The sequence below is a fragment of the Aulonocara stuartgranti genome, assembly GCF_965226115.1.
Source record: "Aulonocara stuartgranti genome assembly, chromosome: 3".
Classification (NCBI taxonomy): domain Eukaryota; kingdom Metazoa; phylum Chordata; class Actinopteri; order Cichliformes; family Cichlidae; genus Aulonocara; species Aulonocara stuartgranti.
Window position 1 is genome coordinate 26,960,090 of NC_138941.1, and position 237,036 is coordinate 27,197,125.

The window sequence follows — 237,036 nt, forward strand, 5'->3', positions numbered from 1 at the left end:
GTTAATGATTCAGGTTAATACCTGCTCACTGAAAATACACACATCCAGATGCTGAGACAAGCTGCTCATTTCTGTTTGAGCAACTATTACAAGAAAGGCTGAGCGGGTTCCACATTATCACATCCAAAACACAGATCAACACACATGTTTCCCTCCCCCAAACAAATCCATGTTTTTAATCTCTCTCAAAAAGTCTCTAAAGCTCAAAAGTTGTGTTGGAAGCCCCCATTTCCCCTGGAGCTACTTTGGACTTCACCTTCCTTCCTTCCTTTTCAAGGAAGAGCATTTCCCTCTCAAGGTGATATTTCCATTTGGTTGTGTTAAATGCCAAGTCAAAATAGCGCTGCACGGAGTTGACAGTGTGACGTCGAAGTTTGTAATTATTTTATTATATGTTCAGATGTTTACAGTTCTTGGAGTACTTACATCACTTCTCTCTTTACAAAGTTTGAAAGTTTTGTACAAAGACAGAAAACTCTTAATGCCACACATCAAAGATCTTTTATACAGCTTAACTTTAGTAAGAAAATGCCATCCAAAACATGTCTGCCAGCAGAGTTCATGCAAGTGAATATTTAGACGGACAAGGTGAAAGTTCTTTTCACATGCACCAACAATGGTAAAACAGAGAAGTATACGTAGGCTGTCGCAGTCACCCAGCACTAAAGCCCAGCAGTGTGCTCTCATCCCGACGTGTTTTCCACAGTTTGGGGCTTTTTTTGCTACCAAAACCTTGCATCCTAGTTAATTCCTGCACAGGTGACTCCGGATGGCAGTCAAATTTTCATTTGTACAAATAAGGTTCATGTTGTGACAAGATTACACTTGTTTTTCTTTCCATTTTATGAGTTACAGCAGATATCCAGGGAAAAGTCAGCTCTTGTTACCACTAGAACATCTTCCAGATTAATCAGCCTCCTCTGGTCTTCTCTTTCCAACGGGAATGCAAAGCCTCCCCTTATCTTCCTCTGCCTCAGCATGAGGATATCAATCCCACTCACATTTCTGGGTCCACGGTCGGGCAGCTTTTCTGAAGCAAATTCCGAAGATTTACTGCATTTCTTTATCCTGTCCACAGCACGCTCAATCAGCGTGGATCTGCACTGTCCCACAGAGTTACTTATTAGCAGGTGAAATTCCTTTTTATGCAAACACGGACACAGGTGTTCACCAGTGCAGCAGAGGTGCCCCACAGCACACGTCAAACCTGCAACAGGTATGAAACTTTCAACCGAAAAAAGGCAAGTGAAACTAAATGTTTTCAACCTGCTGTTAAGTTACTATGTATATGTTCCTTCAAGTCCATCTGCACTGCGAGCATTCCTCTGAACATGTGTGATTAGGAGATTTCCTGAGGAATTGTGTTTTCAGATACAAGGATGATGTGTTCAGTGGATTCTGGCTCCGCTTTGTACAGATCTCCAGGGATGGACTGAAAAACACAGCAGTGTAAAAATGAGTATTTATGAGGACAGAAAGAGCATTTGACTAGACTTTTTTTTCAAGTATATACCTTAGAATCTCTGTTTCCAGTCATCATCATTTCCTTGAATATTGTTGAAGGATCAGGTATCCTGGGACAAAAGATTTCCCTGTTCCTGCAACACACACACACAAAACCCCAACACATCATGTTTAGGCATGACTCTGACACTGGAAATACCTTGGAAGTACCTTGTGGTGTGAAATCATGTTACACAACGTCATATGGAAAATTTAAATCATCATTCAAATACTTTTCAGGGAAGTAGTACAGATACCTGCAAGTTCTTTCATTGATTTCAAGAACCAAAAGTGAGAACTAGGTTTCTTTGGTTTTTATTCCAGTATTTTAGCCAGGTAAGATAACACCAACTGAGATTCAAAGCAGAGTCGTTTTTATGTCTTGAAGTGAACCAATTCACCTTCTCCAAGAAAACAGCAGCAGAAAAGGAAGATGGTGGAGTTCGTGTAAAAAACAGGGACTCTTTGAAGGTCTAGTGTTATTTCTGTGTGTCTGCATGTTTGCTGTTTTATCAACATTTATTATAAATCTGGATTTCTTACAGGACAGTGTCTATAGGAGTATATAGTCTTTATTTTTGTCATTAATTCTTATCAAGAAAAATATTATATTTTTATTTAAGTTTTTAACTAATTATTAAAGATCTTAAATCTTATCTGAAAACATGTTGCACCTTTTACATGATTCACTGGCATTCAGTCAGGACAAACAACACACCCAGAGCATGTCAGGTGAACTGTAAAAAGCAGACCTCTCCTCAAACGTGCATGTTTGGACCCATCCTTTACACCACTGCCATCTTGAGGCCACCAGTGGATATGGTCTCTGGAAGCACAATTAACACTGAAGCCACTGAAATCTGGACTGGTAGGTGTTCAGCAGCTTGCAGTTGGTTAGTTTTTTGTACATGTGCATTGTGGGTAAATCTTTGGTGTTTGTTGGAAGACTGACAAAACATTAGCGTGCTAGCTAAGCTGTTGCTGGCTCTGCTTTCACTGCTCTGAGATCAGTTACCAGAAATAAGAGTTGTAGAAATAAGAGTTAGCGCTCTCATTTATCATTGTAAGAGAAGAGGTTTTTTTCTTAGTGACCACTTTGGCCGACATGCGTGATGTAAGAAACGTTTAAATTTAATAAAGTTAAGCAAGCTGACCAGGTGATGGTTCGACTGTGCCGGTAGAACCATCACCTGGTCAGCTTGCTTAACTTTATTACTTTTAACTTTTTATACCAGGGGGTTTCTCAGAGATATTGAAAGTGCCTTTCAATATCTCTGAGAAACCCCCTGGTTGACCTAACGTACAATTAACCCAGCTATTTTACTAATACACAACCTTCATTTTTCATTAATTATTTAATCCCACATATTTTCTTAAATCAAGTTAGACCATGCTCAGGTCTTTCATTTCAGCTCTGATTCTTTTTGAATAGATGAATATTAAAATACATGCTAAAATCATGATGAAAACCTATGATTTGATAGGATATGAGGCATTAGTGTAGATTAAACAGAACATGTATATGAAAGAAAGTGTTTAGAATAAGTCCAACCTTAAACATCTGCAGCAATAATATTAATTCATTTAGCACTGATGGGAAACATATTTCTGCAAAGTAAATCCTTTGATTTTTGATACTTTATGTGCAATTTTACAGTAATACAGTTTCATGTGAAGTATTCTTTTGCTACTTTTGCTAAAGCAGCAGTTTTAAACAGTCCTTCACTCCTCATTACAAGCTAGTGCTAAATAGTTAGAAACTATAGTAGTAATAAAATATTCAAATTCTATAGCCAGGATGAGGGCAGAAAGAGGCTGTCACAGCAGTATGTTTTGTAACTTCAGACGTTCACACAGATACGATATGAAGCTCCAGTATTAGATAAATATTATTTCCAACTATGGATCATGCACAGCTAGTCGAGTAGGTCCATGAATACAAATCCACAGCTGGAAAATGGCAGAGTAGGTCATATTTTTACCTATTTTATCGATGCAGCTCTACCTGACACACCAGTCTGTTGTGCTGGGAGAATCACTTTAGGTCTCAGTATAACCAGCTGATATTAGCTACTTGCCTATCTATTAGCATTGGCATTAATAGCGGCCAGTAAATGACACATGGGAAAAACACCCCACAACCATGCCATGATGTTACAGAGTTTCTTCACCAGAGGGCACTCTGAATCTTCCCTCTTGGCAACACATCACAAACACAACAACCAGCTTATCCAGAGTCATGTAGAGCACAAAAGAGTAAATAAGTGACTACATAAATGTAAAAGAAATCTATTTATGTTTTGACAACAAACAGAATATCTGATTTTTAAAATACCAAACATGAATATCAGTTTTAAAGATCCTGCATAGGCCAGGCTCTAGTCTGAACCTTTATTATTTTACCCTGCACATAGATCACGCCACAGACTCAATAAAGTTATGATATAAAAATGTGTGAAAGCTTTTCTTAGAGTAAATAAACTAAGCTGCTAAGTCATATGAGTTCATAGCACTATGGGAGGTTATAGTGCTTTCACTTCTGCTGTGTCTGTGTGTATAAAGGCACAGTCTGGCAGGAGAGGGTGAGAGGTTTTTAATCATTTGGGCCTATGACTAAGCCTTCTGCTATTTGCTACGTGTTTGCTGCAGGCCACACCTACCTGCCTGTGGCTACAGGTGGGGCAGTTTTGTCAACCTTTCCACTCAGAGGCATCGTCATTCTGTTTACTGATTAAACACTAGTCCTCAAGAGTCCTCAAGAGTAGCCACTCGCCATGGTCTATCAATTCTATTATCTTCTTTTCTTATAAAATCAAATTACACCAAAGTCACATCAGGAGATATTTTCACTACATGAAAAGCAAAGAGAAACTCAGCCCTCTCCCCGGGGCAAACATTTACTGACAGTGAGGAGGGGAAAAAACTTTTACAAGAAGAAACCTCCTCAGGTAGCTTCCATGCTAGTGTTTATTTGGTTAACTATTGCTTGACAGACGCAGTAGGAGAAGCTTCTTTTGACATTAGTCTTTTAATGTCTCTCTGAGTGCAATGAGGCTACTGCACAAATCATTCTTGACACTGACTAAATCAACTCAACAATACTGTATGCTGTGCAAAACCATTGTTTAAAACATGGATTTTGCAAAATCTGCACTTGCACACAAACATTCACTTTTGAAATCATTCTGGCACATACCTCTGGAAGCAGTAGCAGGACAGAATGACGGAGACAGAAAGAATAATTGGGACGACGATGGCGATCACAGTCAGCATCTCATCTGGAGACCTATTCTCCCCTGGAGTGAACAAGAGAGACTTCCTGGTAAAGCTTTTAGGAGATTTTCAACATTTTTGCACATTGTGTTGCACATAATATTGTGTATCACAGTGGTTTGCTAGTGTCTAATTTCTAATTGATGATCCAAATTCAGTGCTCCAAAGTTTACAAACAATACTTTTTGTAAATTCATTTTAAAATGTGCCATTAGACATGATGGAGAACAGCTAAAAAGCAAGGCTGTATAGAGCTTTCATTAACTAACAGATAGCTCAATCACCCATCACATGAATGCTGGGATTTTCTGCTTCTAGCCGTGTTCCTGTTGTACAACATAGCTCGAATTAGTGAGCCAGCACCTGCAAAACTATTCTTTTTTGTAGCACGGTACACTGCAACATCAGACACAGGCATTTTAGTTATTTATTTGTTTTATGGAGTGTGTAAGATTAATGTGTGATCCTTAAAATATACTGTTTAGTATACGACAGTGTTGCTTTGATTCCTTGTGTCCAAGTGACTGTGAGTTATTTTCTTGTAAACGAAGTTCCTGATGATGATGAGTCATTATTAAAATGACCCGACTTCACCCACCCACAGAACTTTATACACTAATTGGTGCATTTCCGATTGCAGCCTCACGCTGATTTGGCCTACATTACAATATCTGCACCAACATGTAGTTTGACACAAAATTTAAAGATGAAGTGAAACTTGAATCATTGAATCAATATGCTGTCAGTGATGTGATTAGTACATGATAAAAACACGAACATACAACTCTGTGTGCACATCATGGGATCTCATGATAATGTAGATATAATTATTTAAATATACTCATATTAATAATTAGTAATACTGGTTAGACAGTTACCGTGAGTTATGACTTCACTGAGGTCACTGGACAAAGGGATGCAGTATTGATCAGTCTGCACACTGTATTGGAATTTGTATTGGCAATTTTTGTTATAGAGGATTTTCAGAGGTGGCTCTTTAGTGTGGAGAGTCTGAAAAATAAGAAGCACACAAAACCAATGTTGCACTTTGTCAGTATGGAACAACTGTAGCATTGACATAATATCTGGATTTAAGACAGACAAATGTGAAAATAATTTTTTTTCTGATATTTGATAGAAATGTTCAGCTATGAGATTATTCCAGCGTCTCATAAAACACTTAAGCAGAACGTCACAATGTGAGAACTTACTCTGACTTTATTGCACTCGGTGATGCAGACACTATAGTTTAATCCACATTTTCCAACAGCCGGACCTCGATCTTCCCATGTCAGGTCGAGATAGCCTTTATCTTCTGCGATGTTCATCTTTGGTAAAGGTATCACTGAGGAAATAACAAAACACTTGTTAAAAAAAAAAAAAAAAACGTTAACATTTCGTATTCATTTTCACAGCTTGGAATGACATTAACAATAAAAAAATTAAAAATAACACCAACCAAATTTAGGTTTGAGGGTGTTGCGTCCAGTTTCAGTCTCCACGAGCACATAGATGCCAAAGTTAAGATTATTCACGTTTAGATAACAAACATCCTTTTCATGGCTGGTGGACCCATCACATGCTCTGATTTTATCATGTTCCTCTGAAGTCCTGTAATAACAGAATGAGGAGTTAACAAGAGAAGTGAAAAACATAAAAAGCTTTTTCACTTCAGCCAGTGACTCATGTGATTCCTTCAAAGTTCCCAGATTAATATTCAGATGAAATGTTAAATAATTCAAATCGGCACAAGATTCTGACGAAGCCACAAGCAGGTTTTAACAAAATACTGCTGTCCAATATTTGTCACTCTGTAACATCCATACACAGAGTACTGCTACAGAAATGTATTGCAGTAGTTCATTTTCACAGAACCCCTGACTAATGATGTGCTGATTCACGGCACTAATCCTATATTTTTTCTTTAGATAAAATTTCGCTCCACACAGAGACTGCGTTACATTTCTTTTGTTGTTTGCAGCTTTTATGCTCACCTGTAGCTGATGTTCAGCTTGACTGACTCATTGACTGGTTTCCAGAAACACTTTGTTCTGTGAGACTCAAGTGAACATCTGAAGTCCGTCACCAATTCAGCTGTAAGTACAACAAAAGAATTAAGTCACACACATAGATATATATTTAAAAAAAAATTATTCTAGAAGGACTTAAGTTATTATATATCAGCATTTCAGCTTTCTGGTACTTACTGCGGCGCTTTGAAGTTTTAATGGTTTTGATCACAGGTCTGCTTTCCTTCCAGTGACTACACACAGGATCTAGAACAGCTTGAATGCTGATATTCCAGTGATCAGAGTGCTCATCTTCTGTGAAGTACTTCACTGTGAAATGATTAACTAGGCTTCGGGGCAATGGCTGGAAAAAAAATATATATATATTTAGTGAAATTTAAATAATTCTTAGTTCTCCAGCACTCTGTCTGATATCCACTTTAAGGGCACTTTATTTTCATAAATAGAAAACATTTTTTTAGATAAATGACGCTTTTTGTGTTTTTTTAACTTAACTTTAGGGTTATTTACAGCGCTGTATTGTTCAATATAAATGATGTTTTATTTATTTATTTATTTTAACTTATCAGGTCAATAAATTCACCATTGTGAAAAACTAGAATTTGATTAATATTTTGTTTGTTTTCATATTATCATTAAACATGTTTGGACTAATTTGCCATACGTTTGATGATAGTAGGTCTATGGTACATGAAAAAAATGCCAGATAGGTCAAGTGGATATTCTTTATAGATTTGAAAACTGTCATTACACATGGAAAAAACAGTTATTAATAAGAACTAATACCAAATACAGGTTAAAACTTTGTTTCACAAATCTAATGTCAGCCTGTCTCACTGCTGGCTTTCAGTTTAATATTACCTCAACTGACTGCGGTAGTTCATATCTGGATACTGCATATTTGACTGTACAGTTTTTCGGGAGATTGTCTGGCTTCTTCCAGGACCAGGACACGGTCACTTGAAATTGGTCATCCCACCTATATGTCACATCTGTTGGTTCGGGAAGTTGATAATCTGCAGGTATAAGAAGAGCCGTTACTCCCAGCTTTGCATAAATGATCAATGCTGCTCAGAAACGATCGTGGTGGGCTACCACCGAAGCAAGAAATGACATTTCCCACGAACTCTTTCACAACACTCGCTGCAGTCTGCAATTAGTTCCTTGTGACACTCATTGTGACACTGATGTGTTTTGTAATACCTCGGACTGAAGCTGAAGATTGTAAAGCTGTAACTGTTGTCATCATTATACATCATTATATATATCATTTTTTGTGCTTCTGTTATGCAATAATGGTAGTTGATTGGCAGTAATTTGGCAAAGTCATCTCCAAAAACAGATGATCAGATTTATTACCAGCAAACTCACGGAAAATGTCATTGCACCTAGGAATACCTAGGAAAAATGAAATCATTTAATTGCGCCAAATCAGGGAAATATCCAGCATGAAAATCACCTGACTGTACATGAACTGGAGGACATTCCTCACATTCCCCCTCCACCTCTGTTTTTACTATTAGATTGGTTGGAAATGCTCTTGAATCATATGCAAAATGTCCTCGGCACCACCCACACATGGAGTGTTAGGGTGTAGTAAAATGCGCTGATATCCACACTGGGCATGGAAAAGGACAGCAGTGATTCCTAGTAGTTTTTAAACACATGATTATAAATATGAATGTGTCATTTTAAATTCATTTGTCATAAAAATGAATGCGTCTTTAGATTTATCTTACAATCACACAATAAAGTGCAGCTGCTCGGCGTTGAAAATGTGACGCTGACGTTTTCTTCGGATTACAGTATATGTGCACAGGCTTTTTATGCAAAGTGACACAACATAATGGGGGATATCATATCTTAGACAGATGTCCTGGAATCAAAAATAATGGGGGAGATGATTTAATTTAAATGCTATGAGACATCCTTTTAAATTTTGCCTCAGCTCTGTCATTGTTACACTTTCACTTGCGCAGGTTACCCCGCAACTGGTTGCGCTGCGCACCTGTAAAGTGAAAGACAGCCTCTTTAAGCGCAAACTAACCGTTAAGGTGCACTTGGTAAAATCGAGGGAGACTGAGTGAAGTCATAAGAATAAGAAATATACTCTGAATTTATACTCAAACAGAAAGACATCAGCGAATGTGTTCCAAAGAGCTCTCTGAATTAGCCAGATCCTTGGAGATAACTACCCTAACACATTAACACATTTTGTTACTGGGGATTAGAATTAACAACGCAAAACCACCGAGGTCAAGTTTAATGTGCTTTCCAATTCGTTTATTCATAGCAATAATTCATTACATGCCAATAATAACAACAATAATAATAATAGTAATAATACCACTTAGTGTAATAGGGTCAAGACCCTTAAAGTAACACTTCACCAAGTGTTATTAGTGCAGCGGAAAGGAAATGCTCCTTGAAGAGGAAGAAACCTCAGGGTGGGATTCCCGGATAAGGTGAGAGGAAAGCGGAGACAGAAATAACTATAAATAAATAAAAATAAAAATACGCACTTACATTTAAAATGTAAATATTATCTGACTTATGCGTTAATTTATTATTTTTTACAAGGGCAAAAACACACAAACTACAACCACAAAAGTGCTTTAATTTAATTGGCAAATAAATAGCAAGTTGTTAGAGAGCTCGAGACGCTCGGTTAACGAATAACGCGCGTGCGTCTAAAACATGCTAATTAAAGTCTGGTTTGACGGGCTGGGTACGCTCACCGACAGGTTCCCTTTAACCGAACAATTTTTAGATGTAGACTATTATTAAAACTGGGATAACAACTAATGAGTGTTTTACCTGCTTTACAGTTGAAAGTCATGGTGGTCGCGCAGAGAAAGATGAAAAACTGCTGAGCGACAGTCATGTTGCCTCCAAGCGTCCGGACTTTATTCCTGGAAGCGTTTCAGGAGCTCGTTTGATTCCCTCTAGGAATCAAAGTAGAAAATAAATGTATATATATCTATGTAAAAGGAAAAAATACCGGCGACAGACCGTCTAGGTTAAAAGAAAAAAAGGTTGTTTTTTTTCTAAAAAGTGAATGGAAACCGGGAAACGAGAAAACGAAGCCAAAACTCCAGCTACACCTTAACTGTCTCCGTGCCCACTGAACCTTACCGGGAAGGTCGGGGCGGAGTTGTTTCGAGTGGGAGGAAACTGTAATGACAACGAAGCTACGACATGTCACGGAGTGAAAATGCGTCAGCCTCGGTTACCAAACGCTGTCGGAAACGGGAATCCAGCGTCCATACAACAAATCGTTTTGGGGAATAAAGGAAGCTGCTCCCGTCGCTCTCTTAATGGGGGCAACATTACGCATGCGTGTGATCTTAAGTGCGATATATCAAACCGCAAGTGTCCATCCATTCCTCCAGGAAGTCGTCAGGCCCTAAATGAGTCTGTGAATCATTAAGCTTATTATCTATGTGGTAATGGCTTTATGCTGCAACAAACAATATAGAGTGGGCCAAACTGATAACACGGGTGCAGGAAAGGCCAAGAAAAACATAGATAGTTGTGTTAGACTTCAGATTTATTCGGTTATGGGTCAAGCTCAAAGCCTCCGTGGATGATATTAGACTAAATTAATGCTACAGTAATTGCGGTTGTAAAGAAAACTGCTGAAAACTTTGTGGTGGATTTCGCCTGTTTCAACATGCAGAAAGCAGCCGGTGGTTGAAAGAGGAACAAGCAAACCCCAGCGAGGGTTTCCAAAGAGCGCATGAAGCCTGAAAAACCGAAACCTGTGAGCGAGCTGCTGCTGCGACACTTCATGTGTGGTGTGAGACGTGATAGTATAATCCAGTCATAAACCCTGTTTCTCACTAGGACAAGCAGAATCGAGTGTGCAGACAAAAGCCATACATTTTTTTGTTTGCACGCTGTACTTGCAGTGATTTGTGAATAATTTTATCATCTACGTCTTCATGCATTTGGAAAGTTTTATCATGATCGTCTCATGTAGGATTTGTTCCAGGCCTCATTTCATGATGGCTCAAGTGTTTTGAACAATGAGGCTTGCTGACAGGCAGTGTCACACCTAACAACTTTTGTTTTTTAACTTATGAAGCGAGGCTGGTATATATATGAGGAATGTGCTTTGGTACTGTCTTGGTGAAATATGTTTTCTCTTAAAAAAAATGTTGCTGACATTAAATGAGCAAAAATCTAATTTCTCATTTCATCGTTTGATTCAGTTACTGACAATTCTTTTTTTAAAAGCCTTTTAAATAATATCCAGATAATTGGGTTTTGCTTGTACTTACACTGGACACAGCCTGTATACGCTCCTCCTGTGCTTTCCCAGCTGTGATGGAAATGAAAATGTTTTGGGAGACTGTTTATGTTGGCTTTAAAAGGCCTCAGCCACATCTGCGGAGAAAGAATGTATGAGCGATACTAAAAAAGCCCCACAGAGATCTTTTCAACTACTGTCTTTAAGTTCAAACATCATTTTAGGCAAACGCAATGAGTATTTCCCCCCCACAGGTTTTATTGAAAAAGGGATTTTACAAAGGAAGTTTGACAAGCAGCTTCACCTCAGTAAACAATGCAATAAAAATGACAAACAGAAATCTCTGCTAGGACGGATTCTGGACCAACAAGAGTCCAAAAAAGTGGCTATATAATACACCATACATACAATACATATAAACATACATGGATACAGAGTTTATTTTACAGCATGTTGACAAATTATGTACATCTGCTTAAATATTATTTATCTGTCTGCTAATTTCAGTGTAGCACTTGTGAAATACTGTGAATAACCAGCATGTGAGGCTTCTTATTACTCAAGATAAAGGAGTCTTTTCAGAAGACAGAGCACAAAGGCACTGGATCCAAAATCAGGTCTTTAATAACTCAATGCACTGAAGTAAATCTCATCACAACGCTGTCATCGCTTTGTCAATTTCTCATTTCAAATGTCCAAAAATAATAATATTTCAATGATTGTTTTCAAGCTGTAATAGAATTAGCAATCTATATTATGCATTCACGCGCGCACAGTCCAGAACACTGTTACTCCAAAGGGATTTTGTTTTGTCTTAACAATGCACTTGACAACTTTTAAACTACACAAGCCACTCCTGTCAGATTTATTCCAACCCTGAGCTCTGTCTTGTCTTCACTGTGACTTTGGAGCAGTCACAAGAGGCCTGCCATTGAATAAACAAGGTAGTAACTTTGCCCTGATGCTCTATAAGCTGTTGCTCTTTAGTTGTGACTTATCTGTTTATCACCTTCTCCTCAGTCGTCAGGAATGCGCTGCTAGCACATAAACATCGACCCTTTGCCAGACAGAGTCTCGAAATGCTTTCGGTTAGTGCCTTTTATAAAAGAGTTGAACTAGTTGAGCCGGTATGGTAGCACGAAACCTCTCGCCACAAACACTGAGACGCAATCTAAAGGTGCTACTGTCTTTAAAAAGGTGACTCAAGTTGTAAAAGTTGGGACGGAGCGCAGTGTCCTGCATAGATCTAAAGGGCGGCATTGCAAATAGAAAATAGAAAAACTGTTTAACCAGCAGTCAGTCTGGCAGTTTGCTGTAAAGGTGGGGGGGGGGGAAAAGTGCAATGCAGCTGAGCGTAACACCTAAACCTGACATGCAGACACGTAAATGGTGTTGCTGTAATACATTCTCAGAATTACTGCTGCTGTGGTTTGAGGACTAAATCTGAGTGCTGTGCCGCAAGCTGTTACCCCCACCGTCCACTGCACATTCAGCAAAGATGCCGTTGATAGCCAAATGGCATCTTCACCAGGGGGAATGTTTTGGCATGCATAGCTGGGCAGATTTGCACTGACAAATTCCCTGTTATAAACCAATCCAGGTCCTCAAGGAAGAAGTGCAAGGATATACAGAAGTGTGGGTGGCCGCAAGAGACGGAGGGTGGTGTGCAGGAGGTCAACCGAGGTCAGTGGACGTCCCGCTGATGGCACGGAACACATGGAGGGAGTTCTGTAGTAGCGATCGCATCATATCCTCCGGGTATATCTGGGGTCAAAGCAAAACAAAAGCACAATCAGTGTCAGACACACACTTTGAGTACTGTGAGTTGGTGTTCTTCACATGCAAGCTGAGTGCACACTAAAGCTGGACTTTATAGTACTGCACAGTGGCCTACACCACAGTGGGTGATGGTGCACCTGCATCGCCCTGCCCTCACCAGAGACTAAGATCAGAATTTTGGCCATAATCTTCAACAGTGGGGTACTTTTTGTCAAATGCAGAATATTTCAGAATGTACTGAGTCAAAGCGCAGACTGTGGGAGATGTGAAAATGGCATAAGTCTGCACTGGCAGAATAATGGCTTAATGGCACTGTGAGCAAGCTAGATACATTTACAGGATAAAACATTGTGTTTAACGGATGCATTATTCTATGGTTGATCAATAAACTGTGTTTATGAAGCATATTAATTCCAAGCAGCAAAAACACAGTTTTTGTGTACTGTGTTGCCACAAAGTGCAGATAGTTTTCTGAGAAGGTCATGCAAGGCAAGGCAAGGCATTTCATTTATATGGAACCAAACACTACAGTCATTCAAGGTGCTTTACAAGAAAAATGAAAAACAAAAATAACAGGATTTTTAAAAAAAGAAGACAGAAATAATATAAATAAAAACGACAATGGTAACAATGATGGAACAGCTACTCGGTTAGTTGAAAGCAATAGTGAATAAAGCTGGTTTAGCTTCTTTTAATTTCAATGGATACAGTTGGAGAAGTCCTGACCTCAGTGGGCAGCTGGTTCCAGCTTTGGGCATCACACTGGCTAAATCACCCCATTTAGTTTAAGCTCTGTGACCACTAGGTGACCAGATCTTGGAGAAGCCTACCACATCTGTATCTTAGACATCTTAGGCATACATTTAACAACCAGTAAAAAATTATTTTTATTTTTTATTTAAAATAAAAAACTTTAAATTGAATTTTGTATTTTAATGGAAGCAATGCAGGGAGCTGAGAATTGGAGTGATATCCACTCCTTTTAATCCCGTTTTATTTCTAATTAGGACCTGACTATTAACCACCCAGGTATCGATTGCTGCTGGAATGTTTTTGGGGATCCAGATAAATGTATTTAGATTACTTTTAGATTTAACCATAAGGTGTCTGGAAGAAATTAACCGCAAAAGTGCACAGTCATCATTAATGTTAATCAAACACATACTTAAAAAAAAAACAAAATCACACACAGTCGCACATTACCTTGGGTTTTTTCCTTAAAGCTTAAGGCCAGCATAATGGAGAGAAAAAGTACAACCAGTAAAAAATTATTTTTATTTTTTATTTAAAATAAAAAACTTTAAATTGAATTTTGTATTTTAATGGAAGCAATGCAGGGAGCTGAGAATTGGAGTGATATCCACTCTCTTCCTGGATTTTGTTAAAATTCTAGCAGCACAATTCTAGGCTAACTGTAAATGTCTTGTAGTCTTTTTAGCCAGGCCAATAAAGTCAACTCTATAAGAAATAAAGGCATGAATGAGCTTCTGTAGATCTTGCTGAGGACATAATCTCTCAGTTTAGCTACTTTTGTGAGATGCCAAAAAGCTGATTTAGTTACAGCCCCAATACGCTCAGTGAATCTAAGGTTCTCTTCCATGATTTTTTCCCACACGTTGCAATCGTGTATCCTTGTGTCCAAATAGGATAATCTCTGTTTTGTTTTCACTTTTTCAAGGCACAAACATAGATAGCCAAATAAATCTGAGTATCATCTGCATAGCAATGATAGGCTGACTTGTATTCCTGAATGATGTCACACAAAGGAAGCATATACAGATTAAACAAAAGTGGCTCAAGAACGGACCCTTGTGGGACTCCACGCAGTATTTTATGCAACTGAGAAGTATTAATAAAGACAAAATAATCTATATAAATAAATAATAATTATACCTTCAAGGTATGAACTAAATCATTTAAGGATTGTTCCTGTGGGACCAACTGAATGTTATAATCTAATAGTATGTTATGATGCACAGTGTCAAATGCTGCACTAAGCTCTAACAGTACCAGCCCCACCCACCTGCTGTTGAAACTTTATGTTTGAGAGTCTTGCAATAAGAAGAAAGTAGGTTTAAAGTGAGAGTGCTTCACCAAGGCGCATGAGAAAAATAAGGATTTTTTTTGGCCTGTCCCGTTTGCTACTTTTACAATCAGAATTATTATGTGAAGGCCAAGAAAGATGCCCAATGGTGTTTTTCTCAAGTGGATCATTATGGCTTAAGGGTTCTTTTGTCTTGTGTCTTAATCCTGTCCAAAAACAGCAGATGGCTGCCCCTCCCTGAGCCTGGTTCTGCTGGAGGTTTGTTCCTGTTAAAAGGAGGTTTTTCCTTCCCACTGTCGCCAAGTGCTTGCCCAAACTTGAATTGTGATTTCAGGTAAAGCTGCTTTAATAGAATCCAAGAATGTAAATGAGCACAATAGGTTCCCTTTGAAAAATTTGACATACGGTGACATATATATTTATAATCTAAAAAATATTCATATAAAAATAATAGAATAATATTAACTAAGAGGCCCTGTAATAAGTCAAAAACATCATCCGTCATTCCAATGAAAACTAAACACTGGAAAGGGTGATGTCACTAAAATCTGCACTCTTAGTGAAAAAGGTTATGAAGAATAATGTCTTATCGACTTAAAATGCATGTCACTTTATTTATTTTATTAAAGATAAAATGCAACAACATAAAAATTACTTTAGCTAGCAGATATTCATCCAGGCAGTGTCAGAGCTTTCATAAATCAGAGGAAGGTCGTCGACAGCTTGGCATTACTATGATCTATTTGAGCCTCCCCATATGGAAAAGAAATAGAAAAAACTTATGAAATACTTGCATAAGATGTGGCCTACTTCATATAGTGAATCATATAAGGCTTATATGATTTACTCATGAAAGTGGCCACTTTCATATATTGTTTTAGTAAGTATCCAAAACATACAAGTTTCATTTATATAATTTTTCAAGGGATCTTACATCTGTTTTCACTCTTGTATGCTTTTCATACAAGTTTCGCACAAGACAGATACAAACTTTATAAGATATATCTATCTATCTTTTCCATATGGGTCAACAAGCTATGTCGAGGAATATTTACAAAAAAGGTGCAACAGTAAAGCAAACAAAAGCAAATATTTCTTTATTCCACAGATGATTCAGCAGTCAGTGAGGCTGCACAGCATCCTCCGGGTGTTCCCCAGCTGTCGATGACCCCGCAACAACAGCACCTCGCCTCAAATCAACAGGATCAAAACTTTGACCATTTAGTGCAAAACTATATTTGTTTTATTCTAACAAGGAGAGAAGCCTTCCTACTAAAAACACACCCATGTGACATAAGACACAAGGTGACAGATGGCAGCCAAGTGGATGGTATGTTTGCCTGTAGTCTAGTTTGCTTGGGAATAATTCAGATGGCAGAAGATCCCTTTTTTTAAATTGGGATTCTGTTTTTACATATGCGGACACGCAAATAGTCAAACCTTAACCAGGACACCAGTGTGACTGTAAACAGGATTTGATTAAAGATGTCTCTCATTTGCATGGTTTTCAGCGCCATCAGTAGTGCTATTGATGACAGTGTGTCCCAGTGTGATCTGACAAGTTTGTCAAAGGAGGAAGTAACTGTGTGCAAAATGTGTCTCGTCTGCCAAACCACTTTTAACCTCTGAATGCATTATAAAGATCTTTCCAGCTGAATGCATTTTATTTGACATTAAACAAGCATTTGTCGGATCCATTCCTTTTAATCCCGTTTTATTTCTAATTAGGACCTGACTATTAACCACCCAGGTATCGATTGCTGCTGGAATGTTTTTGGGGATCCAGATAAATGTATTTAGATTACTTTTAGATTTAACCATAAGGTGTCTGGAAGAAATTAACCGCAAAAGTGCACAGTCATCATTAATGTTAATCAAACACATACTTAAAAAAAAAACAAAATCACACACAGTCGCACATTACCTTGGGTTTTTTCCTTAAAGCTTAAGGCCAGCATAATGGAGAGAAAAAGTCAGACCAGTTAGTTTGGTTGCATCAAAAATCGGCAGGCACAAAAACAAATGAAAATGTGGCCTAACAATACCAACGGGATGTGTGGCAGCTGTGCAGCAATACATCATGACTTATCATTTACGGGAAGAGACGTCAAACTAATGCACAAATGCGATGAGCAACACCCACCAGTTTTTTCATGCAAAACTCATTTATCGCTGTTACAGTTGCAACACAGACGTGTTTCACAAGAGCCGACTCATTTGGTTTTTTTAAGCCGAACATTTTTTGGTTTAGCCTAAATTCTACTGTCAAGGATTTTGAAGACAAAGGACACAAGCAGTGTTCTGTAACGCTGGGAATAATTTTTTCTAGGAACTGTTTCTTCCCACTGTCACTCATCACATCTCACTTCCAGTTTGGTTGTGCCCAGTGGTGAAAATGAGGAATCAAAAGTCTGCTTCTGAAAACCGCTCTGTGAGTTATGTAACCGAAAGGGTCAAATAATCTCAACATACGCTTTCACAAAATCAGGCCTGTGTTCATGAAACTTAACTTGGCTCACGTTGAATGATAAGCGCACCAGCATTCCCGTTTATATCGAGCATGAAGCACAGTTTTTCATTGTTGACCCTGACTAGGGTAACTCTGAATATCAGCCTAAAAACAGGCAGCTCGTTTGCCGATGTGGACATTTGCCCAGCTTTTCAGATATCCACTCTCCACACCGGTGCAAAATCCAGCACACAGGCATTGCAACAGGAAGTGACTTTTACACATGAATCTTTCAGTGTGTGTCCAGCATATAAAGGTTTAGACTCTAAGACAGACTCTTTCTGAAGTGAATTGGGATCGGTCCCTGGAAGTCCTGTTCTGACCTTTTACAGCTGCGTGGTTTCATCCTGCACCTGACAGCTGTCCAGCAACGACCCAGAAACAACCCACTGCACAAAGTCACTTTTGGACATACAATTTTGCTCTACTGAAGGGGTTGTTTTATAACGGCAGGCGTCTATTATACTTCTAGTGTTGATGTCCATACAACCTCCGTGTTCGGGGTATTTATAGTCCAAACATGGTCGTTGTGGACGCCTTTTAAATGTCAAACTTAGACTCATTTTCGATATCGTTTTCGTAATGCTTCCACATGTATAGACTCTGTATTCCCATGTTTCCAGATGGGCTGTTAAACTAAACAACAGTGAGCAGCTGCTCCGGGGAGCAGAAATGTCCTGAGCTTCTCACAGACAGTTTGCAAAACGTGCACATCGACAAAGACTGTGGAGCAGATAGTCCAGTTCATACAAACACACTCGCACGAACTTCTCGGACTTTCCATCACAACTCCTCCCAGTGCTACTTCCGATCACACACTCACTTCCTCTGACAAGACTCTTTACAATAACACAGGATACCAACCTCACTAAAATAAAAACAAACTATATATAATGCAAATGCACTTTCGAACTCGTTAAACACATTGTACTCCTATTGAAATGAATTCCAACATTGTTCTAAATACTTTAACCATTATTATTTTATATTTTAACATATATTTCAAAGTTTTTAATATTAAAAAAAATAATGAATCCCAGTTTTAAACTGGTTACAAACAAGTAAGTTGATGAATTAAAATAAATAAACCAGTTAAAGCAGGAAAATTAAAAACCACAATAACAAAAAAACCAACCCACATGTACTGAATAAATCAGTAGGCTAACGCATAATAAATTGTGTTTGTTTATAAATAATCCATGTTGTAAATGTAAATAAAAAGATTTTACATTTAACAATCATGTAAATTCCCTAACCCTGTCATAGACGTCCACATGATGTCCCAAAAAATTTCCGAGTCCAACGTTCAAATGTTGAACGTCATATTGACGTCCAAGTTGGGTCACGGCAGGATGTCCAATTTTCTGACCTTGGACATCGTGTAGATGTCCAGAATTGGTCATGGACCGACTGACCTGATACAGACATGATCTGTACGTCTTTCCGACCTCCATTATTTAATGGGAAGGTTCAAAAGGCTCATGAGTGCCTTTGCTGCCTATGTCATCATGGGACTGTTTACCATGATTTTGAAAATGAACATCAAATGGTGGTGCGGCGCCCTGATGCATCGCAGGGAAAACATTTAGTACAAAGGCCTGACATTTTCATAAATGCCATTGTGCACACATTGTTGTATCTGGATATGATAGTGAGTTGTGGCTCACCACCAGATCTCACTTACCAAATGGGAATTTGTTCTGCTTCCCAAAAGTGATATTCAAGTTTCAAGATAGTGGTTTTAAGTCGGTTTAAAAACGGTAGACCAGAGCGTGTCAACAAAGTGCTTCTGTAGGCAGTCAGAACAGGACTATCAGGGCAGGATCCAAATGTGGCAATAGAGCTGGAAGCGGTGCATTTCTGAACCATTTAATGACCTTAAAAGGTTGCAGCCAAATTTAAATTTGGTACTTTTGTCTTCAAACCTTATTATGAGTGTGGTCATTTTGATTGCACCTGTGTGCACCGCAAGCGGAAAAATAAATTTTTAGTGAACTACATTTTGATTTGCCTTGCAGGAACCTCTCTGCCACACACCTCTGCAAAGCGGAACAAAATATAAAGGTTAAATTAATGCACTGTGGGATTTTCCCACTCCTAACACAGACAAATGACGTATGAGTTGCGCTCGGGGAAATAAAATTACCTGCTCGTGGATGATGTCCGACAGCTCTTTTACCATTTCTTTGAAATTGGTTTTCAGGCCCTCGTGATACTCAAACTGGTCCTCTTTGATCAGACGCTCGTTTATGTCCAGCGCCATGCTGCAAGCCTCGACAAAACGTCTGGAATCAGAAGAAAGACATTATGTCAACAAGTTAAAGTGAGGGTAAGCCAATAAGCCCCTTGCGATTTTTTCTACTCATAAAGCAGACATATACCTGAAAACATCCTTGAGCTCTTTTACTTTCTTGTTGCCGGACTGGTTGGATTTACTGTCATCCAGGAATGCTCTGGCATACGCCATGGGGCCTGCGTTCACCTGCAGAAAAACATGCCTCAAAATGTAACGCATTCTTCTTCTTCACTGATCAGTGCACGCAGATAACAACTGGTACATGCCACTCACTTTCATCCAAGCGTCAAACGTGGTGGGTGGATTGCAGGGAATACAAGTGATTTTATGACTGTCTGCAAGTGATGTGTAAGGAACGTCTGTATTTTCTAATTACAAACAGCAATAAAACAGCTCTGTACTCGTTTTTTACGGGGACTTATTTAATAATAAAAAATACACACAGTTAACACTTGGCACTCTGCCCAAGTGAGTCATAAAATAAACACACAACAACAAACACATTTCACTGATTATCATCTGAACGCACTTTCTCGTAAAGTGCTAACGCAAAGTTACTCGTCAAATTTGGTGAAGCAGATTCTTACAAGATACCAGGAAGGTTGCACTCAAAAAAAACCTATTTACACCCAAAATGTTGACTTAATCTGATTACATGTAACATTAGCAATGGAATCAGGTAAATGAAATTTACTTCATCAGTATATCTCCAGTTTATGTCAAGCATACATTAAGGAAAAGTATCATTAAGAAAAATCATTAAGAAAAGCAGCAGGGCTGCGCAATTAATCGAATTTTAATCTCAATCGTGATTTTGGCTTCCCGGAATTAAACGAACACGATCGAGCGATATTGATAATGTGTGCACCACCGACAGAAGGCGAAGCGAAAGCAAATCGAGCGCTCCCTCAATCGCCACCTGAAACATACTCGCATGAACACTGTGTTCCTTCCACTGTGTAGCGTTAACGTTATCCTGAACCATCTGGAGGAGGAATGCAACAAACTTCAAATGCTTAGAAGTCCTTTGATGTTCCACAAGAACAAATCATAAGCAAAGAGTGCTACAGGACTGTGTCTGCACTACAAAGCACCTCAGCTCATTCAACCGCCTGGAAGTATATGGCAGACTAAGGATGCACGAAGAAAAGAGAAGCAGCGTGGAGGTCGCTAACGTGAACTGTCCGACATCGAGCCTGTGGCCATGTGGCCAAAGATAACTGTCCACCAATCACAGCAAGGAACAGAAGTTTCAGGAATTGTCAGCTTACTGGAAAAAAGAGACGTTACCCTCACGGGCAGAAACAACTGAAATGCCACATGTTACAGGGCAAATAGAGAGCTATGAATTTCAGTCCCATCCATCACGCAGGTACAGTGAATGATGTACTTGTTTTTAGGAGGTGCACTCAGGTCGGGTGGATGAACACCTTATTTGCCCCGCATAAGAGCTTTAAAGAAGACCACAACAACAAAACCTGTTGTAAACATTCGAGCTGGACAAATGGTACATCAAAACAGCAGCCGCTTCACGAGCACATCTGTTTGAAGTCTTACTTCAGGTGACTTTAACAGGAAGGGGAACTGGAGCAGCGCCAGCCTGTTCTCGTCATCAAAAACTGCACATTTGTAAACAGGGGATCTATTCTCAGCATAGTAGTGGGAGTGTTTTGACAGAAACTCCTACACGAAAGGAAACCGCTTTAATTCCATTAGGGAGGTTGTGGGAAGTATCCATAGATGCAAAGCAAGGCTTGACGGGACATCCAAGGTTAAAGCTGGCAGACTGCCTGACCAGGCCACACATCCTATGTGGTGTTAATAAAAAGTGTGGCCGGGTCCAGACCGCACAAGAAACGATGACACACTGTAGTTGCTCAGTAATTACATTTGCAATGTAAACGTGATTTCTAAGAAGCTTTCAAAAGTCCTGCGTGTCTTCTCTGATGGCAAAGTCTGACTTCTTTAAAAATGCTAGCTGACTGTACAGACAATAAGCTTCGGGAAATGTTTGTTTAGTGTGAATGGTTTCAGGAAAAGTGTGTTAGCCTCTGGTAAAAACTGCAATATTTAATTTAATAACTAATAGTTAAACTGCAAAAGCTAAAAGGAGACTGTTGGAGGGAGTTTCTGGAATCAACCCTTTGAATTTCCTTCGGTGATCTACAAGAGTGAAAACGTGAAAGACTGCGGCACTGAGAGAAATACCTAAAGACAGTAAAACAGGGGTTTCAGACACATTGCCAGCACAGCCTTGTTCAAGGGTAATGTCCACTGGGTGATTGTAAAAAATGAGGAAAAAAACACAAAGCCAGCAAAATTATCAGATTTTCAGTTTAGCACATCTTCTGCCTGGTTATCAGTTAATCTATTCCAAGAAAGAGCTCTGAGTCATCCTTAGATTTACAGCCCTATTACGGACAGAAGTTCAGCCATGGAGCTGTTACTTTGTAACTACTGAGTCAGTGAGGATTTCCCAGGTAACTGCACGTTTTCATCCTGTGCTCTGTATGACTGAGGAGGAGGGTCAATCACCCACCATCAGCATTTTCACTCAAGAATGACACTTATAACTCATCAACATGTAAAAGAAAGAAATAATACAAGTCAACTACAGATACAAGTCAACTACAGACAGAAAACTGAAATATCTATTTATGCGTAAATCTTGTTATCTCAACTAATCTGGAGGTACCTATGGCCAGTCAACTGAGGTTTCACCCCCTAAAGAATATATGCTTAATAAGTTATAAATACTATTTTAGTGGGAGTGTGCAAGAAATGCCATAGAACAACAACAATGGACAGTATAGCAAGTGCGGGAGAGAGTACAACAGTGCAGCGTCTAAAGCGTGGAAGTACTGACATTACTTTGAGTTTGATTCTGTAAAAAGTCACAAAAACATTAGCATCTGCTGCTGTTCCTTTCTTGGAGAAGTAATCAGCAATTGGTAGCTAATTACCATTTTCAAGTAACTTGACCAACACTGGTAATCTGTAAACTAAAACAACACAGATTTTAGAATGACCTTTCTCTAAGATTAAAGAAAATCTGTGAAATTCAAAACAATTCATCTCCCTGCCTTATGTGGTGTGTGCTTCTGATAGCTAGAGATACAAAGTGATGAGCAGCGCTGTCTTGTACTGGACCTTTTTATTAGTTAAGATGGGCTAGCGCTTATCGTTTCACTCTTCACAGAAAAACCAATGTAAAAATAATAATAAAAGTGAGTGATCAGCTGTGCAGCACATCTGAGAAAGTTTACATTTTGTTTTTTTTCGCCTTTACCTGCACAGAGACGCAGCCCTGCAGTTTGAGCTGCAGCTGGATCATGTCCACTTCCTGGCTGGAGCAGAGCTTGATCAGCTCCGCCGTCCGTGCCTTCATCTCATCTATGGCCACATCTACCGGCTTAAGCTCCACCTGCTTCTCAGCCACCACCTCCACCCGCTTCTTAACATATGGGAAAGTGTTGGCAGCTAAAGACAAGAGCGCAGGCAGAACCTGTTAGGTCATGTTGCGCTGCAGATACAACAAACAATGAAAGAAAAATCAACAAAAAAAGAGACAGTGACATGTTGTAGGGGTGAATTCAGGTGAATTCTTGTTGTCTGACATGCCCGAGCAGAAGTGGACATATGAACTTTTGTGTGCGCAAACAATGAGAGATACAAGCATTCAGCATACATAAACAGAAACAGATAAATAGATAAAATAAAAGGTGCTCTTCATTGCTCAGAGGAGACTAATGTCCAGCTGTCACTTGCTACAGTAACCAGCTGTTAATACATTTCAGTATTTATTGATAATTCAGTAGGCAGACGTGCAACTACAAAAAAAAAGACCCATGTTTCTGCACACTGCTACTAGGTGTTTTTTTTTGCCTTTGAAATGTGCAACGGCGGAGGAAGAATGTGTTACTAATGTGGCGTATCCACATGCAAAACTCTATGAGACGTTCTTCTCGTGTTTGCTTTCTAAACGTGTTCTATGTACTTATGAGGATGGTCCTCCTCTTGCACTGCTCCTCCACCCCGCCGTGCTTCTTCCCCGACAGCGTGTACGGCGTCTCGAACACGAAGCGGCTGATGTTGTGGCACTTCTCAAAGTCCGTCTTCTTCTCTGGCGCTTCCTTCTCCTCGAAGTGGGGCTTGACAAAGGTCACTTGGATGTAGGCAAACTTGGGGTCAAGGTCTTTGGGGTTGACCTGCAGGCAAGCAGTCAGCAAGCTAAATGAGAACGTCATCCAGAAGCAACATGAAGTCTTGTTATTAAAGAAAGAAAGATCACTAGATAACCCACTGAATTCTTCTGAAATCAAAAGCAGACAAAGAAACAGTCTTTAAAACCACCAACTGGGACTTCATTGAAAATCCACGGGGTGGAAACTGATCACTTTATGTTGGACAAATTTTCTGAGTAAACACCCGAGTGTGGCTTCACTGCCAAATTAATTATTTCTATTTCTGCTACTTTCTGCTTTCCACAAAAACAGGAGCCTGCCAATTAAAGTATTCCAACCGTCTCCCACCCTTTCCTTCCTCCATTTATCTACTGTACCTTATTTGAGTCTTGAATTATCTTGACATTTTCTGGCCCAAACTTTTCCCCGTAGAGCGTCAGCAGCCGCTGGGAGATTTCGGACAGGCCGGTCAGTTTGGGTTCTTTGTAAATGTACTCCTTCCCGTCCTCCTCCTCAAAGAAGCCCTGTTCAAAATACACATTTATATTGGAAAACATCTTAAAAAAACTTGGCAAAACTGCTTAGGACTAAATTTTCAACATTTTCTTCAATACAAATGTCCTTACTGATTAGTAAATGATCATAAAAGATGCAGTCACAGACCACATGGCGCATGCTGAAGGATGTCACATTGTACATGTTTGCTTTATTTTCCTCAAACTTCCTCAAATCTTGCCTATAGTCACTTTCTAACCGTTATAATTTAAGATTGTGTAGGTGACTGTTTTTACTCACAGCTTTGAATCACACAAAGCAAAGTTGAGAAACTGATTCACAGTTCTAAATAATCCTCAGTTACCTTCAACTTTGCCTCATTTATTCTTCTGAAAAAGTACTTTTTGGTTCCTCTTCCTTCAAGCCAAATGTCTGATTGGCTGATTGGCTGTCCTCACATAAATAGAAAGACTAGGCAGCAGGAGGGTGGGGCTTCTGTGCTCACAGATCGCCATATTAAAGACATCATATAAAGCCAAGAGGGAACAAACTGTCTGAAGCAGAACATTTAGCTTAGTAGTTCGCAGACCAGGGTTAAAGTCTGAATTTGAGACATTTTCCCAGAAAAGTGAACACACAATAATGTCTGACTACCCTAGAAATAAGGAGAAGCATTTCAAGGCCTAATTATCTCCCATCGAACAATTTACTTCTTTTACGTTGAAAAGCATAACGTCTTTTTCCTTACATGGACTGGCTGGAACATGACAGCTTCATTCAAATAAAAAAACACGGAACATCCTGCTTTGTATTTATATAACTGCAATGCTGAAATGTCCATCAAAGAGATTTGTACAGCTTGTAATTTCTTCCTGTTTGCTCTCCTGCACATGAGCACAGACAAATTAGCAGGCGTGCTGTTCCTGCTAACTGCCTGCTTTTGTAGTTTGAGTAAATAGATATTTGAAACCTCTGACACATGAAACAACTCTTCTTTTGCCTAATAGAGAAAAGCATAACATGGACACTTTTGAGGAAGCTCTATCTATCTAACCCAACTAGGATGGTGTCAGAAGAGAAGAAATGAATATCTGATACATCATTGGCTTCCCAGCCAACGATAACATAGCTGTTAGCTTAAACATGCAAAGAAGCCAGAAGTAGCCACTAATAAACCTAACAGGCGAGAATGACCAAAAATAGCAAAGTTTCACACATAAGTCTGAGGACTCCCAGTGGGGGAAATAATTATTTGATCCCTGCCTAAATTGCAAGTTTGCTCATTTACAAAGAAATGAACAGCGGCTAATTTTTATGGTAGTTTCATTTTAAAGGAGAGAGACAGAATATCAACTAAAGAAGTGAGAAATTAATTTGGATGTCAGCATTTTATTCTACAGTCGTGTCCCTGATGTCCTTTGACACATCTTTGGTCTTGCCCAAGGTCGTGGAGAGGTTAGACTGGAAGAGACGCATTACTATGTGAGATCCGGAGCATCTGTGACTGACTGACTGACTGAATGAGTGACTACTGATTGCAACCTGCGGGCACACAGCCAATCTGCAGTGGGAGCCAGAATTCTGTGTTGCAGGGGATCAAATGTTTATGTCCTTCAGTGACATGCAAATCGATAATGTGTTTTTTTCTGTGATTTTGGTCTCTCTCCATTAACATGTAAACGCCCACAGAAACTAGAGACGACTCTTCACCTCTTTGTAAGTGAGCAAAGAGGTGACAAGACTATTAGTACTGTTATTTATATTATTTGAATCATCACCAGGCCCCGTATACACTCAACATTTACATTTCACACAGTCTTCGTGAGTGTGTGGGTGCTTTCAGAAGCTGCTTGTTGACCTCACCTGTCCATAAAAGGCCACTCTGAAATAGGTCCCGAGCAGCCTGCGGCCCGACTGGATCACCTCCATGATCTTATTGTACGCTCTGTGCAGAGTTTCGTACAGTCGGCTTAGTTTCTGGAAAAAGTAGAACAGATGCCATCAGAGCTCGCCTGTTGTTAGCGATTGTTTGTTTATCGCAGCAAGTGGGCCGTACACACAAAGCCGGCACAGGAATTTGAGTTATGCAACTCGGCAAAACACACACGAATTAAAGTCTATTTGTTTTTGTATACAGAAAAAAAAAAAACTGCAAACCCACGGCTCAAAGAAGCAATTCTGTATATCAAGACAAACCAAAATATTATGACAGCTCTGCCAAACATGTCGCTGCTACATCGTGTGACGCCAACCATGACCTCCCTGGGCATGGACTCTGGACACCAGTCATGGTGTCCTGTTGTATTTGGTTAGCCGCTCATCCCTGATGTAGGTTAAGTACTGGAACGTCTGTGGATCAGACTTGTTCCAGCACAGCCCCCAGTAGACTAACGGCGCCAAGAAGGCATTGCTATTTCTGAGCCGCACACACATCCAGTGCAGGAGCCAACGCACTGCACACATTGTCATTTTGACATTTGGTTCATGCTGTTTTTCAATGCTGTTACAACATGTTGCCGCAGTGGAGCACAGTAAAGATATGACGGAACCGGTTAAGCAGGTACTTAAAAAAAAAGAGGAAAAGAGTGGGGTGAAATGCCGCGAAAGACCTCCTCCATTCAGAGCAAAGAGCTGCTAAAAGCACAAAATATAACCCGATATACTCGTGAGAGAAAGTGTAACACTGGGCGTTTTGAAAGGTCAAATTGGTATTTGACAGACTGAAATGAAGTTATGAAGCAGTAAATAATCTAACACAAACACCAGTGCCAGTGGCTCCTCGGGATTGTAATGCTGACATCTCTGATTTCAAACTCAAGATGCTTCCTGCATTTTTTAATTGTTTTTCTTGAAGTTTTTAAACACACAGGAACGTTTCGGTGAGCGCTCACAGTCCTCTACCATTCAATGCTTCAGACTGGTGCGCACTGAAGTAAAAGGAGATGTTTCATGCATCATATGACTCTTCTTCTGCACAAAATGATCCCTATTAGTGCCGCCTGCTCCAGTCAGAGACGTTAACAGATGATGATGATGATGAACTGGTGGTAAAAATCGACAGAGAAGATAAATATAACAGTGAAATGCAACACTGTTGCAAGCAAGACAAGAGGTTAACGCAGCAGGAAATTGTTAAACATGAGATTTAAAATAAATAAAAAGTTTCTTTTTGTTATAGTTATTTATGGCAGCTTTCTTAGTCACAAGGGGTCATCACAGCAGGCAGCTGCCACTTATTTTTGTGCCAGATTCCCTTCCTGCCACGACCCCGAAGAGATCTGTGTCACCTCAAACTGTGGCAAACTTGTAAATCACTGAAGCTTGGGTTTATTATCAAAGCGCTGATATTTGTTTCTGATCAGAGATTAAAGGTCACCAATAAAACAGGTATCCTTGGTATGCCTTCTAAGCAATGTTCCCTCTAAGCTGCGCACAGAAAATCTGCGTTGCGCACAAAAAAAATCTAACCTGAATTGAAATTAAAATTAAAACTTTAACAATGCTGTATTGCAGTGTTAGTGAGTGACTGGCTGCTCCCATATGGGATTAGAACGATGCCACCTTATCCCATAGTCCAGCCAATAATGCCTACGCAGCCAATCAAGGTCGTTGACAACCTATGACAGCGTCCTTATGTGCCGACACCGGTGTTTTAGCTGGCAAAGCGGCGTGGCTGATGTGGAGTGAAGCGACGTTAATGACAACGTGTACAACCATTGGAGATGTGAGCAGGACAGACGGAACAATTGACGGAAAAAGTGTGGACTTTATACCAGTTTTTAAATTGTGTTGATCGGCCACGTAAAACCAGATGCAATGTTTGGTTTTCTTCCTGAATACTGGTTGTTTATATTTACTGCGGGAAGAAACGATTAAATCGGCGTTAAAAAAAAAAAAGGCTCGAAAGCACTCTCCACCTGTGAGCAAAAACAAACTCCAGAGTGATACATCTCCTGTTGTCAGGCCTGCATCAGGCTGTTGTTCTCCTTTATCTCATAGTGGACAGAAATAATTTTTTGGAGTGGCACAAATAATTTTTGTGCCATCAGATTTGATGCAGAACAGCTGATTGTTCTATAAATAGTTTGAAATGTTTATTTAAAAACGCCTTGGCTGCATTTAAAAAAATAGCTGCAAAAAACTTTGTTGCTTGCCAAACTGAGTTACTTTTTTGAAGAAGTAACTATATAATTAATTGCCCAACATTGGTCATTATTTACTGTATTTTGCAGACAGAGAGTTACAGGACACTCACACAGACTCATAATACAAGCCAGAGCTTTATATATATATATATAAAAAAAAGAAGTTGTGTTTTCGAAATTGGAGTTCAAGTTATTTTTGCTTCCAATAGTGTTAACATATTGGAATACTAGGTCATGAACAAGATTTTTTAAATTTTCATGGTAAGTGGGCTAAAGCAGTTAATTAAAAGTAGTCTAACATAAATGTAAATGCTCTAATTTGATTATTTTAATAAACCATGAAAATATGCACTGTGAAGGGATGAAATGACGTCCCGCTGTGCAGGTAAAGTTACTGAGAACTTCATGTGAAAGAGGACACTTCTGTAAATGCAGGCCATTTCCTGACACTCACAGGAACACAGCCTTATGCACGACGGATGCGTGTAAGGATGATGTCACGCTACCTCATATTCGTGGCGCTTCTCATAAATGGGGATAACAAGTTTGGCGATGTGTGTGATGACTTCGTAGCGCTCAGCTTTCCACAGCGCGTCCACGCAGACCTCCAGGTGTTCCACCAACACTTCCTAAACAATGGCAGAAAAAGAAATGTCCTTAAAATGTTAACACTGATTCATAAAACGGGACCCATTATGCTCATTTCCTCTTTTATTTGTGGACTCTGGTAGAGTAGCTTTGCATCATTTACAGTTTGTACTGAGCCTTGGGGCAGCCCCTCAGTTCATTCTCTGTCTGAAACAAGCCAATTAGGCTCCTCCCCCTTGGACCAAGTTTTTCCTAGATGGTTCACTCTCACAGCCAGTGTTGCATATGTAACATGACCAAATTAAAATTAAATTAAAATTTAAGTTTAGCTGCTCCTGCTAGAAGTCTTATTATTTTTAACACCTGTTTGTGAATGTTGACTCTTCCCATGACAGTAGCCTATTCAGTCTGACACGTCTTCACATCTTCGGTGCTGAAACATTTGGATCCTAAAAATGTCTTATATCTGCTCATCGTATTATTTGAAAGGTCTAATATAAGTATCCACCACTGTAACGGTGCTGAACACACTGATTAGGAAACCCCATTTGTTATAAAAACAAGAAAACTCCAAATATTTTAGAAATCTAAAACTAAAAATTATGTTGTTTTTTATTAGATTAATAAACTGAATTCACAGTTTTAACCCTTTAACCCGTAGTGGTCACTACAGCTATTCAAAGGCTGTTTTCTGGTATTTGTGTCAGTGTTGATGGTATACTCGCACATAAGCCAGTACATTGGACACTGATGTGTCACTCCTAACACGTTCTCACTCTCATAGCGTAACATTTTACGCTAGGTGACAAATCGTTGGTATATTACACTTCCGGGCACCTAATACGTCCCTATATTACGAGATCGGAAACATGAGAACCATTTGGAATGAATCTACACATGTATGTTGGTTTTACTTAAATCAGCGGGAGCATCATTCTACTGGATTTCTACCTGTAACCCGGCGTGTATCATAAGAACCTGTCACTCCATACCCAGCAACCCACTGGTCAGCCAGTGGACATGTAAAAAACTCTTTGAAACATTTTTTTCATGCCTAAAGACGAATAAAAATACTTAAGAAAAGAAATCCTGATTGAGGTCGTCATAATTCATGCATGAAAGGGTTGAATCCAAATTTGTGTTGAGCACAGTGGGTCCTCTTTAACAAACACTCTACAGTAGAGATGGCCAAACAGATTTTTGATGCTTTGCTTGAGAAACATAAATCCAAGTACAAAATTCAGTGACAAATAAGCCGTTTATTTTTGTTTCTGTTTGATTTGAGGTAAAACGACTGTTTAACTGGGTTGTCGGGTCGATCTCTATATCTTCAGAAAATCTTAAATAAGCATTTTTCCTGAACAGGTGCCACACCTCAGTGTAATAGACATCCTGCATGCCGGCGTCTTCCTTCATGGCAGCTTCCTCGTCGATGTTAAAGGTGATTTTCTTGAAAGCTGCCAAGCCGCTGGGGAACAACTCTGGTAAGCAAACAGCAAAGATGAGTGAGGAAAACAAAAAATGTTTCACATAAACCTCCACTAGAACATTTTCTACAAAACACATTTCTATTTATTTATTTATTTATTTCCCCCAGCAGGTGTGGCAGGTGTTTTTGTGACACTGAGAACTCACGAAAATCCAGATAGGTGTGAACCACAACCAAATGAAACACATGAAAGGTGGATATTCTTCGATTCCCAACATGCTGTAACTGCCTGGTGATAGTTAATCTACCTGATGGAAGGTAGCTTCAGTTCATACGTACCGCTGGACTAAAACCTAAACAAATTTTCAGAGATAAGCTTTGTCGTCTACCAACTGTTGTCAGCATATCCACCACACATTTGTTTGGCGGATTACAGAGACTTACAGCCAGTTTTGCATAAGATAAGGATAACCTAAAAAAATAACATACGGCATTGTGAGAATTTGCTTTTGCGACTCCACTGTGCTGTGGAGTGTTTGCACATTGTGACAACAGCGAGCCACAAACAAACTGCCAAGTATATCACCAGGAGGTCCACAGTAAAGGCTGCTTCACGAGTTTCTAGCAGATCAGTTACACTAGGCACACAATGCCAAGAAGGATCAAAGTATTTCTTGTGTACAGAAGGGCGGGGGACCTTACTTTTTCTGTTCAGGTATTCCGCAACCAGCGCAGCCACGTGAACATAACACATCGCAGCCTGTGGAGACAAGAAGAGGCCATCATGAACAGAACACACTGAAAAAAAACTTTTTAACATCAGGGCACACTGTTTAAATGCAGCTGGCAATTGCTCAATAATATTTCAAGCAACATAACATCATTACACATGATTTTCGAGGCTGCATTTAATGACTTTTTTGTGTTCAGTCATTCAGGCAGATATCTACAGCCACACCTACCACTGAAACGAAACTGTCTTCTCAGACTGTGCGAAATAGCTGTAAGGCATGAAAGCCATTTTTGACTTTCTCTTATCCTTTACTGAAGCATAACCCAATATGTTTCTCCACAGGAAGAGACGTGATGTGGAATAGACAGTAGCTGAAAAGCTCAGCAGTTCTTTTCACTTCACTCATTTAATTGTACATAAAAATGTTCATCCTGTTGAAACCCATGTGGATAAACTTGACATGATTTGACGTGTAATTAGTTTTTGTGTGGCTACATGTGCAGCATTCAATTCATTATTTAAATATTTAGTAATAAACATCAATTACAAAAAACGTATTCAGGAACACTGCACATAAATGTGTATTTAAACTGTTATAACCTGTTACTGTAATGTATGTAACAAGGCCACAATAAGCTAACACGATAATTCTACGCCTATATGTTGCAAATAAAAAGAATAGCAGCTCTACATAGAATTATTATCATGTTGACCCTCACATCAATAATAAATCAATAAATCACTGAGCTGACCTTGAACACCTCGATGTCTGCTAAACTGCATCGCTAATTTGACCGCTGTCCACACACCTACAAAGTCCAGAACACACGCACACAACGCTACCAAAAACCTCGTTGGCAGAGATAAAAACAGATCTAATGTTACAATCCCTCTGGAGTGTTTAAATTAACTGGCTCACTTTATACTGAAAAGTTTGAAAAATCCTTTGAGAAAAGTCCTTATATAAATATCAACTTTTAAATAACCAAATAAATAAACTTGACCTGCACTTAACAGCGCATCAGCTGCACGACCCAGGGTCAAGTTCTATATCAGTCTTCACCTTTGAACTTGCTTTCCCATGATCTAATCCTGACCAAGCGTTTCCTTGTACAACATCGGGACTGGATGTATTCACGGTATTAATATGAAAATTTTCATTTGAGTTTCATTTGGCAGAGGATGCAGCATTCAGTTTTGTTTCTTAGTCACCCTGAATAACCTTTTGCTGCAGCATCACCAAAAACACAAAAACAAAAGAAAAGGGGACAAAAAGTAAGTGGACTTGTACGTTTAAAGTTTCATTTAATAACAATAAAAATACTAAATGCTGAAAATACTCAAATACATGTTGAGCTGGGCCTATAGATATTACAGTGTCCAGTTTGAAATGACAGCATCTTGGATTAACTTGAACACCACTGCAGCTGAGAAAGGAAAACATGGCCTGCAGGACTAATTCTGCAGGTCTCATTGTCTGTGTACCAGACAGCGTGAATGTGATTGATGTGCGATCAAAGATGTCTGGTCAAACAACACAACCTGCCTGTCCGCGTTATTCTCCTACAGACCGCTATCCACATGACTGTAACAATACAAAGATAATGACTAAAAAGGGAGAGACACAGACGTCAGAATCACTCACAGTCTTCCTGTTCATACCTCTGACAAATCTCCATTTTTGAGGTGCGCTCTGGCCATGCTGTCCAACCAGGTCCGCCTCAGCTCAGGGGTGCTGGCGTAGGACCGGGCCAGGCTGTACTGGAGGTCCAGCAGCATTTCAGGATCTTTTTCATGCTCTCGCATCTGGGCTGTAGCCATCAGAACTGTGCGGATCCGCTTGGTCAGACCCTTCACTTCTGAGGGGAAAGCTGTGGACTGCAGCAAACATACAGACACTGGTTAAAAAGGGAACAGATCTAGGAGGAAACAGGAGCTTCAGATGTGGCCTGCATCCTGCTGCTAGACTAAAATTAACTCCTTTAAATGTTTTAAGTGCAGCGTGGGGGATGACTTTCTAATCTTCTAAAAAAAGGCTCTTATTCTGATAGGAGCGACAGAAGACAACATGCAGGTCATCCATATTGTGTTCCAGCCTTCATTTTATGTGTGTTACTGCTTTGTTACATTACAGTTACATTACATTACAATCTTACCTATGCATATGGTTGGCTCGTTATGTAAGGTCCTACCCACAAGAAGGTGCAAGAGACGTAGGACCAGATTTACTCTGCATTCAAATACTAATATTGGGGTTTACTCAACAGCAATGCACAGAGACAATTTAGTGACTACAGGTGTGAATGCAGTAGCTTTTGCTGCTGCCTGTGCTTCCTGTGTATTTGTTTCCTTTTCAGAGCATCGTATCTGGGGAGGAAGCTATTTACAGGAATCGCACGAAAGCGTTTTTGCCAAGTTGAGCCAAAACTTGTCGGAATTTGCATCTTTGATAGTTGCCATGAAGGCCAATTTGTTTGAAATGCCGGAGGGGGGAACAACACCAGATCACCAGCTAGTCAGAGCAAATCAGAGTCATCATTTAGTCATTATTAACCAACTGTTGTATGACACTGCGTGGAGGAAGAATATCACCGAGTTACGCAAGTGGCACAGCAACGCCAGCTCATCTATTATGGACTTGTCCGTGGTAAAGCAGCATTTTTTCTGGGTGATTGTTAGAGTCCGTGTGAGGTGTGAAATGTATCCAGATGAATCCAAGTCTCCAGCAAGCTTCATGATGCTGCAGAGTCCAGTCAGTTTCTCAACAAGCTGGTTGTTTGTGACCTCTTATTTGTGCTAGATTACATTTGCCATTATTGAAACGTAAACTTTTTATTCTCATCGTCACTTTGTTCTGCTAAGTTAATCAGTAAATACTATACGCCTTAAAACACTGCGCCATACTTCACACTAGTAGTCCTAGCAGTAACTTGAATCTGTCATCTAAACCTCCTGAGCGGTATTTACTGTTTAACCAAATTACATCACTCAAGCAATGATTCAAATTCCCATGAGGAGTAATGTTTCACAAGTGTGATTGTGTGGCTGCTCTTAAGAACACAAAGAAACAACAAGGGGAGCGAAACTTGCTCCCTTCAATCGCTCATGAAAGAACAAGAGAAACGAAGCAGGAACAACCTGAAGGTTAAGTCAGGCTCGATTAACCTTCAGGTCATCGAAGATCGTCGAAGGCTAATTCACAGTCTCTTCCAAACAACTCATGACAAAAACAGAGATACTTTGGTGGTTAATCATCCACTGCTAACTAGACTGTCTGAATCCTGATTAACAAGTTAAAAAAAAACCCAAGTCATAACATCTTTAATACTTTAATACTATAATTACTGTTTTTGAATTATAACACTAATACCTCGGGATTTCCTAATCATCACATTCTGTCCTGATAAGTGAAGTGAAGCACCGTGCTTTGTGTGTACTACAGAAAAATGGTGAATTATAGTGAAAAAATCATGAAGCAATGAGTAACGACTTGTTGTGACACTTCATTTACACGAAAAGAGCATAAAAATAAAGCTCATTCGCTGATTATTATCATCTATGAAGAAAGTGTGGATTTAGATCAATCTACAGATTGATTTTACAATACATCCACCTGGAAACTCCTCAGTGAATAACAATGAATGTTTGTTGGTGCCAGCTGTGATTGGTTGTCTAGACTTCCACAATACCTTCATGGCCTTGTCGCTGTTTGCAAAGTTGTTGATGATGGAGAGAGACTCCTGGAAGCGTGAACTGCCGGTCAGCGCCACGTCAGAAATCAGCTGGCTTACTGCAATGATGATCTACTCGGGAAAGAAAAGCAGGGGAAGGTGGAGGGGGTGGGGCAGTGGGCACGGAGAAAGATGAAAATGAAAGGAGGAAATGCACACACGATCCAGTAAATAGTATGTGCACTAATCACTGCGAGACAACAGAAAGAGAAACTCAGCAGACCGTCTGCAATTAAACACGCTTTACATTCTTACACGCTTTACATTCTTCTCCTCCCTTACTGCACGTGAATTGCTCAGAGGAGCGTGCTTGGAGAAAAGAAAACCGAGTGCTGAACGTCAACAGTTGTCAACATTAACACTTTACCTGCAGGTGTGTGCGTAGGAAGGTTTTCCTCTTGGTGTACTCGTAGTTGTTCCTCATGAGCAGGTAGAGCAGGGCCGACGCCTCGGCCCGCAGAGAGGCCAGCTTGGAGACGCAGCACTTGAGCACCTCGCAGCACAGAGCCTCGCACAGCGTCACGCGACCCTTGAACAGCACCGAAGGGAACTGGCGGGACAACGGGTTAGTGTATTAAAGACAGATTCAGGACAGGGCTGGAGTTAGAAAATAGAGTGAGTGTGTAGGAAAGACAGCAGGAAAACGATAAATCACTTGATACACAGTGAAGATATCACATTAAAACTTTGTGTTATGGTAGATACTAATAATAAGTCCATTTAGATTTGGCTGAAAATAAAAATAAAACCACAAAAAATAACTAAAAAATAAAATAAAAAATAAAAAACTTTATATTACCCACAATTTTTTATGGATCATCTTCAAACTTCACAAAAACATAGTAGACCTCCTGGGCTAAGTACCTAGGTTGGCTAAGCATTTGACCTTCATTGTTAGCACTCAAGGTCAAAGTTCACCTTGAAAAAAATTTCAAGAAACCATATTGAGTAATAACATGAAACTGCATGGAGAGAGTTGCACGACAACTGGGTAAAGGAGATAAGAAAAGACGCTTCTCTGGTAAATAATCCTTCGACGTCATAGGTCAAAGGTCAGACATTAGGGTGCTGTTAAAAATAAGCAGGATGGCATCAGCACGTTTCAATCAAAACATCGTAAAACGTCAAATTTATTCAGGTTTTGGGGGGAAATCAAAGGTCTAGAAAACATCTGCATCATCAACCTGTGTATCAAACATGATACACTTGGCGTTAAAAGGTTATTGCAAAGTTTTGCTTGGGTTTTTTTTTGTGGTGATTTTATTGTCAGGAAGTAACAAAAAACGGACCTGTTAACATTTTAGTTCTTCTTTCACATTGTAATGACCCTGACTGGTTTAAACTAGTACATATAAATTGAACTGTTTTAAGTTATTTAAATGTTTTGCCGATACACTGTAGTTGTTAGTGTAATTATTAAATTTCATAATTCATAATTTCATAATAAGATGAACTAAAGGACACTATTGCAATACCTGCCTCATGAGTCTTGTGTACCAGCTAAGTCTTGAGTCGTGTTTAGACTTGAATTAGTCTCGATGCGCTATGTTGTTACCAGTGTTTGTGTGGCCAAGAACAGCAAAGGTTTGGCTGTTAACAGGAAAACACGGCACGCTGCTGCCAGGAATTACGATTGCCGGTAAGAGTTTTAATCTAGTGCAGTTACAAATATAAACCTGTGACGAAATAAATAATAAAATGTCACAAAAACTGATATTCTGTCTCTAACTAATGAGGGGGGAAATCTGAACTGTTTATCTACATTTTTTTATTTACTGCAAAAGAATGCTGCTGTTAAAGTCCTCGCTGCCCATATCACCTTTCTCCAGTTTTCAGGCAGTCACAATACTCACAATAGCAAAAATCCACTTCTGGAAGTGGAAAGTTCTGTTTGTCTGCTAACAAAGGCCTAATTTCTACCAAACGCAGCATAAATGAGTGGATCAAAAACAAGCAGACCGGATGAGAGCGCGGCTAATCCCTGATTAAAATAACAGTCGGCACAAGTTTCACGCATGTGTTCCACATGGAAACCGATCAAAGAAAGCCAGCTGAAGGAGAATCAATATGTTTCTGATACGAGGACGAGCTCTTCTGTTAGAAGGTGTCGTGCGTGGATAAATGTGTGCGATACCTGGATGAATCTGACCGCTCAGTTGGAGCACAAGATTGAGCCAGAGAAGGCTCCATTATTACCTCCAACATATATAAACATGATGTGCAGAAGAAAGCAAAAGATCACTGAGTTTGTAAAGACATTTCCGTTTGGAGTGTGAAAGATCCAATACTGAAAGAAGAAAGAAGAAAAACACGCGACTGTGTGTCGACTGCTGAGAACAGACAAACAGACCATTCTCAGCTTGTCTGTGTGGTGGATTTTTAGCCACACAAAACTGCGGCTAAAACCCAGAGACACCGCTCTGCCTATGTGAAAACCATGTTTGCATATTTGCCTCTTGCAATCTATGATAAGTTCACATCAGTTAAGCAAGTAAGTTATTGTTATAACAGAAATGAAGGGGCTCACAGCTTTGGGATCATCGTTCATAGTGATAACATCTTCATCCAGCATTTAAAATAAATGAATGACGACCGCCAAAGCAAATAAAGACAAACTTTTGTTTTTTGTGTTGTGAAATTAAACACAAGCACTCAAACCTCCGCCAAGAGAGCTGACTACCGGGGCTGTGTGGACTTTTAAGGGAATAGTATTGGATTTTGTACATATTCATTTTGTTTTCTTCGTTCTTTTTAAACAGTAAAAAGCAGAAAAAACATCAAATGTAATGTGATACTTTAAATGTTTACAAAGTACTTTCCATATGTTGACTCAATTTCTGACCTTGAAGACCTTTTAAAGGCTTGTTAAGCTGACCTCACTCCACACTCCTACAAAGTTTTATTTGAATTCAGTTAAATTAAGCTTTTTGAGTGTTTGCAGAGAAAATGAAACACACACACACACACAAACATACCAAACACAACCTAATAAGTCTGGCTGCAAAAATAACTGTATCAGCACTGCTCAGTTACTAAATAGACATCATGTCTCTTTAGTAGATGTCTACAGTAGCATTTAAACACCTAGTGATGGTTTTTGCTACTTTTATTCTGTGTAAACACTAAATCTCTACAAAACAAACTAGTGTAAACAGACCACTTTGTAGAAATAAAGACAGAATAGATTAAAGTACAAGTTGCAAAGACTATTTTTTGGGGGACTACTTTCAGCCGTGCATTCACACACTCCACCATTTGTGTTAATGAAGGACAACGTCTGCACTGTGGCTCGCTCGTGTGCCTTTAACAGTTTGTGCGCAAAATCTGTTGACACAGGAAACCTGGACTACAAAGAAATCAAAGAGCAGTTTATTGGTTTTAGAATCTCACAAACCACATTGTTTGACATTTTAATGAACCTGTACACACTGTAATCAATTTGCAGACGACTATTCGCCTGATCCAAGCACGAGTGTTTAAAGTGTTCATGTTCGGATAGTTACTATTTGCAGAGGCTAACCTTTAATGCTTGAACTGTAACAGGAGGAAGCACGCCAGAACAAAGTCTTCACCGCTGCTGTTCTCTGATTCATCACTTAATTAACCCACATGACACTGACACTGCTGATATGATAACTCTAGGAAGAGGGTTGTTCTCTCCCTTGGGACCTACCTTTATTACCTCAGCAGCTTTTGACTGAGTTGTGCTGAAGCTCATTTCTATGCAACATAACAGTGAGAAATACTCAATTAGATACTAGGGCTGCCACGATTAGTCGACTATCAAAATCGTCGACGACTAATTTAATAGTCGACACGTCGTTTGAAGCTTTGTAAGATCCCAAAAGACGCAGGAATGAGTAGCAGGATTTAAGAGTGTAATAACGGACTGAAACAGAAAAATGGCAGCACTGCATGTACAAGGATGCCAGCTGCCGTTAAACCCCGAAGAAGAAGAAGCAACTCCTGTGTCGTAGCTGTGTCCAAAGTCAGAAACCACATCCTCCTCTGCCCGCATTTGTAGGCCGATTACGTTACAGCGACATGACGAAGGCTGTCCAAATTTGAAGACTCCGACAAATGCGCCCGACAAATGCGCCCTTCATTTCTCCAGATATGAAGGATGGGTCGGGTGTATACTTCGTGGCCCAACCTATCCCAGAATTCATAGGGTGGCCCTGCTCAGTTTCCAACATTGGCGGCACCTAGTTAGTTTTAATATTACTCTTATTATTCTTTCTGGGTCACAAAATAAAGTTTTAAGATGTTTTCAGGCGAGAATGTAGCTGTGCAAACTTCAAATATCTGCTCAGTTTATCAAGACATTTTCGGAGACGTCTGTTACCCACCAGCTCGATAGCTAGCTGGGGTTCAAGGCTCACTAGAGCCGGTGAGAACACCGGACTCCGGGCAAATCGTTTTCAAACCCACCGCCGTCTTTCGCTACTCAGGTTAAACATATATAAGTCACTTGGATAACTTAAAATGTTATTGTTTGGCTTTTTTCAGTATTTTATTTGTTCCTGAGTAAATCAGTTTGTCTGAGATTAAAGTTAGTTTTTACACAGCTGAATAAACGTCAAGCAGACAACTGATTATCAGAAGTGTGAGATGCTCAAGAATATACTGCGGTGTCCTGTTATATTTTAGATAGCAAGGAGCAGACGGCTGAGTTTATTAAACTCCAATGAAACAATCTGCAGATTTCATTAAAATTTAATAAACTATCATCTTGTCTTTATTTTTAGTTAGCACAGACCTTAAACACTTAAAGCTGTAAGCTAATGATAGTTATATAAGAGCAGATGCTGCTGGTGCAATAAGCTGTACGTTTTACGTCCAGTGGATGATGATCTGATTAGTCGACTAATCGCAAAAATAATCGGTGACTAGTCGACTATCAAAATAATCGTTTGTGGCAGCCCTATTAGATACATTTCAGAGCATTTTTCTAGCCAGTGGCTGGGAACGAGGCAGAAAACACGAGAAACACTGAAAAGCCAGGTTACTTTATTGGAGCAGTGTGACCTATGGGTTTTTTTTAGCTATTAGATGGAATGAGAGAGAACGTCTGTGTGAAGGCTGGAACCAGACATCTCACTCATCTCATTGTTCACAGTGGAAAGTTTTTTAGGCAGCGGCAAAAACAAAAACAAAAATGTATATCAGCTCCGGTCATCAAAAACACAGCATGTTTACCTGCTCCAGGCATCATCTGAGTCATACTGATTTTACTACTGCAGCAACACTTCGTACGAATGTGAACACATACCTTGTTAATGAAAGCACGCAGAGCGGCGAACACGTGTCTGAGGGCAGCTTCTGACTGGCCGACTTTGAGGAAAGTCAGGTAGACGTCAAACACCTTCTTCATCAGTGCGTTGTGACCGTCGCTGTCCAGCAGCTGGTTCTGAATCACACACACACACACAAGAATAGATGCACAAAATATCAGTGCAAACTATATTCATCAATTTCCTACATCACTGTTGATGTGTGAGCAGATTTATGAGCTGAACGATGCTGATGACGTTTTAGGCGCATCTCATTCTGTTCTCATCGACTAAAAGCAAACGAGATGACAACGACTGATGGCAGCGGCTGATTTTTACTGTGTCCCATCAATTTCGGGACCCTACAATTTGGGATCCAGTGTCAGTATCAGTACTCATGCTCGCATCAGATGAAGCCATTGATAAAGTTACTGTTTCGAAAAAAACCCCACAGCTAGAGCATGAGGATACACCCAATAAAAGCTTCTATATGTGAGCCTGCTTGTAATGTGGCAATGCGAATTGCGTAGGTTGTTGGTTGCAACTGTCTTGAGAAAAACCCAGCCAGACAACAGCTGCCAACAAATAAAAAGAATGACATCTAAATATGTCCAACTTCACTCCATCCACACCAAAGGACTACTTGAGAACAACACCAGATGTTCAGTAGGCTGGCTGGGGTCCAGAACTGTCTCGAAAGCATATCTCCACTTAAGGATAATAAGCAAAAGGACCAAGTCTGGTGTTTGGGTTTGTTTTTTTGTCTTTAGGTAAGCTGCGTTAAACAACACCGAGCAGTTGAGGAAGCTGTGACGTCAAACAAAGGCAGAGCCGATAAAACAGAGAATCAAACTCTCCCAGAATGATATGAACCTGCATGAAGGATGAAAAAATTAGCTCCACAAATCCAGCAAAGACATCCATCCACTGTGAAGCATGAGGTCAAGACTAGGACTTGGGTTTAGCTTGGCACTCAGGAGTGATGGTTAAACTCGAAGGAGCTTTAAATGCTTGAATAGCCTCTCATAAATACAACGACAACAAAAAATGGGCCCAAATTCCAGGCCCCACAAGTTTGAACACATTTTTGAGGCTCAAAATGTGGTTACTGTTAGGTTATGATTCGATTTATGCTAGGGGTTAGGGTTATGCATTCATTTTTGATGGTTAGGGTAAGCCGCTAGTGAAAGCATTATGTCAATTAGATGTCCTCACTAAGACATAAAAGGCAAAAGTGTGTGTGTCCCGCTACACACAGAGTGGAGCAGGCAGAGCCACGAAAGGTTAAACAAAGATAACAGAAAACTGTTTAAAATGTGTTCATTTTTTAAATCGTTCATTTAGACAACATCAGACTCAGCACTTACTCGGGTGACTTGCAGAAATATGTAAAGAAAAGATGAGCATACATATTAAGATTTCTCTGAGTGTTATTAAGAGCTGAAAACCTCTTAAACATCACGGAGGCTGACTCAAAATTTCATAACAAGCACATCACTTATTTAAGGACTCAGTGACATTTGAATCACTTTAAAAGCTTATCTACCATCTTGGTTGGACTGTGTGTGCAGTGCTTACCTTGAAACACTGAGTGAACAGACTCAGGATGTCCAGGACGCTGAGGCAGACCTCGGTGGAGGTGTTGCCTTCAAGCAGGGCCTGATGGTGGATTTCTGCTTCTGACAGCCCTGCCCCTGAAACACAGAAACACACATGGAGACATAAAGAAATCCTGAGGTGCTGTGCATGCTAATGGTTCACATTGTGGTGTAGAACAGATTCTAATTGTAACCCTTTTATCCAGAAAATACTGATGACTGCAAAGTTATTCTTAAGTATTGTTGTGTTTGCTGATTTCCTGCTTGCTTTGAAATGGTAATTTACATACAGCTCATTAGGCAAATGCTTCATTGACTGATTTAATTGCACAAATCAACATGTAATTACATCTTGTTTAAGATACTCCTAGTAGGTACCAAATGTTATTAAAGAACACAACATCCAGCGCAAGTCCATTTTTCATTATTAGCATAGAGCCAGAGATAAGAACAACTTGTTTCTCGGTAAAGTGCAAAATAACAAGGAAAACACATGTGACACATCAGTCTATAGGGTACATGTACAATCATTTTATACACAGGTTATTACATGCAAATCTTTTGAGAATCCTGTAAACAGCAAACACTGCATTAAAGCCACAGAGAATTTTTTATAGAGGATTTTATGTTTAAGATTAAGATGCAGCAAAGAAAATCCCTGTTTGTATGCGGGTGAACGCGCCCATTTATTTTCTGCAACAGCGTTTTCCGTGGTGATTCTACACACTGTTGCATTAATCTAGCATTGCTGCAAATCCATTACGTGAAGACCAGAGAGGCCTTAGAGCTCGACATACTGCGGTCAGTGGCTCAAGATAATGTCTGTTTAGAAAGCACAGCCTGAGAGTCAGTTGGCTAGCTCTGTCTTGGAGGAGCGGCATTTCAACCCATGATGAACTGTTTCCTTTCAGTCGATTCACTCGGTACAATACATAAGTATGGGATATCGCGCCCTTGCATTTCCTGGCTGAAGAAACCTTTATTCACGCCTTTAAGGTGGATGATCTGTGACGACATACACACAGCCCCTCCTGCGCATATACCCCCTGTCATCCCTCAGTTCTTACGCTCTTCATCTCGCTGACAACACATCTTTTTTTTTTTTTTTTTTTTTTTTGTGTCCCGTTTGGATCTTTAGCCAAGTGGATCATCATGGCCTTGCCATATTGGTCCATTTGATTGACCTTTATTATAATTATGAATTTATTTTATTTTCAGTTGCTACAAACGGGACAGACATGACTGGGGGATAGGACAGGGAGAGAGAATGAAAGAAAGAGAGGGAGAGAAAGAAAACCAAAGGGGAGAAGAGACGGTGAGAAGGGGGGGAAGAAAGAAAAACAAACAAACAAACAAACAAAACACCTGGATCACCTGTATGGAGAAAAAAAACAGAAGAGAAAGCAAACAACAAAGAGCAACATAATAAAAAAAACGGCACCATCACAATAAACTAGCTAGCAGTAGATAACAGTAGATACTAAATAATAAACGATATTGTGCAGCACGCAAGATAGACAGCGCACAATGTGCTTTGAGGCAGCAGCCAAGAAAGCTGTAGTCCGCGTCTGTGAACACCCGTGTGTACACCTGTGGATCAGCATGCTTGTATTCCAAAGGTTTCTCCATGTAACGATCTGCTAGGGAGTGTGGGGAGCCCCAGAGTACAAGGACCCGAGGAGGACCACCAAAGGGGGGGGAACCATGCCACCCTCCTGGGAAGAGCTGAGTAGAGCCCCAAAGGAGAGGTCACCCCGCAGCTACGGAGCAGAGGCCAGAGGGGGTTGCAGTGGTGTGCCCGCGGGCTCTGCCGGCAGCCAGCTGTGCCAGAGAGGACCGAGCTTCAGGCCCAGAGGCCAGAGGCCTGAGGGCCCCCCACCCCTCGGAAGGAGCCCAGCCGGGCCACAGGCGCCCGGCCCCGCCAATCGGCCACCAGGAGTGAGCCGGTACATACATGAGCGCCCAGCCCCAGACGACAAGGACCACCAACACACCAACGTCTGAGGGCATCAGCCACCGGCAGGGAGTGTGGTGAGGGGAGATAGGCCTGCGTACTTTAGAGGGCCTGAGATGTACCCAGAGAGCTCGAGTCTAAGACCCAACCTGACATATAGACACAGACGAACAGGCACACGCGGACACAGACGTGCATTCCCACCCCATATGCACAACCAAATACTCGGCACTCACCCAACGTGTAGACAGACACAAATAGACACTGCACAGACAGGTTGAGTTCATTCTCCACCTCTCCTATATCTCTCCCCCCACCTGCAGAGTGAGCTCCTGTAGTGAGGTGACCACCTGCAAAGATATAACAACCTCCCCACCAGTTAGAGAGCCCCCTAGTTGGGCCGATGCACCAGAGGTCCCCTGCACTGGGGCTGAGCCCCCCTGCACCCACCTGCCCACTGCTCCGGCGACACAACAGCCAGGACCCAAGCCCCCAAACCCAAGGCCCGGCCAGCACCCCAGACCGGGGGGCGGAGCACCCCCAGACCCCCAAGCCTCCACGCCCGTCCCGGACCCTCCCAGGGGCAGCCAGGCTACCAGGCCAGTAACCAACGTCCGCCAGCACAGACCCTCCCCCATCTCCGCTGTATGCAGCCACAAGGAAAACACCATCCAAGAGCCCCCAGAGCTCCTAACCAGGTCATGGCCACATCCCCCAGGTTAGGGGGATGTAGATGCACACGTGGATTCATGTTCTAAAAAGACCTTCTTCTGACGATTCACAGATACAATTTTCTTTGGTGATTTTCACACTTTAGCACTTGTGAAATCAGTGGTCACACGGTTGAGAAACTGCTGCTCTGCAACAGAACTGATAGTTTCTAATAGTTCTTTAAGTAGCACTTTGTAATATGGTCGGCGACTAACAGCGTAGTTCCCCTGTAATCAAATGTCATTTCAACCAATGTTATTTGAAATTACAATGTAATTACATTTACCTATAAATACCTAAAGGTAGAGGCACTAGAATAACAAGTCAGGTTTTTACAGGAAACAAAGAAATGACTATACTGTAAATAATTTTAAGTAGTGTACAATTTCATGCTAATTTTGTAGAAAAATGTAAATAATCATAAATCGTAATCTTGCCTTTTTACAACTTTATTTAATTCATTATGCTGATGTGCATTTATTATTTATCATTCAACTGTCTTTTTATTTTACCAATATAAATGTGAGAAGGGCTGTTCTTCTTTACCAGTTTACATTTGCAGGCCTATGTGACCTTATACAATAACCCCTTCATAATACAGCCTACAACAGGGTAAGATGGGAAAATGCTGTTGTTTTTTCCACAAATTACCAAATAATAAAGAAGTATTACTTACAGACTATTAAAATTTACTTTAAATTAGTTTAACTATTTGTTTCCAGTAAAAACCTGACTGGTAGTATTAAGTATTTGCAGGAAAATCTTAATTACCTTGTAAATAAAATACATTTAAATTCCTTTTGATTACAGGGAAATTAGTGTCATACTAAGAAGTTTTCTTTTTCCTCGTCCACATGCACAGAGAAGAGCTGAACAGTTAGGTTGTTGACACACTTTTTCAACTACTCATTGCACCAGCAAATATGACACACAAATTGGAGCGTGACCAGCAAACATCCTACCAGAGCCTACACGTGGAGCTGGTGTGGTGGAAGGATTGAAGCAACAGGCAGTGATGCAGCAGCACTCACATGACAGAGGTTGAGACAGAACATGTTTTATCTTTTTAATGCCAAAATTGGAACGTGCACTTGGTTTATGATGTGATGGGAGTGTTAGTGTGCATGCTCTATTGTAGCTCCAGTTGCCTCCAGTTCCTTGCATCTGATTCTACTACTTATAGATTTTTGTGTCCTCAAATAATACCAAATAAAACAATAACAAAACTAATAATTTCACATTCATACATTTCTTAAATTAAACACTTTCATTTCAACAGAAAAGGTGAACATAAGGATAATAAGGACTGTCACTACAGACTAGGCGTGCCACATTAGGAATGTAACCGCCTCTCTCCAGATTCTCCTGTGAATCTTTCTGCAAGCCTAATCTTTAACAAACAAATCATTGGTTGTGGAATTATTGTCTTTCATATGAAATATTCCTGTGCAAACCTCAACTGTATGCAGACTCCCTCGGCTGGAACACAAATGCAATCTATATCACTTTACCCGCATGATTTCTTGACGATTAGTGCGGTGCTGGCAGAATTAACTGTTCCATTACGACTTCAATTCCTGTAAATTTCTAGGAATCTTAGATGTGAAGTGTTTTGCAACCTGACGTTTTGCATGTGAACTAGTGGGAGTGCTTACATATGTTGAGTGTGAAGGAGGCTTCCATGGTGTTGAACTGGTGTATCTTGCTCTGCATGAGGCTGGCACGGTTGCAGCGCATGGGTGGCATTGTCTGAGACTTTCCACCTGACGAGAACAGCTTCGACACACATGCCTCCTGGCTCCTATATCGATAATAACAGGAGCAAGAAGGAAGGAGGAAGAGGAATAACATAAGACCCTGTTCCTGTAACTCTCACTGAGCTGGATGTATTACGATATATAACAAATATGTTAATACCTGATAATTAATAAAAGATCGACACAAGCTGATTAATACCAAACAGAACATTTTAATACATTTAAAAAAAGAGAGGAGTAAAGGTGTATTTCATGACCTGGCACCTTGCTTCCTTAAAACTCAACTAAATTTATTTGGGTTTCAAATTTCAGGCGCTGACAGATAAGGTAAATATGACACACAATACAAAGGCGCAGCTTTGTTTTTCAGCCTTACCTGCCGATGTTCCTCTTTCCAATGTAACGGAACTGAGCCAGACAGACCCTGCGGAGAAAACATGAAGCACGAAGCGCCTTTTGCATCCACTTAGAATGTTGACACAAGACTGATAGAGCAGTTAAAACACACGCATAGTTTTGTTTAATATTTACATATGGCTGTTGTTTCATTAGCTACTCACTCGAGCAAACTGAGGAAGTTCATGATGTCTTGAGGGCTGATTTTGTTCCAGTAGGCCATCAGAGTGTCTGTGGGCAAAAAGACAAAGTGGACACACTTGGCTATATGGTTTTAGTCCCCCAGAGCGATCACTGTCAGAAATAGAAGAACAGGTAGCCGAGTCACGTTCTGAGTAAGTGATGTGCACTGTGGCTATAGAGCCTCACTGACCTTCTGACAAGGTCTTGGCGATGTGCAGGAAAGAGAACAGTAGGCCTTTGATTTCATATTGTCCCAGTCTGCCGATAGGAGGCATGGTGCTGCTGCTCATGGTTGAGGCGCGTCTCTGCAGCTGGAACAACACACAGAAAACGCTCGTTAACTCATTTTAAAGCACTCCTACTTCCTGTTTGGTTAGGACCAGCACTAGAGGAAAATCTTTGAGTGTCAGAGGATCTAAACGGTCGTATTTTACAGAAGGAGAATGATTTATTTAAACCCAGACTTGAGGACAGGCTCACTGATGAAACCTTTGTTACCAAAAAAAATCCTGAGCGCAAACAGTATGTGAGAGGTTGCTTTCGCAATTAATATCTCTTATCAGCAAACACACAAAACAAACATGTTATTGCTTTTGATTACACAAAGCAGTGACAAGAAACAATTCTTAGAATTATGCTGATGAGGTGAATCGTGGATGTAAAAATATACAGATTTACAGATAAACCAGCAGAAAAGCTAAATTTAGAGCAAAATTGCACAAAAACCACTGAGCAGAATGTCATCAGTCCTGGAGGCGAGAAGGAGACGGAGAAAAGGAAGAACCTATTCATTTTTCACTTGTCTTTACACCTTGGCCTTAGGGGGACGATATAGCTTCAGAGTGCTTTTTCTGTTTAAACGTCATTATGTGTTTTTCTTCAATCTGTCAGGGGTTTCATCTAACTGTCATTTACAGGTCAAATCCACATGACTAGCACTTTCTCACGTTGCGACTGAATTGTAAGCACGGGCGCCTGCTCATCTGGCATCTCATAGCGAAACGCGAATGATCGCTGGTTCACATGAAGGTGGCGTTTTCCAGTACAAGCCACGTCACACGTTTCCCAAATGAGTCATGGTTGAAGAGCAGGAGAAGAGTTTATGTTGGCTCTGAGTTTACAGAGGTTTCCTGCTGAGAAGACACCGCCATTGTCCAAAAGTAACATGCAGCTGCTTTTTAACATCATTGCCAGAAAGTGAGCCGTGAAGGCTTCAGATGTAACGCCGAGGCCGTGTGTGTACGTGGCCTACACGAAGCCCACGTCCGGTGAGTAAAATGTTAAAGTGGAACAAAGCAGCGCAAAAGTTTGAGCACTTCAGAACTAATTAGAATTTCCTGATTTGGGAAGTGACAACAAACCTACCAGTGAACAAAACACTTAAACCGAAATTTGCATATCGCATGTTTCAAGGCTGCTTTGCATACGGTATGTTTAGGTTTCCCGCACAGTGTTTCAGAAGTGCTTCCGTGAGGTGACTCCAAAGGGCTCAGACTGCATTCTTAGAAGTATTTAAAAATGCATATAAAAAGTTTCAGGGCTGCAACGCAAAACCGTGATAATCAGACATTGTCAGACTTGTCTTGATGTCAACAGTTCAGCATAACTGACATTTCTGAATGACATTCCAGGTAAGGGAAAAAACAAAGAAGAACAAACCAGTGTCCAGCTTGTCGGTTTTCTGGAACTTAGAGAAACCACAAAGTTTATTTATCTAAAAATGAACTGACTGACAATCTGCCCTAAATATGTTTAACCTGTTGGGCTAAAATGAAATGTTACCTCACCTCATTGCTGTCCGGTGTTCCTGGGTCCATAAATAGAGAGCCTCTGGAGTCTTCCCTCCTCACAACGTGGCCATTCTGAGTTGGCTGACCTGCAACCAAAATAGGTTTGTTGGGGTCCAAAGCTTCCTAACAGTAGCTCCTAGTGGAAAATTCTTTATATTTTCCAATAAAATTAAACAAATTCATAATTCTAAATAAAAACGTATGAAACCATTCTTACGTCAGGACTCTCAGGAAATGTTTGGGCCAATATGCTATACAGGAACAACACACCATTACTCATTCCATTGAGCCTGTGAACATCATTGTACGCAGTAGTCCAGCATCGTGATGTCTGAGAACACAACCCTTGTTGTGTCACCAGGGAATAAGAAGCTAATGAACTCCTTTTCTGGAATAAACAAAGGCTTTCTACTTGAGACTACAGATGATTACATTGTTGCTTCTGCTGCTTTGATTTTCATATTTGTTTACTTTCAATCTGCCTATTTTGGCCTGTTTACGCTACCGAAATGCAAGACTACGTGGTCCCTGTTTTAAACATTTAACCCTTTTGGTCTCGAAGAATAAAAACTGTTTAGCCTCCCAATCTTCTCAGGTCAACGTGTATTTGACCTAATGAGCAGCTGCTATAACTCAGTAAAACACCCACGTTCACTGGGTTTTCGAGGATTCTGTTTGATACCGATCTTATTCATCTGATTTCAACATCATGTTGGTAGTGAATAAAATACTAGAAATGTTGTAGGATTGGCTAAGAAGTTTGATGTCTGTCTGGCCAACAGCTGCTGCTTTCAGACAGAGTGCTGCTAATGGATCAGTGGGTGTTGAAGCCATATGTTTCTATCATAATGAATAACGTAAACAGGAAGACGCCATATGTACGGTTTCTATTGTTCTCTACTCACCGTGCTCTTTCTCGATCGCTGTGCTGATCCTCCTCATGTCTGTGGATATTAGGTCATCTCTGGAGCCCTGGCCAACCACAAGATGGAGCGAGTGAAAACTGTGTTGCAAAGAGGTGAGCTGGCACATTCCGAATATTATAATCAGACCAAGAGCAGATGTTCGACATTCTATTTCCTGCAATTTGAGGAAATATTTTAACGGTGAAAACAAAACGTAACAGTTCTGGCACCTTTGTTCGGAATGTATTGTGCCACTTTAGCTTCCTCGGAGCAATCTTTTACTGTTTACTCACTCAGTCTGAGAATTCCTGCATTACACAGGAGGGATTCCCAGCACGTACGGTGCTTAATACATCTATTGGACCACCAATTTATTATTCTACAGCTGCCCTAAATTAACAGTAATTACCAAAATAATTGCTGTACATTTTTGTAAATGCACTGGGTTTTAACTGATCTGTATACCAGACCAGACCAGTTTTCACAAAATCCACTGCACTTGGCACCACGGTACACTATTTGGCAACAACTGAATTGAATCTAAAATAGAGAGACTGACATTAAAACTTTTATAGTCTGTAGGATCCCATGAATGTGTGCCCACTGCGGGTCAGAGTTCATGCTGCAAGATTTTGTCTTATGATCACTTCCCTGGGATGGAATAGTTGTGAAGCTCCGGCTAGTAATGCTAGTAATCCCAGTACTGGAGTGGCGTCAGCGACACTGCCCATATGGAAAAGAAATAGTAAAAACTTATATGTGATTTACTCATGAAAGTGGCCACTTTCTCATCACTTTCATATATTGTTTTAGTAAGTATCCAAAACATACAAGTTTCATTATATAATTTTTCAAGGGATCTTATATCTGTTTTCACTCTTATATGCTTTTCATACAAGTTTCACACAAGACAGATACAAACTTTATAAGATTTATATATATCTTTTCCATGTGGGTGGGGTTTGCAGTCTTCTTGAAACGTGCTCCTTCAAACTACATGACATTAAAGTCATCTGCCAAGGAAAACAAATAATAAAGCTAAAAGCTACTTTTGACTACTCTCTTATCCACAGGAGGTCACCAAAGCGGGTAGCTTTGCATGTTTGATTTGGCAGAGAGTATTTGTCCTGGGATCAAGTCGGGGATCTTTCTTCAGCTATCTTTGTAACAACCACTTTGAGTTTCAGGACATCAGAAAGATGAATACGTCTGTTTCTTTGATCCCTGGACCTTCAGTTTATATCCCCCCCTCCCGTGTTTCCCTGTTAACTCTCACTCACTGTTTGGTGTTTTGATATTTTTGTTGATGTGTAGTTTTGCCTCCCCTGTCTCATTGCTGTTGATCAGTTTCAGCTGTGACTTGTTACCCTGGTGTTTCCCGTCTCCCATCAATTTTTCAAAATAGCGTTGTGTTTGAATTGCTCTGTATTTGTGTGCGGTTTGGAGTATACATTTGTTAGCACTCAAAAATGTGCACACAAATCATTGTAAACATTTGTAAATGTTAGCTTGTGTTTGTGGATTAGACCACACGCACATTTGTAAACCTTTTGAGGCTAATTTCACTCCAAAACCAAGCTTTGCAGGCCACGCTGGTCCTTGGCAGCCGGTTTCAAGCCAGGTGTTAAGACTCTACCTTTGCATTCGCATTAACATTTTGAATTTTCACTCCACATCCACCAAGAGGCCTCACAATGTTGCTGAACTGAAAACAGGTCAACAGCGACAGCACAGTAGGCTGGGCCCTATTGTATAGCACAGGTAAACTAACCTTTTTAATTCATTTGTCATTTTCAGTCCTGTCAGACAGGCTAGTTTGGACACGTGCTGGAGAAAAATTCAAGATTCCTTACCTCGATTTTACATCATGTATCTGGCTTTGTTTAGTACTTCATACGACAAGTAGCTGTCATATTAAGGATTTTGCAACTAATTATTTGAAACTGGAAAACTGTAAATGAGACTTTTTGAACTGAACTGAGAAACTTATGAGGCCCTAATTATAGATGAAATCAGATTTTTATTTTGATAAACACGGTCATAAAAATAGACTGGTACATACTGTACAGTATGCTTCATGATTCCATTGAATTACAACAACCACTCCTTCTGAATAAGTCTATGCCTGACTGAAGATCTTACAGCACAACAGCCAATTCATATGTGAAACTGACTTTTAGTTACATCACAGAAATCCCCAAGAAAAGGAGCGTTGTGAGGTGACTCACGTTTAGGCCCAGCCCAGGACTGGAGATGAGAGGCTGAGCGGAAAGCTGCTTCAAGTTCTGGTAGAGCAGCTCATAAAGTGGGAGGTACAGCAAACAGATCCTGGCCTGCTGGTTCTGAAACCATAAACATTTGAAAACAAGTAAAAGGAGATGATTATTGTAGGTTAATGTTAACTACACATAGCCCTTACCTTTCTGTGGCTGCACTCTAACTTAGGTGGTTTGCATAAGAGACAATCTTATCTAAACTAAAATAGAAAGGTATGCACAGGTGGTGACCTGTGTCACATACTTCATTTACTTTTATGGGTAAAAATGCTGAGCTCACTTGGTAGGACATTTGGCCTCTGTTGATGATTGATGTATTACACATTAAACAATATCTCCTTTATTTTGTTTCTAAGATAGGCGTTGTTTTTAATGCAGGTGTGTATTGTGTAAATGCCAAATCAAATACTTTAATCATTGGAACTCATTGTTATTTTGCATTGTTCCCAAACAGAATCGTTGAGAACAATAAATCATTGTTCTGCCCTTTTCTCCGTCCACATTCCTGCTCATCCTGCCTCTGCTAGTTCCTTTCTGTTTGCATGCTCCTAACCTTGAAAGCGGTGTAGCGATCATCCATGGCGTGTTTAATAAGAAGGTTCTTGAGGATGCCCACGGCCTGTTGCCTCACTTCGGGCGCTTGCTGCAAGGCGTCAGCCACCTCTCTCAGCAGCAGCCCCACCAGGAAGTGGTTACGGCAGTATTCCTCCGTCAAACTGAACTCCAGACTCTGCTCTGTGATTGGGCCAAATAGGAAGTGAGAGAGCATCAGGATGAGCTGAAGTGAAATTTCCTAACAGTAAATTCTGGTCTGGTAAAAATCCGTTTCCAATCTAATTGAATCGACTTCTTACAACATTTTTTTCCTTGTGAGCAATCAGTCTATAATGTAACAACGTAAGCTGCAGATGTTAAAGGGAAAGCCTAAATCCTCGACCTCAGCAGCTGTGTAACACACTCTGCTAGCACACTTTAGGCCCCTTAGGGCAGTGCTCTGAACTTCATTTGGTATGCTTCACTTCTCAAACCACAAAAAGTCTGCATGACACATTTAACTATTGTTAGTTATTAACAGGAAAAATGGGAACAAAATTTTATTGAAACAAAGGTTAGCATGATAGAATCAGCCCAGCATCATCCAGCCCTGCAAAACCCAGTAAAGGCAGCTGAAGGCTGGAAAGGACAGACTTGCGTAAAAACTGTGGACAAGCTGCAAGAGTGAATGACAAAAAAAAAAACGGGAATCCCAATAAAAAGATTTTTTTGGATATGCTGGGAGTTACAACTGGGTTCCTAGAACTACTGGTGAGGTTATTCTTTTCTGTCGTCTCATCGGCCAGGAAGTGATATTCCCACATTTTCTCACACCCTTAAAACACGATAGAATGACATATAAAATTAGGTTCTGAAACATACTGAAAGTAAGCATGAGTAAATAAGCTTTATTTTATTATAAACACATGCTTGAAACAATGCATTTTGATTGGATATAGGAGATTTTAGACCAGTCACGAATGCTGAAATCAATGTTTCATAAGGGAAACAGTGATCCGGCTAATGAACTGTTTTTGTTTGTTCTTTTCCTTTAATTTCTCCTCAGACTGCATATTTTTACTAAATAACTATAAATAAAAAACATCCTGGCTTAATAGTGCACAACTTGGCCCTCAAGAGTTTTACTTCCTGGCTTTTCTCTTTTGCGGCGCCTTGCAAGATAAATGCTTCAGAGCGCTTTGCATTAAAAGCACCAAACAAGCACCGACACAAACACAGCAGATTTATACGATATGATGTGTCTTATTCAGTAGTTATAATGTTTGATAGAAGCAAGTGTGGCAAATTCAATCATTCAAAGTGCATCGCTCCAAACCACTATGCAACAAACTCACGGAACACATTCATCAGGACATTAACGTTTCCACAACACACAAAGCGGAGCGGACTTGAATAATTCATCAGGAAATCTGCTGGAAATGATCTTTCGGTGTTATTCAGACAAGAGAAATAAACAAACAGACCACTAAAAAATGAGAAGTTCAACAGAAACAATGACATGGAGTTCAACAGCAGCCCTGGGTTAATATTAACACAGGCAGTGCAGCCTGGAAAACAGAAACCATCTCCAATTATCTCCTCTAATGACAGACACGGGCAGGCAGACAGAGAGACAGACGGGCGGAGGAAAGCGAGAGAGAACCACAGCTTCATGAGAGATGCTTCTGACTGGTGTTTACAACAATCAAGTGAATTAAGCATTAGGAAAAGAGGATTTGTTGATTCCCATAACAGCCCAGCTGCTCTCCTCTACAGCACGCAGGCTCGGGCCCTGGTAGGAAAATGAAGGCAAGAGCCCGGAATTAGCATTATTCCGAGTGTGAGGGGAATGAGTGCCCTATGAGGGTGGGTGGGAGGGAAAAAAATCAGGCGGCGGTGTGGTTAGTGCAGGTGAGGACAAGGAGGAGCAGTCATGTGCAAGGTGTCAGCAAACGTGGTGGTGTCAATGGGTGCGGTGGGCTTCACCTACCTACGGGCCCAAAAAGCTCCGTCGCATACGGAATAAAATCTGACCACAAGCAAAAACACACAAACAAACAACAAAAAACAGAGAGGGGTGGAGTAAAAATAAAGACATTCGGGGTAAAACTGTAAACAATCCATGCAGCATTTCCACAGCGCGCACTCCAGTGTTTGTTTTCATGGTGTCGTGTAAAACGGGTTGTGCGATAAAGTGTTGGCAAACCTTGTTCACCAGAGATCCGACTAATGCGGATAGGTGTGATGTAATGTGTGTGTGTGTGTGTGTGGGTGTGTTTGTGGGCCAAACAATCAGGCGGGTTAATAGGATCAGTGTGGTGGATGCATGTCAGAAAAAGGTCAGGGGCTGGGGTCGTGTGACAGCAGGTCAGTGGATACATGTGCGGTAAAAAGTAGGCCTACACAGCGCGCTCTTACCTTGTACCCTCTGCAGCTTGGTGCGCCCGAAAGCCATGGGCAGGTTGAGAGGGATGAAGTGCTCGTGGTTACACAAGGTCATCAAGAAGTCAAACTTCATCTCGGTCAGCACCTGTGGCCAACGGGCGAGAGTGCGGTTCGCACACAAATATGCAAATTTCGGCCAAACAGAATTCTCAATGTAACATCAAAAGCTGCCCGTGGCGGGGCGTCTGCGAGAGCAACACATTTGACTAACAAATCCAAACAACATAAACAGAGAAGGCCGGGAGAAACTGTTCAACATCAGACACAGCGACAGGTGAGCATGAGACAGGGCGCGACTACACACACATCGTGGAGGCGCTCACGAAAACGCCCCAGTGCACGCTTCAGTTCACTTTAGATCTTTGTCCTTTAAGGTGGTTAATAATAAATAATGAATGCCGTGAATCTGCAAACATAAAGGTGCAACTGATGTTTAGAATGCAGCAGTGCTGATGCACGTGTTTAAGAAAATTCAATAATAAATTGCTCAGGGGGGGAAAAAATGTCCCCTTTTTGGATAAAATTTTTTAGGCTAGTTTGAGTAGTTTCACTAGTTTTTGTTTTGTTTTTTTAAACTTAAAAAAAAACTTCCTAAAAACCTAAATTTGCCTCTGACATATGCCCTCCGTACAGTAATAATTATAAAGACTCAAAGTGACACTGAAGCGAATAAAAACTCAACTAAAATTAAACATTTTCAAACAATTAAAATTAAACTGAAATAAGAAGAGCTGCCCTCAAAACTAACTAAAAACAAACATTTAAAATGAAATTAAAAATTAATTATATATAAATATATATAAAACTAATAAATATAAAACTATAATAACTCATTTTTCATGTTTCTGTAATGGTTAATCCATCAGTAATAATATTTTTAATGCGAATATAATTATTGCAATCATGCATGAATTTTTCAAACGCACAGTTTTACAAGAAAGCTGCTAAAAGAGTTTAATATTGCATTTAATTCATTTCTGATCTCAGAGAGGAAGAGTATGCCTGCACAAAGCTGAGTTCAGAAACATCCATTCAGTTTATTTCACTAACAAACAACAATATGATTTTAAGATTTGTAAACAATTTGTCCACAGGTTTGTAAAATATTTACGTTCTTGTGTTTACAACAGATGGTTTAATACGTTTATGAAATTTTGTACGTGACAGGAAACCTCTGAGCAGGAAGCGGCTTTATTAGAACTGACTCACTGAGAAGTAATAGAACCTTTATTAGAAAACATACTACATCAGCTATAATCAATAACAGTGTGTATGATTCATAAAATTACTTTTATTAACATTTTATTGAACAAATAAATTAAATATTATTGATATGTGCTATTTATTATTGAATTATTGAAGCCTTGGGTTGTCACACATGTGCTACACCTCCACTCTGACGTTGTGAGGTTGCCCAGCTCTGTGGAACACGTACCTTGGGATCTTTAGGGCTGAAATGACACATGTAGTGGTTGACCAGGCCGAAACCGAAACCTCTGTTCATGACAGTCAGGCACCTCTGAGGAGAGAAAGCAGACACGAGAAAACAAGCTGCTGAAATTCATGCAAAACGATGGAGATCTCAGACAAAACAATGCACTATTTTGTCTGAGATCAGCATTTAAAGGCGGCGCTGTCGTGTCCTGAGGCACAGCAGTAACACATAATCTTACGGATCACAACAACACTGCTAATACAAGTTCAGGCTCGTAATACACCCTGAACTAAAATTACAGCAAACCTGTTTTGTTTTTTTAATTTTCTGTCATATATAAATAACAGTGATCCCTATTAAGGAAAGGGCCTCAAAGAGAGTACCTAAAATGGTTATCTTAGGCTTAAAGAGCTGCTTAAAGAACAAAGCCTCACCAGTTTGCCGTTGTAAACAGTCTGCTTATGAAGGGCTGCCAATCAGAAGGAGCTAAATCAGCCTGTTTAAATCAAGGGATGCCTTGAATGACTACAGCAAGGCCCAGTAAAAGGCCCTACTCTAGCAAAGTCCATGAATAAAAATAAGCAGCTGGAAATGAGCAACAGGTCTTCTTTGAGCTGGTTTCATATTTAGCCTTTGGGGTTCACACCTTGATGAAATTCGCCAGGCTCAAGTTGATGCAGCGAGCCTCCTCTGGGATTTCTGAGTGGCGGATGGTGATGTGCGGCATAATGGACAACACCAAGGACTGCAGAGCCTGGTGGAAACTCTCCGGAAAGCGCTGGGCCCGTGGCATCTAAAGAGTGGGGAGGAATAGCATGTAATGATCCATCACTTTAAAGTCAAACAGCCACCCATATTATGAAGACAGATCATTCCCAGCATATAGATAAGACTAAAAGGTTTATACTGTCTCTAACTACTTCTGTGTAGCAGCAAACAGCAGCGCAGCTCGGCCTGCTGCTGAATGTTTAGGATTTTTGGCAAAGACTCAGATGTAACACAGGCTCGCGGTATCAGAATGCCAAGTACACAATGAGTTTTCTTTGGGTGTCTGTGTTTTGTGTCATCGCATGTGGTTACGCGGACAAAACAATATGTGGACTAGGTCTTATAACAACATCCAGTCCACATAAGACTTTCAGTTAAAGACTACAAACTCTTGAACTGCTCAGCGTTATTGAGCGAAAAACGCTTTTTACCAACCTTCATGCGGTTCTCCTCCTGCAGGTACTGAGCCATGGATTTTGCCATGGTTTCAAAGAAGAACCAAGAGTACTGCAGAAAAGAGCGAAAGGTTACCCATTATGCAATCTTCCTAGGAATATAATGGGAGTATATTACAAGAAGAGTGAGTCAGGGGAAACTGGAAGAGAGATAAAAGAGACATGAGAAGTGTAGTGTCCTACAAGCAGCTACATGTTGAACAAGTTTCTCTTTCGAAACTGGTGACAACTGCTGTCAGAACCCTTCGTTTCCATTCTTAGAGAGTTGCACCATCTGCTGCTTAAAGTTGGTTCTACGTGTGGACGGATGCATGAATTATCCGCGCGACTGAGTGCGCACCTTGAGCAGTTTATTGCTGGTGTTGAAATCAGCAGTTTGCTTGAGGGTGGCTGTTACAGCTGTGGCCAGCAACTCGTGAGTGGTCACTGAGTTTCCTGATGCAGGATTGTTGGTTACAAACACGTACTACGAAGAAGAGAGAGAACAGTAAAACAAAAGCACTTTAGTTTATAGACACAAGCAGAAACACAGGCAGTGTTTGCGGCAGCTTACCTTAACAAAAGAGCGCAGGTAGTGTTCCAGTCCCTCCTCGTGGCATTTGGAAACTATATGTATGATCACACTGAGGGCACAGAGCATGGAAATTCAATCTATGTCCTTTTATCAGGAGTAAAAGCAGTAAAAGTACAAAGAATTTGTTTTTTAGCTGACCGCAAAGAGTTAACAGCAATCTCGTGGGCTTCTTTGGTGGCGGCTGTGAGCACCTCAAACAGCTGCATCAGCACTGTCGGCAGGAAGGTGATGATGACATGAGTCTCCATGGCATGTAGGCACTGAGGGAAAGAGGCCAGACAAGATCACTTTTACTTCTGACTCCCAGATATTTATAAGAATCGTAATTACACGCCTCCACACAATATATATATATCACCCTGATCTTGAAAAACTGTAGCCTATTAGATATAAAATCAGCGCTCGGCATTATTTTATCTGATAAGAAATATATGTGGAAAATCTGTCTTGATCTGTAGCTGAATCTCTGTGCTTGATGTAATGAAATTCCCTGTCAGACATTGCTGACACATTTCCTTCATATTCACAGCATAGACTGTATAAAAAAGATGGGCTTAGCCGCAGTGACATTCTGTTGGTACCACTTATGCTGCCAAAACAGCAAAACTTTGACCTGCAGCAGTTTGCCTGCTGGGTCGGACCACCCGGGCCAGCCTTCATTTCCCACACATGTTAATTGCTCCCTAAAATGTTAGTCATCCCATAAAAATGTTTTCCCAAAGGAAAACCTCTCAAAAATAAGACAAATACTTCAACTGATTTCCTCTAGCATTTAAATAGTTATGATTTTTCATACAAAATTCAGTACAAAAGAGGTTAATGTCTAAAAAGATTTCGTTTTTTGGCAATATCTTTTGTCATTGTTGCATTTGGGGTTGCCATCATCCATCCATATCCCTTATTAACTTAATAAACTGTGTTATAAGCCTTTTATTGCTTTCATGGAGGCTGTTGTATAATAGCACTGAAAGGTATTTTGATTGTTGAATGACTGTGAAAGCTCATAAGTAGTCATAATGATGCACGCCCTACAAAAATGATCGATCTGTTAGTGCATTGCCGAATGACACATATAGTGGAAGTACTGTAAATGATCAATAACTGCACATGGACCAAAGCTAAAAAACTGACTGTGCACTGCCTCACAGCATCTTACCTTCAGGTATTTGATCAGTTCTGCTGGGTTGCCCTCTGATGCTGTTCTCATCAGCTGGCAGTGCTGGAAGAATTTGTGTAGGTGGAGGTCCTGCGGCGAAACAAAACAGGACATCAGTGTTCCTGAAAACCTTCATTTGTGCATAAAAAAGCAAAAGAACCAAATTGTACCTGAGGATATATCGTTGATGCTACGTGGGTCCTCACTTTAAACAGTGTCTTGGCGTTTTCCACCCACTTGATATCAGCCTGAGACCATTCGAAGAGAATAATAGACAAAACAGAGTCAATAAAGTATCTGCAAACTTTTCACATTCCCTCAAAACTCCAATAACCTTCAGGGCTAAAACATGAGGGGTCAACGTTCGCTTTAACATCGTGAGCATGACAGTGACAGAGCTGACCAGATCGTTTTCATGGCTACAATCTAACCTTCCTGGTGTCCTGACAAAGATATCCAGCAGGCAAAGTGGCAGCCACGGGCAACTGGAACTCCAACGACTGCATCCTCCCATCTTTAAGCAAAGGCATCCAGGAGTAGCCCACTGAAACACGCGAAAGCAGCCGAGCTTTAGAAGAAGGCATTTTAACAAGCTAAATAATGTGCTCACCAACATTTTAATAAAGCTTCATTAAGCCAAATTTCTCACCAAGTGACTCCACTCCGTCCCTCTTCTTGCTGCTGGCTTTGCTGCTGGATTCACAGCTGATGTGGTAAAAGGTGAAGAGGATATGATGTTTCTCATGCACGTGAACCGGCAGCTCGATCTTCACCTGCACACACAGAGGAGCAGGTCGCTGTTTTAATCTTCTTATGTCACCATCAGTTCAATCTTCACACATAAACAAGATTAGAGGCACTGATTCCAATAATGGATACCATATAGGTATTACATAGTACTGCCAAGGCAACATTTTAAAGGATGTGCCACATGCTGTGATTTCCTTGTTGTCTTTTTTGATGTTTTTTTGCTCAAATTAAGGGAGTTACATTAACCATAATGGCGTTAGTGTTTCTCTAAACCTGCAAAAATGTACTGACAGTGAGGGTTTCCTTCAGCCTCTAAATTATTAAGAGGTAAAATTAACATAAAATCAACAAAAGGCATCTAAAAATAACCATCTTGTGTATTTTCAGCTATCTGTACTTTACTTGAGTAGCTTTTTTGGACTACTTTTCATTTTTACTCCCCACATTTTTAAACAAATATCTGTAGTTTCTATTCCTTACATTTTCATAACAGACTTGTTACTTCAGCAGTATCATCTATAGAGTTGGGAGTTAAAGTGGGCGCAGGTGAGTGCAGGTGTAAGTTGTGATAGCAGTACTTCAGAATCTAGCTTGTGCTGCAGAATAGGTCATTTTAAATGCAACGCTTCTACCAGTTCAGCGAACATCAGCAAACACACAGTGTGTTACAAGCTACAGGTCCACCTGCTGGATTTCACAGGGAGAGAAGAAAGAGAGCCAGCTTCACTCAGAGATGGAGAAGGATAAGAAAGAAAGTCAGAGTTAGGTTACATCAAGTGTAGCAGAGATGCATTTGCATTTAAGCTGATGAAGATTAGATTCATGCACTGAATTCCAACTTTATACCAACTGTGTTCTGTCTGGTATAAAGTCAGGATAAACAGTTTAGTGTCAGTGTAAGGGACGGACATCTGCCACAGTGAAACTGCTGACATCTTGTTGAATTCAGTTGTTGTTTCACTGCATCTAATTACATTTACTAAAATTTGAATTTAAATTTGAATAATATGTACTAATATTATGATATTATTATATTAATATCGGTTCAGTTACCTTTGGATGAAAGTTGTTAGTAGAACTTCAAAGAGCTACTTTCTTACTGTGAGTACATTTCAGAGCCTGTACTTTGACACTTTTACTTGAGTAAAAAAGTTGAACATCAATGAAAATGATATTTTTTAGATGGCGAAAGGCTAACAGCATTGTTTTGGAGTAAATGTCACACACTAAAGATGTCAAATCACCTTCTACAGAGAACGACACATGTACTGAAGCAGAAACTGGAGCTGTTTGGAGACGTTTGGGATGCTTTTGTAGTGTAACAGTTCTCTTTTTGAGTGTTTCTGGCATGAATTTGAACACTTTGTGCATTTTCTCTCCATGAAGAAAATGAAAGGGGTTTGCTTGTGCTTTTTTATTTATGTGTTTATCCTTAAATTAATGTTTAGAATGAAATCAAAAAAACAAACAACAGCAAAAGCATTGTTTCATCTGGGAGTTGCTGCTGTGACACTGAGACACCAGAGGGCAGCAACAACAGGGAGATGGATTTTCCCTGCAACCACACATGCTGTTTTTTATTGACAGGAAATGACACAAAAAAGTTTTGATGACATGCACAGACCCACATCGTCATAAACAGCCTCTCAATGCCATGACTGAATATCACGGCTCTTACATTTATAACACCAGAACACGTGATTCATGCATCGTTCTGTTTTAAATTTACTCTTCTCGGTAAATTAGACAAAAGTCTAAAGACCAGACAAGATATATCCTTAAGATATAAAAGTTAACAAATTTTAGGTGTGAAAAACAAAATCAGAACCCTTTATATAATATCAGTAACTATAAATGTGTCCTACATGTTGCTTTTAAATGCACTTCACTATGGAACTAACAAGACTGACAGATTTAGAAGCACAAAGATCATCGTTGCCTTGCTGAAGCAGAAATTTTGGTTGATGTGACTGGAAGCTTAACAATGTGAAGGGAAATCCCACAGAGTGCACTTCTGTGTGTTCCTGCATGCATGTGGGTGCACACAGGGGGAGCTTAAGATCCTAATCCGTTTGATATCGAGGCCATATGGACCCCCTCTGCTCTACCGCTCTAACTGTACCTCTCTCGCTGAGCTGTATTTGTGTGTGTGTGCATGTGCATGCGTGCACTGACTGTCGGGTCAGTTTAGTGCGAGATCACAGCCCTGAGACAGATTTATGGGATTATCTCAGTGCTGCTGAGGAATGTCAGTACTAAAGACGGCCAATTAGGAAAAAAAAAAAAAAGATTTAAGGGCATAAACTAAATTTCTTTTTAAAATCAAACTCATTTCTCAGTTTTTGGAAGCACTCAACTTCCTCTAAATCTGCTAACTTGATCTAATTTAATATGAATTGAAAGGCGATGCCATAGAAGAAATAAGGTCGAGCCTGCAACATGAGCTCACCTCATCGTAGAAGTCAGGGCTCTGATTGTGGTGCAGGACGGCTGCGTAGGTGCTGCTGGTGAAGAGTGAATCTCCCGGCTTGCCGTAGATGCACTGAAAGGCAAAGAGGCACATTGGTTATTGGACTCCTTTGATTTTACGGGCACAGTGATGAGTAAGCGCTCAGGAAGCTGTGGTTACTGCCATAATTTGTACAAAAGGCGAGGGAGTGAGCAAGCCTGTATGGATCATGCATTACACTTTGAATCAGCAATGATTTAAACATAGCCTGAGAGAAACTACAAAGGACGACTTAAGATCGCAAAATGTTTGGGCTCTGACTAGACAGATGCCACAGCGCAAACCTTGCACAAAACTCACGGACTTATTTTATGTGAGCAGCAGAGCCCTTCCTCCAGGACATGATGACACAAACAAGTCAATTCAATTCAATAAATGACAACAAGAGTTGTCTCGAGGGCTGCTTCATATTGTCAGGTAAAGACCCTACAACAATAGAGGGTCTTTTATTGGGTTCTCTAATAATAGAGATCCCACCCCGTTTCCATGAGCAAGCATTTGGTAACAGTGGGAAGGAAAAACTCCCCGTTAACAGGAAGAACCCTTTGGCAGGACCAGGCTAAGGTTAAGTTGACTTTTGACCTCTGATGATCACTTTTGAGGAGGAGTCAGTGCAAGAACTCTGTGGGAAAAATTAAAAAATCGCAACAAGCTCAAGCTTGACCAGGTCAGGATGTTTCTAATGAGGGGTGACAAAGGGGAGGGAAAAAATTCCAACCTCTTGTGATGGCTTCATACTGTAATTAGGATGCTAACTATTGTTGTCATCTCTAATGAGCATGAATGTGCAGCGCTAGCCAACAGGACGGACAGAGCTACAGGAGCCAAATGCCTGAAAGCCTCCGCAGGAGACGAGCCCAGAGGATGGGAGAGGCTTCGTGAGAGAGGACAGGGTTCACAAATGCCAGAACAATCTGGAAACAAGCTGTAGGTGGAGCAGGAAAGAGGCGGGGGAAAAGATCTGAGATTCAGGAGTGCAGGTGGTGCATGGTTTGATGTGTACCTTTAGAGCCCTCACTGCAGAGGCAAAGAGGCTGATGGGAGTTACGATTGTCTGAGTCAGGATGGGGGCCGAAGGAGGTCTGGAGGAGCTGCTTCTGATATTATCTATCACAAAGGCTGGCATGTTAGCACATGAACTGTACCACACATGACTTAAAGTGTCGGCCACTGGTGCAAAAATGAGAGCACTCCAACCATGAACTCAAGGATTGAGGAGCAACTGGTCTCTCAACGATGAAATGGAAATGAATGCACTTTAAATTCCCGTCCTCTGAGAATTCCATCCTCTTCAGCCCTCACATTCCGACTCCATAAGGCTTTGAATGAATTTCCTCTCAGTCCGGCTGTGTCTTATGTGAACCCCAGGACCTTACTGAGCTTCCGCTAACTCTGATTAAATCTCCCGAGAGGTGTGCCGCCTGCTCCTGTTTGTAAACAGCTTTCTGCCTCACAGTACTTTGAGCGTTGTCTGGAACGGAGTCTGACCCACGTCTGGGTCAATCTGTGTGTTTTCTAGCTGCGGTGTAATATGTCTGACTGCCCGCTGATTGAAAATTCTCAATGTTTTCGTGGTTAAACTCAGAATTTCTGTTTCTCTCCCTCAAGAAACGTGAAAAGAAAAACAATCTGCAGCGCTTTGATGACTATTTCCGACCACAAATATTTGAAATGTGTGGCCAGAGAGAAAAAGAGTGACCATTCATTATCTTCTGTTGCCAGCTATAATAACTGGTTGCTGCGAGAGCTTCCCTTCTCCTCCTGGGCCCCTCAGCTGCAATCTCAAGTCCACTTTGTAAAAAGCAATAAAAGGAAAAGTTTATCATATCTGAGGCCCCTGTCACTGATCGAATCTCTCCCAGGACATTCCACTGCAGTGTTATTGTTTCTCAAACAATAATCCGGGCTTCTGGTGCGCCTCTTCAACAATCTTCACTTTTTTTGTATTGGTCTTCCTCTATTTGTTTCCTTGTGTCCTTTTTATCGTTATGTTGACTGTAGCATTTCAAAACCTTTCCTATGTTCTTCTCTCCATTAGCTTTGCTGAGCTATGTAGAGAGCCAGGATATCACCCTAAGCCTGTCTTTTGACAAAACTATGAGACACAGATGTGAGTCACTCTCTCTTCCATACATTATTCCTTGTCTATAAACTCTCCTTTTCAAGCTCTAGAAGTAATAAGGCAAAAACAGATATTCCATATAAGACAAGAAAAATGATGTACAGAATAATGTCAAAAAAAAGCTTCAGGGTCTGTAAAACTGAAGCCGATGCATTCTTTCTGGCAGCCAGCAGAGGGGCGATTCCTGGCTGCAAAGAAGTGTATATTAGGGTGGGTTTAGATTATCGATTTTCTGATTAAAATCGATTTTAGCTTGAATAACACGATATTGATTCATTAAAATCCTGAATCGATTTTTAAATAAAAATTTATTTTGCCCAAAACGACAGAATCTCAGGTTAAACCTCACAAAATTTCGACAACCACCAAACACCAAATGAGAGCAGGTACACGGATTCTGCACAACACATCAGAATCAGTGAGATGTCAGGTTTCTCACCCGACGGCATGTACGCAGAGATGCCATCGGGGCTAAAAGCCAAAAGCTCACAGATTCTGATGCGTTGGCGGGTCCGTGCTTTGTGTTTACGTCCTTTTTTTGCACTAGACTCTGAAGCTGCAGTTTTGTCTGTCTCCAAACAAAATTGACTGAACCAGCAGCAAAAGAAGATCCAAACTACGCTTCACATTTCGCTTCTCATAAACATCCTCATGAATTCCCTCTTACTTTTGCTGCTTTGCTTCCACCACGATATAATGAAACTTCCTGCACAACTCTCTCTCTCTCTCTCTGTACTTTAAGAACACTTTCGCATCTAAAAATCTCTGTTTTCTGCATCATTCGCTTGCTTATTACGCACCAGTCTACCGTTATGTACAGCGCTGTCGGCCACTTAATTTAACTGACTTCTGACAACAAAGCCTCATTTCTGCTGTTCACTGAAGAAAATTAAACTTCTTAAAATGATGCCAAATTGCAAAACACTTAGCTGTGCCTCTAATAAAACCTCTGTAACTCTTTAACCTCTGTAACAGGCCAGGAAAATCTCTGACATGTTTTTCTGTGTTTTGTCCTCAGCTACTTTGACATAAAGGCATCTGCTGTGATGCTCACACCTTTGATAAAGTCTCACAAGTGTCAGCTTTCTTTTTATAGACATAAAAATATGGATATGTACTGATAAATGATCAGAATTATAATATTTCTGACAGTCTGAGGCAAAATTTCCCCGATTCAAATCGAATCTGATCACATTGAATCGGGACCTTGTGAATCTGAATCAAAATAAGTGACGATACCGAGCCCTAGTGCATATAAACGTCTCTGAAAAAACGGACCTCCGTTGATCTTTGAGCTCACAAACAACTTTCCTGATGAGTTTATGGTCTCAGCCGCTAGCTTGAAATCTTATTTCATACAGCACAATGTTCATTTTGTAAACAACAGTCTCCACAAAGGTAAAAAAGATGGCAAAACAGGGTTTGAATTAGAGTGGGCCTACCTTGTAAGTAATTCACTTCAGTTTTGTTTATATACAACAACAAATCACAAGAAAAGTTGCCTCAAAGCATTCTGTATTATAAAGACGCTTCAATGAAAGAGTGAAACCCCCAACAATCAAACGACCCCCCCGTGAGTGAGCGTTTGGCAAAAGTGGGAACAAAAACTCCAGTTTAACAGGAAGAAACTTCCAGCAGAACCAGTCTCAGGGAGGGGCAGCTATCTGCCGTGACCCCAGCTGACCCTATTAGGCTTATAAATTATTAGTGTGCAGCGTCCTTTCATTCATCCACAAGATATGCAAATTACTCATCACATCCAGTTTTACAACAGCCAGGTGGCAACTGTAACAATACTCTGAGGCTTCACAGCAGCTCTTTGCTAGCAACGGCTGACGTCACAGTGGCTGCTTCTCTGTCCTATATATGGCTGCCAGCGGTGATTTAATGTTGCACTTGGTTAATGCATTTCTGACCATCTGCTATATATAACAGAAACAGTGGGAACAGCAAGGTCATATAGGTGCAGTACTTCTCAAACACACTGGACAGATTGCATGAACATGTAGCGATGAGTCCGTTCCAACCCCCAGCCACTGCTACACATCTGGTTATAAATTCATACATCAATATATCATGTCAATGATAGTCTGAAGACAATCACAGTTTATTGGTAAACCTGAAAAATGTTTGACCTTTACCATAACAGCATCTAGAAAAAGTCACATGTTGCAGTACACACTGACCTTTAGAGGAGCAGCACCTTCCTCATCAGAATCTCGGAACTGGATGCAGATGGCAATGTTTCTAGCCTGCAACGGAGGAAAGGTGACATTAGTCAGCCAAGCAGACGATCGGTAAGAACGACTGTGTCTCTGAGCTCAGTCAGTCACGCACGCTCCGTTCTCAGTATGCACCAGTAACACACAAACGGGCAATATTTAAAATGTACCAGCACCATCACCCATCACATCTTTTTCATCCTAACTCACGCACCTTAGTGAAGGTCTTCTGGTTGTCATATTTGAGCTGCAGGGGGTAGACATACAGCTGGTTCTTGTAAGTGGTGAAGGGGTAGTTGTACTTGGCTTCCTCGGGGAGGAATTCCTCGATCTCCACCGACACCCGCTCACAGCCGTCCTCGAAGGGCTTGACGGGAATGTAAGAGGACGTCACCGTGTCTGGGGCACAGAGCACACGTCGAGTCAGAGGACCAAACCTCCACTGCTGTGTCCCTGCCTCTCGTGTCATGTCAGTTAACGTCATTTCTGAGCTACAAAACAAACCCTTCACTGTGCAAACCCAGACATGAAACCTGACGCTGCCTACACGCCGTGTCACATGCTCTCTGTGGGAATCATTGCATCTGATAATACGGATGATCTAAAAATTTAACTTCTCAAAAGTTCTCAGATTTAACAAAATTTTAATTCAGGAATATTTGATTCTGTTGTTCTTCAAAGAACATGCTAACAAGGCTTTTACAAGGCAGCATCCAGCATGCTAATAGCCCAGTCTGATCGCTCTTAGTGGAAATCTGAAGGAACAGAGTGTCTGCTCCAACCTGTGCTTGTGCGATTTTTGCTTTAGCGTCCCACCCTGCGGCTGTTTCAGCAGATCTACGGAGACCGACGTACACACTGGCTTAATAGTTCAGGCTTTATGGATCAGAAAGTGGCTAAATAATCATTTATGTCTCTTATTGAACATCACTGGGATATACTAGGCTGATCAGAGGCAGTGACCACTGCCTATCTGCAGGCTACATTCATTCAGGAATGGAGATCATTTCCTCAACATCAGACCCAGACACTCGACAGACAGGTAGCTGCTTGCATCCCGCGCAGAGATGGCCAATGTAAAATCATTTAATGGAATTGTTGGGTTTTATGCAGTGAACACCACAAATCTGCTTACTTGAGAAATCAGGCGGGACACACTCGATGGTGACGTTCAGCTGTCCAGGGATGATCTGAAGTTTGCTTTTCTCTGGTCTGACAGGGAAAAGGAGATTCAGTACAAGATCAGTGTCCTTTTAAGGGTTAAGTGTGCTTTAGATGTGATGACCTCCTTAATGACAATCCTGGGTGAGTAGTACTTCCTCTCAGGCAATGGCATGTGAAATATAGACCTAAAGGCATAAGTGTACCCCTGGATGACGGTTTTGTGCCACAGTAACTAAGCGCTAGCTTAAATAGCAGAGGAGTGGTGTTGACTCACTTCCTGATGTCGGCCAGCAGCTTGATGAGGTCATCGGTCGAGATTTTGCTGCTGTCTTGGCGATAGAGAGGAGAAAACTTCCCATCCATATCCAGGCTGCCCTGAGCGTCTTTGAACACCTGCCTGCAACCACAACACACATGGTTCATTACAGTTCTCGCCTCATATGTGCAACCAAATACCAACATTTCAGTATAAAGTATAAAGTATGAAGTATAAAGGAATGTTTTGCTTTCACTGTTTAAAAACACTTGTTTTCTTCATGTGTTCTATTAAAGAGTTACTTGCTCCTGTACACAGACTCCCCTGCTTCCCTGTGTTTCCATATTTTTGTTGCTGTTGTTCTTCTTCCAGATTATAGTTTAGAACAGTTGTATGAAAGGGGCTTTTTGTCTTTGTGTGATCTCTACTGGATATTTGGATATATGTCAGCGGGTTCTAACATTTTTGAATGACGCCTGAAGTCCCTTAATCATTTTTCACACCATTTAGAAAAAGGTGTGACTTCTGTGCTGGCCTGGAGTATTTTTATAGCTCACAGCATTACCAGTTACATGTGAAAGCCTCCACTAGGCCTGGAGGCTTGGGGTGTGGATGAGGGTGGAGATGGGGGTGGGGATGAGGGTGGAGATGGGGGTGGGGCGTGAGGCTTGTAAAATCTGTCACAGATTCTAATTTCACGTCAAGACCGGACAGTTCCTGGAAGTTTTCTGTGCTGCTTTTCATTAGCTGCACTTCCAACAGCAGCTAATAAAAAGCAGAACTGTCTGCTCTTCATTATGAATGTTGAATTCCATAACTGGGATAACGTAATATAATGTTTATCAATATAATCCAGATCAAACTAGATCAGCAAGCAGGTAAATGTTCTTTTACACGAACTTTATTTAACCTCAAAGTTGAGAAATTCCTAAACTTTTGGGGTCCAAAAAGTAAATATTATCTTATTTTCTCCCTCTATGACAAATAGATGAGGCTTTACACCTAATTGTATGATGTTATTATGCTCATGCCTTTGCACATGTTCACATGAGATCACTCCGAGTTGAATCAAAACAGATTATTTACAAGATTATGAGGTTTGACTCATGAATTATTTCTGTCTTACTTGGCAGCCCAAGCAAACGGCATCCTGTACTGGCCCAAGCGTTGGCACGTCTGCTTGGCAGCTTTGAGCACCTTCTGAGCAGTCTGAGGAGACACAGGAAAGACATCATCAAGTCAACACCGGAGCGGTTTCCACCGTCTCCTCCACGAGGTCAAAATCAATGGCAGCGTACCTTAGTGATGTCAGAGGTTTTCATGTATGGCTCAGCGCAGTGGGTGATGCCATTCTGTAACACCTTCTCCACACGGGCCACCAGGAAGATATCTGCATGGGGGTTAGTCACTGAAAAGATACCCTGCAAAAGAGAGGGAGAAATGAAGCAATCAAGACATGTGGTTGGGATTTGATTTGGCAGCTTTCGAGGGTCTTTTCTTAGAACGCTCTTCCGAGAAATCTGACTACAGACGTGGCCAAAGTTTCAAATGATACGCCAACCTATCAGACTGCTCAACACGTTCTCACTCCCAAAGTCTGTTCACGGCTCTGTATGATCTCAGTGAAAACAGATATCCCTAACGTGGTCATGCCAGGAACACAGTTGTGGGCACAGAAGCTTGAACGGTTGCTGACTTCCTGTTTGGAAGGGTCATCCAATCAAGTGGTGTGTGTGAGAGAGGTAAAAGGAATTTAAAGGTGTGGAATAAAGCGCTGTATGAATGTGTGATAGTGTAAAAGTCACTCTTAAATTCATCACCTGCTTCTGTGTGAGATCGATTCAGGGGAAATGGTTGATGCTAAAGCTGTACAGGAAAACCACATGGTGCTCACACGTCTATTTAAGGGCCGATGAGATGCGTCTGCATTTAAGCTTCCAAGTTCAAGTAAAGCAAACAAAGGCGACAGTAACTACAATCAGACTAAGCTATGCTGCTCGCACTGGTATGACTAATAAAAACTTCAATAGAAATTTCTGGAAATAGAAAAAAAGCATAAGTGACAAAACTGAATGACAGTACCAAGGAAGCAGCTGATTCAGATGCAGACATAACAATCTGGACATTACTAACACTTATCTTTAAGGAGGCTAGCATGCTGCCAGTCACAGACACACACACAGAGCAGGGTTACTCTCCAGGCCATAAGCCTATCCATCCTCTGTCCTCATTCACAGCCCTTAAAACCACACACAGCTGCTTTTGCTTTCAGTTTTTGACGTTATTTGCTCCTCACCGCTCATCGTCGACCAGTTCTTACAGTGTGGTTAAAAAAAAGCTTGTAAATGCTCCATTTGGGCATTAAACTTTCCTCATAGTTCATAAACAGTGTCACATCCTTTTTGTGCAAAGATAAACCATCTCACTGCTGAAAATGCTGAAACTCAAATGGGTAAGATTTGTGACTTGCGTAATAAAGAGGGTCCAGAGGTTGTGGCGTCCTCCTGAGAGCTACTGCAGAGATGAGAGGTGAAGCCTGTGTCCTTGGAACACACCCAATGCACCTAAATTAAACTGCGGTCTGCAGACCTATAATAGCACACTAATCACAGAGGCAGGAGCCGCTCTGTTTGTATGCATATATTTGTGTGTACATGTGTGTTCTGCTGGTGCTGCACAGATGTTTCTGGCAGAGAAGTCCAAAAATGAAACTTTTTCATGCCTGTAGCTTTAAGGCGGCCCTGCTGCTGGTTTGCTGGCTGCAGAAATCCTGCGTTTGTCACTCTCTGCCCTGATTCATCCCCTCGTCTCTGAGCTTTTTCCTGCTTTTTGCTGCGCTGTTCATCAACTCGTTTCTCCCGTCATGGAAATGGAAAGTGAGCTTGTTTTATAACCGCTGCTGGTTTATACCAGGCACCGGCCTTGTTTAGTGACTTCATCGCTGCAACGGGCCAAGCGGCAAGAGGTAAAGAACAGGCCGTGTGTGCGCCGAACTCACAGCACCTGCAAATGTTTGCAGAAGGGCCTGAGCCAAGAGTAACGCTCACACATGCACATTATTTCTCCCCAAATAAACTCTAGACTTAAAATACTGCAAAACAAAGTGACAGGACATAAAGCTTACATCCCGAGGCCTGAGCTCACATCAGGAAGCAAAGTGATTCTGAAATCACTTGCAAATGTTCGCCGAATGAGCCGAACGGGATCCTTTCACAGTTCTTTAGGTCTGGTTGGGGACCAAAGGCTGGCTTGTGACACACTCAGCATGACAGTGGAGAAATGAATGAAAAAACAAAAAAGATCATGCACTGGCCAAAACAGCTAACTCACTGCACACACAGTGTCAGCAGTCCTGACTGAGGCCAGGACTGTGCTGGGCCAGCTGCAACCAATATGGCAAAGCTGAACCTATGTGACAGAACCAGATGAGAGCTCAACAGTGTGTAGACATTTTAAAGACTAAGCATGACAGAGGGCCGCCTCCAACCATCAACTTGGCTTAGAAAAGTGCAGAAAGTGATAAAAACAATGCAAGACAAATGATTTCTATAAATTCTAGCTCATAAAACCATCATTTTCTTGTGTTTGAGTCAGTCTCTCATTACTTTTTAGTTTCTGCATGCTTCTACCTGCTCTGTCGAAGGAGAGAGTTACTCAAAGACACGTTTTCCCTCTTCTCGTAAGAACGATCGACTCTTCGTGTTTCAACATGTTAGTTTTTTAGGGTTTTTTCAGCTTTCAGGGTTTTTTCATATATTTCCTGTTATGGATTTCACATAATGACATCGCCATCTTTATAAATAAGGACAGCAGCTTAAGTTCAGATTGTTTTACTCTTCGATCTGTGTGATGTCCTACGGTCATTAGGGAAGCCCCACCCAAATAAATTAACACTCCTTTTCAGTGTATTCTATATATAAGCTAACTGACCATAGGTCACGTAAAACCAGAAGCAGAGTTCAGTCTCAGTTTCACATCAACTAAACCTGTAACGCAGCAGGATGACAAACATGCTGGATCTCTTTTTAATAATCCAGCTCCAGCACCAAAGTTTTGCAAAGAGCACAAAATATTTTGTTTTCCACACAGCAAGATCTGTATGACCCAGTGTGACTCAGCTTTCACACCCAGGTCTGACTGTGTGACTCAGCTGCAGTCACTTTCTCTATCAGACACCTGTCGACATGCTATTATAGTTCCTACCTGAGTGGGGAAGCGCAGCAGAGCCTCTGACACCCTCTGAAGCAGCGGCAGGCCGTTTCCTTTCCCTGAGTCTCCGTTCACGAGGACTCCTCCCTGTCCCCCGTCCTTCACTCCACCACCACCGTCCGAGTCAGATGAAGGAGATGCTTGAGCGGAGGTGTCGGTGAGCATCTCCCTGACAGATGGTGGATTGAGCTCAACGTGGAAGTCGGCCGAGATTTTGCAGCTCTTGGAGACATCGAAGAGAGCGAGGCTGATGAAGAACGGTTCCACCTGCGAGTCAGAGGGACGGTTACAGGCTGCAGTCCAGCACGTACCTTTATTACTTTACAACATTTCACTTTAGGACAAAATCTCAGAAATCAGGTCATATGACTCTTTAGTTTTAGCATGAATTAAGCAATAATGCACACTCTTCCCACCAGTAATGCAGCCTGCTAACATCAGCTAGCAACCTTTTGCCCAAATATGGTCACTTCTGGGTCCAACCAACATGCAAAGTTTTACTAAATACAACATGAGAGTCGTATGTGTGAGCTCAAGAATATATTTATAATTATTATAATAGGATTCAATGGACAGGTTTAATCTGTTTAATCTGAAATAATCAAAATTCTAGATTCAGACAAAATATTTATGGATAAATGTCTAAAAATATTTGTATTCTCTCAGTGTGTCATCCTCAAGCACAAGCAAAAAGTTTTCTATTTTGGAAACCTGCAATTCCTGCACGATGGACAAAATCGCTCCATCCAGTGAACTTTAAAGCTGTCTGAGACCGCCGAGGGAAAGAAGGGATGGAAGAAGAGGAGGGAACGAGAGCGTGTGCTGCTTCCAAACCACAAATGAGTCAGATGATTTCTCCTGCCAGCCTTTCTAATGCATCAGCAAGCAGGAAAGGAGGGGGAGAAGTTGGTCTAGCTCTGTGTTTTATATCTAAAGCGATCTAAAGCCCTGACAAAGGCCGAGCTCACATATGCTCAAAAATGCTACCTCACGCTACTGAAAGCTCCTCATCCGGCACACATTAAACATTTCTGCATGACCCTCCATGCCTCAGGCTTAAATAAAGAAAGATTTGTTTTAGTGCTAATGCAACAATATCGAGTTGCGTTATCCTAGTTTGGCTACTTCCGTTGCTTCCAGCCAGACTGACATGAATTATGAAGGTGTATTATGTGGGGCAGCACTACAGAGGGAGAGGCTGGCGGAAAATCTGCAGTGTGAAGAGGAAAGCTATGTACTGCAGTTAAGAAATGTATCCTCAGGTTCAGGATGTAATTCACTGTCAAAGCCATAGATTTCAACCTGGCGACATACCTTTAGAAGGAGTAGTGATGTACTCTGTTGAACATAAGTCTTAATCTATAACGAGCCATTATGCTACCTCACAGTCTCAGCACGAAGAGATAATACCTGGTTTCAACTCTCTTCAGCTCTTGATGCTTTAAAGAGCAGGTAGATGGAGCGACTGTGCTCAAAGCCATCCTATTTAAAACTGCGGCCATGATTCATCTTTTTTTACCTGTTTAATGTAACAGTAGCACAAGTAGCAAACCACAGAACAGCTGTGTTGTGGAACAAAGGTGATGACATACATTGGTAAGGACACCGTCGCCCTTCTCATTCACGCAGCCCTGCAGACTGAAGGTGAGGTCGTGGCAGCTGACCACTATACGTCGACCAAAACGCTCCTCGAAGGGCTTCACGTCTGGCTCGATCCCAGAGAAGTCCAGCCTCTGGATATCAGGGAGGAGGAGAGTGATCCCGCGGAGAGGAGGGAGGATGAGCGTGAGGAGTTGGAAGGGGGAGGAGAGATCAAACAGGGTGAATCAATAGTGAAATAAATAAATCATAGGAAAGCTAAGCATTTTAAAGGAATAACCTTTTGTACCTGTGTCTCAGGATCCAGAGAGGAGAGCTTCAGCCTGCCTTCGTTCCTGTTCATCTTACTGAGCTGGTCTGTCTCCCTGGTGTACTGCAGACAGACAGCAGCGATGTAAGCGAGCTAAAAATCCATCAGGTGTTTCTTTCTTCTCTTTTTTTAACTGCAGAATTTTTTCCCCCATGAATTTATTTATCTATACAAACAAATGGTGTAAATTTGAAAACCTACATCGCCTCGTTCTCGAGGTATCGAGTTCACAAAGTTGCGCTGGAGTGATGACAACAATACCCCAATCACCCTTTCAGGCTGAGGGATAAACCACACAACAAAACAACATGAAGAAACTGTTTCCACAACAAACAGCATTCCCATCTGTTTCTGTTCGATCCACATCCCCGCCAAAACTCTAAATTAAAATATTCAATGCCTTCATGGGCCCTGGCCTCCTCAGGACTCCCCGAGTTAGAGTTATCATAACGAACTGCTTAACACTTGAAGCAGACATAAACAGGAAGTTATCAACTGATGATATGTTTTAGAGATAAAAGACAAAGTCTGGCTTTTTTTTTTTTTACATAAATATCCAAAATATGTATATTACTCTCACATTTTAAGAAAAAAATCTGTAACTATCTCTGATACCTTTTGTGAACTCTTCTAACACATTAAACAGTAGCACTTCAGCCGCTGCGTTCCTTCTCTTTTATTTGCACACTTTATTGCAACAGATTTTTATAGCTTATTTGCATGGACTTCATTTATGAATGAGGCAGGAACCGCAGGTAGAAGAGCAGCCCTTACTGTAATGGTCTGGTACAGTGTACTCAGTGAGCTGCTTGTAAACTTACACAAACAGAAAAAGACAGGAAGGTTGATATGTAGTCAAGGGACAAAAGGGGGAAAACAAAGGGCGTCCAATGGAGCACAATCAAAGCCTCAGGTTTAGGTAAGAGCCCTCAGAGTCCATTTCTCTCCCCTCTCTTCCTCGTGTTCGCGCCTCTGTTCTCACTGTCTGCTCAGCCTGCAGACAAACTCGACCTTGTTTTTACGTGCACAGAGAAAAGCTTTGCTGCAGTGGCCCAAAGCAAACAGAGTGGAACAGCAGCAACAGAGGGCTTTGTTGCTGCTGTGTAGTTTGGGGTTTATAGACACATCAGAGCGGCTCTGTCTGAGCACCACAAATAAAAGAGATGCTGAACTTGTTCTGCTTCCGATTCATTTTTTAGATAATGTCTCATTAAAATCATCTCATATGCTTTCTTATTATGTCATTTACTAAAGCGCCACAGTGTGATTTAACAAACCACTGATCTGTATTCAGGATTATGCATCTGTAGCTGTAGCCCACAGGTGGCTGTGAGTCAGACTGTTCTCCTTTGATTTTTGCAGATATCTGCAGCATCACAAAGAACACATGCAAAAACGAGATGTACATTTAGTTGAATTTAATGCCTTAAAGTTTGCACACTTCTTTTTTTGTTGTTGTTTTATGTTATGCTAAAGGTTGATAGGGTGACAAACCCCCTTTAGTTTCTAATGGAGGACTTCACCCTTATATTTTAACACATGCACGGCTGTTTGCAGAGAGCAGCTCTGTGTAGAATTTGCTGATGGTTACTGAAAAGACCCGTCTGGGTCTGTGTTCATAAATTAGCGCGGTGTTAATAGCCACAGAACTTTCCACTCCCTTCAGCACATTTCTGCAGCTTCACACTAATTTGACCCACTTGGTAAGTCTGGCCCAACTAACGCAGCTTCATTAATCATCTATCATTCCTTCATACCTTGATGAGTTCAGTGTGCAAGCTCCTCCCCGAGTTCTCCAGCATGCTCTCGCCTTTACCTTGGCTGGCCGTGTCATCATCTGAGAGGAAAAGGACAATAACCAGACATCAGTACATGTAATCCACATGAATGCCTGTTCACCAAGAACCATGCACACTACAAGTCCCTATAAAGCTTCCCTCCCTTAATGCTAATACTTCTTTTGTTCTCCTCTTATCTAGTTTCCTCAGTTTTCTTTCTTTCCACACCATTCAGTAATATCAGAATCAGAATACTTTATTAATCCCTAAGGAAATTATATTATGCCAAGTTTTTGGCTAATAGCTCTTTTGATATCATCTTGGTTCAAAACTAGTATTTTATGCCTGTCATCGTGTTATCTTTGGCACTTCTCGTAGATTTAACAAAACAAATGGGAATACATTTGTTGTTTTTGCAACAAAGTGCCTAAAGATACAATTTTAAAATGTTTATTTCCCTCTGTCTGCTCTATGTAGACACATTTACTTATCCTAAGTGTCTTTTTTATGGTTGATCGATTCACACGTCCGTGTAAATGACTTAACAAAAAAAATACTCCTTTGACAATGTTCAGGATTGAGTCCAAGAAAGACTTTGAAGGACCTTCAGAAAGTCTTGAGAACCATTATTCAAGTCCACTTGAATAGAAGTGAGCGGTGGCTCAAGGTTGTTGCACTGTCCTGTATACACAAACTCCATTGTTCCTCAGTTAGCTGATATACTAGCATGTTATTGTCTCAGGGGCTACAGGTGAAGGAGTCCGCCTGCTAATTGCATATGTGTGACTGTAACGTGGAAACCAATGGAAAAAAACATGATAGGCCCGTGGTTAGAATCAGTGTTTAAAGTAAACTGACTATGAAACTATAGAAACCTTTAAATAAGACTATAAGTACTATGTTGACTGAAAGATAATGTGGACATGTAACTGCTCAAAGTTTGGTAGAACAGCTCACCAAGGACACAGTCCAGTGACTCAGCACCGTTCCTCCTGTCCTGGCCAGCCTCTGTGCTGCTCTGCAGAGCCTGTTTCAGTGTGGCCACCCATTCCTCCATCTCTGCCTCACTGTCTGCAGCCAGGAAGTGGCTATAGCGGTCTTGCATCTTAAGCTCAAAGCCATTCCGCCGCATCTTGGGACTCTGAGGAAGAAACATCATATTTGACTGATTTTTGACTAACAGGTGGAAACTGATGAGAATTACAGGATCTTTGGTACAACTAAATAAGCCGTTAAAAGCACAGCGTAGGGAATCAAATGTAATCAGAAGAATCTCAACTTAAATTCAGAAACAAACTGAGAGTCAATGCTATTCGGCCATGACCAAACAAAACCTGATTTCCATGCTAAACTCAAATCCGTGAGCCAGAATGAACTCCCTCACTCCCTCCATTCATATTCTGAGCGTGCTCATTAAACTGAAAGCTGTCAGCTCTGCCTGAGGAGCAATCAAGGTACTAGGCTGTGCCATGAGCCAGCAACAGCTCTTCATAATCTGCTAGAAGCTGACGTTTCTGCCCAAGTCACTGGAATGCAGCAGATCTGCCCAATTAAAGCAGCCAAAAGCCCCCAAGGGAAAGTAAGACACAGAAACACGCTGAATTTCACGAGGGTGGGAGCTCGTGCCAAGTTCTGAAACCTCGCAGAGAGCGCACGAGGGAAATAAACACAGTGAGTTTAATTAAGCACAGCAACATGGTCACAACAGAGAAAACAGCTTTATCCACTGCTGCTGGGATCCTAATTGTACTGAGTCTACCTGGATGACATCTATACAGGAGTCCAGGTAGATGGATCCTTTGGTTTCCTTGCAGTTTTTCTCATCCTTATAAGAGTTGAGGATGTAGGAGCCATCGGGGAGCTGAGACAAGTAGAAGTACCTCCTCTTGAACACCTGCAATCCAGAGCACATCTCATATGACTCATCTGACAACTCATGACAGCAAAAATATGACACTATGACATGTGACTTCAAGCTCATGTGCTGCCTTCCTAATGTAGTTAAAATTCCAGAATGAAGGGCAAATACACTGGATACTGCAAGTTATACAGCTGTGTCTTTCAGCAACAGCCTTTTGTTGTTACTGTCCCAACTTTGGAGATGAGTTGCTGTTATCAAATTCCAAATGAGCAAATATTATTCTTAAAATGGTACAGTTTATCAGTTCCAACAGTTTATATACTTTCACTATCTGAGACCATATCCTCATTTAGGTTAGACAGCATTTCTAGTAGATAATGGCAGACAGCTTGTACACAAATTAAGGATGCGGTTTGGGGAAAGCCTCAGAGTATTTCTCATGTATTAATGAGAAGTGAATGAATTGAAAAAGAGAGGGAGGGGCACGAAAAAGAGAACAAACAGGGGTTGTATGTAGAGAGAGAACTGGAAGGGGCATGCATTGAAGCGTGGTCCCAGTCCTTAAATTCATATAAATTATCTCCAACTCTGCGTTCCTTTGTTCATAAATGACAGATTCATGTGCAAATCATTACAGTCTGTTTTTATTTACATTTTACATACCACCCCAACATTTTCAGAGTTGGGTTTGTATGTTTCTCATGGCGCTACGTCTCATATGTTGCATGCTGAACTTATTTGCACGATCCTGGACATTCAAAACATTCTCAGTTCAATTCAGTTTAACTTTATCCATATAGCACTGGTTCACAGTAGCAGCAATTTCACTGGGAAAGTAAAATGATGTGGGCTGATTATTCAGGACTGTGAAAGTGAGGGTTTATGCTGGGTGGGACGGTGTTACAGGATAAAGTCACGTACATCGATGCAGCTTTAACGGTGTATCATTTTTCCAGCATTACAAATTGCAGCTGCAGCTACGCTCCTATTCTGACCTCTACATGTTTGTGTTGTTTCACTTGTTGCTGTTATGCTGTGATAACAGACAGGAGGTCTGGTGCTGACTCACCCTCATGGAGACAGACAGGCTGCTATTGATGTTGGCTTTCTGAAGCCAGCCCTGCTTCAAGATGCCTCCCCTCTGGGAGCACAGCGATGCCGAGTCCTGACACACAAACACAAACACTTGGCAATCAGCAAAGACGGATTTCATTACTGCGGTCAACTCACGTTAATATCGTTGTTTGTAGTATTTTCTGCCATGAAGAAACAATTATTTTTTCCTGTGGTTGTGAGAACTGTTTGTTAATTAGAGCAGAGCTGTATTAACTTTGTCAGTGAGAAAGCATGAACATAAATCAGTGTATGGGGAGAATTTCTTTGGGACCCCATGAAGCAGTTCATCATAATTCAGGCTTTGTCCTGTCAGTGTAACATCTCCATCTCAACCAGTAAATATCATGGGACTGTTCATCACCACCACAGAAAACAAATCTGTTAATGATCACGCTCATACACACAAACGCACACACACATAATGGTAATGCATCGGGCCACTCGAAGGAATACAACATGCAGAAATCATAACACAGAGCAAGAAGGGTTCTTGTACCTTCTCTGACACACAGCTCTCGTTGTCCTCCTGACAGCTGCGACTCAAGTCTATACCTGCTATTATCATCTACTGACTGAGTGCTATTAACCCATAAACTGGCAGGTCTGTAAAAAGGTGCTACTATTCTTATCATCTTATCAAAACATGGATGCACAAAGATGCAGAGATAAAATAACAGACGCCTGAGCTGCCCTCCCTGTGCAGCCAGCAGAGCAGCAGCATTTACTTGCCTTCAGTTAAATTTCCTCTGTCTAAGTTTATCTGCATCCGGCCTGAGGGTAGCAGGGGGAGGAGGGTTGATGAGAGCTATTTATAGAAACTATAAGGGTTCTGGTTTCACTGGCCTGCAGTCAGTCTAAGAAGGGGTCGAACGACAAGCCGGAACATGCAAGACACGGGTAATACCTGCTTCGCTGAGCAGAAGGCTTTGAAATTCTAAGCAAGATTTATAGAAGAGCACTAAAAGCTGTGCACGTGCACGCGACACAATGTGTCCATAAAGGGCCCAGTGAGTCAATAGCCTATCATTCCTCCTCCCTGTAGGGAACGACGTCTGTGATCTAACCACGCTCAGGCCGCTCTACTCACCTCGTCTTTGGCGTCTTCATCGATTTCAAACACATGAGCTGGCAGTTTGTCCGTCTTCAGGCCTTTGCTTTAAAAACACAAAACAGAGGGTGAATGGATGAAGCTGGCCTTCTCCCCCTCTGCTGACAGCTACGTCACATATCTGGGTTCTTTATGTCTTTCTTGTTTGTAACGCTAGATCAGATTACAGCCTCCTTCATGTATTTTTTATGTTCAAAAATACTTCTCAAAATTCATGGTTGCAGTGATAAAGTCATTTCCTCAGTAAGATTTATCACCATGGAAATAAATTCTTTACATCTGGACTGCACCTGCTGTGTGGAGGAACATCTGGCTGAACATCAGAGCTGCACTAACACATTGATCCAGCTGAGGAAATCCGCTGCATGTTACACATCTGGCTGTTTTACCTTATTTTAGCCTGTATGTTTTCCCATATATCCAAACTACATTTTCAGTTTATTCCACTCATTTCTGTCTCATGTTCCTTACCTCGGCAACATGCGGAAGTCTCCAGAATAAGCCTCGTATTTGTAGTTGATTACGTGCCAGTCAGTGTTGTACATCTTAATGCACTGCAGAACACAGAGAGCTGGATTAGCAGTGGATACGTTCAAATGGAAAAAGCGAGCCATACCAGCAAGCAGACCTTTTTTTAATGACTGTAAATCACAGAGGAGGATTTTGGGGTGACGAATCAACTTCGATCATTTTTCATGAACTCAAAATACAAGTCTGCAAAGCATCAGATACTTTTAAGTGGACTTTTTGTGCTTTTAATTCAGCATAGAACTGCAAGCAAAAAGTCTCCTGCAAGTCATCTGAATGGATCTTTGTTCAATAAATGCTGAGCAAGCCCAGGGTCTGTTTTAACTGCCCCTATGACAGTTGTTTCCGTGCTACATCGCAGTCATGACGGCTGGCAGATGAACACAGATTTAAAGCCTGGTAGAGCAGCAGTGTATGACTGCATCGTGCCAGAGAAGTCTGTTTTTCATTGCTAATACAATATTTCATCAGCGTAGCTCGTGTTTACGACTGGACGGTGAGTACTCCCGTTTCTTTATGAGCTCCCAAGGAACACGTCAGGGTCAGTATCATGCAGGCTGGTGTGAAATCATCAAGACACAGCCTGTTTTGTTGATCATTTTTACTCGTATTCTTTACTGAGCAGACTGCAAATAATGATATATATGATAAAATAATGCAAAATAACTGTAGTACCTCTTTGGCAAACAGACTCCTAGCCTCCCGCTCGGCATTCTGGGGCACAGAGGGAACAACGGTCCTCCTCTGCCGGGAGATCTGAGACTCCTGTACGCATGCAAACACAAAATGAGCCACATGTGGATTCACATGCATGGTGCATGATGGAGATATTTCTCATAACATCAAACACGGGAAAAGAGAATGAGAGAAAACAGAAGACAAATATACAAAGAAACAAATTCTCTCAGTACGAAGGAGAAGAGTCGACACAAACAGATGCACCACTAGAACAAAACCACATGTGTCTGAAGCAACAGCAATAAATACCTGACTGGACCGTATGTGAGAGCTGGACTCAGCCGTGAATAACTGGGCCTAGTGTTTTGAGGATGTTCAGTGATTAATGATGGGAAAACGTCCTTTGGAAAGTAATAGTTCACAGCTCTTTGACTCGGACAGACTGAAAAAGCAGCTGATTTTGGCTGTTTACTGTGGAAATTTCAGCGCAGGTGCTTTGAGCGTAACATATTTGTAAAAGATCCATAAATCACAGGCCGTAGACGGAGCCAAAGACAGAGGCAACATATGTGACGGGTTAAGCCCTGCACTAGTTTATATTGCAAATGAGCACTTCCTTTAACTTTAACCTTCTGGGAGAATACTAGTGTAACTCTTGAAATAACAGGAATGACTTGAGATTCAAAAAATTTACTTTAAAAAGTAACTATGTTCAAATCGTTACTTTTTAAAGTGTTACAATAGTAATTAATGTCATATAGTCCTTGGATTTTTGCTATTTTAACGGTGTAACGTGGTTTTGGGGCCCAAAACAGGGTTCAAGTTTAGCTAGCAATGGGCCACCTGTGATAATAAGAAATAAACTGATAAGGATACTAAACTAAGAGCATAATAACAACTAAGCACCTGACAATATTGTAGATCTAAAGCTTATATTCCATGTAGCACAATAAACAGAACTGTTGCAGATTACAGAAGAAATCTATACAAAATAACAGTTTACACCTGTTATAAAAAATAGCTGACACATGGTTATTCTGATGGCGTGGACTCACCGAGACATCATCCACAGGGCAGAGCAGCAGGTCTCTGTGGGGGTCACTGTGGATCTGAGCCTTTCTCTGAAACACCACAGCCTCATAGTCGAGCGGTTCAATGATCTTTGGCTGCTCCTGAAGGGGGAGGAAGGAAAGGACACCAACACATGTCATTTCAAATAAACTTTTTTTCTTTTCATTTTGATCTCATGCACCAATTATGTTTGTCTTTTCTGTGGTTCTGGTGGGCCCTGCACACCCCTGCTGTTTGAAAGCAGCTAATGAGTGTTCACCTCTGGAACTCCTCACCACCCATGCTTCAGCAGAGCCACAAGAGATTAAAGACACAACCACAAAGTTCAGAGGGCTGTCACAGTGCAGGAAAACAGCTGCTGGGAGAAATGTGGGCTGATGGGGGGGAAATAAAGCAAAAGATGACAAAAACGGAAGGAACTGAAGATAAAGTCTCAGGTAAGGACTGAAAGGGTAGCAAAGGCAACAACTTCATCGATTCATGAAGTCTGATAAAGCTTGACAGAGACATAATGAAACTAAAAAAAAGCAAGTTCAACCAAATACCACAACAAACTATCACGACTTCCTGTTTTAAGTTTCATAGAGAAGTAGATGACAACAAATGGGCCTTTCCACGGTGTCTTAAAGAGGCATGCAGCCTCTGTTCACTGTAGCTTTCCACAACTGGGTCAGAATGTGATCTCACATATAAATCTAGCCCACTTGGAAGGATTGAAAATTAATTCCAACAAAGTTCCATTTTAAGCTCAAGTTAAGCAGAGAGAAAAGTGATGAAAAGCTTAGCCCGACAAGGCTCTGGCTCAGCGACACCACGCTGCTTGGAGGCAATCAGACTGTATGGATTTGATCAGCGTCTGTGCCCCATTAGTGAGCCGCTGCTACATAGTCTGATACACGCTTAGTGGGCAGACGCAGTGAGGAATCTAAGGAGCCGAGGTTGTAAAGAGCTGACTGAGCTTTGCAGCTGGAAGAGACTGACTGAGCGATTTTCCACCTTGTACTCTGTCATATTTCCATTCATGTAGCTGAGATTAGAGCTTTGTGCTTCTATTGCAACAGAAAGGCAGTAGTTTGGCTCCTGCTTGCCCCCCTCTCTCTTCACTTTAGGTTAAGCCTATCATTAGGATTGTTTACCTGTGCAATTATTCCGGCTGGATCCAAGCTCTCACATAGGCCTTTTGGAAATATCCAGCTTTATGATCAAATATAGCATTCACCCCTTTGATTGCATGAAAAGAGCCTATATATATGTCTTCAGCAACATCTCATATATTGCTATACACTCCCTATTTAGGCTGTATTTTTACAGTGTGTGAAAAAGTAAAGTTGAAGCTCAAAACCAAAATGCCAGCTGTTTTTTTGTATCGTTTCCTCAAATTTCTTCCTGACATATTGGATATTTTGGGGCATATTACAATTTTCGAAAGTGCGCTGGATTTAGACAAGTGCAGGCTTCTTCAGTTTAGTTAAGTAAAAGGTGTGGGACCACTTTGCACTTTGTTTATTTTTTGTTTTTTTAAAGAAAAGTGAAAAGGCAAAAAATAAGAGCTCTGCTTGTTTGCTTGTTCAAAGAGCTGAGCTCAGAAAATCCATCCAAATGTGTTCACAGATTTGCAGACTAGCTCTAACTAGAACAGAGGGGAAAGTGGGAGACCCCGAGGTAAGACTTGTAATAGATGACTCCAGGCTCAAATGATAACTTTATTAACTTTATTTTTAAAGAAACTAAAGATGATGCTCCAGACAAACAACTAGCTACATCCACTTTGGACAGGCTCCTGTTATACATGAGCGCTACTGAGACTCTATCACTGCAGCCAGCGTCACAAATCATCTGATCCAGCTCTCCTAACACTTCCACGCTCTTACTTTAGAATCAGATCTTAAACTTTGAACGTTTGTTTCAAACTGCTGCTGAAAACACATTTTTACAGGTTTGCTTTACCTTAATCTTTTCCCCTTGTTTTGGGCCACAGTTTACACCTATTTATGAATGAATCTGTTACCCTACAGCTGATTGTGTGTCTGTATGCTGGAACATGTATTCTAATCTTTAACATTTGGCTTTTATTGATACCATGAAGCACTTTGTAATTCTGTGTTTTCAAATTTGCTGTACAAATAAAGTTGTACAGAAATAATTTCAGATGTGCTAACACAGTCAGTTTGAGTTTTAACATGGTAATTATTGCCATTTTGATCAATTTTATTTCATTTTAAACCAAAACAAATGCTTTTCGTTTTCTCCAAAACCCTAAATCTTCAAATCAGGGTGCATGTTTCAGGAGTGCATGTCGGCTTCTTGAATATGGTGGCATCTGTGCATGAGCCATAAATGAAGAGAAAGTTCTCCCTTTTGTAAGTAACCAGTAATTTAGCCTGTGAAAGAAGTGTGGTACATGTACATGTTCCTCCACAATTTTCCACCAGAGCCTGACTTTCTTGGCAGTCCACACAAACCCTGTGTCTCGCATTTTTTAAACCACTAATTTAAATAAAAACTTCCTGACCCTAATGGTACTTGTGCTATGTGGATTTAAGTATTTTCCTATTTATGCTGCTATGTAGCATCTGTGCTATCATTTTACATGCAGACCCGGCGGCAGCAAAACAACACCTACAAGTCTGGTAAAACCATTACATATGGCTGTGCACCGCCCCTGCACCCAACACAGCAGCTCTGCTTCCTGTCATGTGCAACAAGCCTGAACCGCAGCGCTACAAGTCAGAGGTGACAGGCTCGGCAGCACGCACTGCCTCCACTGCAACGGTGATCACGTTACAGACAGAAGGAGGGAGTAAGAGGAAGCAAGTTGTGAAGGAGCAAGTTCTGCTTTTACTGAAGAAGCTTTGCAGCCACAGGCGGTGTCACTGATTGAGAAACAGAGAGGCACAAAGAGAGCTGAAAACAATCAAAGGGATGTAGCGCAACACTTGGGTGTAGCTTGAAAGCAGTCGAGGCTCTTTAAACTGTTGCCACCTCCAATTAGGACACACACTCACTTCTCTCAGCTATCAGTGAGCTACATTCACTGAGTACAAAGCACAACTCCCAGCCCGCCTCCATAGGACTACAATGATGACGATGATGTTGGGCAGCATGCATTTCCAGATGTCTGTGTCCCATTATGGTTCTGCAGATGTAAGGCACTCGCGACTCCAACGTGACCGAGTGGATTTCATTACTTTTAAGAGGGGAGCTTACACAGTATATACACACACTGACATTAGAGTCACATACAGCATAAAGCAGCTCCACTGTCCCACAGCTGACCCCACTAAGTACTCCAATCTGTGTGTAAGTGAGACGCACAGGCATACGTCTGCTTAATCTTTCTCTTACTTCCTGTCTCTTTAAAAAAACAAACAAACAACGACTTGATCTTTAATCTTTACTTAATCTAGAAAAAAGCATATCTGTTCTTAGTTACACCTGTCTCTGTTCTCTGTTTTCTCCGTAATGTCATGGGTTACAGGATATCTATAGAATTTATTAATAAATGAATCTATTTATTTATAGATTTCTGTATCGATTGTCTACAGAATATCTGACAACAATCCATGGAAACAAGATGCACTCAGGCATCTTGTTTTATTTAGATACCCTGATTATGACAAAGCTATATTTAAAATACCAATATGACTCATATCACATGCCAGTACCAATTCTTTTGTTTTTTGTACAGTATTTCCCACACATAAAAACTTGCTAACGATTAAACTTGGAATTAGGAACAACTTTTAGGGATCTTTTCCTCCTTTTTTAGCCATCCACAATCGATTTATTTTGAAAGTTTAGTCACTGCCAATCAGCTAGGCCCGACTCTTCCCACTTTGTGTTTTCACTTGTGACTGGTTCTCCAGTCTGACGGCTTTTGCGGCAGTGCTCGGTATCATTTAGCCACTTTCCCACAGAGTCTATCACCCTGCAGTCAAATGGAGGCTAATTGCCAGCTGGCAATAGAATTCCTTCTTTTGCTCCAGAGATCTGCTGGGAGCTGGCGTGCTGCTCTAACCTGCAGTCCTTGGAGAGCTAGCGGATATGCAGCAATGCTCCTATTGGGACTACCATCAGATGCACTCCAAGACCCTTAGAATGGGATCCATCTGAAGGATGATGCTCAGCTATTAATTTTCAATTTGACCAATCAAATATCTCTTTTTACGAGGGGGAAAAAAAATTCCATTTATAAAATAGATTTTAAAAAAATCTCTTCACTCTTCAACAGATTAAATGACCACTGACTTTGGAAAATGCTACCTTATTTGTAGAAACAATGACATGAGTCATCAACCCCCATATCTGCCAAACCGACATTCAGCCAATATATCGATGGCTTCCTGTGCCACTAGTCCAAAATCCAAAGATATTTCATTTTCACATTTAAAAAGCTGGATTCCAACATTTTTATAGCTACTTCCCACTAGGGGTGGGCGATATAAACGATATACGATAGAAACGATATAAATTTGGCCAACGATAGAGATTTTGACTATATCGCTCTATCGCGATAGCGCATGTTGATGATGTCATCAAGCTGCGCCGGTTTTGGTCGAAAGCATCTCAGCGGCTAAAACCATTATCATCTGCAACTTACGTTGGGCGACAGTCATGGCAAAAAGCCAAAAACTGCGCTTCCTCCACTTCCGTAACATTGATTCATTAATGTTGAATTCTCTCGCAGCTGCTCTATGTTGCAGTATATTAATAACTAACCTCGTATTGTGGATGAATAATCTCAGTTGTTCTCCTGACTGAAGTTTGGCCCGTGTATAGCATCCTGCTATGCGACTGCATTTGTCCCTGACCACCAGAATCCCTCACGTTAACTTTTATCGAGTGGAAAAAAAGTTAGCTTCATCCTCCAGCTTCACTGTGCTAATGTTATGCTAACATAGCTGTGTCGCTAGCAATCACGTAGCACAACATTATATACCAGCTAGTCCAACTTCAGTAACCCTGCAAACGCCACTGCTGTTTAGTTTTCTGTCTTCATTTATGTTGGAAGTGACAGCAGAGCTGTATGCTTTAATTAGTTTCAAAAATCTCTGTCAGAACATGGTATGAAATGTTTAGGTGGAAACTAGCGAGCTAACTTCCTGTTAACTTCTAACTCCGTTAAATTTAATAAATCCTGTTTTCATGGATGCCTGGACGTTAAACTTAATTGTTACACCTGATAAAGCAGCAACGCTGATGATTTAATTAAAGATGAAAGAATTTAGACCGTTTTTAACTCTGTGTTCGTTTGACTTTGGGACCTGAAGAAGACGGAGTTTTGGACCCAGATTACTCCGTGAAGCTCTTCACTATGGCAGCCGTAATGCTCTGACAATCCATCAAGCAGTGCGGCTTACCAAAGTTGTACTAAAACATTTTTTAACAGATTTCTGTATGCCCAAATCGGTTCGAGGCCAGTGAGCACAACCAGAATTCATACGTAAGGCGCACTCTCGATTTTTGAGAAAATTAAAGGATTTTAAGTGTGCCTTATAGTGTGGAAAATACGTTATACAGAAGAAAAGAATATATCGTGATATATATCGTTACCGCACGTGCTTCAAATTATATCGGGATATGAATTTTAGGCCATATCGCCCAGCCCTACTTCCCACTTCCTTTATTTCCCCAGTGGGGCACTACAGCAGATGGATCCTTATATTGGACTTATTTTTTCATCCATTGCAACCCTCCCATTTACTCAGGCTTGCCACCAACACGTGGGACACACTACCTTCTGACCCCCTGAGGCTGGGTTTATGACTCCTCCTGGTCTCAAACCAGGGGACTTTTGCATGAAAGGCAAATGTGTGAACCACAGACACACCACAGATCCCAGCAACTCCCAGTGGCTGTTTTCTGAAATTATAAATCACTGTGTACTTGTTATCAGATTACCTGAGAACACACAGCAGGACTCACATTTATCAAGTCAGATTAAATAACGCCAGAGACACCGGCACAACACAGAGCGGTAATCACACGGTTTCAATTTTAGGATTGGTACGTTATCATTGTCCAATTGGTTCAAAGCAATTTAATATAATAGAAAACAAAACACACACACAGATGTGGATTTGATAGCAGGACTTTCTAGGAACAGCAGGAAGCCCAATAACCACTAACACATCTCTAATGGGAATTTCCATGGAACACAGTTGGCTCAAGGCCAGACAAAAACCCACATGTTCTCCATTGTGTAGTTTCCTTTTAGTTTTTCTATGTTTTATCCCATATATAACACTGTGCAAAAATCTTTGGCTTCCAAGGATCCAGATTCTGTTGCATCTTTTAAACTGGTCTCGACCGATAGTTCTCTGAGCTTTCTGAAGATCCTTAAAGTCTTGATTTGGACCCTGGGTGCTTTTTGTTTGTTTGCTTCGTTAACCCAGATAACGCTGGCATATGAATCATTCAAGCATAAAACAGGTACCTAATCAGGGGATGTCTGCACAGACAGCTTAGCAAAGAGCCAATTTTAATGTTGGTAATTACAGCCTGTCGCAAAAACATAGAATTTGTTCCCATTTCTTTTGTTGAATCTATGAAAAATATCAAAGATAACACAAACATAAAACTGTAGTTTTTGTACGTCCATTCCAACAAAAGCCTATTAGCCAAAAACGTGGTATATTTCAACATAGTTTGCAGTATGTCCTTAAAAAAATGAAGGAAAGTGGACAAATGGAGGATAAGCGAAAAAGTATCAGGACTAAAAAGTTTTTTACACCAGACGACCAGTATCTGAAAGTCATGTCCTTAAGAAACAGGAAGTCCTATGTCCTGTTTAGGACCTGAGAGACACATCTGGGCCTTCAGTTGATTCATCCAGTGTTCGCTGAAACATCATCAGCAATGATCTCAATAGAAGAGGGACTGTCATGAAGCCACTCTTAGAGAAGGGAAATGGGGAGAAAAGGCTGGAGTACGTCAAATTACACAAGGCTCAAAATCAAACAAGCTGTGAAAACAGATCTTCTAAAGAGATGAGAAAAAGTCAGACGGCTTCAAGAGAAAAGTCCAATAGTGAGTTTTTACAGCCATGTGTAAAACTCAGCAGAGGCTCTTATGAGGGTTTGGGACTGCATTTCACTCACTGGTGTTTGGGATCTCGTCGAAATTGATGAATTTATGAAGGCAGAAAAGAACTATTAGATTTTAATCCACCATGCAATACCATCTCACAAAATAACTCTAGAAGTCATGGATGTACCAATACCCAGACCTCAACATGACTGATGCAGTGTTTCGACACTTCGACAGCGACCGATAACCACAGCAGAGCTCCGAATGTTCTTCAAGACGGTTGGAGAATTATTCCTACTTAAAGAATTTACTACTACTTTAGGAACAAACTGTTTTTGCCTTATGCACTCTAGAGAAGAGATCAAAACAACTTGCTTCAGATAGTGAGGGGCTTCCCCAAGGCCCAGCAGAAATACTGATTACTTGAAATGAATTACAGAAATCTAATCTAGCAAGAATAAAAATATGGAGCCTGTAATGAGTATCATAGCCCAACTTTAAGTTTTATTCAACATTCTCCTTAGAAACTGATAAGATAGTTATTTTTTTCCTGTTGGGGCCCAGGAGTAGAGTCCTCTTCCTATAAGACCAACTCTCCTGAGACTAAGCTAAGAATGAATCCGCAGACACAGTCACAGAGGATGCATTGGTCACAGCATGCCCAAGGGAATCCCCATGTGAAATTAGCACAGGCCATGCACCCTCCACAAAACAGCATTTGTTCTCAGCTGCAGCCCAACCTTAAAACAGGAAACAGTAGACATACACACAGCCACACAACACTCTCACCTCTGTAAAAAGAAAAACAATCAGTGCCTTATCACAGGGTTTTTAAACTTGGAAACGCCTTACATCACACAACTCAAGATGAGCATCATGAGACTGATCTCAAGGGGAACAAGAGTTTATCTCTTATCCAAACTAACCTAGAACTAAAAGGAAAAAGATGCAAGAAGCCGCAGTCACACAAACACAAAGCGGATGAGTTGGCAGATGCATTTTGTTAAAAGAAAAAGAAAACAAGTCATTATTAGGCAAGTGTTGATGCTGCGCTGACATCACTGTGGTTTAACTTCAAGACAAATGTCACGCCTTCGATTTACTGTTATGAAAATCCTTCCCCTGACACACAAATGCTGCATCAGCAGGATACTAAACGCTGTTCATTTCAAGCCACTGCGCCTAATCCCAATGACAGCCACCAGCATCGACATTCATTCAAAGAACACCTTCTGCTTTGCACAACCATCGAGACAAATGTGATAAAAAGCAATTACGGAGACAGGCTTCTCTATGCACAATGTGAGCAATTTCCAGCAGAAACAGAGAGGCGAGCACTCACAGCCAGACACACACACACTGCTCCAAGGCAAGGACAGGGAAGCCATGCTGCTGCAGCTGTCCAACTGGCACTGCTCTTCATCCGCCAGCACACAAAAGGAGCCGCACAGAGCTGAGAAAGCGTGTGTGCTAGAGGACGCTGTCATTTTATTTATTTATTTCAAATAAAGGCCGTTTAGAAAAACCAAGCCACCACGTGGAGTGGATTTAAAGCACATACCTGCTCCCACAGTGACCCTGGTTTATAAGCCTTTGCACAGGTTGCAGCAGTGGCAGTTATGCAGACATACCAGGGCTTTACAGAAAGATGTAATAATGAGGACACGGACGGAGCGCGAAAACTCACAAAACAGACATAAAAGTCCAGGAAGAAGAGCAGCCACCTAGAAAGGAGGACTAGTCCGTATAGGCTTATCCTCCCCGAGGAGGGCAGAGTGGAGGGGGGTGGAGGGGGTCGGCTATGAGTTACATTATCCCTGGTGGCTAAAATGACCGGTTCACAGCCAGCCTTTAAAAAGCTCCGCTCACCACAAGGTCCACGGTGGTCCTCACAGCCTCCGACACGCTCTGTCTGACTTCCGCGGCCGTCCCGGGTTTGCTCAGCCTCTTTGTGAATTTTCGCACCTCAGACATTTCGCTCCCCTTTTAGATAAATAAAAATCCTCTTCCTCTTCTTCTTCGGATATGAGCATGCCGCGGTACCGGACGGAGCGGCGGGCAGCGCTGTTTCCTGACAGCCAGATGTGAGACGGTGCTGGAGGTGAACCAGCCAGCGGTTCACGTCGCGAGGCGGGGCCGTTGCTGCTGGTGGTGCTGCCACCGCTGCTGCTGATGATGTTGGAAGGAGACCAAAGAGGGGCTGACAGCGTGAGATGCTTCACTCGGACCCACTTCCGTTTCTCCCGCCCCGGCGGAGAGCAGATTCAAAGATCGTCAGTGTGAGATGATAACACGGTCCACATACAAGGACTGCAAACACAGGTCGCATTTGGAGAGTTTATTACATTTTTTTTAGCGTCACAGGTGGGCTTTTTAGGTATTACTTATTCTTGAAAAAAAAAAGCCTGAAATTTACATTACTAGGATAAGCGACAAAAAGAAGTAGAAGTCCATAAATAAAATATCACAAAAACGAAATTTAATAAGTGATGTACAGAAAGGCACATTAACAATCAAGACTTCCAAAAACAAAAAACAAAACAAAATCAGTTTCAAAATATATGAGAAGCTTAAAGCTGTGTTTTGTTGTTTTAACTATTTATTGTGGAAATTAGAAATCGCAGTGATTTATTGGTCATTAAAACGTATTCTGAATTTTCAAATTGATAATTATTCGTCTCATAAGTCAGCTCTACCAGCTATCTGTGCAACAATTTTCTTTTGAATCTTATAGAGGAGTTTGTTTTTGTTAATGATGTTTATCAAGACACACAAAAAGAACAAAAAAAGCGGTGCTCAGAAAAGGAAGGAAGGAGAGAAGAGATCAGGATGACTTTAGACTTTAGTGGTGTTATCAAGGGCTGTACTGAGTGCAAAGCTGAACAGATGAAATTCTGAGAGATGATTATAGAAGACTGAAACATAACCATTTCCCCTTCATCCAAATATAAACACACACACACAGAATGTGGTATAACGTGGGGGCAAGGGCCCAGAAAAATATCCTCCCCTGGCCCATCACAGAGTTGTTACGCCCATGGTTTGATGTCTGTATACGTTATGTTTCTGGTCACATCCATCCACTTAACAAGGGTACAGCGCCACAGCAAATTGTCTGTTTGTTTCTTTGTTTCTTTGAAAATTTGAACTTTGTGATGTTTAATCTTTAGTTTTTATTGTATATCCAACATACTGTCAGTGTGTCATCTATCTATCTATCTATCTATCTATCTATCTATCTATCTATCTATCTATCTATCTATCTATCTATCTATCTATCTATCTATCTATCTATCTATCTATCTGTTGATCAAACCTTTTGTTTCAGAGGGGCAGCCAATGGGAAGAAATTTGGTTTAAATGGAGGAGGAAGGGAGTTAAGAAGGGGTTGTGACGAGGTCAGGAATAAAACAAACAAGGACTATTTTGAACTGTGCAAAACTGCTCTATAAGAGTTAAAGAATGCCGGGAATAAATTAAGTATGTGTCCCCTTTATATATATTTATTAGAGCGCATCTTGTGACATCTGAAGTATTAGTACGCAGGAATTTGGCTCATTTGATGTCTTGGATTATAAAACATTGTTCCGAAGATGTGAAACAGGTTGTTTATCAGTTACCGAATCTCATCCTTCAGGTGCGATAGCTGGCTCCAGGTAAAGCTAATAGTACACTGCCACCCTGTGGACTATTCCACAAACTGCAGCAAACGAAGTGCCACCTGTAGTCTGCAGCGGTTCAGTTTTATGTTTGAATGTGCAGTTTAGCAGTGAGGGAGGCCGCTTGTTTCAGTTACAGTCTTTTTTAACTTTTTATTATAATATAAGGTAACTTTGTCAGGCATCGTTTAAGAGGTACAAAGCTATTTATGAGAGCAGCTGACTCACACTCATGTTAATGTCCCACTGCATGCACTTCAGTTTTCTTGTCCTGACAAAGTTTATATTTCATTTAGGATCAAGTGTTGACACATGAGCACCAGCCTGTATGAAAGGATGCTGTGTGCCTGTCAGGACCTGCAGTGAGAGAAGCCGTCAGCTCAAAGAAACAACAATATGAACACAGGCTGTTAGTAAGTTTAATAAATGAATTGAAAATTTATATTACATAGTTACATAAACTGTTAAAGGAAGACTTTTATCTTCAGACAACGTTGGACTGAGGCACTGAATAGATGCTTCACTCATGCTCTTCCACCTACAACTGACATGCACACTTTTCAGTGTCCATAAAGATGTATGAATTTCCACTAATAATAACAACAATAATGTCAATATTAGAAAGCAATCCAAAATGTTAATGTAGCCACATGAAAGATATTATAAGTTTACTGTAACAGTGCTTATCTTATTCAAATGAATAGCTTTATTAATCTCTGCATTACTCATAAACATGTGGAGGTCACGCAAACATTTTGTCCAGCAAAGGTTTTGGAGTCAACTTAATGCGGATCTGGAATTTTTTGAAGGACTCTTTATGACTGCAGGGTGATTAAAAATAAATAAATGCAATTTTGCATCTTCTTGGCACAAATTCATATTCATGCCCTCATCATGATGATCTCAGCAAAGTATCAATAATTAAGCCAGATGAATCAATGGACTCAGCTCGTAGATGATGTCAAAGGACGTTGCAGCTCTGGCAGAGGGAAGAAGAATCAGACTGTTTCTGTTTTGAACTGTGAATCATGCAAAGCAGGTTTAAACTAAAAAGCCTGAACCACTTCAGTGGCACTTTCAGGAGTCCTGTTATCTGAAATAATATGGACATGCTACAAAGTTACTGCAGGCTAAAGGCCCACAGTTTGTGTCTGTGGCGTGAATAAGGCACGGCGGGACCACAGAGCAATGTTCAGAGCCAACTTTATTTGATTCACGTCACACCACAGTGTCCAACAATTAAAAGCCAGCATGTCATTCTGTGGAATTCCAGAGCGGGATGAGGGCAAGGCTGGCATGTGTCAGCATCAGATACGCCCTTCACTTAGTCGTTATACTGGGTGAATTCTTTCAGTGCCCAGTTCTTCATCTCCATCTCCTGCCGTAATCTGCAGTACTCCTCGGCCAGCGCCTCAAAGTCTTTGCCCAAGATCTCGAAGGAGGCCAGCTTTAACTCGACAGACTGCTTTTCCGCTTTACACGCCTTCAGCTCAGACTCCAGCTTCTCCCTGAAAATGAGATCCGACGAGCTGGTTAGGTTTGGACAAAGGGATCAGTCAGAATGTAGCTTCAACAGAAGAATTTTAGTCTTGCCTTATTTTTCTGTGAGCAGAAATCGAGTCAGGCGTGTATGTATCCAGCTGGATTTCCACCATCTCTGCCCTTTAAAAATGAACATGAGAAACAGGAATGTGTGTATAGTTAATGCATCTCATTTTTGACTATGAGTCACGACTGGACTATCAGCACTGGATTAAAACATTCTTAGTACGAAATGCAGTCCAACTATCTGATTTACGAGAGCGTTAGCGTAATGCAAATGGCCTTATATAGAAACCAAGTCTGATGTACTGAAGCACTGAAAACGGCTTACTTTATCTTCTGCAAGATTAATTCACATTTGCCTTCAAAGTAATCCAATTTCTTCCTGTCCAGATCTGTCTGGATCTTCAGCCTGTGGTTCAAGATGAAAGACTGGAAAAGCTGAATGCACTTTGTCAGCTCCTGTGTATGAAAAGAGCAAACAGTGACTAAGCAAACAGAACACATTTACGCATTTCATGCAGCTTAATGTGGTGAGTACATTTCCTCGAAGCATATCCTTATTCCCCCCCTTCCCCAAGTGCCTCGACCAATTCATGCTTGCAGTGCTATCACTTTAAAAAGAAGCTAGTTAGCACTGTGACTTTGTGACTTGCAAGCTTGCTTATTACTACTAGCGCCCCATGTTTTTGGCTTTCTGACCCGAGCATTTTAAAACCATGTTTTATCAAATCTGACTGCGGTTCAAGTTTGTTTATATAATAGTTTAAAATTATATGTGGTGTGGTGACTTGCTCATATCAGAACTTTGTAATACATTTTAATTTCATCAAAATAAAAAAGCAGAACCAGACAATGATGAGCTGATGCAGTTTTTCCTCAAGGATACCTTATAAATGTTGGTCTCAGGATAATAACCACTTAGTCAAGTCAGAATGAGCATTTTGATGAATGATGCAGTGTGCAGAAAATCACAGGTGCAGGAATTCATGGATCCAGCTTTTTCCACTTCTAATAAGATACCAATACTTTGGCTTCAGGTGTCTGCTAATCCACTGTCAGTGTTAATGTAATGAGCTGAATCCCTCACTCAAAGAAAGAGCCTGGGATGATTGATGAAAGCATAAAACTTACTTTTTTTTCTCTTAATTTTGTAGTAAAAATTTAATGTGAGAAATAAAATGTAACAAAATTAAATTGAAGAATAGTAATTCACTATACTGGTATTCATTAGTAAAATTATAGCGTTACAGTAAACACAGAACTGCATGAAATAGACTGGACTGCTGATCGATATCCCCACTAAAAGCATTCCCTTACAGTGAGGTAGAGCTCAGTCTGTCTCTGCAGAAGAACCGTGTTTTCTCTGCACGTCTCCTTCAGACTTTCTGCTCTTTTCTTCTCTTTGTCCAGCTGTGCTGACAGATGAGACAGCTTGGCCATCTTTAGACCCTCGCTCTCATGCTCTAGAAGAAATCACAAAACAGCAGGTTAGTCGTTGTGTCGAGTGAACAGAATGACGTGGTATGAAGCCATGTGGTGAAAGTGTTTGTAGCTGCTGTACCCCATTCAGGCTGATAGTAAGAGAGAAGGCTCAGACACTTTTCTTTGAGATGTTTCTCCAGCTGTCTTGGTAGACCCTGTTTCAGACTTTGTACATTCTAGTAAAGAAAATACAGCGTGGGCATGAGGAAAGCATTTGTAGTTTGAATTCATTATCAAAAAAAAAAAAATAAAATAAAATAAAAGGAATATTAAAAGAAGTTTCCCAAACGGTTCTGGTGGTGTGCATGTTTTTATGGGTTTACGCTAAACAGATGCAGCACATCCCAAACAGATTTTAACTTGCATGTACTGAATTTTATGATTCACCTTCTCGGAAGGCATGAGCTCCATCACGAGCTGGGGGGTCAGGCCCAGGACCGACGGCTGGTCCTGGTTTGTTGTGTTACTGGGATCCAGCTGCCTGACACACTGAGCCACCAGTAGACACCTCTCCATCGTCTCATAGAACTATAAAGGAACAAACGCAAATTATTTGTTTTATTATATGTATTTTTTTTTAAGATCATCATTAGTAAGAGTCTCCTAATCGATTAAAAACTCCATGTGATAAACTTTTGTCTATAAACTTTTATCTGACCGTTTATCTATAAAAAACATTCAATAAAGTCGTTTTAGCCGTACAGCGAGATGAAAATCTGCTCAAAATTTGACAAAGAACATACAATGAATGCTTGTTAGCCTGTCCATAGCTCACTGATAGCTCTTTATGCACTTTTAAACTGTGTAAAGAAGTGAAATGTACCATGTTCTGGTCAGGGGGTACAGTGGCATGGTGCTTCCTGACACAGTGGTTCTGGATCATCTCCTGCAGCCCTCTGTGCAGGCTCTCGGAGCGCAGCCATTGAAGTTTCTGAATCTGCAGCTTCTTTTCAGCCTGGGAAAAAAAACCCAAAACACTCACACATGTAAGGACTCACACAGTACCTCACAAAATCGGTCAGATCCTGTCCCAGTTCTAGAAAGAAGGCTTAACAAACTTGGAGCCAGACCCTAAACACTGAGACAGGAACCTTTGAGATTTGGAGTCGAGAACAGCTGATCAGGCTTAGGTAACGATGAGTCGCTCCATCTTGAATTAAGCACCTTTATGGGTGCTGGAAAAATAAACCAAAGCATTAATGGTAACCCCGTCAATAAAGATCAGGGTCTCTATTTGAATTCAGTTTCATTTTTAAATGCAATCGTTCACCTGTTACCTGACGAGGTTATAGGAGATGAAAATAAAATGTAATACAAATATGGACCAAACATAAAAGACTTCTGTGATTTTAACATTGTAGTCCAACCTGAAACTTCCACTTTACATGTAAAAATCTGACTCTGTGGCTTCTGATGACCAATCCAATGCAAATAAAGCTTTTGAAATGAAATATTGTTACAACATATTCAGACTGCCTGAAGCCTGTATTCACAAAACCCATTGTAAGATACATTTAGTCCAGCTGTTTAGTCCATGTAGCGCTCACTACATGTCTGGCTATCCACACAGCTTTTTCAGGTTTTGCAGGAGAAAATTTGCCAGTGAGCAGGTTATTCGAACATAATCTGTTTCTCTGGTAAACGACACAGAGGTTAAGTTAGCTCTCTTAAAACTATAAATAAACAAACAGCTTCTTTTATTCCAGTATTTTTCAGTTTTTTTTTAAAAAAAAAGACTGTTCTCTTGAGCAGAGAAAGGGTCGATCCATGTTGTTGCAATTCTTAGTTCTCGCCAGTAGAGGTCAGTAAGTCACAGACTATTTATTGAATCATAATGAGTGGACTAAAATCTCATTTCCATAGAGGTGTGACAAATTATGACTCCTCATTTCTGAATAGTACAAGACAAAAAAAAATACAAGAAAAACTGTTCCATGACCCAGTTTGAATTATTTTTTAAAACTCTACACTGATTAACTTCTGTGTTGATAAAAACAAATAGGAACAGGAACGACAGACACCTTGTCCAGCTCTGTTTTCAGCGGAGCGGTGAGTCCGGTTTGATCCACATGCTGTGCCAGAGTGGCCAGGAGTTTACAAAACTGCGGGTTCTGGATCAGATCTTCTTCAGTCATGTGACACAGTGGAAAGGAGGCGAGGACTGAGGGGAAAGGCACAAAATGCAGAGAAGTAATTAAGGACGGCCAAACTAAACGGACAATAGTAAATTTGGCAAGAAAATAAAGCTAAAAGAGCCTACTTTCGTATTTAACAATAACATCGTTATTTATACATTAATAGATAATACTTTAAACTACGTTAATTTATTACATCTACTTTCTGTTATTGCTACAATATAGGGTTACTAGTAGATATGCAGTCCACTTGTCTTCTTACCCTGTTGATGCAAAGTGTCACCCTTCCCAAGCGACGATATGTTTGCTGTCTCGGTACTACCGGACATTTTCCAATTAATTATTGTCCTTAGTATCCAAACATACAGGAGGTTTGTGGATTTGTGAACTATTTCTTTCAAACACGAAGACGAGCTGAAATCTTAAACACGTACTTCCTGAATCAAGTTGCGCGCGTTTGCCGGAAGCCTTCTTATTGGCTAACTGGACCACGTGGTCATACAGCGGTCCCTGGGTGACGGCAACGTGCTATTCACGAGAGCGTGAGGTGTTGAAGCGGAAAATATCGAGATTTTAATCTTTTCCCACTAACAACTAAACGTCCTTTGACATTAATATTAATAAAGTGACATGGCTTAAGATAAAACTGAATGTTTGTTGTTGTTAAACAACAATTACAGTAACAACAACTAGAAGCTAAAGAACGCATTTGGCCATTATGACACTATCAGAATATTCTCTTTCTTTTGTGTCTTTTGCTCCTCGATATTCTTTTTATTTTCAATTTTCCTGTTGTACTTTTAATTGTATCACATTTTTAGTTCATTTCTTGTTCATTTGTTTTTTTTTTAATTAATTTTTAATCTTCACTTTTTGCTTACTGCTCACTTGGTTTGTTTGCTTCACTATCTGCATAACCTCCGATTAAAGATGTTGGACTTTTGCTTTGTCTCCTCTGGGTTCTCTTTCCCTGTGTTCCTTATAATTGGCATCTTATCCATCTACAAACAGGTATTTCACAACCACATGACAGAGGATAAGGCATGCACTGCTGTGTCTCTGGGCTTTCCTTGAACAAGCAGTTAATAAAATTGACGAATAATCAAAATGTGCTTTGACTCTTATAGCTCGATGTTGGGGAGTAAAATCAATAAATGACTCAAATTATGTGTATATGGTCAAATTATATATGATCAACTATGTGCTGCAAGTTAGGTGGAGAGGGTGTTCATTGGACAGAGATGGGGCTCTCGTGTTTTCATGCTGACTGTCAGTCTCCTCGTCCTTAAGATGATTTTGTTTTCGTGCCCTGGGCTTGTATGATCACCTCGCACCACGGCGGTTGCTGGCAGCGGAACTAACATCGCTTTGAACCTCCAAGGAGATATGATATTAGAAGCAGATGTCTCGTTGTGCTTTAATAAATGACAATCAAGTTTTTACATTCCACTAAATTTGGGGGATTTTTGGCTGTGGGATTTCTCCTGCTTGCTTTTTCTGTTTTTGATTATACAGCAAAGAAAATGGATTCAAAGACGTGGAAATATCCTTCTACATGTCAAGCAGAACATTACTAGCAGGGGGTGATTGGCAGGACTATGGCGCACACTGCCCTGTTTATTTACAGGCAATAAAACCCAGTATGTTCATCATTGTTAAAGTAGATTATTTATTTATTCTTTTATTGGGCCTGTCAAGTCTTTACAGGCTACATCAGCCCCTGTATTTATCAGTTTCTCTTCCATACATATTATATGTACATATGGGGCTGCACAATACTGGTATTCTTGTAGAGTGTCTTTTCCACATGAACTCTGACTTCTCATGTTTGCTTCTCGCAGCTGTTTCCTCGCAACAGTCCCTGTCCATATCTGGTCTTCTCAGTGAAGGATTTCTTACCTAAGATTTGCCAACACTGCGTGTACGTCTCTCCCAGTAAGCGTTAGCCAGCTTTAAACTTTGTGGATCTCCACTGGACGGAAAGGTTTGCGTTTCCAGTCTCAATGTGGCTGTTTCAACAGAGTAATGTAACTTTGAATGGTCCACAAATAGTAACTTCACTCTACTGCTGTTTACACAATAACTAGTGGTCCTCACTCATCAATGAGTGGGCAAATTTAGACATGGGAGCCAGTCAATTCGAGTAAAATTGTAACTGACAAGGGATAAAACCAATGGATTGTGCTGGGATGCGACTCTATGGGTGTGATTGGTTGCGCTTATAGACCAGCCCTTATTCGCTTGACCAATTAATGAAAGCTAAAGCTAACCGACAGCTACTTCGGCCAATTATAACGTTGGACTTCCCGGTAGGTGGGTCTGCGTGTAGAGGGGTGGGGTGTTCGAGGTCATTCAGTCCCTCTCTGATTCACTCTATCGGCGTGTGTGTGTGTTGAGGGAACGGGTAGTTGGAGTAAGGAATCGCCGGGCGCTAGTGCATCACGAATGCTTTTTTTGGGAAAGAAACGCCGCTGAAAAATTACACCATAGACCGAAGAAGCGACCCCCGGTGACGACTTCTGTGAAAAGAATCTTTTCAACGCAGCGACTGCGCCACACGCACAGCCAGGCAAACGCAGCCGGGCTATCAAATGTTAGCCTACTAGCATCCCTGAAAACAGACGGGATCAAGGTGTTGATAGCTAGCCTCCCAGCTAATTGCCCATCAGCTAGCATCCTCAGCGGTAGCATCATTAGCTCGTTTCTCCTCGCGCACGTCGAGACCTCGCCATCGCTCGTGGCGGTCCCTTTTAGGTCGCGGCAATCAAATCCGACACTGAGACAAAAACAGAGAGCGGTTCCTCCTCACTGGTGCTGGAGACGGCGTCTGCGTTGCATTAGTTGACACCATCACACCCAACCCCATCACCTCTGCCCCTCTTCCTCCACCCGAAACACTGGAAATCCACAAGCGGCCGGGTAGCGGCGAGGGGCCGGCGAAGCTGGGGGTGGTAACGCTACCGGACTCGCAGGGAGTCACAGCGGCTACAGACAAGCACAGCCGTGGGGATCTACCGACAAGTATGGACGGGCTGGCCGTGGAAGTTCGCGGCTCGAACGGGGCCTTCTACAAGGTAACCAGGTTACAAACGTAGTTTCTAGCTGTCCCAGTTAAAGTTTTGTTTCCTTCTCAAAACGTTAGGTTTCGCTCTTCTGAGCTCAGCTCTCGCTAACTGGTACTCTGCTAATGCTAGCGTGGGTCCACTCCTGACGAACAGGGATGGTTTTGCGTTCAATTAGGGCTGGCCATTGTGGTGTAGGCAGCTAGCCGTAGCTAGCAGTTAGGCTAGGCACACTTGACATCACCATGCATGGCCTATGTGTGTTCATTTTCTTTTATCACATGTCAGCGTGAAAACACGCTGTAAACAGTTTTGAAGCGACACACGGCAGGTCCGCTAATGAAACCCTGGATGGAAACATTTAAAAAGGGCAGCGAGCTGCTGATCAGACAGCTGTTGTGCAGCTCCTACGTGCAAGTGTGATGTGATGCTACATCAAAGCTCACATTCTTCATAATTGCTTTGTAGCCCAGCCCAGGTTTCAGCTACAGCGCTGTACCGCGTGTCTCATGTTTATTGCCCTGACTGACGCTTTTGGTTTCAATTCTGCCTGATTTTAAACAGAAAGATCACTTTCACATGCAGACACGTGACTTCAGGTCTTTGTTGTTGCTGTGTCACAGCTTGTTTACGACGTAACATTAAGATGGCAGCCAAACTATACTATCAAGCATGTTTTGGTTTGTTTTTTTTCTCAGATGTCTTAAGTGGTCAGGCTCACAGGTTTGGTTCTGCGAGAGATTGTAAGGTTTAAGGGGCAGCTTCAGACTGAGGAGACACTAAACCGTTTTGGGGGATAGGGAAATAAACCCTACTCACCCTCACCAACTCTGTCTAGTTTTAGAGAACATCTTTGATTCAGCTTTTTAGATAGCCCATTTCTTTGCCTGCGTCTTCAGTCTTTTTTTTCCTCAACCTTTCAGCTGGCCGGTGGAGCACATGGTGGGTTAGTGATGACCCTATATTTACCCTCCTCATGCTGCCTCACCTGTTGTTCTGGTTTACGGGGTGACAGTTTGGCTCTGGCGTCAAACACTTTCCACGAAACTCTGCTGTGTCCATTATTTCACAGCTCTTTTGGCCGATGTCATTGACACATAGCTGCGATTCTCTTTAGTGTATATTTTTGCCCTTGATGGAGGTGAGTGGGGTGAAAGCTTTGCTACTTTCCTCCTTTCCTGTCGTGATTGGCACATGGGTATAAAAGGATTTTATTCAATTCCACCACCATTCACCCCGTTACCACTTTGTTTTCTGTTGAGCTATGAATGGGCATCGTGTTTATTAAAGTGTCAGGAAAGTGGCACTCTATATGGTTTCTTTTGCAGCAGAAAACACAATGGGAAAACTGAGAAGACTAATTTTTAAACATTGTGACATTCCCTTTTTTCTCTATGTCACTGAAGCTTGTGCATTAAACTGCCTTCTTTTCATCTATTTATATTTTATTATAAGCCCAGTCTGATCAGTGGCTGGTTATATTGAAAAATCTGTGAGAGGAATATTGCAGACCTGGCATCTTTTCTCCAAATGATCTTAGTGACCACATGTGTGTGCTGGCCTAAGGCTGAAGTGTGGACACGGGCAACTGTAGTACAAACCTAGCAGTGCCTTGTGTAAGGGGCAGTTAACTTGACAGGGCATGCACACAGCTGTCTCACCACATGTGATCTGTGGAAACTGAAGGGTGATTACTTTGTAACTCCGATCGGTTGGCATTGCTGACTTCTGTGATAAAGGCCAATCTGCTCTGAAGCTGGAACCCTGCGATGACGTATAGTATAGAGGGATGGATGGTGTGAATGCTAACCAGGACCTTCTCAAAACTGAGGCAGTGGTGGTTAGCATTAATATCTGAGAGTAGACTGCAAAAAAATAAAAATGGTGTGACATCTATGCAACCAAAACCAAAGTGGCTTTAGAAAACTTTTAATGTGGTATCATGTTTCTGTCTTCCTGTATCATGATTCCCGTGTGGAGCTTATGTGTTCTCAGCATTTCCGTACCCAGGGCGCACACCCACACTTTGTTAAATTATTTAATAATTAATGCTATACATACTTTGTGACAGTAAATAATGGAGCACAAATCAGTTGCATCTCCAGTAATTGTCTTATCTTGCGGCTAGACCACAGCTGTGTCGTCTTGGATTGAAGGTACAGACTTAATTTCTGCTCTGCAGCCTTGATGAGCTACAGTGTAGCAGGTACTGGTGAAAGATGCCCCTCCAACACCAGAACCAGAACTATGTCACCGTTTGCTGCAGTCTAAGTCAGCAGGCTTGGATTTTGTCCTGTAGCCGGATGACATCAAACTGCTGCAACAGTGACCTGACCATCTAGCTGTAGGGAAAGTTGAAACAGAAAGGATCGAAGGCAAACTTTGAAATAAAAATGAATCTTGTAATTTATACTTAAATTAGGTTTTTTTTGATAGGTATTTTTGTTTTTAATTCATAATCAATGAGAAACAAAATACTGCGGTATAAATTTATACCTCAGTATTTTGGAGCATCAGGATCTCCCTCGTGTCTAAACATTTATTTTATCCAGGTTCAGGTCAACATTAGCATCTTTCCAGCAGGTGAATCCCCACCCCCTACAGTACAAACCATCAAGAATACTTGTACAACCCCTCTGTCCCATATATGGTCGTGTCACACCGAGAGACGTGACACACCCACACCACAAATGGGGAGTAGGTTGCTTAAAATTTATGGCATGCTGAGACAGATCTGTGGACAGCCATGATGGACGAGTAGTAGGTTAAAGTGATCTCTCGTAATGGGCAGGCAAATGATTGTCCCCTATAGGCTGGCCCGGATGCCTGTACACGCACTCATTTGAACAGTCCTGTGTAAAATTGTTGTCTTTAAATCTCCCACACAAACACACAGTGAAGAGGGCTCGCTTCTGGATTTTAATTCTGTTGTTGTTTGCGTGTGTGTGTGTGTGTGTGTGTGTGTGTGTGTGTGTGTGTGTGTGTGTGTGTGTGTGTGTGTGTGTGTGTGTGTGTGTGTGTGTGTATGTGTGAGAGAGAGGGAGTGAGCGTGTGTGTGAGAGATTTCCCGGCTGTCTGTGCTGTCAGGAGGAGTCAGTGTTCCTCGTCACTTTATCCAACACAGAATTCACAGCCAGAGAATTGTGTCAGCGATGTGATGTCTTGGCTTCTAAAAAAGCCCAAGATGCGCTTTTTTTTTCCCTTTTGTATTTCTAGTCACAGTATCAGTCTAACATTGCTCACAGCCGCCTGTGTTGTTTACATGTACACAAAAAAAAAAATCAAATGCTCACAGCCCCACCCATCTGTCTTTCTGTTGTGCATTCATGGGAATAAAAATTCTCTCTTTTGTCTTTTAGGGTTATATCAAAGATGTCCACGAAGACTCGCTCACAATTGTGTTTGAAAACAAGTAAGTATGCTCTTCCTGTGCACCTCTCCTGTTTAGCCTTAGCTGCAGTATGCCTGGTTTAGGATGTTGCAAGGCATCAAAAATTGTCCTGTTCAGCACCTGTGTTTGGCATGCAGCTGTCCATACATGTCTCTAACAGTTTTTTCACCTCCTGCTCTAACCCCCACCTCTCGCACCACCACCCTGGTGGCATGCTTTCCTATATTCCAAGCCCCACCTACTGTCCCCTTCTACCACCCCTCCACCACCCAACTCGTCCCTCTTTATCTACTTGGCTCAGCGTGTAGATCAGGGAGCTCCTAAAAATAGTGACCCATGGTATGCGCTTCGGGAGGGGTGGCAACAGGGTGGCCTGTGTCATTTTTGGGATCCATCCTTCCTTCTCCTTTTACTTTCCCTTAGCACACGTAGTTGTTGGAGCAGCTGGTTGTATAAGATGGTGAATGAACTGTACATGTTTTTGGTCTATAGTGAAAGATGAGACCCATTTGGGGTCACCACAATTTGGTTGTGAAAGAAAATCAATGAGAAGCCCGGAATAAATTTTTTTTTTTTTTTTTTTTAATAAATGTTATTTTCTGTTGTTTGTGATTAGAATATAAATGTTAAAAAAGGATGACTCATTTTGAAGGGTCTCTACTCATCCTTATTCTAAAAGGCATTGAATTCATCAATCTAAAAATAAATCTTTAATAGAAGCAAAAGGTCTTACGTAAATCCATCAAAGGTCTTAAAAAGAATTAAGACTTGGTTAGTGGAAAATATTTTTTGTTCTGATGTTGACTGATTTAAATTTGCACTGAAAATCGTGACTTGGTTGCTTAAGGCAGATGCACTTTGCTGTCTGCTATCTACCAACAGAATGAATGGGGAGGCAAAACTGATGAAAATATCAAACTATTCAACCAAGTGTTTCAAGTTTAAGTTTACTACACATTTGAACCCCAAGGCAATCAGAAGTACTTCATAAAATGTAACAGTCTATGAGCTAAGTTGAGAAGCATGAGACGGTGTAAGGGCACTTATAATTAAATTTATGGTTTAAATTTAACCAATAAAACAATTAGAAAAGGAGTAAAGGTAAAGCACAGTTTAAGAAGTTAGTTATTAATTTATTTAATAGTGGTAAACAAAGTGCCTCAGGCTTAATTTGAAAGGTCTGAGTTGCAGCAGTTTGCAGTTTCTGGGAGTTCATTGATAATTTGTTCGGCATAAAAACTAAACATTGCATCTCCATGTTTAATTTTGACTGAGCATAAATGAAACTGGCCCTCGATGACCTGCAGAGTCTGTATGGTTCATAATGTAGCAACTGAAATGTTCCTTACATGTGAATTATACGTCTGCGTCAGATCTACGTCGTAACCTGTACCATTAACCCTCCACCACAACTTAAGGATGGGAAGTAGTCTTAAGTCAAGCTTTAGCCGTCAACCCATCAAGGCTTTATAAACCAGCGGCTTTCAGATAACTTCTTTGTTTTGGCATCTTGAGAGCCAAGGTAGCGAAATTCTGTGCAGGTTACCAGTTCGAGATGTTCCAAGCCAACGAGTGAACCACACAAGTTAAATACCCTATGCCTCTAACTCAAAGAAAGTGAGGTTATTTTTAATTGAATTTAGAATAACTGAAATCCTTACAAAAATCTGGACTCTAACCTTTCTTAATCTGAAAGGATTCTGCTTTAATAGAGTGGCGTTCACAGCTGCAAGCCTTTCAATGGACTGGACTGAATGAATATTTGTTTCTCTGTTTATCACACATAAAGGCAAAATCAATTGTGCAGTTGATAAAGATGAAATAGACTATTATTTTTTTAAAAACGTTATTTAACCAGGAAGTGAAGTGCTTGATAAGCCTCTTGCCAGAGTTCCTGATCTGACACGTGCAACATTAACTCTGTTTTTATTTCCAATGGTGTGAAAAAAGGGATCTCCCGGCGAGAACCTGCGTAAGCAAGGACACGTGCACAGTTATTCTATCAGTGTATGGAAGCATCAGCATTTTGTACAGTAACCAACCACTCTGTTAGATGCATCTCTTCAGCTCCTCATTAACAGATATCTAATTGGTCAATTACATGGCAGCAAGTAAATTTATATAGGCATTTAGACTTTGTCAGGTAACCTGGTGAAGTTCGAGCGTTTGAATGGGAGATGAAAGGTGATTTAAGTGATTTTTAACATGGTTTGTGCTGGATGGGCTGTTCTGAGCGTTTCACAAACTGCTCATCTACTGGTATATTCCTCACAGCCATCTCTAGGCTTTACAGAGACTGGTCAGAAAAAGTAAATATTCAGTGACCCAATGCAAGAGGTTTTTGTTTTGTTTTGTTTTTTTTGTGTGTGGCCTTTTTCAGCCTTACTGCACAACGCAGTGAAGAGTGACAGGAAAGCGGAGGGAGGGAGGGAGGGAGGGGGAGGAGAAAGGGGAAGACATGTGGCAAAGGGCCACGGGTCAGACTCAAATCCGGCCATTCGCCCTGCTCGTCCCGGTGCAAGAGGCCTTTGGGTGAAAATGCTTTGTTGAAATCAGAAGACGATGGCCAGAGTGTTACACAACAATAGAATGGCAACAGTAACTAGTAATAACTGCTTGTTCAAGCAAGGTATGCATAACCTGATGAACCTTGAAGCACACAGGCTACAGCAGCAGAAGACCACACCAGGTGCATCTCCTGCCAGCTAAGAACAGGAAACTGAGGCTGCAGTTAGCACAGGCTGACCGATGGCAGATTAGAGAAAATTGGAAAATCACTGCGGAGGAGTCCAAGACTGAGGAGTCTTGGATTTGGTAGGGCATAAACAAAAGGATGGATCCCATCCTGCCTTGTGTCAGGGAGTCTAACCCAATATTAGCAAGGTGTATCAAAGAGAGTGGCTGGTGAGTGTGGTTTGGTTGGTTTGTTGTAGCTCAAGTATAGTACAGCTGGATTTTGTGCTTATGTTGTTCTATTACACAAACACGAACAACAAGTCTTGATACTCTTTGTCCTGGGGTGACTGTAGAGGATAAAAATTTAAACATCAGGATATTTGTATGCCTTTGGTTTGTTTTGTTATCGATGTTAAAGCATTGTTGCTACTTTCTATAATAAAAGCTCCACCCACACCACATAATAAAGCTCCACCCACAAAAACCAAAACAAAACACAAAGGAGGATGGAAGCTCTCAAAAGAAAAGTCCTATAAAAACTTAGTTGAGAGATCAAACTGAATGAGCTGCTATATACTGTATATTAATCTCAAGCTTTAGGTTTTGCAAGTCTTTCACTTTTCTGCTTCTGAGTCATTTTTAAATTCTTGTTGAGTGTAAAATGACAACCTTTCCACTTACTGACCAGCCACGGTCCCTGGGCTTCCTCATTAAACCTAATGAACCTTTAAAACTGTTATTGTTATTATGTCTGTAAATGTGCTACACAGCAGTGAGTGGGTAATACGTACCCATACCATTACAATCCGAGTGTGACGTGACTTAGAAGAGCTTCAGCCAACAGCGTTTCATTTACCTGTGATTGTCGGTAGGTTGACAAGTGTTTTGTCTCCTCCACAGCTGGCAGCCAGAGAGACAGTTGCCCTTCAGTGACGTGCGGTTGCCTCCTCCAGCCGACTATCACAAGGAAATTGGTGAAGGAGAGGAGGTGGAGGTGAGGCCTGGCTCTTTGCATATGTCTGACTCAGCTCATACACATAAATTTTCCGACATTATGTCTCAAGGCCTTGTTTTTCACTCCGACAGTCAGATAATTATTCGCCGATACTTTTCACCTGTCGTTTCAAAAATCCTGGAAAATTCTGAAGTCTTTGATAGGTACACATTTTAGATCACATATACTTTTTTCCACATTATTAATTGGAAGTACTTACAGTTTATGTTATGTGATGTATATTATCACATAGTCTGCTATACACCCAGTGATTTCAGACATGACCTGAGTTCCTGAGGCTCATTTAAAAAGCCTGAAGTTTGAATCATGGATCTTGATATAATGATTAAATACGTTACAGGTCACATCTAAAACACATTGTATATAAAATGTGTGCATATGTGTTTCTATTGCTGTGGGTGATGTTGTATTCAGACCCAATAAACGTGTTTTTGACCGTTTCTCTAACAGCCAATGAAAGAAGCAGTTCCTTCCAAAGTTAATCCGCTAGCTGGAATCATTTAACAGTAACAAACAGGAAGTTGTATAAAAAGCATCAAATACTGTGTGGCAGAGTTTATTGGACTGTTGAATATGTGCTTATCCATCAAGTAACTGTTTAAATGTGTTGTGTTCAGGCTTTTATAAACATGGTTTGGTCTGCAGTCTTTTACGAAGGACTTAAAAAGCATTTCTAAAACGATAGCATAGATCCAGCCCACACGCTTTTTACAGAGTGACATAGTTAAATTAGAATTTTTGTCACTAATGTGAGTTTAACAATCCTGACTGAGATCTGAGGACCCCGCAGATCATTTAAGTGTTGCATTCGATTGTTTTGAGATGTCTCCATAACTGAAACACGTCCCAGTCGTGGAGACCTCTCATCTGCATCTATTTAGCATTAAGAGTTTTGTTTTTGTTTTCATGGAAATGCAAGTTTAAGGACACGTGGCTCTAGATAAAAAGTACCAGAAATGTCTCGTTGCAACGGTTTTTTAAGGTGTGCCAAAAATCTTTTAAAGTTGGGACTATGGGAGTTATAGATGTGGAATCCACATAATATTAGTGGGAGCTGTTCATACAAGTGTTTCGTTAAGTTTTTACTAACCACTAAACTAATACCTGAGGTGTCTTGGGTTAAATTAGTCCCATTCAAAGTCAAACAGCTTCATTCTCTCTTTTCAAGGTGATGCTTTTTATTTATTTATTTGATTTTTAGTCTTTTTTTTTTTTTTTTTAAAGTGGATGAGCGTGTTTCTGTCTTTTGTCTGTGGTTCAGCTTTTATTCGCTGTCTCTCCAGGTTTACTCCAGGGCCAACGAACAGGAGCCATGCGGCTGGTGGCTGGCGCGGGTCAGAATGATGAAGGGAGAAGTAAGTGTTTGCTGAGAGTAAATCTTTGAACAAGTGAGATAAGTGGGTAAACACACAAACTGAAATTATATTTCCTGCTCTTATATAATAAAGCAAGAGTGACTAGTATGTATAACATCCTCTACCTTTGCGTTTCAAGCCCTGTTTGAACGTCTGCCCATCATTAGACAACACTTCAGTACATTTTAATACACAGTTGTTCTTTTAATCCAGCCTAATCTTTGTTTTGTGGATATGTTGAAAACTCAATAGTTACTTCCTGTTTCTAAGTTCCTGAGGCTTTCACTGAGCTGTTCAGCTGAAAGGAACTATCATAATTGAGAAGACGATATCACGCAGCGGTGATAGAATCCACCTAGGTCAGCTTCCTCTCTGTTTATTAATCAGTAAGCAGTCGTCTTTCACTTTGCCTCTGGCTGTACTGCCAGTAAGTCTTTATGGAGCTCTGAGTACTGCAGTATGCTGTGTGTAAAATAAATATAGGCCAGTAGTAAGAAGTGCTGCTGGGTAATGGGCCCAAAGAGTTTGTCCTAATCAACTCTGACATTGTACATTCAAATTACCTGTCCCGTTCACTCTGTGTGTCTTCTGCACCCTGACCTATTGTGTCAAAGTGGATTTGCACGGGACCAGTCTTTTTAAAATTTTTCAGATAATTACAAGGAGCTCTGACTCTCAGGCACCAGCTGCAGGTTGAATAGTGGGTCAGTGGGATATGGAAAGGACAGCTATGCAGGGCTAATGTGCCAAGGGAGCTGCTGCTGCTGCTGTAGTGCTGTTATTTGGAGCAGTCTGATAAGAGCCTGCAGGAATGTCTAGCATTGACTGATGGCTTTAATTCAGTCCTTTGAGCGTGGAGTGTGCAGTGTTGGTCTTGCTGCTGCACTTTTTCTGCACTACTTGTCGTGTTTTTCTGTATCTTTACTCTCATGCATCTTCTTTCACTTGATTTTATGTATATGAAATAGAAGAAAGTAGCAACAGAGTGTAGTTTTATTAGCAGCAAGACGCAGAGGTGCATCTCGAGACATCTTTGACTCCATCGGAGCTTTATATATCTGTGTTTTTGTCTACTTTATTAAAAATCTGTATCTCCCGTGTTGTTTTCAGTTCTATGTGATCGAATATGCGGCGTGCGACGCCACGTACAACGAGATAGTCACGTCAGAGCGCATCAGGCCTCTAAACCCCAACAGCCCTGCCTCTCGAAACACCTTCCACAAGATCCCCATCCCCGTCCCAGAAGACCTGAGGGACATGTGAGTCCTGCATATAAACAACCCCTCACTCATGCCTCTACACATCCAAGCACTTTGCTCCCTTAGAGTTCTCATATGTTGTCAGCAATCATGCGTGTAATGATGATTCGGTGCTGCCAAACGAATAACGAGATCGACCCTGCTCTGGATTGTTTTATCGACAGCTGTGCAAACGACAACATTCACAAAGACTTCAGGAAAGCAATCGGAGCCAACTGCATCTTCTACAGTGCCCAAACACATGAGCTCATCGTGCTGGTTAGTACTCTGAACACACACTTCAGCAGACGCCTCCTGATCAAGTTAATGGCCTTGTTTTATGTCATCACGTGAAGGAATGATGCAAAGCAGCAGCAAAAAATCTCACTCGCAAATGTGAACATCAGGGAAGGCAGACAGACGAAGAGATGTGAATCCAGATAATGCTGCTAACATTATATGCACAAAAGTACTGTACCGTATACACACACTGCTACTTTGTGACTGAGTGTGTAGACATTCATTCACAAATGTTTGTAAAGGCTATAGGACTGTATACTTCTGCTAATTTAATTTAAGAAATATAAGCGATCCCCTGAAAGTAAACAGTTTTAAGTCGAGCTCACTAGATGACTAACTTTTAAAAACATCTTAAAATCCAAACTCCTGGATGTTTGGGCCCAGCGTAGGGATATTTGAATCATGGAATAATTCAACTACAACTGTGTCATAGTGATGGCAAAGAGTTTACATTTCAGCTCCAGAAAGAGCATTTTAGCAGTGCTTTGGATTGTGGTCAATAAAGAGAAGTGTGAATCGTAAATTGCGAAGACCTTAAGTCTTATAAATTTGCTAGAGCTGAATAACTTTACCAGAAAAAAGTCTGGCCACACAGCAGCCGTTCTGCAATGCTTTATTTGGGCAGTTATTTTAAAGCATTATCTCAATTAAAAAAACATCTATGGGCCTGCTAGAGAACTCTGATAAAAGCCACTTAAAAATGTGAAGCCTTTGGCCCAAAATAAACTTTTAAAAACCTTTTTTTAATTTCCCTCTCCTTAAAGTTTGACTTCTACCACCATCTTTTACCGCTGTAGAATTAACCCAAATTTCAGTTCAGGGCTCTCTAATAAGGGGTTCATGCCCTACACATCCCGGATGACTGTCTGTTGTGGTTTAGGAACATGTTTTTCAAAGCATTTCTTGCTCTGGGCATTGAATGTCTGTTCTGTCTGGATCGTCTTTACGAGTCGGTTATGGCTTTTGTTGTATTAGTTTACCTGATTCTGAACCTTTGTTGCCTTGTGTGTCTTATGTTGTGTCTTCAGTCCACAAATGAAACCACAGTAAAGCGTGCAGCTCTTCTGAGCGACATGCATTTCCGGAGCATCCGTACCAAGCTTATGCTAATGTCCCGCAATGAAGAAGCCACCAAACATTTGGAGGTAATACATTCTGTCAACTACATGTGTCTCCCTGATCATTTAAATCCTAGCCATGCATCTTGGCAAGCAACCTTGCGTTTCCCCTTTCCTAGACAAGTAAGCAGTTAGCATCGGCGTACCAAGAGGAGGTGAGGGTCAGGGAGGACCTGATGGGCCTCGCCATCGGCTCCCACGGTGCCAACATCCAGCAAGCGAGGAAGGTGCCTGGTGTTACAGCGATCGAGCTGGAGGAGGAAAGCTGCACGTTCAGGATCTATGGAGAGGTACGCTGGTTAAGGAGGCTTTCTGCTGCTGTTTTTGGAGAAGCAAGCAGGAGAAAACAAATGATCCTTTTTTACATACAGCACTGACAGTTCACTGTTAGTGAATGTAGGTGGGCAAATATCATCTGAAGCACTGAAACCATAACATTTGTTTGGTTCTCTTTTACTATTTTAAAACTTTAATCCTGATTGGATCAATGGAATAACAATTCAGTTGATCCATTCAGGCTGTTGCCAGTGTGAGATGGCAATTATAGGCTAATTAGCGACATGAGGTGATTTATTGGATGTAGGGATGTCTTAAAACATAAGATTATGAGTGATGGATTGAGAATATTGACTCTTCACAGTTTTTGCCAGTGCGTAGAAATGCAGAGAAACTAAACTGCCTGCTTGTCAAAGTCTGTGTTCAGATTTGGACTTTGGTCACCCCCGCCTGCCCCAGAAGTCACTGGAGATAATAATTTAAAAACATGCATAATAATAATGAAACAGATTTTAATTACTTTATCTAATTAATGTGAGAGTTGCATTAAGCACTAACTTTTTAGATTGTATATTTGGTCACTAGACTTGTGCATGTGGCTGTTATTGAATGAGAGAGGGCAGCACAGCAGGCAGAAGTTAATGAGAACTCGCTAGCTTACAACGAACGGATAAATGCAGAAGTACTGCAAACATCCGAGTCTGAGCAAAGCTGTCAGAGTCCTGGCTAGAGCAGCACTGCTTCCACAGTGTGTCCGTCTTCCCCCCCGACATTCAACCGGTCACAGTAGAATGCTGCACCTCTCTGAGCCTGGTTCTGTAGGAGGGTTCTTCCTGTTAAAAGGGAGTTTTTCCTTCCCACTGTTGCCAAGTGGTTGTTGAAAAGGAGTCATTTGATTCGTGGGATTTTTCTCTGTATTACTGTAAGGTAGAGACACCTGTTGATGGGATTTAGTGCTGTATAAATAAAATTGAAACTTCATAAGGGCCACGGTTCTTTTTTAGTGCAGAATAATGCACTGAAACGGAATAAAAACTTTTTGCTGTGCATACTTTCATTTTGGTTCTTATGTGCCGTACACTGCATTGTTTGTGTTGTTACAGACCCCAGAGGCAGTGAAGCAGGCCAGAGAGTATCTCGAGTTCAAGGAAGACTACTTTCAGGTACCCAGGAACCTTGTAGGTGAGTGAACAACATAACATTCCTGAGTTCATTTTGCTGCTGACATTCTGCTTCATCACCACACCATATTCCTGATTGGAACATTCTTTCACCCTTTCCGCTTTCCCCGTTGCGCAGGCAAAGTCATCGGCAAAAACGGCAAAGTCATCCAGGAGATTGTGGACAAGTCGGGCGTGGTCCGTGTCAGGATCGAGGGAGACAACGACAAAAAGCTTCCCCGCGAGGAGGTAGGCAGGCAGGGGGCTGGCAGGGACGACACTGCCAGCAGCAAAGAGGTGAATGGACCGATCGGCTGCTCTCCCAGACCCTCCTATAACCTCCCCAACCCTCCCCCCTCCACCATCCATCTTCCCTCGTCTCTCCAATCAGAAAAGCTACTTAACTGCAGCAGCGTGCAAGCGTCCCATGTGCTGTCTGCTTTGACTCTGTTCGTTCTGCTGCTGCTTTGTATCTTGTTTTGTCACAGAGTTTGCTTTGCTTTCCACACACAGCCCACTGCACAGCATATATGTTATACTGGGCTGGTTAGCCAACTGTGGTCTGATGGGTTGGTATGCTCCTGTTGAGTGTGCAATTTAAGTATATAGTTGCTCATTGTTTAAACTGATGATTATCTGTTTCCTTTCTTTAAAAAAAAAAAAAAAAAAAAAGACCTTCAGCTTTTAATTCCTCCCCCACTCTCTGCTGTTGTTTCAGGGCATGGTTCCCTTTGTGTTTGTGGGAACCAAGGAGAACATCAGCAACGCTCAGGCTCTGTTGGAGTACCACGTGTCCTATCTCCAGGTTTGTCAGTCTTCCATTTTTACCAGTAGATGGCACCACTGCTTTTTGTTTTTTGTCTTTTTTTTGTGACAGAAAAAGATAAAAACAGCGTATTTTCTGTCTCTGCCACCTCGACTTTATTTGAATACATGTGTTCATCCCACAACAATTATTTCTTCTTCTTTGGGAACGTGGAGCAGGTGTGTATCGGTCACCTGTCTCTCGACTTTCCAGCTCCACATGAGGAAAGCTGCTGAGAGCTCCTTATTTTGCCCTTACCTCATGTGCTTTTATAAATAGCTCCTCTCTACGGGATGGGGTGGAGAGTATGCCTGAGTATAGATTACCAGCTATCTGGACCCTCAGTGTTCAAAAATAACATCAGACCCCCTCCTGTCGCCCCTCCCTTCCTTCACACTTCCCTTGAGGTTCAGCTGTCATTGGTGGAGACAGCTGTCACACCGTGAACTGAGACCTTTCTCCCCACTAAATCCTCCTCTAGATCACCCACTTCTAAACTGCCATTAGTCACCACTGCCCACTCATCTACTATTTAAAAAAAAAAAAAAAAAAAAGCTTTTAATTTATTGAAGGTGTCATCAAATTTGATAAACTGATACCTTTAAGTTTATCCCTGCTGTCAAGTTGTTTTATTAGAGGGCTGTGGGAGAGGTTATCGGTTTATTGGCTGTTGCTTATGTGGTATCCTCTCCAGCAAGATGATACAGAGATCCAACCAACTGGACAATCTCTGCAGAACCACTCAGCATCTGTGACTTGAACTGACTGAGAACATGTGAGCAAGCAGACTGTGGAGCTCTTTGTTATCCTTTAGAGATTTAGTAAAGGGGGGGGGGGTGCATTTCTAAAAGTGTAAAGGCAGCAGTTTGCTTAAAAAAAAAGAGACTGTAATTGATGGCAGGCATGCCTGTGTCTGTGTGACAGATACAGCTGCTTGTTCAACCCTCGACTATGAATTAATGTTTATCGCAGTCAGCCGGTCCATCTGTTAAAAATCACTAGGTGAACACAAGTGGGTGTTCTGTGAGAATGCTCAGGTTGAACTTCACCAATTGCTGCCACCTAGTGGTCAGCAGTAGGCTTATTAAGAGAACCAAAGCAAAGCAAGGCCCACAACGGATGGGAGCTCTAGGCCCAACAGAATAATCTTGTGTGAGTGTACTCTTGAGTCCTTTCTGTTCGCGGAACAGGCTCTTAAATGCGATTTGTCCCCGACCTGTAGGAGGTGGAGCAGCTGCGCCTTGAGCGCCTGCAGATTGACGAGCAGCTCCGTCAGATCGGGGTTGGGTACCGCGCGCCTACCGGCCGAACCGGGGGCCCTGGTGTTGATCGAGAGAAAGGCTACCTGACAGATGAAAGCACCAATTCACTCCACACTCGAACCTACGGGGGCCGCGGCAGAGGGCGAAGGGCCTCCAACAGTCAGTACTCCGGATATGGTGAGAGTTACAGAGTTCAAATTTGACTTTAACGTGCGGTTGTAATAATACAATACAGTAATAGTACAACATAAGATTCAGTCATGAAATAAATTAAAAATAATTTTTTATTTGATTGTCTACCTAATGCAGGCACAAACTCTGAGCTGTCCAATGCCTCTGAGCCAGAGGACCTCACCGAGCGAGACCAGAGGCCCCGTGGAATAGGCAACGATGAGAGGGGATCCCGACGGGGTGGTAGGGGCCGAGGATCCAACTCAGGACGAGGTCGCGGAGGGCCAGGATCCAAGCCTTCGAACTCAATCAGCTCAGGTAACCCTCTTTGTACCTAATGACACATATGGCATCTCTTTTCTCCCAAAAGATCATAACAAAGAATGGGAGAAACAATTTTCTTCTCTTTACAGCTGTCTGAAGCCTGAGCTTGCCCGAGCTTGCAGCTTACTTGAGCTGACTTCTTTATTTATGACTGCTAAGTTTAACATGAACATCCACCTTAGTAACAGTCTATATAAGAACTTTAAGATTAAGAAACCAAATGTATTTTTGGTGCAAGCAGCTACTGAAGATTTTCCGAGAAGCAGCAGGCAAGCAGTTTTTTGTAATTGAGCCTGAAAGGTGTGGTCCTCTTAATGAAGTGAAGAGGAAAAACCTGAAAAACCTCTAAGCTTCATCCTTCAGTCAGAAAAGGTTTACTGCAGGTCGTTATGTTAAAACTGCACTCATTAAATGGAAGAAATGATACACAAGTGTTAAACTATTGTTTTGTCACCTGAACAGTACTGAAGGACCCAGACAGTAATCCATACTCCCTGCTGGAGGGTGAAGGAGAGCTGGCTGACGCAGACATCAGTGAAGGCATGGGAGACCGCCGCAGACGATCCCGCCGCCGCCGGAACGACCAGGAGCCCAGTGTCATGGACGCAGCTGCAGAGTCGGACAGCCAGGCCGGCCCGAGTGAGAACGGACTAGGTGAGAGTTGCGGTGGTGCGTTCTCCTTGTTGAAACTTGTTGCCGTGCGTTCGTGGTTAGTCGAGCAGAAATCCGAAACTTTTGGAGGGAGATGATCTACATTTTCTAATTTGACTGTTAGATGAAGAAGCCCGGCCTCAGCGCCGCAACCGAAGCCGCCGCCGCCGTAACCGTGGCAACCGCCCAGAGGGAGGTTCAACCAGCCGTGACAGACAGCCAGAAAGTGGTGAGTTGCTGTCCTTTTACTAGTTTAGCTATTTTACTTTCCACTTTCAGAATGAACACACCCCAGCTGCTGTTCTAGCTAACAGACTTCAATGTTTCCAGTGACTGTTGCTGACTACATATCCCGCGCCGAGTCCCAGAGCAGACAGAACCTGCCCCAGAAGGAAAACCACGCTGCCCCTGAGCCCAAGGTACAAGCTGACATATGCACAGACACTATTCCCCCCCACCCCCGATGTTTCGGTTATATATCGGCTACATTTTGAAGTTCATTTTGTCATTTGCGTTCATTCTAAGTGAATGAGGTGATTGATTCACCAGGGGACAGTTCCTCTCACAGAGCAGGCTGAACTTAGCCAGGCTATCTTTGCTTTTGCTGCCATGACAGAAACTAAAACGCCCCTCAGAGATAATCTCTCACAGCATTGGTTATCACCTTTCTTTCTTAACGCTACGTTCACCAAGGCAGCAGAGCAGAACAAGGGCTACTGCAGTTTTAGCTTGTTCATGAGATGAAGCACTCAGGGTGAGGGCAGCTATTATGTACTTAAAAAAGCATAGTTACACCGTGTTCCCCTCCTGCTTGCAGAAAAATGATCTAATTCTGTGGTAAACAAGGCAGTGATCTCAGCTTTAGCTCAGTGACAATTCTCACTTTGATCTACGTTTTGCACCCACAGGAGAACGGCACCACCGCCAAGAAGGAAGAGCGAACGCCCTCGAAGCGTTCCCCCAGCATAGGATTGACCTCGCCCAGCGAGACCCTGACCTTGGTCAACGGGGTCTCATAAAGAGACGAGCGAACCCTTGCGAACCCAAGTCTAGAGCAAGACTCCATGGCAAACTCTGTCCCTGCTTGCATTAACTTAAACCTTAAACAGATGAGTGAAAAAGTACCTGACAAAATACCTGAGTTCATACTACGAGAGTGAAAAAGTACAAAAAAACGACAAACGCATCTACTTAAAACCACACGTTAACGGTGTATGCTATCCTATCTATCAGTACTTAGTGCTTATTTAAAAGAAAAAAAAGAGGAAAAAAACAACTAGCTTGCCAAAAAAGAGCTGGTGGATATGACTTGATTTTTAAAAATACTGAAACACGAGAAACAGGACGAGACGTTTTTGTTTTTTTTTTGTTGTTGTTGTTTGTTTTTTGTTTTGAACTGTTTGTCTTTATTTCTGTTAATGTTAATTTTGTTCATTGTTTATCACTGGTTTCGACTCGGCGGTCGCTCTCTCAACCAAAACAGACGCATCTCTTTATAACGGTGTTTAAAGTGCACACAGGAGAGATGTAAAGCTGTATGAGCAGACAGTCCGGCTCATGTGACGCCATGTTCGCACACTGAACCTGGGAGTGAAGACGGATTGGAATACAGATAGACATTGTGCCTTGAATTTGAAAAACAAATATATATATATAAACACATAAAACAAAAAAACAAAAAAAACTTGAGTTGTTTTTTTTTTTTTCCATTAAGTTTGTTTTTGAGGGGAAGAAAATGAGTTCTTCTTCCAGGTTTTTTTTTTTTTTCTGTTTTTGGTTTGAAGGAGAGAACAGATCTGTGAGGGAGTGATGAGGAAAAACAAAAACAAAAAAAAGAGGATGCAGAAACAGATGGCGTGGGTGGCCGATGTGAGGAAAATTCAATCTGGTGCCAAACGCGAAATTCAAGGCGCTTGTTCTCATTCCGCGTAGAACGGACGGCGTTAGGGGAGGTAAGTGTGGGGGAATGGAAGAGGAGCGGGGTCGGCGCGTGTGTCTGTCTGTGTGTGAACAGTTGAGACATTTGGCAACAACAAAAATTTTAAACTGAGAGCGGATGACGTGGGGAAAACCTAACGTAGCCCCGAGGGGCGTTGTCACGGCATGCGTCTCTTCCTCCTCTCGCCTGTTTCAGGTCCTTGGAATTGTTCCAGGGCCGGCACCCCGGTGCAGCCCCGCAAACAGGATGGGCTGAGACCAGACCGACCGCACACTTGAACTGTTAAGATTTCGACTTAGAGAGAACTACACCGTGCCTCTTTCTGTGTCAGAGGGGCGGCGGCGCTAGCTTCCAGCCACACTTAGTGTCTTGATTAAAACCACTGCAGTGCACAGCTCCAGACGCACACGAAAGGGGGGAGGGAGCGCGACCACCTTTTCTGGGACGGGTGCTGCTAGTGACGTGGGAAGGGGTGGGGAGAGCCTGGAGACTGCAGACTGTGGGAACGGGACAGCTTAAAATGACATGAGAGCCACACGACACACAGGCCCACATTTACAGGTACACACACACCAGGTCGGCGTGGTTGCCCGCGTAGTGCAAAAGTAGAGGACCCAAAAACTCTGAGCGAGCGAGGTTGTCCGTCTTTTGTACCTGGCGGTTTGGGGTAATTTTTTATTTGTTTTCTTTGTTTTCGGCATACGGAGTAAGAGACGGACTCGAAAACCTCAGCGGCTCTCTGCTCATGTTGTTACTGTTGTCTTGGTTGTCGCTCTCAAGTTCTTTTTGTTGCTCTTTCCACATCGTAGAAAATATGAAATAAAAAACTGAAGTGAAATCAACCTCTTCTGTGGAGATGAACTTTGATTTCTCTTGTCTTGTGAGTTTGCAGTCTATTTTTCTAACTTGCATGGCCATTCGAGTAGTAGGTGGTGCCTGTCCTGTGCATGAGGAAAAAAGGGGTGTTGTTAATCTGACTTACAAAGCCATTGTTTCATTCACTAGAATTGCTGCTAATGTACACACTGAATGTCCAACTAACGTAGAAACTCTACCATGAAGAGAGGAAAAAGAACTATTTGTGACTGATTTTTCTGTTTTTTTTCTCTCTCCCCCTCCAATACTTATATATCTGCCCAGACCCCCAACCCCCCACACACACTCTGTTGGCGGGTACGAGTCAGGAAGGGACCGGTTCCTTTTACTTACAAGTTTTCAGAGTTTCAAAAGTGTTAAATTGTGAAATTACAAAGGGCGACATTGTGCATGACAAGCAAGCATCCACATGACCAAAGGTTTTGAGAGACAGACGAATGGGAGTGTGGTTGACTCAAGATGACCCAGATGCTGCTGTTTTACATTTCTGCTCACCTGTATGTTGTGTTTTTAGAGGATGATCGAACACTTGAGTATTTGTACCTTGGTTCAGTTGCATGTGTGCGAGTGGAGGATGAAGCCTTGCGTGGTATGTTTGTGTTTACCTTTATACCTCATTGTGTGAGTACTGTATTCCCTAATGTATCTGTATCCCTCGCGTCCTGTTGAAAGACTGCTGCGTGTGTGTGTGCGTGCGCGCACGTGCGTCTGCGTGGATGCTGGTTGTACAGTCGACTCCTCACTCTGTCAGATTTTGTCTCTGGTTTTCTCACTCATGTTCTGATGGCAATAAAGGACTTTTCATTGTTTGGTATACATTTTTTTTTTCTTTTTAACATATACGAAACAAACCACATTAGATTAGGATGTTATGTTGATGCGAGTGTACTTCAGTGTAATAATTAGGGGACGATCACAATGGTGTCTTCTGAGTTGTAAAAAGAAAAATTATGGATGATATAACTGTTCCTACTGCAGTGTTAAATTTGTCCCAGGCTATTTTAAGCAAGCCTATTTTGAATTTAAAGAAGCATCGTCTGTTATTTCCAGTATTTGGTTGGCCATTATCTCACACCCCCCCCTCCTACCCTCTTTTTCATTAAAAATTTTTCAGTTAATTAGATGTGAGGAAAATCTTTCAAAGAACCATTTTTGCACCTGAAAGAACAGATTTTTAAAGGGATTTAAGACCTTTGTTCAACTCTACCAACCGTTCATGGCAGATAGTCAACCCTCTCTGAGCCTGGTCTTCTCCTGCAGGCGTCTTCCTGTTAAAAAGTTTGTTTTTTGTTTTTTCTCCCCACTGTCACCAAGTGCTTGCTCATAGTGGGTGGTCTGCTGTAATATTTTAAGTTTTTTATTTTACAATATAAAGCATGTTAAGGTGACTTATTGTGATATGGAATAATTAAAGTAAAATACTTTAAATGTCTAATACAGATATGAGACCCCACCCTCTATCTGATCAAATGTCTCTTTAAAACGTGTACTTTTACACAGTAGTGATTCAGCGGGGTATTTACAGCAACATAGTTTCTATTTGCCCGTACAAATGGTGAGTCATCACCTCTTTAGTGACCGGGTCAGCCCATCTTAAGGATGAGTGCAGATCGCTATAAATGAAAACGCAGCTGATCAAATTTCAAAGCAAAAAGAGACAAATGTGTGATTAAAAGTGCTTGAAATAAACCAAGAAGAGAGAAATGTACTATAATACAAGAATATGGCTGCTTTCTTTGATAGACAGCAGCTTCTGCATTAAAACTGATAGAAGTCACAAGCTTTTAGAGACAGGGTGGTGGAGAAACATCCTTTCATGGTTGTGTTTGCAGAGTTTGACTTTACGTACATACATAAATCTGATGGTGGATACAAAAAGGATTTTTTGGGGGGGAAAATGAAAGCCTTTATTCAGCAGGTAAGGATATTAGTATATTATACCCAGAGTTTCGCCAAATTAGTGTCCAGTATAATCCAGGATTTGAGACTGGACATTGGCTCTTTTGTAACATTCTGTTGGGGGACATTATAATGTGTAGATGTTAAAGAGTGATAAATATAAATGCACCTCAAACATTAGTATGAGTAGATGATAACAATGTAGGCTACATAAGTAAAGGTAAAACAAAAGGAAATTCATGCAGTACTCACACACTGGGAAAAATATATTGATATATATGGCCAGTAGTATAACATCCTTTTATTTACCATCAGCCTATTTCTTCAAGGCAACTGGTGCTACTGTGCATGACATCTTACATAAAAAGGTTTTATGGCTTGAGACACACATTCACAACAGCTTGCCCTCAGCAGGTTTCCTCCTTGTTAGATAAAGAAGTGATTTTATCAAAACTGGGGTGTCACCTGATTAGTTACCCTAAGTAATGATGAGTCAACTCCTTTGCGTTTTTCTGTCTGCGTCTCCCTCTACTGGAAGTTTACTGTTATGTCACATTTGCAGACTAACTGCTAAATAAATGTCTTAAGTTGTAAGTTTTTAAGGGGCATTTTAGCAAAAGTAAAGCAGTGGTTCAATGATGAAAAACAGTCTTAGTTTCACTCATAAGAATATGTCATTCTAATAATCTAATGCTGATGCTAAATAAGTAATGTTTAATAATGCACTGCAACCTCATGTAAAAAGATCTAGCTACATTAGTAATTGCTTTTTGTACACAGATGGCAATTTGAATAATTCTATAATTTTATATACTGTGTTTAAAAAAAAAAAGCTAAATTACACAAGATCATATGATCTTAATGTTGTTATTATTTAGATTTTAAGATGTTATCAACATGCCCTTCAAATACTTGCTACTGATAAGAGATAATGATGTGAGTTAATGATACTTAGCTAAGGAGAAAAAAAATATTCAGCTTTAAATTTGAAGGAAGTTCCATTGAGTATTATAACACAAGTTTCAGACTGACCCAGTGGTTATTATCTAAGCCGGTTAGTGACACCAAGAATTTCCAATTTCCATAATTTGACGTGCAGCAGTCACATGAACTGTGAAGGTAAAGCAAACACAGGTTCGGTGTTAGAGGAGACATGAAAAACAAGAGCAGCGCCTTATTTTGCGTACTTGTTGTTCTCCTTTGCTGCTCACTTATGTCGGGTTGTGAGACATCGATTCTGCGCAGTTTACGACATTTTTACTCTCATATATTAAACTTTTAACTTAGAAATAAGTTCTATAAGTTGTCACTATTCACTCACTGCGTTTACTGTGAGCAATACAACGAGAGGTTAAGGCCGTCTTTTTTTAAGCATTTATTTTTAGGGTATTTTTAGTGTCCGATTTAGATATAGAAAACAGAAACTTGGTTTCGGTTTTCGACAAGCTAAAGGCGCTCGTTACAAAACACTCGTTCGCGCTACGCCCCGTCACTCTAGTGCAGCGGAAGCGCTTTCAGAATAAAACTAAACCCGTCACCCAATGGCAGCCCGGACTTATTGAGAGACACACCTTCCCACCAATCAGATTCTTACGTGCGCTTCTACCGCCAGCAGATATCTACTACTCATCTTTGGAGTTTCGACCTCGCTGTTGCACAGTTCACAATCAGTGAGTATGGTAGTTTTTGGTGTTGTTCTCCTGTCCTTTTCCTAAGGTGTCATCATTTTACTTTTACAGACTCACAATTGCAACGTCAGACATTTTCAGTTGTTAAAGTTATTTTTTATTTTGCTAGCCAGTTCGCGTTCGCGTGAGTGTCGGTAACGAATATTAGCTTGCTAACAGCAACCTGGCTAGCAGCTTAACAGCCAGGAAGTGCAAACACGAAACTTACTGAACTTAGGTTTTGCTGAAGTCCCCCGAATTTGACCGCTTTAGGCTAACGCTGGTGGCTAATTTTAAATACGAATGCAATGAAAGCTAAATATGGGCGATGACGATAAATGGAGTCATCGCTTTACTGTGGTGGCCCTCCTCGCTCGACTCCATTACAAGCTTTCTATTTCCTCATAATGACGTTGTACATTCACTATTGGGACCCAGAAAGCTTTCTCTAAGCTCCCTTTTTGTAAAACCACTATGAACCGCGCCTTTATTCTGCCCCACCTCGCTTTTAAACATGTACAGCAACGACCTGTGTGGAGGGTGGGACCAGCAAGGAACCGAAAGTCAGTATGAGCTCGTGCGCTTGTTTAGGACCGCGGTCAAGTGAGCCTCACATGCGAAGTGACAGTCAAGCTAGCCGCACAGTCAGCCGCGCCTACGATTTTGTTGCACTTTTCTTACGGATATTACGGTACAGGTGCCGACAGGCTTAGAAACACAAGTCTTCTTATTCATTTTTCACTATTTCACAACTCATTCCACTTCTAGCTTTGAAATATTAGCTAATCATAAATTATAATTCTTACACTACACATTGAAAATAACAACAACAAAAAGTACAAATTCTGTAACAGTGCAGTGTTGTCAGAGTTATCTACCGGTTGCACCTGTTGCTCCACTCCCACAAGGCTGGTAAGCAAACTGAAGAGGGTTGACACTGACAACACTGTATTGGTTGGGTGTACTGAGGGTGGGCAGAAATCGGAGCACAGGAATCTGGTGAGGAACTTTTTTGAGTGGTCTGCATGAAATCACCTCTTCCATCTGAATGTCAGTAAGACAAAAAAGATGCTGGCTGACTTCTGAAGGAAAAAACTGGGACTATGCCCATCGACGACATGGTTGTGGAGGTCAAAACATTGGACAGCTACAGGTATTATGGGGTTCACCTGAATGACAGACTAGACTGGATGACATAGGTCACTGAAAAAACTGCTCTCCATCATGGACAATCCATTACACTTGCTCCATTTCACCCTTGTGAAGCAGCAGAGCTCCTTCTAACTGATCCAACATTTCAGCCCTGAAGAACACTTCAGGAAATCATTCCCAGTGTTCTCTCTGTAAAAGTGTACACTAACTTTTCAATATGGTATCTGTTTATGTTTAGTTTTCTGTCAAACCGTACAGTTCATTAGGAGGAAGAGTCAGGGTGACCTAGGGTTAGAATCCAGTGAAATATTTGTGTCACCTCATACGGGTTCCCTGTATTATCAGCTAAAAAATGAAATTATTCAAAGTACAGTACAGAAATTTCTCAGAAACCATACAATTCAGAGAGCTGTGAGGCGGAAGAGGAAGAGTGAGGGTGATCCAGAGTAAGAATCCAGTGAAATATTTGCATCATCTGTAATAGTTTTCCTGTAATAAATGCTAAAAAAAAAAAATACACAATATCAAAAATACCGTTTTGCAATTTTATTAAATTGGGGATAAGATCAAGTTGAATAGAAATGTACAGTATAGTGAGAAAATTGCAAATATTTCAAAACTCTTGATTAGACTCTTGTGTATATAAGCCAGTTGGCACCCGTACCGTAATATGTATAAGAAAAGTGCAACAACATTGTAGGTACGGCTGGTGGTGCAGCTTGCTTGACTGTCTCTTCGCTCACTTGACTGCAGTCAGCAAAAGTCAATAACAGGGTCCCTGCACGACTCATCGTCACTTGATGTGACATCACGTGGACGTGGGGCTTTTTTCTGACAGACACCCTTTTCTTCTATGCCTTGCAAACACAGTTGCTTGGTGTAAATTGGGGGAAAAAAATCATAGTCTGGGTAAAAAATGCAGTCAACAAGGCAGCATTTGAGTTATTCTATTTCTTTCTCTCTATTTGTGTATTTATGAAAGTCTTAATAAACATATATATGAGTTAATCCCTCATACTGGAACACCAAATATTAGTTGCTTTTTTTTTTTTTTTTTTTTTTTGGAGCAGGCGCTCTGCTTGTTGGTCTTGTCAAGCCAGAATAACTTGTGGTTCCTTGTTTTGTTGCGTATGCAGTGAATCAGGGTGAAGTGTAAGAAAGTTGAAACAAAGCAAACAAACAGGGTTTATTGTCACTGAGGGGCACTGTCTGATGATTTACTGAATGAAGCAGAATTTTCTTTACACACAGAAGGCTGTTGGAAGCTGTCTAGCTTACTGCTGCCTTTTGTCTCCGCCCTCTGCTGTTGTGAGTGGCAGCACTTACAGAACATGTGTATGTCATGTTAGTTTGCTACCTGTTGTAGACGAGCGACACAGTCTTTATTTGCATTGGAAAAGTGACGTACATGTATCCTTCTCAAGACTAGTGTTAACACCCTTTAAGGTGTTCTGCCACATTAATCATCAACCCATTTGTTTTGTTACTTCTGATTCCTAAAAAGCAAAAACACCCACCCAAACTCTTCAGTAAACGGTACTGTGTTGGAGATCAGGACAGAGGCTTATTTTATTCTATTGTGGATTCTGATGACACATCCTGTGTTTACCTTTTGTAGGTACTACACTGGAGCAACAATGGTAAAGATCTTTATCGGTAACCTCTCTCAGAACACTGAGAAGGATGAGATTGAAGCTCTGTTTACTCAGTACGGCACAGTAACAGAATGTGCCAAGTACAAAAACTATGCTTTTGTTCACATGGAAGACCGCAAATCTGCCACCAAAGCAATCCGTGAACTGCATCTTCATAAGCTGAATGGCAGACCCATCAACGTAGAGCCAAGCAGAAGCAAGAACCAGGGCCCCGTGAAGCTTCACGTGGCCAATGTGGAGAAGGGCTTTGACAAAGAGCTCCGTGACCTGTTTTTGGAGTATGGCAATGTCACGGAGTGCTCCATCGTCAAAAACTTTGCCTTTGTGCATATGCCTAATTCTGACGAGGCTATGGATGCCTTGCAGGGCCTGGATAATACAGAGTTTCAAGGTAAGCGTAAATGTTTGGGTCTATAAGGGGTTTTTCAGGGGTTCCTTACTTTTTAGATTTGAGGGACAATGTTTTTCTCTCTCGCAGGGAAACGCATACACGTTCAAATATCAAAAAGCAGACCGAGAGGGGAACCAGAGGAGGAGGAGTATCCACCTCCGCCTGTGAGAGGAGGCTATTTTCCTCCTCCCTTTCCAGGGGAGAGACCCGAGCCTCCCTACAGAGGCCGCATGTCCGCTTACCCTCCTCCTCCTCCGCCCCCGCCACCTCCCCCTCCTCCGAGACGAGCAGCGTATCCTGATCGTGGCTATGGCGATCGAGAACCTTATGGGGTGGTCGATTTCTATGAGAAATACAGAGCCCGTCCTTACGCCCCGAACTTCGATGACAGGCGTCCCAGTGCCATCCCCCCTCCACCCCCTCCTCCCTCTGCATTGGTTAGGGAGCGTCTCGGAATGGGCTCTCTTGATCCGTATGAGCGGCGTCCACTGCCCGCTCCTGCAGGTTACATGGCGAGGGATCGAAGCCCTATCAGAAGAGCCCCCCCTCCGCCTGCTCCTGCAGCTGGTAATGGTTACTCCTACGAGCGTTCTCGATTGTCTCCGATGTCAAGGGCGCCAATGTACGCAGTTCCCCGTCCCCGGGAAGCCTACTCGGCGAGAGTGCCGCCGCCGCCGCCACCACCACCGCCGCCGCCTCGCTATGCAGGCTATTAAGACACCTCGAGTGTAATACAAGGTGAGAACAAAGAGTGGATGCTTCATGAACTCATTAATCACATTGATAACAAGCAGAAATGACACGGAAACAAAAGTTATAATAGACATGAGAGCTGAATCCGTTAATTGAGGTAGAATCACGCTTTAAACCATCAGCCAAAACTCAAAATTTCCTTCAGGTTAATAATAAAGGAATTTAAACGGTGCTGCTAGAATCCTAAAATATTATTGCTTGAACTTCTCAGATCAGTGTTGCGCGAATCCTAAGTAAAACGCGCTCCTTGACATGTGTGGTGTGCTCTTTTTCCAGGTTTAGAATATGACAAGATCGTCGTCGTCTGCTGATGCACGTGGCGCTATACGCACCCCTCCCCCCTCCCATGTCTATGGCGGATTGCGTTGCGTTTGCTGAGACTTACTGGAAGATACTGTATTGCGGACAGCCCCGTATTTAAAAAATATACGATTTCTTTGTCTGCAGTTCTTCTGAGCTGATCATGCCTTTTTCTCCTCCTCTCTTTGTTTTCCTGTTAAAAGCTTTCAAAATGTTTTGCAGAATAGGTGCTTGGACTTCCAGTGTGACCAAAACTGGACACTCTGCTTTTCAATTTTTCTAAGTGGAAAATGTAATCTGGGAAACTGTGACCTATTTCTTCTTTTTAGAACAAGGGATTCATTTAGATACAAATACGTGTAGGCTTTGTAAGCAAAAATTGTTTATTTTAAGATTGTTGGTTGATTACAAAATGCTTATTGATCCAAGTTTTAAAGAAATTTCAGCATAGTAGTTCTTAAATACAACACCTGCTGTTGGAGGTTGTACAGCAATCTTTAAGATTTGCGACACATGTTAGCATGAAGTTTCAGTGTGGTTTTGTTCTTTTTACACTTTGTGTTCTTTTCATGCGACAGTAGACTCCTTAGCCACCATTTATGTATGATTTTTATTTACTTTACAGACTGCTTTTTTTGAAAGCTTTTTAATAAATGAATAAAACAAAAAAAAAACATTTTAACTGTGAAATTATTCCTCGTTGCGTTGGCCTCTTAGGACGAAAACCAATTCGTCAGATAAGATTTAGCTTTCTTTACTCTTGAAACACTTTCAGTTTCACTCTTCAGTCCTGATATTATCAGCATGACACATGGTAGGTGTTTATTTATTTTTTAATCCTCAGCTCACTACTAGAAAACCTGCCAGACTGGTTTTCCATGTAAAGTGTGAAAAACTATAATGCTTATTAACCCCCTGCCCCTCTCCCCCCTTTTTGTGACACACCCGAGACTTACCACTGCCTTCTTGAAGTCTTGCCAGGTTAGACTGCAAAAAGAAACCAAAAGTTGATTTAACTTTAAAGCTCAAATCCAGCGCAGTTAATGAAGTACGGAAATGTCCACTCCCAAAAGTCGCAAAAAAATAGGCAACTTAAACTTCCGTTCCACTCTGTGGCTACACAAAGACTTTTTTAAAGCTGTGTACACCGGCTTCTCCGTGTTTTGAAGTCACATTTCGTCAGTCATCTCCCATTGCCTACCTTGGGTTTTTCATCGATGGCCCCATGCTTCTGTCCAAAGTTTATTTATTTGTATCATCCTTCATTTCATACATTTTAGTCATTTTTCTACTATTTCTAAATTAATATATGTAACACATGAAATGCGCGTGTGATATTCTTAGCCTGTGTGCTCTTTATAGGTTGTTAGATTCAGTGCAGGAGATGCCAGCTCATGGTAAGTCCTCAGAAGATGTCCAGCACCCAGATTAAAACAGGTACATGCTGCTTAAACTGTGGTATTGCAATAAATGATCACACTTTGTCTTCTTGGATTCATACTTTTTCTGCTGTTGCAGTTTTGAAAGTAAAAAAACAAACAAACCCTGGCACTTACAATAATGATAATAACTTTAAAAAAAATGCTGTGGTATTTTGTTTCAAAGCACTTTAATATTAATCTTAAAAGGTGCCATATAAATAACATTTTACTTAATAACATTTTAGCAACACTGTCTCTCTTTGTTAGAATTGATTCATGTAGATTGAAGGCTTGTTATGGAGTCTTTGAATCTGTGTCTTTGTTCACAGACGTGTCTTTCCTCTGGCACTTGCTCCGGGTCTAGAAGTGAATTCAAAGGGGATTACAAGCTGGGAAGGACCTGGTTAGAATGCAGTTTAAGGTAAAGGGACTCTTCTTTGATCAGTTCAATTTGTGAACCTTGTTTAAAGTGTCTGCTCTTACAGGGTATGGATTTTTGTCCCTCACTGAAAGTTTGAATGATTGGTTGATGAGTTGGAGTGAACATCATGGGCGATGGGACGGCTGTGTCGCTACATCTCTGCTTTGATTGGAGGGTAAAAAAAAAAAATGTGGGAAAGAGGGAAATACGACAACTAAGTGGTTTTCCTATTTCCCTCTTTTAAATGTAATTGAAAGTTATTGTATGTTGCAATTGACTACAAGGACCTACTTTTTGTCTTTTTTTTTTTTAACTCCCATTTTCTACCTTTTGAATTTTAGCCATTATGAAATAAACAATTTACATTTGAAAATGTTTTGATTTCTTTATTTCTATTTTTAAAAGTTAGCATCATACATCATACAGTACGTTAGGGTTATATGATAGTGAAGTTTTTAATTATCTTTTTTTAAGTTGCATAAATTCAACTGCTCCTAAGCAGCCAATCACATGGTAGCGACTCAATGCATTTACGCATGTAGAACTGGTTAACACAGCCTGCTAGCATGGGTTGTTCTGATCTACTGGGATTTAAAACAAAACCTTTTTCCAGGCAACTATCTCTAGGGTGTAAGACATTAAAAAAAACCAAAAAAAAAAAAAACCCAGTTCTTTGTATTATAAATAAATATTTTTGTTGGTGTCCAGTGTCAGACGAGAATTAAAGTATGCAGAAGAGAATCTCTGAATTCTCAACATGTTGAACTATAAAGCAGATGGGCCACAGTAGCAGAAGACCACACCAGGGGTCATAACAGGAAACTCGGGCTGCATTTTGCACAGGCTCACCAAAGTATGACGATAAAAGACTGGAAAAATGTTGGCTAGTCTGATAATTCTTAATTTCTGCTGTAACCAAATATTGGTGTAAACATCATGAAAGTGTGGATCCACCCTGCCTCATGTCAAAGGTTCATGCTGCTTCTGATGCTGCGAGCATGTGGAGAATATTTCTTGGCACACTTTGGGCCCTTGAGTACCAAGTGAGAATTGCTTATATGCCACAGCTGCCCAAGTATTGTTGACCATCCATTTATGGTAGCAGGATAACATTTCATGCCTCAAAGCTCAGATTATCTCAAACTGGTTTCTTGAACGTGACAGTGAGTTTGCTGTGCTCCAGTGGTTGTCAGTCATCAGGTCTCAGTCTATAAGGACACCGTTGGAATGTGGTGGAACCGGATTTTTACAGCATACATTTGCAGCAACTGTGTGATGCTATCGGTATGTCAATATGGACCAAAATGTCTGAATCTATGCCATAAAGAATTATGGTTCTGAAGGCAAAACTCATACAAGTAAGGTATATCTAATAAATTGTCAGATGACTATATATTTATGCCAAATCACAACAGCGGTTGCCTCAAGGAGCTTTATATTGTAAGGTCTACAATAACATGGAGAAAACCCCAACAATCAAACAACCACTTGGTGACGGTGGGAAGGAAAAACTTTCCCTTTAACAGGAAGAAATCTCCAGCAGAACCAGGCTCAGGGACGGGGGCCATCTGAGATGTCTGGCTGGAGATGAGGAGAGGAAGAACTTTATAAAAAAGGAAAGTTTTAAGCCTAATCTTAAAAGTAGAGAGGGTATCTTCCCCTGAATCTAAACTGAGAGTTGGTTTCACAGAACAGGGATCTTAAACCAGAAGGCTCTTCCTTCAATTTTACTTTTAAATATCCCAGGAACCACAAGAACCCAGCTATGTGACAGCAATGTGTTCTTTCGGGGCGTTATTATGAGATCTTTAAATGTCACATATCATTAATTACAAGTGGTTGATTGATTTGAGCACAAAGCATCTATAAAAGTCAGACTTCAGCATATAAACTGACTTAGACTGATGCTGCTTTGGTTTCAGGCCGAGTGCAAAAGTGTAGTTTTTGAGCTACAAAGTGTTATCTTCACCAGAGGGGTGTGGAACTGCCTGCAGCATTAAAACATACAGTCATCACATACTCCCTCCCCAAAAACCTAAAGCACAATGAGTCAGTGTGATTTTATTTGCACAATTCCACAGCTGTGCTTATTCAGCACTCACTAACATGATGTTATTTGTGAGAAACCAGCAACATGATGTTATTCATTTGTGAGAAACCAGACAGTTAAAGCAGAGGAGTGTTGAATCCAGGTTTTAAACAGATGTTTCCACTGAGTGAGGGGCAGAATGCATAGATGGATACTATAGTTGCCTAATCAATGAACAGTGAAACTGGAAGTGAGTTCATTGGATCTGCTAAAGAGCGAAGTATCATTTCCTCTAGTCCCTAAGTCACTTTCCCCTAAATCAAACAAATACTTGGAAATCGTGTGCGCTCATCCAAGAAGAATTTTTTTTTTAATACTTAGATTTTGAATTGTTATTTCTTTACTTGTTATTCTTTATCTTCAGTCTTTTGTAGTGGACATCAAGTCTTATTTGATCACAGAATTATATTTTGTCTCATTTTTATGTGGATTTATGGCAAAGTTAAATTTTTAGTTTATTTCACGTGAATTACAACAGATCAATGAAACATATTGGAATACTGAAAACTGGTTAGGTCATGTCACCAGTGGCACTTCCATGATCATAGCTGGTATGACAGAGTGCTGAGTGAAGCATTTTCCTCAAACTGTTGAAGGGGGACAGACATTAGAGCTGGAAGGTGAAAGTTCAGGCCAGGGTTTGAGGAACTTGAAAGGGGCAGAATAACAACACCCAAAGTCCATTATGGAAGCTAAGGCTTTGAAGTTGTGGGATTTGGTTTCTTAGTTGCCATACAGGACACCAGCCAATGAAGGGAATCGTCTTTCCATGACAGCACTGTTTGAGAGAGTTCTCACCTCCCAGAGGACGTTCTTTCAGAGATATCAAGATCGTTACTTTGATGGGCTGCCTAATCTTGAAGAATCTGCCTCGATTCATAGCTACAACCAGAAACCTGTAAATTCAGATCTGAGGTTATCCACATACACAATGTTTTCATGCCTAATGCTATCTTCGTAGTTGAGGACATCCCTCTGGTTTGTGTGCTCTGACCTTTACGTTTCTCTGAAACTTGGATGCATCTTTTCTGTTTGACATAATTAGAGGACCAGCTGTCTTGGTAGTTGTGGGCAGATTTTTTCCTGTTTTCATGTTTCATGGTGAAAAACCATTTTCACCATTTCTGAATAATTTGAACTCACTTGATAAAGACAGGAGAGATACAGTTAAATGTACTTTTAGAACAGTAATTAAATAAATCAACAGGGGGAAGAAGAAATCTATTCATTCTGCTCAACTGATTTCTCCTGACAGTATATAGGACTCGTATAGATTGCATAAATGATGTTTTAAGTAGTGGTCTCACACAATTACGTCCTCCACAGAGCACAAAAATACATTGCTAGATATCATTTAGAGTATGTGAAACTCGTACAACTACCGCCTGCATGGCAGCGACAGTGACCACATTCCAGACTAGGAATGCCTTTTTTCAACTCTATAAATGTGTGTTGTAGTGGCGGCACTCCGTCTCTATTTCACTCTTCTGTTCCACCTTTAGGAGTCAGTCCGGCAACATGCATTTGAAACGCGAGCTAGTCCAGGTACTTTTCTTGCAAAAAATATGTTTATTGAAACTTTTAATTTACATGGCAAGACTCGTTCAAAAACTGTGTTGCCTCCAGCTTATCCGACTCCCCAACTACGTAATTACAGTGTGCCGGAAGCCCAAAATACTAAAAAGCGCATTAGAATGTTGCACTTCTATATTCTATACATTTAACAAACAGTATTTTAAAATCAACTAGAATTATATTCTTAACATCAAACATGTATATTTCTCCTCTAATCATTTTACCAGTACCAATAAAATTAACCTTTAATTGGCTCTTACATGTGTTGTTTCTAGAATAGTGCTGTGTTTTCCCCTAAGCTGCCATGGTTGTGTGGAGATCTCATATTTCTACAGGCTTGAAAGGTTACCGCTTCATCTCAATGATTTCTAGAAAAACCTGTTTCTGTCTTCAATGCAAAGCCACACTTTTTTCATTCTTTGATTAATGATTGCCTTAGAGTAAAGGGTTCCACCAAAAAACAAAAACAAAATAATCAACATGCAGACAACTGTATTCCAGATAAACTGTTTATTTCTCAGTCATAACTTTCAAACTTTGCACTTTAACAGTATTTGCAAAATTAACAATGCAGCTTATGTAGACAGGATACGAAAAGGGTGCAAAATATTGATTTCACATATACAAAGAGGGATTTCTTGTCTAATGTAATAAATGCACTGAGCATTAAGTCGAGTAAATAACAACAAAAAAAGTCACACGTGAATAAGCAGTAATGGTTGGTTATGAATAACAAGGGAGAGTCTCATCACTCTCCTGGGGGCCAAAGGAGCTATCTTTGGGTGACAAACTAATCCTACTATCTGAGCATGTCTCCATGACTGGAGGAAGAGACATGGATGTCTGCTCGTTCCAGAGAGACGTGGATGTCTCTCTGGAAGGAGGTACTGCCAGCACCTCAAACTCTACCTCAAAGTTGGCCATGGCCTCACCAGACTCGCGGATGATCAGGATCTCATACTCTCCGAACCGGATCAGAGCTTTGTCTGGCAGATCCATTCTCTCCAGGTATCCCAGCGCTGAGGTGTTCACAGACAGTTTCCCCCTCTGGCTCAGATTCTGGATGATAAACAGCATCTCTGAGCTCTGGGGAATGTGGTAGGCGTAGAGCGCCAGCTGCTTACGGGACACCCGGGGATCAAGCAGGATGTAGGCACAGGCCTGGTCGTCACGGCCCAGCCTGAGAGGGTCATCGGCAGCATGTCTTCTTCTGGTCCCCAGAGGAAGCCGATCATAAAAGTCGTTACAGCTCTGCTGAGGATGGTAAAGCTTGATTTGGAGGCAAGTCAGGAGGTCCTCCTCCGTCTCCATCGTCATAGACACATTCATTGTGAAACAATAACTCCAGATGAAAAAAGAAGACAGCTGATAGTTAAAGAAAGGACAAAAAATAAAAACCAAACAACAAAATTAGTCATACAGTGAAAATAGACCATCTTATCTGTAAAGCAGGGTTAAATCGTATTGCATATAATCAACAAACATTGTTTTTTTAGATGCCTTACCTGAATGTGAAACTTTCTTAATTAAAGAACGAGGTTTTTATTCCATTCACGGGACAGAAAGAAACTGAGTTAGAAGACTCTAACGGTGCTGCTACTGCTGCGAAAACAGGAAGACTGATTGCTGCGCTTTGCAAGCTGTTGCCTTTTATTCAGCCAGTTTTCCTGTTGGTCCAACAGTGTTGCTTTCAAGTGCAAATCCGGAAATTTTACTCTCAGGTTGAATTAAATTTTGTGAATGCAACATAAAAGAAAGAAAAATACAAATTTTCATTCAAAAGCTGAAAAACATAGCATCCAAGAATTAGACACTACAATACACAGTACAGTTATTAAAGTAAAAGTATGTCCACTGTTAAATCAGGAGACTGGACAGTAATGGCGTTACGCAGATCTGAAATATTTATGTATGTTTGATTGCGAAGTCAATGCAAACAGTTTGCCACGTGAAATTAAAGAAAATGAAACAAAATGCTAATAAGAAAAATACTAATTCAACATAATTCACCGAAGTCTTTGTTACAATTTACATTCTTTTCCGCTGGTTTGCTGTACTGTGCGATTTTTAACGCGAGCACCTGAATGTAGCATTACAACACTGAAAATTCCATGATGACGCAACCCGGAGTAGACAGAAACGCTTTTAAAACTTCATTTGGAGCCGTGTATTATGATATCGCCTCTGTCAGTGCGCCCCAGGGTGGCTGTGGCTACAATGTAGCTTGCCATCACCAGTGTGTGAATGTGTGCGTGAATGGGTGGATGACTGGATATGTAAAGCGCTTTGGGGTCCTTAGGGACTAGTAAAGCGCTATATAAATACAGGCCATTTACCATTTACCATTTATTTACAATACTTTTTATGTAAACAAAGCAGAGAAATAAAATACAGACATGCAAACATACAGAAGAAACAATTAGATGTGAAACAGAGGACATTAATGATGTTTTGTAAAAAAAATAAAAAATAAAAAAAGTAAATGAACCAAAAAAACAACAACATTTTTTTACAAGAGGATTGATCAACTAGTGATAATTTTTATGTTTTGCATATCTCGGCAGTCTTAACAAATTACTTATAGGGTTTTTTCAGAAGCAACAATGTTTTAAAATACAAAATGAGATGTGTTTCTTTAAACGCAGTATAACAGGGTAATCTGTTAAGGAATGTAATTTTATGTATGTCAAAATTTAGCTACTTATTTCAGAATGAAAAGTCGCTCTTCATTACTGGGGTGGCTGGGGTTAGTGAAAAATAATAATAATGTCATCAGAAGTGTCACAACCAGTTACTGTAAACAGACTCAACTAAAGACACTGCTTCCCACCCTGCGGTATTTACAACTATAACGGGAAGAAGCAACCTCGTAAAATAGACCGTTACACATTAACCAAGTACGTTTAAAACGTACTTAACTCTCTTTTCTTCACCATATAAATGTAGTTCTGAAATGTTACTGGTTAATAAATACGAAACGGGGTGACTTACAAAACATGGACAAAAGTGTACCGTAAGATAATGTAGGGTATTTATAACAAAGCACAGTGCTATAGCTAGTTTTTTTTATATTGTTATTATTTTTATTAGACATGCAAAGTAGAAAAATAGATATATTGTAGACTACTGGGTGTATAATATGTAACATTTAATGCGGATAAAAGTTGTAAAGTTGTAAAATTGTTGTTTTACCCGAAGACTTTAGATTACTGCGCACGCCCGGCGGAGGGGGCGGTGCAGCTGGCTTTTTGTATGCCACAGGCAAGACACAACCGGAAGTTAGCAAAAGGAAACCTCTCGAAGGGGACTTCAATTCCTTTTTGTGAGCGCCGACTAAAAGGTAATGAAAATAGAAAATTTACGTCTTTATATAAATGCACTTGTGTGGCGCATAGGTATGTGTGGAGTACCCTGTTAACCTCGGTTCCTTTGTTCGCCCGCTAGCCTCGTTGCACGAGAATATCGACTGCGCTGCTTTGTCTGTTAGCGTGGCTAACCGGGGCTAACAGGCTACACGAGCGGCGTTTAAACTCTGCTCATTTGTTCTTTTTGTAGACATATACAGATATGAAAGAAACGATTTATTGATAATAATGATTTAAAGTTGTTAAATTGTTGGTACTTGTGCCGCCGTGAACGACTCTAGGTTTTTACTATGCGCGGGCCTGTTAACAACGCTGCTGTTTTTATAGACTCAGAAAGGGTCAAACGTACTCTTCAATAGTATGTACTAAAAAAATTGTAACTATATGTTTTTCTCTCTCTTAACACTCTGCATTATCTCGAAACAGATTTGTAATCATGGTGAAGATTTTCGTGGGAAATCTGCCCAGAGCGACAAACGAGGATGAGATCAAGGCACTCTTTACCGAGTATGGCACTGTGACAGAATGTGCCATCATCAAAAACTTTGCCTTCGTCCACATGGACGACCGCAAGGCTGCCACCAAAGCCATCAAGAATCTGCACCTCTACAAGCTGCATGGCACGCCAATCAACGTGGAGGCCAGTCACGGAAAGAACCAGGGCTCAGTCAAACTGCATGTAGCAAATGTAGAGAAAGGATCTGATGATGAGCTGCGTGCTTTGTTCGAGGAGTACGGCACGGTCACAGAGTGTGCTGTTGTTAAGAATTTTGCTTTTGTACACATGTCCAACTCTGACGAGGCCATGGATGCCATCAAGGGACTGGACAACACAGAATTTCAAGGTAAGAGAGATTACCAACATTTATAAGGAGGTCAAGAAGAAACCTTAAAGTGTTGCCTTATTATAAACCAGCCCACATAACCTGTGTTTTTACTTTTTATTTTTTAATGTAGGCAAACGCATCCATGTCCAGATTTCCAAGAGTCGTCCCAGACATGAAGAACGGGATGATTACCCCCCTCCTCCCCCAGACAGGGGTGGCTATTGGCCCCCACGCTATCCAGGAGAGTGGCCCGAGCCTCCTCCACCTGGCTACATGAGGGGTCGTCTTAGCCACATACCCCCAGGTTACCCTGCCCCTCCTCTGCCTCCCCCTCCCCCTAGACGAGCAGTTTATCCAGATCGCCCTTACGATGCTGAGAGGGACAGATATGGCGTGGTAGATTACTATGAGAAGTATCGAGCCCGTCCGTATGGCATGGCCACCTACGACGACCAGCGTCCCGGCGTGCCTCCTCCTCCCCCTCCCCCGTCAGCCGTCGTCCGAGACCGTCTTCCGAACTCGTCGCTCGACCCATATGAGCGTCGGCCCCTTCCTCCACCTCCTCCGTCCTCATACTACGCCCGAGATCGAAGTCCGCTTAGGAGACCGCCTACCACACCAGTGCCCCCTGCCAGTAACGGCTACTCCTATGATCGCTCTGCATACGGAGTTCCACGTGCAAGGGACCCCTACGCAGATCGGCTGCCTCCGCCACCGCCTGCACGCTACGCTTATTAAGCAAGGGCGGCGCATTTTGAAGGTGAGGATAGGTCTGAGGTAGACTGGTGTTGCTCTTTCCTAAAACAGCGTTCCTGTAACGGCAGAGGCAGCCGGGGATTTGAAAAGCATGCGTACAAGGTGCTGTTCCACAAGTAAATTCGTTGGTAATGCACGTCGATCCATTTAACATGGCTTTTCAGATAACAAAATAGTACTAAGTGTGTTATAATACGACAAAGATGCACTGTTGAGGATGGAATCTCTGAATTTCGGGAAAAACAAGTCGAATTAGAAATTAACCTGGAACAACGTCCTGTATTCAAGAGTTGCAGATCGTTCATTTCTGTCATTTGCTCTTTTTTTCAGGATTGTCGTCCGACTGCGTCGCCGCTCGGCGCCTCCTGATGCACGTGACTCTATCCTCTCCCTGTCAGTGGCTGAGCGCGTAACGTTCCCCTGCGATGCTGACAGGAGGAACCGAATAGCCGACGTCCACGTCTCTTTCTGTTTTTATTACTTTGAGGCAATTTTTACACTCGTATTTTTCCTCCTGGTTGTTTTAATATGTAATTGTGCTGTAGTACTTTTACTGCTTGCCGTCTGGAGTAGGTGTTTATTTTTTATTTTATTTTTTTTGTACTTTTTCGTTTGAGTAATACTGATGTTGTTTGTGACCTTAGAGAAGCTGAATGAGTTCAGCAACAGTTTCTAGGCGATACTTGTGACTGTAGATTTAACTGAACTTAACTTTGTTTGGTATAAAATCTAATCTGCACGTTGACTCCATCATGTAAAACTTTTACACCGCACAACAAACCGCTGTGAAAAACTTAAACTGCTCAAATGTAGGAGTTCGATGCATGCAGGAAGTAACTGTTAACTTACAGAAAATAAATGTCAATCGGAAGCCTCCTCAGAGCGTTTATATGTGCATTGTCAAACACTTCTAATTAACCTGATTCAAATATTGTTGTAGGGTCACCGGAAATATCATTATTTTAAAAGTTATCCGTTTGTTAGCGATGAAATACCGTGAGACAAGCTTGTTAAAATCGTCACGCTGATTAAAAAAAACACGCCCAAACTTTCCTCACTGGTCTTGTCTGAAATGCTGCAGCTTTTATTCCTCAGCAGGGCGTCTGACGTCTTTCCTCAGTGCCAAAGTTGAAGGCAAGTAAAGAAAAGCTAGCGAGCTAGCGCTCTCTAAACCTACTGAACCCACACTGGTTTTGATAGGTGAGACTGGTTTACCTTGAGTCATATTGGGGAGGGGGAGGGGGGTATTACCTCAACAACTTCTGGACACCTTCGCAGTGAAAAGGTAAGTGACAGGTTACTGGATTGGAAAGAATGCTGATGTAGTGCTGAAACACATTCCACATTTGTATGATTCTTTTAGGTGAATTATTACTTTCATTCAATAGTTTTTTGTAGTAGCCAGAAAAAAGTTGGGGATTTCTTTAGGCTCTTTATGCCAAAAAAGTCCTGAAAGTACCAAAGGTAGATACAGGGAACATGAATAAGAGAAAACCATCAGGTGTGGTCAGTTATTTAGTGATGGAATGATCGACTCTTACGCATCTTTTGGGGAAAAACATCATCATGCTGGAAAATCTTACACAAATGTCTTAAGCTAGATTGAACAGGTGAAGGAAAGTTGAGAACAAACGTTAACTCAGTTTGGTTTTGTGGAGTCTGTTAAGGCCCTTGTGCTTCTCTGAAGGTTAAATGAACTTCCACTGTCATCTGTGGTTTCTATAGCTATCCGGTGTGTGTAATAGTTTCACCACTTTGTGAAAACCTGGCATGTGAGTGTAATTGTTGGTTAGTACGCCTGCTTCGGTGTAGACCACAGGCGTTGAACTCCAGGCCTTGAGGGCGGCAGATTTAAATGGCTAAATTACCTCTTCAAAATGTCAGGTATGTTGACCCAAGATGTTATCTAAAATCTGCAGGACACTGGCCCTCGAGGCCTGGAGTTCGACACCCATGGTGTAGACCGTTTAGGGCAGGGGTCTCAAACTCCAGACCTCGAGGGCCAGTATCCTGCTTGTTTGTGAGATATCCCTGCACTACCTGCTGTTGATTACCTGGATCAGGTGTGCTTTGCCAATAAGAAGCTACAAGGGCTGGTTAGTTTGAAAAGAAGCAGGATCGTGGCCCTCGAGGTCTGGAGTTCGACACCTGTGGTTTAGGGATTCGTAACCCACTTCCACTTAGGTAGTATGGATCAGCACTCAGTATATCTCACCCTCCACTCCAATGAGTAAACAGTGCTAGTGTGGATTTGGGCCATGGGCCGGCAGTTGAAAGAACGGGTCATTTTTAAGTAATCAGACATCTGTCACATTCTCTAATGTTGAATCACAGCATGGAGAAGAACTCGACTGTCGTCTGCCTGTCTGCACTTTGCTAATGATGATAGGGACAAGTGAGAGGGCAGCTGGGGCAGGGGGTAGTGGGGTTAAATAAGAACAGTGGTGCTTTGGTTTGTGTCATTCCATCGCTCATAGATGGCTAATACTGGATCACTTATTTATTTGGGTTCTCTCTTATCTATTTTAGGGAAATCTGAGGTTCAGAGGTGTTAGCTAGTCTGCAAAACTGTCCGGCTGTTCTTTATGTACACTGTACAGACTGTGAGCGGTACGCTTTGCTGCTGACAGATTGGATGCCAGCTGTAGGGTTTCAAATGCATCTGAATTTTAAAAAAATGATGGCAGCTTTTAGGGAAAGTCGAGGTCTTTTTAAAATTGGAAATTTGAATAATTTATTTTTACAGTTTTTTCTTTTTGATTGAATGAATGTGAAGGATTTACCACAGAACACTACATTTGGACTTGAAGATGTGATATTTCTATATATGATAAATATAGATTTTAAACCCTTGTAAACATGAAGTTGGTTAAGTGTGTGGGAATTTCACAGTAATAATTTCTTTAATGTATTGTTAGTTTTTGGATTTTTGCAAATATCAATAAAATATTTAAAAACAACAACATGGACTCTGTTAACTTACATGCTGTGTGTCTAGTTACTTGGCTGGTTGCCATTTGAGTCACTGTTTTCACTGCATTGTTTTAGTTCTGTTTGCTACTGCACATTGGCCCTGTCCAAATTTATTTGTCTTCAAACACGTGCACAAGAAGCAATTTCTTAACATCCTGGTTTTTAACTGGACAGTAGCAGAGCTATGATACCTCATGGGAAGAGCTCTTTGCTCAATTTTATATGGGAAAGTAAATCTAACATAGATTTTATACTACAAAACTAAATGGGGAAACACTTTTTTTCTGTCCCATAACCAAAATCAGTTAAAAATAAGGATTTCAATTTTGCTATAAAAAATTACACTTTAGGACAGTTTGTGTACATTAATTCCTACTTTTGATATAAATAAGTGCACAACTAACTTCATGTGGCAGGATTGGGTGTAAATTGATCCGTTTAAAAAGTTGTTTCACTATGCCAGCAAACCTTAGTGGGTGATGTTTGCTGTCAGGACAAGGCTTTAGGTTACCATTAACCCTTTCAGCAACAATATTAATATTTTAGTGAGCATTTCTGGCAAAGTTCCTGAAGGCAAACTTATGTTGTGTGATGTTATGTATAGTAAGTGTTCAGAGCAGTAACAGCGTCCTGATACTTCCCCATCTTGACTAATAAATTCCAAACAGCGGTAAAACAATATCTGCAGAAAGTTGCAATGAGACAATAAATACTCTTCTATCACCAGAGTGTGGAAGCTGCATTCAATAGTCACTGAGTAACCAGAAACTTCAAACTCATCAGAGGATGTTTCCCTGTTGTAAACCTGACACAAGTGACGCAGTGATGGGGAGAAAGAGCCCTCCAACTTGGTCTTAATCATATTGTGTATTTAGGTTTGATTCTTATTAATTTAACTCCTCATCTTAATGAAGTTAAGGTATTTTTAAAAACATATAATGCTGTATAGAGCAGCATAGTACATATATATCTTAAAAAGTGACTTTAACTTTTAGTTTCTATATATGTATATAGTGTGTGTGTGTGTGTGTGTAACACTGATTTTCCCAGTAGAACACAAAGGAGAATCATAGTAAAACTGAAAGTAAAATATCAAGTTTAGCCAAAGAATGAGAAACATAATTTTATCTGCTTTTTCTGGGAAATGTCATTTAGTCATAGGCGTGCTGGAGCATCTCCACCTCATCTCATGTAGCACGAGATAAGATAACAATCTGATACAGCTTCAGCAGAGTTCCCCCTTTGTAAATTCAGTAATGTAGGAACATGAACCTTTAGGTTGGACTTTGCTCTACGACAATGAGAACTAGTTTTTGGACCTGACCCAGAGGTAACAGATGACCCATGTGTCTCTATGGCTGGCTTACCTAATTCAAATTATATTTTCTCACTATGGCAACAAAAATGTTGTTTTTGTCTGAACCTGCCATACTGGCTAGTAATGATGCAACAACAGTAGCCTACATTCCCCAAAGTATTTTTTCTGTTTTGACCTTCCTTGATATGTTTCACCAAACACCAAGCATACCGGCACACACACACTGAAACTGGAAACTAGCCAGCTGACACACAAAGTTGATGCTGAAGGCAGACGGTCTAAAGAGAGCATTTTGGCCAAGCTGAAGCTGAAACAGGCTTTGTGAAGCTTACAGAAATATGTGCAAGAGCAAAATGAAAGGTGAAGTGAACTGTTCTGCAGTAACATTAGGATGCATTTTGCTTCATTTCAAGCCATATACTGTGGGTATTTTTCCTATTTACACTTGTGTAACCGGTGTTTGTCAGACTGAAACTAGAATGCAGTATGCTGCTTCACCAAACAATCTGATGGCTAAACAACTTCTTGTTGACACTTTGAGGAGTTTATGTGGACTTATCTGAGACTTTTGCAGTACCTGCAGCTACGGATGTCATTTTTATTTCCTTGCATGGCCCTGAGCTGGAAAACCATGTTGTAACTGTTACACTGAAGACACACAAAGGAAATTAGAATTATAAATTATATTTAATTATATTCATCTGACAAAATGTCAGAACGCTGTGTCTGAAACTATTCGGGTTTGCACTTTGTCGTGTATGTAGATCACTTTATAACTGTAGCTGTTTTATCTGATCTCTTGATAAACCTGTCTCAATAAGCCAAATTGGTTTGTGTTCAAGGTAAAGGCCTCTATAAACCATTTCCATAAACTCAAAGTGTGTATAATTGGCAGTCACATCAAACATTATCTAAAACCATGTGCAGAAAAAGTTTAATTTCTTACACTGAAAATATAGAAACAAGTTGCTTTAAGGTTCTAAAACATTTGCATTTAAAACGCTTTAAATGTAGCTGTAATCATATTATGATAAGAGTTTTTTAATATCTACAGGGTACAAAGAGGGCAGATTTGTCTCAGCCAGCTTGAACTCTAATGTAACAACACCACAGCAATTTGCCTGTAAGTTCGCTAAGTCATTAACATAAACAATATACATGTCAGTAAGGATAGTGCATCTCATCACTCTCCAGAGGGTTGCGTACACTGAGCTCAGCTGAGAAGTTGTTCATCATACTCATGGGTGTCTCTCTGGAAGGAGGTGCTGCCAGCACCTCAAACTCTACCTCAAAGTTGGCCTTGGTTTCACCAGACTCGCGGATGATCAGGATCTCATACTCTCCGAACCGGATCAGAGCTTTGTATGGCAGATCCATCCTCTCCAGGTATCCCAGTGCTGAGGTGTTCACTGACAGTTTCCCCCTCTGGCTCAGATTCTGGATGGTAAACAGCATCTCTGAGCTCTGGGGAATGTGGTAGGCGTAGAGCGCCAGCTGCTTACGGGACACCCGGGGATCAAGCAGGACGTAGGCACAGGTTTCGGTGTCACGGCCCAGCCTGAGAGGGTCGTCGGCAGTGTGTCTTCTTCTGGCTCCCAGAGGAAGACGACCATAAAAGCCCTTACAGCTCTGCTGCGGATGGTAAAGCTTGATTTGGAGGCAAGGCAAAAACATAATCTTAGGTAAGAATGTGACTTAGTTTTCAAATTGTAGAAGATTGCTGCTTTTAACCGGTAAAATGGAAAACAAGAAATGCAAAGTATCTCAGTAAGAAGATTCAACTAACTGTGCTGTCGCCGCCAGAGAAAAATATGAATGAGTCTTTATGACTATACTGCTCTTTACAAGCGGCTGTCTTTGTTTCAAGGAAGTTTCCTCATTGGCTCTGCAGTAACCCTGCTGGTTTCAAGTGCAAATCTGCAAATACCACAAAGACTGTTCTGGATGAAGTAAAGTTCACGTTATTGGAAAAGAAAAAAAAAGTTTATTTGATTTGATTTTGTTAACAGTGTAGAATTTAGGGTAGGTGTCTGTAAGACAAGTCAGGAAAATAGAATTTCCCTGAAAAAACGTGTTTAGTGAAGAAATACTTAAGAGAGGACTCTGTGACTGCATGGCTACTATTGACACAGTATATTCTCATAGCTTGGTGAGTAGTCTAACACACACTCTGTGGATGAGCGTATGAATGTCACACTACACTGGTGAAATCTCCACCTGGAGTCCATGGATGAACCTTAAAGTTGACATTAAGGCACAGCATCTGTTTCACAGTATCTAAAACTAGAGCGGGAAGAAGGAACTCTGCAATATTCAACTGTTACACATTAACTAATCCTCTGCCACGATATGAGTCAAGCAGAGAAAAGCTAATGTTAATAAATGTCGGAGAGGTGGATATGACCAAACATGTACAAACCATTTCATACCACAGCTTATGAAGTCACTTACTTAAGGGCCACGGTATGATACAGGAAGTTTGTTTAAGGCTGTTCAGACAGAAAATAGTGCAGTATTATAATTTTTAACTGTACTGGGCATATTGAATAGAAAGTAGATTATATGTACCATAGAGTTATTAGTTATCATTGGCTTGAAAGGTCTAAAGTACTGGTTTACTTTTCTTTAAATTAACCAGTCCTTCAGTAGATCAATGCGCCCTCCTATACACAGGGTGGCGCTGTGTTTGTCATAGAATCTAGCTTGTATCGTGGCAGGCAGGCAAAAAAGCACCGGAAGTCGGTAAAAGGAAACGTCTCCACGGGTTTTAAATCGCTGTGGCGGCTAAAAGTAGCAGGGCATGTATATCGTCTTGTCACGATATTTACAATTGGTCGCATTTTAAAAGCTGGATAGTTCCTAACCTCAGTGTTTTTCCGCCGCTTTTCACCTCTGCAGCGCTGTTGAGTGTTAGCTTAGCTTTGCTTGCTAGCGGACTGTTTTAAGACGCTTGTACGCTTTTAAAGTCTATTTACCACGCTGTAGATTTGGGTTCACAGCTATAACTAGTCACCCATCAAAGCCAGAGCTGTCCAAAAATGCTGCTCTCCCCTCTGTTTCACAAGCTCCATCTTTGTCATCTGATCACAACTACCTCCCCAGAAAAGCTTTCAGATGCAGTACCTGCTTGTGGCCACAAGAGTGCAGTAATTTACAAGACAAATACAAAAAAGTAATATGCGATCCTGCTGCTGTTCTAAGACATCAGGACGACTGTTGCTTTCATTTATTATTTTAGTTTTTTATTCAGATATTTAACAATGGTGAAGATATTTTTGTGGGAAATGTGCCCCAAAAGGCAGATGAGGAAGAATTCAGGACACTCTTTAGCGAGTATGGCACAATCACAGAATGCACCATCATCCAAAACTTTGCCCTCTGTAAGTCAAAGGTAAAAACCGAGGCTTAGTGAAACTGAGTGTCACGAATGCAGACAAGGGATCCGGTGACGAGCTGTTTGATGACAAGTAAAACACAGTAGGGTCAGGGCAGTGGTTCATTTACTTTCTGGCGAAAAAAGACATTTGCAATTGTTCGGTCACTCGTCTGATTGACCTGATCTGTTTGAAGGATGAAGATTTTCACCAGGAGATCCACGATCATCACTACAAGAACAGCAGTCAAAGCAGTTATTAAACATGCCAGCTCAGTTATTAAACTAGAACATTGCTCTGCTCGATCAATAAAGTGGACAAAACTTAAGAAAGCTCTTAAGAAAGGAGATGTTGGCGCTCATGTCAAATTTTCCGTTTTGAAATCCACGACAGAATGCTGCATCACCACTAGACCAGTGCATAGAGGTGGTGCTCTGATCTTGTTTCTGTTAACATCTATTCTGGACCACAATGTGTAAGGTATAACTCTGGAGATGTTGGAGCACCTCAGGGTGACCTCTTAATCAGGCTGGACCTCCCAGTCTGAGACTCAGAGGTCAAAACAGTCCGAAACAAACAGTTTAATTACTATTTTTATTATTTTAGCTGGGAAAAAGAGCAGTTATCATTCCGTAAATAACCCAACAGTTGCACTACAGTAATTCAGTTTGCCTGGGACTATCTTTGAGATCCTGTACATGTTAATTTGTTTACTCAAACTGGACACTTCAGTTCAGTCTTAACCAGTGAATTAACAAGCTTTACCTACCCTGGTGTTCTAGGTGGACATAGACCGTGGTCACCACAGTGCAATGATTAAGTCAACTGATAACACTGGTTTAAAAAAGAATGCAAAAAGGTAACAGTGTTTAATTGTAATGCAACTTGATTTCTGAATGTATTTTATAGGGTAAGGCCTATTTTCCTATATGGAGACAATATCTTGCAGCCATTTGCTGAAATTTGAAATAAATTGAGTCACACACACTTTGTGAGTGTTATTTAATTCTGTAAAGGCTTCAAACAACAGTACAGATAACATGACTGCAGTCTGCATGCTTTGTGACAAAGAGGGGTTGTAAGTTTAGAATATCTGTAGAGACAAGTTATCTGCCATGGGCACCAAACAGTCAGAAAGATGACTGTGACTTTAGAACCTTTTCTTTTTGTGTACTGTTGGTTATATTGGAGTAAAATCCATTCAGTAAACAATATTAAAAACCTGCAGGACGTGAAAGTGTTGCATGTCTGATCTTTAACACATTCTCCAGAACTAATGGACCACCATGCTTGAGAAAACAGCATGAGCACAGTCAGTTATTACTTTATCTACTGTCCTTTGTGGCTAAATTGTGAAAGATGCAGGAAATGCTAGCATGCTGGTGAACGCTCTTCTTCCTGTTGTTTAGAATACAGCATAGACCAAACCACACACTGTGGGTAAACTACTGCAAATTGTGTATGTGTGCCTGAATATTTGGCTCTCAGTAATCTGTGCAGTTTAAAAAGGGTTTCCGTTACAGAATTGTAGTAAATATCACCTGCACCAGTTTGGCAGTGGGGCGGTGATGATTTGGGGAGACACATCCATGAAGGGACATACAGACCCCGACCTGCTACCCACTGGTACCCTGACTGGGTGGTACTGAGTGGTTCCTCAGGCCGTAGAGCTTTTTTCAGACCTCATTTGGGGCAGCTGACTCTGAATTCCTTTTGACCGAGGACAGTGCCTGGTCATATGTGACCAGCTGGGTGGGCAGTGCAGAGACATTAACTGGGTCTTAATTTCTTTAGACCTAAAATTGAAAGAATCTGGGATGTTACATATCACATATCCAATGCTGCCAATACACACACTGTTCAGGAGATCACTCATCACCTCTATCTGAATCTGGGAGGAGATCTCCTGTGACATCGTGTGTTATCTTATCAGGAGAATACCCAGGCCTTGTCTCATGCTAACGGCAGTGAAGAACAGTGGCAAAAAGTAATCAATCAGGTTTACGGGACTATATGAAACAAAGACATGTTCTGCCAGTGAGATGCCATTACTAGAATTATAAAGAAAAAACATGCAATTAAAATAATAGCACATAGTAAGAAATTAAAAAACAATTTTTCTTTTTGTTCATTTTTGTCCAACTTTTATTCATAATTTCTTTTTTTTTTCCAGCTATGGAAATCCACCAAACAAACATCAGAAAATCAATAATAAAACCTCAGTTCCACACAGTTCCAGATGTTTTCTGATTCTATCTAGTGGAGGAATAAATAACATCTGAGTCCACTTCTCTGACTGATGCCAGCCTGTGGTGACTTTCTGTTTTTGGATGAAATGTCACAGCAGCATAATCCGGGTCTGAGCTCTGGCTCTGTGAATGAAAGGACTGTCAGTCTCATAACTAAGCGGGTAAAGAAAAAGAAACATCGTAATCTAGGAAGGACACAAAATGAAACGCATCACCTCTTCCTGTAGATTCTGTTCTCCAGTGTGAGGTACTGCAAAGCACAGAAATAAATTGTATAGTCATTTTAGTTGCAATGTTTCTAACTAATGCTATTGAAGGATTTTTTTTAAACAAGAAGAAAAATGTTTCTCTTATATAGCAACAGTATATGTGAAAGTCTGTGGAAACAAAAATACCTTTCTGGAGATGTTTGATTTTAGCAGCCAGATAGATGACGGCCACAATGAGAAAAACTGTCAGAGCACCCAGGACCACACTCATCATCTTTGGTAATCCATCAAACACATCTATGAGAAACATAAGTGAATTAAATAACAGTGACACAGTGTGCTACAGTTATAAAATAAATGCTAAGTTTAGTGTTGTTAAGTTTTAATGCTAGGAAGATTTTCCAACTTCAACATTCCGAATCTAAAACTTAGATCCATGTTTTCATGCATTCATCAAAATGAAATCAATATAAAATTCCTACCTTGGACCTCTACATTTGTTGCATGAACAATAACTGCATAATTGCTTAAGTATGTTCCACAGAAATACAGCCCCGAGTCCAATAAATCCACTTGTTTGATTTTAAGAAACACCGTGGATATGTTGGTGCTCATTTCAAATTTTCCACTTTGAATTCCTGTGCAGAATGAAGCAGGTTCATGAGGCTGGGACATAGAGCAGATACAGTGGAGTTCAGATCTCTTGGTCACTCTGAACCAGAATATCTCTGTGGGAGAACTGGAATAGTTGGAGCACAGCAGCGTGACTTCTTCTCCAGACTGAACCTCAAAAGTCTGAGAATCAGAAACAGAGACGGAGATCCAACCTGAAAATAAGAACAAAACAAAACAGAAATTTAAAAAAACCTCCAAAAAACTGGACATGCAAGATAAAGTTTTGGCAAATGAATTAACGGAATCGTATAGAAAATGCAATCAATTCTGTGTAAATGAATTCCACTCACTGAGGCTGAGGAGAAACAAAACTGTGAGAGAGGGACAGCTCCACATTGTGCATACGATGCCCCTGAAATGGAGCTCTACACAAAGGTCTGAAAAGGTGTGGTTTCTACTATAAGCACACACATATGAACACGCCTACACACAGTTTAACACTGATGATTTGCTAATTAGTCTCCAGTGCTGCTTTCTTCAAATTGTTTGTATAAATGTTACCGTTTGCTTTGAGAAAATTAAATGTAAGAGACAAATTACATGATTGTCCACATATAAACAAATTAACCAAATTAAAAATAAATCTTCAACCTTGAAAGTATGTTGTACACACCATGTTTAATAATTCATCAAGCTTTCCATTAAAAGCAAAAAACAGTTAATTGCACTTAATTTTGACTTAAATTGTGAGTGCCAACTGAATCGGTTTGGGCCATAGACAGTATAAAATATGGATGTCAGCTTCTGGGTTGGGGAAGGGAAGGCAATGTGTAAGTCCATTGCCTGTATTCTCTCAGAAAGCCACCAGATGGCAATAGATGCTGTTGCAAAGAAAGACTTTGGTCCTGTAGAAGTCTAGGGCGACCGTGGCTCAGGGGGTTAGGGAATCGCATCTGTAACCGGAAGGTCGCCGGTTCGATCCCTGGGCTCTCTGTCCTGTTTGTTGTGTCCCTGGGCAAGACACTTTACCCTACTTGCCTACTGGTGTTGGCCAGAGGGGCCGATGGCGCGATATGGCAGCCTCGCTTCTGTCAGTCTGCCCCAGGGCAGCTGTGGCTACAACTGTAGCTGCCTACACCAGTGTATGAATGTGAGAGTGAATGAATAGTGGTATTGTAAAGCGCTTTGGGTGCCTTGAAAAGCGCTATATAAATCCAATCCATTATTATTATTACAGGAAAACAGCTTAATGACTTTTGAATGAGCTTATGGCAGGGGTCGGCAACTACATTTGTCCAAGGGCCTGAATTTTTCTTGGCAGACATTGAGGGGCAGATGCTGTTGTACAATAAAATAATACAGTATCATTGGTAATATGTGATTATTTCATTATATTTTTCCTCCCAAGTTGATGTTATTTCTTCACCTGGTCAGTGTTGATGGACTCATTATTGGTACTGCAACAAGCCACAAGAGGGCGACTGTGATATGTTAAGCTTCATACTTGTGAGGCCCTCATGTTGTCCATCACTGTCACATGCAATGTCATGGTTTGCAAAGAAAACCTAACCTTAACCTTTACCTCAACAACACAACCTCAAGCGGAAAGTTGATGCAGAAAACCGCTGCTATAATGAAGACTGAACCGATATGTATTCATAGGGCAACCTTTAGAAACGCTGTACCTGTAAACCTCATTTGCAGTGAAACTGTCGCTGTTGCTGAAGAATATAAATTGAGCTACCACAACACCACAAAGTATTTAAACCTCAAAGCGTCATATCCTGAACAGTCAGAGACCCATCAGAGAAAAAAAAATGATGCTTTGAAACTTAACTGAACTTTAACTGAACAAGAGAGGGAAAATAACCACGTCTCAGCAGGCTGCCTGGGTTTTCTCCAAGCACAACAAGCCATATACTGGCCTTGACGAGGCAGCTGTTTGAAGTGAACTGATTGACATCCAGGCCACTAGTGACATGAAGGCTGCTCTCCAGAGATGTTCTGGTTCAGAATGACCAAGAGACCTGGACTCCACTATCGGCTATCGGAAAGCTTGAGCACCGTTGGGTGGCTTGTCCCCAAGAGTATGATACACGTTGGCCATGTATGTGCTCACCATGTTTGGCTCAACATACACCTGTGAAGCTGCGTTCTCAAAAATTAACTTTATAAAATGCATTACAGGAATAGACTGTCAAGCCAGTCTTTGTCTATCTGTCACTCTCCTTTGGAGATGCCTTTGTGCAACCCGCCTCATCGCTCAGCCTCCATCTTCATCTCTACCACCACCAGCGTCTAGACTCTGAGAGGTCCGACTCTAATACTTATCACCGCTGGGGTTCTGTTGTGCTGAGACGGGCTGTTGGACTCTAACCGCCAAAATTTAAAATTCTGGACATCAGTAAAGCATGTTGCTTTCATTCTAATGATCTGTTCTTATTGAACTGCTTTCAGGGCTACAGTCAAACAAAGCCTGATCCACCGCTGCTTCCTTATTAAGCTGCCCAAATGAAATCATCAGAGCAAGTGTGTTATTGCCACCAGGTGTGCGAGCCTGAAGGCGGGAAACTCCTCTGGTCCTGACAAATTGGCTGATAGTGATCACCTGCTGAGGCCATGTGTCCTGAGGTGACCTATCAGCTGTTAATGGACCTATTAAAAGGGAGCTGGCTGAGTACTAATGCCAGTGTGAAAAAGAGGGACCTCCTTCCTGATTGTGAAGTGTGGCGACTCATTTGGAGACTGACCAGTCAGTGTAACGTGGCAACCCAGTCCTGACAGTAGGAGACAATGCGTGTGATTGACAGCACGGCAGAAGTACATCTGTGAGTAGTGTCTCCACTGTTGTTCACCAGGTGCAGCTGTGCTGGGAGAGGGTCGCCACAGCTATTAGCCATGCCAGCTTCCGGGATGATGCTTCTGGCCAATATTTGTTTACTTGCAGGGCGATGCCACGAGGGGAGCCGCAGTGGCATAGAGCGACAGACTCCAGTGCAGAGTGTGAGCTGGGCTGGGATGTGACGAGCCCAGTGGAGGGACGATTCGATTCAGTTTTATTTATAGAGCCAAATCACAACAATGTAGAAAAGCATTTGATCAGTGTAGTGAGGAAAAAATCACTAAACAAATACGTGAGGTGAAAGATCAAGTCCATTATTATTCACCTTAATTGGAAAATCTTAATTTAAGGGTAAGTTAGGCTTGGTTAGAGAGACAGATAAACATAATTTAAGCGGCAAACTTCCTTGTAGACTTTCAGCAAATGATGAATTGCTTGTTATGGGATCTCTGTTTGTCTGAAGAATGGGTCCCAACCTGCAGAACTTGAAACACTTTTCAGAAACGCAACAATGTGCTGTGTATTAAGAGTTGTAGCTCATTGATTTCTGTCATTTGGTCTTTTTTTTTTTTTTTTTTTTTTCCCCTCCCCAAGTCTTGTTGTCCAACTGATCCTGGTGGATGCAACACCTTCCTGTCCATCACTGAGTACTTAATGTTCCTCTGCAATGCTCACAGGATGGACCGTTCCTCCCTGTCAATGAAGTGCACAACCTGATCACTGAAAGAGTGGCTAGTCCTCTGTTGGTGTAAATAGACTGCAGAGTCCCGGCCTGAGGAGGCAGCTCTTATTTGTCGTGTCATCTGCTTAGCCAGGGGTTGTTTGGTTTCCCCAATCTACACGTTTATGGCAATGGTCCTTGCACCTTGTGTACTGTACTACTGTTTGTGCTGGGGAACCTGGTCCTTGGAAGGCAATATGTCTGTGAAGGTTCTGCACTCTCCACCAATTGCTCTTAGAACTGAAAAGAAGTTTCTCAGATGAGAGGTGACATCTTCAAGAAACCTAAAGATGTCCAGACACTTTTCTTTCCAAGTTCCTTAGACTGGTCTTTGGAGTGGACCAAGTTTTGGAGTAGTGTGTTTTATGGTTTGAAAGCCGCAGAAACAGTGTTTCAAGAAAACACATCTCAGATACTCCTACTGAACACAAGATCCTCAAAAAATGCAAGGGTTCTGCTCTTGGTGAATGTGTTGTTGTTCATGAACTACGTAACATCATGTGGAGACAAACGTAGGATCAGTGCAGCGATTCGTTTACTACCTACCGATGGTGATCACTAGAAATACAGCAGCCAAAGTAGCCATCATCAAACATGCCAGCTTAGTTATTAAACTGGAACACTGCTCTGCATGATCAATAAAGGAGACAAAACTTTCTGAATTTAAAATGTTTACATTTTACACAAATTCTCCTCAAGGCAAACACATTTAAGAGCCCTTAAATATCAGTGGCATGACAAGGCTCCACAGTCTCAGACTCAGAGGTCGAAACAGAAATCCAGTCTAAAAGAAACTGTTCAGATTTGATTTATTTTTAGCTGAGAAGGGGACAGCTAATATTAAACAATTCCTAATTCAGTACTTACTCTGGCTGCAGGGAAATAAAGCTGGTATCCAGATGAAGCTCCTCATTGTGTGCGTTGCCTCACTGCTATGACACTTTATCTCTGAGATCTTTTGCTTTAAAGAGGTGGAGTACTGTACATGTTTATTTCTTCATTCAAACCGGGTACATCAATGTTTGAGCAGAAGCGTCTTGATGCATTCTCAATCATCCAGGAAAGTAAATCTCCAAAAGTTGATTCTGTTCATCTGGACGTAGCGTTTTGTGGGAGAAACGTTTCGTCACTCATGGTCATGAGAATTTGCATAATTAAGATTAAAGGTGAAAGTTAATTTTCCTACATAGATAATTTAGCATTACCTCCACAAAATGTCACCAAAGCGCTGTGATGAAACATATTTTATCACATATTTTTGTTAATTTGGGTCTCATTTAGTTAGAAATGTTTATTTATCAGATGGACATAAATGATTATTGTGAGCTTTTCTTGACCCTACGTTTTGACTAGATGGCCTCAACAGGAAAGAGGTTCTCTTATGCAGCCAGGTTAAAGGAAACCTACAGATTAAGGTGTAAACTAGAGGGGCAAAGATGTTGACTTTAGCATGAAATGACATTAAACATTTTCTTTTCGTGCACTGTTGGATAGGTTAACAGATGCATGCCTTACTCATCCTCAAGTCTGTACACATTCTGCACGACAAACAGACGACTATGACTGAGAAAGCAACACATGTACAGCTGGTTACGGCTTTATCTGATGATGTAGCCACTGCAGAGTAAATTGTGAAAGTTAGACACAGGAAATGTGGCTGAATACTCTTTCCTGTTTAGAATACAGCATACATCATACTGTGAGTAAGCTGAATATCTTCTGTATGCCATTAGTAACCTGCTCAGCTTACAAACGAAAGCCAATATTTGGTATGATTACTTCTATTCTTCAACACAGCCTGCAATCTGTTGGGCAGCTTTCTTGTAGTCATGAGGAATAATTTTCCAGCCTTTCTGAATGATATTCAGAACTCTTCTTTGGATGTTTACCATCTTTTGTACCCACACTTCTTCAACAATGTTAAACTTGGGGAGGCCAAATGATGATGTTGCAGTTTGTGTTTGTTTGTTTTTTAAATCCAGACATGCTTTTACTGCATCAGCAGTGTGTTTGGGACCATTATCATATGTTTGGCAACTGCTTTATTTTTGAGGATAAATAAATGTGCCAGTCAAACACTTTTCAGATTGTATCACGTGGCAGATCACTTTGTGAACTGGTGCCAGCAGAGCTACCTCCAGATCAACACTAGAAAAACCAAGGAGCTGGTGGTAGACTTCCGCAGGCACAAACATCCTCCATTGCAACCACTAAACATCCAAGGCATGGACATTGAGAGTGTGGATAGCTGCAGGTGGTTCAGGTCTTTTGGAGTGAAAGGCCCACACCTGAAGACCTTCTATGACTCCGTGGTGGCCTCAGCCATATTTCATGGTGTGGTCTGCTGGGCAGCAGCATCTTTGCTGGGGACAGGAAGAGACTGAACAAGCTGATCCGGAGGGCCAACTCTAAGAGCCCCCTGGAGCCAGTATAGGTTGTGAGTGACAGGATGATGGTGGCTAAGCTGTCATCCCCATTGGACAATATCTCCCACCCCATGCAGGAGACTCTGACAGCACTGAGCAGCTCTTTCAGTGGCTGCGGCACCCACGATGTGAGACGGAGTGATTCCACAAGTCTTTCCTTCCAACTGCTGTCAGACTCTACAACACCTTGCAGACGACTACACATGTGCAGACACACACAGACATCAATACACCAGGGTCACCCTGACAGCACTGGACAGCTCCTTCGGTAACACATTGCTGCACCCACAGTATGCGAGGGAGAGAGTTCGGAAGTCTTTCCTTACAGCTTCTCTAAAATGTACAACAGCAGTGAATGCACACATGTCAAAACACACATGTGCAGACACTAAGGTCCGTACATATTTTTGCAATATTCAATTTTAGACTTGGCATGTTTTCTTTTGTCCTTCACTTGTCCAGTTTCCTCAAATTTTTAAGGAGACACTGCACATCATACTGTGTTATACTAGTTTTTTTTTTGCTCAACCTCTTCGGGAATCACCTTGTTGGTGCAAAAATACAATTGTGTGTTATCTTAGGCATTTTTCACAGTTTCAAATAAAGTATCACAAGATAAATTGTAAAATTGGTTCTTGAAACGCTGTAGGTTAGAGTGGCCATAAAAAAATCTGCACAGTCTTATTTGAAATGTATCTGCCACCCAACAGTAGTGGTTAAGATAATCACAACATGAATATCTGACAGCTAGATGCAAATGTCCACGTTTGGGCAGTTCATTTCATCTTTCACATCTTTCATCTGTCACAAGTAATTAGATGCTACGGTTAATACTACATAAATTAGAATGAATCAATAGTGCTTGGCCAGTTTGGGTCATAATAACTGGGCCATACAAGCAAACATAGATACATGGAAAAGTAAACTAAACAGGATTACCCCCATAAAATGGTCTGGAGATGCTGTAGCAACACCTATACTGCTACCAGTAAAGAAAGGACACTAGCAAAAAGCAAAACTAGACAAAAATTAGTCCAGAGGGACAAGGAGAAGGGGACAGCCTGCAGCCACTACCTGCAAATCCATTCCCTTTTTACTGGTTGTGTTGTCTTATCCATTTACATCAAAAGAGATCAAATTGATTCACAATTATTTATGCTTCCCATATCGACAGAATGATATCCCTGAGGTTTAAAAGTACATGTTGAATCACTGCACAAAAGCTTACAATTTGTTAAAATGATACATATTGCAAGCCTTGCAAATCTAAAGAAAAAAAAAAAACGAAACTTTGCTATACATTTGAACTCTTACTGTTAATGGGAACCATCGTAACGCTAATGTACCTGATCTGTTCAGTCTGTATCAAGTAGTGAATACTTCCTGTCAGCCTGTGCAGAGTGTTTTCACAAGTTCTAAAGGCGCTCGTATTTGTCATGACTATGTATAGACGTCAAGCAACCACTGACTCTGTTGTGGTTAACGGTCAGCAGTTGCACAGCTTTGAGAAGATGGGCATGAAAAACAAGTTGTGAACTTGTCATTATCAAATTATTACTCTTTTAGAATTTAGCGGAGGCCTTTTCTAGGCATGTCAAATATATTTCTATGCAGTATCGATATGATTTCATTAATTTTTTTATTTATTCTCACAACCCCCTATTATTTATTAGGAAACAGGTACATGAGTTCCTCTGCCTTTACCAACATAGTAAGATGCAGTGAAGCTATATGAAACACGAGAAGATTTAAGATGAAAGGCCTTTATATTTGTACTGATATTTAAGATTGATTACAGATAAAAGAATTCTGAGAATAAGACCAAAATAACTGTACAAATGCTCACTGTATCATAACACTGTCCCATCTTTCTGTGCCATGATATTCATCTAGAATTATTAATACCGAAGGAGGAGGAAGAAACCTATAAAGAAGAACAGCCACCAGCCAGAAAGCTCAGTTACTTTCTGAGTCTATCGAGCAGAGGAATAACATTTGTGTCCACTGATGCAGGGCTGTGGTGACTTTCTGTGTCTGGCCAAAATGTCACAGCTCCATTGTGCCGGAGTCCTGAGCTCTGCCTCTGTCGATACAAGAACTGTCAGTCTCACAGCTGAGTAGAAAAGTAAACAACCATTAACTGATAAATAGTGAAAGACACAAAACTAAAAACTTCACCTGTTGTTTCAGATTGTCTTCTCCAGTGTGAGCTACGGCAAAAAATATAATTCAAAAATAAATTTTCTAATGTTAAAAATATTTGCATTATAGGATTAAAAAACAACAACAAAAACCTGGTAATAACTGGTAACAAAGAGGCCTTACAGTCTTCCCACTGTAAGGCCTCTTTGCTCACCTGTTTGAATGGGAGATTAGGGTAATGCTTTAACAGATGCTGTAGATTTTATATCGCACCTTCTCTGAGGCCTAAGGCAAACTGATCACACATGTGCAGGTCAGCACACCAAGGGTCTTGTGGCTCCGTTATCTGCAGGCGGTGACTTCTCTGGAACGTAAAGTAAACTTTCTAATAGGCTCTTCTGGCCTTTGTCTGCAATTGTAAAACATGGCATGCAAGGTACCCACAGCCGTTTTATCCCCATACGGTTTTGCACTCAGCAGAAAATCACACTGCTGTACTACAGACCACTTTTGAGACCATGTTAACAGTTTTGGATAATTCATCTGCCATATTGATCACTTTAAGGCAGGTGGTTTCATATACTGGCCACAATCCTGTTGACAATGCTAAAGGGGCCACAAAAATGGCATCATCACAGGAAATGAATACGTTCTAAATAGTGAACTGTGGAAAACCACCACATTCAAAGTGAAACTAGGGCATACAAGATTTTCCTCTGAAGCAGACTAGTGGCTGCAGACACAGATCTGGCCTGCAATCCAAGGTCCAAAGCCACCATGGTCAAAATTGTTAGCCTGGTTAAAAACAGGAAAAGGTGGTCACTGAGAAAACACAGCCAAGCACATGTCAATATTGCTCTTCCTCACCAAGTCTTGAACAGTTTCCTCTCATCGGTTACCTCTAATTTCGGAGTAGGCTTTTCCTCTGTGAACTCCCAGAATATGCAGGTCCAGCACACCAACAGTCTCCAATCCAGTCTTTTTTTTATCACAACAAATCCATATAAATAATAATTGAAACAAATCCTCCACCCACTGTCATTTGATCACTTTAACGCAAAACCCTGCAGGCCTGGAGGGTTTTGCTCTAAAATGCTCACCTCTCTGTGACAAAGTGGTTAGGCATGAACTCATTTACCACTTATCCCTTAACCATATTGATAATTTCTTTCCTTGTTATTTTACAGTCAGCCATAATGCTTTAATTTAGACATTGCTGCTGTAACTTTGCTTAACACACACTATCCCGGGTTTTGTTTGTGGTAGCAGTAGTTACATCCATTACATCCATGCATGTGTTTTTTTAACCATGTTTGTCCATGTTGTTTATTCAGGTCCTATATTTAAGACAGGTACAGTGGGGCAAAAAAGTATTTAGTCAGCCACCGATTGTGCAAGTTCCCCCACCTAAAATGATGACAGAGGTCAGTAATTTGCACCAGAGGTACACTTCAACTGTGAGAGACAGAATGTGAAAAAAAAAATCCATGAATCCACATGGTAGGATTTGTAAAGAATTTATTCGTAAATTAGAGTGGAAAATAAGTATTTGGTCAATAACAAAAATACAACTCAATACTTTGTAACATAACCTTTGTTGGCAATAACAGAGGTCAAACGTTTACTATAGGTCTTTACCAGGTTTGCACACACAGTAGCTGGTATTTTGGCCCATTCCTCCATGCAGATCTTCTCGAGAGCAGTGATGTTTTGGGGCTGTCGCCGAGCAACACGGACTTTCAACTCCCGCCACAGATTTTCTATGGGGTTGAGGTCTGGAGACTGGCTAGGCCACTCCAGGACTACCTGTATGAATGGCACCTGTTTGAACTCATCATCTGTATAAAAGACACCTGTCCACAGCCTCAAACAGTCAGACTCCAAACTCCGCCATGGCCAAGACCAAAGAGCTTTCGAAGGACACCAGGAAAAGTATTGTAGACCTGCACCAGACTGGGAAGAGTGAATCTACAATAGGCAAGCAGCTTGGTGTGAAAAAATCAACTGTGGGAGCAATCATCAGAAAATGGAAGACATACAAGACCACTGATAATCTCCCTCGATCTGGGGCTCCACGCAAGATCTCATCCCGTGGGGTCAAAACGATCATGAGAACGGTGAGCAAAGATCCCAGAACCACACGGGGGGACCTGGTGAATGACCTGCAGAGAGCTGGGACCAAAGTAACAAAGGTCACCATCAGTAACACACTACAACGGCAGGGAATCAAATCCCGCAGTGCCAGACGTGTTCCGCTGCTGAAGCCAGTGCATGTCCAGGCCCGTCTGAAGTTTGCCAGAGAGCACATGGATGATACAGCAGAGGATTGGGAGAATGTCATGTGGTCAGATGAAACCAAAGTAGAACTTTTTGGTATAAACTCAACTCGTCGTGTTTGGAGGAAGAAGAATACTGAGTTGCATCCCAAGAACACCATACCTACTGTGAAGCATGGGGGTGGAAACATCATGCTATGGGGCTGTTTTTCTGCCAAGGGGACAGGACGACTGATCCGTGTTAAGGACAGAATGAATGGGGCCATGTATCGTGAGATTTTGAACCAAAACCTCCTTCCATCAGTGAGAACTTTGAAGATGAAACGAGGCTGGGTCTTCCAACATGACAATGATCCAAAACACACCGCCCGGGCAACAAAGAAGTGGCTCCGTAAAAAGCATTTGAAAGTCCTGGAGTGGCCTAGCCAGTCTCCAGACCTCAACCCCATAGAAAATCTGTGGCGGGAGTTGAAAGTCCGTGTTGCTCGGCGACAGCCCCAAAACATCACTGCTCTCGAGAAGATCTGCATGGAGGAATGGGCCAAAATACCAGCTACTGTGTGTGCAAACCTGGTAAAGACCTATAGTAAACGTTTGACCTCTGTTATTGCCAACAAAGGTTATGTTACAAAGTATTGAGTTGTATTTTTGTTATTGACCAAATACTTATTTTCCACCCTGATTTACGAATAAATTCTTTACAAATCCTACCATGTGGATTCATGGATTTTTTTTTCACATTCTGTCTCTCACAGTTGAAGTGTACCTCTGGTGCAAATTACTGACCTCTGTCATCATTTTAGGTGGGGGAACTTGCACAATCGGTGGCTGACTAAATACTTTTTTGCCCCACTGTATATGGGAAGAGCCGCCCCAGTACTTCGTGTTTATATAGGGTCATGAGGGCAACTTCATGCATGATCTTATTCCTGTTCTTTGTTTAGAATTGTATTGTTTGGTCTGACCTATTTGTTTCAATGGTAGAGACTAACGAGGTCAGGTGTATAAAGCAAGTGGGATTTTTGCATACCAGGTTAATTGTTTTATGGTAGAATGGAGATGCCAGAAATAAAGGATACTTAAAAGAACTTAAATGGTCTGCTGATGCTATTTACTTATCACCTTCCTTGCTGTTTAAGTTATGCTACCTCACACGCTCTCACTGGAGTCAAAAATTTCAACCATCTTCCCCACTATAACTGTGTCCTACAGAAAAATCCCCTTCCTTCCTGTTTTCTCTCCCCTTTATAGAGAAGGATTCAAATCATTACCAGTCAGCTACTCCCTGTACTCAACTCCAAATAGGTGGCAGTTGGACGAGAGTGGAATCTCCACTCCCCACAAAACACTAAAACACCAAAGCATGCAATAACTAAAATGGAAAATCACTGAATCACTGCACAAAAGCTTACAATTTGTTAAAATGATACATATTGCAACCCTTGCAAATCTAAAGAAATAAAAAGTTATACATTTGAACTTTTACTGTTAATGGGAACCACCAGTGCATAACGCTAATGTCCCTGATCTGTTTAGTCTGTGAAAACACTCTGCACAGTCTGACAGGAAGTATTCACTACTTGATACAGAGTCAGCTCTGTTGTGGTTAACGGTCAGCAGTTGCACGGCTTTGACAAGATGAGAATGAAGAACAGCTGTTAACCTGTCATTATCAACTTATTATTCTTTTGGCATTTAGCAGATGACTTAATTATTTATTTTTATCTTTTATGCTCTGCCTTTACTAACATTGTAAGATGTTGTGAAGCTATATGAGACATGAGAAGATTTAAGATGATGAAAGGCCTTTGTATTTGTACTGATATTTAAGATTGATTACAGATAAAAGAATTCTGAGAATAAGACCAAAATAACTGTACAAATGCTCACTGTATCATAACACTGTCCCATTTTTCTGTGCCATGATATCGATATAGAATTGTTAATACCGAATTAAAGCCAAATGGCAACATCCAGGACTAAAATAAAACTTTGCCTGCTTAGAAGTGCAGTACCTCCAATGGCCACCTGAGGCTGGCACCAAAAATAAAAAACACAAACACTGTAGCGGCAACCTTCGGTCCTTCTTTGCCGCTTCTGCAGGACTTAAGTTTCTGACTCGTGCTCTTGTTGAATCGCTTGTATGCCTTTCGGTAGCAAAAACAAGGCACTTGTAAAAAAGGAAAAAACATTTATTCTCCATACAAACTGAAAAATACAAACAAAGGCCTCTGGTGGGAGCTCCGTTTACATTCCTTTTATGTTACAACGAAAGCACAATAAACGGTGCCGGTTAGAAAACTGTTGCTCCGGGTCCTGCTTACTTGACTAACCTTTCATCCCCCCTCGTGCTTAACACACCCCCTTTACGACACCTACCAACACTTTACAACAACACAAAAGACTAACAAAGCAGGATCAATTTATGAAGCACGGTATATTACACTATAACATAAAATAATGAAAATTATAATTAGAAACTCAAATTAAAGATCACAGCAAAATGTTGGCTGAACTGTCTAAGCTCCAACAAACACTAAAAACCATACTTACAAAAAACATATGGCTCGACAAAATACCTTCATAACCTCTTGATATTATATTGCATAATATGAAGCAGACAGAAATACATTCATTCCTGTTACCTTTGTTCAAATTATTTCCTCTTGCACTGATAATTCTGAGTGATTGATACGTTTTTGATTAGTGGCTGACACTAATATCAATTCAATTCATACAGCCGCACATCTCAACAGCAGTTGCCTCGAGGTGCTTTCTGCTGTAAGGTAAAGACCCTATAATAATACAGAGAAAACCCCAACAATTACATGATCCCAAGTACTCGGCAACAGTGGGAAGGAAAAACTCCCTTTTAGCAAGAAGAAACCTCCAAAGAGGAAAAGGCATCTGCCACAACCAGTTGAGGTGAGGGGAGGAAGATAGGACAAAAAACACAATAAAGATTGTGGAGGCTAAAATGTTTTGACATATGACATATAGACCACTTATAACAGTAACACAGGACACCAATAGGATTCATGTACATTTTCACTTGTGATTTCACAGCATGACAATATCCACCAAACAAACATCAGCAGATCAATAATGACGCCTCGGTTCCATGAAGTGCTCGGTCACTTTCTGAGTCTATCGAGTAGATGAATAAATAACATCTGGGTCCACTTCTGTGGCTGATGCAGGCCTGTGAGGACTTTCTGTTTTTGGATGAAATGTCACAGCTGCATAGTGCAGGTGCTCTGAGCTCTGCCTCTGTGAATAAGAGAACTGTCAGTCTCACGGCTGAGTAAAAAACTAGCAACATTAACTGATAAAGAGTGTGAAGGACACAAAATGAAACACTTCACCTCTTCTTGTTGTAGATTCTTTCCTTCAGTGTGAACTACGGCAAAAAGTACAAACAATTTATGAGGTTGGTTGAATTATAATGTTAAAAATATTCCTGTTGGGGGATTTTTAAAATAGAAAATAGCTGTTGTTCCTTTTTAAGTGTAATCATAAAAGACATGTAAAAATCTGTTACAATAAAAATACCTTTCTGAAGCTTTTTGATTTTAACAGCCAGACAAATGATGACTGTGATGAGGAAAACAGTCAGAACACCGAGGATCACACTCATCATATTTGGTAATCTGATAAAAGTGTCTGTGACAAAGACAGATTATAATAAATGAAATGACAGCAGCTGCAGTTTATTAAATGTGTGGTTCAGAATCTAACATCTTAAACTTTGACTCTTATTTTCATGAAATTCAATAAAACCAAATGAAGAGGTCATTCTTACCTTGGACCACTAAATCTGTTGCTTCAACAATAACTGGATTGCTGTGTATTTTAAATCCACAGAAATAAAGCCCAGAGTCCAATAAATCCACTTGTTTAATTTTGAGAAACACAGTGGATAAATTAGTGCTCATTTCAAATTTTCCATTTTGAAATCCAGTGCAGAATGAAGCAGGTTCATGAGGTTCGAACATGGAGGCGATACAGGTGAGTTTGGCTCTCTTGGTCACTCTGAACCAGAGTATCTGTGTGGGAGAACTGGAAAAGTTGGAGCACAGCAGCGTGACTTCTTTTCCAGACTGAATCTCCAAAGGTTGTGATACAGGGATCCAACCTGAAAAACAAAAGAAAATAAATAAACACAAACATTAAAGCAACAGAATCTTAATCAACAGAATCAGCTGGTTCTGTGGAGTAAATGAGTTGCTGTACTTACTGAGGCTGCAGACAAGTAAAACTGTTAGAGAGTCAAAGTTCCTCATTGTGCACACGATGTCCCTGAAATGGTGCTCTACAAGTTCATATAGGGTGGTCTGAAGAGGTGTGGTTTTTAGTATCTGTATGTGCTATACAATACATCTGTGAAAGAATAATCACGCCCCCCAGAAAGTTTAACCCTAACAGTGAACCAAGAGACAAAGATTGTGATTGTTCGCATGTAGACTCTCAAACCACTGTTGAAATATTTTATCACATCTGCTCATTAAAAACAAACCTCTCAGAGAGTCCCAGTACAACTTCACATTAACGCTCTTGGAACTGGGGTTACAGATGACCTTGAAGGATACAGCAACCAAAGCGATCCTGACAGGCTTGAGGTTTTGTCTGTCTCCCTCTGAAAGCCATCTCTCTAAGGCCTGATTTACATATTTCTGGAGGATCTTTGTGGCTGACCTTATTTTGTGATTGTTTCCTGGCATTTTATACCAGTCAATAGAAAAAAATAAAATGCTGCCACTTTTCCCCTCCTGGCTCCCAACTTTCAGTTTATTTTAGGGGTGTTACTCTGTCACTGCTATATTCAAAAACTGCAGTGAAGAAGTAGCCAAAAATGTCAAGATGAAGGACTATGCCTGCTTTAACTGTGAGTTGTATTGATATGTGAGCTGTTGCCTGTAACTACAGACCTCACCAAATGCACTAACGCAGAGGTGTTTATTTAGAGCAGGGGTGTCAAACTCAAATACACAGTGGGCCAAAATTCAAAACTGGAACAAAGTCGCGGGCTAACGTTAATATTTATTGAAAGAAAAATCTTCCTCCAGATTTAAGAATGAATCTCTTCTTATGGACTCAAACAAGTTTTGCTGAAAAACTGAATATGGAACAAGCAAAGCTTAATACTAAACGATATATATATTAGCTGTATAATACCAGTAGGCCAGCTCTAATAGTAATTTGGTATGGCTTCGCGGGCCAAATGTAATTAGGCTGCGGGCCAAATCTGGTTTTTAGTTATTCAAATGTTCATAATCCTGATTTTTTTTTTCTATTTTGCATCATGGCATCAACCTGCTATTGAAGCTTATTTCTCTTACTGCAATAAAGAAGTCACATATTTGGAGTTATGGATAGCAATGTTTCGTTTTTGGTAGCAGAAACAGACTAATCGTATGTACTTCTTCATTAGGAAGATTTCTAAAGACCTTCATATGAGTTCAGCTTTAACATTAGCTTCCAGTTCAAGGTATACTGTTGTAAACAGTGTTTGTGTGTCTTTGGCCCCCTTCCTGAGTTTTAATTTTTTTGTAGAATCAGTTTAATTCAACTACCCTGGAGAGATTTCAATGATTAGATTTGATTGGTGGCTGTGGTGGTGTGTGGTGACTTTTACAATAAGACAAGCAGAAACTATTCCAGTGACAGTGGCCAACTGGGGCCACAAGATGTCAGTGATGTAAAGGATGGATGCAAACAGGTATGAGAGAAGCTTTACAAATAGAATGCTGTTTAAAACAAAGGACATCTTTAATTTGGTGTTTATTTATGATTTTTTTTTTACACTGCTCAAAAAACATAAATGAACACAATAACCTCTACCTCAAAGTTAAAACCCAGAGGACAAGTTTTGAAACGATGATCGAAGCTGCTCACCTTCACAAAATTTACTAATGCTGACAGTTCAGGAATTGTCTACTGTTGAGCCAGGGTTAAGGTTAGCAATTCAGTCTTTAAATGTTATCCATATTACTCGTATAAGTCTTACGAATACATAGGAATTTTTTTATTACAAGTGGATTTCCATTTAATGTTCATATTCAATATCAGCTTAATTTTATAACCACTTATGTACTTAGGGCCATAGTGTATGGATGGCTAGGAGTGACAAAATGAATGAATTAAATATCCCATTAATAATTACTTAAATGCCCTTCCATTTCATTTAAGCATTTAATAAATTATTAATTAATTTATTTCTATTATTAATGACACATTTATTTTATTTTTTATATATTTAATTTATTCATTATCGACACATTTAATTAATTATTTAGTTATTTTAAATTTTAATTAATTATTGAAGCATTAAATTAATTATTTAATGCTGTATTTATTTCATTCATTTTGGCACTCCTGGCCCTGCAGCTGTCATCATGAATTAATTTTATCTGTCAGTCTCACTGATCAAAGTCGGGGGGCGGGGTTAACACTGCCACTGTGGCATGTCTAAAATCTGATTGGTTAAACTGCACAACAAGTCCACACAGGTCCATGCCAGATAATAGATTGATGTACACCCAGTGAATTACACTCTGCTCCTTTAGGAGGCGATATTCATCGTTAACTTTGTTTGAATAGTTAAATGCTGAAATACTGAATGCTTGAAAAATCAAGAGGATAACTTGATAATAGTTGTGTGCGTCACTATTACCATTCGCGCATGTGTGGTACCGCATGCGCGAATCTTACATCACTTCCTCCCTTTGCCAACATTGCGACAGTTAATATATTTAAATGACACGTTTAGCACCCAGTCAGCTCCTAGCGTTTCTCGACAGCTCTGCCTCCTTTTCAACTGTCCGAGACATTTAAACAATGGATACCGCCGTATACAAACAAATTCATGCTTTTCTTCTCAACGGAGAGCTTCCTCCGACTGAACAACAAGCCGAAAAATAAGAAGAATCTTGTCAGAGGTACCAGAAACAGGGTTGTTGCTGGCTATTACTAGCCAACATTGAACCAGGACATCGGTGAATGGACATGGTCTTATTTGAGTTAACAAGAGAAATCAGAACCTCTTCCTAATTTTTTCTAAAACATTTGTTAACTATATAATTCTGTATGAATGTTTACTTGCACACTTACATTTCAACATTAGTTTCTGTCTTTTTATTTTATTGTTATCAATTTACATCAACTGTTTTTTCAGTATCCTAGAAATATTGTTTGGAGTACATTTTTCAGGTCAGATGTCATCATCGCTGCCAGATGAAGGACCAAATCAAAACCGTGGCACCAGGATTACATCCCATCAAGGTACATCTTAAAGCCTGTTCACCCTTTTAATTTACATGTTAAAAAGCTTGTGTGCTCCAGGGTAGCTTTAAATTTTAATTTGAAAAGTTCTGTGACCTGCAGGTAAAAGAACTTTTTCGAAGTGCTGGGCATGGATTTAATTGGACCACTCCCGGAAACATGTCTAGGGAACCGATATGTGCTAACCATGACCGATCTGTATACTAATTGGCAATGCTGATTGCAGAACTTCTTAAGTCCAAGACTGCAGCTGAGGTCTCTGCAATCATGATCTCTTAAGTTATACACATTTGGCATGGTCAGGAAAATCATGACTGACCAAGGAAAGGAGTTTGTGAACCAGGTAAAACTTGTGAAAGTGTTATTCGTACCTTTACCTATGATATGATGTATTTAGGCCAAGTCTGCTCATGTAACTGCAGCTCAACAACAGCATTTTCAGCAAGCTCAATATTAAACATGCTGTGTCCAGTGCATACCACCCCCAGACCAACGGGCAGGTTAGCATTTGGATGTCTAACCTTCAGTAACTCAAGTGAAATCAGTCATGCTTATTTATCTATTCTACAATACAACTCAATGGATGAGAGGACCAACCAGAACATTAAGCGTGCTCTCAGAAAGTGCATCAACCAGAACCACGATGACTACTCGTGATGCTTTACAGTGTATCATCGTCTTAAGAATGTATTTTTAAACTTATTTAAAGTTTAAAAGTTATTGACAAGTGCAAGAGATAATGAATTAATGAAGAGATTTTATGTGATCAGCACTACACCAACCACAGTCCCTATTTCCTGCTCTTCCACCGACATCCACGTCTTCCTGCTGTGACAAACGCCTGTCCCATGGATGATGACCTTGCAGTTGCCAACCCAGAAGAGGACATAAAGACACAAGACTTGAGGAGATGACGATTCTGAATGAAATGGTCTGTACATTTAAGAAGGGCTGACTGACAGGGAAAGGAGATTTGTTTAGTGGAAGACCTTTGGAACACGGAAAAGGAAGCAGGTACAACATTGTGTTGTTCAAGCAGGCGATGATGTTCTTTTGTCAGGAGATCCAAAAAGGAGACGCACAAGAGATGCATTATTCATTATTTGCATATTATCAGATCCACCAACTGAGAGGAAGTTTCTCCTGGACCACTCATATGGGACTCCTGAATGGCAAATTGATCATCGGTATGCCAGTCCAGGAGCAAAGTGTCAGAAAGACTTGGACCCTATTTATTCCAGTCTGGTGAGGCGCATTTTTATGCATTCACGTTGAACCTTGATGGTTTTAGAATTGCTGAAGCATGAGAAATAATGCCAGCCTTATTTTGTAGTTGTCTTTTTAATCTGTTTCTTTATTATTTTATATATTATATTGAAGTAAAATCACATGAAATGCTTTTTTCACTTAGGTGGAATACAGTGGCTTGCAAAAGTATTCGGCCCCCTTGAACTTTTCCACATTTTGTCACATTACAGCCACAAACATGAATCAATTTTACTGGAATTCCACGTGAAAGACCAATACAAAGTGGTGCACATGTGAGAAGTGGAATGAAAATCATACATGCTTCCAAACATTTTTTACAAATAAATAACTGCAAAGTGGGGTGTGTGTAATTATTCAGCCCCCTTTGGTCTGAGTGCACCCGTAACTATTGACTATGTGCACGTTAGCATATGCTACTTCCGGTGCGGAAACTCCTGTGGGGAGCTTTGTTTCCGGTGTCCTATTCGCACCTTGTTTACGGTCCAAAACAAGTTAAGCAAATGAATGAATCAAGCGGCGATTTACATTTCTCTAGATGTCTTGGGCATTTATCCAATATATCTGTAAATGATGTTTATCGACTTGTCGATTTTTTTCCCCTGCGCCTCAGAGCAAAAGAGAAAAGGGATTCAAATTTTATATTTCTCAGCTGTCCCTCGTTTATTGCGGGTGTTATGTTCTAAAAATAACCAGCGATGGGTGAAATCAAGTAGCCAATTTTATTTTTTGATGGTGCAAAACGTTTCATGGACATTGTGGACATCCAGTACTGCACATCAGTGTCACACTGCTAACGATCGATGCAGTGATTCTGGACTGTACAGGAGAGACGTCACGGAGGAGATCGTCTGCAGCGATCAGGACGCAGGACACAATGTGACGTAAGAAAAAAAAAAAAAAAAGCATGCAAACTTGCACTAAAAAAAAAAATCTGTGAAACAGCGAGGTGAAAGGTGAACCGCGTTATAGCGAAGGACCGCTGTAATTTTGAAAGTAAGTCACAACATACCTGCATTAGTATTTATACAGAGTAAATACTAATGCATAGAAACCGTTACCAGCAATCATTCATTTTTTGTGTGGCTTTTTTCACGGTTTGTTAACATGCTGTGTAGGTGTGTACTTGACTAGCTGATATCAACATAACAGGGAAACATCTGGTTTGACTATTCTTCACCTGTAGTTTGAATGCTGAACATTTGCCTGTTTAAATCATAAGACCAGTCATTATACAGAGATGTGCTTCTGAATGTGGACGATGTGTCTTCTGCTGCAGTAATGCAGTTCTGCTTGTGTTGAGTGATGTAAACAACTGATCGATCTAAACGCTTTAAACGTCAAAATTGATCATTAGATTTTTTATGACACAATGGTGGCGAGTGTTCCCACCTTCTCCTCTTTGTAACTTAACGCGATCTTTCTGTTTTCGGGTTTTGGACATGATTTTGGAGTATATCTTCGCAGTAGCGATTGACCGCAAAGTAAAGCTACTGGAAATGTACAACCCCACATCCGGTCTCAAACCAGGAAGTTAGCATTTTCTCGTGCACAGGGTCCATTGTAAAATGCTCAGAGTAGAAGTAGATGCTTTTTGCACATACGTGATATGGATCGGGTTTCCGGTACGGCTCGAGTAACAACAAATACATCGCACGATGTGCACAAAAAATGTCAAAAACCTGTCAGACGCTGTTAGCAAGAAACTGTATGCAGCCATCCATCCATCCATCCATCCATCCATTCGCTTCCGCTTATCCTTTTCAGGGTCGCGGGGGGCGCTGGAGCCTATCCCAGCGGAGGAAGCCGGAGTACCCGGAGGGAACCCATGCAAACAGGGGGAGAACATGCAAACTCCACACAGAAAGACCTGATGGTGGAATTGAACTCAGGACCTTCTTGCTGTGCGGCAACAGTGCTAACCACCGTGCCACCGTGCTGCCTTGTGTATGCAGCCATCTCCAATTTATTTCAGTGACTGCTGGGAGATCCCAATTTTCTTGCTGGTCAAGTGTCAAAACGATTGTTGTAGTTGTTGAACTAAATACACATTTTCCATTTCATATTGTAACGTTGGACCCGTTAAGCATAGACAGGACACGGACGTAATGACAGCACTACTTTATTTTCGAATGTGATCACACTGTGGTTTTTGTTTTCACAGGGACACAGACACTCCCGTTCTGCTGTCACGTCCGCTCTCTCCCACTCCGACTGTCACTGTGAACATATAAAGAGACATAATCACACTCACATCCCAGCACACCTGTTCACCCCGCCTCTGCGCTGCCCCGGGAGCTCACTGCATCACCCCTCCTCTGCAGCCGACCAGAGACCACACCCACGCCACACATATTAATAGTCATTTGCTTCTTGTTGCAGAAATATACATCCACAGTCTGCAATTTTTTTAAAATAAGTATATACTGGTGTATTCTATATATACTACCCAGTGTCACATCTTCTTATAAATGTATTTTTTTCTTATCTTGTAAATTAATGGACCTTCTTTTATTTTTTTTAAATATTATTTTAAACTTTGTGTGATTGTACAGCATACAGCCCACACAAAGCTTTAACGACTGGCTTTCACATGTAAACAGCGCTCCACGTAGCACTTAGCTAGATGGCAGCGTCCAGTGTTTCTGTTTCAGTCATTTAAACATACTGATATCCAGATAAGTGATATACCTTCCACAGAATAGCAGCCCATGACTACATGGTTTCCCTAATGGGAAGATACAGGAAGAGCCGACTGTCTCCAGTACTCTCTTAGCATTACCCATACTAAGTCTTTAGCTTGATCGACGCTCTGGCTCACCTCTACAGCTGCCTTGCCATCCTTAAGTTGCCTTGTTTGTTGAGCAGTACATGTAGGCCAGATATTGTCCCGTTTCTTTTTCCAAGAATGGCAGAAATCCTGTTTACTCCGCAGGTAAATCAGTTCTTTCTCATCATTTATCCTGTTAGCAGTCGGACGTACCGCCCACGGTACATTGGATGGTTTAGGGGACTAATTGGTTACGTACAAAAACTTATCAAAAAAGAAGCTAAACATGTTATATATATTTGGAAAGCTGAGATTCTCGTGATTCGAACGATGTAAAGCATTTCAAGATAGAATCAACATAGCAGGTACAATTAGTGTTTATGTCAGGCTGCCAACATCGAAAAAAAACAATAACAATAAGGTCTGTACTCACATATAAAGCACCTGTTAGTCCACTGGTTCATAATATTCCAACAAAAACGGTGTAGTTAGACTGCCAAGAGTCCAGGCAATCCAAATCAGTCCAATATTTAGTCTCTGAGACATTTATATGTTGATAAACATCCACTGAATGTAATAGTATTGTTTCAAAGTAGCCGGCGAATAATCCTATTTTCGGTGCTTCCTGAAGCATTAGCAGCTCTTGACATGTAAATATTCCGGGTATTTTGATCTCAAAATGGCCGCTGACCTCTGCACTTTCGATTGACACCTCATTTGAACCAATGGGTGCTTCACACAGGTGTGAACAAGCAGCGATAGCCAAACACAGCTGGTGGTCAGCGGTCTGGCCAGCCCCCCTTTGATGGGCAGTAACTTCTTCCAATTGTGGCAGAGTGTCAAAATGATTGGCGTATCAGATAGCCAATGATCTTTAAAGAAGATTGATATGCAGCTTAAGGGGGAGGACACTTGTTTTTCCCCTTTTATTTGCATGCGCAAAAGGTTTTTGTCACTCGTGCGCTTTTGCGTAAACTTTCATAGCGACGACAGCGTCTGTGTTCATACAGCATTTTGAGAGAACTTGCGACCAAAGGAGCTTTGTAAGTACAAAATGGCAAAGAGGAAAACTTACTTCTCACTGGAAGAAGTCCTCGAACAATACACTCGGCGTGACAGTGATCAGTCGGAGGAAGATATTTCCGAAGAAGACAGTGATGTTTCCTTTGTTGACTCGGTAGCAGAGGATATTTTTTTGGATGGAGGAGACGCTACTCTCGACATGTAAGTGTTTATTATATCATACAATGATATTACTGTTTGTATGTGTGCCTTTGTGTGTGTGTGCGCCTTTGTGTGTGTGCGCGCCTGCTCCTCTGTGTGTTTGATGCGTTTTTACTAACTCCTGCTGTGTTTATATTGTTTGTTTGTGTGTGTGTAACCTTATTTATAAATATGTGTGTAGAACTTACCATGCAATATTTATATACTGAACTTGTTATTTTCCTATTAACAAAAATGGTAACCTACATATTCTTTTCACAGGGTTGAAGTTGTCCTCTTTCATGTTCTATCAGATGGTATTAGACAAAATTACACGGCCAGTTGAGGATACTGATGAAGATGAAGAATTTGATGTTGAGTCCAGAATTGCTGCATCACTGGTTTTCTATGGATGTTCATTGAAACAGGTATAGGCAACTTTTTTTTTTTTTAAACAAAGCTATTGCTCATATTGCAAATGCTTGTTAATAAAACACTTAAAGTTATAGAATGCATGAAAATTATAGTTTAACGGTGTAGTTCCTTTGAAGTATTATGAACAATGAACTAAATGCTTCTTCCTGAACTGAACGTGGAGATCTCTGGGGGGACCTTTCCTACAGCCTCCACGTGCTTTAAAACTCTGAAGCTGCCAGCTCATTTCCAAATGTACAAAGATTTTGAGGACGCAATTATTTCTATTTTTATTTTTTATTTTTTTACACATTTACAAACAGCAGATTCACATTTTTATTCAAAATGTATCTTTCGTTTAGAGAAAGTTATCAGTTTTGCATCTCCAGCCATCATGTTTATTTTCTGTTAAAGGTAGTTTCATTTACAACAAACCGAAGATTATAATGTAATATTAAAAAAAAAGCTTAACTATGTGACAAACGTGATGACGGGCTTTAAGAAATGGGCTTTAAAATTATTTTTAATTCATCTCCTCTGTCTTTGCCTGCCTGGGCAGGGCTCATTTTGGGCTCTCGCCTCTGGCCCACACACCTGCCCTGGTTGCCAAACCTGCTGCTGATCTACCTGATTGCTATTTAAGATGGCTGTTCTGTGCTTCTAGTTGCTGGATCGTTGAATAACCTGTGTTAGTTAGTCCAGCAACCAATAGCTGAACCTGTGTGTTTTCTCTAGCCTGGTTCTGATTAATCATTTCTTGTAAATAGATTATTAGGTGTTCCCATGCAGAAAGAGTGGAGAGTTTTCTGGAGAGCTTCATATGTGTGGACCTTTCCCCATATCCCTCTCATGGACCCTCCTTGCGCATTGCATATATTGCACTAGGTAAACATTATAAATAAATCACAGTCTCTTTGCAAAAGGATTCCTGGTCTGCGCGTGAGTCCTTCTGAAACCTGTGACAGTGCATCTCTGTTTGTTTTAACATGCTAAATAAAAAGCCTGGTCAGTCTCCTGTGATTCTTGACAGGACTTGGACTGTCTCCAGGTATGATCCATTTGCATCTGTTAAAGAAACTCCTGGAACTGGCAAAGCAGCGAGCTCTTTATCTGATAGCTCACAGGTCAGCTGAATCTCAGGTACTGATATTTTAAAGTTTTAAATAATATGGCGTCCAGTTATTTAAATGAACTCCTCAACATGTATGACCCCAAAAGAGCACTGAGATAGTCTTGATTGAAGTATAGAATAGAAGAGATCATGTCTTCGCTGTAGCAGCATCCAGACTCTGGAATAATCTGCTAGAGGAGATTCGTACTTCAGAGTCTATTCAGTCTTTTAAATCGCTTTTTTATTTTGACTTTTAATTAGAGTTCAGTATGAGTACCATCAGGCCCGTTTTGTTTGTTATGTTTATTGTTAATACAGTGCCTTCTCATTTATCTGTATTTGTTTCCAATTTATCTATATTTGTTTCTCTATTGTTTTCTCTTGTTTTTAACCAATTGTGAAGCACTTTGCTCAACTCTTTTAATACTATATGTTCCCAAATACATATTGTAAAACAGTACAATTCTGCTACATGTACATGCACCACAGGAAACCTTCACAGCTCAGAAAATCTTGGAGAGCTTAGGTTTGGATCTAAACTAAGATCAATATGTAGCTATTTTTTTTGCCTATGAGTAGACAATTTTAATAATTTTGTTAAAAAGCTGTTCTTTAATCATACACTCAGTAACCCAAGAGTTATTAAGAAAGATTAGGGTAGTCAAACACTGATAGAATCATATATCATATCAAACTGACTGACTGACAAGGTTAGTGGTGTTGCCACAACACCTCATTTTCTTGCCACATGTATTGCAAACTGCGTCTTGGCTGTTTGTGGAGGTACAATACGTCCACACATGACTCCGTTTACGCTCAGCCATTGTTGTGAATGCGCGCACGCCAAAAGGGCTGCGACACATTTATACAGCCATATTTCGCACATGACTGTGAAACGCGGAAGAGGAAGTAGTTCCTTCCAAGTTAGACAATCCGAATGAGTTTCTTTCCACTGATCCCGTTAATGATAAACTAGAAATTTACCCCAAATTACTAAAATATTGGTATTTTAATAACTGGTATCGGAGGAATCAATATCAATCCGCACACCACTAATCCTGGAACAGCGGCACACTCACAGACCAGGGCGCCCACCTTTTGACATACCGAGTGCCGTTCTATAACATCATGTTCTCTGTAGATTAACGGTGAGAGAAATAGTGGCGAGGTTCAGTGTCTGAAAGGACAATCAGGAGGCGTATGGAACAAAGCAGCTTAAGGTATTTACAGCTTAAGTCATGACTTTTATCCAGTGTGTTACTAAAGCTCTTCAGATCAGATCTTCATTTCACTGGTAGATCAGGGAACACCTCAGCCAGACAATGAAATCCATCTTTATGCCTTGCACCTAGTCTTCCTTTCAGAGATGCATGGAACAGTCATCAATCACCACAGCAACTCTGGGTAAGATACAGAGACCCATGGAGGATCCTTCAGAGGTTATTTCCCTTAAAAGATCCTGGGGACATTTTCTGCCATTTGCTTTTTTAATGTTAAACCATTTTCACTGTGTTTGTGTTGAGTGGAATATAGACAAATTTGCTAAAGGATATATATCTATCCTATCTATCTATCTCTCATATATATATATATAGAGAGATAGATAGAGAGATAGATAGAGAGATAGAGAGAGAGAGATAGATAGATATATTTTTTTAATTTTAGAATTGTGGCCTCGGTCCATTAAATTAGCCTAAAATGGCTAAGCTACACAAAAACTTAAACTATTGATCCTAGGGACAAAAACTGCCCCACTGAGAACCATTAAAAACACAATTTTCCATTCCACATTTATTATAACATCAACTAATCCACTCCTTTATGTTAGGATTTCATTTTGGACTACTGGCCTTAAATTTCTGCAATGGTTTATGTGTCACTATCAATACTGGATAACGGCATGTGTGTTTAATAAAAAAAAAAAAGAAAAAAAAAAAGGGTCTTTTTGCCCCCCCCCCCAAAAAAGTATGTCTGTATCTAACTTCAAAGAGAAAAGACTTTTGGATTTAGACACTCTTTTTTCTATTGTCCACACTGCAATACAAACAAATTAAATATAAAAGCAAGAACCAAAACCAAATTAGATTTTATTTTGTCTTGAAGCTCTGCTCAGGTGCACTGCAGCCGAGGTTATAAGAATGAGTCATAGCGCAGGAGTAGTCATTTCCACGATGGCAAAATACTACAGCACAGAGGAAGTTGTTGACATGCTCATGCACTGTGAGAGCAAGGATGGCTCCTCGTCACCCGCCAAGGACACGGAGGAAGCATACACACAGAGCTGCTGGAGTCCACGTCCAAATCATCTGATTTCTCTTCTGAAAATGAGAGCAAAGGGGAGATGAATGAAGAAGCAGCAGGATGGACCTCAAAAAACTGGAGAATAGTTTGGTCTCCCACAAATACGAAGACGCTCCACTATGTCCTAGCAGCCACAGGGTTTATCCCGGGACCTACTCACTATGCCGCCGCCCGAATAACTGACACAATCTCCAGCTTCGTGTTGTTCCTGACCGATGAAATCGTGCAGCATATTGTTGCCATGACCAATCTGATGGGAGACGCACAATCCAAGCCTGGCGAGATTTGGAAATGTGGACCCTCAGCCTCTGGTATGAAAAATCAGGACGGAGCATTTTCCGGGCTACGATGTCCCACAAGAGATTTAATCACATCACCAGGGCGCTGCCTTTTGATGACAAGCTCTCCTGACCCCGACACTGGGAAGACAAGTTGGCTGTCTTCCGCCAGGTATGGGATATGTGGACGTACCGCCTGGTGATGCTGTTATCCCAGAAAAAGACCTCTGTGTAAATGAGCAGCTCGTCCCATTCAGAGGCAGGTGCAGCTTCAGAGAGTACATGCTGAAAAAGCAGACAAATATGGCATAAAGATTTGGGCAGTCTGTGATTTGAAAACATCCTATGTCTGGAGGCTGCAGGTGTACACGGGCAAAGCAGCTGGCGATCGCTCTGAAGTTAACCAGGGGATGAGGGTGGTCCTGGAAATGACAGAGGGCTCCATGGACATGTCATCACCTGCAATAATTTTTTCACCTCGTTTGCACTGGCAGATGAGCTGCGCAAGAGAAACTGGCTCTAGTTGGCATAATTTGACAAAACAAAACCCGAACTTCCACCTCTTTTGCTCCCAAGCAAAAGGGAGAGCGGTCTTCTCCTCCACCTTTGCATTTACAATGACGCACGCACTCATGTCCTACATCCCCTGGGCAAGAATGTGGTCCTACTAAACACCAAACACTGCAGTCAGGACGTCAGCGATGAAGGGAAAAGAAAGCCCATCATAATACAGGACTACAACCGATGCAAAGGAGGTGTCGACAACCTTGATAAGGTAGGTGTCATTATGCATTAATTACGCACCCGTTTATTCATTCTTGCTCATATATTCTTGTGTAAAATATACATTGGTTTGATGTTTTCGGGGTTTTTTTTTTGTTAGATTGTTGGCACCTACTCATGCAGGAGGCGAACAAATTGGTGGCCACTGGCACAGTAGGAACTGTACATCAAAGAGGTGGGAGAAATGATAGTCAACCAGCACATAATGAAGAGAGGGCGCTTTCCCCGCTCAGCCGTTTCAGGCATCGCTACAACTGTGCAGGGTGCTGCTGCAGGCCCCTCTCGATTCATAAAATCCAAGGGCAGGAAGCAGTGCGAGTTTTGCACTGACAAAAGAAGACGAATTGGGAACACCTGCTGCAAATGTGGGAGGTTTACCTGCAGAGACCACAGCCAGTTCATTTGAAGCGTCTGCTCCACCTGTTCTTGTTTATCTTTCAAAAATAAATGTTCTTCTGGTTCAAACTGATCTTGTATTTTTATTTTTAGAACGCAACAAGGTAATAAACATTTAGTGGGGAAAAGTGAAAAACATATACCATTTAGGCTACAATTATTAAATTTACTGTGCCCCTGCAAAAAATTAATAATAATGATGTATCAAAATCAGTGTTGGTGCCAATCTTTCACCCACCTAAAGGCCTAATTATAATAACAATCAAATATTTATTGAAATGCATTTTATGGAAAATATTTAAACCTTTTGTTTTTTCTGTTAAAAAAAACTGTCATGAATGTGTGAAGGCAGGCAGGAAAGGTGGACCCGAGAGCAGAACTCACGGAGGCACAGGTGAATTACAGACTGAACAAAGAACTAACTAAACTGGAAAGCAAATAAACTCGCAGGCAGGCAAACAGAACACACAGGGTGGTATGAGGGTAAACAGACGTTCACAACGCGACAGAACAAAGGAAACACAAGGCTTATATACACAGGGAGTAATCAGGGAATGGGAAACAGGAGGGAGACACAGCTGGGAGAAATTAGGGCTAACGAGACAGGAGGCAAGTGAACCTGAACACACTGACATCAGACATGAATGTTAAATTAATATTAAAATATTAACATATAACATTTTTGCAGCACTTTTTGGGAAGTGGCTGTTTTTTTGGCCTTAAGTTATTTTTAAGGATCTTTTAATTACAGAGTACTCTTAACATACTGCTCAATTGTTGTGTTTGACAGACAGTTCAGAACTTGTCAGGTCAGCAAGACGCCTGCTAAATTTACTCACTTCTACATCTACCACTGTTCAGCCCAGTGTTCAAACTCCCCAAGAGCCTCCCAGGTTTTGTGAAACTAGACGCAAGCAACATATGCACAGATTAACAAAAAACCTTTGAATCATTTGACATGTGTGTTACTTTTGTACTATATAAATTAATTAGCATAAAACAATGAGATGCTTCTTCTGAATATTGTGTCATTCTAGCAGAATATTGTGTCAGGAGAGATGGTACACATGTTTAAAATATGCTCTAAATTGCTAGGAATAAAAATAGCTACTTAACCTGACTAACTATTTGTGTTAAAAGAAATGGTTGCAGGCTTGGAGCAACGGTCATTGAGAGTGACCAGACTGCGAAGGCTCCCAAATATTCCTTGCTGGATCTTGATCAAGGAAACTTCCAGTAGGCCTTGCTTACATGCAGTGGGGTCCTTGTCTGTGTGTACACACAAACACACATTTTGGAAATTACTTGACTGATCTTATTTATCTCTTCTCTCACAGTAGTACTGGTGAAATTTCTGCTGCCTCAAAGATTGGTGTTACCAGTACTTGTGCAATGGAGAGCTTTTGATTGAAAGCATTATGAGAGGAGGATGTCTGTGATGTTCATTATACTTCTATTATCTCTCAGGTATTAAGTTTTATAGGTTTCACTGCTCTAAAATGTTTGGAATTACATGTTTGTGGCACAGATTGTACCATCTCTTGTGTGTGTTTCTGTCCTTTAAGATTGAGTCAGCCGCAGAAGATAAAAAGACAGAACTCACTGTTAATATTTAAAAGAAAGAAGAAATTGTTTGGTAAAATTGTTTTACTCTGTTTTTCCACAAAAACTTTTTTTTCTTTTTAATTTAACAGTATGCAATTTTTTTTCTTTCTGCATTTCAATGCTGTTGTTCTTCATGCCATCCTTCAGTTGGTGCCTCTTCCCACCCAGCTACGTGATGGTCTAAAACTTCATGGTCGTACTGATCTACTGAGCCAGTACCCAAACATCTGCCAATCACTGTTTTTGTCCCTGGGGTGGAAGTTAAGGTGAGTAAATGTTGACTTTAGAAGGGAAACCACTTGTAATTGTGAATAGTGGTTCCAAGTACTCTTACCTTTACTTTTTATAGACTGTAAGTCCCATAGTAGAGTACGCAATTAATGGTGGGACTGGAAAAAGAATATTCAAAATTGTCTTAAGTTGCATAGATAACATACATCTAATCTAATTTGTCATGTTAAGAAACCCACATTACTCCACTGCTCACAATCAAACTATTTAAGCAAATAAAGAAAAATATTTAAACAAGGTATGATAATAACTTATCAAAATTGTTTGGTCTCAATTGAGAGGGTCAGAATAATAGTGATGGGATTTCCGGCTCTTTTTAGAGATCCGGCTCTTTCGGTTCGGCTCACTAAAAAGACCCGGCTCTTTCGGCTCCGAACCGGCTCTTCGGGTTGTTTTGTTGCTTTAATTAATTTATTATTAACAATAATATGAAATTATGCACAAAAGGAATTACTAACGTAAAAAAAAAAAAGTGGTTTTAGTTATATATGTTTATATATAAATATATGCGGTGGCCCCTAGAGACAAAACACGTACAAACTTCAAAACACAATTCTAGCATGAACTGAACTTCCAAAGCAGAGCTACTAGATCACTTAAATTACACAATTGAAAGCATGTGTGTATTGTTTCTGTATTTATACACAGGCACTCATATATATTCAAATAATTTTAAAAAAAAGTTCATTTACCTGTTATTACCACACACCAAATCCGGTCGTTGGTACTTGCTGGTTTGTGTAGCCACAAGATAACAAAAGCTCAACACTGCGCCCAGCATCCTGGAGCACTTCTGTTGTCTTTTACGTGTTTTGGAGTTTTTACGTGTTTTGGAGTTTGTACGTGTTTTTATGTGTTTTGGAGTTTGTACGTGCTTCAGAGTTCGTACGTGATTTGAAGTTTGTATGTGCTTTGTCTCTAGGGGCCACCTTAAATATACTTTTATTTATTCACTCCACATAAAATGTAACAAATAAATCATATAATACAAAAATCAACTATTCACATTTCAACTTTTAACTATTTAAATTTTCAGCTTTTTCCTTTTACAAATTTAAAGTGAAACAACACAAAACACTGCAAACCACAACACAAATATAAATTAAAATATGAAAACAAAAAGAAGATGCATATTCTCTGTCATATGGGCCTGCATGAATAAACCTTCTGAATCCTTTATCATCTGCAACCGAAAATAGTTGTGGATGATTACTATACCTTTCTAATGTGACGTTGTTGTCCCTGGCTCTCTTTCTCTCTCTCTTCCTCTGGGTCTGTTGCTGGGCTACTGAGTGTATTTACCGCCCCTCCCCCCTCTGCCCAGCATAAAGCACAAGGCTCGCGTGCGGAGTGAAGCGGGAAAAAAAGTGCGAGAGAGAGGCTGAGAGAAAGAAAAAAAAAAAACCCATGTGACGGCTCGCGATAAGGAGCCGGCTCGTGTCGTTCACGTCAATGAGCCGGCTCTAAGAGCCATTTCGTTCGAGAACGACCCATCACTACAGAATAACATACAACCATCAATAGTGAGCTACAAAGAACGTGACAGATGTAGAATTTTACAAAAACAAAAGACTGCCCACAAAAACATTGTTGCACATAAAGTAGTATAATATAACTCAAAATGACAAATAAACATTGTCTCAGCTCACAACTGAGTTCAAAATGACAGGCTGCCTGTCATTAAACACATCAAGTGGATCCGCTCTCCACCAACCTCATCCATTGATCATGTTCTGAAAACAACAAACACAAAACAACATGCAGGTACTATCATTAAATTGCACATGGTTGACATGCATTTATTTTATTTTATTTGTGGATAACACTTAATTAATTAAACACGGAAATGGATAAACTGCGACCTAATGGCGGAATACTGTCACTGCACTGGTAACACAATCGACATATTGACATATAGACATATTATAAGACACATTAACCACTCGTCTTGAGTTTGACATGTGCTGTAGATGCTTTCTTTTTGTAACATTACGGTTAGTTTTAATATTACTTTTTCCGGGTCACAAAATAAACTCTTACGATATTTCCAGACAAGAATTAATCTATTGTTTCCCCCGTGCACCACCCAGTACCCGTGTCCTCTAAATCTGAGAGTGATGACTTTCTAAACTTCTTTGTGGATAGGTTGTGTATGCAGCTGCACTAAAGCCGCGGTTATAAGAATTAGCGTGGGAGTAGTCATTTTCACGATGGCAAGGTACTATAGCACTGAGGAAGTTTTGGAAATGGTCCTGGACCCTGATTGCGAGGATGGCTCCGCGTCATTCTCCGAGGACTCTGGGGATGACAGCAGAGTGGACGTCTAAGAACGGAAGAATAGTGTGGTCTCCTACAAATGCCAAGACGCTCCGCTATGTGCCTGCAGCCACAGGACTTATCCTGGGACCCACACATTATGCCACCGCCTGAATTAGCGACCCACAGTCCAGCTTTGCACTATTTCTCAAAGATGAAATCGTGCTGCATATTGCATCAATGACAAATCTGCAAGGGAGACGCACAATCGCAGACTGGAGAGATGTGGACACCGATGAACTAAGGGCCTATGTGGGACAGCTGATCTTGGCCAGTGTGTACCGTTCAAAAAATGAATCAACGGCCAACCTTTGGAGTGAGAAATCCGGATGGCGGATTTTTTGGGCAACCGTGTTGGAAAAATGATTCCGTTACATCACCAGGGCGCTGCGCTTTGATGATGAACTTTCCTGACCCCGAGGTGACAAACTGGCTCCAATCCGCAAAGTCTGGGATATGTGGACGCACCGCCTCCAGATGCTGTTCTGCCCAGACAGAGACGTTTGTGTGGACAAACAACTCGTACCATTCAAAGGCAGATGCAGCTTCAGGCAGTACATGCCAAAAAAGCCTGCCAAGTATGGCCTGAAGATTTGGGCACTATGTGATGTCAAGACGTCCTACGCCTGCAGACTACAGGTCTAGACAGGCAAAGCAGCTGGCAAACGCCTGGAGGTCAACCAGGGGATGAGGGTGGTCCTGGACATGACAGATCACATTATAACATGTGACAATTTTTTTCACCTCCTTCCCTCTGTCAGAAGAGCTACTGAGGAGGAAACTGGCCCTGGTTGGCACAATTCGGAAAAATAAGCCCGAACTTCCACCACGTTTGCTGGAGACAAGCGGGAGAGAGGTGTTCTCCTTCATCTTCGTCTTCACGAAGACGCACACGCTCGTGTCTTATGCACCCAGATGCGGCACGAATGTCCTCCTGCTGAACACAAAGGACCGGACTCCATGCGTAAGCGATGATGCTGAGAGAAAGCCAGCAATAATAAAAGATTACAACAAATGTAAAGGAGGTGTCATTACGCAGTTACGCACACATTTATTCATTCTTGCTCATATATTGTAGGTTTAATGTTTTCGGGGTTTTTTTGTTTGTTTTTTGTTAGGGTTAGGTTGTTGGCACCTACTCGTGCAGGAGGCGAACGAATCGGTGGCCATTGGCCCTATTCCACCATCTCCTTGACGTCTCGCTCTACAATGGCTACGTCTTGTGGACCGCAATTGACCCTTTATGGCAGCAGGCCAAACCACACAGAAGGAGGCTGTATATTGAGGAGGTGGGAGAAATGCTAGTCAATCCACAGATAGCGAAGAGAGGCTACCTTCCCCGCTCATCACTCGCAGCAGACTTTGTCAAAAGTGCGCAAGGTGCTGCTGCAGGCCCCTCTCCAGCCAGGAAGGTCAGGAGGCAGTGCCAGTTTTGCGCAGAAAGCAGAAGAAGAATTGTCACCACCTGCTGCAAATGTGGAAAGTTCGCATGCGGAGACCACACTCTGTCCATCTGCTCCACCTGAGCAGGACTGTCACACTGATCAGAAAACTTAATCACTACCTGTAATCAATCCAAAAATAACTGAGAGCAAAGTGAAGCTATCTATAAATGTAGTTTTATGCACGTTCTCCTCCCAGTGATCACTTTACTTTGTGTTGTTCATGCAATGTTCTCTGAATCTGGTGAAGAAATTACCAAAGTTTGAATTTGCCCACACGTACATGTTTCTGTGGCGCTCATCATTATTAGCCTCTGAAGTGCTGGGTTAAGTGTCAGTATTGTGTGGTTTTAACCTTCTCCCTCCCTCCACAGAAGCTACTGTATAAGTAGCCTGCAAATATGATCCCCAAAACACCACCAGGCACTGTTTTTGCTCGTCCACCCACCAGGTCCACTCCAAGGTAAGTTTGCTGTACTGCTTTTTTGCACTGTCCTGCAGGTTTCTCGCAGTGTTGACATGTGCTCTTACACTGTGTTTTATCCCTGTAGAAAACAACCGTGTCAATCCCATCAGTATGACGGCCGTCCTTATATTAAGAAGCCACCAAATGCCTTCATGGTCTATCTGGAAGAGCAGAGGCCGAAGGTGGAGGCTGAACTGAACGTCAGTGGGAGTGCAGCTGTGAATGCAGTTGTGGGAGCGAGAGTAAGTGTGTAACTAACTCTACATACATTTATGGATCTGTTCATGTTTTGTGCTGGTGTCTTTGCATGTGTACCAGCTGTCCTGTAGTAATGTGTAGTAACAGTGTAGCTGTGCATTTATATATGCTGAAAGTGTGTTCCTGTGGTCTTCTGTCCACAGTGGAAGTTGCTCTCAAAAAATGAGCAGGCGAAATATTTTGATCGGGCGGAGACAGAAAGATGGCGTCACACAAAAGAGCATCCACAGTGGTCCACTAAAGACAACTATGTATGTCCAAAGTGCCAATATTCATACATGTGCCTGTGACTGCACTGAATGATGAAACATTCACATCAGAGAGTTTGTATCAGCCCGTGAAAATTCTAATGTGTTTGTTTTTAGGGCAAAAAGAGGAAGAGAATCAGAAATCGCAGCTGTACCACCGGTGAAAGACTATTTCTGGGAATCACGGCGTTTCCTTCATGTGAAAGACAAACATTTGTTTAAAAAAAGAAGACTCATTGTGTTTTGTTTGTGTTGCAGTGTCTGCATCTGACCAGGAAGATCAACAGGTCAAGAAGCCTTACATCACACCAGCTCAGCAGCCACAGCCAGGTGTTACTAGCCTGCCTCACCAGCAGGCAGTGTGTCTGCAGCTGCCAAATCAGGTCCTCTCCTCCTCACATGTGGATGTTCCTACAGACCTCTGTGCTGGTCCTAAACTAAGTAACACCAGCCCTGCTTTTCCTGCGGATTCCACTCCATCCACATCATTTGCCTCCCAAGCAAGACAACCCCGAACAGAGCCCATCCTTTTCACTGACACTGAGAAGTGATCAGTGCTTGACCACCTTCCCATCACAGCACAGGGTGATCTGATCTCACCTCAATCAGTTAGACGCCTCCACTGGTCCTCAGCTAAACCAGAAAAGCGCTGCACCCACTCAGACAACAACTGGACGTCAGCCAGATTGACAGTTAAAAACTTTAATTGAGCTTTTTAAATAAAGCACATTGCTCAAAACTAACATCAAACTAAAACTGAGCAAAACTACACTAAAACATAGAAACACTGAAAATGAAATCCAAACTTGAAACCTGAACATGGAAACACGGAAAGCCTGAAACACAAGGGTAATTAGGGAAAGTATAGTAACATGAAACCACAGCTGAAACAAACAGACATAACGAGGCGGGGAGAGAAAATTCAATACACGACGAGAAACTGTAAAAATAAAACAGGAAGCACACTGAGATGCAGACTAAGACACATAGCTTGACACTAGGCATGGGGTCACCTAACCTCATTTGTCACGTTGCTCCATCACCCCTTCAAGCAGCTCTGTATATTATGGATGCAGATCTTCACCACAAAGCTTCATTGTTGTTGCCAGACGTCAAAACAGCACCATTTGCTACTTCACCTACCTGTCCTTCCCATCAGTCACCACTCAAGGAACTGACCTCGTCATCCATCTCCCTCACAGGCCTTTATGCGTAACTGATTCCTCAAGATCAAAACAATAAAACAACAAGATTCATAAGGATTATTTGTCAAGTTACTTGAAAATAGTAATTAGAGCTTGGTCACTCTGGCACAGCTGGCTGCCGGTGGAGCTCACGGGCATGTCACTGCAACCACCGGTTCAGCAAATGAAAATAAAATAAACAATAAAAGCAAAGGTGAATCAAATAGACCAATACGGCAAGGCTGGGATGGTCCATCTGGTAAAGTAAATCCGTTGGGCATCTTTCTTTGCCTTTAGACAACAATTCTGGTGGCAAAAGAACCAAACGGGACAGACAAAAAAGAAAAAAGTAATTAGTTACTAATTACTTCTTCAAGAAAGTAACCCTGTCACTTTACTGATTACTTATTTTTAAAAGTAACTGGTTACTTTATTACTTAGTTACTTTTTAAAAAACATTCTACACAACCTCAATATGTTATAAAGCAATAGACCTTTCAGCCCAATTCTATTTTTTCTGCATAATACACAATGAAAAAGTCTCTTTTTAAAACTGGTTTCATTAATCTTTTAACTTTATGCACATTGCATCAAGCAAAAATTAAACTCCATGCAACATTCTCTGATTGGAAGATTTTTGTTTTACATTTAAGCCCATTTTCTGCATATTCCAGCATATAAAATAAACTGTTTTGCGTTTCACACTTTCAAATAAATGCAAGTAAAACACAGCAAAAAATAGATAAAATCAAAGATTCAGTGGCACCAAGGCTACGTCCACATGTACCCGGGTATTTTTGAAAACGCAGATTTTTCTATGCGTTTGCACCTTTCGTCCACACGTAAACGGTGTTTTCGGTCACTGAAAACTGAGATTTCTAAAAACGCCTGCCAGGGTGGATATTTTCGAAAACTCAGTTTTTGCATTTACGTGTGGACGAGAAAAACGGAGAAAACGCAGGAAACGCAGCGTCAAAGGTGTGCGCCTTTTTTGACGTCACACTGTGCGCCACGTTATTGTTTCGGTGAAATGAATTTCTACAATACTGTTAATGGTACTCTCTGCAGTGTTTAAATGCTTACATATTCACACACAGCTACTGTCCCTCCACACATACGACTCGGTTCTGCTTCTATGCCCCAGCTTTGTTTACTATTTCCCACCGAGGCTTCTAGACTTCTGATTGGCCAACATTTCTACACGGTTAGGAATATATCGCCACCTGTTGCTTTGGCATGTTCCTAGCAGCGTTTTCCTTCATTTCTGCGTTTACGTGTGGATGGGATTATTTTTTAAAACGAAAACGGAAAATCTCCGTTTTCAAAAATGTCCTGACTGAGGGATTTTGGAAACAAATTCAAACGTACAGCTCTGCTATGAAATGAAGACAGAAAACTAAACAGCAGTGACGTTTGCAGGGTTACTGAAGTTTGGCTAGCTGATATATAATGATGTGCTATGTGACAGCTAGCAACACAGCTATGTCAGCATAATATAAACACGCTATAACTTTTTTCCACTCGATAAAAGTTTACGTGAGGATTCTTGGTGGTTAGGACCAAATGTAATCGCATGGCAGGATGCTGTAAACGGACCAAACTTCAGCCAGGAGAACATCTGAGATAATCCATCCACAATACGAGGTTAGTCATTCATATACTGCTGCATGGGCTGGGCTGTAATTACATCGTAAGTTTTTAAAAACTGAGCTTAAATAAATGATTAGCGGTAATAAAAGTCGAGGGAGGTTAACAGTGATCACTGACTGTTTTAGGAGCTTTTTGAGATTAAATAGAAGAAAATACAAAACATTAAACATGTTAACAACACAAAAGCCATATTAAACGCAGACTACTTTAGGCCCGGAAGCAAGATTCATCACGTCATCACTTACGGTGTGTTCACACCGAACACGATAGAGGCAGGCAGAGCGTCAGGCTTACATGTAAAGTCAATGGAAAAGCGCGATGACCCGCGATTGCGGCTCCCGTGAAAATTCGGAAGCAGATTTGCGTCGCGAAAACGCCAAAACGCCTGAAACGCGCGTGAGTGTAGCGCGTTTCAGGCGTTTGACTCGCGAAAAAAAACCACGCGCGTGAGTTTATGTGTTGCATTTTGTACATACACGCGTTTCGCGTCCCCCGCTCGAGTTGGAAAAATCTGAACTCCAGCGTCAAATCGCGCCGCGACAACCAATCAGGAGCCCGGTGACGTGGCTGTTATCTAGTTCAAAGGGGCAGATCCAGAGGAGGACAGCTCGAAGGCGGGCGAGGGAAGGGTCCCAGGACGGTCCATCGGCGGTGGAGCTGGCTATCTTGGAGTGCCTAAAGAGGCCACGCCCGTCTGCAACAGAATATTTTCTCCTCAGCCTTGTTCCTGCTCTGGAGAGCATGCCGCCTTAGACACGAGAATTCGTGAAATTCCAAATTTCTAAATCAGTTTTTGAAAAAACAACAGAAACAATGTTCTTATGTTTCTCCTCCTTCTCCCTGAGGCTCTTCCACTCCAAGCTGGGTCCTTTTTATTCCTGTCTGTCTGTAAATAGTTAGATTTCATATATTTATGTTATTTATGTCCTTTTGTTACTGAATTTATATATTTTATCAAATAAACATTTATAATGACAAATGTCTTTGTTCTACTACACAGCAAATATTGGCACCCGACTTGACAAAAGTAGAATTTATTTCATATTACACTAATAACAAAACATACTAATACAGTGGGATGCATAAGTTTGGGCAACATTGTGAAAAGTAATTATTTTCCTGTACAAATTGTTGGTTGTCTCAATAAAAATTGTCAGTTAAATACATCATATAGGAGACACATAGTGATATTTGAGAAGTGAAATGCAGTTCACTGGATTTACAGAAAGTGTGCAATAACTGTTTAAACTAAAGCAAGCAGGTGCATAAATTGGCAACACTAAAAAGAGAAATAACATAAATATGTAGTGTATATCAATGTGTGTGTCTCCTATATGATATATGTAAGTGACATTTTTTACTGTAACAGCGATTCATACAGGAAAATAATGACTATTAATAAGGTTGCCCAAACTTTTGCACCACACTGTATATAGGAACATAGTGAAGACAAGTTGCAGAGTAAAAAGAGGTTAGTTTATTTTGGAATAGAGCTCCATTTATTAAGAAAATGTTAAAAACACAGGAACACTCTCTAGAGGTTTGTGGGTGGCTCTTAAAAGAGCCGTTGTGGGGAAGTCGTTCAGACTTCAAACAGGCTACTCCTTTGGTTGCCAAGACACGGCTCCCTCTGCCGAGAAGTGAGCCATGAACTTCTCCCTCACCAGGACAGCCTCTCTGGAGGAGTTGTTTGCTGCCATACGACCCAGGTCTTGCAACGGCTCCACCACAGCAGGCGCCACACCTCTCACAGCAGGTGCCCCTCTCTCGTCCACACAGCGCAGAAAGTTGTGGAGAACACACGTTGCCTTCACACACTTCTCCGCAATTTCAGGACGGAGTTCTATGGCGCGCCGATACAACCTCCACTGTGAGGAGAGGATACCGAAGGCACCCTCCACTATCATCCTGGCCCTGGAAAGGCGCGATAGTTAAAGACCCTCTTCTCTAAAGGGAGGAGGCGTCCAGGGAAAGGTCTCATGAGCTCACGCCGCAGCGGGAACGCTTCATCAGCCACAAAGACATGGGGCTGGGCTCCACGGTGTTCTCCACCAGGTAGAGGCTGGTCAGGAGGCAGATGGAGAGTCCCAGCCCGAAGAGCCTGACCAAAGGTGGAGTTGGCCAGAATACCACCGTCGCTGGTCCTCCCGTACCCCCCAACATCAATGACGCGGAAGCGATGCTCTGCATCCACAACCGCAAGGAGAACAATGGAAAAAGTTCCCTTGTAGTTGTGGAACATGGATCCTGAGTTGGGGGGTGCCTTCGTCTGGACGTGCTTCCCATCCAGAGCTCCACAGCAGAGAGGGAAGTTCCAGCGCTCCTGGAATCCCTCTGCGATGGACCGCCAGTCTTCAGTTGAAGGCACAGCCATGAAATCGTCCACTAGACAGTCCCAGATGGCCGTCGCTACCTGGGGGATGATCTGGCTCACCGTGGACACACCGACTCGAAAACTGAACGCGATGGTCCTGAAGGAGTCCCCGGTGGCAAGGAACCTGGACAACAGTGTTTAAAATGAGTATTATGTGTACTGCAGTTACAAAATACATTATAGAAATTACAAAATTACAAAACATAAATCTTACATAAAACATTTTGTAATTATAAGGATAATTACATGATATATATTTGATATAATCTAGAACAATCTGCCGTGATCATAAACAAATATTCAACTATCCCAGAATTAAACCAGGTCTAAATGAAAAAAGGAGTGAGTATCACTACAAAGATTAACCCACATTGGTCCTAGTACAAGTTTGATATCAGCAAACACCGAGAGCATACCTATGACACCACAGCCATGCTATCATTCAAACACTGATAACAGCATAAATCGAATTAAATCGGGACTTGATGAGACCGTCTGAGTATCACTACAAATATTATGAAGTCGTCTCGTACCAGTTTGCTATCGGTAAACACCGAGAGCATTCACTGTTAGCATAGCACATCCATGTTAGTATACACTGCTAACATGGATGTGCTATGCTATCAGTAAACGCCGACAGCATTCACTATTAGCATAGCACATCCATGTTAGCAGTGTATAAATGGATGGTTTAGCATATATTAGCGCAGGTATCAATAACGGACTACCGTATTAAACACTTTTACTAACCTCAGGCAGATGGACAGGCGGTCTGCTGGTGGGATTGAGTGCCTGTAATTGGTGTCTAGGCGGGCAATTCTGGGACCGACGCGGGAAAGCAGGTCCTCAAACTGGCCGAGTGACAGACGATGATATCGCTGGAATCTGCCGTCATCCAGGCGCAGCTCCTGTAGCAAATGGTGAAACTCACCAAACTGCTCACGCGTCTCGAGGACCTGATGGACCCAGGTACGGCGAGGACGTCTTTTACGCCGCTGCTCTGCTCTCCACAGTAAATAGAGAAGGGAGACTCTCTCCTCAAGCGCTAGCTCGACACCTGCCATCTTGCAAAGATACCGGTCTTGCAAAACTTCCTCCCACATCCCTCCCACATTTCCGGTTCACGCGCGTTAAAATATGATATTTTGGGGCGCGATGGATTTTTCTTGGACACGCGTAGAGGTGCGAATGTCAAGTTAGGGGCGTTTGGGGCTTTTTTTCACGCGCCCATCGCGTTCGGTGTGAACACACCGTTACAGACTTGATTATCCACTGTTGAGATTGCCTTCTTGCCAAGAGTCTCTCCTTGCGTTGTTATTAACTCCTGTGCTTAATGTTAAGGTTTCAACTAGTTCACTTTCCTTCCATGCTTGAATCTGCTTTTGGATCCTGGTTCATGCACTAGCCTCCAGGCTCCAGTGGCAGGTGCAGAAACAGACATGAGAACAAGACTGAAATATGTCTTAAGACTTTATATCTTGTTCTGTTTAATCTGAACAAGCCCATAAAATCAGTCAATGATCACTAATGGCCTCTCATAGTTTTTATTATCACTATTTATTGGTAGCATGTTTTAGGCTACGTCCACATGTACATGGGCATTTTTAAAAAAAACAAAACAAAAAAACCCATCTTGTCCACATGTGCAGTTTTGAAAAAAATATCTCCGTCCACATGTAAACGTTATAAATGAAATTTTGGGCAATCATAAGTCTAGAAGCCTGGGAGTTTTTATATTTTTGGAAAAGACAGCTATTCTTGGTGTTACAGTCAACTGTCTGGGTGTTTGTTTCAGGCAGAACACTGAAGGTTGCAACGCTGCTATTCCTGCAATGAAATAACACCACCACATGTTGTAACAGGAAGAGCCCCCATTTGAGGCAGGCCACAAAATTTAGAAAAACAAAAAATTTACATTATTGGGCAACAGGCAAAGATGTTATACATTTAGACTAGACTAAAAGATCCACGGAAACAAAGACTGAATAACTTCACCACAAGTTGAGCCCTCACTGTCTTCTGTAATTTACAGCAGAAACTAGTGATGTGTTGGTCGCAAACGAAACGACTCTCTCGCACTTTTTTCCCCGCGTCACTCCGCATGCGAGCCTTGTGCTTTGCGCTGGGAAGAGGGGGGAGGGGCGGTAGTTACACTCGCAGTAGCACAGGAACAGAGCGGGAGGGAGAGAGAGAGAAAGAGCCAGGGACAACAACGTCACATTAGAAAGGTATAGTAATCATCCACAACTATTTTCAGTTGCGGATGATAAAGGATTCAGAAAGTTTATTCATGTAGGCCCATGACTGAGAATGTGCATCTTCTTTTTGTTTTCATATTTTAATTTATATTTAATTGTGTTGTGCAGTGTTTTGTGTTGTTTCACTTTAAATTTGTTTAAAAGGGAAAAGCTGAAAATTTAAATAGAAAAAGTTGAAATGTTTTTTGTATTATATTTTGTATAATTTGTATTATATGGTTTATTTATTGCATTTTATGTGGAGTGAATAAATAAAAGTATATTTACGGTGGCCTCTAGAGACAAGGCACGTACAAACTCCGAAGCACGTACAAAAGACAACAGTGCTCCAGGTTGTTTGAGGCAGTGTTGAGCTTTTGTTACCTACCTACACAAGCCAGGAAGTACCAACGACCGGATTTGGTGTGTAATAGTAACAGGTAAATGAACATTTTTTTTTTTTACATTATTTAAATATATATGAGTGCTTGTGTATAAATACAGAAACAATACACCTATGCTTTCAATTGTGTAATTTAAGTGATCTAGGTAGCTCTGTTTTGGCAGTTCAGTTAATGCTAGAAATGTGTTTTGGAGTTTGCTTTTCTCTAGGGGCCACCGTATATATTTATATATAAACATATATAAATAAAACCATGTATTTTTTTACATTAGTAATTTTTTTTTAGCATGATTTCATACTGTTGTTAATAATAAATTAAAGCAACAAAACAACCTGAAGAGCCAGTTGGGGGCCGAAAGAGCTGGGGTTTTTTAGTGAGTCGAGCCGAAAGAGCCGGATCTCTAAAAAGAGCCGGAAATCCCGTCACTAGTTTCAAATATACTGAGGGCTAATCAAGGGGATGAGACACAGCTAGGGAAAAAGAAGGTACAGGTGAAAATAATCAATGACAATTATAACTAAAGCTATGGACAGAGTACAACACACAAAGGACACAACAGGAAATAACATAACAGGCAAATATATTATACATTTAGACTAGACTAAAAGATCCAAGGAAACAAAGACTGAATAACTTCACCACAAGTTGAGCCCTGACTGTCTTCTGTAATCTACAGCAGAAACATTTACACCAGTGAATCCCAAAGTGGGGGGTTGAATTAAAAAAGAAAAAAAAATTGAATACTGCAAGCATAAGGTTTTTTTGACAGGGGTCCCACACAAACAGAAAGCAGAGGTTGAAGCAGCGCCAAATATGCTTCCAAACCAACTTCCTTCCAAGCCAAAACTAGAAGATATGCGAAGCATGTCTTGCCTTTGGCTTCACCTGCACAACAGTTGTTGTTCCAAGAATTTGTTTCCCCTGAGTCGGGAGCACACGCTGGGCTCTCCAAATCACGGACAAACAGTATCCCCTATTCTTGATTTTTAGTTCACAAACACTTCTAATAACGACTAACTACTTCTAAAACTTGGGAGGTTGCAACATAACTGTATTTTACAGAGTGCTTTGTTTCATTAATAAACATGAGACTGTTAATGCATTTCCAGCTATTTTTTAGAATTTTTTTTAAATATAAAAACTTGGCATAGGAATACACTTGAAAGTATAAAATGTAAATATAGTTTAAATGAACGAACATAGCATCTAACAAACAATTATAAATATCCACAAAAACAATTTAATTCATCCTTTATAAAATATCATTTTGCATATTTGAACATTATAAACATTTTGAACAAAACAAAGCAACTATATATTAAATACTCTTTTTTTGATGTCGCTAATTTGTTTCCTTTTACATACAGTTCTCCAACAGGATGCAGGTTGTACCGTGTCATCAAAAATCACGAGGACATCACACTTGAAAACGCACAAAACATACAACAGATGATGAGATGCGATGCGATGCAACACTATGATGGGTAGCTGTAGCTCAGGTGGCAGAGCAGGTCAGCCACTAACCAGAAGGTCAGTGGTTCGATCCCAGGCTGCCTCCTGGCTGCATGCCAAATATCCTTGGGCAAGATACTAACCCCGTGTTTGCCTACTGGTGGTGGTCAGAGGGCCCGGTGGCGCCAGTGTCCGGCAGCCTCGCCTCTGTCAGTGCGCCCCAGGGCAGCTGTGGCTACAATGTAGCTTGCCGTCACCAGTGTGTGAATGGTTGAATGACTGAATGTAGTGTAAAGCGCTTTGGGGTTCTTAGGGACTGAGTAAAGCGCTATACAAATGCAGGCCATTTACCATTTCACCACTAGAAGTGAGATCAGTGGGCTGTGCATAAAACTAAATTAATACATAGCTTCACTTTGCGCTGCTGAGTTATTCTTTTTGAATTATGATTCGCTGGCAGTGATTTACTGATTAGCAAAGCTTCAAAGCACAGTTACGCAAAGGTAAAATACAAGGAAGGTGACCGCAGACTGATTTTAGAGTTAGGGTCCAGTGGGGAAAGGAGGAGGACGGGGAGGGCTGGGTGATGGCCCCAGAAAAAGGAGTACCTTCTGACTCCATGTTTACACAATATCGTCTAAATTTTCTCTGTTGTCCATTTTAATGACAGCGGAAAGTTTAAGTGCTGTTCTTGTCAGCACTTAAACCTTGTGCAGCAAACTAAATATGTATACATTTATATTTATAATATAAATTTAAAAGTAAAAGGTTACTCTGCAAATTTGAATTTTAAAGCCTTTCTTGTGATAAACTAATACAATATTAATTTTTGGAGAAAACATCTACAATTTTGATTAATCTCTCCCAACAGTTTACTGTGAAGGAAGTTGATGCTTACAGATATATACAAATGCATTTTAAATACATTTTTCTTTAAATGTTAATGAAATTCTTGTGTTTTCTTATGATGTCAATTAATTTTTCACTGCTCGGTCACACGACATTTCAATAATTCAAACAGAACTTTCTACACTTTTTGTTCAATTTGAAGGACAGTAAAACAACTACAGGATTCAAGAAAATATTTATGTAGAAACAATAATTGTGGGGTTGAAAGAATTAAGTGTATATTTTCAGTGATCCAGGCTGGGTTGGAGGCAGTCAGTGGTGCTCCTTGGCGGGACCAACTGTCATCTGAGGTGTCAGCCCTGGAGGAGGTACCACCAGACCACAACTACTGTTAACAGGCAAGCGCAAATTTGTCTAGGAACCTTTTCTCCGGTGGTATATGGCACTTCATGGCACTCCTGCTTGCATATCTCTGACATCTTAGGCTACGTCCACACGTACACGGGTATTTTTGAAAATGGAGATTTTCCGTTTTCGTTTTAAAAAATAATCCCGTCTCCCACTGTCACGCCTGGTTCACCCACCATTGTTCCGGTCCAAAATCCTTCTACTGGTTCAGAATTTATGCGGCAGGTGGCCCGCAATGAATCCTGGGATATAGTAGGACATGAAGGATACATCGGACCCATCCTTAGAATTCAGGGCAAAGTAGGACGCATTTGTCGCCACATTTTGAGTACTCTTTGAATTCGGACAGCCTTCGTCGTGTCGCCGTGACGTCATTGCCTCCAAGTGTGGCATTGGCGCATCCTTCCCCCGAATTCGGACACGACTAACCCTCAAATTCGCGGAGAGGTAGGATGCATTTGTCGCCACATTTTGAGTGCTCTTTGAATTCGAACAGTTACATATAAATGGGGAAAAAACATGTATAATTAATATGCAAAATATTGTTGGGTTAATGAGCATGCTGACTGCATCAAAACATCTTCTGACTACACACACATTTTTCCTCCCTCACCTGGCGGGAGGAGTTTATGAAGGACACAACAACTCTTCACTAATTTCCCATTTCCACTTTCTTCACAACACCTCAGTCTTTGTAAGGAGGAAGTCTATCAGATCAAATGGTTGTAGATTGTTGTTACTCTGTCCATCTCTTCTTTCTCTTTATATACAGACCGGGAAAATGCAAAGAAGACCTCACCATAAGAAGGGGGAAGATTCAATTGAAGAACAGCTGGATCTGCGCACAAAAGTTCACACCAAACGATACCTCTGTGAGCAGTGTGGGAAAATGTTCAAAACACTATTAAGTTTGTGTTATGTTCCTGGGTCTGTTGACCCAGCGTTTTGAGTTTTAGTTTATTTGGATGATATGTTTGAGTTCTTTAGGGTAGCTAAGTTGTTTATTAGTTTCCCTTTGTGTTTTCTATTTAAGTTTCCCTCTCCCTTTGCCCTTTATGTGTTTCATGCTGTGTGTCTTATGTTGTCAAGTTTATATTGTCTTGTCTGCATCACATGTTTCCTGTTATATTTTGAAGGTCTGTGTCCTATGTCAGTGTAGTCAGCTTTGCTTCCTTTGTCTCGTTATGTCAGACTAGTGTCAGCTGTTTCCCCATGTGTTTCCACTTCCCCTAATCACCCTTGTGTGTATTTAGTCTGTGTGTTTCTGTTCATTTCTTGTCAGGTCGTCTGTTGTCCACGCCATGTGTTCAAGTCTAGGTTTTTCTTGTTGTTTGTTTAGTTCTCCCAGTTTAGGTTAATGTTAGTTTTACTTCAGTTTGCCTTGCACTTTGGTTGTACCTAGTGATGGTGAGATGAAGCCTCATGATGAACTGAAGCTTTCCATCCAATTGGTCGACTCATGGTTCGAAGCATTGTGATGATTCATTTGCTCTACTGCGCCATCAAGTGGACAATTCAAGTGAAGCGGGCTCTTTGATTATAATGATGTGTAAACCTTATGTACATCTGGATAATGACACAAACTAGTGTTTGGTGCTTCACTTTTTAATAAACTAAAAGACAGAAATCAGATTATAGGATGTGTAGTGTTGTTTATTTATATTTTGGTGTTTATCATTTGTGATATTTATTACTGTGTGCATACTTTATTAGGAGAGACAAAATTAAAAAAAAAAATCTCTTCCTTGCTGGTTCCATCGAAGAAGAAATGCACAAGTAACTATGTAGCACGTACGTAATCCAATTCCACAACACGGTGTGATGGGGAATCAGCTGTTTTCCTGCCCATGTTATTTCGAATCTGGCGCGAACCGGTGAACCAGTCCCTGAATCAGTCACGTGGTACGGACTGCCCGCGAGGCCTCGAACGTCACTGCATACGTAATCAAAGCAAGCCTCGATACGCGCTTCAGAAAAACGCCCCCGCGATTACCCGACGCACGATTCGAAGCTTCGACACACAGGACACATCACTAGTTGTACCTTTTGTTACCAGCCATATTAAACGGCTCGCTTTTTGTTAATACTCAAGCTTTGGTCCAAGTTCCTATGTGTCTGCATTTTGGGTCCACTCTTCACAATATATACACATCTGTCTCCGCCCGACTGTGACAGTTTGAAGGTGCATCAGCGTCTGCACACTGGACAAAAACCCTATTCTTGTGATCAGTGTGGCCAGAGCTTTGCCCAGTTAGTTCATCTTCAGGTGCATCATTTTGGGCACAGTGGGGGGAAAAAAAAGGTTAAGATTCTTTTATTTATTGACTCTAATAATAAAAAATGGCCCCAATCGGGTGAGAAAGGAGACATCTCACTGAGATTCTGGCGTTTCGGCCAAAATAAATTTATATTAAAAAAAATCAATTCAGGATTTTAATGAATTGATATCACGTTATCCAAGCTAGAATGGATTTTAATCGATAATCAAAACCCACCCCTAGTTACCACTTGCCTGTTAACCTCAGGCTCCTGGATGTTAAACCCTACTACAGTCAACTGTCTGGGTGTTTGTTTCAGGCAGAACACTGAAGGTTGCAATGCTGCTATTCCTGCAATGGAATAACACCACCACATGTTGTAACAGGAAGAGCCCCCATTTGAGGCAGGCCACAAAATCTGGAAAAACAAAATTTACATCATTGGGCATTATGCGGAGACCCAAAGACAACAGACTCCAGAGGGCTGCAAACACTATGGCAAAAAAAAAAAAAAAAAAAAAAAAGAGATCCCAGAAGAAACACGAACACGTTACAAGAAACCAGCTAACAGCATGGTAGACAGGGTTTCAAATATACTGAGGGCTAATTAAGGGGATGAGACACAGCTGGGGAAAAAAGGTACAGGTGAAAATAATCAATGACAATTATAACTAAAACTATGGCCAGAGTACAACACACAAAGGACACAACAGGAAATAACATAACAGGCAAAGATTGTCACGATCCTGGGTGTTTTGAGTTTAGTTTATTTGGATGTTTACATGATTATGTAAATAACAATAAATGATGATGATGATGATAATAATAATAATAATAATAATAATAATAATAATAATAATAATAATAATAATAATAATAATAATAATAATAATTAACTAATAAAGGCACTACTAAAGGAGTTTACAATTTATTACGTAACAGAGAGAGAGAGCAAACTGCGGTGGCAAGAAGTTTTTCTTCTGTCTATGTGCTCATTATTGGCTGTTTCATATAGATCCAACCTGTACATAATGCAGATTTTTGTCCACATACAAATTCCAGGCTTCCCTCGTTCAGGTATTCATATGCAGCATACTTTTGGGAATTTTAATATGTTGTTTTTACCTTCCCTCTTCTAAATTGGCTGTTTCTCTGATGTACTGTTTGTTTCTATGGTTTATTTACATTTCTTACACAATTAACATGGCTCCCACATACCAGAATTCAAAGCGTAATGTCAAGCCCTATATACTTACATTTATTGTTTATTGATAAGAACATTTCTGTCAGTATCTGGACAGGCGATACATTGTAATTTGGACATCCCAGCTTTCCTTCTGACACTGACATCTGAGAGGGGGTTTGTTCATTGACGTCCTCCATACTGAGCACAGTTGACAGCTCTATCAGAGCATTTATAATAGTTTGAGGGATCTCAACCTGATCGGACAAAGATCTTAAAAGGACCATCTCATGGTCGATAACACACTGCAAATAGTCCACATCGAGGGGTTGTCTGTGCATGACCTGGGAAACTTTATGCAGTAGTCACTGAAGCATCTCTCTTTTTAGCTGCTCCTAAATTAAATACAAAGAATTTGTGCCGAAAAAATTAACCGTAACAATAGCCACTTCTTAAATTCGTAGTATTCACAGACTGCAGTGTAATTGTTCCAAACTTAAACACTCACCTGATTGTTCGTGCCAGCAGTGTTGTTGGAAGACGACGCCATCGTTCACTGAGGGACAAGTTAACAGCAGCCCCCACCCGATACAATGCGCGCTACTTTGAGAGCATGGAAAATGACCACTTCTCACGTAGTGGCTGGGAAAACGTGTCATAATTGATCAGTTACGGCGTAATTTGTACACATTACTGCTTGAAAGAGCTTTAGTAACTGAGTTTTAGCAGTTATGCATGACATGTTTTCTAAACATTATCAAATAATACAGTGCAGGAGGTGTTTGATAAATTATGTTCATTCCCAGGTTTCCTGAAGGCAACATGAAAAATGGACCATCTTGAGCCTGCAGCGGTCTGCTGTCACTCATGACTCCCCGGCCCTCTCGGTGTAGCCACGCCCACCAGGCCAAAACAGGGCCAAAAGTCTGTAACTGAAAAATAGAGATCTTAAAGTGGAAAAAAAAAATTGAAACTGAGAGAAAAATCCGAACCTGAAGAATTTTTTTTTTTGTACATTAATTTAAAAGATCTGAATCTGAAAAAATGTAATCTGAGACTGAATAGATTTTTTAAAAATAATAATAATGAAAAGAAGATTACTGAAAATTTTTAAATAAAGTTTACTCAGAGAAATAATACAAATATTCAAAACGTTAGAGTTGGATTTCAAATAAAATCATTCTTTTTCAAAGTTCACTCTAAAAATGTGACTTTTGCTTTAAGTTTACATATTTTCGATTTCAAATTTTTCTTTTAACTACACAAACATTATGGCCCTGATTTAACTCCATAGGTCCCTAGAGACAAAGCACGTACGAACTCCAAAACACAACAGAAGTGCTCCAGGATGCTAGGCGCAGTGTTGAGCTTTTGCGTTGGGAGCACACGCTGGGCTCTCCAAATCACAGACAAACAGTATCCCACATTCTTGATTTTGAGTTCACAAACACTTCTAATAACGACTAACTACTTCTAAAACTTTGGAGGTTGCAATATAATTGTACGTTAAAGAGTGTTTTATTAACATGCCTTCTGTCTCATTAATAAACATGAGACTGTTTTATGCATTTCCAGCTATTTATTAGATTTTTTCAAAATATAAAAACTTGGCATAGGAATACACTTGAAAGTATAAAATGTAAATATAGTTTAAATGAACGAACATACCATCTAACAAACAATTATAAATACCCACAAAAACAACTTAATTCATCCTTTATAAAATATAATTTTGGATATTTGAACATTATAAACACTTTGAACAAAACAAAGTAACTGTATTTTAAATTCTTTTTGATGTCAGTAATTTGTTTCCCTTTTTGATTTTCACACTGACGATGACAGTTGCCTTCTCTAGGTCTTCATCATAGGGCTTCCACATTTCGCTGTCAATGTACAGGGTTTTGCCAGTTTCTATGAGCACCTCGAGCTGGTTGGACTTCTCTGCAGTGGCCACACCAATTATATGAACCTCTGCTCTGTCCTCTTCCTTTGTCTGTGGATACACAATAAGCAAATATGTAACCTTGCAACTTGACCTGTTTTCATATAAAAACAACAAAAATATGGTAATCACATGTCTCAATGTGTGCTCATCCAGGTACAGTGGGGCAAAAAAGTATTTAGTCAGCCACCGATTGTGCAAGTTCCCCCACTTAAAATGATGACAGAGGTCAGTAATTTGCACCAGAGGTACACTTCAACTGTGAGAGACAGAATGTGGGGAAAAAAAAAAAAAAAAAAAATCCATGAATCCACATGGTAGGATTTGTAAAGAATTTATTCGTAAATCAGGGTGGAAAATAAGTATTTGGTCAATAACAAAAATACAACTCAATACTTTGTAACATAACCTTTGTTGGCAATAACAGAGGTCAAACGTTTACTATAGGTCTTTACCAGGTTTGCACACACAGTAGCTGGTATTTTGGCCCATTCCTCCATGCAGATCTTCTCGAGAGCAGTGATGTTTTGGGGCTGTCGCCGAGCAACACGGACTTTCAACTCCCGCCACAGATTTTCTATGGGGTTGAGGTCTGGAGACTGGCTAGGCCACTCCAGGACTTTCAAATGCTTCTTACGGAGCCACTCCTTTGTTGCCCGGGCAGTGTGTTTTGGATCATTGTCATGTTGGAAGACCCAGCCTCGTTTCATCTTCAAAGTTCTCACTGATGGAAGGAGGTTTTGGCTCAAAATCTCACGATACATGGCCCCATTCATTCTGTCCTTAACACGGATCAGTCGTCCTGTCCCCTTGGCAGAAAAACAGCCCCATAGCATGATGTTTCCACCCCCATGCTTCACAGTAGGTATGGTGTTCTTGGGATGCAACTCAGTATTCTTCTTCCTCCAAACACGACGAGTTGAGTTTATACCAAAAAGTTCTACTTTGGTTTCATCTGACCACATGACATTCTCCCAATCCTCTGCTGTATCATCCATGTGCTCTCTGGCAAACTTCAGACGGGCCTGGACATGCACTGGCTTCAGCAGCGGAACACGTCTGGCACTGCGGGATTTGATTCCCTGCCGTTGTAGTGTGTTACTGATGGTGACCTTTGTTACTTTGGTCCCAGCTCTCTGCAGGTCATTCACCAGGTCCCCCCGTGTGGTTCTGGGATCTTTGCTCACCGTTCTCATGATCATTTTGACCCCACGGGATGAGATCTTGCGTGGAGCCCCAGATCGAGGGAGATTATCAGTGGTCTTGTATGTCTTCCATTTTCTGATGATTGCTCCCACAGTTGATTTTTTCACACCAAGCTGCTTGCCTATTGTAGATTCACTCTTCCCAGTCTGGTGCAGGTCTACAATACTTTTCCTGGTGTCCTTCGAAAGCTCTTTGGTCTTGGCCATGGCGGAGTTTGGAGTCTGACTGTTTGAGGCTGTGGACAGGTGTCTTTTATACAGATGATGAGTTCAAACAGGTGCCATTCATACAGGTAACGAGTGGGGGACAGAAAAGCTTCTTACCGAAGACGTTACAGGTCTGTGAGAGCCAGAGATTTTCCTTGTTTGAGGTGACCAAATACTTATTTTCCACCCTAATTTACGAATAAATTCTTTACAAATCCTACCATGTGGATTCATGGATTTTTTTTTTTCTTCTTCACATTCTGTCTCTCACAGTTGAAGTGTACCTCTGGTGCAAATTACTGACCTCTGTCATCATTTTAAGTGGGGGAACTTGCACAATCGGTGGCTGACTAAATACTTTTTTGCCCCACTGTAAGTAGATACCAAAAGGTTGATTCTGTTCATCTGGATGAAGTGTTTTCAGTGGGAGAAACGTTTCATCACTCATCCCAGCGAGTTCTTCAGTCTCAGCTGACTGCAGGTTCCCCCAATCTTATAAACAGTACATTTGCACAATGACTGAAACTAGCACCACTGAATGAACAATGGGCTGTGAAGTCAGTTCCTTGATCAATATGCAAAATCTCATGACCAATGATCAACAACCACTGATCAGCTGAGACTGAAGAAGTCACTTGGATGAGTGAGGAAATGTTTATCCCACTGAAAATGCTATTTCCAGATAAACAGAATCAACCTTTTGGGTTGGTTACATTTGCATTATCTATCTATCTTCGATAGGGATATATAGAGAGACAATTAGACATATATAGATATACATATATATCATATTTTGACCAACACTGACAGAGGATCTATTTACATTTCAAAACCTATAATTCTAAGCATTTTGTTACATTGCTTTTACATGTTGGTACAAACATATGGCTTCTTCATACCTCAATGTTTGTAAATGAGGTCGTGTGCAGCTGCGGACCATAAGCAGACTGGTTAAGTTTGACATGGGAGACCTTTATGTGATCTCCCACGTGAAAGTGCTGCATTGCTGCCTCTCTCCACAGAGACACTGTCATGGTATAACAATCCTGAAATCACAAACATGACAGAATAAAAGATGTTTTCATTAATTAATACGAAAAGCCACTAACACCAAAACCAAGCCTACAAGCTAATACAATCTGCTCATCTACCACCAATCTCAAATATGCCAAATTACTTTCACCACTTTCAGTTGTTTCCGTGAGACAACCTTCCTCACTGCCACACACTGAAAATTCAATTAAAATACAATGTCAGGAATAGTGATTGTATAGATCTGTGATGGTTGTTTCTTTCTTGACTAATCTCAAACACTTACCTCCACGACCTCTTTGTCCACTGACATAAGCCCCCCCACAGTTTAGCTCGTTCTCAGTGGCATTACAGGGGCAAGGGAATGCAGAAGGTCCTCCGCTTTTGCCATAAGCTCTTCAGGGACTGGAAGGTCAGCTACCCTGAAAAACTGAGTCTTGGCAGTTATATTTATCACGTAAGGGGGATTTGTGCCTCTGAGCTCATGTCCCCCTCCAGGACTTTTGAGGAGAACTCCTCAAACAATGCTATTTTTATGACCATCTCCCCATCGGAGATGGCTGCCACCTTGTTTTTTTTTTTGTTTTTTTTTGTTTTTTGTTTTGTGATGAGTGGTTTAGCCACTCCATCCTGTAGGTCCCAGGTGATGACCCTGACCCTGTCCCGCATTTTTAAATCCCAGATGTGGATGGGTGGGGGCTGGAAGTAGGGTGTCTCCGGGAGGTTGTAAATCAAAGTCAAACAGTGACCACATGTCTTCTTGAACATCAGCAAAACAGATGGGCTCTTTTCTGTGTTCAAAGAATGTAACTGCAGATGAAAATTATGTAGATGAAGTAGAATCAACAGGAGAAGCAGGGCTGGGGCCCGTTCTTCGTACGTCGCTTACTACATCCAAGATCAAATGACAAATCCAAGACCAAATCATCGCGCTAACCGTGAGCTCGCTAATCCGGTTCTCCGAACACACCTGCTGTTGACGATTAGTACAGCTGGATGAAGTAATGTGAGATCACTGGGTGTCGTAAAAGGAGCTACGCATCGATAGCAGAAACATTGATCGGCAACCCTCTGATTGGTCGGTGAAAATGTCGAAGGAGCGCGCCCAGTATTTCTCCGCAGCAGAGCAAGAACTCTTGATTGAGGGATTTCAGGAGTTCCAGAGTGTAATTAAAATGCAAGGGAACACTGCAAAGGCTGCAAAAGCAAGGAGAGAGGGCTGGCAGAAAGTTGCTGACAAATTAAACACGTAAGTAATTCAACATATTACATGACACCATACCATATCATATTATATCATATCAAATCATATCACATGATATCCTCCTACACATTAGAGCCACAAAAGGACCCACCAGAACATGGGAACAAGTAAAAGTGAAATACAAGAACATTCTACAGAATGGTAATATCTATCACTCATATTGCTGTCAGTCTCTTGAAAAGACACCCTGAAACAATCCCTGTGTTTGTGTATAACAGCAACCAAGAAAAGGGCAGAGCAACAAAAGACAGGTGGTGGTCCTGCACCCCCTCGTCACACCCCGGCAGAGGAGCTGGCCCTAAGGTTGAATGCCACCAGACCCATTGTTGAGGGCATCCCTGGGGGCAGCTCTTCCACAGACCAGAAGCCGGGGTGCAGTAGCAGCAGCACCTACATAACTGGTGAATGGGCTCATGATTCCATTTGCACAATGTAAAATATTTGATTGTTGCCTTAATGAAAATGCTATTCGTACTTTGACATTCATTGGCATTGTGGGTTTCCTTTGTGTGTAGTGTTACATGACACTCCATCACTTTTACCTGTTCCCATGGAAGGGGTGACTGGAGCATGCATAGTAAGTTGGGAGATATATATATATATCTGTCCCCACCCAATTGTACAGAACAATAGGCTGTACCACGTCCCTTTGTAACACCATTGTGTTTCCATTGCACAGGACAGTGACGCAACCCTGTCAGATGACTGTGGTTTGGAGGAAGACCCTGTGAGTACATGCATGAATTGGCCTGAATTGCCATCTACTTGTGCACTGCCATGTGTGTCTGACTGCAGTATGATTTGCAGGCCAAGAGGCCGGCAGAGAGGCCTGCTGATACAGAGGTGGGCAGTGTTGTGATTAATTTTACTGCCTATATGACATGTATTTCCCGTTAAATGTTGTCACTACAATTGAAACAGGGTGACATTTGTCTGCTCTACAAGAGAAGTCTCCAGCAAAAAATGGAGTACACTGAGCTGAAGAAACAAAGGCTCCTAGGTGAACTCGAACTTCAAGCTCTAATGAGGCAGAAACTTCAACTGGAAATCAAGTTGCTTCAAAAGGAACTTCAGAGTAAGTAAGAATACACTTTCATACGGAGCACTATTGATGACCTTGCATGACACAGTATATATGATTTGTTTTTCCAGGCAACTGATGACTGGCTTGTGTGTGATGAGACAGACAAAGATGCTCAAATAAACGTCAATAGAAAATATGTTATGTCATGATTTAATTATTCGAAATTGTGTTGCACAATTCTGTCCCGTGCAGCTCTGCCACTAGGTTGGTCCAAGTGCACTGGCTGGAGGTCATCATCAGGCTGCACCTCCACCACGGGAGTCCTCTCTTTTCTGATGGTGGCAATGTTGTGCAGTACGGCACATGCAACAATAATGTCACGTGCAACCCTCAGGCGTTTCAGACACTGAAATCGTTCCTTCATTTGCCCAAAGGTCATTTCAATGCGTGCCCTTGTCCTGGCTAGAGCTGCATTGTAGCGGGTTTGTGGCCCAGGGTTGGGGTCAGGGAACGGTGTCATGAAGTACTGCCTGCATGCATAACCCCTGTCTCCAAGGAGAATCCCATCGTAGGCCCCTGTGTAATGGAGAAATGCTGTTATGTTAGGCCCGAAATGAGTGTGAAATATCAGAATAAGCCTCTTTTTCTTACCACGCTCGAATAATGTGCATAGCCCTGACTCTCTGAAGATCCTTGAGTCATGCACTGATCCGGGCCATTTAGCTTCCACATTTGTGATATGGCACATAGAGTCACACACCATCTGGGAGATTACATTATATGTGAACACACTCCTCCCATTATATATTGCCATCTGGAATGTTAGTATTACTCACCTGCACATTTATACTGTGGACCCCCTTTCGATTGACAAAATCCCCTTTATTGGGGCCTGGGGGGGCCTTGATTGCAATGTGTGTGCAGTCTATGGTACCAATCACATTCGGAAAGCCTGCGGACAATCGAGCTACAGTTACCGACATAGGTCATGATTGCATCACATTCACTATCGAATTTACTGTACCTGCAATGGCAAAAAAGCCCTGTTTGACAACCTGTGGTCTTAAGTGGCTTGGAAAAACCACAAACGCACCCAGGAAATGCTTGAGTGCCAGGTACACTTTGCGAATGGCCCGGCAGACAGCACTCTTACCAACGTTCTCTGCGTCTCCAACAGCGTACAGAAACGTGCCACTCGCAAAGTAACGCAAGGCAATGCACACAGTTTGTGCAGTTGTTAATGCCCGACTACGGTGAGTGGTACTCTTAACATGGGGATCCAGCAAGTTGGTTAGGTAGATGATACCCTCACGGGAAAATCGGTATCTCTCTATGAGCACACTGTCGCGCTGAGCTAAAGGATCCTGTCTATCCCGCAATATACGTTGGATTCTGAAAACTCTCCTTATCACTCTTGCACCTTCCGCAATGGGTGGCTCGTGTACAAACGGACAGGACATGGCTGCGACAGACTTCCCACTTCCACCTTCGCTTTTATAGCCGTGGTCTCCCATCTTGATTACACGACGTAATTTGCTGTTACTACTCTGACATGAGTTGCATCTGGCGTGATCACCTACATGACATAGCGTGATTAATAGTGCATTTCCCTTTTTTAGGAAATGACCTGTATGTATCTGTGTGACATCAATAACAGTATCAAGTGCTGCATTATCTTTAGTTACACTGATGATGTCTATTTCTGGTGAAACAGTGGTGGGATATCGCTGTTGCTTTCGTATACATGAGGCGGACATACCTGAGTGGCCGCGATCTAATCCTGTTTACATAAAGTAAGCCTGCTCCCGAGCAGGTTTACGCTTACGGCTCTGTTGCTATGACAGCAAGTCCCGGATGAGCGTCGGGGAACCGAACGATCCAAGATCACGCGAAATCGTCAACAATCAAATCCAGCTAACTTACTTAGCGACGTACGAAGAACGGGCCCCAGGTCTTTTTAAATAGAAGATCAGTGCCGGGGTCTGCACATAGACAGGAGGGCTGCTGAGATTGTGAGAAGGTGAAAGGATCAAGTTGAATTCAATGATCGTCTCTGTTAAAGGTGACCTCAGTGCGGAGCTGAACGGGTGCAGCAGAGGCAGCCAGTGACAGGAAGTGGGGACCTGATTTCCTTGACACACAGGTGTATTGAGTGATGTCTGTGTGTTTGGATTCTGCGCACACACTGACTGCTGGTGAGGCACTTTGCTAACATCTAGCTGTGGCTGCTGATCTGGGTCCTTCACAACTGAATAAGAGGAAGTGGATGGCTCTCTCAGCTGGCCTCATACAAAGCCTCTTGGTTTGCTGTGCTTCATCCTTGGATTCAACTGCAGATGCTGCAAAACAAACAAAAACACCAAATTATTGTCTTGTTTTTATCACATTTTGCAATAAAAATAACTGAAATGGTTTTTTCACTTGTGCTAGATGTGTGAGATGTCTTTTCCTCTTTTTTCCCTAAATACAAACACATTCGAATTTTAAAAACTGATTCAAACGCTTTGCTGTGAATGTTTCATCATTTAGAGCAGCGATGGGCCCATGTATGAACTGCATATTGGCCCTTTGGACGTATGTAGTTGTCTTTGGTAGACCACGCTGGATTTTCTTTGGCATGACGACATCTTTCTGTTTCCGCCTGATCAGAATATTTCCTATGCTCATCCTTTGAAAGTGACTTCCACTGTGGACAGAAGAACACAAAAAAACACTCAGCACATAGAAATACACAGGTACACTGCTACTTCACATAGCTACAGCATGCATGCACAAACACAGGCATGAAATATTAGGAGATGCATAAATATATGGAGAGTTACAAACTTACTCTCTCTCCCACGACTGCATTTAGAGCTGCTCTCTCAGTGACGTTTAGTTCAGCTTTGACCTTTGGCCTTTGCTCCTTAGGATAAAGCATGAAGACGTTTGGTGGCTTCTTGATGTATGGCCTGTCTTCATCTTGTTGGGACACAGAGTAAGAGCAAGCAGATTCTGCGTGAATCATTGTAGTCAGTTTCCAGAAAAAACAGCAGAGAAACTTACTTTGGAGTGGAGCTGTCGGGTGGAGGAGATACAAAATCACACACCTTCACACCGTGCTTACAGATATACAGAGAGACAGATACACAGCAAATTCAAAAGTGTTAAATGTTTTGGTGTTAGTAGTCTTCTTGCAAACGTAGAGTTAATTTTACTCTAAGCAGAGTCACATTCTTTTAATGTAACTCTGAGGTGTAAAATGATAGTAGTTAAAATCGAGTGTTAAAAATGAGTGTTTCTATGTCAAATCTGGAGGTGTTACAATGGAAACATTAACTCTTGACCTCTTAACTCTGAACTCCTAGAGGGGCTATGACACCAATAGAGTAAATTCACAGACTCCGCCCCCAGCACGGCTCCAATCGAAGCTGAAGTGAAGCCATTTCAGAACATTTTGCTCTACATATTTGAGTTGTTTGCCATGCTTGGTAAGTCATTTTTTCAAAGATTGTTTCAATTGTTATTAGCTTTTACTTCTGTGGCTCTTTGGAGTTGAGACAAAGCTGTGTGAAAGGCATTAGCCATGTTGCTCGCTGATAGCATAATATTCTGTTTTAGCTAGCTGAAAGGTATTGTTTGCAGGCAAATACCACAGCCTTGGAAAAAAAGCTTGCATGTGAATTTTCAGTCAAACCTTTGGTCAAATACACCTAAAACAATGTCTAGAATGTGAAATGTTGGTATAATGGTGCTACTCGAAGCCTGAAAATGATCTCCCATAAAAATTTAAAAAACAACACGAGCAAACAGCAGTAGCAGACGTCCTGACTGGGTTCTACGTTAGCATTTAGATCCCTCCAGAGTTTTGTGCACACGGTTTAGGTAAAAATTAAAAAGGTTGAGGTTTTACATTTAGTTCAGTATAACCTGTTGCCTGTGTCCTTGTCTATTGGGAAAATACTTTACACAAGTAATGGCTCAAAGAGGATTCCTTTTTTTTTTTTTTTTTACTGTGCTGCAATTGATTACTGGATTATTTGTGCCATTAATTAGTGTCAACTAATTTTTATTCAATCTCCGCACAGGATATGCTTGTGAAGATGGAATATGGGGGAGAGCAGAAGTGCGTTGAAGTTCCACAAAGGGATGAATGAAGGACATGCATATTGTATTGAAGAAATAAGTGATGAGAATGCTGTTATTTGCATTTACTATGTCAGACCTTTTGATAAACAAAATTCTAATGAAAGTGAGAACATATATACTGTTACATCTTTCAGAAAATGTTTTGAAATTGTGGTGCACAGTTCAGAATAAATGTTTTTCAAAAACCATTGCGTCTTTTTAGTAAATGTTTATTTCCAAAAGAAATTTCTAGAAGTTCAGAACAGTAAAATTCCCGCTTTTTAGAATGAATTAGAAGATAACTCTTACGTAGTTAAACTAAAATACTCTTTGAGAGTTAATATATAAACTCTTAACACCAAGTGTTAAATTATCAACTCCAGACAGATTTGGTGTTTAACACTAAATCAGAGTTAACGTACCAACTCTCTAAAAAGAGTTAAATTAACACTCTCTGGTGTGGACCCATATAGACACTTTAATAGTGTTGAAATCAAATCCGACAGTGTTAATTTGGACATGCTGGATTTGCTGTGTATGATTATGATTTCTCCACTAAAAGTGAGATCAGTGGGCTGTGCATAAAACTACATTCATACATAACTTCACTTTACGCTGCTGAGTTTTCTTTTGAATTATGATTCGCTGGCAGTGATTTACTGATTAGCAAAGCTTCAAAGCACAGTTACACAAAGGTAAAATACAAGGAAGGTGACCGCAGATTGATTTTAGAGTTAGGGTCCAGTGGGGAAAGGAGGAGGACGGGAAGGGCTGGGTAATGGCCCAAGAAAAAGGAGTACCTTCTGACCCCATGTTTACACAATATCGTCTAAATTTTCTCTGTTGTCCATTTTAATGACAGCGGAAAGTTTAAGTGCTGTTCTTGTCAGCAGTTAAACCTTGTGCAGAGTGGTGGTGATTTAACTGATTAAGCTAAATCGTGCAGCAAAATAAATATGTATACATTTATATTTATAATATACATTTAAAAGCAAAAGGTTACTCTGCAAATTCGAATTTTAAAGCCTTTCTTGTGATAATGGTTGGTTCAGTAAATTTACTGAACCATCACATCATCATCATTCAGCAGAGATGATCATTATGTTTGGATCAGACAGCCTGCAGCGAAGGACTTGGGTGTGTGTCAGATGCCACAGTAACACAAACCATCAGGGGATCTGAACAAAAGCTCTGTGGCTGACAAGTCGTAGCATGAAACCACGAGAGGAAGAACTTGAACACCAGTCATTTTGAAAGATTTTGCATTGTGTGTATGTGTGTCTCTAGGTTCTTGTTTATGTGCAACACCAAGGCTGGAGAGTTTCCCACCCTGAAGTCAGCCACACCTGCCAACAATCATACTCACCTGCTGCTGATGATCCTCGTCATAGGCTCACCCTGAAACAGAGTGGCTGAGGTTTGGGATCACTAAGTGAGTCAGTAAACTCCGGCTCGCTCAGGTGAACCTGTCTTTGTCCTTTGTCGGTGAGAAATGAACTAAATTGTGTCTTGTTTTGCAAACAAACCAGAAGGGAGAGTGTGGGGGGAGCCGAGCACTTTTATAAATATTGCTGAGGGAGTTGTTTCTTGTACCACGGACCAAGAGGAGAATTCACTGTTCGGAAGTTGGGAGATTGTCACGGAGGAAACCATGCTATTCAAACTGTTTTTGCACATCTTTGCTTGTTTGTTCACTATTAAAAAAATAAATTCAAAAATTAACTCTCACCTATCCAGTCCTGTTTCTCCAAAACCTGACAGGCTGAATTTTTAGGTAAAATGTTGCATATGACTTTGTTGTTTGCAAAATTGGGCGTAACTTTCTAAAATTATAAGCATATATAATTACAGAAAATTACACTCCAAGTTGACATTAAGGTTACTCACTGTTGGTTTCACATAGCTGTAGGCTTCAAGCGTGTGTTTTTTTCCAGTCGGTTTTGTATCTTTTGTTTCACTATTTTTCTTTTTTGCATGCAAGTATGGGCAGAAATCTGTGCCATCAGAAACTGAATTTGAATAAGTTAAATTTGAATTTGAATTGCTCAGATTGAATCTGAATTGTAACTTGAATAAATGCTTTTGAAAACTGAATTTGAATTATTCTAATTTGGAATTGAATTTATGGTTTGAAAATGATCATCACTAAATTGAAATAGAATTTTATATTTTGAAAATGAATTGATTTGCTTTGAAACTGCATTTTATCCTTTAAAAATTCAGCTCTCGAATAATTTCAGTTTCACTTCTCACCATTCAGTTTCAGTTATACAATTCAATTTCAGTTCCAAAATTCAGTTTTTTGGAACTTACATCCGGTTCTGGTTCAAGCGCAGATTAATAGAACTACGTTTTACTAGCGGACCGAAAGTGTTACTGACGGGAATCTACAGCGTCTTTAGCTGAATTAAGACTTCAGAAGTCGTCATGTCGAATGAACTCTCAGGTTGGTAATAAATGTACTACATGTATAAGAACAAGCGTCATGTTAACAAATGATAGCCGTACGGTAACTTTTATGCTTATTGTAGCTGCTAGCTAAAAACGCTAATTTAGCGTAGTTTGCCCTGAATTCAGCTTTGACAACAAATATGATCTAGTAGAATTCCAAAGTTGTCATCTTGGACCCTCTCAGAGTACCCCCTCTGTATGCTTGCAGAGACCCCTACAGTAGGGAAACATGCAAAACGGTGTCCAAACCTTTGTATTTTAGCTTTATTTGGTGCATCATATCTTTATTCTCTTCCCCCTCCTGCCCCCCCCCCTCTTTCTTAAATAGATAACTATCATATCTGATATCATATCTCACAGTACAATAATATTGAATGGGTGCATTGTTGTATTTTGTCATGTTTCTCAGGTCTTTGTCTGAATTTCTACGAACATTATTGCTAAGGATTGTCTTATTGCATTGGAGTCACACTGGGTTAAATATGTACACTTGGGTTTTAAGGGGTATTTATTATTTTCTTCTTTTTTTTGGGTTGTATGGAAGCCCCAAACGCAATTTCATTGTTCTTGACAATGACAATAAATAAATAAATACTAAAATACTTTATTTATGTCTTACACAGCATCCCAACTCTTTAGCTAACTTAATAACTTTAGCTAAAGTGAATAGTTAGTCTAATTCATTAGTGCAGCATTACTGGATCACCTCTGTTTGAAGTGATATAATATGATATACAACTATCACTGTGTTTAACTACCATAATAATTCTACTTAATTAGATTTTTTTTTTTTTAAACATACTGCTCCATTAATATGTTTGACAGGCTGAAGTTGTCGGGTCACCTCCTAAATCGACCATCTTTTACAGGTGGTTTGTGCCAGAAATGGAGTGTCGACTGAAGATACTGAATCTCTACGCCTTGCCATCCATCCCTCTTGTGCCTTCATCTAGACAAGAGACAAACGTAACCACTCTCATATGCTCTGTACCTACATCACCTTCCCTGACAGTCGTAGCTTGGCTCATCTGAGGGTGAAATTATAAGAATGTGTTATTTTGCAAAGTGCTCTCTAGGGTTCCTAAATAAAATATGGCATTGAGGTCTTTTGAATTAATCCCTTCTTCTGAAATATAAGAACCTCTCCTGGTTTTAATGGCACTTTGGATTTCCTTACTTTCTGTTCCACTCCCAACCCCAAATAGATGCTGACAAGCTGCCACAGTAACATGGAAGAGGGAAAGAAGTTGGAAAGGACTACTGCAAATAAACCTAATGCCTAACAATGAAAAGTGTAAAATAAGAACAATAATAAAGATAAGATGAAGTAACAAGTTTTTAGTTTTTAGTTTATTCCAAATGATCATCCAGATGTCTGTGACATGTGATGACAAACACCATAATGGAAGGCCTTAGTCATCACATGCTTGAACTCATCATATATTTTTGCATATGCTGAACAGGCAGCCAGACATGCTGTAACTGTGGGGTAGAAAACAGCATAAACACCATACGGCAGGGGTCTCAAACTCCAGTCCTCGAGGGCATGGAAAAGTTGCATGACACTGGCCCTTGAGGACTGGAGTTTGAGACCCCTGTCATATGGAATATGACAGGTGTGGTTGAACTGCATGAAGACTCTGAAGCTTCTCTTCTCTTCTGGCAGGACAAGAATGTGGCCTTGTCCTGTGAGCCACTGTAAGGATGTACTTAGAGTAGAACTGGACTGTCACCGGCCTCAGGCTCTTCACCCTTTTCAAAGACAAAGCAGTCATTTAGATAAAATATTAGATATTGTTTACCTGTAAATGCACAAAGTAAATTTAGAAATGTAATTATTGTCAAGAGTGAACAAGCACTGATAGTGTAATCTACAGCTGTGGCCAAACGTTTAGAGAATGAGAAGTGTTGTTTGCTTATTTACAAAGTTTGCTGTTTCAGTGATAGTTGTATATCACATTATACCACTTCAAACAGAGGTGATCCAGTAATGCTGCACTAATGAATTAGACTAACTATTCACTTTAGCTAAAGTTATTAAGTTAGCTAAAGAGTTGGGATGCTGTGTAAGACATAAATAAAGCTAAAATACAAAGGTTTGGACACCATTTTGCATGTTTCCCTACTGTAGGGGTCTCTGCAAGCATACAGAGGGGGTACTCTGAGAGGGTCCAAGATGACAACTTTGGAATTCTACTAGAAACAGTCGATCATATTTGTTGTCAAAGCTGAATTCAGGGCAAACTACGCTAAATTAGCGTTTTTAGCTAGCAGCTACAATAAGCATAAAAGTTACCGTACGGCTATCATTTGTTAACATGACGCTTGTTCTTATACATGTATTACCAACCTGAGAGTTCATTCGACATGACGAATGACTTCTGAACTCTTAATTCAGCTAAAGACGCTGTAGATTCCCGTCAGTAACACTTTCGGTCCGCTAGTAAAACGTAGCTCTATTAATCTGCGCTTGAACCGGAACCGGATGTAAGTTCCAAAAAACTGAATTTTGGAACTGAAATTGAATTGTAGGACTGAAACTGAATGGTGAGAAGTGAAACTGAAATTATTCGAGAGCTGAATTTTTAAAGGATAAAATGCAGTTTCAAAGCAAATCAATTCATTTTCAAAATATAAAATTCAATTTCAATTTAGTGATGATCATTTTCAAACCATAAATTCAATTTCAAATTAGACTAATTCAAATTCAGTTTTCAAAAGCATTTATTCAAGTTACAATTCAGATTCAATCTGAGCAATTCAAATTCAAATTTAACTTATTCAAATTCAGTTTCTGATGGCACAGATTTCTGCCCATATGCAAGCTCTGTCCTAAGAGGTCTTTCTGGTCCATCATGAGTTTTGGTTTGCCCTCATGGATGAGGTGTTAAGGCAGAGGCCTTCTACCAGGACTCCAGTCCTAATGACCTCCATTAACCTGAGTGTCCCAGTGTGCACAGGCACCTTTAATCAGGCCTGATATTTGCCTGAGTATGAAGTCTCGAGCAGTGCTGCTGAATCTGCTGGACCAGGACCAAAAAGAAGAAGGAGGTGCCACAACTGAGACCCTTGGTTTGTGTTTCCAGCTACTGAGTGGAGCATCATACAGGGTGGTCTCCACAAGGTGTTCAGGGATGCTCTTCTCCATTGTCCTTCTGCATCATGTATCTCTTGGGTTTGCAGGGCTGATGTGACTAATGCCTGCCATGTCACTAAAATGTATTCAGAACGATGCAAGATCAAAGTGGTGCAAACCAGTCTCCCCTTCATCTTGCACATCATCCTTGGGCTCATCCCCCGGGGCCGCAATGTCACCAACACCAAGGCAGATGTTATGCAGAACAGCACATGCTGCTATGACCTGAAACAGATGTTTCGTTCTGTAAATAAAGTGTTTATACATGCACATACACTAAAAACAAAGATGTATTCTAATGACTTATATATGGTACAAAGGTGTGGTGCACCTCCAGCGCTTGGAGGAAGATGGCATGGAACCTTGTCTTCATCATTCCAAAAGCATGCTCTATAATAGACCATGACCTGGATTGATGAGAGTTGAAGCGCTGGGCACCCACACCTTGGACTGGCCTCTTGTAGGGAATGATAAGAGGGAGTGGATGTTGGACAGATGGGTACCCTCCATCTGTGAGGATGAAATGCACTGGAGGAGGGTAAATGGCCTGCCAGTACAGTGGGCTGTTGTGGAGCACCCTGGAGTCATGCACTGACCCCGACCAGCCCACATATGTACAGGGAGTGCAGAATTATTAGGCAAGTTGTATTTTTGAGGAATAATTTTATTATTGAACAACAACCATGTTCTCAATGAACCCAAAAAACTCATTAATATCAAAGCTGAATGTTTTTGGAAGTAGTTTTTAGTTTGTTTTTAGTTTTAGCTATTTTAGGGGGATATCTGTGTGCAGGTAACTATTACTGTGCATAATTATTAGGCAACTTAACAAAAAACAAATATATACCCATTTCAATTATTTATTTTTACCAGTGAAACCAATATAACATCTCCACATTCACAAATATACATTTCTGACATTCAAAAACAAAACAAAAACAAATCAGCGACCAATATAGCCACCTGTCTTTGCAAGGACACTCAAAAGCCTGCCATCCATGGATTCTGTCAGTGTTTTGATCTGTTCACCATCAACATTGCGTGCAGCAGCAACCACAGCCTCCCAGACACTGTTCAGAGAGGTGTACGGTTTTCCCTCCTTGTAAATCTCACATTTGATGATGGACCACAGGTTCTCAATGGGGTTCAGATCAGGTGAACAAGGAGGCCATGTCATTAGTTTTCTTCTTTTATACCCTTTCTTGCCAGCCACGCTGTGGAGTACTTGGACGCGTGTGATGGAGCATTGTCCTGCATGAAAATCATGTTTTTCTTGAAGGATGCAGACTTCTTCCTGTACCACTGCTTGAAGAAGGTGTCTTCCAAATTCAAATTCAAATTCAAATTTTATTTGTCACGTACACAGTCATACACAGTACGATATGTAGTGAAATGCTTGGACAACTGCTCGTGACCTAAAGAAAACAAAAAAGGAAAAGGCTATGAATAAGATAGGAAATAAATATGAAAAATTAAAAAGGGTAAATTTAACTAGGAAGGAATAAAATATAAATTAAGGTTAAAAATGAAATAGCTGTACAACACAAATTAGAATGAAGGGTAAATTTAACTGGGAAGAATAAGATAAAGATAAATATATAAATTAAAGTTGAAAATAAAATAACTGTACAACAAAATACACAATACACAATATAGAACTATATAAGAATGTATGAAGAAATCTAAATATAAATAAATATATACACAATAACAGCAGCTGTACAAGTATTAACTGGAAATGAAGAATATAGTGACCAGTGTTGTGCAAAACCAAAGTCCAGAAAGTCCAGTGTGTGTGTAAGAACCATATGTGTGGGTCAGTACTGTGTGGTGGTGTGATTGAGAGACCGTATCGCCTGCGGGAAGAAGCTCCTCCTCAGTCTCTCTGTGTTGGTCTTCAGGGAGCGGAATCGCTTTCCTGACCTCAGCAGAGAGAACAGTCTGTTGTTGGGATGGCTGAGGTCCTTCACGATCTTCCTGGCCTTGGTCCAGCACCGCCTGCTGTAGATTGAGTGCAGGTCAGGGAGCTCGGAGCGGATGGTGCGCTCAGCTGACCGCACAACCCTCTGTAGAGCTCGTCTGTCCTGCATGGTGCTGTTCCCGAACCAGGTTAAGATGTTTCCCGCCAGGATGCTCTCTATGGTGCACGAGTAAAAGTTCCTGAGCACCTTGGAGGGCAGTTGGAAGTCTCTCAAGCGTCTGAGGTGGTAGAGACGCTGTCGGGCCTTTTTCACCACGGTGTTGATGTGACAGGACCATGACAGGTCCTGCGTGATGTGAACTCCGAGGTATTTGAAGCTGTCCACTCTCTCCACTGGGCACTCGTTGATGACGGGGGTCAGGTAGTTCCTCTCCTGCTTAGTGCTGAAGTCCACTATCAGCTCCTTTGTCTTACTGACGTTTAGAAGGAGGTTGTTCCTCTGGCACCAGTTCTCCAGATTCCTAATCTCCTTCAGGTAGGCCGTCTCGTTGTTATCAGAGATCAGGCCCACCACGACGGTGTCGTCAGCAAACTTGATGATGGTGGTGGAGCTGGTAGTGGCCACACAGTCATATGTGTACAAAGAGTACAGCAGGGGGCTCAGAACACACCCCTGGGGGGTTCCAGTGCTGAGAGTGGTGGAGGCTGGAAACTGGAAGTAGGACTGGGAGTTGAGCTTGACTCCATCCTCAATCCGAAAAGGCCCCACAAGCTCATCTTTGATGATACCAGCCCAAACCAGTACTCCACCTCCACCTTGCTGGCGTCTGAATCGGACTGGAGCTCTCTGCCCTTTACCAATCCAGCCACGGGCCCATCCATCTGGCCCATCAAGACTCACTCTCATTTCATCAGTCCATAAAATCTTAGAAAAACCAGTCTTGAGATATTTCTTGGCCCAGTCTTGACGTTTCAGCTTGTGTGTCTTGTTCAGTGGTGGTCGTCTTTCAGCCTTTCTTACCTTGGCCATGTCTCTGAGTATTGCACACCTTGTGCTTTTGGGCACTCCGGTGATGTTGCAGCTCTGAAATATGGCCAAACTGGTGGCAAGTGGCATCTTGGCAGCTGCATGCTTGACTTTTCTCAGTTCATGGGCAGTTATTTTGCGCCTTGGTTTTTCCACACGCTTCTTGCGACCCTGTTGACTATTTTGAATGAAACGCTTGATTGTTCGATGATCACGCTTCAGAAGCTTTGCAATTTTGAGACTGCTGCATCCCTCTGCAAGATATCTCACTATTTTTGACTTTTCTGAGCCTGTCAAGTCCTTCTTTTGACCCATTTTGCCAAAGGAAAGGACGTTGCCTAATAATTACGCACACCTGATATAGGGTGTTGATGTCATTAGACCACACCCCTTCTCATTACAGAGATGCACATCACCTAATATGCTTAATTGGTAGTAGGCTTTAGAGCCTATACAGCTTGGAGTAAGACAGCATGCATGAAGAGGATGATGTGGACAAAATACTCATTTGCCTAATAATTCTGCACTCCCTGTATGCCACTAACATGTCTGTTACACATTCCTACAAGAATGCTCAAAACCTCTTATCGTTATTTACTGCTTTAATTTTAAATATCTCTTTCAAGACAGAATTGAGGAATGGTTCATTTGAATATTTTTATTCTGAGTTTTAGAGTGAATCTTAGCACAGAAACAGCAGTGAAGGTTACTAATGACCTTGTTATGCTCATCTTTGTGCTTGTCCTGTTGGACATCAGTCCAGTATTCAATACTACTGATCGCAATATCTTATTACAAAGACTAGAACACACTTCATTGGTTTGAATAATTTGAATATGTGATATATTCCAATTTCTGCATGTAAATGGGGAGTCACACAAAAGGTTCATCTTTTTAATGTCTTTAAAACAAAATCAGCACACAGCACGTTTGACATCAGTTTTGTTTGATTTGAAGAAGGTGGGGGCAGGGCACTTCACTCACATCTGTTAGACCTGTTTTATTTGACCCACACAAAATGTGACAAAATTGGAAACATGCCTGGATCAATCCACTTATCAGATACATCGAAAGATTGTGTACCAGTAAAGGTTCCCAAGGTTGTGCAGTCTGAAGCCGCATATAGATAGCTTCTTATTTGAAGCAGCAGCTTATAGGCAGACTGTGTACTTGTGCACCAGCACCTTTGCTGTGGCTATCACCCTGGTACAGACCGGAGAATATAATCTGAGGCTGTGCAACTGCCACGCCACATCTCACACTTACAGACAGGTTAAATAACAACAGGAAGTCCACCAAAAGATACAGCAGCTTGCTGTATGTGGCTGTGACTCAGGCAGCTGAAGACCTGATTCAAGATATAGATAGAAATACCGCACTGGTGTGAATGTTACCACAGAGTAAATGCAATAATGGACAGGTGAGGTCATATGCAAAAAATAGATAATGTCTTACAAAAGCAAAGGTCAATAAATGCTCATTTATACACAGAAATCTCAATAGGAGTTTAATCTGAAAGATTAATGGTTTATCCCTGAGCTGCAGTTACATTTATGGTGGAAAATAAATAATGGATGAAAAATAATGACTGTAGTGAAAAAAAGAAACAATTAACCTATTCTGGTCCCCAAACAGACTTTGTGTATCTTTTACCACTATCTTAGATATGTTTTAATTGCTGTGACCACTAGAGGGCGATATCTGTACAACTAGTAAATATATAAGTTGTAATTAAAGAGCAATTTCTGGGGCTGGAAAATGAAACCAACTAGTAAAGAGCTAAAATCTGCAGTTCTTATGTCCTCTTAAATATGGCTCTAAAAGGAGTAATTTCCCCAAGACTACCTCATCTATTTAGACATTCTTAAGGCTTAAAATGATGGACTTGGTCACTTTGATTGACAGGTATGTCAGTGTAGGCAGCTCTGGCTTCTAGCTGACTGCTAGGCCTCACGTGACAGTACTAAACCCGACTTGTCCATGATGTTCATCTTGTTGGAACATTTTAAATATAATTATCCGATAAATAATATACTATAAAAAAAGTTGCCATCTTAACGCCTGAGCGTTTGCATTCTGTGGGTCACCACGTTGGGGTTTTAGCATCTGAGGTGAGAAAGCACTGTGTGTCATGGATATGCATCCGCAGCTATATTATTTATCGGATAATTATATTGAAAATGTTCCAACAAATGATATGAATCTACAATAAACATTGCATACATCATTTCCTGGATTGTTATACTTTATTATTATTATTATTATTATAAATTTTGTGTTGCAGCATCAGAAAAGTTGTCCAAACTCAAAAAACACTCATTACACCAGCGTTACACCTGCTCTGTCATAGCATACTGAAGACAGGTGGTTCTGCTGAGAAACAATTTTTTTTTTTTATTTAGAAAAAAAAACCCCAAACAAGACAACAACAGACAAACAAGAGACAGATATTTGATGTGACAGACCTCACGATCTCAAAGTCAGCTTTGCTCAGACCACACCGTGTTATTGTTTCCTGTTGCTCATGATGTATATCTCACTCTCTCCTCGACAAACCTCCATCTAACTCTCAGCTTAAGAAACACTTGACAGTCTTTAATGTCCTGACTTATGTCCTTCAACATCAAAATTAATAAAGACAACAATATCCTGTTCATCATATTTATTACAAGCTTAACTTTTAATCACAATACAGAAGCGATCTTATTTTTTTGGGACAGACACAACGTATCAACGCTATCTTAAAAAGTTGGTTGTGTTCAGGCTGTCTGGTTGCAGCATGGATAACACGAGTTTCTTATTTCTCCCCTGTTGCATGCCTCCTGGTTTTAATTGTTCCATGCAGATGAAGTGTTACATCCTGATGATCATCAGAGTCTAGATCAAGAGCTGAGTCATAAGAGTCAAACACGATTTCCCTTTATGAGATGCAACTAAACAACAGAGCTTAATAGCTCTCAGAAGAGGGCATTTAAGCTCATCATCATAAAGTTATTCTTGGCAACTACTGAAGCAGTTTTTCATGATTTCCTTTTAAACTAATCCTCCTGATGCCCTCACTGTCCGTTTACGCTAGCTTTCTGTTGATTGGCTGCCCTTCATAAACTGTAGATTTACCAACCAGACCTGTGTAGGTGAGATTAGTTATATCTGTGACATCAAACTGATGCAAGGGTTTAACGACTAAATTTATCTCTGAACAATCAGCCGTCTGTACTTATGACTCACAGGGGTTATTCGTACGTAAGACGACCTCATTATCTGAAACTTTGGCCATCTTTAATATGAACATACACAAATGTACCAGTATATGTGTGACAGATGGTAAGGAGATTTATGAAAGGTCTTCTTTAAAGATAAGCATTAATTTATTTCAAATGTCTGTGTTTGCTATGCTGTGTCACCTGTTTATTCACATCTCTACATTATTTGTTAAGATTCTTATTTCCACCTAAATGATAAAAATGATGTGCCCAATTTATTACTTACTACAGCCATTATCACATTAATACTTTGAATACTTTGTTGAATGTAGATATAAATGTTGTTAATAAAATCTGAGCACGTAGGTCAGACAAATAGGACTGCTTCTGTTTATGTATCTAAGGCAGAATATCTGAGAAGAAGTTTGCAGTAGAGCAGTTTGAATTCTTCACCAAACTGAACTGCCTGGGCTGAAACAAAAGAGACATAAATTCTTTGATAATAAAGAAAAAAAATTAGCAAAAGAAGAGAAGAATAATGAATAACATCAGTGATTTGTAGGTATTTCAGTTCCAGGACTTACAGAAGCTGCAGAGAAGTAAATCTCTTACATGAAGTTTGAAGATCGCCACAGTGTGTGGAACAGTGGTTGCTTGTTATGCTTGATTTCTCAGAGAAGTCGTGTGTGTGTGTGTGTGTGTGTGTGTGTGTGTGTGTGTGAAATTAGGTTATAACAAATTCAGTTTGCTATTTGCTTAATTAGTAGAAATATCTTTTTAGTTTAAAAAAGAATACATATTTCATTTTACCTTTTACCTTATTACCTTAGAATAATACTTTAGAATAAAAATGTATACAAATTAATATTATTATATATTATTATAATGATTTACATGCAAATAGAAACTGAATTTTCAGATAGTGCTAAAAAAAAGGTATTTTCTCAGTTATAGTTACAACTAGAAAGTTGTGAAAATGGCCCAAAATTGGGTTGCTCTTTCTTTCTTTTTGATAGTTAAAGCTTGAAAAGTGTAAATAATATTATCATTATTGTGTTATACAGTTATAATATAATAAAATATAATATAATCATGTTATATATTATAATCCTTGAGATATTCATGTTCATCCGTTCAGTTCATCAGATTTTAATACTCAAAAAACAGGACTGAATATATGCATGTGTGTATGTGTCAAATCCCTCACGAGAGATCAGTGTGACAGCTTTCACTCTGTGCTGATCTTCCTGTTGTTTTTCAAGTGTTTCGTAGAAGCATACACCACATTTGTGTCCAGCTCACTCTGTGGTACAGGCCTTCTGATTTTAGCTTTGGGATGGAAATTCAGTGCTGCATAGTTCATGTCATCAGAGTCCACATTCTGTAAATAAAAATGTTCAAAGTCACTAATCCTGCACATTACTTGTTAACCTCTTAACATCCAGAAGGTCACAGGGAACCCATCTAGTGTTGGGGTCCAGCTACTCAACTTTCATCATTAAAATGAAAGAGCTTTTGAGAGAAAAACTGCAATGCCAAAATGAATATGTGAGACTTAATTTGGATGTTAGCATCCTGTAATTCCTTAAAATGTGCATTTTCAAGCATGGTATGGTCAGGCTCCAACTGTTACCCTAAATGGGTTCAATATCTTGCTTGGTGAGAATAAATCTTAAATAGATTACCTCACTCTGTTGTGGATTCTGTCCATCATCTTGAGCTAAATGACAGGAACAATCCATCCGTCAGTAATTCGCTTCTGCTTTTGTATTTGTAATTTAAATTAAATGAAATCATATAAATACCTGAGTGAAATTTCCTGATTTGGACAGCCAGACCAATGATGACCAGTAGAAGGAGAACAATTAAACTGCCCAGGATCACAGGCATCACATTTGTTAATCCATCAAACACATCTACAAAATGGAAAATTTAAATAAAACTTTGTGTAATATACTGCCTATGACAGTAAAAAGTCATGCAAAATAACAAGATTTAAATGACAGAAAACATAATTACACTCTTACCTTGCACCTTTAAATATGTTCCACTTGAAATTACCGTCTTTTCATCATTGTACTCTCCACAGAAATACAAGCCAGAGTCAGATGAATCCAGATGTTTGATCTTGAGAAACAGCACAGAGGTGTTGGACGTCATGTTAAATTTGCCAGCTTGAAAACCATCTTGGAGAGAAGCATTTCCTTCAGCACTGACCATAGATGAGATTCTGCTCACGTTGGGTCTGTTGGTCATTTTGAACCAGGTTATGTGACCAGTATGTCTGCTAAAGTTGGAGCACTCCAGTGTGACTTCTTCACCAGCCTGAACCTCCACAGCATAAAACTGTGTGACTATGGAAGAGATCCAACCTGAACCAAACAACAAAATAAACTTCAAACTCCACCAAAACCAAACAATACCTATGAACTACACTGGCCATTCAGTGTCTCAAGATTCAGTTCTCTTGGATTACTCAACAAAATGTAATTCTTGTATGAGGAAAAAAAGTGATAGGTCTACTTACTGAAGGTGTAGAGTAAAACTGCAATCCACTTAAATTTCAGCATTGTGTGTATGACCACTGCAATGTTGCTAACTGAACTGTGCTCCAGTAAAAGTGATCTCTACATAAAGAGGCGGGCTGCTCTTTTATATGTACCGTTCCTCAGCCTGACGGTGCCACCAGATTTAGGAAAATGGTGCAAACCTAAAGCTTTAGGAAGAACAGAACATCAATATTTTATTGTTTGACAGCATTTCAGATAATGCTGGTTAATAGGATATATTTAATAGATGACTTATTTTAAAATACAGTCTTAGTCTTACAGTCTCAAGTTTAAAATACATCTACAAAAGCAGTCAGTCTGTATCATTTTGATATATTAGATATTTGTTGTCTTTACAATTAGATGTTTTAAATAAGACTTTGCGCTAGTGGTTACGCAGCTCTTTGAAAAGGTTTAACTCAGCATCAGACGTGTCAGTAATAATACGTGACAAAAATTCCTGATATCGAGCACTCGCTGAGGTTCTCTGTTGATTCTGTAACTGCTAACATTGCATGAAGCAGACTATTGGCCCCAAACTAAATAAAGTATTAATACTATAATCAAGTATCTTTTTTCATCATGCATGATTATATTATGTTAGCAAGGCTTAGTAGGTTCAAGTGCATCTCAGTGTGGAGCCTTTAGCTAGTGTGGGTTTGAAACGTACAGCCTGTGGAGGAGTAAACCCTTTGATATGAGGCTGTGCAAGTGTCACCTTGCTACAGCAGAGGGTAGTGATGTGAGTTTGTGTGAATAACAACGTGAGATTGATTTACCACGAAGATGTGTCCTGATCTAGATTTGTTTAGCATGCAGCAACACAAATGCTCTTCGAGTGAACCGACTGAATCAGCCCTGAATAAATTAGCAACTTAGTGAAGCTCCTTGTTGAGCACAATTGTCACATCAGCTGGTGCACTCATTGTTTACTTTTTCGAATCAACAGGTCCTTTTTGTCCAGTCTCACAAAATTTGGGCAAAAATGTATTTAATCAGCTTTAACTTGGAATGATTGTTGGTACCACACTCACTCATCTCAAAATTATGAAACTGCTTATCATTGTTAATTTTTGCATAGCGGTGATTAGAGCTCACTCAGAATGATGTGACCAATGTAAAACATTTGGCGTCTGGGTCTGTCTGAGGGATTTATTTCCTCCTCTTGATGCTTTTTTTTTTTTTTTGCTGCTTCTCTTTTAAAGTCCTTTCAGAGACGCAGAGATCCAACCAAGTAGCTCATTTAATGATGGAAGTGATGTTTCAGTCACAACACATGTCGGTTCTTCAGCATTAGTTAATGTTTGTGTTTTGATACATCATAGCAGTTTCTTTAGCACACAGATTACCTGTAAACTATGTTCAGACATTCAGATGATGCATTCAGTCCACTGCATTGTGTTAAATAAATATTTTTATTGGAAATTAAACAAATACACTTCAAACATGCAGTATGAAAAATGTCGCAACATAATAAAATAACATAATATTAACATTTTTGTGCTGACTGTCAAGTCTACTACAGATAACAACAGAAGCTGACCCAGAGTGCTTTAAACACAGATTTGCATCACAGGTCTCCAAACAGGCATTTTCACAATGAAACTGAAAGGCGTGTTTTGTTGTCTTAACTCTGGAAAGTAAAAGTCACAGAGATTCAGTTGTCATTAAAATGTCTTCAGATTTGGCAAACTGATGATCTCATCAGTCATGACAGACCAGCCTCCCCTACATAAGCTGCCTTTATAAGTTGGAAGTATTGGTACCACTATTGTTTCATTAGGAATAAGACACATTGGAATATTCTCATTGTTTAACATAAATGACAGAATGTTACATAAATGTTATATAAATTAGCTTATATACAAAACTGTAACTTTTGTGCACCACTACAACCCTGGTCCATAGCAATGAATCGTTGGCTGCCCTTGGAAGCCATCGCTAGATCCTCTTGTTTCAGGAAAACCAGGGCCACAGGTGTCCTCACGTCAGCGCCTCACGTCAATCAGGTCCCAAACCTTCAGACTCACAAACTGGCCCATGTGTGGATTACCTCTGGCAAAGTAGATCTGGGCCACAAAAGGGCCGTCATTTTTTGCGGTATGTGGGCCATGTGTAAGTTGTGTGCAGCCACGGGCCAGTTGCAGACACACTGCTGGACCTGTGCTGGCCCAGAACAGTTTCAGCTCTGGCCCCAGATGTCAGCCTAATGTGTACCTTAATCAAGCCAACTAATAACAACATGTGCCGGAACATAATAGCGCAAAAGTAGCATGACGAAACTTTATTCAGATAGTGAATGGACTGATGCTTATATAGCGCTTTTCTACTCTCATGGATTACTCATAGTGCTCTATACAACATGCCACATTCACCCAATCACACACTTTCTCTAAACTGAGTGCTTCCTAACTGCATTCACACTCTTGACATGCAGACTGGAGGAGCTAGAGATCGAACCACTAACCTTCCGATTAGTAGGTGACCTCCTCCTGAGCTACAGCCTCCCAGTAGTAAACATGAGTAAACCCTCACAAGGTTTTGGATAAAGTGTACACTCATGCATAAACCCTTGCATTTGAAACGTTGGCTACCATAGCAGTATAGTGTTGCAACATGGCATTTGGGTCTTCTAACTAAAATAGGAAAATAGGAACATAAATAGTGCCATCATTGCCAAACCTGGCCCACATCTTTTTGACAGACACCCTCCATGACACCAGTCAGTCAGAAGTGCCAGCTTGATGCCGGATCTGGGCCAGACCTGTTTTCTATGAGCCTGGGCCACATAAACCACAATCAGGCCAGATGTGGCATGCCATCACATAAACAGTGCCATCATTGCCAGACCTGGCCCATATCTGGATGACATACCATTTACCAAAAATAACTGTACACCATCTGTGAATGTGCTATTGGATTAGTTTATCATTTTGGTACAACGTAAATAGATCTAACCGTAGTCTTCATCAAGTACCTATCTGAAATCTCCAGAGTTTTACAGCCATAGCTGTGATAACGGGGATGAGAACAACAGTCACAACAACCAGTTTCAGTTTCATTTGGCATGCTGGCATGCTGAATTTAGCACATCAGACTTACAATTATCTCCTCCCAGTCTGCCAGTCAGCAAGAGTTTGTGGGTCACATTCATAATGCAACTTTGTCTTCTGATTCTTCCAACACTGAAGACATAGCTCAAACCAAAGTTGTGGTAACATCTGCAAAGTCAGTTCATTTTTATTTTGGAACTATTTTTTTTAACCATGACAAACAAAACATGTCAGCTAACGGCTATTCAGAACTACGTGTCATGGTTCTGGGTCATTTGACCGACCATTTTGAGAGCGCGTTTTTGTGATTTATTTGTGTTGTAATGTAATTTCTGGTTTACGTTCTCTTGTTTGTTGGGTCCATTTTGTGCCTTTGTCTTTGTGTCTCCCTCTCTTGTAGTCTGTGTTTATGTGTCTGTATTGCTCCTCGCACTTCTGTGTCTTGGACAGGTCGTTGCATTTCTTTTCCTTTTTCTGTTCACATTTCCCTCCTTGTGTTTCATTCCATCTTTCCCCTTCCGTCATGTGCATTCATGTCTCCCTCTCCCACAGTGTCTCGTCTCCCTTTTTGTGTCTCCTCCCTTTGTCTCCCCGGTCTGTCTTGTGTCCATGTGCGTTTCTTCCTTCCGGCCCCAGAGTCTGAACCAAAAGTTTGGTGCAGAAACCTGTGGTCGGGGCTGTGCAGAGCTTGCAGCAGGCTCTGGGTGCTGCGGCTGGAGCTCGCGTTGAGGGCTTAGCCATCTATTCCTGGGAACCGGAATGGGTGGAGGAACTGGCCAAACCCCATCCATTACCACCCGAGAAACAGGGATGGATGCAGGGAAAGGTTCAGGTCCTGGCCACTCTCACCCTAGGAGCAGGGGCAGGCGCAGGAGCTAGCTGGACACCAGCCACCCCCACCGAAGGAACAGATACGAGTGCAGGAGTGGACTGAGTGTCAGCTGCCTTTGCCCTGGGAACCGGTGTGGGTACAGGAGCCTGCTGGACACCGGCCACCCTCACGCAAGGATTTGGTACAGGCCCAGAGGTGGACTGGCCTCACCGTAGGAGCAGGCAACAATGGACACCAGCTGCCCCCACCTGAGGAACTGGTATGGATGCGGGGACACACTGGGCCCTAGCTGCTCTAGGAACCAGGACAGGGACCGGCTGGGCCCTGGCCACCATCACCTGAAGAACTGGAATGGGTACAAGGTGGCCCAAGCTGCTCTGCAAGCAGGAATGCAAACAGGAACAGGAGCAGGGACTGGCTGGGCCCTAGCCACACTCACCCAGGTGCACCCACAATGGGTGCAGTGGAAGGCAGGGTCCAAGTCACACGGCCAGCAGGAACAGGCTGAGCGACATGTCTTGATGCATGCTCAGTCATCCAGGTAAGTAAATCCATAAAAGTTGATTCTGTTCATCTGGACATGTTGTTTTCAGTGGGAGAAACGTTTCATCACTGATCCAAGTGACTTCTTCTGTCTGAGCTGACTGCAGGTTTCCCCAGACTTATAAACACAACATTTGCACAATGACTGAAACTAGCACCACTGAATGAACAGTGGGCTGTGAGGTCAGTTCCTTGATCATTAATATGCAAATTGCCATGGCCACTGATCAATGGCCGTGAGCACCATCCACAGAGAGTTGGGAAATGGCTGCATTTTAAGATGGGGAATAATGTACCCTTAGGCCTCCTCCTCGATTCAGAGATAGTTTTTCCCTTTTCATGTAAATGACCTCCTTGACTCCGCGCTCAAACCAGCGTTCCTCCCTGTCCAGGGTGTACACATCCTCACCATTGAAAGAGTGTCCACTGGCCTGTAGGTGTAAATAGACTGGGAGTCCTGGCCTGACGAGTTAGCTCTTCAAACGTGTTTACCATTGAAACCGCTGAGAGGCTGAGAGACAGGTTCTGAAATAACCACAGGAGATCAGAAATGATCAGTTTCAGAAACATAATGATCTGTAATTAGAGTCTCAGAGGGCAGAATAGTGTTTATGGAAGCAGGATGAGTACGACCAGTCTTCTGACAGCCCAGCACGGGCTAGTCATTAACCCTTTTGCAGAGTGAACAGGAGATTTTGACTGATGGTGAGCAGGAGGAAAAAAGTGAGTCTAACTCACCACAGGAAACTGCTCTAAATTGTTCTTCCTGCGCTACTTCTGTCTCATTGGTGTGTATGAATACTGTAAGTGTGGTGCGAGTTAACCTCACCTGCGTGTTAACCTCACCTTTGTGTTTGGGACCTTTCCTGGGTTTCCACCCTCTACATCCACACACTTTGAGGTAACAAGTTTACCTATTAAAAATCTTATTTCCAGCAATAACTTAAGATTAACTAACTGCTTTCGTGAAGCTGGTTCTTGTTGCTTGAATGGTTGCTCAGTATTTGCCCTGTGAATTATTCACCCTTTTTTTCTCTTCTGCACAGAAATCTTAGAGTTTTGTCTGAGACAGAAAGACAGAGATTGATGAAAGAAAGTCTTACAGAGAAAATGATTTGTGGTTTACTGCTGTGCTGTAAATAAACTTTTATTGAGTTGCATCTGCATTCCAGAACTACAGTTATGATTCAGTGTGTTTCTTTCAAGACAGAGACAATTGACATACATGTAGCACTACAATTTTACTTGTAACTTAAATAAGAATATTCTCATAACGTTTGGTCTGCTGTGGTTTGAGGCAAGTAATTATCATCAAAATGAGTAAAATATGAATGTGTATTTTATTGGGATGTCTTAAAAAAAGCTCTACCTTAAACCGTTAAATATGTTGCATTAGTGTTAAATTCACCAAAGAAATACAATAAGTCAAATGAGTCCAGCTGTTTGAGCTTAACAAACAGCACAGTGGACATCATGTTATATTTGCCAATTTGAAAACCAACAAGGAGAGAAGCATTGATATCAGCACTGCATATAAACAAGATGCAGCTCGTGTCAGGTCTGTTGATCATTTTGAACCAGAATATGTGACCAGGAGTTGGAGCAGTGTGACTTCTTCACCAGCCTGAAACTCCACAGCATGAAACTCTGTGACTATGGAAGAGATCCAACCTGAACCAAACAACACGTTTTCATAAACTTCAAATTCCACAGGAACCAAACAATGCCTATGAATTGTTGTCAGTTCTCTTGAAATACTCAACAACAAGTAATTCTTTCATGAGAAAAAAGTGATGGGTCTACTTACTTAAGGTGTAGAGTAAAACTGCAATCCACTTAACTTCCAGCATCGTGTGTATGACCACTGCAATGTTGCTAACTGAACTGCGCTCAAGTAAAAGTGATCTCTTTGTAAAGAGGCGGGCTGCTTTGTTATATGTACAGTTCCTCATACTCACAGTGCCACCAGTTTTAGGAGAATGGTACAAACCTACAGCTTTAGGAACAAAATAATATACTAATGTTTTGACAGCATTTCAGATAATCTAGATAATATCTTTTTTAGAAGTTTACATACATGAAAAAGCTGTCGGTCTGCATAATTTTACCCAGCATTTGTTGTCGTCACCATTAGATGTCAAACATTTTTTAAAATAAAAATATACACTAGTTGTTACACAAGTCTTTGCAGAGGTTCAGCCCTACTTTATGCCAGAAATAATAATCTGATGTGACGCACTCGCTGAAGTTCTCTGTTGATTTTGTAACTGCTAACACTGCATGAAGCTGACTATTGGCCCCACACTAAAAAACAAATTAAACGTATTTTTTCACCATGCTTGATTATATTATGTTAGCAAGGCTTAGTAGGATCAAGTGCATGCTAGTGTGGACCCTTCACCTAGTGTGGCTTTGGTGTGCAGCACGTGGACGAGTAACCACATTGATTCGAGGGTGTGTAGGTGTCACCCTGAGAAGCAGAGGGTAGTGATGTGAGTTTGTATGAATAACAGAGTGAGGTTGACTTACAGTGAAGATGTGTCCTAATTTAGGTTTTGTCAGCAAGCAGAAACACAAACGCTCTTGATTTCTTCCAACTGACTGAATCAGTCCTCACTCTCTGAACAACTTAGCAGCTTTTAACAGTGAAGCTCCTTGTTGACTATAAAGAGCTCCATTGTCACGTCGTCTGGCGCTCAGAGCACACTCACCATGTACGTTTTTTAATCAACTATTCATTTTCTATATATCCATTATCAAGCCAGATTAAGTCAGATTTCTAAGATTAAAGTGGGGCTTATATACATATCATATATACATATATAGTCTCTCTCATAGATTCTGGTATAATGGTGGATGTTAAATATTGGCCACAAAAATCAAATAATTTGTCTACAAGCGACCTTAGAAAAAATGATCTAAAACAGAATCAGGTAGAACACGAATGAAGTACATATATGTTGATAGATGATATATAATTCTATAAATTTACTTTTATTAGCAGTAACATTTACAGATTTTATGATAGCAGTTAAAATATTCGGTTTTGAATGTGCAGTGAATAACATGAATATTCTCAGCTGGTGTTTACTGCTTCCTTTTCAGGTTTGACTTTTGCCCTTACAGTCCTCATTCTCCTCACCTCAGTTGTGTTCGACCACACCATGTTGCCTCTTCCTGTCAAACACTCATTTCAGCCCTACTGCAAACTCCCCTCTAATTCTGACTTCTGACTCACTGCTTACTCATATGATTTGCATGTCCCGCACTGAAACACAAAAGCAGACAAAATTAAATAGAGACAGGTGAGATCAAAAGCTGCTGCTGGTATAAAAATCATCTCTACTTCTCCACCTGCTACAGATCTTCTGCTTCTTATTATGAAATTGGGCATGCTCAGTGCTTTCATGTCATTGGAGTCTAGGTTTTGTAAATAAAGTACATGCACTAAATAACTGAGTTGACGTGATTAAACAAGCCTGAAAGCACTACATTGAAAGAATATTATGTTAAAACATATGCAATAGATTGATCTTTATGATGCATGAAACTGTCAGCGAGTCTTTCCCTTGCGTGGAAGGGAAATTCTGTGGATGGGAAAACCAGCAAAATAACATCACGACTTTTATAAAGATGCAAACTGACACCCGGCAAGTGGATCATGATGTTGTCAGTATTGCCGACTGATACTCATCAATGTACTGTTGATGCTACTGTCCACATATTTATAAAGAAAGACATGAAAAATAGCTCACCAATAATATTTTTCATTTCAACCAAGAAAATGTTTGGTAATGTACGTCTCATTTCAACAGCTGTAGTTAACTGTAGCTGTAGATGAAAATATTAACATCTACAAGCAATTAACTGTAACAAAGTTACTTGTCTCTAGTTTTCAGTGTGTTTTGGAAAGTGTATAAAATACAAAATCTCAGTTCGATAAAAGTTGTGATTCTATATAAAATAAAAAAATAAAACTGCTTACAATGATTTGCAATTTCATAAGCCCATATTTTATTAGCAGCAAAACACAGAAAAAAATCTAAATTTTTAAACTGAGACATTTTATTGTTTCATGAAAACTTTTAGCTCTTTTTAAGTTGATTACAGCAGCATGTGTCAAAAAAGTTGAGAGAAGGTAAAAAAGGTTGGAAAAATAAGTAGCACCAAAATAAACATGGAGAAATATTTCACAGCTAATTATGTTAATTGGCAACAGATCAGTGACATGACTGGATACAAAACGAGCATCTTAGAGAGGCAGAAGATTGACAGAGTCTCACCGGTCACTCTCTACCTACCCCTACAAAACTATAACTGTTTCTATAAATTATTGAATACTTTAAGAATCATTTTTGAGTATCTCATTATCTACAGTACATAATATTAAGGGAATATGGAAAATTCTCTGTGCAGAAGGGATAAGTCCAAAAATCAGTATTGGTTATCCATCATCCTGAGACCCTCGGGGCATGATTCTGTCATGGAAATCACTGTAGTGGCTCAGAAACACTTTCAGAAGTCATTATTTATTTAACCTTTATTTATACAGGTAGTTCAATTGAGACTTTTTGTCTCATTTAGAATAGACCTGTTTCAGACAAACATATTAAAAAACGAAACAATGAAATAGCTAAGATTGTCTAATGTTTACACAGTCATATCATAAACAGGAAGAAGTTCACAGTAATTTTTTCACAAGGTCATTTTTACATCTTTTAAAGTCTGGAAGTGAAAGCAGTTCAGAGAGCTGCAACTTCCGTAATGTATTCTATGAGGACGGAGGTTTGATGGAGCGGTGAATCCAAGGAATTCCAGAGATCGCACACTATAGATGAAATGTTTATGTAACATCTAACATCTGTGAACACAGTTAAAGTTGGGAATTGTGGGGCAAAAAACATCTGGAGTTTCAAAATGGTCTTGATCTTAATCAAACTGAAATGATTGAGTTTCCTCTTCTGTTTTGCTCGATGACAATCAATACTCGGGACTCGATTCGGATTCTGTAAGGAAGAGACAGATTTTTTTTTCACAACAATACCCTAAAACAGTACAATATATCTTCCACTGAATATTACATTCAATATTGAATATTACAAATGGATTATCTGGTTGATCAGTTATTTTTGGCGCAGACAAATTAGTTATTTGTTTTTTTAATTTAACTTATGCTGGCTTTTGATGTGCTGTTGATACAGAAATTTTTAAAGAAGAAAGAAAATGGAATAAATATCAACAAGTCCTCCAGCAGTACCTGTCTGAAGCCTCATTTTGACAACAAGGCAAATGATGACCTTAGTGAGAACGACAGTCACAGCACTCAGGATCAGGGTTGTCAGGTTTGTTGTTTCACCAGCTTCCTCTAGAAGAAACGTGCCTACACTTGATGTCATGAATGATATGTTTTGTTGCAAAGATTGACAAAATTCTTCACATGTGATCCAAACTCTTTACATTACCACATTTCAATCTGACTGTGGTGAAAGCTGCGTATCTCATTCTCTTTGTTATTTCTTATCTCACCATTCTTACCTTGAACCTGCAGATCCATTGAATTAACAATCACTGGGAGTCCGTTTGTGTAATATCCACAAAAATAAAACCCAGCGTCAGACAAATCCACATGTTTGATTTTGAGGAAGATCGTCGAAAAGTTGGATGTCACTTCAAATTTTTCCTGATCAACTCCGTCGCAGAATGATGGTGGCTCAATAGAATTGTAAATGCTAATGCAACAAGGCTGGGTTCTGTTCACTAGTCTGAACCAGACTGTGTGAGTAGGAAAACTTGAAAGTTTGGAGCAAAGCAGTGTGGCATTTTCTCCAGGCTGGACTTCCACAATCGAGGACTCTGAGCGGGAGATCCAGCCTGAAACAAACGGCAAAGAAATATATTTTTGATCCAGTAAAACCAAAACAGAAACTAATACCCTCAAAGGTTTTGGTAGTTTTAAATTCAGGTTAAACACACCTTTATCACGGACATTTTGAGATAAAATGAGGTCTGTTACTTACCGAGGCTGCAGACCAGCAAAGCAGTTCTTATAGTAAAGCTCATCACTGTTGATATGAAATCACAGAGCTTCACTAAGGAAGGTTCAGTATAGAAGAAGGTTCCTATTTTTACCCCGCTGCTCAGACACACAGCAGCTCTAAAATCACTCCCACGTTATGCGCCACAAGTACCAAAATGAGCCAGGGGTCGTGAGGTGCACCTTTCCTGTCTGGTATTATGAGTAACCAGTGTTTTCACCACTTCTCAATTTTCCTTTTTTTGTTGTTGTTTTTTCCCCGAAGCAAAAAACAAAGAAATAAAAAAGATAAAAACTGTACATTAGTTTGGTAAAGGAGGAAATCGTTTGAGATTCAATTCCGTTTTTTCAAGGCCGTTTGATTAGGTATAGCTTGAGTGTATCGAGCTGGACCAGATGCTTTAGTTTAGACACAGCAAGCAGCTGAAAACATTCCTCAGAGACTATCATTTCTGTAGAACTGAAGACAGGACCTTCATTTAGCAAATCTTCAGTTCCATCACATCCCCAAAAGATGTGATAGGTTGAGATATAGTCACCTTACTAACCATTTGACAGCAAAAAGATATGTTGACGAGAGCATTCTGAAATGATATAAGCTTTGTGACACGTTGCATGCTGCAGTGGTTCTCAGACTATGGGGTGGACCCCTCTAATAGGGGCGCAGTGTGAAGGCAAAATAAACAAATGTAACTTTGCTGTTCTCCTGTTCATAAAAATGCATTTTAAACCTTTTTTTAATTGCTAATAATTAGCAAAAGATGTGGGGTCTGCTTCTGAATATAGCTAGAGGTGAAACCTCCTAAAAATGAAGGCCATTGTAGAAGTGCTCAAAACTGCTGTTTTTGAAGCAAATGCTGCACGGAAAGCACTGCAGCATTTGTTGCATGGGGTTTTATTGCAGAGCTAAATGCTTGCCTTTCTGTGGGTTTCAAGTTGGGTGACACACAGTGTTGTCACGGCGATGGAAAATGACAGTAGGAGGGTGCGCAAAAAATGTTGTTTGCCCACAAAGCTGCCCCCATTTTCTTTCGTATATATATTCAATGTTACAGGTTACAATAAAAAAAAAAATGAAAAGGGCAAAAAGGGGCCGTGTATACACCATTCATCCATCCTAAGTAAAATCACCTGTATGTGTATGTCCTAAAACTTTACTTACTTTACTAAAACATCCCTTTTTGGTGTAGATTCCATAATTTAATTTTTTTTTTAAAAGAGACTCTTTGTCATGGTCCTGAGTCTGAGGACTCAGTGTTTTGTGTTTCCTTATGCTTTTGTTCATTCCGAGTGTGTATTCTGTTGTGATTTTGCCATTTGTTAGGTTTCTGTTCTTTGCCTGCCTGCTCCCACTTCTCTGTGTTCCCTCTGTCTGTCCATGGTGTTATTGTGTCTGCTCATGAGTCTGCCTGTCATGTTCAGTGTCCTGTCTGATTCTCTGTGTCTGTTAGTTTCCTGTTTTATTCTGAAAGTTCATGTCTCATGTCAGTGTGTTCAGTTTTACCTCTCCCCTGTCTCGTTAGCCTTATTGCTCCCAGCTGTGTCTCCCTCCTGTGGCCCATTCCCTGATTACTCCCCGTGTATTTAAGCCCTGTGTTTTCCTGTGCTCTCTGTCGTGTCGTCTGTTTAACGCCGTGTCCGTCTGCATCATTCTGTGTAACCTGGTGTTTAGTCTGCGTCTCTCCGCCATCTTTCATTGTGTATTTTGTTCCTCCCCCTGTGCGTGTTTGGTTTTAGTTGAGTTCTTTAGTTTTCCCCAGTTTAGGTTGGTTTACTCCCTGCTCTGCTCCTCCTGTTTTTGTCACTTTATCACCTCTGCAAATAAATATTCACTCGCACCCCAGTCAGTGCCTGCATCTTGGATCCTTCACTCAATTCACCACACGACTGCTGTGCAGCCGTGACAGTACGACGCGACCACAAGATGGATCCAGCGGCCCTGACCGGGGAGAGCGACCTCACACGGGCCCTACGCCTGGTGGACTGGGTAACCCACACCTCCAATGCACGAGCGAAGGTTGTGGGGATAAATGCCGTTGAAGCAATCCTGGCCGGAAATCCCTATCTCCACCAGGTCCGGGGATTTACAGACTTACTCGCTGAGCTGCATAAAGCCCTGGAAGCGGTGCAAGCTCGGGAAGTAGCGGATTGCGCCCAGCAACAATGGACTACGACCGCCACAAAGCATCCGTCTCAGAGTCACCCACCGGAGGTTTCACGGCCCGACCCCCCAGAGGTTTTTCCCTGCCTGTCGGAGCCGTCAACGGTTGGGAGGAAACATTCGCACCACCGGCGCTTCACCCCACAGCCGGATTCAGGGACTCCTGTGCGACCAGCTGTGGTGAGTTTTAAGGACGCTGGTGCTTCTGGGACTGTGTTTTCTGGGGCTGTTCATAGTGAAAGTAGAGACAGTACACGGCGTTTACCTACCTTCGTGGTAACTGACCTCTCACAAGTTGGCATTTTCAAAACATCCATAACAGTAACTGACTGTGTTTCATCCACTCCACCACCAACTCCAGTCTCACTTCAACCAGTACATCAGCCTTTAGCCAGTTCATTAGCCCAGCCTGCATCTATGCCATTAGCCCGATCACCCGTTCCCTCCATACTGGAGGCTGTGTCTGTGCCACCCATTTTGAATCCCGTTCCTAGCACCCATTTTAAGCGGAGAGACAAACCCATTAAAACCACTCTAGTTTCTCAGAAACTGGCAAATTTAGAGACTGTTACTCGCCCCAGGGCCTCCCCAGAGGCTGGGTCTCAGCCCCCAGCAGACTCGGGACCCCTGGCGGTTAAGAAGCCAGCTGGGGACGGCACCCGGCCGTCGCTGCCTGAGCCGACTCAATGCTCTGTGCAGCTGCCGTCTGCCATGTGTTTGCCAGAGGCCCGCGCGCCTGCTGGTTCTGTTGCGTCCCTGCCAGAGGCCCGCGCGCCTGCTGGTTCTGTTGCGTTCCTGCCGGAGGCCCGCGCGCCTGCTGGTTCTGTTGCGTTCCTGCCGGAGGCCCGCGCGCCTGCTGGTTCTGTTGCGTTCCTGCCAGAGGCCCGTGTGCCTGCTGGTTCTGTTCTGTGTGTGCCAGGGGCTCCAGTGCCCACTGGGTCTGAGACTGTTTTTGCTGGGGGACCCGAGGAGCCCGTCCAGCCTTCTGCCTCGTCAGCTGGGGGGCCCGAGGAGCCCGTCCAGCCATCAGCTGCAGTCTCATCACCAGCTGCAGTCTCATCACCCTCGCCTGCTGCTTCCTCAGAGTCTTCGGCCTTGCCTGGTCCGGTTTCAGCATCTGCTTTGGCTTCATCCTCGTCACCTGGTCCAGCGTCTGCTTTGGCTTCATCCGGTCCAGCCTCTGCATCCTCGTCTGGTCCAGCCACTGCTTCATCCTCGTCTGGTCCAGCCACTGCTTCATCCTCGTCTGGTCCAGCCACTGCTTCATCCTCCTCGTCTGGTCCAGCCTCCGCTTCATCCTCCTCGTCTGGTCCAGCCTCCGCTTCATCCTCCTCGTCTGGTCCAGCCTCCGCTTCATCCTCCTCGTCTGGTCCAGCCTCCGCGTCTTCATCCTCCTCGTCTGGTCCAGCCTCCGCGTCTTCATCCTCGTCGCCTGGTCCGGCTCCAGCATCCTCATCAGCATCGCCTGGTCCGGCTCCAGCATCCTCATCATCCTCGCCTGGTCCGGCTCCAGCATCCTCATCATCCTCGCCTGGTCCAGCTTCTGC

General features: G+C 41.0%; 11 protein-coding genes and 5 long non-coding RNA genes across 24 annotated transcripts; 5 read left to right on the top strand and 11 right to left on the bottom strand.

The window, feature by feature from the left end:
- Positions 1-370: 370 nt before the first annotated feature.
- LOC309702989 (interleukin-13 receptor subunit alpha-1-like) lies at positions 371-10,141 on the bottom strand. Its single transcript, XM_082527693.1, has 10 exons — positions 9,624-10,141; positions 7,668-7,822; positions 6,984-7,149; positions 6,771-6,870; positions 6,236-6,387; positions 5,988-6,121; positions 5,655-5,787; positions 4,700-4,799; positions 1,514-1,598; positions 371-1,432 (listed from the first exon to the last, which is right to left on the bottom strand). Exons 1-10 carry the CDS (start codon positions 9,688-9,690, stop codon positions 1,340-1,342), a joined length of 1,185 nt encoding a protein of 394 aa, XP_082383819.1. The 5' UTR covers positions 9,691-10,141; the 3' UTR covers positions 371-1,339.
- Positions 10,142-11,296: 1,155 nt separating this feature from the next.
- On the bottom strand, positions 11,297-91,712 carry dock11 (dedicator of cytokinesis 11). 2 transcript variants are annotated; one of them, XM_082525976.1, is made up of 54 exons: positions 91,381-91,712; positions 82,467-82,583; positions 81,409-81,498; positions 80,677-80,759; positions 80,185-80,251; positions 79,051-79,146; positions 77,880-78,014; positions 77,078-77,261; positions 76,100-76,179; positions 74,322-74,405; positions 74,026-74,166; positions 72,428-72,700; positions 69,523-69,645; positions 69,351-69,433; positions 68,243-68,365; positions 67,940-68,016; positions 67,019-67,203; positions 66,769-66,834; positions 62,401-62,493; positions 59,851-59,974; positions 59,633-59,745; positions 59,372-59,449; positions 59,202-59,291; positions 58,184-58,305; positions 58,025-58,094; positions 57,812-57,937; positions 57,452-57,523; positions 56,895-57,041; positions 56,249-56,332; positions 54,787-54,898; positions 54,359-54,397; positions 52,388-52,569; positions 51,787-51,900; positions 49,559-49,625; positions 48,651-48,739; positions 47,054-47,174; positions 46,845-46,911; positions 46,661-46,708; positions 46,183-46,328; positions 41,843-41,958; positions 40,264-40,401; positions 35,359-35,541; positions 34,950-35,063; positions 32,923-33,138; positions 31,230-31,287; positions 30,473-30,579; positions 29,017-29,139; positions 26,229-26,342; positions 24,248-24,394; positions 23,684-23,894; positions 22,976-23,166; positions 19,772-19,872; positions 19,537-19,675; positions 11,297-12,822 (listed from the first exon to the last, which is right to left on the bottom strand). In XM_082525976.1, the coding sequence occupies exons 1-54, from the start codon at positions 91,483-91,485 to the stop codon at positions 12,733-12,735; spliced, it is 6,264 nt and encodes a 2,087-aa protein (XP_082382102.1). In that variant the 5' UTR covers positions 91,486-91,712; the 3' UTR covers positions 11,297-12,732. The 2 variants fall into 2 exon arrangements, with proteins under 2 accessions (XP_082382102.1, XP_082382103.1); XM_082525977.1 differs by lacking the exon at positions 54,359-54,397.
- A 2,644-nt stretch (positions 91,713-94,356) lies between these two features.
- Positions 94,357-98,805, bottom strand: haus4 (HAUS augmin-like complex, subunit 4). Its single transcript, XM_082528798.1, has 9 exons — positions 98,595-98,805; positions 98,219-98,358; positions 97,021-97,152; positions 96,585-96,725; positions 96,277-96,373; positions 96,033-96,178; positions 95,044-95,174; positions 94,764-94,832; positions 94,357-94,678 (listed from the first exon to the last, which is right to left on the bottom strand). Exons 1-9 carry the CDS (start codon positions 98,659-98,661, stop codon positions 94,495-94,497), a joined length of 1,107 nt encoding a protein of 368 aa, XP_082384924.1. The 5' UTR covers positions 98,662-98,805; the 3' UTR covers positions 94,357-94,494.
- A 1,865-nt stretch (positions 98,806-100,670) lies between these two features.
- Positions 100,671-120,765, top strand: fxr2 (FMR1 autosomal homolog 2). Of its 4 annotated transcripts, none has more exons than XM_082528194.1 (17): positions 100,671-101,406; positions 104,754-104,806; positions 108,362-108,455; positions 109,760-109,831; positions 110,942-111,090; positions 111,255-111,348; positions 112,398-112,514; positions 112,607-112,777; positions 113,867-113,945; positions 114,063-114,220; positions 114,642-114,728; positions 115,951-116,167; positions 116,300-116,479; positions 116,948-117,154; positions 117,261-117,365; positions 117,467-117,555; positions 118,045-120,765. In XM_082528194.1, exons 1-17 carry the CDS (start codon positions 101,356-101,358, stop codon positions 118,153-118,155), a joined length of 2,034 nt encoding a protein of 677 aa, XP_082384320.1. In that variant the 5' UTR covers positions 100,671-101,355; the 3' UTR covers positions 118,156-120,765. The 4 variants fall into 4 exon arrangements, with proteins under 4 accessions (XP_082384320.1, XP_082384322.1, XP_082384321.1 ...); XM_082528196.1 differs by having other exon boundaries at positions 114,063-114,172; XM_082528195.1 differs by having other exon boundaries at positions 100,673-101,406; positions 116,948-117,139.
- Positions 120,766-123,385: 2,620 nt separating this feature from the next.
- Positions 123,386-128,444, top strand: LOC309702056 (RNA-binding protein 4.1-like). The gene is made up of 4 exons (XM_082526459.1): positions 123,386-123,520; positions 126,288-126,715; positions 126,803-127,453; positions 127,745-128,444. Exons 2-3 carry the CDS (start codon positions 126,307-126,309, stop codon positions 127,429-127,431), a joined length of 1,038 nt encoding a protein of 345 aa, XP_082382585.1. The 5' UTR covers positions 123,386-123,520; positions 126,288-126,306; the 3' UTR covers positions 127,432-127,453; positions 127,745-128,444.
- A 5,412-nt stretch (positions 128,445-133,856) lies between these two features.
- LOC309704035 (TRAF-interacting protein with FHA domain-containing protein A-like) lies at positions 133,857-136,406 on the bottom strand. Its single transcript, XM_082528988.1, has 2 exons — positions 134,780-136,406; positions 133,857-134,639 (listed from the first exon to the last, which is right to left on the bottom strand). The coding sequence occupies exon 2, from the start codon at positions 134,601-134,603 to the stop codon at positions 133,998-134,000; it is 606 nt and encodes a 201-aa protein (XP_082385114.1). The 5' UTR covers positions 134,604-134,639; positions 134,780-136,406; the 3' UTR covers positions 133,857-133,997.
- Positions 136,407-136,501: 95 nt separating this feature from the next.
- On the top strand, positions 136,502-139,275 carry LOC309704034 (RNA-binding protein 4.1-like). Its single transcript, XM_082528987.1, has 4 exons — positions 136,502-136,614; positions 137,066-137,484; positions 137,597-138,226; positions 138,553-139,275. Exons 2-3 carry the CDS (start codon positions 137,076-137,078, stop codon positions 138,202-138,204), a joined length of 1,017 nt encoding a protein of 338 aa, XP_082385113.1. The 5' UTR covers positions 136,502-136,614; positions 137,066-137,075; the 3' UTR covers positions 138,205-138,226; positions 138,553-139,275.
- Positions 139,276-143,488: 4,213 nt separating this feature from the next.
- LOC309703029 (TRAF-interacting protein with FHA domain-containing protein A-like) lies at positions 143,489-144,187 on the bottom strand (the record flags this gene model as incomplete). The annotated part of the gene is made up of 1 exon (XM_082527736.1): positions 143,489-144,187. One exon carries the CDS (start codon positions 144,185-144,187, stop codon positions 143,675-143,677), a length of 513 nt encoding a protein of 170 aa, XP_082383862.1. The 3' UTR covers positions 143,489-143,674.
- Positions 144,188-162,255: 18,068 nt separating this feature from the next.
- LOC309704028 lies at positions 162,256-163,005 on the bottom strand. Its single transcript, XR_014276119.1, has 3 exons — positions 162,920-163,005; positions 162,733-162,767; positions 162,256-162,637 (listed from the first exon to the last, which is right to left on the bottom strand). It is a non-coding gene; the product is annotated as an uncharacterized lncRNA (long non-coding RNA).
- Positions 163,006-175,091: 12,086 nt separating this feature from the next.
- Positions 175,092-180,438, bottom strand: LOC309704030. The gene is made up of 3 exons (XR_014276120.1): positions 180,285-180,438; positions 175,874-176,276; positions 175,092-175,730 (listed from the first exon to the last, which is right to left on the bottom strand). It is a non-coding gene; the product is annotated as an uncharacterized lncRNA (long non-coding RNA).
- Positions 177,253-186,320, top strand: LOC309704029 (uncharacterized protein). Of its 4 annotated transcripts, none has more exons than XM_082528984.1 (9): positions 177,253-177,979; positions 178,511-178,637; positions 178,736-178,806; positions 178,923-179,041; positions 183,199-183,287; positions 183,376-183,532; positions 183,692-183,799; positions 183,914-183,956; positions 184,055-186,320. In XM_082528984.1, exons 5-9 carry the CDS (start codon positions 183,226-183,228, stop codon positions 184,345-184,347), a joined length of 663 nt encoding a protein of 220 aa, XP_082385110.1. In that variant the 5' UTR covers positions 177,253-177,979; positions 178,511-178,637; positions 178,736-178,806; positions 178,923-179,041; positions 183,199-183,225; the 3' UTR covers positions 184,348-186,320. The 4 variants fall into 4 exon arrangements, with proteins under 4 accessions (XP_082385110.1, XP_082385109.1, XP_082385108.1 ...); XM_082528983.1 differs by lacking the exon at positions 177,253-177,979 and adding an exon at positions 178,038-178,063 and having other exon boundaries at positions 178,508-178,637; XM_082528982.1 differs by lacking the exon at positions 177,253-177,979 and adding an exon at positions 178,085-178,130 and having other exon boundaries at positions 178,508-178,637.
- Positions 186,321-188,533: 2,213 nt separating this feature from the next.
- On the bottom strand, positions 188,534-191,530 carry LOC309703030 (uncharacterized protein; the record flags this gene model as incomplete). Its single annotated transcript, XM_082527737.1, has 2 exons — positions 189,755-191,530; positions 188,534-189,128 (listed from the first exon to the last, which is right to left on the bottom strand). The coding sequence occupies exons 1-2, from the start codon at positions 190,105-190,107 to the stop codon at positions 188,534-188,536; spliced, it is 948 nt and encodes a 315-aa protein (XP_082383863.1). The 5' UTR covers positions 190,108-191,530.
- A 12,137-nt stretch (positions 191,531-203,667) lies between these two features.
- Positions 203,668-204,267, top strand: LOC309692414. The gene is made up of 3 exons (XR_014272305.1): positions 203,668-203,849; positions 203,964-204,025; positions 204,128-204,267. It is a non-coding gene; the product is annotated as an uncharacterized lncRNA (long non-coding RNA).
- Positions 204,268-206,947: 2,680 nt separating this feature from the next.
- Positions 206,948-207,589, bottom strand: LOC309693279. The gene is made up of 3 exons (XR_014272606.1): positions 207,518-207,589; positions 207,303-207,433; positions 206,948-207,158 (listed from the first exon to the last, which is right to left on the bottom strand). It is a non-coding gene; the product is annotated as an uncharacterized lncRNA (long non-coding RNA).
- Positions 207,590-221,361: 13,772 nt separating this feature from the next.
- LOC309702672 (uncharacterized protein) lies at positions 221,362-222,916 on the bottom strand. Of its 2 annotated transcripts, XM_082527272.1 has the most exons (6): positions 222,845-222,916; positions 222,535-222,689; positions 222,345-222,444; positions 222,123-222,233; positions 222,003-222,037; positions 221,362-221,698 (listed from the first exon to the last, which is right to left on the bottom strand). In XM_082527272.1, the coding sequence occupies exons 1-6, from the start codon at positions 222,885-222,887 to the stop codon at positions 221,546-221,548; spliced, it is 597 nt and encodes a 198-aa protein (XP_082383398.1). In that variant the 5' UTR covers positions 222,888-222,916; the 3' UTR covers positions 221,362-221,545. The 2 variants fall into 2 exon arrangements, with proteins under 2 accessions (XP_082383398.1, XP_082383397.1); XM_082527271.1 differs by having other exon boundaries at positions 222,345-222,689.
- Positions 222,917-231,970: 9,054 nt separating this feature from the next.
- On the bottom strand, positions 231,971-233,145 carry LOC309703918. The gene is made up of 3 exons (XR_014276081.1): positions 232,830-233,145; positions 232,552-232,659; positions 231,971-232,300 (listed from the first exon to the last, which is right to left on the bottom strand). It is a non-coding gene; the product is annotated as an uncharacterized lncRNA (long non-coding RNA).
- Between the last annotated feature and the right edge of the window lie 3,891 nt (positions 233,146-237,036).

Coding starts and splice junctions, on each gene's coding strand:
- LOC309704034 (XM_082528987.1), top strand. CDS start 137,076: ATGGTGAAGATTTTCGTGGGAAATCTGCCCAGAGCGACAAACGAGGAT. Junction 137,485..137,596: donor GGACAACACAGAATTTCAAG/GTAAGAGAGATT, acceptor TTTTTAATGTAG/GCAAACGCATCCATGTCCAG.
- haus4 (XM_082528798.1), bottom strand. CDS start 98,661: ATGTCCGGTAGTACCGAGACAGCAAACATATCGTCGCTTGGGAAGGGT. Junction 98,359..98,594: donor TGACACTTTGCATCAACAGG/GTAAGAAGACAA, acceptor CTTTCCCCTCAG/TCCTCGCCTCCTTTCCACTG. Junction 95,175..96,032: donor AGACTGAGCTCTACCTCACT/GTAAGGGAATGC, acceptor TTTCATACACAG/GAGCTGACAAAGTGCATTCA.
- dock11 (XM_082525976.1), bottom strand. CDS start 91,485: ATGTCTGAGGTGCGAAAATTCACAAAGAGGCTGAGCAAACCCGGGACG. Junction 79,147..80,184: donor ATGAAGACGCCAAAGACGAG/GTGAGTAGAGCG, acceptor TTTGTGTGTCAG/GACTCGGCATCGCTGTGCTC. Junction 12,823..19,536: donor CGGACATCATCCACGAGCAG/GTAATTTTATTT, acceptor CTTTGACCCCAG/ATATACCCGGAGGATATGAT.
- fxr2 (XM_082528194.1), top strand. CDS start 101,356: ATGGACGGGCTGGCCGTGGAAGTTCGCGGCTCGAACGGGGCCTTCTAC. Junction 108,456..109,759: donor GTGAAGGAGAGGAGGTGGAG/GTGAGGCCTGGC, acceptor CTGTCTCTCCAG/GTTTACTCCAGGGCCAACGA. Junction 113,946..114,062: donor GGTACCCAGGAACCTTGTAG/GTGAGTGAACAA, acceptor CCCGTTGCGCAG/GCAAAGTCATCGGCAAAAAC.
- LOC309702989 (XM_082527693.1), bottom strand. CDS start 9,690: ATGACTGTCGCTCAGCAGTTTTTCATCTTTCTCTGCGCGACCACCATG. Junction 7,823..9,623: donor GACTTTCAACTGTAAAGCAG/GTAAAACACTCA, acceptor TTATACCTGCAG/ATTATCAACTTCCCGAACCA. Junction 7,150..7,667: donor AACTACCGCAGTCAGTTGAG/GTAATATTAAAC, acceptor TTTTTTTTCCAG/CCATTGCCCCGAAGCCTAGT.
- LOC309702672 (XM_082527271.1), bottom strand. CDS start 222,887: ATGCTGAAATTTAAGTGGATTGCAGTTTTACTCTACACCTTCA. Junction 222,690..222,844: donor AGTTTTACTCTACACCTTCA/GTAAGTAGACCT, acceptor TGTTTGGTTCAG/GTTGGATCTCTTCCATAGTC. Junction 221,699..222,002: donor AGAATCCACAACAGAGTGAG/GTAATCTATTTA, acceptor TTTTATTTACAG/AATGTGGACTCTGATGACAT.
- LOC309702056 (XM_082526459.1), top strand. CDS start 126,307: ATGGTAAAGATCTTTATCGGTAACCTCTCTCAGAACACTGAGAAGGAT. Junction 126,716..126,802: donor GGATAATACAGAGTTTCAAG/GTAAGCGTAAAT, acceptor TCTCTCTCGCAG/GGAAACGCATACACGTTCAA.
- LOC309704035 (XM_082528988.1), bottom strand. CDS start 134,603: ATGAATGTGTCTATGACGATGGAGACGGAGGAGGACCTCCTGACTTGC.
- LOC309704029 (XM_082528984.1), top strand. CDS start 183,226: ATGATCCCCAAAACACCACCAGGCACTGTTTTTGCTCGTCCACCCACC. Junction 183,288..183,375: donor CCCACCAGGTCCACTCCAAG/GTAAGTTTGCTG, acceptor TTATCCCTGTAG/AAAACAACCGTGTCAATCCC. Junction 183,533..183,691: donor ATGCAGTTGTGGGAGCGAGA/GTAAGTGTGTAA, acceptor TTCTGTCCACAG/TGGAAGTTGCTCTCAAAAAA.